This window comes from Cinclus cinclus, chromosome 7 (genome assembly GCF_963662255.1).
Source record: "Cinclus cinclus chromosome 7, bCinCin1.1, whole genome shotgun sequence".
Lineage (NCBI taxonomy): Eukaryota > Metazoa > Chordata > Aves > Passeriformes > Cinclidae > Cinclus > Cinclus cinclus.
The window spans coordinates 3418063-3706420 of record NC_085052.1 but is presented as its reverse complement, the minus strand read 5'-3'; the positions used below and the strand labels follow the sequence as shown (position 1 = coordinate 3706420).

Genomic DNA, 288358 nt, shown 5'->3' with positions numbered 1-288358 from the left:
ATTTGCTTCTCTGATAATGAGCAGTAAAATCTATTCATCTTTATAAATACAAGGAGGCTGAGTTAGTATTTTAGGGAAAATTACTGAACTGCTTCAGAACTAAAGAATGCAGCTTCTTTGTATTTCTGGTGCTGTAAAAGGCTCTTCGCTTTCTACACATCCTCACTTGCAGTGTTTTAGTAAGAAACAACTTTACTGACAGAGCAATGGTACAGAAACCCCACATTAACCCAGGTTGAGCAGTGATATCCTTATATCACACACACACATATATATATCATATATATATCTATATATATATATATATATATATATAATATATATATATAAGATTAACAGTTAAGCTTCAGTGAATCTCAGCCCACGTTGCTGAAGCACATGGCTGGATATCATCAAATGTGAGGTGTCAGAAGATAAAGATGATTGAAAAGAACTGTGACAATCACTGGTGAAACCAGTGATCTTCAGTGGTGGTTTGATGCCCTAACTTTAATGGGAATTGGCAGTATGGTGTTCCATAGCAAAATGTAAATTTTGCAAAGAAAAGGAAATGAAGTAGAACTTTTAAAAAGCAATACATAATTTAAAGCCTAGAAGAGATGCTTTATAATGAGAAATTTCACATTTGTTCTGCTTAACAAAGTGAAGATAGAGAGCCTCTTTTTTGCATTGAAAACATCTTTGCAAGTTGCAGAGATAATCCAGTTATCTCTGATCTAATGTGCATTTTGAAAGGGGAGAAGTGATCTTACTGGGCTCTTTGGCTGCACATCCATGGAAAAACATGCAGAGCTTTTCTCCAGAGTCTGATGGCTGTTAATGACTCTGAGAAATGCACTTATAAAACCTCCACCCAGCTGAGCAAGCACAAGCATTTCAGACCGCTTGCACAGATGTCTTTCATTCCTTTTCTATTGCCATCCCAACCCCACTTTTTCCACTCCCTGTCTCTCTTTCATGCATCCCATCTCCTTCTTTTCCTTTCCCACCTGGCTGTGTTTCTCTGTCCAAAGGCACAGTGTTTCTGAGGATGTACCAGGGTGATTTCACTATTATCAGGGAATTTCATGGCTCTGGAATGCTGTGTGAAAGAGCACAGTGCATCATATCCCACTATTTTATTTATTTTTTTTTCAAAAGCCAATAGAAGTCTTTCTTCTCAAACTAGAAATTGTGTTGCACTGCTTCTCAATCCCACCTTTTCCAAACATTGTCCCTGCTACTATATATTGATCAGAGCTGGTACCCTGATCTCCTGATTGCAATCAGGGAAAAGATAAATCTTAAGATATATTACAGTATGAATGTAAACAGCATTTTTTCTATCAAGGTGCCTCTTTTCTGGCTTGTGCAAATGATAAAGCTGCTTATGTGTCATAATTGATTGTAAGTAGAGCTGACTTGAACCATTCATGCTGTCTGAGTGATTAGAACTCTCCAGATGGATCCTCAAAATGCAAAGGTCATATAATTAGTCTCCCTTTAAGTGAGAAAATCTTTCTTCGGGGTCTGTTTGCAAAATAGAGTGGAGTACATAACATGGGTATCTCTGCAGAGTTCAGTTCAGTATCTGCATGCTGCAGCATTTCCCAGGTGAGGAGAAAGGTCCCAATTTAAAACATTTTATACTTAATAGTGAGGGTCATATGAGCAGCAAGGACCTTTATTATTAAGTTGTTAAGTAACAAACTTAACTTTTTATTCTCTGTTTTTAATCTCAATTTTGTCTGCTCCTTTAGTCTGCATGAACTACAGATGCATTTGCTGCAAGAAAATATGACTTTAGAAAGATGCCAGGTTTTTGTTTTCTGTATTGTAAGTAGTAGAAATAAGTAGTTACTAAAATATTGAGATAATCCTGATTGTATTGTAATTGTTTAATGAAATTATTTTGAAAATATAGAAAAGTCATTGTCCTTCTGCTCTGTTTTTCCAAAAGCTTTAATTTAATCATCAGATGCTGTATCTCAGTTTAAATACAAACCATGAGGTTTTTATCTTGTATTTTCTGCCACATTCTGCCTCTGATAAATCTACAGATTGTTGAAGTTTTCTCATACGCAGGACAGGCACATACACTCTAAAGCAGAACTTGAGTGCAACTTTTCTAATAAAGCGCTTTATTTCCACTCAGACCAGAAGAAAAATTTTAGAAAATTAGAAATATTTAATTGACACAATTTCCATTTTAAAATAGAAATAAGTCTGTGCCAGTCAATGAATAATAAAATCTTAAGGGGGTTTTCTGCAAGCTGGAGGTTTTCCCTCAACCTAATTTCTTGTTGTATTGACCTGTGAGACAGTTTAAACACAGCTAAAGGAAAAGCATGAGCTTGCCAAAGGGGAAGCCAGGAGACCATCCACGATGGAAAATCTGGAATTGTGTGTCCTCAGAAAGAGTTCCTGGCCCCAGCTGGCCAGCCCATGGGGAAATGGGGACATTTCCAGCAAATCTTAGATCCTCACTCATCATTCTCCTTAGCTGTCCGTTCTTCAAGAGTGCAAGGAAAGGAACAGGATGCTCTCCTCTCCTTAATGAACAAGAATCTCCCAGGGATCAGCAGCTTCTCCCCCCCAGATGCAGAATTGAAGATTCCCAGACTCCAGCTGTTCCACGGCTGATCTCCCAATTCCACAGGTCGGTACCAATCAATCCCCCTGTGCCAGAGCTGCTCCTTCAGGATCCTTCAGAGTCGTCTGCCTTCTCTATGACTTGGAAGGAAGGATTTGGTTTTCCCCCTTGCCCAGCTTCACATGCTCAGTTTTGCCCACACACCTCTCTGCTCAGCCCTGGGAATCAACTAAATATTGTTTCCAGCCAGTTTTCTGCACTAAATAACCCCTCTGCCGCCTCTGAAATATGCTAATAAATTTCAATCAATACTGAGCCTGGAGTCTCCACTCCTCGATGGGAACACAATTTTTATGTGGCAGGCTCATTGCTGAAGCTCCAGAGGCTGAATTCATCTGGGGCATAATTTTTTAAAGGCAAACATTCTGGGTCATTATAAACTGCACTAATCCCCCTTGTTGAAATTTGCATTTCTAAACCATGATGCATTTTTCCTGTCACATGTTGTGGCATTCGACCAGGAGGTTAATTCATTGATTGACTTACCCCCTCTCCTCAGCCTGCTTTGCTACTAATCTTCCATACAAATGGGGTTAGGAAATATAATTTAGATTTACCAGCAGAAACAAAGCATACAACAGCCCTGCTAGGATGGAAAGCTTAGGGAATTCAGGGGATAAGAAGAGAACAGCGAGGCTGAAGCAAAAATCAAATTATCACTAAAGTCCTTGCGCTGAAAATAGTGACAATTAGAAGGAGCAAATTGGGGAAAGGAAATTTTCCACTTCCAGCAGACAGGGCTGGGCACAAAGGCAGAGGGGATGGAGAAAACAGCAGCATCCCTCACACCTTGTAATGGGTGTCCATGAGCCCCCTTCTTGTGGGGTCTGAAATGGGGGCCCTGTGGCTGTGCTGAGGGTTCCCCAGGTCCCCCAGATGTCAAACTAAATGAAATTAAATAATCCTATTCATTGTTCTGAACACCTTCCAGCTAAACCTTCCAGCTGAGAGATCTTGCTTCCTGGGAAAAAAAAAAAAGGCAAAAAAAAAGCAAAACAATAGAAATACTTGGGTTTGTTTCTAGCTCAGTTTCTCAGCCCACCTCTCATCCTGCCCTAGCAGGGAGCAATCCTTGCAGGATGAGAACCAGCTCCTCTCCACATCAATCCCTCCGTGCTGCTGTTACAGTTTCTGAGCAATTTCTGCCCCGAAGGTAAATCCTGTCAGTCTGTCTATCAGCCCAGCCACATGGAAATAAATGCTGATTATTAAAAGTATCATGAGCTCACCAGCTTGGGGACCCAGCAGGCTCCAGGGACTCTCTGGAATCAGTCAGTGTGAAAGAAAATAGCAATTTTTGTCCAAGTGACACAGGTTTTGAAATGTGCAGGGAACAGTTCTTTATATCTTTGTCAGCCTTATGCTGCTCTGGTCACCACTATCAGCCAGCTGTGCCATGGAATGCCATGGAATGCCAAGAAATGCCAGGAAATGCCATGGAATGCCATGGAATGCCATGGAATGCCATGGAATGCCGTGGAATGCCATGGAATGCCAGGAAATGCCATGGAATGCCATGGAATGCTCAGAAATGCCTCTCCCATGCCAAGGGATTCAGGTGCTCATCTGAAACCTGATAATTTCCCCGATTAATAATTGCACTCAGAGGAATTCCCAGACTTTTGGCTTGTTCATTTTTGTCCTCCTGAGTGTCACAAAGGTGCAGAATAAAACCAAGCAGGTTGCCCCACAACTTGTGCCACTGCAGGAGCTTTGTGGAGGTGACACAGATGGAGGAGTGGGATCTGTGTGCTGACATTGTTGGGTTGGAAGATGCTTTGATGTGGTTTGTGGGAGAAATGCTGGGATCTTGCTGAAAGTTGTGGTGGGAAGGTAGGAATTATATAGAATTAGATGGTTTGTATTATTATATAGGATTGTATAATCACAAAATGGTTTGGGTTGGAAGGGACCTTAAAGCTCATTTAGTTTCAACTCCCTGCCATGGCAGGGACACATCCCACTGTCCCAGGTGCTCCAACCCCAATGTCCAACCTGGCCTTGGGCACTGCCAGGGATCCAGGGGCAGCCACAGCAAATCTGGGCACCCTGTGCCAGGGTCTCCCCACGCTCATAGCTAAGAATTCCTTCCCAATATCCCATTTATCCATCCCTGCCCTCTGGCAGTGTCCCTTTGCCCCTTGCCCCTTGTCCTGTCACTGTCCAAAGTCCCAGGTCCTTCTCCAGCTCTTTTGAAGCACCTTTAGATGCTGGAAGGGGCTCTGAGGTCTCCTCAGGGTCTCCATCTGAATTAAGGGATAAAGGTTAGGCCAAGTATTTTACCTCCTCTGCTTCTGTTTTCTTCTCTCTCCTATCCTCTGGTTAAAATACTTTAATTACAGAAGTCAGGAGATTTTTCCACCGGGCAAATGAGAGGGAAATGGATCAATCTGAGGCTGAGAAATGAGGGGAGGAATTCCAGCTTTTTCAGAGAGCACTGTGTTTGAGCTGCAATCTCTTGCTTTCCCTGGCAATGAAAATCCCCTTCAGTAGATGGTGGCAAAGGCTGCTGCTGAAAAAGGCTCAGTGAGATGCTGACTTCAATCTCTCTGCAGAACATTCAGGTTGTTATACAAAAAAAAAATGCCAACCACTATGAGTGTGCTTTGAAACTGCTGAATGCAAATCATCCTCAACTTAGGCTTTTACCCAGGTGAAACGGGGAGAAACTTTTCCTTTCAGTGTGGTCACTGTTCTTTAGCCTGGATGACTTCTCACCTGAATTTTTTTTTTTCTTCAGAGACATCAAAATCAAATTATTTTTGCCTGTCTGTACCTTATATTCTAATAACATAAAATCTTTACTGCAACAATAAGCTGGCAAAACTCTGTCTTGGAACAAAGCCCATGCTGCCCACAGACAGAGTTGCCTTTGAGCCAATTGTAAAAAGAGAGAAAAAAACTAAAAAAAAAAAAAAATTAATTAATGACAACACCTATTTTTAATAAAAATAATATCTTAATTGAATAAGAGATTATTCACATGATTCCACTTTTAGAGTGGAGCAAAAGTATATTTTTAAAATCACAGAATTTGGATAAAATTATTAAAGGCTGATGTTCACTGGTTTTATATATCACTTTTTTAAAAAAATCTGTAGAAACTTACTATGCAACAAAATTTTCCTCTGAGTTTAAGACAGTAATTCAGGAAGTTATCATGGACTGACTCTCAAAGTCTCCTTCCCAGAAAAATGTTTATTCCATATTTGGCTGCTTTTCACTCTTTGTCTGATTTCAGTCTCACAAAACCAAGAACACAAAGCTGAGGGATGTTGTCTGGGACTTGGATAAGAAAAATAGATGCGAGAGTGTTTTTGATCTGCTCCAGTTAGAAATGAAATGGATTGTTCTCTACTTTTTTAAATTAATGTGTCTGAACAATTTTGACTTTCTGGGACAACACCAAGCCAGAAGTATTCAAAATGTTCCCAAGACCCAACAGGGTAATTCAAGGGTGTCCTATTCACTGTTCTCTTGGAGGAGCTGGAATTCTCTGGCTGGTTTGACTTTTCTTTACCCTTCCCAGTGAGCAGTAAAGGATGAGTCGGAAATGTGTCTGGCCAATCCCAACCAGGACGGGAACACAAATATGTGGACAAGGGAGCATTTAAAGGCAAAGATATCACAATTCACCAGGAAAACATCACCAGTGCATTAATGGCAGAGTTTTTTTCAATGGGATAGGGAAGAGAAATCCAGAGCAGCTGTGGATCCCCTGGATCCCTGGCAGTGCCCAAGGCCAGGTTGGACATTGGGGATGGAGCACCTGGGACAGTGGGAGGTGTCCCTGCCATGGCAGGGGTGGGAATGGATGGGATTTGAGGTCCCTCCCAACCCAAACCATTCTGTGATTCTGTATCTAGAATTGTCACAAGAGGAAGATTTGTGTGGGAATATCCCTGAACTCAAACACTCTTGGTGTGGATGCAAAAAAACAGCGAATCAGTAACACCCCCAGGACACACTCAAGAGGATAAACAGTAATTAAACTTTCTTTTCTTGAAGATCCCTGTTCATGTTTCAGCAGGTAAATCCATGGTGCCTTCATCACACAGTAAGTCCAAGGAAGGCAGAGATTTTTTCCATTAGAAAATGTATTTTGCTTACCCTGGTATTCTCAGGGTAAGGATTACCCTGGATCTGTTTGTTGTACTTTCTGCTCTACAGGCTGGTCTCTGGTGGCTTCCTGAGGAGTGTGTTTTGTGAAATAAAAAGCTTTTTCTTTAAACAAACTGTGGCATGGCTTTTCATCCAGCTGACAAAACAAAACTCAGAGTGTTTTCAGCAGTGTGTGGGAGTGGGTTTGGGGGGCTTCTGTTTACATGCAGGAATTACTTGGGGCAATGAATCAAATTGCTGGCAACTTGTGTTGTCAGGACCCTACAATTTCTTTTTCTCTGAGTAATAATATTTACTCTCAAAAGACCACCAACTACAGCCTCAAAATGTCAGTGTAACAGATAAATTTCACTTACAAGATACGACAGGCACTTCCTTTTTTCTCTTACCATGAGGCTGTGGTTTCTGCTTCAAATTCCTTTCCTTAGTTCTCCCTCTACATTAATTTTTCTCCAGCAACTTCCATAAAGTTATTCTTCATATCTATCAGCATGAAAAAATTGCACATTCTGAGACAGAAGTATTATTAAAAAGCTTTTGCAAATCTCAAACCCGGCTCATTTATTTTATTTAAACAAGAACAGATTTTTCTGAATTTGCTACCATTTCTTGGTTATAACCCATGATACATTAATAAAATATGGTTGCTTACAATCAGTGGAGGCTTTCCAGAGGTTGTCCCAGCAACAAAAAGCACATCCATGTATGTTCTTTAAGTGAAGAAAAACAAAAATGTTCAGCTCAGCAGAGAGGTTTCAGTGGCGTTCCTCAATCTGTACGGGTTTGAATCCTAATCCTGGTGGGTTCCCCTAAAAAAAGGAACCAAAGCCTTTCTCAGATGGACCCCAGCAGTCTCTGACTGCAGCAGAAGATGCTGCTCTCTGTGGAGAACAAGCCCATGGTGTAATGCAGCACACTGTGGTGCTACAGTGCTGCAGTCAGTGACATGTGCCACTGATTTCATCTGGATATTCATCAAAAAGAACTAAAATTAGTCCAATTTTCTTGGAAAAAAAAATAAGATGATTAACCTTAAACACTAATAAGAAAGCTCATTATGAAGTGCCATGTTGAGTCCAGGCAAGCTAAGCAAAGTCATGGTGTTGCAGCCAAGGAAACATACTCAGTTTTAAAAAATGGTAGAACCTGTGTTGTTGTTATTGCTATTATTGTTATCCCTGAAGGAAAGAGAGAATAAAAAGTAGAAAAGAACTTGCAATATTTCTTAATGTTCTCATGAGTCCTGAGTCACAGGTTTTTTTCTTCTTGAGTTAAGAGATTTAATAAGAGGGTAATTTTCGAGTTGGCTGCATATCAGGAGTATAACCTTTATCCTGCTTTTTAGAACAATTAACACTTGGAAGGCTGTGATTATGTTATGGGCTATTCCTCAGTAACTACTGCAGGAATTCCCAAAGAAAATATCCTCAAAACCCCACTGTTCTGTTTAACTAACTCATGTTTTATTTAATTAACTTAGAGCGAAACCATGGACTCAAAATTCATTGTGGTTGTAGTTCTGGTCCTGAAGAGTTGAAAACTTCAAGTACTTTATTTTCAGTTATTTGTGATTTTGTGGTGATTTAAATAAATTTAATTAAACAATTTCTCAATTATAAGGTCTCAGTCTGTAGCACTGTAAGGCATGAGGCAGAGTGAGGTCAGGCCTTGAAACATAGATTTCAGTTCATATTTTGATTTTACCTTTTTTTCTTTAAAAAAATATATCCAAAAAGTCACATATTGCTGAGGTAACATCTTGGAAATCAGTGAAACTGGTCCTATATTCAACAGCAACACAAACTGCTGTTCCTGTGCTTGATTCCAGCTGTAAAATGTCAGCTCTGCAAGGAAGGTAGATCCACAGATCATTTTGTAGAGGGTTTTGACAGTTCAACCGTGAGCCAGAGCAAGGAGACAGGAGATTTCAGGAGGATGTGTTCAAATGATGATTTCTTCTTCTTTTTTTTCTAATATGTGTACTCTTCTAATAATTTTTAAACCTAACTTCAAAATTTCAAACCATCTTACCTTATTCCTTTTATTCCTCATGTAAGCCAGAGTTTAGAGAAGTATATGGTATTTTATAGAGAAAATATATGGAAATGTATATTCTGAGATTATATGGGCAGTACAAACCCCAAAATAAGTCTGATGGAACTGACTATGGGAATTGGTGTTAAAAGGGCAGGAGAAATGGCAACAAAAGGTTGGGATAAATAAGGAAGAGTTAGAGGGAATAAGAGAAGGGAAGGAACACAACGAGCTTTATTATAATCTTGGGATATGGGAACATCCCCAAGCCTGGATCTCCAGCTGATGGCACCTGGAATTGTGACAGTGTCTCTCTGTACATTTCACTTCACCCATACAATCACTATTTTACAAAATTCACGTTTGCTTTCCTCCAAACTGTCAGCGTCAGCCTCATTCTGCTTCCTTGAGCTTAGCAAAAGTAAAGAGTAACTTTTCTTGGAATAATGAACCAAAATAATGTCAGATTTTATAAAGGCAGTTCCAGTCCTGCCATCCAAAAAAACGATAGCTTTATGTAACTGGGCAAGGGCTGGCTTTTGAGTAGAAACCATAATAAATGCATTAAATAAAACCATGTGGTGCTAATTGATTCAAGGCCAGCTCTATTTTCCTGTGTTGGCACTTCCTCCTCCTTTAGCTCAGCATAGATTTGGTATTTCCTGAGAGTTTCAGGTGTTAGAACAGAAAATGCATTTTTTATTTATGTAGTGTTTGTCATGGTAAAAGCACAGAAATGTGTTGGTTTAGGGTCAAAGTGTGAGCAGAATCTTGTGAAAATAGATGAATGCAAATGCTTGGCTTTGGAGGAACTCTACCTGAGTAGCCCAATCACCTGCAGCAATAATGGGATAAATAATGAGGCAATAATGAGGCCAATCCATGGAATTTGTTCACTGCCTCATCTTCCAGTGCTTGCCTTGACCTGGCAGAGGGCTGGAGATCAGCCAGGCACCAGGAGAAACACCCAGCACTCCCAGGAGCCAGCCTGGAGAACAGCCTGTGCCAGCTGTGCGAGATTTTATTACAACTCACCTGGTAATGAATATTTTCTTTAGGGCTCCATCAGCTGAACTTATTTAATGTGTAAGAGTCTCAACTTTCTTTTAAAAAGAGGTTCATTTCTAGCCAACGTGGCTGGGAAGGCAAACATGAAAATAAAATAGGAAACAGGGAAATGCAAGTTTCAGAAAAAAGTGCTAACATTTTATTTTAATTAATCTCATATTTTGTGGGTTTGGACTTTGCATTTTTCAATACATGGCATTAGCAGCAGTTCACATGTTTTATGCAATATATATTTTTTTCATTTAATTAAACCAGAATGATGTGAAAGTATGGAATTTCTTATGTGACCAAATGGTTTTTAGAGATTTTCTTTTGCCTTGTAGACACAACACGGTCCAAGAACAAAGAACCTTTTTCAGGAGTGCTCTGTAAAACTGACATTTATCTGTACCTGTACAGAATGGATGTCCTAGGGATGCTTTGGCTGAATCCCATCCTTTGTAGAACGGAGCAGAGCACAGCCCACGTCAGACCAGAGCTGGTGGGGAATGAGATAAGGAAGAGGAGAACCCTGGCAGGAAGGACCTGATTCTTTGTCCTTATCAGTGAACTCAGCTGTGGTAAGTTCACACAGGGCCTGAAGGTGCTCCCCTCTGCTGATGGGCCATGACTGCACTGATGTGGTACCAGCTGTATCACCTCAGAAGGTGCCAAAGGCTCCTCAAGTGTCTGATCCATAACATCCCATCATCCAGTTGAAACCACCTGCCCCAGGGGAGCTACCTGGGTGTTCCCATTTAACCTGAGTGGTATAAACCCAATGGATGCTCCTGGGGCTTTCTGCCCACTGCTTCTTTGGGATTTCTCCTGCCACCCCATGGATCCAGACTGCAGCCGTGGCTTTGACCCGCACACATCAAAATTGCAGCAAGTCTCATCACAAGGTTTATGGGTGGTGAGATCTTTCTATTCTTATCTTTTCTTTCTTCTACATTGTCTCAGGTGATACTTTTATGCTTTCATAGTCCTATAGGTAGCAACAACCAAAACAGCTCTGTACCCATTTTCCTGTGCAACCCAATTTTTCTCCGACAAACTCTCCATGTGTGTATTTACAAACATTGTTCATTCAGTGTCATTTCACTCTAATCCACCCCAAGGATCTACTAACAGGAACCTGGGTTTTTCTTGTCTTCTGGGGTGGGGTAACAACCCTGCAGTTGATAATGCCTCTCTGCCGTTCTGTGTTAGCCCAAGAAGCAGCACTGCAGGGCCATGAGAAACAGAGGAGCCATTCCAAGGATATTTGGGAAGGATGGAAAAGAACGCGCAGGGATCAATGCAGTGTCTGAGAGACCCTACAGAACTTTAGCAGCCCAAATATCTCTTATTCTTTTCTTAAAAGCTTGAAACACAGTTTGTAATTTTGGAAAGTGACTCTTTAGATGGAATCACAGAATGGTTTGGGTTGTGAGGGGCATTAAAGCTCATCTTGTTCCACCCCCTGCTATGGGCAGGCAAACCACCCACCAGATCAGGTGCTCAGGACCCCATCCAACCTGGCCTTGGACACTTTCAGGGATGGGGCATTGTATAACTGGACTTTCTGTATAGCTAGACTGAAAAAACATCACTACAAACAGTAGTCTTTTGTCTGTTGCTCTTGAAAAGAACTGTTATTTTCACTAGGAAGGTAGATGATTAGTACAGAGATCAAACCTTCTTTTACATTATTATGACCAATTAAAATTTTCTCTTTATTATATGAGAGCTTTTTCCTGGCAATTACAAAGAGCCCCAGAACAGCAAACGTTTCTTTCACTAATTTTACTATATAAGAAGCTGGAAAAGACCACTTAGGTCATCTACTCCCATCCCATGAAATTAAAAGTTGCCACATAAATGGATGCTCAGTTTAGAAGGGTCCCTAAAACCCCATCTGAGGTGATCTGTTCCCCACACCCTGCACCACTTATCACAGAAACAGGTTCAGGAGCTCAGCTCAGAGGTCCTGGTATAAAGAACCCCAGCTAGAAAGGAGGAGTGTTGTAGGAAATTTCCAGTTATTTTCATTCCCTTCAAGAGTAGCAGTATTGCTGTTGGATAAAACTCCCAAATGTGTACATAAATGCCCATAAATTTTTAGTAAATGCCTGATTTTTTTTTTATTTTTAAGTCTACTTCTCATTTTTTCTCTGGGCAAGCAGTTTGTGATATTCCAGTCTTTGCTTATTTATGCATCTGGAAAGGCCTCGTTGATGAAACACCAAGATCCCAAGGCTGTATAAAATTTTGATGAGACATTTTCTTCCAGGGATGAGAAAATTGAACATTTCACCCCAAAGTGCCTCTTTTACTAAAACTGGGCCACTCCAGCCTTCTGACTCACACAGCCAAGACAGCAGCCCACCCTTGGAGCTTGGATTTGCTGGTCAGAAGCAATTCCTGGTGTGAGAAATGCCCCTCCAGCAGCAGCCAAGCTCCTTCCCAGCCTCCAGCTGTTTCCCAGCAGGTGTGTTGGATGCACATCTGTTTGCCCAGGACCTGCTGAGCTGTCACCTGCCCTGGGTGGAACAAACACTGGAGAAAAGCCTCCCCCAGCTGGGACTGGCTGGTCCTGCAAAGCAGGATTTGTGCTGTCCTGCCCTCCTACGTCAGTGGGGAAGAAAAGAAGGAAGTTTCTTTTGGCCAAAAGAAGCACCCAGAGGAGGCCCAGTGCTTTGGAGAACTTGTGTTGTTCTCTCCACTGGTGGCTTTGGCGTTGTCCCACCCTCTCCAGCCATCCCGCATTCCCTGCAGTGCACACCTGGGCTTGTCTGCAGGAGGGAGGGATGTCCCTGCTGGAGAGAGTGTGGTGCCACCAGCTCCTGTCCAACGTGAGCCCTGTGACACCCAGGCTTCTGCTCTGCTGTGCAAGGGTGAGTGTCATTCCATTTTCATGCTGGAGCGAGGCAAAGCAGTTCTTTTCCCAAATATATTCAATAAAATACAATAACAAAATTGTAGATGCTGGGAAATGGTGCTGTTGCCCCTTACAGTCATATTCAAATTGACTTTAAACATGTAAAATGATTTCTAAACTGCAGTGAACAGTACTGCATGTACATTTTGGGCATCTGCATTTCCTGTTGTGACTCACCTAGAGGTGCTTTTCTTGAATAATATTCTCAGGGCTTTGCATGTCAGTGTGTGTGCATTTTCCTTATCCTGAGCATGGAGTAACTTTGAGAGGTTGTTATTCAGGGGAAAACATTTTTCTACTTCAGTATTCTTCCTGATGGGTTTTAGAATGTGCGTGTTCCATGGGCAGTGTCCCAAATCGTGGTGGGGGGTTGGAACGTGATGGTTTTGGCGCTCCCTTCCACTTTGTGATTCTGTGGTTCCATGAAAAAAAACAACTTTAGCATTATGCAAGTGTTTGCATCTACCTGACTTGCAAACCTGAGCCCTTTGTGTTGCATCTGAAAACTGGGCTGGTGTGGAAATGCTTCAAGGACAGCCAGGAGCCAGCCCAGCTTATTCTGGGAAATGGTTTCAATGGCAAAGCAGAAAATCTGCAGCGTGTGTGTGGAAATTGGTTGCTCTTGGGAATAGCAGGATAAATATATTAGGAAACCCAGGCCTGGATGGGGCTAAATAACAATGTGCATGTTTCAAAGTATATAAAATAATTTCGTATTTTTAAAAATTCATTATTTTCTTGGTTCTTGGACTTAATGACAACCAGTTTTTGGCTACCCTCACAAAGCACCATGTATCAAACCAATCTCAGGCTATTGTTCAAGCTCCTTATTCTAATCCGTTACATTCTACATATTCCATTTTTACCTTGTCCTTTTAAAGCAACCAGAAAGCAAACACTGGGCTGGTTCCTTTCAGCAGAGGAATTTCTTCCCATGCCTGGATACAAACCTGACCAAATTCTCTCCACTGTCCTTCAGTCTTCTCACCTGGAGCCACATGTGGGTAGGTTGGGATGCCCAAGGTTTTTGTTTTTTTTCTGTGTGTGTTTTGGTTTGGTTTTTTTTTTTGTTTGGTTGGTTAGTTTTGGTTGGTTGGTGGGTTTTTTTGTTTTTGTTGGGTTGGGGTTTTTTTGTGTGTGTTTTTTTTTTGTTTGTTTGTTTTTTGTTTTGTTTTTGGTTTGGTTTTGGTTTTTTGGGTTTTTTTGGGTTTTTTTTTCTTTTTTTTCCCCCAGTTTATCTCATGAGATAAGGAACTTTTGGTGCTATTTTACTCCCAGGGGAATATCATTTTAGGTGTAAAGCCAAGCCAGCGTGGCTGGTTTGCCTCCTGAGGTTTATAAGCTTGAGGGGAAGGCAAGGTGAGCCCAGGGCTGTTGTTAGAGGCTTCCTTGAGGTTTGAGGAGGATATGGGGATGACACGGTCCTTAAGGCCTTCTTAATCCCAAGGTAGCAGGGAATAGCTGCAAGATATTCCTTTCCTTCAGGTTTGGTGACTACACCCATGAGCTGGGTGTGTTATTGTCTGTGGGAAAATCCTTGATGCAGCATTCCTGCAAGTAAAGAAAATACAGAAGACATGAAAAATTAAGAACATGTGGATCTTAAAAAAAAAAAAGAGAAAAATAAAGTAGCCCTTGGAGTAGTAACAGATTTTTGAACACCCAGGTGAAGGTGTTCAAAAATTCAAATTTTCAAGATTTACAGTCTAAAATGTCTGAGATGCCTGCCAAGACAACAGTGAGCGAACATCTCTTGTTAGCAGGTTCTCTTTGCAGCTGAAGGAACAAATCATTCTTGCACAAGCCTCAGTTTTTCTAAAATGAATCAGCTCACCCTCACCAGGGCTGCACTTGGAGCCTTTCATCCCTGTCTGCCCTGAGTTCTTCAGTTCTCCAGCACACCAGTTCCTCAGCTTAAGTGTTAAAATTCCCAATTTCCTGCCTCTGGCAGCAGCTAACTTCAGCAAACCCTGCCTCCTGCAGTGCTGGAACCTGCAGCTCCTGCCTCCTGAGGTTTTATCCTGCTCACAACCATTCACTTCTGCTAGTCCAAGTGCTTTGAACCTCCTGGCTTCAGAAGCTCGGGGGTTTGATTTCTCACTGAATTGTTCTGTTTCAAACACCTGCCTTGGCTCCTGCTGTGCTGCCTTCCTCCCCAGCCTGTAATTCAGAGCAAGAGGGACCTACTGGGGTGTTCATCTGGTAATATTCACTTCTGTAGCATGTACAGAATAAAGGGAAGTTATTGAGAGCAGCTCGATGTAAATGTGTAAATTCAGTTCTTAAATGCAGCAGTACAAAAGCTCAGACACGGTTAGAATGACAGGACTGCCCTGCAGCACCACCTGCTGAAGTGAAATATTTTAAAATCCAGCTTTAGGAAGGCACATATTAACCATTGGAATAGGCCAGGCATCCTGCTCATTTGGCTTTGGGCTGGGAGCAAACATCTCAGGATTCACCCTGGGCTGTATGGCACAGCACTGACAAGGACTGACTTGTATTTGCCAGTTTGGTAGGTCTTATTTAATTTTTTTTTTTTTTTTTCAGTCCAAGAAACTTTTTTCATTGGTTAATAGTACTACTGAAGCAAAATAAACCTTCAGCAGTGCTTGGTTTGGTAATATCACTGTGAGGCACCAGAGCACTTAGGAAATGCTGTTAATGATTCAATGAATGCTGAGTGTGCTACTGCCACAGGAGGAATTTTCAGTGGGGATTAATTGTTCATGTGTCCTTTTCTTGATATATCCTGATGCAGGATAACTGAATATTGCACTGAAATTCTAAACTCAGAGGAGTTTGGCGAGGAAGTGGGGTTTTTATTTGGCACCTTTAAAATTGCATTGAGGATTGAGAAGGGATTTGCCTTCAGCAGCGTGGATCCGAGTGAGTTTAAGTTCCCCCAGTTCTGGTTGGCTCGTGCAGGAGTAAGAAGTGGGATTATGATGCCTCCGTGTGAGGAGCATCAATGCCATGAGGGTGGATTTCATGACATTGAAAGGTTTTTTTCCAACCTAAACAATTGCATGAGTCTGTACTGTGTGTAAATGGCACTGCTGAGTGTGTTTCAGCCCTTTTGTCTAACTCTCCCAGTTATGTTTCACATGAGTTGAGTTGCATACAGGTTATATTGTGTTACGTGCGTGTTCGTGTTCCATAGCATGAGAACCAATTTCTCTCCACTACTTGCTGCAATTCTGGTGAAATCTCTGGGGTTTTTGCCCACCAGACACACACTATCAGACACGTCCCTCTTTTTCACCCTTTTTCCACCTTCCAGGTGTCCTTTGCTGCAGCTGCAGGACAAGGAGCAGGCTCTGGCTATGGCACTGGATTTCCAGCTGAATTTCCAGCTATGCCCTGCCCTCTCGTGGTGTGATGCTGGCCCAGTCATGCTTATTTCTTGCTGCTCTTACACCACTGGAAAATAAAAGCTTGCCTGGTGACCCCTCAGAGCTGCAGCTGGGGGGCTGTGGTGGCAAAGTGCTGCACCCCACCCTGCCTCTGTCAGCAGCAGCACACCCCAGCACCCAAAAACAATGAGTTTTCCCCCCAGACAGAGCCCAAAATAAAAGGCAAGTTATATTTTTGCACCTGTTATACATCCTGCTCTTTTATGGGTCCTCTCATCTAAAGCCTGCATTCAGGGACAGATGATACCTGAGCAATCTCTAATCCTTTCCTCTTTTTAGCCAGAAATGCAGCTTTTAGCCTCTCTTTCAGACTCTTAATCCAGTCAAGCACTTCTTGGTCTTTTTTCAGACCTTCCCCTCTATAATTGTTCTATTCCCTTTCACAGTGTTTGGTCCTTCCCAAGATTAAATGAAGCATTCGAGCCTTGTTCAAGCCAGGCAGAGGAAGTGAGGAGCCCACATTTCTATGGATCCCATCCCTGATGCTGAATTTAAGCCTCTCAGTGCAATAAGCAACAAAAGCAAAGTCTGCAGTGGGCTCAGCTGATGCCTTTCCAGTCAAGCCAACCTACTTTCCCAGGTGATATGGTTATTTTCCTTTCCTAAGCCATCAAAAAATCCACCTCTTCATCTCAAAGACACACATTCCTTTCTGCTTATTACTTTGTCTTATTTCTTCTGGGTTTTTTTGGCTGCCTTGCTTGGCTTTACTTTCTTCCATGCAATTTTGTGTCATCAATTTGTTCTCAGCATTCCAGGGTTTCACTAGACACAGCTGCAGGATTTCTTTCTTATTTTCCCCCTTTCTCCATTCCTTTTTTTTTTTTTTTTTTTTTTTAGCTGTTTCACCACAGCCCTTCCCTCCTTGTCCTGTAGGAGTGCCCAGCTTATATTGATATAAGAAGTTATTTTTTTCTGTCTCTGGCTTCAACAATTTCAACAATCTAGAGGAGGAAATAATGTGTGTCAAGCCAATTAACCCCCTAGACAGTGCAGCACCAGCCCCAAATGTTTGGTCTCTGAGACACCCAATGTGTTCAATAATTACTATGTACTTTAGCTTCTTTAAACTCTAAACTCCAAATTATTTGTAAGTCATCTATGGCTTAGGCCTCTGTAGCATAAATTCAATGAAGTTTTGGGAGCTGCTCTGAGGCTGTTCATCTCCTGCAATGTTCTGAGTAGCAGCGGAGCCTTTCCCTTTCCTCATTCCTGCTCATTAAAAGAGGAAGAAATATTTTTCTAAATGTGTGGGACATTCTCAGACTGAGGAAAGAGCTGGAAATCTGCCTGTTTGCCTCAAGGAAGGTGTCCTGTGCAGCTGCCCTGCTGTTCAGTGTCACACAGCAACTTCTCCTTCAGTAACTTACCTGCAATTTTAAACCACTTGCGTTGTGCTTTTAGCATTTTTTCAGTAGATCTTCCACACCCCTGCCAGCCCAGCTGAGGCACCATCACATCAACACCTGCTGGAAGAAGTTTTTCACCCAGCAAAGGGATGTTCAGAAATGACAAGGGTGAGGCAGTGTCTTTCCTCTGAACTGCAATGCAGTGATTACTATTTGTGTGTCTTTCAGACCTTATTCTCTGATAATTGTGCCTTAATATGTACACAGCAGGGCTCTAATTTTAATGGCAGCTTCCAGCCTGGCAGCCCATTAAGCCCCTGCCATGCTGGCAATCATTTAGAGGGTCTTCCTATTGACTGAGGCAGTGCAGAGTTTTCACAGGAGTTGTGATTTAAAAGCATCTGTGCCCAGCAGGACATGGGTGAATTCAGCAGAGGTGAGCAGCTCCCAGCCCCAGCTGCTGGTGGTATCTTTCCCTGGATGAGGTGAGGTCTGTTGGAACTCAGAAACCTGGGATTTTTGAGCTCTCTGTGCTTTCTGACACTGACCAACCCCCCCTCCCCAGAGAACACTGCTTTTGATCTGAGGCTTTGGAGAAGGCTTCCAAATTTGAGTGATAAAGTCACGGGTGTGCAGTTAAATGGAAGTGTGTGCTTTCACATGGTAAAGGGTTTAAAATTTGAGATTTTTATAATATAGTAATGGTTATGGGACAAGATGGAGAATTTTAGGTGCTGTTTTTTTCTATCTTCTTCCTTCTCATTCGTGATTTCAGGCAGTAGTTTTTGGTTGGATAGAAAATCCCGCACTGTGGGTCACAGGTGTTTGGTTATTGGGTCAAAAGTAGAAATAATATAGGTGTTATTCCTCTGTTGGACTGTTTAGCTTTAAAAGACCTTGTAACCAGCTCGATTCACCTCCATTTTGCTCACTTTTAGCTGGCAGCTGGAGGTGTTGCAGAACTCTCTGTACTTTAGATAAGATTTAATAAACAACCAAGTCTGAACAGGAGAAATTCGTCTCCTTTGTGTTTTAATCCTGACTCTGAGTGAAGGCAGAAGAAAATGAAGACAAGCCACTAATTAAGTGGTGTAGTTAACCCATTACAGGGTCAGTGTCTTCTCCCAAGTGACAAGGGACAGGACAAGAGGGAAAGACCTCAGCTTGCAACAGGGGAGGTTTAGATTGGGTTTTAGAGGAAAATTCTTCATGGAAATGGCTGTCCAGCCCTGGCACACCCACCCAGGGTAGTGGTGGAGTCCCCATCCCTGGAGGGATTGTGGATGTGGCCCTTGGGGACTAGGGACATGGTGGCCTTGGAAGTGCTGGGATCTCTGACTCGATGATCTCAGAGGTCTTTCCCAACCTAAATGATTTTGTGATTCCACGATGCTGAGGCTGTGCCAAGCCAGCACTTCTCCACACCCTCACCAGCTCCTGAGCTGCACTGCAAATCTTATTCCCGTGAGCATCTGAGAAGAAGTAGAAATTATTTTTTCCTTTTGCACCTGCCTCTTTATCCACAGTAGGAAAAACCAGTGTTGATGGCACAAAGCTGTGCTGGGGCTGGCCACAAGATGGTACTGCAAGACAAGAATTCCTATTGGAAACTGCTCGTGGAATTGTCATGGTTGGAAAAGATCTCTGAGGTCCCAGACCTGCCAAGGCCACCACTAACCCAAGTCCCCAACCTCCACATCCACAGGTCCTCTAAATCCCTCTGGGTGTGCTGACTTCACTGCCCTGGACAGCCTGCTCCATACTTGACAACCCTTTCAGTGAAGAAACTTTTCCTAAAATCCAACCTAAACCTCCCCTGATGCAAACTGAGGCTGTGTTCTTTGGTGTTATCAAATGTCCCCCTTCCTGTGTGAGGGGGATCAAGCAGGAATGACGTTTTATGACACTGGTGTGCCTTGTCTTTAACAAAAGAATATTTGGCTTGGTTGGAAAATGGACCAATTTCTTGGCAGAAAGATACATTCAGAACTGCAACAACTTCATCATTTACCCTCAGCTTGCCAAGCTGAAGCCCAGGGGCTGTGTCCTGGACCCAACAAATAACAATACACCCTTTTCCTCATCAACCAGTGCCTGTTTTCCTCTGCAGGAGATCCTTTGTTTTTATTGTGCTTCTTCCAGACAGCCAAGATGCTTGGCCCAAACACTCAAGGTCTTACAGAAAACACACTTCTCATTCCTCCGCAGTAGCAGCGAGAACATTTGGAAACCACTCTGTCCTCAGTGCCTTGGCACTCAGGAGAGCTGCATCTCTGTCTGGCTGGTTTTGTTCAGCAGAGATAAGAGCAAAAGCACAGCACGAGGCACGGATTTTCTGAGGTCCCTGCAAGGAGCCACTGCTATGCTTTGGCACAGAACACCAAAAATGAAAACATACAGTCTTGATATTAATTTCATCTTCTTGGCAAATTGCTCTTTGGGGGATGTGGGTCATGTCAGCTCTACAGTGACTAATAACAATAAAATTGCAATTTTTTTCACAGCTAGAATTGTCAACAGAAAGGTAAAGGGACCTGGAAGAACTTGGGTGAGCCTGTGTAGAGATTTTCTTTGAGGCCACTGACTGGCTGTGGCCGAAGAAGAGGGGCTCTGACACCCAGCACTGCCACATCACTCAAGGAAATGCTGTTTTATTTCATTCTGGGTCACCAGTTCCATTTTATTTTTACAGCCTGAGCTAGAGAGTGATATCCTTACCTCCAAACCTACTTCTTGACCAGCATTTGCTGCTGTTTGATTCTTGGTCATGCCACAACCCAACAGCATAAAGTTGCAATGTGCTAAAAGTCAGGAGATCCTATTTTGGAGCTCACAAAGGAGATGGAGACATAAAAGCAGCCTCAATGAAGACTTCATTTTCAGAAGGACCACAGGCACAAACCAGAGTGTGTGAGCTGTTCAGTACTCAAGTTAATGATAAGGGCAGATGTATTAATTTGCTTTTAGGGTTCATAAAATAATATCATTAGATCATGGCTGTAATTGAGAACTAAATGAAAATATTTGACTGGGCCACACCAGGTTAGGAAACATCTGTATAGAGTTATCCTGACCACACAGTGTTGATTCCAAATCAAAGCACAGCTGGGTGACCTCTTTGGTGTAAATAAGTTGTTGATTAAATTTTTAACAACTGCAAACTGTGGCAAACTCATTCTTTGATTTTCTGTTTCACAATCCCATGATACTTTATATTTGTACTGCTCAAGTAGTCCGTTCTCAGCTCTCCAACCACTTTTGGTCTGTGAGCATTTCTGAACTAGAACTAATCTGTTCTGCTTGTCTAAAATACTTTACTAAATTATTTATTTTAGGCTTTTCAAACCCCAGATTGAATCCTTTTTTAAACAGCACATTACCAGCTGGCAAAGAACCTAGGAACAGTCTTCTGTTGCAAAACTTCTCACATGTCACCAATCCTATTCCCGTGTGAAATGTTTAGGATTCATCAAGTTTTCAGCATTAATTCTCAATTTAGAAACACATGAAGTGAATAATATGTCCCCGTGGAGGGGGGTAGGGAAAAGTTACCTTTCATATTTGTAAATGTACTTGTGAATCCATCAATAAAATTGCATTGTGGGGTCCAGCATCAAGGTTGAAAGGACACATTGAAGCCAATGAGAGAGGAATCTCTGGGGGTTTGACAGCTGTCAGCTGGACAGGCGCTTCCTTTGACCCATTCAACACACATTCAAGGAGGAAATGTTTAGCCCATGAGAAGAAATAAATCAATAGGTAGCATTTCTATTTGTCTCTTTAGAATATTCCTTACTTAGGTGGGGCTTCCACCTGCAGAAGGCTGCAGATTGTAGCTGACAGTGAAATAAAGGTGTGTTTGAATCAAAGATTGAGTTGCTGCACACCTGTAGAAAAATATGATCTCTTTTGTCAAATAAAAACTTTCAGGTAGTCCAAAGTTTCTCCAACAACTTCCAAAATGTTGGGGTTTTTTTCCCTCAAGTCTACGTATCACAACTTCCTTAACTAAATATAGACATTTTTCCTGAAGAGGGGAAACACATAACCCAGCTCCTCAGGTAACACATCCTTTCTGTAAGGTACTGAGAATCCTGCTCGTTTATGATTTTAATAGCAAAATTTCATATGGCTTTTGCAATGAGTATTCCTTCACAATGGAGAAGAGTAATCCTGCAGAATTTAGCAGAAATATCCATAAAATCTCTCCATCGCCAGGAATGGACTTTTAATAAAAGTGGTTCCCTGGGAAAATGTGTGAGTGATATGAATAAATTATACATATTCATACTTAAATGAACAAAATACGGAAGGCAATTAACTTGTTATGCTAAACACAAAATTGGCCTGTTTAGGTTTCAGCCATCCATTCTTACCTGGATTATAAACTTTCTTTTACAAGAACTGTGGCCGGGAAAGCCCATTTATCTTGGAAGATACAAGTAAGACTTGGAAATTTATGTGAGTGCACTTCATCTTTCTTTCAGAATTAAGGAAACACAATCAGTGTTAGTGAAGACAGTTTGAAAACAAGCTGACAAAAAGAAAGAGAATTTTTGGTTGAATTAAATTAAAAATTTTAATGACTAAATGACATTGATTGCTTGAAAAAAAAAGACTGAATAACATATATTGAAAATGAGAGATTATAAGTGTAATTGTAGGAAACTGATGCTAACTCTTTGTTGCAGCATCTCAGAGAAGGTTACACTTCCACACCCCTGTGCAAGAGTGTAAGACCTCATTGTCCTCATGCTTGTCCACTCCTTTGCTGGGGTGAAAGAAGTTGCAATAAACTGATTAAAGCAAGATGCTTTCCATTCTCCCAAGGAAAACGTGGTAGAGTTGTTGAGACGTGCTGGCTGAAGGTGAGACTCTCAGCTCATCCATCAGCTGCTCTTTGGAATGGGGAAAAAAATGTAAAATATCCACGCACAAAAATAGAATTTAAAAAAATAAAAACTCCTTTAAGCACTGTAATTGTGGCAAGAAATTTACACGTTATGTCCTCTTCCATAAAAAAGCATCATCAAAAAGAACTTGTGCCAGTTTTGTATTAAAAGGCCTGTAGAAATCTCTTAAAATTGCCTTGGTGGTTGGCAGCATTGGGCCCAGGCTTCTGTCTTCAGGTCTTCGGGTGTTTGATGCAGGACTCTTGGTAATCAGAGCTTCTTGTTTCTCACTCAGAGGTCCTGTGGAAAAAGAGAATATTATCTTCAAATATTTCCCCCCAGAAATGCCCATCCTAAAGAAATCTAATGACTAAATCAGAAGGTTTGCCATGGGGAGAAAAAGGGAATTTTTTGTTAGCAGCCACAATGTTTCAGAATATCTAGAATATCTATCTAGGCTTAGATCAGTAAAATAAATCACTATTGGTAAGTATGGAAATAATACATATTCCTCTCCCATCGATTAATCATCCCTATAAAAAGCAGCATAAATCACTCTTGGAGGAAAATACCCGTTTTCAGAGAAAAAAAAAAAAAAACATGACTGAAGACAAGCTCCCACCCATTCTGGAGCTGCAGGTGTTTTATGCTGCTGTTTCATTTCATGGTGTGAGTTGACTGATACCCAACAGAAACTAGGAGTTTCACTGAGCACTCAGTGAAGCCCTTTTTGTTTTGTTCATTTTGGAGACTGGCAGTGGGATCAAAGTGGACACAGGTGTAGTGATGCCCCCACTTTGGGAATAAATGTGCATTAGCCAGATAAAAACCTACAGGGTTTTCCAGCACAAACCGTACTCGGGAAGCAGATGCCAAGCTTCTCATCTGCTCAGCCTGCTACATCCAAGCTTTCTCATCATCTAGACCAATCTTTGGACCAGACAGATAATTTCTCAGCCACATTTTCATTCTCTTGCTACTGTCAAATCAACATTGGGCAACGTTTTGTCTGCCGGCGTTTCTTCCGAGGATTAGCAACAGATGTCTCAATCAACACAGCAAAAACACAATTTCCCCCTTCTCCTTGGCTACAAACACATTTCATCATGCTCAGGTTTAGGTTCTGGGCTGGCAGCCCTTCAGTTTGTTAAAACTGGGGGGGATAACTTTGCATCTCCCTAAGCCCTGAGCACCTTCAGAAGCAGGGCTGGCTTCTGTATGGAAAATAAATCCCTGCATTCCGACTGACCTGGAATTTTTCTTTTTTCTTTATATACTCTTACTAAGATCTTCTAACGCCAGTCATTTGAGAATTTAATTTTGCCTGACTCCAGGCAATGAGATTAACGCATCCTTCAAGCCAGATTCCTTTGCTTCTCTTTTTGTTTCTTAATAAAGCAAAACCATCCTAAAAGAAGAAGGATCATAATGATTTTGCAAACTTAAACCATCCAGCAAGTACCTACCCAAATCCAGGAACTGGAACACCATGTGCATGGTGTACCTCATGTTTGATGCATGGTCCTCCAGGCGAAGAACAAGGATCTGATCTTTGTTAAAAACTGTCAGCCAGTCCAGGAGATATACAACATAGAGCCCTACCTGTAACCTCACCTGTAAGCACAAAAAAAAACCCAAATCAGTTCACCTTGCAACACTTCTAGCTGTAAAAAAACCCCTAACATTCACCTCTGTCATCTGGGCAGAAAAAAATTCCCAAAATGTGCTTTTAAGGAACAACAAAAGGATAGTATGTGAATATTTTTCAGTCTTCCTCTTGTTTTCTGAACAGCTTAAAAAAATCTTTGCAATCAGCTTTTCTGCTGGTGAGAGATGTCATTTTACCAAGCTGCACCAGCCCTGGGTCTGTGTAAAAGTGTTACACAGACACAATTGTGTGTAGAAGGATGCTCAGCCACCTCACATCCAAATTCCTCCATGCTCGGAGCCTTCATGGAGACACTGAGGGCTCTGAATCCCTGGATGAACAGTGACTCAAAGGAAAATACTCAGTCCCTGTTACCTTCTCCAGTCCCCAAGGCTGCTTATTTCAGTTTGATTTCACCTTGGGGAAATAATTTAGGGGTGGGCTTGGCAGTGCTACATTAAAACTTGGACTCAACCACCTTAAGGGTCTTTTCCAACCTAAATAATTCCGTGACTTTCAGCTGCACCAGGTCACGCTACCGTGAGCAGGACAAATATTCTGCCTCGCTGTCAGGTCTTAGATTTGGGTGCATTTTGCTGCATCCTCTGATTGCAATAATTAGGTTGAGATCTCAGCTGCAGCAGTGTTGATGGTGCCTTGCCTGAGTAGAGGCAAATTTTCAGCCTCTCCTGCCCTTATCTCTGTTTTTCTTCCCTCCTCAATTTTACATAACAAGTTGAAACATAAAAGGAGTAGCCTTGGTGTTCTTAAAAAGTCCAGCCTCCTACTGTGCTTATAAATATTTTTCTGAATCCCTTCAGGCTCAGAGGAGAGCAACATGAATCCCAATATGAATCTTTCATAAAAGAGATTTGACATCTTCAGCTCCCATTACCACAGAGCCCATGAAGTCAGACAGCAGCTCCTTTCACTTCTGACACTGCCCCACGACCTACACTGACACCTAAATTCCCCTAAAAAAGATGTATTTTTTATTATTGCTGAATTAGTATTAGCCTGTGTGATCTGGATGTGTGTCTTTGGCTGCTTAGAATGTAAGTCTCCATATTTAGCAGATTTCTTCACAGATGTGCTATAGAAACATCTGGAATCTCTTACTTGATTAAGACACCAGGCTAAGATGGGATAATTCTGGCAGGGCAGCACCCCAGCCCTCAGTCAATGCCTCATTCCACTCAGCACTGGGGCAAACTTGTGGTTTAATGTTTCTTTTCTTACTTCAGCCCCTTGTGAATAGTTTCTCCATCTTCCTTGCACACTCCTTCAGGCGCTGGCAGGCCACAATTGGGATCACCCTGATCACTGTGCCTTTCTCTGGGTAATGTTCTTCCCACTGACTCTAGGTACCAAACACCCTTTTCTGCCCCCTTAGCATCCATCAGCAGCCACGACGCCTAGGACACCTCTCTGGTTTCAGAAACACATTAACAAATGGCAAATCCCTTTTATCCCTGGCACAGTCGCAGAATTAGCAACCAAGTGAGCTCACCAGGCACAACAATCCTCACTTTTTCAATGCACAGCAAACCACAAACACAACAGATTTAGCAACTTGGCTGAAGAAAAAGCTAAAAAAGGCCACTGAGGAGCACAGTTGGCATGTGGGTTTTATTACAAACACCTGCTTGTGGCTCTATGAAGCAAAGAGCCTCCTCTGCTCCTCTCCAAAAGCACCTTCCTCAAGAGGGCTGCTGAAGACAACAAACAGAGATGGGTTCTGCACCCTGAGGATGAACATAAAAGGAAAATCTTTCCTTCTGGTTCTCTCTCTGCCTTTCTCTGCCACGCTGGAAGGAACACATTTGTGCAAGCAGATGGCTGGAAAGTTCTGTGATGCTGCCCAGCAGCAGCTGGTGCGTGAGGAAGTCCTGGGGGCTGCAGTCAGGGATGAGCAGCTCCAGTCTACCTGGTAAGAGAGAGCAGTGTCCCGTTTGCTCTGCTGCTGCAGAGCTCCAGCCCACGGAATACACTCCTGTACTGTTATTTTATCCAGTGGAAGAGGCAATAACTTCACTCCAGGGGCAAAGGAGGGAACTGTTCCCTCCGAAATCCTTTACAGCCTGAGCGAATCAAAGAGGCTTGAACGGCAACCTGGCCAGATGTGATACTTCAAGTCAATCTCTTCTGTATTAATTCTCTGCCCTTGAGCAAAATCTGAAGTCAGGTCTAAGCTAAAATTGTGAATTTTGGAATCCTAAGCCTGTAATACTTATCCATTGCCTTGCCAGCAGTTTCTGTGTTTTCTTGTATAATTTTCTGGCATGCATAATTTAGAGAAAAAAAGGGGGAAAAAAGAAGAAGAAAATAAATATTTTATCTGGTTACTGGTAGCCTTTTCTTACAAAAGAACGCATAATTTATTCTGATTTTGAGGCAATCTGGTAAAGATCTTTGCCAGAGCTGTTTTTTGGTGACATTAAATTGTAACCCTCTCTAAAAGTGCTCTCCATGCACTTGCACAACAGCAGGGCTGTGTTATCCCTGCTGCCATTCAGCAGGGAACAGGCTGAGGAGACAGCTGGGCCCCCACCCCATCTTTTACGTGTTTACCTTTATATGTACATCCTCCACTTGACAAACAAAGAGGGAGAAAGTTTTGGTTTCTCGCTGCTTCCTTGAGCGGGATTTTGGGTTTTTTAACAACATTTCCAGCACGCAGCTATCTGCCCTCGGGCAGGTTTCAGCCACAAGGTCTGCAAGCTCTGCCTCTCCAGGCAGGCAGCTCTGTTGTGATTTCATCTTCACTCACAGAGACCTTCCTCAGCCAACAGAAAGAGGTCGGGAAAACGCAGCACAGACTTGTTCCACAGGCTTCGCTTCTTCTGTGAAGGGGTCAGGCAGCAATCTGAATTCATGGGGCACTACATGTACTTTTATAGGGTTTGGAAGGGATCAAAAATGGACCAGTAAGGTACAGGATTGAAACACTGTCCAACTACATCGGGGTTCTTTGCGTCAAATAACCGATTAGGAAAAATCAATTCTAGCCAAGGATCTTCTAGAGAGATAAGCAAAGGTCTAACCTTTTTCTAGCATCAGTCATTCTCAGAAAAGCAGTTTTCCTCATCCCGAAGAGGACACCAAGGGGGCCTCCCAGGGGGATCTGCAGAGGGATCCTTCTCCTCCACAGCCCAGGCGAGAGCAGCCAGGAGCCAGAAGCGGCAGGGGATACGTACGGGCATGGCGTTGTTGAGGCTGTTGTTGTAGACACAGGCTCGCAGGGAGAAATCCAGCACGCAGCCCTCGAACAGCTGCAGGGACTCTGCCACCTTCTCGTGGAAATCCTCCGCGGATTTGTTGGCGCTGGCGAAGTACAGGTAATCAGAGTACAACCTGCAAGGGGAAAAACGTGGCACTGAGGGGACGGAGGGAGGTTCATTTACACAGCAAATTTGGTAGTTCCGACCAGGTAAAGGAATCCAACTTCTGTATTTTAAATAAAACGTTGTAAATAAATTTAAAATAAATAAGATACAGATTAATAAAAGTTGATAAATAAACAGAAGAAACGTAAATAAATTTTGGTAAAATGAAAATAAATTAAACTAAATATTAATAAATAAAAGAAACTACAATAAATAAATTGGCAATATATATAAATATAAAAGTAAAATAAAATAAAATAAATATTAATAAATTAAAGAAACTACAATAAATAAATCGACAAATAAAATAAATATATATAAAAGTAAAATAAAATAAAATAAATATTAATAAATAAAAGAAACTACAATAAATAAATCGACAAATTAAATAAATATATATAAATATAAAAGTAAAATGAACTAAATATTAATAAATAAAAGAAACTACAATAAATAAATCAACAAATAAAATAAATATATATAAATATAAAAGTAAAATAAAATAAATATTAATAAATAAAAGAAACTACAATAAATAAATCGACAAATAAAATAAATATATAAATATAAAAGTAAAAAAAATAAACTAAATATTAATAAATAAAAGAAACTACAATAAATGAATCGACAAATTAAATAAATATATATAAAAGTAAAATAAAATAAACTAAATATTAATAAATAAAAGAAACTACAATGAATAAATTGACAAATAAAATAAATATATATAAATATAAAAATTAAAAATAAATTAAAATAAATATTAATAAATAAAATAAACTAAAATAAATAAATCAACAAATAAAATAAATATATATAAAAGTAAAATAAAATAAACTAAATATTAATAAATAAAAGAAACTACAATAAATAAATTGACAAAATAAATATATATAAACATAAAAGTAAAATAAAATAAAATATTAATAAATTAAAGAAACTATAATAAATTAATTGACATTAAATAAATATGTATAAAAATATAAAAATAAAATAAAATCAAAATTAACAAATAAAAGAAACAATAAATAAACTCACATAAAATAAACATATATAAAAGTATATAAATAAAATAAAGTAAAATAAATATTAATAAATAAGAGACAATATAAATTAATTAATTGACATAAAATAAACATAAATTAAAATAAATACTAATAAATACAATCAACATCAATAAATAAATTGAATTAATAAAATATAAATAAATATTATCAATGAATTAAAATTTATAAAAATATAAATATAAGTATAAATATAAATAAACAACTATAAATAAATAGAAATAATAGAAATATAAATATGAAAGTAAATATTGATGTAAAATTAATGAAAATAAAGAAATAATATTAAATATTAAATTAAATTTTATTTCAATGAATGAAAACTTTAAATTAAATTTAATATACAACTAAATTTAAAGAAAAAAAATGGTATTTTAAATATTTTGTTTTAATTTTAAATAAAAACCAAAAAACCCCACCAAAAAATAAAACCAAATTTAACTAATTACAAAATCTTTTTAAAACTATCTAAATACAATTTAACATCTGTATTATTTGTAGTTTTCACTCAGTAACTAAACACTTAGAACTCACATTACAATTCTAATGATTCAATTCAAAAACTACTACTAAAAATCGTTTAAAAATACAAAAAAAACCCCCAATACCCAAAAACTTCTATCTTATCTCATACCTATTACTATATTTTAAAACCCCAAATTCAAAACCCTTCACCATATAAAATTACACCCTTCTATTCTAACCACACGCTAATAATTCTAACTCCATTACTCAAATTTCAAAACCTCCTCCAAAACTTCAGGTCAAATACAATACTCTTTTAAAAATCAATATCAAAAACCACAAAAAATTTAAAACTCCCAAACTTCCAAACCTCCAACACCACCCACAGCCTGTCACCCAGTGAGATTTTTTTTCCATTCATTTTAAAGTTTTAGCTCACAGCAAAACCTTCTCCAGGGGATTTTGAAGAACATCCCCACTTTCAAAATCTGCACCCCTGGAGACTTGACCCTAGAAATTGCGTGAGCCAATGTTTTCACCTGAAGGTAAATGTTTAGACTTGAAATCCATGTTGTGTGTGAACTGAACTGGTCTCAGGTGGTGTCGCTGCCCCTCTACACCTGGGGTCCATGGGCAGGAACAGCCCTCGTCTCTAAAGCTTCAGGCTGATTTTAGAAACTTTTACTTTAGGTGGGTTAGAAAGAGTCGTTCTTGTATCATGAGCAAGCTGGCCACCATCTTGGTAAGAAAGAGTCCACATTTCCCATTCCTTTTACAGGAAGCTTTACCTCCAACCTCATGTTGGCTTTCCATCAAAAACTCCCAATTTACACCATTCTACCCGTTGATTTTCCTTTCTTTTCTTTTTTTTTTTTTTTTTAAGATGAAGCAGGAATTTCTCTTAAGTTACAAAGCATTATCATCAATTGCACACTTTTAGCACAAGTTTTCCAATTACTTAAACTCACTTTAAAAAGATAATGTGAATTCAAATTCCTTTGGGGATGATGTGATGAAAAAACCCAAAACATACAGGCAAGGAAAATATTAATTTTAGCATTAACCCCTGAAACCTCGATTAGGCTTTCGTAAGATAAACATCTTTTAAAGGGATTAGGAAATTCTCAGACACGACATAAATATTAGATCTGCTGAACTTCATAATTAGGCTTAGAATGACCAGAACCACAACAGTACCACAGGATTTTGAAGACAATTTTGTATCACTCAAGGAATCCATTCCCCAAGCGTGTTTGCAGCACAGATTTGATGCCTCCATAGTCCCCATCTCTCAAAATTCCAGAAATCCTACATATTTTTCAGCCTCTTTCAAAAAACCACAGGTGTTTAAGAAATAAAAACACCAATCTATTTAGGTCTCACTTATTACTGCAGTAACCTTTTGTATTGCACTTTATTTATCCTTTAATTTTCCCTAGATTTCCATGGGTACTTATAAACACCTCATTTGGAAAGTTTAGGCCTTAATCCAGCAAAGCACTTAAGCACAGGAACAACCTCTCTGTGCTCATTATTTATGCCAGTGTTCTGCAAGAACAGGATTTTAATTCCCATGTGAAACAAATGAAGACCCTCTGTTTGTTTAAAAAAAAAATTTAAAAAATTAAAATAAAAAAAAAAAGAAAAAAAGAAAAAGGGAAAAGCTGAAGGACCAGGCCAGCTGAGCTCACCCAAATTAGACACACAAGAGCATCTCCTGCTCGCAGGAAATGTGGGTGTCAGGACTCAGTTTGTCCCAGGGATGGTGGGACTGTGGTGAAAGGCTGTGAAGAATCTGCCAGCAGCCATCAGGCACAGCATGGGCCAGGCTGAAGCATCATTAAAAAGGTTTAATATGACTGCTTGGTATTCCTAACCATCCATCAAAAGAAATGCATAATTTTTCAGACTTTTTGGCATCTTATGAAAAACTACATTCTTGAAGACAAGTTCTCCTTCTGCAGGGGAGTTGAGATTTTCTTTCCATTTTTCTTTTTAGTTTTTTCCCATCTGTTTTTAATTCTGGAGACATCTGCCTCTGCTGATTAGGATTTCAGCTGCTCTAGCTACTTGAAGTCCTTCCCTTCAACCTCCAATGAAATAATGGCACCGGTTGACAACAACCATCTCAAAAAAAGATTTCATTCAAATATTCCCTGCTGGGGATAACCCAGACTTTGTGCAGGTTAGATCAGAGCCCATCCCAGCCCCCTGCCCTCCTGGCTACTCCAAGGAACCTGTCCCACTGCCTGGCACCACCAACAGATGGGGGCTGTCCCTTCTGCTCCTGCAGCTCAGATGAACCATCAGGAACGCAGGCAATTGCAAACAAAAAGGCAGCAATTTGTCCTAAACACAGTAAAGGAGATGAAGCTGACTTTTCCTGTCACCCCTGCTAAAGCTGGCAAAGAGCTCCACCCCCATTACAGAGGGTGGTAAAGGCAATCAGGGAGTTTGCAATTAATTTCCAGGAGGAAGCCACTCCAGCACTTTCTCGCATAAAATTATCATCTGTTAACTCCTGGGGTCAGGAGATGCTGTTGAAGTTGAGCTGCATTTCCTGACACAGGAGCTGGGAAACATCTCCCAGCCCTGCTCTCACCACAGCCACGTCCTGCCAGCAGGGAAGCTCCTTGGGGAGCACCACCCCAGCTCTGGAAGCTGCTGGGCAGTGGGCACAGGCTGCCTGCATAAGCACCACGGGTCTGCTCTTCTCCCAGAGCCACCAGAGCCTGGTCCTCGCCATCACCTGCATCCCACACCATCACCTGCATCCCACACCATCACCTGCATCCCACACCATCACCTGCATCCCACACCATCTGCATCCTCACCATCATCTGCATCCTCCCCATCACCAGCATCCCACACCATCATCTGCATCCTCACCATCACCAGCATCCCACACCATCATCTGCATCCTCACCATCACCAGCATCCCACACCATCATCTGCATTCTCACCATCATCTGCATCCCACACCATCATCTGCATTCTCACCATCACCTGCATCCCCACAATCATCTGCATCCTCATCATCATCTGCATCCCACACCATCATCTGCATCCTCATCATCACCTGCATCCCTCATCATCACCTGCATTCCCACCATCACCTGCATCTCCACATAATCTTCATCATCACACCATCCCCTGCATCTCCCACCATCCCCTTCCTTCCCTGAGTTTTTCTCACAGTGCTCTGAATGTCCCTATGGAGCTACGGTGAGCAGGAATTCACATCCCCTCAGTCTGATCCTTGTGGACTCTGCCTCCATCCCTTCCACCCTCCCCATCACCCTCATCATCATTATCCTTCAGAGGACACACTGGGAAGTAACGTCCCATGTCCCAAAAATCTGCAGGAATACTGGAGAGAAAAAGTGAAATGCAAGTAGAAGTCTGGACATGCCTGACTCTCCATAGCCATTTAAAACAGCTCATACCTTGGCAAAAGCCAAGCCCTTCCCCGGCAAACAACATAAGGAAGTCCAAGGATGAACTGCTGTAGCTGTTGGCTGTGCAGGCTACAAATGCCCAGTGAAACTTTACACAACTGTCTCACCAAGCACTTCAGAGTTTAAGAAAAGTTTATAATTTGCTGACTCCCGAGCTATTTAGTCATTCTTAATCATTATTATTTAATCAGTTTGAACTGCAAACCCCATGAAAACACAGATTTTACTACTTAAATGAAATGAAACATTTCCCAGGACGACTTCTGCTGAGATTGGAGGATGCAGTGCCCTCCTAGTCTAAAAAGCCCTGCTGAGAACCAGGGCTCAGGCAACGGCATTAGACTGCATCTGGAAACCTATAAATTCTTTTCTCAGAGTAGCTCAGGAGCCCAGGCATGGTACTCATGGTGTTCACACTCGCATGCTTCTCTTTACAACATTATCACTGCTACCTGTGCCAAAATACACAGAATAAAACCCCTCTTACCACAACCAAGTAGCTCCCAAACACCACGTGAATATTTACTTGCATCCAACAGAGTGAGAACTAAAAATATTATTGTAACAAGAAAATCCTCTTGCTCACCTTTCAACAGGGTCCCTCAGCATGATGATAAGTTTGGCATTTGGTTGGAAGGCATGGATGAAATCCTGGATTAGGAAGGGAGGTTCTCCTTCAGTACTGTTGTCATAGAAGAAAATCCAAGCATTGTTGTCCCACATTGTCGAGGCACTGGCCTCTCCTGGAAATGAAAAGCATCTCTGCTGGTAACTCATTGTGTGCTTCATGTTGGAATGGAAATTGGCTTGAATTTTTTACTGCTACAGGTAGATCAAAATTGACTCAATGAATTTCAACACACCTTAGTTCTTGCAGACTGCTCTGGCTGAAGCTCTCAGAGCTGCAGCAATCCCCCTGCCCTGTGCCTTTGGGAATGCAGGGGTGGTTAAGGCAGGCTTTATGCAATTCTACCTGAAATATTGCTCTCCATAACCACACTGCTTCCTGCTGGTGGCTAACACATTCAAATAGATTTAATTTGGGCTGGAATGGACTGCTCAGGATTTTAGCACATTTTCCAGTGAAGAATCGTGGAACCACAGAATGATCTGGGCTGGAAGGGACCTTGAAGATCATCTTGTTCCCATCCCTGCCATGGACAGGGATGCCTTCCACTAGGCCAGGTGGCTCCAAACTCCATCCAACCTGGCCTGGAGGAGGAAGGAGTTTGTCCCTGCTGAAGCCTTGCAATGTTCTTTGTAGCGCCCACATGTTGGCCTTAATGCTCACAAACCTCAGAGCAGAAACTTGCTAACAAATTGTAATATTTCCCCCAGAAAAATGTGGATACCGCCATGCCTGCTGATCAACAGTGTGGAAAACATGATCAGGAAAATCAGTGAGCATATAAGAAATATTTAAAAAGCAGCTGAGATGTATTGTTGAGGTTTGAAATATTATTTTATACAATTATTAATGTAGAACCAGTCAGCTATTTAAATAGATAAAGGGTTTATAGAATAAATAGCACACTTTGGTAAAATACCAGATTTTGGTATTTAGTGTCCTTTGGTGTCTGAAGAAACTCACTTGGAATGCAATGCTACAGGGAGAAATGTATTCAGTAAAAATGTCTGCCAGAGTGAGGTATATGATGGTTCAGCTGCTAAATAAATGAACTGATATGTTGTTTTGAATTTTGTAACCTTCTCTGTCTTTTTAACTAATCCTGGCATTTATGTGGCACAGTACTGTTCAATAAAACATGTACAGAAGCTTTTTGGGGACTTACATTCTGTGACAGTCTAATGAAAGCTAATTCTTGCTAATGAGGTTTTTCAAATCAAAGGGAAGGAGATTAAAAAAATAATAATGTTGTAGGCTTATAGACTTGTACATTATTTCCCTATTTTTTCTTCCTTCCGCCACTGGAAAAGCCCAATAAAGATTTAAAAATATGGACAAAACACAACAGGAGAAAGGTACTGGCTCCAAACTTCATCTGAACATAAAGTGATTCATTAATAAAGTCTGGGAGTTGTTAGAAAACACATTAATCTTCTGTCACGTTCATTTTGCCTCTTTTCAGGAGGAGGAGATCAGGTCCACTGGCTATAGCTGGGCGTCCACAACAGCTCCACTCTTCCATTCTAAATTAATTAGCCAAAGCGCTGCCTAATCACCAGCAGGCTTTGACTTGTCAATTAAAACTCAATTAGCCCAGCTCCCACGCTGGGTGAGGCAGAAACACAAAGGATTAAACAGAGGCCAGGAGCTGAGCCAGCCCTGCCACAGAAACCTCTCCTGAGCCACCAGGACGTGGGGAATTGCAAAGGTTTCGAGCACCTGCAGGCAGGGATTTGCTGGAGAGGGCACTGCAGGGATGGGAGCAACCTTGGGAAGTCCCTGCTCCATCTCTGAAACTGCTCCCTCAAAAATGTTTGCCTAAATCATGCCAAGGCAATTAAAGTCTATGAGCTCATCAAGCCACCCATTCCTCTCCAGACTAGATCTGATCAGCCTTCCCAGTTCTCTGCTCTGCTCCCTGATCACCTTGGATGTTCTGCTGGATTTATCCCCATTAGTGTAGCCAGACCTGTAAACACTTCCTTACACTTCTGCAATGTGAACTACAAAAAAAACCCCAAACCCAGTGCATTCACACATAAATGGACAGATTCCCTGAACATCAGAGCCCCCATCCCACAGAAACTGTGAACTCCACCACCCGAAATCTGCAGGCAGGACACAAGTCAGGGAAAATCCTATCATCAGAAAGCTTGGAGGAGACCTCAGAGATTGTCAGGTCCAACCCAAGATCTCAGGCACAAAACCAAGTCATGCTAAAGCATCAACAGGGCTCGAGGTGCTGCTCCAGCCCAGCAAAACCTGGGGTCAGGAGGGTAAATCTTCCCACAAGATGACTGTCATGAATTTAATGGAGGCGTGGGGGGGGAGAAATATATAAAAATACAATAATCATTCTGGTCCCTGCTGACTTTTATAATTCTAATTTCTTGAAGCAGGCAAACAAAAATTTTCCTGAGAATTTGACAGTGGTTTTGTTTTATAATACAGGTTTAATACCTGCACAGAGAACAAGCCATACTAAACAAGATATGAATTAACCGTCTACAATTAATTATGTTTAATTATGCCAGTGGAACTCATTTTTTTTTTCAGAGAAGAACATATGAATTATTAAATTGCCAAAAGAATGGTGCATAGCCTCCTCATTCAGTCATTAATGGATTAACATCATACTGTGTTTTCACAAGTCATTCCTCTGAATTTATCTTATTAATGATCTCACATAAACAAGTCCTGCTCAGAATGCCTCTGGCTGGATCAGCCCTGTCCTCTCGGGTTCATCTCTAAACAGACGTTGGGTTTGTTGTTTTTGTTTTTTTTTTTGTTTTTTGGAAAATGCAGTTATTACCCTCTAGGTTTAATATCCAAAGAAGCTTAAATTTTCAAAGCAATATAACATGATGAACTACTGAAATATTTAGAGTTTTAATTTGATTTCTCTTTGCAGTCATCTGAAATAAGGAAAGGAGGATTATGAGCAAACCTGATATTCATACAGATTCATTTTAGGCTAGATGGCTTTGTTTTGTGTTTTACCAAGGTCATAAAAGACTGCCTTAATGAGTATAATCATTCAAGACTTTTCCTGTAAACTTAATAAGAAAACCCAGCAGAACCTTAATAACACAAGAAATGAGACCACAGGAAAAAGAAACACAAAGTGAACTCTACAAAAAGCTGCAACAGGAGGTGGGTAATCAAAGATGTACGTTGCCAATTAGATTAGTGAATTTAATTAGTATAAGCACTTCACCCATGAAAGGACAGGAGATATTATTGCAAGTAGCAGAAAAATCCACAGATGTCCTTGATGGCAACATTTCTTAAGAACCCCATCTTGCAAACGTTGGTCAGTGGTGCAAATGTTTAATAAAGTGAATGATGGACTTAAATGGAGGCTGGGGAAGTCACACTGAACAAATGTAACTCAGACAAGGCTCTGGTTTAACCAAGGTATCATCACCACCTCCTCCAGCCAGCAATAGGTTAAAAATTTAGATCATAATGAGACCAAACCCTCAATCATTCTGAGGGCAGGCAGCAAAAATCTTGTCTGTATTTTCTGTAGAATTGTGACTTCAAACCTACTTGATCAGTCTCTTTTTGACAGGGAACTGTCACTTGCACAGCTACTTTTTGCGTGGAATGTGTCTGGTTTCCCTGTGAAGTAAGACTGGTAAGATTCCCATCCCCTCAGTTTTCTGGTTTTAGCAGACAGAAAAAGCAGAATTTAGAAGTATTTGATGTTCCTCGTGGGCACTGTAAACCAGTACACCATGGACCAGGGTGGATGAGCCCGGTGGATTAACCACCGTGTGTCATGAAAAGCAACCCACGGATCCCTCCCTAGAGCCCAGTGCTCACCATGGACTTCCATAAGGTACAATAAAACAGCACTATTAGACCATTTCTAGTGGTAATTAGGTAATTTAATACCAATTAATTAGATCCATTTCTTCTGTTGGAGCTTGAGAAGAGCCACTGGGAGCTTTTGCTACCACATGACCCACCAGCTCCAGGATTTCTGCAGCACTCAGTGTGTATCATAACACCACAGTTACTGATTTATCCCAGACATTGCTCCAGCATCTGGAACTGAAGCCACAATCCCAGCGCTACAGGCAATCCCTTCATAATTGCACTTCAAGTGGATGTGGCATTTGGGGACATGAGTTAGTGGTGACCTTGGAAGTGTTGGGGGAATGGATGGACGTGATGATCTTAGAGGGCTTTTCCAACCTAAATGATTCTATGAAAATTGTGTTTAAAGGAGTCACCAAGGTCATTCTCATTCTTGGAGAAAAAAAATCCACATTAATTAAATGCTGATGTTCATCAGATATACAGCACTCGCTCAGGAATTTTCTGAAGATAATCACAGCTTCTTAACAAAGAAAGAAGGAAAAGAAAGCCTGCAGGAAAATGAAGCCAAGAGCTTCCAGGCACACCAGAGAAGAGCAATGTCAGGGGCTCTGTGCTGAGAACCAGCCACAAAATCCCCCTCCAGTGCCTCAGCTCTGAGCACTGCCAGTGTGGAGCTACAGAGGATTTGGGGGCTGGTTTTGCCCTACCAATGATGATGTTGTTCCTCTTGCCACGCTCCTTGACTGCATCACTCTGCAGCACACTCTGGATCTGGTGTGCTGCCAGGTCAAACAGATCCAGGTAATCTTCCACCGGGTAGCGGTCGTGAAATCCATCCCTCAGCCGGATGATTCCTGAAAAAAACAGCCGGAGAGAGAGAATTAAAATCAGCAATTACCACAAGAACAGGGGAAGACTAACCACTGGTGCAAACCAAGGTGGTTTCACAGATGTGGCTGGCCCCGAGCCAGCCAACACCAGCACGAGATCAGACCGAACAAGTGCCACCCTCAGATGAAAGTGCCAATAATGAAGTGGATGAGACCTGAGATACTGAATGATTACATCACAAATACACAGTGATAGGAAATATTTTAAGCTCTCTGTTTTGTAGTCCGTGCATGAATGAGCTTGGATTTATCTTCTTCTAAATTTAGCTTTTGGAAGGAATATAGAAGATAAGATTCTACTTCCATTTGCACCCATGTAAATTGCAGTAATATTGGACTCCCACTAGATTTAATGTTTTGAGATTGAGAACAGGCTCTGATGCCAAATATGCAAATCAACACACACTGGGAAATCATTCACGGATTTTTTCCTTTCACAGGTATGCAAATAAAGCTCCATGGTAGTATCTTATTTTTCTCTTCTCCTTCCCTACACTCCAGGGTGAGTTCAGTATCACCTGCCCCACGCGTTTCTCAGCGTCTTGAGCTGCATCCTGTGATGTTTATACTCCTTTTCCCACTCCTGTTTCCAAATCTAGTCTCACTTCTCCATTTGCTGTACAGGCTCCCCACACAGGACTTCTCAGCTCTCCCTTTCTTGTTCCCACAAGACCAATAATTATCAATTATGTGAGAGGAAAGCTCAGCAAGGGAGTTCTTTTGTCCATTGCCTCTGATTTTCCCCCTTTAGGAAAGTGGGATTTAATGAGGGTAGAAGAAAGTTCAACAGAGTATTTTGACTTGTTTTGAGGGGGGAAGTAGTGCTAAGCGTGGTGTGCCACAGACAGCCTTGGTTTGTTGCCACCCCACTCCTGGGAACAGAACCAGTGGCAAGGAGCCAGGAGAGAGAGACAGTCAAGCTGAGACAAAGTCCTGTGGAGCATCAGCCATCCCAGCAGAAGGGGAAAGGAGTGATTTGTGAAATGGGGCCTCCCCAGAGGGCTGTTTTGACTTCAGCTGAAATTAGTCAGTCTCATAAAAATCCACTGAATCAGAGGATGCCAGTGAACAAAGAGACTTTCTTGTCCAGCTTAAGTGTTAGAAACCAAACCAAGTTAATAGCCAGGAGCATAGGAGTCATAGCCCCTCGCTGGCTGTCTCAGTTTCACTTGTGAGGGTGTTTGTCATATTCTCTGTTTTTCTTTTTTTAATTTTTAAATAGTAACCATTAGGTAATGTACTTTTAAGGCAGAATTAATGGATTAGCCACCAGGAATAAACTTGATCTTTCATGCTCAGTCGCAGACAGCTGAGATGATCAGGTCATCCTTACAGTTCCCTCTCCCATGAGACCACGAGCTCTGCAATGTTTCCTCATTCTCCAGCTTTAAAAAACAACTTCAAAAAACTGAATTATGCAAAGAATGTTCTCTTCAAGGATCAGCACTTGGTCCCCAGTGGCTGACCACAAGACTCTGCAAGTGGAGGGTTTGTGAATGCCAGCACTGAGATAGGAATTCACCCTTGTTCTCAAGTTAGATGCACTCCAGCCTGATTTTTTGCATTCTTCTGCCTGTTTGGAAGGTCAGGTTCAGAGCTTTAGTGAGCCCAGTCTTGCTGAAGTGAGGTTGGGTGCCTTACCTCCTCCAAAACTGATTCCAAACATTTAAGTTGAGGCTAATGAAAGTGGAGGAAACTATTTGGTGTAAAACATTTCAGTTTAAGGTATCAGTTGAGTTCAGCTTTTCCTGCCAGCACTGCCATGGAACAGAAAATCTTCCACAGATTTTGCTGACAGTCCCTTGTTTTCATCAGTTTATCTGAACATGAGAAAAATTTGTGGCTTCCCCTGGATCCCTGGAAGTGCCCAAGGCCAGGTTGGACACTGGGGCTTGGAGCAACCTGGGATAATGGAAGGTGCCCCTGCCCATGGCACGGGGTGGAACTGTATGAGCTTAAGGGTACCTTCCAACCCAAACTATTCTATAATTCCCACGTTTTGTCTCCAGTCAGCTGCTGACTGTGATGAGCAAGTCCCTTCTCATGGGTCCTCAGGGAGCACAACGATGCTTCTCTGACTTGGTGTCACTCCTCAATTCACACTGGTGCCTCCAGTGTTTCTCAAACAGGACTAAATTATCTCAAAAGCAAGGCTGCATTTTCATCACATTGCTTTACATCTTAGTTTACAAGAAAGTACTTAGAAAATGTCTGAAGTATTTATTTTGGCAACTTTCTTATTTCTTATTTGGCAACTTTCAGCATTTGTGAAGGAAGAAAATTGAAAATTTAACAGCAAAATCATGAAATCCCATCTCTGTGGCTGAGAGCTCCTCAGCAAGAAGCAAGGAACAAAACCCTGTCTGCAGGAGCTCAAAGATTCTTCTGGGATTCAGAGCGCAGGGAAACAAGATGGAAAGACAAGACCACATGAAGGAGAAATAAAGAATATGAGGTATGATCTCAAAATAAAGAATAGAAGCAGCACTGCTGGTGTCCCAACGCCTCAGAAAGTGTCCTTTCTTGTCTTTAGCCACAGAAATTCGTTATTTTCCCATTACCAGGAAGCTTAGAAAAGCACCAAATAAAAGTAGTGATCAAAGTCCTCTTCTACCGTCCATTGCCAGTTTTTCCCATTCCAGTCTGTGCCTGCCATAAAGCAACAGCAAATGAGAAACAGAATTTAAGATGCTGCCAAAATAAGCAGAATCTTCCTCTTGGACACAGTAAAATCACTGAAAAGTCTTTGATCTTTGATACCAAAGTCATACAAAGTGAGGGCATGCCAGCACTTAACAGCCAGGCCCAAGAAGAGGAAAATCCAGTGCCTGGGTGGAATACAGAAGGCACAACTCTCATCCACATGAAGAGGGCAGCAGTTAGGAAATTAAAATGGGTCTTCTGCAGCTCATCTAATCTCTAACCACAAGACTGACCTTTCTCAGCATCCAGAGAAAGACAACAAGCAGAAAAACACTTCAGATGGACAAAATTCTGTGCTCAGCTCCACTGCCTCAGACACCCTTTGGAGGTGCAATCACCAGGGGTGGGTGCCTTTTGCTCCAGCTGACCACAACCCCAGCTATTCAAGTCTGCCTTCAGAGATAGAAATACAGATATCATCCAGGAAAATTATCAAAAATATGTGCAGGGCCCTCAGTGTGAGAGAGATTCCTCATGCAGATAGTCTCTACTGATCAGTGTTGGCCAGAGCTGTGGCACTAATGAAGCTCCTGCCACAGCTGTATTTATTGAACCATAAGGACCGCAATTTTCAATAGTGACCCATCATTTATTGATGTAAGAAAGGCTTTACAGAATTTTGCAGTACAAAACTATCGCTGCTGCTCAACTCCCCCATGACAACCTAACAATTTCTCTTCTTGCCTTTATAAATTCATAAGGCCAGTTCTATCCAGGTTTTGTTTCTCCTTAGATTTTCCAAACCGCTGCAAACAGACCAGATGAAATGTGCATTTTCTCAAGAGGTTTAACCCAAAACACCACTGAACAAAAGCAGGTTGTGCACCCACCACCTCCATTTCTCAAAACCATCGACTCCGGCAGTTTCTAGGCAAGCCAATACGGAGCAAATCTATAAACTTCATCCCAAATACTTAAAAAGTTTCAAGAAAGACAACTTGCCTGGATAGCAAAGGACATTTTCACTCACCAAAGCGTTTCCTGGTCCACCAGTGGGGCTCCTTGATGGCTGAGAAGCGAACGTCGGGGTGCAGCCTGAGGCGGTCGTACAGGTCCGTGGTGCCACACTTGGGCTGCCCGATGATGTAGAAGTGTGGGAGGCAGCGCAGGCGGTAGTGTTTGTCCTTGTAGTGGTACAAGTGGTTCCAAAACACCTTCCTGAGGTAATCAAAAATGATCCGAAAGCGCTTGGAGTACAGTGCGTAGGAGTTGGTGGCGTAAGGATCCGTGGTTGTGTTCCCTCGGTACTCCTCGTACCAACAAGGGTTCTTGCTGTTTGGAAGGAATTTGTTAGGAATTACCGAAAACATCTGCAACATAAAGAACAACAGTTTCAGTCAAGGCAGCAAGCAATCAGTTATACTTTTCTTACTTAGCATGGTGAGAGAACAGAAACACTGCCTGGATATTTCTACCTACAGAGTTGGCCCCGTTTATTGCTTCTGATGGCACCAGGACCAAGTCCTTGTGCGCCCCATTGGACAGGGAGACAAGTATTTAGAAATTCTTTTATTTTAAGGCCAGAAAGGGCTTCAGTAATCCCCCCAACTCCTCTGCAACCCCCAAGAACTTACTTTTAAAGCCAAACGCCTAATACTCAAATCAAATTACCTTCCAGTTTTTAACTCCGAAATACAAGGTTTGCAGTGATTTTCAGGCAGGCACCCTGGCAAGCAGTTATTAGAAAGGCTCTTTTCTTATTTATCATTTCAGGTGACAGGTAAATCTAAGTCACAATGATTTTGCATGAGAGAAGGTAAAAGTTCACTGACATTGTACCGCTATCAGAAGATTGCCTGATTTTTTGCTTCAGGTGTCAAGACCATTTATAGAACCCATCCATCCTGCCCATGACTCAGAGGGATGTGATCTACAATATCAACTTCTCAACTGCTGTGAATCAGGAGACTCTAGATGGTTTAAATCACTGTATGAACACCCAAAGACTTGCACTTTTTTATATCTAGGCTAAAGACTGATCCAAAAGCCTTGAAATAAGGATGTAAAACAGTTTAAGGCACACCTCAGTTCATACTTACGTGTGGCTCTTGCTTCCTCAGCTCTTCTAAATCAGGGCGCTGCCTCGTAATAAACTCTATCTTCGAAGTAATGGTGTCAATAATTAATTTAATGCTTGGATAATCCTTTACATATGAAATATTCATTTTTGAAGGCTGGTAATAGTCTTTCATGTCACTAAGGCTTTCATTGTCCATTAAGCTGGGATTGCTAGCAAAAGCTCCGTAATGGAAGGGAGACGGGATCAGCAACAGGCCATGCTTGGCTCCAGTCAGGATATAGGACACCATCACCAGAGTCATTATGATCAGCCCAAACATCAAACTGCAGAGCTTCCCCTTCCTCAGGCAGAAAAACCCATTCCAGCTCTCACAGTGATCAGTCCTCACTTCCAGAACCGCGAGCCACTTCATCTGCTTGCTGTCGGTGTACAAAGGGATTTTATTTTCTCCTCTGCACACAGGACACTTCTGGTTATTGTGGTCAGGTCCACGACATCTGAAACACTGTCTGTGCAAGTCATTTGGTAATAAATGTATGCAGCAATTAATGCAATACCTCATATTACTACTGTTAAACTCCTACATTAATGAGCCAAGCACAGCCATAAAAACGTTTCTGAAGGGTATGAGTCATCTTCTGCACAAGTCTGAGATTTTTTCGTTCCTGGAGTGGTTCTACAACTACTCAGCAATGCAAAAGGACAGGTTCAAAACAGAATAAAAAGTGACATGTGTCACAGGAAGAAAAGCCCCAGCCACCACCAACACACAAAAATAGATGTACTCTGGATGTGGTTCCCAAGAATTTGGCTCAGTAAGAGGAATGTAGCGAAGTAAAGGATCAGCTATAAGACTGGCTCAAGTTTTTCCCATTGAACAAAATGAGAAGGAAGAAAAATTGTTACGTAGTGTGAAAATATGCAAAAAATAAAAATAACTCATTGTCCTCTTCTTTAGGCTGGAATAGGCAAATATGGGTAGAAATTTCCAGGTTCCTTTAGAACAAACAGGTTCCAAACTGCACTACCGTTGCTGGAAGCTTCATCTTCCCAGAGGTGGTTCCAAAGAGATGCATTGTCCAACCTGGAGAAACAAACCCAGATATTTCTATACACCCAGACATCATCCACAGCCACAGCAAAGCACAACAAGCACAACCAACCACGAGTCATTTCAGACTCCTGTTTGAAAGATACCTGCCACGTGCCAGGTCTGTTAATTACAGCACTCAGGATATTAAACGCAGGAAACATTTGGCTCCAGGTTCACATCGAGCTGCCCCTGATTTTCCAGCACCCATCTGCTCACATCAATGGCTGGTTGCTACCATAGGTAACACTACACGACTCACTCACTCACCCACCCAACAGATCTTAATCTGCTCTTGGAATATGGGATCATTTCTGGACAGCATCCAGTGACACAGGTTTAAATAATTACACTCTATCTGCTCCTGGGGACCTTAAATTAACAGTCCTGAAGTGGGGTAGGAGCCTGTTTGAGGCTGGGATAAAGTAGCAGTCTCCTTTCAAACGTGGGAGATAAAAAGCCAAAGGGGGGGAAAAAAAAATGAAAAGCCACAAGTAAAACATTCAGCAAAGTGAAGGGATTAAAAAAACAGACACAAGGGAAAGGCTAATGACAGCATCTCAAGTTTCTGGACCAAATGATGGGTCCTCTTATTACTCACCAAATCAGAGAAGTATAATCATTACTATTATGAGTCCCACAATTTGCCTATTTTGCCTTTAGCTCTATCAACACCTATTTTTAATGCTTAAGCAACACTGCTCTAATTCTAGATAATAACTCCTGGTTCATTCCTACCAAAGTGTCCTGATCAAATGGGGCAGTCATTTCACATCCCACATTTATCGTCATCCTTCTGGCTGCATTTTTGTACGAGACAAAGTGCTTTTGTAAAAATTATTTGTATTCTGATGTTTCTCCCACTGAACACTGTCACATATTGGAGGATTTCTGCAATTGGAGAAAGGAGGCTGTGTCTCAGGGACTCAAGAATAATTAGATAAATATTGAACAAAAGTATTTGCAAAACACTTTCCTTTTCCCCAAAAAAGTTCATTTCCTCAATGAGTTTATTCTCTAAGCCAGATGAGGCAGACAGAAACCACAGCAAAATCATTACTGAGCAAAGGGATAGAAATCAGTGCAAGACTTCTCAAAGAGACCAGTCTTAAAAACTTCTGCAAAGGAGCAAAGCTGTGATGATTTTGACAGAAATTTGAACAACTAGAGGTATTAAATCAGATTCATTCTGGGTCATTTTAAACCTAGAAAGTTTATGCTTTCTTATGCATAAAAAATCCCCCCAGCAAATATCCAAAAGAAAAGGAGAAACCATGAAAAGGAGCCAGGATAGGAAAGACCTTGATGGTTGTCCAAACACCACCCATGGTGGTGAGAAGGAAGGCAAGAAAGGGAAGTCCTGACAAGAAGTGAGAAGTTTCCATTTTCCAAGTAAATATTTCAGGCAGAAATAAGACCCTGATCAAATATTTTCAAAGAGGAAGCAAAGGGGGCCAGAGGCAATGTCAGGGCAGATTCAGGTAGCATCCACATCCAATAGAGAAAATAATGAAAATGGAGAGAGATATTTAAAAAAAAAAAAAGAGGATGGAGATGAGGCCCTTAATCACAAAAAATAAAAATGAAGGTGAAAAAAGCCACTCACAAATAAGAAGCAAAAAGAAGGCTCCAGGTTAAAGCAGTACCTAGAAAAGATCTGGTAACCAAAACCCACCCTACAGCATCTCCTCAATTACATTTATCCTGCCCTACACATTTGTTTTTATGCAATCCTTCCACTCTGAATTCCCCCTCTTTGACATCCACCTCAGTACCCTCCCACACCTCTGCTCTCCAGCTCCTTGCTGTTTGTTTTCATAGACCAGTTCCTGTGCACTGGCTATTTAAAATAAAGAAAAAAAAAATCCCATTTATCTTCCAGTCTTCTTCTAACAGCGATCTGCAACCTGCTCAGTGACACTGACTGAACAGATTTATCTGAGATAGCCTTATGGGATCAATTCCAGGTTTTGTGTATTTGACATCAATTCTCAAATTTTTGAAAAGAGCAATCAGAAATACATTAATGAATACAGAGCACAGGACCTTAGAAAAACCACATAACCTTCTCTGTCCTATCCTATGTCCATCTGTGTGTTAAAAATATGGACTGGAATTTATTGAACCCTTCCCAGATTCAGACACTTCTCATGAAAATCTGCTACAAATATTACAAAGCCAAGGAAAAACCATGCTAACTACATCTTTTGACAGGTGAAGAAAATGGTTTATCAGGAAGCTGATACCAGGGAGAAAAAAATAGAAATATGTTTAGGCTACAGTAAAACTGAGATATTAATCACACCAGTCATGAGGGGAAATTTAAAGTTCCACCAGCAACCATGGCTCTGCCAGCTCATGCACAAAAACTGCATCAGGCTGCTTTATTAGATGATCAGTTTGATGACCTATCACAGGACAATGACAGATCACTCAGCTAATAGGATAGAGACACTGATCTCATTAAAAAAAAAACAAACCTGCTAGTTGCCAACACCATTTTACATGATTTTCTCCTGTCACGTTCATGACACTGAAAAAACTGAATTGTAATAAACACACAAAAGGATATAATTCCCTAGTGCCCCTCCCATCTCTTTCCCAAGAAGTTTCTGATAGAAGTTCATTCCCTAAGATTTTCCCACAGCATGAAGGATGCTCACCTTAGAAGGGCAGGATCCTCCCTCTGCCCTCATTTCCCTCAGCCACCCCATGAAATCAAGACATCTACAGTGCCTTGTTTTTGTTCCTTCCACCCAACATCCCCAGCAGCCACAACCACGGCCATCAGCACACGTCACCTCTTTGTATTCCACTCCTGAGAGCAGAAGGATGTGGATTGCAGGCAGAGGGAAGGTTATGAGGCTTGAGCTGGTAATAAACCATGTGTGTCTCCTTATATTTTACCTGCAAAGCTGCTGGCTGTTCACTGGCAGAAAATTACTCTCTTTACACAACAAGCAGTGTCTTTGTATATTGAATAATGTAGCATGTAATTTCCCCTTGTTGGAAGGGAGGGTGAATTATTTATGATCACGTCCATACTGCATTTGTCTGCTGTGCATTAACGCGTGCCAGCCCTAACCACAGAGCAGAAATCAACAGCAACCTTTGCAAGCTCCTTGGCCAAAAGCAGCCCTCCTCATAAAAATAAGGGTCTCTGGGAATAGCCTAAGGAGGAAACATGGATATACAAGATGACACACAGCAGAATGGGGGGAAAAAAAAGGAAAAGCTCTCTTAGATTTCAATATATTCCCACTGAAGCCAGAGGGACTTTGCTCCAAAGTGAAGCAGGCTCAAGCTAACAAAGACATTTATAAGCAACAGAGAACTTAATAGCAAACAGGTGAGATCTTTTAATGCCAGCTTCCCTGAGCAATTCCTACATTCCATGAGAGGAGGGGCTGTTGGGGGCTCAGGATGCAGCAGAGGAGGCTGGCAGGTAACGCTGGCAGGAACCACAAAAGCAAACAGCAAAAGGCTGAGCTGCCTGCTCGAGCCTCACACCAAAGCAATGAAAATACAGCATCCACCAGGCTCTACTCACCTCCTGGACAGGGTAAAAAGAAACATTCCCCTCGAAAGAAAACGTGCAAGATTTTTCATCGTCCACACGGGTCTTATTGACTGTACAGAAAATATTTTAAACTCTGTATTATTCCTATTAAATAAAAATTTCATAAAATTCCTCCCCTTCCTCTAAGGATTGTAAGGGAAGACTGCAACCGAAATGGCTATGGAATCTCAGAATCATGGAATTACATTGGAGAGCTACACTGGAGCTCTTAAACCCCTCCAGTGTTGCCCTGGGCAGTTCCAGTGCTCACCAACATTTTTGTTGAAGAAATTTTCCCTCATATCCAACCTAAACCTCTGCTGATGCAACTTGAGGCCATTTCCTCTTGTCCTAGTGCTTGTCCCTTGCGAGAAGAGACCAACAGCCTATAAAAACCAATTACTCTCATATGCTCAGTCACGTAGCTGAAATTCTCCTCCTCTGTGAATAAGATGAAACAGATTGAACAGATTTTACACCTATGTGTATGACCTGTTTTCCAGGTCACCAGTTCCTTAATATTTAATATGCTTTCCTTTCTTTCAAAACTCTCTAAAATAAAGATAAATCAAACTTGTGCTGGTGCTCTTCGGGCTAAATTTTGCAGTAGCCTTGTTACTTCTAATCACAGTCAGCTTCTCCTCTCACCACATGAAAAGGTGGCTGTTAACCTCTTATAAACACATTTCAGGTACATGAGGAACACATTTCTCATCCTGGGGTAAAAATGCTCCTCTGGGTTAATGTCAGTGGAGTTACACTGTGTTGCTTCCTCCCTTCACACAATATAATTGAAGATTTCATGTAAATTTGTCCTGATGGGGAGGTCACAGCTAAAGTTTGGATGCCTAAGGCAAGCGAGAAAATAATCTACCAGCTCTCAGATTAGATGGGATGAAGCCTAATTGAAAAGCTACAGATGCTATAAAATTAAGGATAAACATTTTATCCAAGGAAACCCAAACACAAGATTAGACAAAAGATAATACTGCTGAATCATCTGGCCAGTAACATCACATTGCTCCTAATTTAATATATCTAATGCCATTCTTAGAGTAGCAGCTATGTTATTTTATCCATAGTCTCCTAATTGTTTCCACTAATCTGGATAAATATTCCTTCTGTCTAAGTGCCTTCCCTGCCAAATCAGGAAGGTTTGTTTAAATCAAGTTCTCAGTTTGCACTGCTGATGTTTTTTGAAATCTCAGAGCAAAGCTGATCCCACGCCCTACATGAACACTCCAGAAATGAACTTCCCTGTGGAAAGGTTTCCCCCTGGAAAGCTCCTGGGAAGACCAGGCTGTCATTAGTCACAGAGGGATGGAGCTCTGGAAGTGAAAGGCTGCCCACAGTCATACAGTGATAAACTTCCCATGACTCACACCAAGAGGAATGGAAACATGAAAGGGCAAAGTGAGGCTGGTGGAGTGAAATCCTCCTAACATTTCCATATGGAAAGGAAAAGCCTAACAATATTTAGTAGCACTGCAGCACAACCATGTAATTCCTTTTCCATTCCTCTGTCACCCAGTGTAACACTGTCCATGTTGCACAGCAATTCTTCAGTTCACGCAGGATAAATTTATGACCTCTGGACACAAAAAACCTGCTAAACCTTACAATTACAGATATTTTTTTTAGCTATCAAGCTTACTGGAAATGGTTAGAACTGAAGCAGACTAGAGGCAGCACATAAACAACCTAAAGTATTTGTACAACGGTAGTGAAGTATTTGTACAGCAGGAGGAAGTTCATCCTGTGAGTGGGCAGGTTGTACCCCTTCAATAAAAAATACCCCAGTAGAAATAATAAAATCTAAACTAAATTTTAAAAAAATAAAAAAAAGAAAGAACATTATGTAAGGAAAAGAGAGAAATAATTGTAGATTTTCTCTCTCCTGCTTATTGGACACATTTGGCTCCCCAAGTTAACATTTCTGAAAGTAAACTTTGCCTGAACTCACATCTATTTACCTCAGAGAAATCAGAAAGATGCCAGAAAGATGATATGTCAATAAAAAGAGGATCATGAATCGCTGACCTCTGCAAACTTCTGGCAAAAAAGAGGGGAAAAAAATCTAAAACATAACAATAAAAACAAGCAAAAAGCAATTACAGTAATTTAGAAAAGCCACAGGACTCATTACAAAACTCAGCAACCTCCTGCAGACCAAAGTTATGTAAAGACCCTTTATTTACTTAAACCTCCTAATTTTTAAAGAATCATCAATAAATGCAACTCCCAAGATGATGTATAAACCCATAGAACCATTCTCAAGGCAATAATCTGGAAAACAGGTACATCCTAAAAGCAATAATAGGTGGCCACAGCCCATGGTTACACACTCAACCTGCTGAAGAACTGCTGAACATTTGTTCAAGCCTAAAATTTTCTTTAAAGAATCAATTTCATGGCCTTTTAACACCAAAGGAAACCTCCTGAACCATCACTGAATCAGCAATCTCGCCTAAAAATCAACAGTGGCTTCTTCCATAACCCAGCTGGTTTCTTTCTGAGAATCTAATCCAAACACCATCTGCTCCTTCCTCATCCATACACTTCCAAATAAAATGTGAGAATGGAACAAATTCTCTGCTCCACATGCAAAAACAAAAACAAAAACAAAACAAAAAAAAAAAAAAAAAAAAAAAAAAAAAAAAAAAACCAAACAAAACTGCCCTAAAATCAGCATCACAGTAATCACAGTAGTCATTTCAATGACATAAGGATGACTCCCATTATTTGGGCTGCAATGCTCAGGAAATACCTACTGAGCTTGAATCACCACTCAATTAGGGCATAAACACTGCCTGAATAAACTGATCCTTGGAAGCAAGGAAAGAAGAGTGGGGATTGGGAAGGGGAGCTCCCTGAGCTGGATCAGTGACAGCAGCGTCATGCCCTCCCCCAGAAACCCGTTATTGCACTTGAAATCTTGTGCAAGTTCCTGGAAATCACCAAGGTCCAGTTCCTTGCACTCCCAACATGCCACAGCCACATGTTCTGATGTGTGATTGTTTGGTCTGCCCCAAAATAACAGAACTCTGTGTTACCCATGTTTAAATTAAAGCATTTTGCAGCGGGAAAAAAAAAAGCAGCCCACTGATTATATTTAATGGCTTCAGTGCTCCTTCTTTCCACTCTGTCTGATTTACATCCATCTAAATCAGATTCATCACTTATTTTTTGGGCTACCTGCAGGATAAAAATTGCCGGTAGGAAAATAAAATAGAACCAAAAATCAGCAATTTCTCCAGAAATACAGATCCAAAAACCCTGGAAGAAAGAAAGCACCACCAGCAGCAGCCACCCAACCTGTGGCAGCACACGCCTGGAGCTCCTGTGCCAGGGCAGAGCTCCCATCAATGTGTTTAAACCCTCCCTCTTGTACAGACTGCTGTTCTCATACACTTCTGAGGATGTTTGGAGCAGGATTTTGCCTGCAGCACACACTGGCTTCTCAGCTCCTGATCAAAACTTGCTGCCTACGATGTGCAACAGCTCCAGCAATTCATCTTTTCCCTTCCCTTAGTTCCTATTCATCTCACACAGTGCCTTGCTACAGAACCACTGACAGGTTTATATTGAATATGAAAGAGTTGCACACTGGAGAAAAAAAAAAAAAAAAAAAAACAAACCAAAAAAACCTGTGTCTTTACATAAATTACTCCAGTGCATTTCTTCTCACAAAAAGCCACTTTAATCCACTTTCACAAATCATTCTGCATGGTTGAAGTTTAGTGTCTTTATTTTCAATCCTCGGAGTAACTGTGAACAACCTCCCAATATTCCCCACGCTGTCCTGGGGGTTCTTCCATGGAAACAAGAATAAACCAATGCACCTGTCCTGTGGGGCTCACAGATTCCTTTCCCAAAATTCTGGAGCCGGACTAGAAAGTTCTGACATTCAGAACACAACCAGAAATTGCATCTATTTAACAAAAAACAGCCAGTCCCTCATTTAAATGATCTATTAACCAAGAGCCAGGATGATGCTGCCACTGGGAGTTAATTTTTACCACTTCCTAAGAAAAAGTGCATGTACTTAAATGTCCAGAGAGATACCAGTGCCAAAATAAGATAAAGACAGATGTAGAAGGTCAAACAATTCGTGCAATGATTTAATATCTGCGAGAATTTTTCAGTCTAAATTTGCCCTATGTTCTTTCTTTTGTTATATGGGGAAAAAAAAGCCCACAAAAACAAAGAGCTCCTTGGGAAGTCACAGGGATCACCTGACCTACAACTTCAGATGCAGAAAGTGGATGTGATAAGGCTGGTCTTGCAATAAATGTTTGTACGCATTTCTAGTAAGACCAAACAGCCACTGAAGTCTCATTTCCAACACAGGACATCACGGTAATTTACAGTAATAGAAATTCTTACCTGCCTGGTCTTTCAAGGAATACATCCCACTCTCATCCCACAAATCAGCCAAATTGCTGTTCTGTGTGCGAGTGCAACAGGGAACCACAGAGCACGAAGGCTGAATCTGTTATGAAGCTCTTTCACTGCAGTTATTTTTATCGAACAAACTGAAGAGGTTTGGGGGTTGGCAAGAGAGAAAAAAATATCGTCTCTAAATACAGCTCTCATAAGCCCTGCAGTCAGGCTGTAATCAGAAATAAATGAGTGTTTATCTTCAGAAAAAGCCCGAGGCAAAGAATTGGTCTGGTATTGACAGAGCTGACATCTCAAACCCAGCTGTTTTGTAGTTACCTGTTTCTCTCTATCCACTGTGAATCCTGTTTAATTTCAGGCTCCCAAGGCTGCTTCATTGACTCTCTGCAAAGATATTGCTGCGATTCACTCAAACAGCTCTTGTGGAGCAACTTACTCGACAGAGATACGAGGATTTCCCTCGATGCAGAACTCAGATAGGCGAGGACAGCACAGTGATTTCACTGCTCTGCCTGAACACAGCAAAAAGCTGTGGACTCCCCATCCCTGGAAGCATCATGGCCAGGTTGGACAGGGCTTGGAGCAGCCTGGGATAGTGGAATCACTTCACTGTGCAAAAGAAAATAAACCTGCACAGCCAGTGTGGCGGCTGACTCTTACCCAAGGGAGAGGGGAAGAGCTGGTGGAGCACACTTGGATTTGCAGGAGGGATGTGTCAGTGCTGAAAGGTTATTTTAAGCCCAGCTCTTTGTGTCTTGCATTGATTACTGGTCCAGAACCAGCACGTGGGGGGAAAACGTACTGAGAGTGTTTCCAACGTCCTGCCAAGCATTTTCAGCCTTGACATGCTGCAAAATAGTGGGCATAACTCACAGTTATGAGTTACTCTGACTACCATCTTGCTCCTTTTACACATTAGATTTTCCTCGATTTTAGCAGCTGCTGCCTCAGGTTGATTTAAAGGCAGGAACATATTCCATCCACCATCTGATCTCTAATACTTTCTGCCACTTTGCAAGGGGCATGCAGCACAAATTGCTAAATCCTGTGGGCTGTGAGAGATCAGCTGCTAATTTAAGGCTGCTTTTGAGGGATGAATAACATTGTATGGAATAAATAGAATTTGCATCACGTAATGCCTTCAGTGCCTGTTTATCTCACGCTGTGGTAAAATGGTTTTGTATGCAACAATGCAACCAAATGGTATCTACTAGAATTCATCTGATACACCTTCACACTTCATATACAAGCAGTTTTTCTGAAAGGGGATCCATTCTACATGAGTCTTAACTTTGCTTTAAACACAATACAGTTATGGCAATTCTAGAGCAATGCAAATGCTCGCAGCTGCTCATTTGATTTTTAGTGGCTGAGAAGGGATTTTCCTCCACCCCCAAGCTGAATTTTCTCCATAAACTTTACTATCTCAACAGAGTCATCTGAATTCTTTTTGTTGTGACTCATATACGGTACCTTCTCTGTGAGACATGCATTGAAATGGATGGAAAAATGTATCTCATCTGTACATAAGTACCATGGAAGTGCTTTTTCATGAATAGGGCATTTCATCTTTCATCTAGTGCTGAGTGGGTGAAAGGAAACATACACAGCTGCATCCTGAAAAGACAAACTCAGCATTAGAGTCTGTCATTAAAGTTTCTTGTAAATTCAAACAAAAATTACTCAACTCAAACTATTCATTGACGCCAAATCACAACTGGGGCTTTGTTTGTACTTAAAAAAAAACCAACTCTGTTCCAAGCTTAGTAGTAACTTTTCTAAATGTTCAACAACTTCAATTCTTTAAGCAATGACACATCAGATAAACCTCAGCCCATTAACCAAGAAAGTACTTTGTTTACTACAAAGTGAAGCAGACTCAGAGCCAAAAGTGGAAAACCCAAAAAATCTCTAAGCATTCTCAAGAAATTTCTAATTGGTTATCTCTAAAATATCACCAAATAAAATTCTTGCAGGTAACTGCTGGCTACACCTAATTAAGCAAAACCTTTTTGATCAAATATCATTATATTGCTTCCAGCTTCCTAGAAAAGTGTTTATTCTGTAGAAGTCAAGCAACATTTACTTCCAAACTTTCCTACCACTATTCCTATGTGTTTCATCAAAGGCTTGGGCTCCATCACTCACTCCTCTGTAGTCTGTGCTTTTTAACTACACAAAAGTAAATTTTTATTAAACAGTTTATAAGATCCCACCGTTCTGAAGACATTTCTGCAGCTCTACACCCTGGGCTTGGTGACCTATTGAGGTATGTGTGGTTGGTGGAGCACATACTGGACGTGGAACCTAAAGCCATGTGAAAATGGATTAAACCCTCCTGACTGTCCTCTCCTATCTTCATGTCATCACATCCAAAGAACAGCACTTCTATCACAAGCTTCAAAGGAGTTCAAATACCTTACTGATATTTGCTTACTTACTGATTCCCACCAGTGAAGGAGAGAGGATGTGCTGCACTCTGTCACCAGCCTCTCAAAAATATCACAGCTCCTGATGCTGTTCTCACAACAGGGCAAAATCCAGCCCAGGAATCTTGCAACTGCACAAAGCCCCCAGTTCACAACGGTCATAAAAGGGAAAAAAAATCCATGCTACCTATGGAACCCAGTGAATAAATACTGTAATATCCAGGAGAATAATAAGAAAATCTGTTTCTCAGCCACTGAACCACAGACTCCTTGACTTGACTCTCTATTCCTGCAGGTTTCTCCCGTGTTTGGCTTTGGTGTGCTTGTTTGCCACTTGGAAAGAACACAACCACAAATACCTTTTCATGCCTTACACTGCACTTAGCTGGCCTCCAGATTGCAAACAAACAAGATAAAAATCTGAGAATGTTCTTTACTCAATCTCCATGAAAAGAAACCAAGGGGAAAAATAAATTAGAAAAGCAAACATAAACCCCAACTCCGCATAATTATGAATGTACCAAGAGAAATTTGGCATGCACCCTCTCACACCCTGCCTCTTCTGCAACATTTTCTGCAATATAAAGACAACATTTAGCTCGGCAAACTAGATGGTCTTTATTTGTGGGCAGAGGTAAACCCAAGGCAAATGCTCCAAGAGACTTTTTTTTTCCAATGGATATGTTAATTACTTAACTTCTGTTATTGGGAAAGTGTCCCAAACTAACCTTCCACTCCCATCTGCTCAAACTGCAGAGGGGTCAAAATTCACTTTTTAAGGTTTTGAAGTGAGAAACTGAGAAGGCAAAGCCCACCCTTGATGGAGCTCTGAGATATCACAAGTGCTTTATTCAGATCCCTATTGATCCCTACCTAAACACTTTTTGAGAGCTACACAGGGATGCCTGGGACCAGGATGCTCCAAGATCTGCTCTGTGGGACAGAGCATCTCCTGAAACAGCCCAGGGTTCTAAAGAGAAAGGCAGAACAGCTGCTCCCAAATGCTCTGCTCCAGCCAGAATGCTCTCGCTCCCAAGAAAAATCCCCACGTCCCTGGAGGCAGCAGAGCACAAAAGTGAACAGTGGGAGGTAAAATGAGGTTTTATTTTTAAGCAGCAGTGCTTGTTGATATATTTGTTTGCAGACAAATAGGGGAGGACACAGAGCAGCTACAGGACACTGCAGCTGAAATGGCACCAAGAGGAGTTTTGAGCTCAGGTTCCACTGCTTGAAATAAACCCTTTACTGAGGCAAATCACACAAGGAATCTGAAGCGACACAAATTCCATCAACTGCAGTTGGCAGCCAGACTTTCAAGAACACATGCATGACTGTTAATGATAACGCAAAAAGCTCAGTTTCTAATGCAATAAAGATTGAAATTGTCTTAACATTATAAAACTGCAAAGAACTAGAAGCACCTCCACAACACACCCCACAAAATACTCTGCAGGAACTTACAAACTCCAACCTTAGCAGAATTAACATATCTAACAAAAAAAAAGGTATCCAGCAAAAATGCCTCCCAAGTTTTGAATTGCATTTCCATCTGTTAAATTTCTCTGTTGCTGATGGTGTTTACCTTGAGCCAAAGATAGGTATCTTCGATTTCATGAGATTAATGTAATAATTTGGTTTAGGCTGCTAATGCATTCAAAGCTCTCAAACATGCAGGAGACTAAGATGGCAACAAGAGCATACAGATACATTTGGAGGGGATGTTTTTAATGTGAAATAAATTAGAAATTCCTTAATCTATTTCTGCAGCAAGGACTACACTGACACAAAAGCTTCCTGGGGTGTCAGGATGGAAGAGATGGCTTCCAAGTGCATTTATTCCTTCTAGAAACTGCTTTATAACCTAAATAATAACATTAAGGAAAACCCCTAAAGACTTATCAAGTAAGTGAGGACTCAAGCTTCCAGGAATGCAATGTTCATTTCTCAAAAGTGACACCTGGCCACAGTGAAGCAATGATAAATAAAAATATGCATGTTATATGCAGATAATTGTAGAGAAAAGGGCTGTATTGGTCAGCAGAAGAGCCCAGCCCAACCAATGCATCAAGCTGCAAGAGGAAACACTTCTGTTGGTGCCTCAGATCCAGAGAAATGTGAAAAACAGCTCTGTCCTCAGCTGTCCTATCACTAATGCTACTGAGCTCCTTTCTAGTGGGCACCAGAAGGAGCTGTCTGGTTTTGGGAATAAGGCATGGTAGAAGGTGTCCTGTGCTCAGCTTCCTTAGCACTTCCTACCCTCAAGAAGGACATTTAAAAAGCACAGCAGGTGCCACCTCAAGCTCTATCCATCATTGTCTCCTGCAAAGATCACTCCACGCCCATAGCTAAAGACAGCAGCGTGCAACAAAATGCCAAGAAATGCCACGTACTCCATCAAATCTTTGGGAATGTGACTCAGCAGCTGGGCTGGAGCAGTTCTGGACACTGCAGCCCCTCCACCCTGCTTTATGTCCTCTACAGGACATGTCCAAAGAGCAACACTGCCCACAGGCCAGAGCTCTGGGTTTCAACAGCTGCAGCTCCAGCATGAATGCAGCAGCCTGCTCAGAGAATTGCTAAGGCTGGAAAAACCCTTAAGATCACTGAGTCCAACCATCAGCCTCAAGCTGCTGCCTTTACCACTAAACCACCATCACCACTCCAGAACTGTCACCCAGCTGGGAGAGCCCTCCTGAGTCTGAACCCAAATTGGTTGTTTTGGTTGAGTTTTTGTATCATGAACTGCTGCGGTGCCCCTGCCATGAAAATCTCCACCCTTTGGCCAAAGAATTGTTCCAGGAGCTCATCTCTCCGCTCCTGCAGTCAAGAGGGAAGTGGATCTCCAGTGTGGTGATCCCCTGGTGCGTCTCCTCCGTGCTTGAGGAGAGCAGCTCCCGATCTGCAGAGCTCCAGAGCAGAGTCCACAAGGGAAGGCACCCAGGGATGGGTTCTCTGCCCCTCCACGACTAAAATGAAAGGTTGGACAAGGCTTGGAGCAGCCTGGAAGGGCTGGAACGAGACAAGCTTTAAAGTCCCTTCCAAGCCAAACCACTCTGTAGCTCTACAATTTTTCCATGTGAATAACCAAGTCCTGCTCTTTTTGCAGCAGTTACTTCACCAGTATGTGGAAAATTAGGAATTCTAGAACACCATCCTAGGTGCAGGAGAGCAATAAGTCTCACCACTGATCATTTGATTTAATTTGCGTTTTTTTCCTGCCCTGGAAAATGCCTTCAGCATCCAAACCATTTTTAATCAAAGTAAGTGACTACAGAAGTTCAGAATAATCTGTAACCTCAAAAAATTCCCAGTCCTTCACATTAAGTGAAAAAATAAATCATATACTGATAACACACCTCAGTTACTTAATTGCATGGCTCAGTGGTTTAAATTAAACTTTGAGAAGAATAGCATATCAGAATAAAACCTTACAATTCTATGGATTTCTTTCTTTGCATATGAAAACTTGCATTTGATGTTATTCTTACTATTCCTCCTTTAGGTTACTTGTGTAGGACCAACAAAACTGATGTGGAACAGACAAAATGTTTTATCCAAACTTGGACATTTAAATACAATGTGCATTATTTTATCACTGTTTTTACGGAGATCCTTCCGCCCAAGGTGAAAACTAATTAAATGAGAAATTGCAGTTGTAACCACTCATGCCATACACAGGAGCCTCAGCCCAGAGTGCACTCAAATGTGTCTTGGGGTTTGGTTATGGTCCGGAAAAGGTGTGTAATTCCCAACATCAGACCTCAGAGTGCTTTTCAGAGGTGCTTCTCCATCTCTGGGTGACAAAATGACAGAGTTCTGGCATGGGTCACCCGTAATATCATTTGGAATAAAACAGTACAATTCCAAGAAAAACCTAGATCTCCTAACTCACCATCCAGGATCCCATTATATGGGAAGTGAGGGATTTTGAATGAAATTCAGATATGTGTTGCACAAGACAGAAAGCCACCAGCAATCCAATTTCTAAATAAGCCATCTAACGCAGACAGCATTGACTCTGACTTTCTCCCAGTAACCATATTAAACAGAATGAACTTCAGCCTTTCATAAGCTCAACAGACAGAGAAAGTGAATTTTCCCATCTTCCCAAGCTGCAATCACGCTCCCCATCCCAGAGCTGTGCCAGGCTCTCCCTGCACAATAGTGGCAGGGAGCATTTTTGGGGCCAAAGCTGGCAGATGGCATTTTCAGGAGCAATGGTGCAAGACCTGCAGTAGGAAATTAAACCCTCCCTGTCATAAACAACTCCCAGTTAAGAACTGGAGCCCTCATTGATATAATTGGTTTCATACGAGGTGCTAAAATACAAATTTGCTGCTTTTAGAAGCCAACGCTGTTTCTATTAGTTAAGGAGTGTTTTGCTCACCTCTATTTTTGCTCCAGCACAGAGGGAGAAGGGAGGGGAAGATGTGTCATGTACTCTGCCTCCAGCTAGAGAATGCCATGCTACAGTACATTTTTCACCTCAGATGAAAAATGAAGGCAGGTCGCCTTTCAGCACAGCCACTCCTGAGGACTGAAATGGAAAATTATTTGGAGAGCAACTCTCACATCATTCACTCAGAGCTGTGGATTTACATCCTCCAACCTGCATGAGATCCACAGAGTGACTAGGACTCCACCCCAAGCTGAAATCTGAGGGAGAAGACATATTTAAAATGTAAAAACAAACTACAGTACTACCACTGGGAGGGAAAAAATTATCATTAATCATTACCCTTCAGGAAAGCACTCAACTTTCAGCCTTTCTGCTTCAAGTCCAGAAAATTAAATTTCCTCTTTTGAATGGTGCTGCCCTTTGCGTACAGGCCAAAAAAATTGGAAGAGCATGAGGGTTATGTTACCAGGGAGCAGAAAGAGAGCCTGCACCTCTCACTTTGGCATCTTTGGTAATGGGAGGGAAAACCCATTGGAACAAGACACACACCCAGGAACGGGAGCCCTTTGCTGGCTCTCTCTGGCGAGGAATTGTCACCTCCTCCAGCTCCCTGGCACTGGCCATGGCCACCCAAGCTAGGAAATCCAGCTTTGCTTTGGGTACCAAGTGTTGTTTTTCCCCTTTAGAGACACATCCCCACCTACCTTTGCTCCACTTGTCCTTGCAGCCTTTAAACCCTGAGGATGAATTCGAGAAGCAGATGTTGGTCTCTGATTTCAGAAGTATTCCTCTCCCTCTCCACAAGGACTTCCACCTTCTGTATGACTTTAAAACTCCTCTCACTGCTTTTAACCTGGCTGCAGATTAATATCTGTGTGAGCCATTATCTTTAATGCTAGAACAGTTCATAACAAAAAACATCCTATCTGTAAAATGTACATTCCCCCTTCTGAAAATGGAGTAAGCCTATTAATTATTTTCTTAAAGAATGAATCTCAAAATGGCACTGCTGACATTTAAGGCTCATAAAAAATGCAGGTCTGTCTGATCTCTGAGAAATTAGTTTATATGATCTACTTTAAGATGAAAATATTTATCAAGGAAGACAGTTGCCAATAGGGAACATCAACAGAAACAAAACCACTTATGGTAAGTTGCCCTTTTTTTAAAATTGTTTCCATGCCAAGGGCATGCTTCTCCCCAGAACAGTGGTGCACAAAATAAGTGACATCTGGTGGCTTTAAGCTGTAATAGAATAAGGCACCTCCTTTCAATGTTGTTAACCAATTCAATTTTTAAATTTACTGCTTCTTAGCAAAGCTTTTTAGATGTTTTATTTATTTATTTTCACGCAGATCCTTCTGAGGCCCCTGGGCATCACAATCCCTCTTGCAGGGTGACAACTGCTGTTATCCAATTAAAGTGGGACTGTCATATTCACATCAGGAAAAACACAACTTCACAAAGGAATTTGGAAAGCACAGGAAAAGAGCACTAAGATTTAGCTGGGCAGCACCAGTGAGAATTACATAGAGCCAGGCTATAGGAAAAGGCTCTGCAGAATTTTGTGAAGAAAATCCTTCACCTGCTCTAATTACTCACACGCTCAAAGTAATTAATATCAACTCAGTTCTCTCTGAATTGTCTTTCATTGGATTTTAATTAAACCCAAAAGAAACAGCTGCATTTTTCATTCTGAGCTTAGCAGCATCCTGGTGGCTACAACTTTTACAAATCTGAAACAGCTTTTCCCCTTTTCATGCTTTATTGATCCTCAGCAATGGCCACATCTAACCCAGCCAAGCCTCCTGCACCTAAACCTGCACTCCAGACATAAAGCAATTACAACTCCCCTTCAAACTCCTCCAGCCAGAAATACACTTCTCTTTTAGAAAGCCATAAGCCTCTCCTGGATAATTAATAGAAGTTCTGTCGGCCAGCCTCAATTAAAATTACAGAATTGCTGGCACGGCAATATCAAGGCTTGTAACACCAATTTCTGCAGTAATAAGTATTTATGGGGGAAAGGAAATCTGTAAGCACTATGTAACAGAAATGAGATGAAAGATAAACAGACTCTAAATATTTATCAGCAGAGGAAGTCCAAAAATATACCAGTAAAAATGGAGCGGATGGCAGCTAAATCCAGACCATTGAGGGTTCCTTGAAGGATGTGCAAGGAAGAACTTCATTTTCAGCTTGGCATGGCTAAATCAAATTAATTCCTTCCTCCTATTCAATTGCTGCATAGAAACCCCTGATGCCAAAAGGACAAAGCTAAAAATGTCCCCAAACCCAAGTCTGAAGGCTGCACTTGCGCCCTGCAGCGCTGCAATAAATAAAGAGCTGGACTTTGGGGCTTTTCCATCACTTTTAAGGACTAAATATCCTTAAGAGGAATGTCCACCTGCACGGTTGACTTCTCTCAGCACGGAAAGGGGGCTCCACATCTGCAGGATCTCCATAAAAAGGGGCCTCTGGGATAGCACAGCTACTGATGGATTATTTCAAAGAGAAATATTATTTCCTGCTCACATTCCCTCATCCCCACCAGACATTATCTTCACCTCGAGACCTCCTGGCTGAGCTAAATAACATATGCACAGAAAAGCACAGCTGAATGGCTTTAGCTCCAGCCACTCATCAAGAAGAAAACTTTTAAAGATCCCATTTCAATTTATTTTTTTGAAATGCTGGCATGCTGAAGTCAGCAGGAAGACATTTCAGTGAGTTTAATGAAACCAGAGGTTCATCCAGAGAATTGCTGTTTGGAATGAACACAGCATTTATGTTACCTCATTTGAAACCTTCCAAGGTTTTTGCTAAATGCAACTTAATGGTATTTGCTATTTCGGAATTATTTGCTATCTTTCAAAACAGAGAGTATTAAAGTTCTGTGCTGTGAAATATTTAGTGATGATGGATGGGATATTCTTGTTTCAGTAGCAGGCATGTTTTTAATGCATAAATATTAATTGTCATAAAGTGCCTGTTCATTTTGCAGTTTTGGAAAGCTTTAGATTGTAGGAACTGTAATAGTCCAAAACAAGATACTGTTGGTATTTACATATTTATCGGCATTTTCACTGCACATTTTTAGGGATTTTTTTTTTCTCCATTTATTATCCAATGTACCAGCACAGCAAGACAAAAGAAATGGAAAAACTGGAGAGATGACTACACCCAGTTAATGAGTATCATTACAGGAAAACACTATCAAAACTCAGCAGAGGCTTTTTATGCATTCCTCTGTATTACACCAAAATGAGTTATTGCAGCATTCTTACTCTGATGCTAAACCAGGAGAATGCTCAATTTTTACAGCAGTAGCAAGGATGAGCAGCAGGTGAGTGGAACCATCTGAGACAGTTGTTGACTCCAGGTAAAAGCTGCTCCCTGACAAGCTCTGGAGGGTTACCCAGATTTTCCAGCCTTGCCACACTCCTTGGTGAGCAGAGGGCTCTGAATTCCTCCAAAACAACTGGAAAATTCAAAACAACTGGAAAAGCGTTCCCACCACCACAAGATTCTGGTCCCCCTCACACCAGCAAAACCCAAAAGGTGAATTGCTCCTGGTCTAGCCTAATGCCAGATAAATCCACGTGGGATTTCCATGGATACCAATCTAGATTGCATTTGCTCTGCTGTGTATTTTTCAATTTGCTGATCACCTCAGCAGTGCTCAAAGATCTACTCTGAATGGTTAAAAGCTTCCCTACTTAAAATCGCCTGATGTCAGACAAATTTTTATTTCCTTTTTCCTCAGTGAGAGGATCAGCTCCGATTTCACCCTTCCCTTCTGCTCACCTCTCACATCTCATTTCTTCTTTTAAAGACGGTATAAATAGCTTTGCAAAGTAATTCTAATACTAAATGTCAAGTGCAATAGTGGTTTTGTTCTGATTTATCCTTATCTGATCCTCAGGCAAGTTAATCCTCAACCTGAGAAACTGTTTTCAGAGCTTTATAATTGATGAAACTTTTCATTTTAATTATTTACTTTACGAACTGCTCCGATGAGTTGCTCAGGGCATAAAGCTGTAGTACTCAATGCTGGAGTGCTCAAGAACATGTTTTTTGTCTCCTTAAATTAAGAGCCCATCACTACAACTCATGCTGCAGTTTCTATTGGCAGTCTTTAATGTGCAGCAGGGTTTTTATCTGAATTTTTATGGCTTGCAATAGATGCAGTTACAACCCAGATGTCTCAGTGTTATCCCAGCCCCGAGCTCCAGGGAGACACAAAGCAGGCAGAGAATCCCTGATCCCAAAGGTGTGAATCTTTCAGTATTCCTTCCCTGGAATCACCTGGGCACGGGCTCAAACCTGATGGACACGTTCTAAACCTGCTCCTCTTCCATTGCAACAGCACCACCCAAAATCCTTTCCAGAAGCAGCCCCAGGAAATGTCCTCTGGCTTCATCAATCCCAAGGACGAGCTGTACAGCAGCAGCAGCCCTAAAACTGCACTGGGAAGGGGTGTAAGGCAAGAGCAGGAGCCCAGTCACCAGCCTAACACAGTGAAATACATCTATGTAATGATGAACTTAAAAATTCCAGATCCATTATCCATTTAATTTACTTAACATTACCAATATCTGTTTAACATTATCTAATATCTACAGAGCTAAGCAAAAAAAAAAAAAAAAGACAAATTACAACTAAAAAGTAGCCCAAATCAAAGAGGCTGGGAAAGAATATTAGATAAGGTATTTGATGGGTTTGCAAAGGAAGTGTTGGTTTTAAGAGCTGCTAAAGAATTTTCAGGAGATGAAGCTCCCCTGTGAGGAGCTGGGCCTGCAGGCAAACACATCTCATTATGTGATACATTCTCCTAATAAACTATTAAACCATTCTTCTCCATTTCCTCCTATTTCTAGCTTTACACAGACAAACCTCCTGGCTGCAGCAGTCAAAGAGTCCTTTTTCTTTGGATTAATAAATTCTGGCACTCAGACCATTATATCCCAATTTAGGCACAGCAAGGCTGACACTGGGCTCTTGCATTTCCTCCAAATTATGGGCAAAACCTTCCAGAATCCTGATTTCTGCTACTTTTTTTCCCCTGAGGTCTTTATTTGTTATCTCACCACTCGTTTGGTGCCAGTTCTGAAGCACTTTAATTGAGTGCTTTTCCTCCACAGTGTTCCAAGAGCTGAAATTGGGAGAACCATCCAATATTACATACTCCCATCCACGTGCTGCCCATCCTCAGAGCACTCTTCCAACAATACAAGGCTTCTTCCATCTCCCAAGTGCACATGCTGCACTCAAATCTTTATTTTTTTGGCCTTTGTATCTTGGAGAGTTTTTCATTTCTCAAAGCAGTCTTATCTTGTTTCCTCTGTATGACTTTGAACTTTACATTTTATCTTCACTCTTGTCTGACCTCAGAGTTCTTCCCAGCTCAAACTCACCTGTTACTCAATGACTTATTTGAAAGAAATGACCTTCCCTCTATTCCATGCAATCCTGAGAAGTTACAAGTCTAACTTGTTTAAGCCAAACACCAATAAATGCAAAACCAAAGTACATATAATAATGCAAAAGCCTTTTTCACTCTCATCAGTTTTTCTAATTTTATGGTAGATAGCAGGGTACATTCACCCACACTGAAAATCAAGATTTTTCTACAGGAAAAAAATATCTCCTTGTGAAGCTCATTTCTTCCTACCGGAAGGCGTGAAGCAAATAGAAAATGTCAGTTTGAGTATTTTGCTATTTAAGTACAGATCTGCACCTTTTATAGTGAGGAACAGCCCACCTTAGATACAGATTTGGCCTAAAACCCCATTATTTATAAAATGCTGCACTTATTTGGTGAGTAAATGATGGCACAGTAAGTTTTAGAATATTAAGTGTGTATTTGTGCTGCTTGGTACATCAGTGAATAAAAGCCTGGGTTGCTTCCTTGCCACACCAGTTGTCCACAGGACTGGGTTCATTTCCAAGGAAACCCACGGCACAGGAGGCATCCAGTGCTCCCCACCATCCCCAGCTCTGCAGGGGCTGCGGCTGCTTTCAGCAAACCAACAGGGGAAGGTTCACACCACCAGGAGCTCCAAAAATGCGTCTGGACTTGAGGTGGGCCACCTCATTTGTGGCAAGGTCAGAAGGAAATCAGCAGCCAGGTGTTGAGGTTTGGGAAACAAGTGTTTCAGGCAGCTCAGGCTGATGTGGGAGTTGGAGGAAGATGGATGTGGGAATGAGAAGCAGTAGGTTGGGGTTGGAGGGTTGATGCAGGAGAGGTGCTCCAGGCCAGAGTGATCAGAGGGCTGGAGCATCAGTCCTGTGAGGAAAGGCTGGGAGCGGGGGTATTCAGCCTGGAGAAGGATCCAGGGAGACCTCAGAGCCCCTTCCAGCACCTGAAGGGGCTCCAAGAGAGCTGGACAGGCACTTTGGATAAGGGATGGAGGGACAGGACACAGGGAATGGCTTCAAACTGACAAAGGGCAGTGTTGGATGGGATATTGGGAAGGAATTGCTCCCTGGGAGGGTGGGCAGGTCCTGGCACAGGGTGCCCAGAGAAGCTGTGGCTGTCCCTGGATCCCTGGCAGTGCCCAAGGCCAGGCTGGATGGGTTTGGGACAACCTCAGACAGTGGAAGGTGTCAGGGTTGGAACTGGATGAGCTTCAAGCTTCCACACAAACCTGAGATTCTGCCTTGTGACCTCTGGTGTGCCAGTGGGGACAGAGGCAGTGGGACAGAGTGTGCCAAGGGTCCCTCACTCCTGCTCACATCCACCCCCTCGTCAGGTCTCATCCTCACCACAGCTGCCTTGTCACTGCCAGCAGCCCCCAGTACCCTTCAGGACAACATTTTTTCCTTCTGTTTCCTCTTGCAAGGCATCACCTGCTTATCTTCCCTCTGAGGATGCTCCTTGAAACTAAAGCTTACAAGCCACGTTCAACAGCTGCTGGAAACCAGGTGTAACATAAATTAATAAATATTCCATGGAAAAGCTACATTAACCGCTTGCCCCTAAAGAGCTGTTTAGTGGCATGTCAGGCACAGCTGTGTAATCAAAGGATTACAGTGCTCCCACTGCAAGGTTCTCCACCTCCTCGGGAGCTTCCCTGTCTCCCTCACCTGTAAAAACCCAACCCAGGCACCAGGACAGAATTGTAATTGTGTCTTTGAGCCCATGAAACACAACCCAGCAGGCTGTGGGGACAAACACAACATGTTTTCTGTCAGATACACACATTTTTAGGAGAACAGGTCAGCAAAGCTATAGATCATTAGTTCATTTTAGTGGAATTGCAGTGTAAGTGGAGAGATGAGTGCAATTCAGGCTGCTTCGAAATAAGAACTTGCAGGAGGTTACAGATCCCTTCCCCTGGATAGCTGTACTTAAGAGTTCAGATCTGACACCACACTTGGCAAGAAAAACAGCACACTTCACTAAAAAACATAAATAAATAAGAAATACTAATTTGTGGGGGAAAGTAGTGAAAAAATGCTCTCTTACTGGAAATCAACCATGTTTTTCCACAGCACTTTGGATTCTTCTAGCTGAGCAATGTAACTCCAGCCAAGGAGTATGGTGGGAATTTAGAATTACCCCTCCCTGTGTGAGGTATGGAGGAAAACAGGTGGGTTAAAGGGGAAAATAGGTGTCTAAAGACAGTACAAATCAGGGTACATCTACTGCAAACCCTCTGAGATGTGTGAAACAGTGTTCCACGTCAGGCAAGTACCCAGAGTAGCACTGAGTGATTTAAGAGCACATTTCCTTGGAATGTATGATTGTGGGATATACATTAACTGCAGGAGTAATTAGGAGGGAGAGTGGGATATCAGTGTCTGTTTGTGTCATGGCTTTTCTTCACCTAAGTGATGCATCTGTGCTGGAAGAGAGGCACAGCTGGGTGTCCCAGGTTCATAAATCCACTTGTCATTTAGGTGAGATCAGCCCTCTGCTGCCAGATCACCTCTGGAGAAATTGTATCAGCACCAATGGTGACACAATGCTGAGTTACAACAGTGAGATTTTACTCTGTGGACATATAAGGACGCACTCAGTGTAGGAAAAGTAGTTTATAATAGGAAGGATTCCCTTCCTACTGAGCAGAGGAATTCCATAAGAAATCCTTTTTGGCCAGCAATAACTCAACTTTTGCTGCCATTCCCCAAACCACTCGATGTTCAGTATACATCTGTGCTTTGAGAGGTGCTTCAGCACCAGGCTACAGGCCATCCTTAAAAACACCTTCAGTGACACTGAAATCACCTGGGCTGCCAACAATAGCTTGGACCACTGAAACTCCCCATTCTCACAGAGCTCCTGCCACAGGTTGCTCAAAATAATGTTAAAATATAACAAAAGCAGTACCTTAACTGCATCTCTGTGATTATGCCTACATAATCCTATCCTTGTTAATGCTGTTGGTGGATTACACACCTTCATCCTTCCCCTTCAACCGCATGAAATAATTAAAATATGAGAGTCTACTTCACCTTTCTCATTTATATGATTTCCAGATACCTACTTCCAGCAATGAAGATAAAATTCCATTACTGCCTTCTATTGCATTAGTGGAATTAAGTGTTTTGCAATGTAAATCTCCACTGTTTGATCATGTTCCTGTTACAAACCACCAAATAAAACACTCTGAATTTGAGATTAGTCCTCCCATGACAAAATCTGAACCATAAAACTCTTTTGCTATTGTTTTCAGAACTGCACGGTGGCTGCAACTCACACATACAGGATCTAAGAGCTATTAAAAAAAAAGGAAAGAAAGAAGGTAGTTTCACTACGACATCTTCATACACATAGTTTCCTCCTTTCTGCATTCACATTGATTTTTTCTTTTGGCATGTGAAGAGCCAGATGAATCCTTTGACTCAATGCCCAAGAGTGAAATGGCACCAGCACCAGCAGCAGCAGAGAAGCTCTCAGGCCATGAGACCTGTGACAACATTTTAATCACTGACAAAAAGAGGCTTCAAGGCGGATACTCTGTTAGTGTTTGCTGGTTTTAAGTGAGATTTACTGTTTACGAATGACTGCATATAGAAAACATAACTATGTCTAGAAACAGCACAGATATAAATATATATGTGTGGTTCACATATATTGGGGGATGTTTTATTGGTGGAAATTTCCCTCTCTGCCAAAGATCAAGCAGTCCCTAGTTAGTATCAAGTGCAGTGCTGTTCAATCAGGTGTTTGTTTATCCAAATGAGCACACACGATTTTCAGTTAAACCTTCAAAATATTTACTTTTCATGAACAGCTCCAGCAAACTTTGAGATTTAATCTGTGATGTGCCCAGCTGGCCACTCTGCTCTTTTTTTTTAAGTCTCAAAACACAAAAGAACGTGGTCGTTCTACAGGAGATGATGATTATGATGATAGGTTTTTGGTCCGGTTAACAATTCAAGAAGTGAAACCATTCTGATGTCATATGCAAGGAAGTCAGTGTGAAGGGGACTTTAGGCCACAGAATGATATCAAGAAATAAAATACAATTTAGGAAAAAATTCCAAATCTGAGAGTTTGGTAGGTGTTTGGATGTACCATCCAAGCCATACTCTCACATATCCTATTAACCTACAAAACTGTGCCTCTAAGACAGTCAGATCACTGCAGAGTACGGCTGTAGTATTACAATGAAGCAGCAGAGGAAAATTTAAAAAAAAAAAAAAAAGAAAGAAGAAGAAGAAAAGGAGAAACCCATGTACGAGACCGCCAAAGTTAAGCTGGTGAATCGTTGCTTAACAGACTCTGACCATAATAACCCGTCGCGGAATAACCCTTGTCTGCATTCTCAGCAGCTATGAAGCTATTTTTAACAGCCAGCAACTTGCATTTAAGAAACATCCCTCTTCACCCAAAAACACCCACAGAGAACGGCAACAAGCATGCCCGGCTCCATCCTGGGTGGGATGCGCTGCGGGAACTGAATGGCTCTTTCAGCAGAGCCCCTGGACAAGTGTCTGCTCTCCAAAAACCCCCGAGCCCAGCGCCGTCCGCGGCTGCGGGACGTGCCCGGGTGGCGCGGGCAGTGACAGCATCCGCGCCACCTTTGTCCCCGCGGGGTCCCCGGAGCGCGGACCCGCTCCGGGCTCGCTCCCCCCGCTCTGCCGAGGCTCCGGGGGATGCCCCGGGGCTCCGGGGGGATGCCCTGGGTCTCCCGGGCTGCCACAGCCCGCCGAGGAGCGGGGACAGTCCGGTGTCCTCCGGCTCCAGCCCCGCGTCCCCCGTGCCCAGCGCTGCCCCCGCGGCTGCGGCTGCACAACTTCCCGCAAAGTCCCGCTGCCTCCAAACTTGGGGAGCCAAGGCCTGGGGACCCCCCTCCTTCCCGCAGTGCCCATCCCTTCCCGTCTCCATCCCGTTCCCATCTCCATCCCACTCCCATCTTCATCCCATCCCCGCGCTCCTACCTCGGCCGCCTCTGCTCTGCCCCGCGTCCGCCGCCTCCGCCGGCTCTGCCCTGGGGGAGGGGGGCGGAGGACGAAGAGGAGGAGGAGGAGGAGAGGAGGAGGAGGAGGAAGAAGGGGGAGGGAGCAGCCCCGCCGCTCCCCGGGCGCGCTGCGCAGCCCGGGAGGCGGAGTGCTGGCTCTCGGCTCTGCCCCGCGGCCGCCCCAGCCCTGGATGTCCCCCCGGGGATGGGGATGCGGCCATGGGTGCGGGCACAGCGGGGGATGCGCCGCCGAACCCCCCGGGGTGGGATGCGGGGCATTCCCCCGCAGCATCCCGCGCCCCAAAATCGCGGTAGGGCTGGGGGATGGAGCGAGAGAATCCACGAGGAGATGGGCTCCTCCTGAGCCCGGCAGGAATTCGGGCTGTCCCGGGCGAGCGGCGGCACCGGCATCCCGAGTGCGGGTGTGCAGGTAAAGGTCAGCCCGAGGAGAGCCGTGCTTCGGGCGCTGCCGAGGCTCCGGGGCTGGAGCGAGTCCGACCTTCCCTGGCGCACACCTGTCAGGCTGCAGGCAGCATCCACTGCCCTGCTCCGGCTTGGAATGAATGGCTACAGCACAAACGGGGCTAAAGAAGGCAAAATCTGCTACTCAGTTCAATGCAAAGTTTGTTCTCTACGAGATACTTTGTGTGTGTGTGTCTGTGTGTGTGTATATATATATATATATATATATATATATATATATATATATATACAGAGAATATACATAAAAACGGTTAAACTGTCAGAGGGCAAGCTGAGATTAAATTTTAGGAAGGAATTGTTCCCTGGGAGGGTGGGCAGGCCCTGGCACAGGGTGCCCAGAGCAGCTGTGGCTGCCCCTGGATCCCTGGCAGTGCCCAAGGCCAGGTTGGACATTGGGGTTGGAGCACCTGGGACAGTGGGAGGTGTCCCTGCCATGGCAGGAGGGTTGCAACAAGGTGGTCTTTAAGGTCTCTCTCTCCTCCCCCCCCCAAACTGTTCTATGATGATAAATATATGGTTAAATGTGTAGTCTGGTTATTAAGTCTGTGACACACACACATCCCCTCTGAGATGCAGCACACACACCATTTCCTTCAAAGGTTTAATGCAATACTTGCAAAGCCAGTATTATCAAAGGGAAAACACTTCATATTCCCTCCTTACACTGCTAAGCTTAAATCCATGTGTTTAATACTCAGCAATATTATTTCTGAGAGTTTGAAGTGAGGAAGTACGAGCTGCGCATGAAAGAACAGTGAATTCTCTATTTTAGTACTTCCTTTTGTGATCAAGCCCATCTTTGGTTTTAACTTTCAGAAGCATCTAAAGCTCATGCAACTCTGTGGGAATCTGTTTTGCACGGAAACCATATGTACCTTAATAGTAAAATGCAAAACGGAAGTTTACAAATTACCCAGCTCTGATTGGGAGCCAAAAAATTAAAGACTTCAAGCAGGTGATTGTGTGCACCTGAAAGACCATATAAAAGCTTTAAAAATACTTTAGAAGCCAGACATGCACACATTACCTACAGCACCACATATGTATCTCTGTTCAGATCACATCTGAATCTCACCTGGTTTTAGGGGGAAAAAAACACCCAGGATAAAGTCCCTGACAAGGTGAAACCTGTGATTTATAAAATACTCACACATATTCAGCATTTCTGTTGTGTGTTAAATATGCTGCCCTCCAAGGCCTTTTTTGGCCTCGTGGGATGCTCTGAATAGCAATTATCCTTAGCCAGATTTCTGTGTAATTACACTCCCTTCCTTTCTCTGTATTTTTAAATAACAAAAAATCAAAAAAGCTGTCATGAAAACAAGATCTTCATTCCCTGGGGAAGTCTCTATTTACATTATTCCTCACCAAGCAGCAGCTGGAGTAGAAATCTTGGTAGTGTTTTCCACATGTAGCTCAAACTTTCAGGCACTCCATAAAGGTTGAGCCTGCCCATCTCACAGACACTTACAGACTGCCTTCAGTGTTACCTGGAGAGATGGGGAGGAAAACACAAACTTTAGTGGCATAATAAATCCCTCTCCAGGAACAGTGCTACCAGGAAAAATCAGAGAATCAAAGAATAGTTTGGGTTGGAGGGACTTTAAAGCCCATCCAGTGCCACCTCCTGCCATGGGCAGGGACACCTTCCATTGTCCCCGGTTGCTCCAAGCCCTGCCCAGCCCATCCTTAAACACTTCTAGGGATGAGACAGCCACAGCTTCTCTGGGGACCCTGTGCCAGGGCCTCACCACCCCCACAGGGAAGAATTTTTTTTTCTGATATCCCATCTAACCCTGCCCTTTGTCAGTTCGAATGCATTACCCCTTGTCCTGTCACTATGTGCTCTTGTAATGATTGCCAGAGGAAGAAAAATCAGAATAAACAGCCTAAAAACCTAAAAGCTGAGGCTGACCTTTAATTCTCATGATTCAGAGTTCAAAGAGGGAGGAAATGAAGAAGTTTCAATATAGAAATTATAGTAGAGCTATCTCTGACTTGATTGGTTTTCATAAAAAGAAAGGTCCTGACCTCCACCCCTGTAAATCTGATTTCTGCTGGTTGCCATGCTTACTCTGCAACACATGAAGAATCATCCCACTTTTAAAACAAGTCTGTACGTATTTGTTAGCTCTGACCAGGCTTATATGGGGAAAAAGATGGGAGAGTCCTTTAGCAGTGCTGAAAAGCAGACCCACAATTAGCGGTGCAAACTTATGAATTTAAAAGGTGTTTTGGTTTTTTTTTTTTTTTTTTTACCATGTGAGTCCTTTATCCTTGCTTCTGGCTGTCGTTTGGGGCTGAAATCCAGTGGACAGGTCCAGCGGCTGTGTTTGCCAGCAGCAGAGCTGTGCATTTATAGCCAGATTTAACTCTGGGATAAATAAATCAGATTGTGTCCTCAGAGCACCGCTGTAATGGGATGCTAATCCCGGGAAAAGGGCTGCTTTTCCTCCACGTGCCTATTCCAGCATCAGCATCTCTAGGTTATTCTCACAGAGAGGGCTTAGAATGCAGATGTTTCTGCTTTGTGCTTCGTCTCTCCCAAACTCATAAAGCAGAGGAAGGAGTTCATTGCCCACAAGGACAGAGGAGAACTCTGCTTCCCACTCCGGCCGCTTTTGGGGAGCCCTTTTCCCATGACCTCCATCCCCAGGCAGATCTTCCCACAGCCCTCCTCAAGGGATGCTGCTGCAGGGTGCCAGCACAAAGCCGTATCCTTACGTCGAATCCTAATTCCACCCAAAACTGATGCGGGCAGTGACAGGAAAAGACAAAAACTTCCCCAAAAACGTCTCCCTCAAGGCATCCCCAGAAGCTGCCAGGATCAAAGCCACCTTCACCAAGAGCTGCCTGAGCGGGCACCCCCAGGACTCCCCTTTTCCAGGGAAAGCTTGAGGTGTGATGGAGCTGGAAGCGAACAACGTCCTGGGTGGGGAACCTGTAAATCCAGCCGGGAGTTTCCGTGCAGTGAGCCTGGAAAGCCACCAGGTGATAGGGATGTTGTACTTAGCAGCTTGAGCCGCTCCGCTGAGCCGAGCCTCAGCTCGGCCCAATTCCAGGCACATTTCCCATCCCGTTGGATGCTCTGCTGCTGTCTGGCACAGGCTGGGCTTAGGATGTGCAGCCCTGCAGCCCCCCCGGAAATTATTTCAGCTCTTCTCCCAGCTCCAAGGCTGTGAGTTGGTGCTGTGAGAAAACTGAAGGAAGATTTGCTATTCTTAGTTGTCTGTTCTCCCGTTAAAATATTGGTGTAATTCTCACTGGAATTAATGGAATGTGTATATTTTAAAGAAATGCATTATTACTCTCATTTTGCCCCTGGTATCCTGGCAACAGGCACATTCACATCACTAATTTCATGTCTTGTACATCCTTCAGCTCTGAGTAAAGGGTAGAACAACCTTAAAGTGCTCTGAATGCTTTTTTTTGCTGTTTTCCCAACTTGGGTTGGGAATTATTCTTCTGGGCATGCACATCCTTGGAATGCCTCTGGGAGTTCGTGCTCAGCCTTTAATTGAAGACAATGCCTTTGTCCCTGGAACGGGCAAAAATTAAAACTGAAACTTGATTAGGCAAAGGTGGCAGAATCTGGTTTCCCACAAGTGGTCTGTTAGATTTTAATGACTGAAGCCAAGAGCCAGTTGCCTTTTGCCTGATGCCATCCTTTCATCCTGAACTGTGTGTCCTTCAGCACGCTAAAGAGTTCCCTTTTATTGGTGATCTTTATCCCTCCAAGTACTTGTTGAAGGGTATCATTCCCCTCTTAGCGGCCACTTAGCCAAGTGATGCATATTAAGTTCCTTTAATCTTCACTCATAATTCAGTCTCTTCCGACCTTTAATCATTTTTATTGCTCTTCTTATGAATTTCTTCCAATTTGTCTGCATCTCTCTGGCAATGAGGCACCCAGGATTTACTGCCTTGTTTTAGATACGCTCTCCCTGCAGCAATGCAGAAGATGTTACCTCCTGCTACTTTCATCCACCGCTGATTTAACAATATGCTGGAGTTGTGAGGTAGCCGGGAATCAATTAAAATAGAATTTTAATGGTTCGTTGCTCAGAATTACTCTAATTCTTTTGTGGCACCGCGTGCAACGAGAAGCTTTGGAGTTTGTGAATACCTGCTGCTTCTGGAAGCAGGTGTTTGTGATTCCCAGGGCAGGCAAAGCTTCAAAACCTGCTGCGTGCACAGCTCTGTGAGTCTCTGAAGGGATACGAAGGAGTTGTGATCCAGAAGGCAGATGGAGATGGGTTCAGATTGGCACCGGGAGCAGCTCACGAGAGCTGCTGGCCTGAGGGCTCCACACTGCTTCTCCTGGAGCTCCCAGAGAGGTGACAGCTCCCAGGGGCTCATCACAGCCCTGGCAAAACTGCAGGAGGCAGCAGCCAAGAGCTTGACATTAGATTGCTTCAAGCTCTGTTTAAATGGTTTGCTTGAATAAAAAGTTTTTAAAAGATCTTTAGAAATCTGCAATGCTTGTGAGCTTTGATTAATGAAGAGCTCGAGATAGCTGAGCAGCAGATTAAATGATGAAAGATGCTCTAAGACTTCTCAGATCTGCTAAAATGATCAGGTGGCTTCTCTGGTTTTGATTCAAGGCGCACACTGGAGTCAACAGCATCTCTGCTCCTGGTTCCTCTTTTCCCACAGTGAAACCCACCGTGGTCTCACATTGCTCTGATGGATAAGGAGGGAAGACTGGTACTCCTGGAGGTGTTTAGTTCTCTTACAGAATATTTTTTCCTCTTCTGTCCCATATACAAAGTGTGGCTCTCCAGATCTACTTCGTGTTGTCACATTTGGTGTCCGAGCCACTGGCAGGGAATTGAAGATCTTTTACATGCACACTCCAATTCCCCGAGTTTTCACTTTCATGTCATTTATTAGTTCTCCTCCAGTTCCTGAATTCAAAATGAAGTGTTTAAAATTTGATCAGGGATGTGTTGTAAGGAGTGCTCGGATTATATGTGTACCTTGTTTCCTTAAGTGATTTTTACCTTTTTGTCTACCTCCAGAAAAAAACAGATTAACTGTATTTTATAGGCTCTTTTCCCTACACACCCCAGTCCTTCCTCTTTCCCATCTGCTGCTCTTGATTCATGAAGTTCCTTGCAAACCCCAGCCTTCAACAGTGGCTCAAGAATTAATAAAACAGCTTGTGGGCATGAAGTACATTTACATACAAGTCATGTGCCTGCACATACGAATCTTTCCTTAAAATTATTTACATTCCAGACATCTCATAGTGCTGGGGAAAGAAATAAATAAAAAAAAGACTGTTTCTTTTAGCCATAATTTATAAATATTTCAAGTACCCAGACTGATTTGTTAATGCTGAGTTTGTAGAGTCTACTTGTATAGACATGGCCTGTGCCATCCTGATTTTTTCCTTCAGGAGCGGAGGATGGTCCTGCCCCTCTACAACTGCAAAGAAATTAATTTCCAAACCTGTTTTTGCTACATGAGCCTTCGTTTTAGACACACAAATAAAGTAATTTAACTTGTTAGATGTTCTATGAAAAATACCAAGATAGACCAACTGTCTTTGCCTTCAAAGTTATGAAAACCATTATTAAAAAGATCAATCATGTATCCTCCTTGCTGACAGGATGATAAATGTTTCCTGTGAGTGTTATTCTATCTTCTAATTTCAGAAAAATTAATATACCTTTTTTTCTCCTTTTTTTCCCTCCCTTTTTGCTAGCTCAGGCCTTGTTACAAAGCCATTTTAATTTGCAATCATTCTTCAGTGCACCTGCAATGATAGAGCTGATAAACACTTTCTTAGATGATAATTTTTAATGACTACCACGACTGCAAACCGAATTTTGGCTTTAGGAAGAATGCCAGAGATGGCAGAAGACTGAGAGACAGAAGAAATACCATGTCATACAATAATTATATTGAGCAATTCGGTCTAGTGGAAGGTGTTTGGGGCTTGGCTAAGATGAGCTTTAAGGTCCCATGCAACTCAAAACATTCTGTGCCTCTGTGATTATCTATTCCTATTGCATTTTAATTTTCTGGTAGGTTCCTACTCATAGAGTTAAAACACTGCCATGCTTGAATCCATGAAAAAATCTCTCCATTTCTCCTTTTTCCCAGTGCCTAAAAGCTGAAACATGCGAGCAGGGTTCCTGCACACTGCTGCTATCTTGCTGAATCAGGCAGTTTGGGGCAAAGCCAATTCCTGTGACTCCTGTGGTCTCACATGAGGAATTGCTCCTGTTGGAGAAGCGTTGACCATTTAATATACGGTGCTCATGACTCACCATATATTCCCAGAGCACTTGGAGGTATTTCCATGCTGTCTCTGTATTTTTACAACCTAAACATATTCCCCTGGAGATTTATGCAGCTTTACATTCTTTTCTCTCATATACATTTCCAGGAGTTTTATGGGGGAGCAGAGAGGGAGCCTAACCAGCACGGGCAGCTCGCTTAATTTAGCACAGTCCTGTCCTTTCCAGTTCACCCACCTGCAAAATGGGAATAATAATAAGCACTTAAGGGACAATATTCACATGTCTAACTGGAGACCTTTAATGTTCATCTCTCCAGAGGCTCAGCAGAGAGAAACAGCTTCTAATTCAGATGCTTTGAATGGGCTTCTAATGGAGCTTGCTCCTCTCCTGGCAGTCAGGGAGACTGAGTTCTCAGCTCCAGCACCCCTCCATCAGGCATTGGCTGACATGCCAGAAGCCAGACACTGTGAACATCTCTTTCATGCCTCATCCTGCAACCACCTCCGCGTTCAGCTTCCTGCTGGTGGAGCAATATCTGATTAACTCAGTGGTTTTTCCACATCTGCAAAGCAGAGTGGGTTGTGGGGTGAGCAACATGCGGAGCCCCAGTGTTCACTGAGGGCAAAAAAATGAGTGTTTGAACAGCACTTTGTGTGTGCTGTGGAAAGTGGAAACTTTCCACTGTGGAAACCCAGTGGAAGCACTATGAATTATCAATATGGCCAATCATTAGTATTCATTAGGGATCAGAGCAAACTACTGAGACTCAAATCTTCCTGTTGCAGTCTCTGGGTTGCAATCGCATGACATTGAGCAAGTCACTTCTCTTGTCCTCATTTTTCCTTGTCATTAGGACCTCTGCATCATCCCTGCGTGTGATGTGAACCTTAATAAGGCTTGAAAAGGGCTTTGAGAACTTGTGGTGAAGAGGGAAATATTAATGTCAGGCACTGCTGTAACAGCAGATGAGACGGGGCAAGAGCCTCATCCCGACCCAAAGGGCTCGGAGTGGTGCCACAGAGCACTTCAATGCCTTGTGGATCCTGCCCAGGAATACTGAGGACAGACAGGCACACCGAGCCAGTTCTGCTCACAGGCAGAGCCAAGAAGCACCACCAGGGAGCTGAGATTTGGAAAACACATCCATCCCTCTCTTGCTTTTCTTCGGGTTGCACAGGCAAGCTGCCCATTGGTATGCACAAATGGATATTTAGGCTTCTAAACACCCGCTCCTGGACACAGAAATGCAATTTGGGACTGTGTTTAGCATGGAAAGTCTGGCACAGAAATCAATCTTTATTTCAGAAAATCTTCTCTTCAGTGTTTAGCCTTGGTGTTGATTATATGAATTAGATCCCTATTACAAATGAGCCTCATGTCCCAGAAACTAATGTGCTGTGCTCAAGAAGCAAGACTTTCTGCATTTCATCATCATTCTGTTCCTTAATGATTCGGCTTTCCTGGCAATGATGAGAAATGTTTATTTCCCTGGAGTATTTCTGGATGGTGAAATGATGGTGTTATTTGTGGGCAGTGGATGCTGCATTAACCCTCCAAGGCTGCATTGCCATCTTTACTCATTCTGTTTGGAGAGCTGGCCACCTTCCTTCACACCTCTGGTTTCCACGATACCCTGTGGCCATTTTTAATTTATTCCATCCACTTTTATGCTGGAGACAGTGGCTGCCAGCTTCTGCCTGCTTGTAGGCATAGGAGCAAGACAAAGAGACAAAGTGACAGTGAGATAAACACTACTGAGAGGCCTTAGTCTGCATTTTGAGGACTGCTGTAAATCAGAGTGATGGAGAGAGACAAATTAGTGGTGCTAGCGTGGAGAGGTGAATGTGCTGCTGGGATCTACATATTCCTGTAAAATGCATCTATTTTTCATTTATAGCCAGTGATAGGAACACTGTCACAATGTTGTGGAAAAGAAGGATATGTTGACAAGGTCAGGCTCTTACACAGTTCCTCAGGCCCTGCAGGAGTCATTGATGGAGTTACTGCAGGTTCCTACAGTGCTACAGCCACATTTTCGTATTTCCATCTCCATTTAGAAGCAGAGCAATAAGTTATTCTACCTGATCATATAAAAGGAATTCTTCATTTCGTGTCTTGTGACTTCTGTCACCAGATGTTGGCTGACACTCTCCATCCTGCTGTAGAATCCAGCTGCCTTCTCCAAACTGAAAACCCAAACCCCAACACGTGAGATGAGTGACATACCCACACATACATCTGATGCTTGAGACAACTGGCACCATCAGCTAAAGCAAAATCTCAGTGAATTTAACCCTCCCCCCCCAAGAGATTGCACTTAAGAAAGTTACATCAATGCAAAGTCAGGCCTGAAATCTGCCATCTGCTAAAGCAGGGAACCCTAAAGTTAAATTCACCATTGGAGCCAATGCTTGGCTGCTCTGCAGTTACCATCTGTAGTTTTTTACATTGCTGTTTATTCTGTTAAATTTATGCCTTAATGTGTAAAAATGTCCCCAAACTATGAAAGCAAATGAGCAGTGTGACAGGGCTCAGCCAAGTAATGACAATAACTTTGACATTATCAAATTTTTCAGACTTGGAAATCTCAAGGCTTAACCTCACATAAACCCTTGGTTTTGCAGTTTGAAATCTCTGCTTAGTACTAGAAATCTTGCAATACTCATTCCCTCTGACTGCACTCCCAGCACACTGGAATTTCCTCTCATGTTGTACTAACACAGAGCTCTTTGCTCAGAATTGATTATTCTCTCTGCTGCAGAACATACAACCACTGGTATCAGTGGCTCCTGTTGGAGTTTTTAGGCTAATACAGGTGAAAAAAAAAATCATGCAAAAAAAATCTTTGGTGCTCAGCTCCATGTGCTCCCAATCTCAAATACAGCCTACATTTAAACAAAAGAGAATGCTTGGGAAATGTACAGGCATGCAAAACTCACATTTTTGATGATTTACTTGCAGGTGACTTTTTCTTTCATGCAAAGGGATGCAATTAAAAGAGAGCAAAATTCCCTGAGGTTGATTCATTCAGCTTTTCAGATAAGAAGATGCAGAACTGCCTAGAATGGCAGTGTAGCCCCATTGCTTTTTTGATTTTTTTTTTTTCTCTTCTGGTTCAGAAAAGAAATGCCAGTCTGACCCATCTGCTGGAATCTGAGCAGAGCCCCAAAAGACCCACACACAGGCTGGAAGACAAGTGCCCATATGGTGTCTGCATTCATTCATTGCAGAGCTGGTAGGCAGCAGAAATACCTCAGGGAAGAATTGGGGATGAGAAGATATTTTTAATAAACCAGACTGCAGTGATCTATAATGGGAAATAATCACCGGGCCTTTTCCACAAATATCTAAATTTCTGTCTCTCCTACTTTCCGTTCCAGTGCTGGCAGAGTAAAACCAGAAAAGAAAGGTTTCTTGTCCTGTAAAATACTCAAAAATTTCCCAGTTACTGGTGTTTTACTGTATCAAGGTTACTGTTAACATTATTAATATTCATTTTCATTTACACCACTGCAAAGCCATTAATGTGATAAGAATGTTATTATCTTTATAGCAATAAGTATTTATTAAAAGCATGTACAGTGAAAATTGGTAATAAGAGGAAGCAATGCAAAGTAGAATGCAATGAATCCCTTAGGAAGAATAAAAAAGATTTCCAGCTCTTTTTATTTCTCCCAACAATTTCACAGTATTAAAAAAAAAAAAAAAAAAAAGGCAAGATAACCACACAGGCTCGAAGTCACTTATCAGAATTTGCAAGAGTTCTGAGTGTTTATCCTCAGTGAAAGCTGGAAGCATCCATTTCTGGAAAATTACTGTTGCCTGCCCTTTTAGCAAGACACTGTCTTGCTGTTTTTGTTAAGTTGCTGCTGTCAATTACTGCCTGCAGGTAGCACAAAGTTTTGCCCAGTGAACTTGGGGAGGCACTCAGCAGCCACCAGGGTGTTGGGAGCTCCCTCTGCACTCCCTGAACAGCTATTGAGGGTGGGAAGTGATAAAATTCCCTTTTTCTGTCCATTTCCCACTTCCTTCAAGGAAATAAAAATAACTCATCATTGTTGTGGCACCACTGATTGAAGCATCAGCGCTTCCATCCCAAGCTGAAATGTTTGCTTTAATCCCCAAGGCCTCGTGCTTGCTGAGCCTTTCCTGTTGTCCTGGCAAGGTTTCCTGCCCAGGGGTGCATCAGGATGCTCCATTCTGACTTCCACTACCCCCTGGACCTCTGCCCCGGCCAAATCTGGCACTCCTCTTCCTCTCCCTCCTGCCACATCCCTCTAGTTCCAAGTTCACAATCCCATTTTATTCTTGCTCCTTTTCTCTTTTCTGCTGGGGGAAATTGTGGCTGGATTTATGCTCCTCTGCTGCCGGGCTGGCAGCTCCATGAAGGTAGAGCATTCCCAAACCCCAGGAACACAGAGAGCCAGCCCTTCCTCCGTACTCTGTGTTCCCTGCAGCTCTGCTGGACACTTCCTCAGGCAACAAGAGGTCTCACCACCAGCTGCAGCTGAGGCTGGCAAGTGCTACTGCCTGAAAAAATGACAATCTATTTTTTCCTTTTCAACTGGTTGCCAGCTCTGCTGGTGCTTTCTGCTTTGGGGAGCTGAAAAGGTGACCTCTGATCAACTTTCTGGGCCAACAACCTCTTACAGTCACTGTGCTATAGCCAAGGACCACAACTCAGTTATTAACTGCTCCAAAAGTCCTCTCCCTTATCCAAAGTCTCCCTCTTTTCATCCCAGTGCTGGGCCAAGAAGGTGACAGGGCAAGTGTTGCTGACATGTATGGTCTTAATTGAATTGGATGCAATTCTGACCAAAGTATCCAAATTCCAGGAAGACACAACCAGAAAAGTTCCACCACCAAGTTTGGGTTTTGTTTTTTTTTGGAGTACAACTTTTCCATAATGAGCTTTTTTCAGTGGAGTTGAAGGCACTGTGCTCTTTCCAATGACCATCTACAAAAAAGATTGTTCTCCCTCAGATTTGAATGTTGGGGATAATTGACTGTGGGGAGGATTTTCCATGCTCTACATTTGATATAATCTGTATCTAGACTCCAAACTTTACTTTCAAATTGTACAGAGATAAGAAACACCACAAGAGTATAGTAAAATGTTAATTAGGTCCAGTCTCCTCCTGTCTGGTTGGCCCAGCACAGTCCACTGATTTTATATGTGGATAAATTGGAGATATGTTCACATTTATAACTCCCCAGCCATGGGCAGGGACACCTCCCACTGTCCCAGGTGCTCCAAGCCCCAATGTCCAACCTGGCCTTGGGCATTTCCAGGGATCCAGGGGCAGCCACAGCTGCTCTGGGCTCTGTGCCAGGGCCTCACCAACCTTACAGGGAAGAATTTCTTCCTGAGAACAGGGTAAAACAAGTGCAAAATCATAGCTAAAGTGGTGGATTTATTTTATGTCCCAGATGCCTTCACTTTTTCCTTTCTATTTGAATTCTCTTCCTTCAGTGTTACAGCTCTAGCTTTCATCCATCCCAGCAGAATCAACAATCTCTTATAAAATGTTCTTTTCAGTCCAAGTCCTTTCTGTGATAACAACAGAAACAGTACAAAAAGAAGATTTGGATTATGTTTATGTGTGACTAGACTATTGATCTCACAGCCCGGGAAATGAAAAATAAGATGAAATGTGATTTTTAAATCTGACCAGGAGGAGGGGATTGGGATGAAGCCAAGCAGAAGTCAGTGGGGAGTGTGATTCTGCAAAGAATCCACCTCAGAAAATCAACTTGCAGTGTTTGTATGACACAAATTCATTTTATTGTGTTTATTATCCCACTGGGGATCTGTTTTTTCTCCAGGGAATATTTTCAGTGTTTTTAATTCACCTTATTCCCATTACCTACACATTATGGAGAGACAGTGAGGTGAACTCTGGCTTGCAAGGGAAGATTCCTGTCTGGAACACCTCCATTCCTTCCCTTCCTTCACCAAAACCCATCTTTGATCCCACTTGTTTGACCAAGAACTTTCCTCCGGGAACGGTGGAGGACTCTCAGCAGGTCCTTCCCTGAACTTCACTGTTTCTTTGGTGAAGAAAACCTATTTACTCCTGTCACAAGGTCCTTGTATCCCACCCCCAACTGCTCAGGCTGCTCTTCATTTCCACCAGGACTTGGTTCACCATGGCAATCATGAGGCAGGTTGGTCTGAAGGGACACGTCCGACAGCGCGCCAGGAATTTGTTTCTTCCTTTCTCTACTGTAAAGCATTCTTGCTTCCCCAGCCTGCCCTAGAGAATCTAATTAGTGGCCTAATTACCACCCCCATACCATGCCCTGGCTGACCTTTGCCTGCTCGTGTTCTCAGCCTGCCTTTCCCTTGTCAATATAATTTTGGGCCGCAGGTCTGCGGGGTCTGCGTCGCTTCCTCTGCGCACCACGACGTCACCGCGCTCCACTCAAGGCTTATTTTTTATTCCCTGCTCCAACAAAATTGAGCTGTGGAAGCACTGTAAATTTTCAGCCTCGAGAGGCTCTTCATTAAGCAACAAATAACTCTCTGCACCTCCTGGATATTGCCCTCCTGTTAGCTGTTTGTCACACGGCGCTTCCCCCCTGCTCAGCTGGCTGTGACCGTTCCGCTCAGCTGACAGAGCTGCTGCTGGCCAAAAAAAAATGCACATTACAGACTGTTTTGGCTTCAGCATAGAAGCAACAGCATCATTTTTATCATTATTTGGCTCAAAAGTCTCGTGCTACCTCGCTGTTCTTCTCAGATATCAGCGGGCAGTGTGTCACAGGACTGGATCCCGGTGCTATCCTACAGGAACGGCTTTTTATGGCTCCAGCCCCACTGCTGTTGCTAATGATGCTTCCACACAAAGAGGTGCTGTCCAAAATAATGAGCTGCATTTGAATGCCTCGATGCTCTGTCCCTGACACTGCCCCCCCACCAGGGTGCCTCTGCAGCCCAGCTGCCTCCAAGTCTTGGGAAAAGTCTGGGCTCCCACCCCTGTGCAAATGCTGCCTTGCCCTGGGGTTAAGTGGAGTCCCAGCTCCCTGATAGGTGCGTTGGTAATTTTCAAGCCACAGTGCATCTAGAAGCCAAGCACCGCCCTGGGAAGGATGTCATAAAACAAACATTCCTTTCCTGCTGAAATGCATTATTAAAGCCTCCACCCCATAAATCCCAAGTAGATAACAGTCTCCGTGGCACCTTGTAAAATAAGCAATTTTCTGCTACTGAGGAAACAAATTCCTTTTCTCATTCCTATCTAAACTCCACTAACACGGTGACAGACACAACGCTGCATCTGAGTTGGGTTTTGACAGCCTCATATATTTGTAACTCTGTCAGCAAGAATAAATGTTTGAGGCTTTTCGTTTTAAAGAGCTCTGGAGCAAAATGGACTTTCTGGGGCTGGCTTCACCCTTTGTGTCTACCAGCCATAAAGTTTCCCACCATTTCCAGCACTGCTTCATTGCTGGGCTGAGGTAGAACTGAAGTGTTGAGATCAAATCTATGCTTCAGAGAGGAAGTGAGGCTGGGAGCAGAAAGACAGACATGGTAGATTCCCGAATATTTGGTTTTTTCACCCCAAACCATATCAGGATGAAGCTCACTGTGTCTCACACCCTCTGGGTGCTGTTGGGGCAGAAACAGAGAACATCTGGGGCTCTATCCAACAGTCCTTGCTAAGACACCCATGGAGCAGCGCTCAGACCAGGCTGATTTTACAGCAGCAGTGCTTGAGGTGACAAATTAATTTGGACTCCATTTTCTAGTTTCCTGATGAATCTGTCAGTGTTTCATTTCAGTAAGATGTTACCTTCAGTTTTCCTTTGGGTTTGTTTGGGGTTTTTTCAACTATGAAACCACAATACTGCTGACCCAGTGATTATTGTACCAGCAAATGATAACATTTCATCCCAGTTTAGAATAAGAAGAGATTAAGGAATTCCAGCATTCACCTACAAAATGAAACTGCTGTTTTCTAAGTAGCTCTAATCAGCTATCAAGGGCACGGTCCCATTTTCATCCATTATGAACCATGCAGGTGTGCAGGTTTATTACTTGTATGAAAGGTCTATGGGATCATTCATTCCAGAAACTTATGTAATGTCTTGTGTTCATTTCTAGAGAAATCAGGGGAGTTAACTTAGCAGTTCATTGTTATTTTTCTGCTCTTTGATATACAGAGTGTATCTCCTGTGTACTGAGCAGCTCCAGCAGGGTGTTCAATATCAACAGACCTTACCAAGATCCATATGTGGCCACAGATTTTAAATACTGACCTTTCCTTTTTCTTTTATTCTTTTAAAGATGAAGCTAAATTCAATAAATTTTTATCCACATTATCATATATTCAGGGATCAGCCTAAAGCCAAACTAAATTTTCTTCATATTATGAGTGAAAAAATGGCTTTTTCTCCGGCTCAGCATGGATCAATCAGCATAAATCCCTTGTGTTAAAGCCTCTGGTCCTCATTATCAATACAGAATTCCCAATAAGAAGGGAAAATATTTTCCTTTTTCTCCTCATCCTCACAGTTCACTCAAGATGCAGCCTGTGCTTTGAAAACACAGTGTCACTCAATCCGACCATGAAAACCAATTAAAATCCCTTCATAGGGAAACCAGCTTTGGGTTGGGTTTGTTTTAGGTTTTGTTGGGGTTTTTTTTTTCAGCCTGCTATTATAAATAGTAGCAAGGAAAAATAAAGTTTTTAATTTGTGCAAATGCCTTGACAAAGTTGTCCTTCATCCTTGTGTAAATATTGCTCCTGTAACACTGCCAAGGAATGGCCTTAAGTGTCTGCAGCCAAAAACAAAAATCAGACCTGCTGCTATCTGAGCCCATGAGACCTACGTGTAACTCATGTTTATGACTGATGATCCAGTTCTTCAGAAATTGCCTCTGAGCCTCTCCTGACTGGGAATCCAGGCTGCTGTTCCCTGGCTTCTGTGTATCATTTCAGGAGTAGTCATGGAAAGCTTTGAAAGGAAAAATATATGTAATTAGACAAACTGAAAAAGCTGGAGAGAAAGGCCAAGGTCTCCAACAAGCAATTCCTTTCCAAACAGTCAGACTTGCATGCCTGGATGCTTATCTGTTCTTTCAGAGTAATCCAATAAAAGATAAACTTTCTTCTCCTAAAAACTTTTACTCCACTTAAACCCTTGACCATCATGGCTGAAATTCCATGGCTGGCTCCAAAGATGATGATGGAGATAAAGAGAAGGGAATCTGTTTATCTGGAGAGGGACACATTTGTACAGAATGAACAGAAATGTCTCTGTTGCATAATCTGTCTGTGCTCCTCATTTCAGTTCAGAGGGGAAGGGAGGGTAACCCCAGACAAGACCCAGTTAGAGGTGGTGTCTGTAGGATGTGTCTCAGCTCTGCAGCTTCCATTGAATCTCAAGCTCCCATATCTCATTTGGCAGGAAATGCTGGCCCTTAGGCACAAGGCTTCTCACAGAGCCTCTGGGAGCTGGAGGGTTCAATTAACTCCCATGGGAAGTGATGTGAGAGTAAAGCCAAGTCACACTCTTTCCAAGAACATGGGCTGGAGCTTGCAAACCTGCAGGCATTTTATGGTGCTGACATTTCATAACCCATGAGCTTGCAGGTTTGGAGACAAAATTACAATTGCAATTATGAATACATTGGAATGGAGTTCAATTTAAAAATGCCATTGGATAACCTCCTTGATTTTGATAAAGTGCTCAGACTAGACCTCTCAGCCCAAGACAGTGCTCTCTCACATTCCAACCAAAAATTTATGAATCCACATGTCGGGTAAAGGGCTGAAGAACCACCCCCTGTTTCCCTAAATAAGACAATCAGTTCCTCTTATGCCAGGACAAGAGAGAATGGGTGCAAAATGCCAGAGGGCAGGGTTAGATGGGATATTAGGAAGAAATTCCTCCCTGTGAGGGTGGGGAGGCCCTGGCACAGGATGCCCAGAGAAGCTGTGGCTGTCCCTGGATCCCTGGAAGTGTCTGAGGCCAGGTTGGACAGAGAGGGCTTGGAGTACCTGGGATAGTGGAAGGTGTCTCTGCCGTGGCAGGGGCAAGAATGGATGGGATTTAAGCTCCCTTCCTGCCCAGACCCTCCTGGGATTCTATTCTATGATTATTCACTACTTTTAGGGCTGTTTTCTAAGCTTCAGTTATGTGTGTACCTTCCTCTACCAAACCCCCAACACAGGAACAGCAGTTCTCTTCACCCAGATGGTTCTATGTACGTTCTACACAGCTCTTTGCCATTAAAGGCATTTGCTAAAAATCTGGTATAATTTTAGTAAAAAAGCTGTGCTGACAGGTTTCAAGTGTGGGAAATGCCTTATCTCCAAGTTATCAGTAGACTTCACTGTGGCTAACCAATTGAAATAGTTAAATTATTCTGGGGTTTAAGGTCAGGAAATGGTGAAACTGTAGCAGGAAAGAGTATTTTACATAATGCAGGATCTCAGTCCTGAACCAAAACACAGAATAGCCTGGAGGAGATCAGCACCTTTCATCCAGTTCCAAGAGAGTCTGGAAACATTCACATTTAAATTTGTCAACCACCCTTTAACCTTTTCTCCCTATTCTTTCCATCAACTGTGGTCTCTCCACATGCACCTCCTTCCTGTCTATTGGGTATTTTTCCATTAATAAAATAAGGGGAGACCTCTTTGAGGACTTCCCCCAGGCTCAGCCTCTTTAGGGTCCTCTTTAGGATCCTCTCCCTCCAGAGCTGTGTATCAGTTCAAAGGGAAATCAAAGGTCAAAAAAAAAGTACCCGGGTGTGAAAATCTTTCTCTGCAAAATAAAGGTGTATCTGCCACACCTGTGGATCACAGATAACCTGAGAGAGGGGAAAGCTATACTTTCAAAGTACTTTCCAAATTAAAAACAAAACAAAACAAAAAAAAAAAAAAAAAACACCAAAAAAACAAAAAAAAATATGAGCAATACATTCTTGAAAATTGCATGGTATTCACTGTCTTCAAATATTTAATTTTCAGTTTTAGAAAGGGCTTAATCCCCTTAATGAAATCATTACATCCTGAGTATCTTGGTTTACAACTAGAAAATCAGAAGAAAACGAGGAGTAAAAGCTTGTCTTGTCTTTTACTGTGTTGCAGGTGAATGCAGAGAGTACCACAGCCACGGAGAATCAGCCAGACCAGGACAGGATCTCTGCCCCGACTTCATCCCCTGGCACCACCAGAGCCAGTAACTGGTCTGAGCACAGGCAACAAGCTGCCAAACAGCACAGAAAATGGAATAAATTCTGATTGCTCCATTAAGAATTCTCTGCCAAACTAACAGAAGTAAAAAATCATTAAAAAGTGGCACATCATTAGAGTGCTGAGCAGTACCTGGATGCACAAGAGGCATCATTTTGAGAAAGAGATTCCCTGTCCTGCACAGTCCCTGCTGTCAGCCAAACACCTCTTTAAACATGCTGATCTTGTTGCTCTCTTCAACACATTTTAATTCCACTCTTAATGTTCTTGTACGCTCATGGTGCATAGCCAGGGACAGGAAGGAAGGAAGGAAGGAAGGAAGGAAGGAAGGAAGGTAGGAAGGAAGGAAAGAAGGAAGGAAGGAAGGAAGGAAGGAAGGAAAGAAAGGGTGCAAGAAGCCAAACCAGTGACAGGAGGGGGAGTGTGGTTTTCTTGTAGAATCAAGGAAAATATAATGATGCCACACAGCGTGTAATTACCACAGCTCCCTCTTTGCACTGCTTGTCTCTGTGGGACGGATTCCTTCAGCAGGTAGAGAAGCAAGAGAAGAGAAGGGGAGACGAGGAAAGGGCTCTGGTATTGCCACTTTTCCCCATCAGCTGGAAGCCCATGAACTCAGTGACCAGATAACGAGGCAGTATGTTCAGAGAGTTGTGGGGCTGGACTTGGAGGGAGATGGGAAAATTCAGCCCTATTTTGTTGCCTCTCCTCTTGGGAACAGGGCAAATGCTTGGCCTGAGAAATTCAGGAAGAAGTAACCAGAGACAAAAGTGCCTCCATCCATCCTTGGATCCATCTCTCCATCCATCCATCCATCCATCCATCCATCCATCCATCCATCCATCCATCATCCATCCATCATCCATCATCCATCATCCATCCATCCATCCATCCATCCATCCATCCATCCATCCATCCATCCATCCATCCATCCATCATCCATCCATCATCCATCATCCATCCATCCATCCATCCATCCATCCATCCATCCATCCATCATCCATCCATCATCCATCCATCATCCATCATCCATCCATCATCCATCCATCATCCATCCATCCATCCATCCATCATCCATCCATCCATCCATCCATCCCTCCATCCTGCCAGAGTGACATTCCCAGGAGGGGATCAGCACGGAGAGCTGCAGCAAGGAAGTTCTTTCAAAAAGGTCCCTTGCCATTGCAGCTGATTTGGGATGCAGAAGGAAAGCAGCCTCTGTCTTCCCCAAACAGGCACTGGGAGGTCACTCCTGAGTCAGCTCAGGCCTGTTTTTAGTGGAGCAGAATGCACTCTCTGCCCGCCTACCTCTAATTAAAGACCTGCAGTTTCCTACACAAGTATTCTTAAGACATCTGTAAATATAATTACAGCAACCACTTAAACAGCTCAATATGAGGTGGGCGTTCTTTTTCACCAGGAGATTGCTTTTAATGACTCCATGTACAGCAGAGTCTGCAGATAAGGCCAGAAGTGCACACAATTATCTCTCTGCTGCCACTTATTGTGCTTAAACTCATGTTTTCAGGCTTTTTGGTTTGCTTTGTGAGGACTTACTTTCTTGTTAATGCTCAATTCTCCCTGCACCACTTTAAAAATTAAGTATCCAGTCCCAAGCCTGAGCTCTGGTTATCCAATTACCCTTGGAAGATGCTGTAGAGCTAAGCCCCATTTCCTTATGTCTTCCCTCTTCATTTTGACATGTGCTGATAGCACTCTTTTGTGAACTGAGGGATATGTTTTGCAGGAATTTGTCCAAAACACGGGCTGTGATGTCAGCAGTGTGACAAAGGATGTTTAGATGGGGGCTGAAGGTAATTCCTGGCCATGTTATAGCTCCTGTGTCCACAGTGTCCTGCTTTCTCCAAGACTCCCAGTAAAGCAGAGATGTGGAGGGCTATTTGATGTATGAAACACAGCTCTCACTTGGGGGATTTTTCAGCCTGGAAAAAAAGAGATTAAGGAGCAAATTAAGAATATCTAAAAATCTGAGCTGTCTCCCAGGGAATTTACTGTTGACTGTTTTCATTTTCTCTTACCTCTTTGCCTGAAGAGCCACCTATCTCCAGTTTTCACCCCAAATGAAAACACTAGAAAGATATCCATTGTATAAACTAGGAGATCCCACAAGGGCATGAGTGTCTTTGTTGTGAAAGGCACTGCAAGGCTTGAAAGTAAAAAAGCAGAACTGTGGAGGCTTACACCATATACAAAATCTGTAACTATTTTTTTTGAGCATGGTATGCAGACAGAAAGAGGAAAGCAGCTGCCTAAATAAAGAACTGGCTTAGAAAGAAAACATTTTATGTGAACAAGTTGTTGTCTTGCAGGAAGAGGTCAAATCTGGGTCGAGGAAGAGCACACAGAGGAATTTAAATGTCAGAGATCATAGAACCATAGAATATCCTGAATTGGCAGGGACACACAAGGATCATCAAGTCCTGGTTCTGCACAGGGGAGAGTGGATGTTGATGTGCTTGGGAGTGGAGAAGAAGAAATCAAGATATCAGTGCTTGCAAAAACCAAATAGAAATACTCAGAGAGGTCAGAAGAGGAGAACAGAGGAGGAAAGTGCTCACAGCTTGTGGGGCTCCTTCCCTCCTGCTTACCTGCAAGGTGGTGAGTGCTGGAGAAGGAAACACTGCTGGTGCTGCTTTCCAAACACAGGAGCACATCCCCAGCAGCACGGGAGCTTTGGCCTGGATTTGTGTAGCTTTGTCTCTGTTGATAACGACATTCCAGAAGAGATGATCCCGGGTGATTGCACATCCTGGGGTGAGCCCTCTCTTGTGTGACCCTTCCTGTGTCACGGCCCGATTCCGTTCACCGCAGACACCAATTGCACAACCCAGACCGTGGAAGAGCAGCCCACGTCCAGCTGGCTTCATCCTGTCACAAATGTGACCTGTGGAACTCGCAGATGACATCGCTCCCACTTCCCTCCTGACTCACGGACCTTTCCCCATGTGCCATGAGCAGACCAAGTCCCTGGCTCTGTTTGGAGCAAGGCAGATGCCAGAGCCATCTCCACCAGGGGAAGGCACACCTGGGATGGCCATGAGAAACCTCCCAGAGGCCTCCCTGCAGCTTGAACTTTGTCAGGAAAAATTCCATGGAGGCAGACCCAAGGGATGATGAGGCAGAGGCCAAGGGACCATTGCTCTCACAGTGTATGCTCGGACCGTGACCTGTTGTGTTTGCTTTGTCCTCACCCACCAAAGCCTGGAAACGTATTTTTAAAATTCATTTCTTCCCTTAAGTTCTGAATGCCAAAATTGCATCCTCATAGTCCCATTGATCATATTTCTACACAACACTCCAAGCAGTAAATAAAAAATGTATTTTAATTCGCTGGAAGATTTGGACTGTCAGGAATGACACTCATCTGTGTCTGATGCTCAGTTATATTTCAGTGTGTTCTTCTGATCAATAGAATAGGAACAGACTATTTTTATCCTAATTAAATTGAGAGGCATTCTCACCCAATTAATATTTGCCTGTCAGACCAGTGAGTGCTAAAAAGCACATACATTCCTCTAAATGACTGCACTTTGTGTAGATTCTGTTTGGAGGAAGGTGGTTATGAAGACAAGTCTGCACCAAATATTTTAAAAGAAGACAATAAATACTGTATAAGTAAGACACATGTAATCTTTCAGTGTATTCCTGCAGGATGTGAGCTCTGTTGTGGCTCAAACTAAAGCAAATAGAATTTTGCAAAAGAAGCTGAAGTGTTTCTTCCTCTCCGACTATAATTAGAAGCAGAAGCTGTTTTAAAAGCAGCTTTTCTTTTTACTAATTCATTGAACATGAATTTTCCCTGATAACGTTTCTCTATGTCAAGTGGCCCTAATAAACAGGATATTATACAGCTATGAGTCCAGTTCCTGCTCACAGGGAAGAAGTTTGAGAGTTTCAGCACAGGGCTGGGCTTCAAGTGGTCTGGATGTCCTTCTGTGCCTACTTTTGTCATCCTGTGTGACCTTAGATAAGGCAGCCTCTGAAACACAGCCATACTCTGTGAAAAATGAAGATAACTCTCTCCTCCTTCGCAGGGATGAGATGAGCTTTAACCAAGCAGAGTGAGTAGATATCAGCCTGAAAAACAGCAAAGAAACAGCAGTGACTTTTTTCCAAGGATCTAAAGAGAACACTCTTTGCAGATGCTTTTTCTTCCATGAGTCACATTTTTAAAGGCCTTTTCACTACTATTGAAGATCAACTTGGTTCAACTTGCAGGGTTTCGTTCAGCTTTATGTGAAGAAATATTTAGCACCCATCAGTCTTTCCCAGCTACCTTTGATATTGGAGCTGCAGCCATCCAGGGGGTTGCTGCCTGAATTCTGAAATAGCAGGAGAAATCCTTAGTTTTACTGGGAATCTGGGCACTTCATCATTAGACAAGACAATATTAGAAAATTATATATATTTACGTCTAAGGCTTTTGTCCTTTGGTCCATCCTCATTGATGTCCCCTGATCAAACACTGACTCTTGGGGTTAAGCTGTGGGATGGGTGGGATGGCCTTGGCAGGGGGGTGGGATGAGATGAGCTTTAGGTCTCTCCCAACCCAAACCATTCTGATTCCATGATACCAAGCTCAGCTAAATTCAGATTTGAGTCAGTTTTTAGGAATGGCTCTCAGATGGGCTGTGCTAGCATGTTTGCAGAAATCTAGATAAGGATGTCTTTAAAAAGGGAAGCAGAAGAATGAGAACTAATTGGGAACAATTGCTTGAGGATTCTGTTGAATCCAGGGTAGCTGTAGCCGCAACAGATTTGTTTGTTATTGTACAACAGTGTTGTACAAAATCAAAAACAGTGTATTACAAAATCATCCTTCCTCTTACAAAACAATCCTACCCAAAATTATGACAAACTTATTCTAGATAACTTTGAGCAGATGTGAAAAGTCAGCAGGATATTTTATTTAAAAAAAAAATTATTATGGACTGTGAATTAAAAATGTTATCAGAAAGGAAATCAAATCACAGTTTGTGATATTGCAGTGAACCTTTAGATTGTGTCAGTCCAGTAAATTATTCCAGCTGGGAAGTGATTAATAGAGCTCACAAATTTACAGATCAGCTACATCAGTGCTGGCTGGTCAGAGGGTGAGCTCTGACACAAGCTGCCACTGGGCAGGATGTAACTGATTCTCCCAGCAGTCAAATCCAATAAGGATTTGAACTTGGGAACCTCTCTCCTTTTGGCAGAGCTGCACTCATTCCTCTTCCTGACTGCTCTGGAGAGATTTTATCTGTGAGCACACGTTGCACATTAAGCATTGGCAGTGATTGGATTAGAGCAGTGCAGTAGGAAAGGTCACACACAGAGTGGACTCCAAGCAGCTCAGGCTTTGTTGTGCATCCACATCAGGAGGGATAATCAGATAATCACCCTGAGTGCTGCTTTGCCACTGATTTCTGTCCTAGCACTTGGCAGGTGTCTGTGCAGCTCAATGCAGTGCTCCAGTGCTCCTGAGAAAGCATTTCAATAAGCCCTTTCTCTGAAGTTCACCTAATATTTCCATGCAGTTATCCTTTGGGTGAAATATTCTGTGGCTGCTGAGGTTTTCTTGGAAAGGCAAAGGGGAAAGTAAATTTAATTTGACTGTTTCTTAGTTACATGACCTTTCATATTCTGTGGTATTGGGATTTTCCAATAGTCTAGAATCTTAATTAGCTTCTTCTCTGATACTTCTCTTTTTTCTTTCTCAATCCTCCTACAGTCCCTTCAGTTGCTTGCTGAATTGAGATCCAAACAAAAAAAAAAAAAAGCCACAAATAAAATGGGGTGAGTTCTTCAGATGGGATAACTTATGGTGTCATTGCTGACTTTATTCCTAGTACAGTCTAGTACAGAAGTCTGGAAAACCATAAGTGTCATAGGTTTTCCATGAGCTTCCTTTTAAATTCTTCAGTGGGTGGGATGGCCTGTACACTTGTTTCCCATAATTATTATTATTATTATAGATGCAGGTCATAAGGACTGGGATTTTTATTTGTATCTTCATGTGCACAATCACTTTTCATGTACCCCAATTTCTTTTTTAGCTGGGACTTAAACTCTATAGAGGGTGAAGTTCATTAATTTTTAACTTCACTGCGCTTTTTATCCTGCTGGTTTTCAGAAGCTCTTTGCTCCTTCCTGAGATAGTCTCTTCCTATGAAGCAGGGCTTTTTTTAACCATCTTAGAAATTAAACTCCAGTTCCATCTTTAGACAGCTTTATTTCATATGCTAAACTGTCACAATCAAAGGCAGAATCTCTGGTGAACAGGTTTGGGAACATCTGGCTCATTTCTTTTGACTTTTGAGGCTAATTATCTCAGAGCAGCTTGGGGTTGATAAGTATGAAATTCATCTGCCTGGCCACAGCAGTCTGGGAGAGGTTGGGATTTGGTTTTGTTTTTCTCCCCCTTTGTAACTGTTTTCCCCACAACCTTAAATCATGCTGAAATGGAAAGAGCATAAATATGTACCCAGGGAGCAGCCCACATGTGCTGGCACTTGGAGACACCACCACAGGAATTTCTTGCTGTGTGTTACAAGGACCAGAAAATCTGTGCAGAAATCAGGGACTGGGGGGGGGGGCTTGGGAGTTGGGAACAGCCATGGAAAAGCTGCTCCCGTGGGGAGTCTGCCCCTGAGCCACTCCACACAGCCCAGGGATAGGTGTTAACCCAAGGCTGGGAACCTCCTGGTGCTGCTCCTGGTGATTGAGTGGCTGCTCCAGGGGTCTGCCCTGTGCTGGGTGGAGCATCCAGGGTGGTCCAGCATCGGGCACATCTTCCTTCTGCATCCATGGTGGACAGGGGATCTCGGGAAAACCAGGTCTGACCCCTGCTTGCTGTGTTTGACTACATCACCCAAGCCCAGATGTGCAAAGAGTGGTCACAGGGCTCTCACTCTCTGCGTTTCACACCCTGTCCATAGAAATGAGGGCAAGGAGCTCCCTGAGCAGAGGATTTTAACAGCCTGTGCCACCGAGGCAGCACAGTTAGAGCTATGGACAGACAGTGAAGTACAAAAGGAGGTAGAAACAATTTTTTTATTAAACTGGGTGGAGAACACTGGGGTCTTCAGTTTTGCCTGCTGTAATATTTGTTAGGGGAATGCTGCTTCACTCTGACTTTTTGGGGGTTTTTTTTTTGAGGATTGCTCCCAGAAAATTAAAAGGGAATGAATTGAAAATATATCAGCTTAGGAGTGACCAGGCTTTTTTTTTTTTTTTTTTCCCTGAAAAGGAACAGAAGTGCTGAAGGAGCTGAGATTCTTCTTTTGCCATCCCCGCCCCAGGATCTCACAGCCCAGCCTCTCCTTCTCCCCTCAGCTTTCTCTCTGCCAGGTAATGTCCGACACAAATTCCCACACTGAAGAAGGAAAGAAAGGGAAATAACAACAATGAATCACAGCAAACCAACCAATCTTTCCATCCAGCTTGGAAAAACCTGATGGAAGAGTCTGATGTTATTTCTGCTTTCAGACAGGAGTGCAGCTGTGAAGGTGAGGAGCAGGTGGGAGTGAATGCACAGATGATGGGAAGGAAATCCTGAAGGGGGAAAGGATTTGCTCCCTGTGTGCAATCCAGGTCAGTCAGGACAGGGCTTTCCCAATTTCATCAAGGTTTTCCAGAAGTAAGTCCATGTCTTGGGCACAGGCACATGCCAGACATATCTAGGCAGCAGGCATTTTCCTGCACTTCTTGATTTATATGTCCCAAATTGTATCCTGGGAACCAGAAAAGGCCTCCTGCCATGGAAATAAAATACACTAAATTGCAGTGAAGAAAGAACTTAGTTGAAAAGCCAGTTTTCTGACAGATGGTGCTTGGTTGTAGAGGGTGAGGGGAATTGTCCATTAAGGCAATTTCTCTTGCTGAATTCCATGTTTTAATTATGCAAATACACTCAGACATCACAGCATTGATGAGAGCTACAGGAGAAACGATATCTTTACTATTTTCTTCATGCTCACCACTCAAAAACATGAAACAGGCTGAGTCAGAAGCACTTTACAGGAGTGCAGACTGAGACTGGGTGAGAGCACATGCTCCTGGTGGCATCCAGCACATCGAGGTGTTGTGTTGCCTTCAGCTTGTCCATGGAATGTGGACAATGGGTGGACTGTGCTCTCCTGGTGATGGATGGCACTGGAGCACACACACACACGTCGAGATTTTAACCCCAGGAAGGCCCTGGCAGCGTTGGGTGATGCCATCCACACCTTGGGAGTGACTCTGGAGAGACTTCTGTGGTTTTGATGAATTCAGGATGTTCTGGGGACTCGTCAGGAGCCACTGAGGTGAGCTCAGATGGCTTTGCCACATCTCCAGAGGTACAGTCCCCAGCCTGGGAGCAGGAGTCACAGCTCCTCCATCCCTCCCTGTCTCTCCCCAGCACACTCCCCCAGCTCCATGGCATCCTCCTGCTTGCACAGCACATCGTTCCAGGCTGGAATGTGCTTCCCTGGGTCTCCACCAAAGCCTCCCTACACAACGCACGTGGCTTTCTGCTGCTCCTGCCCATGGGGTGACTCCCAGAGAGCTCTCCCCTGGCAGCTGCTGCTCCAGAGGCAGGGAAAGCTTCCAGGGAGGGTTTGGCCAGCAGGACTTTTGCTTTGCCGTGGTCCTTTCCCCATTCCAAGCCCCACAGGTGCTCTGTGCTGCGTGTCTGGACGGCCAAGCTCAGAGAAAAGTAAAGCAGACAGGAGACCTGTGGGGTTTCAAACCACTTCAGTGCCCACCCCAGATGATGATCACTGAAGTTTCTTCTGTGAAATAATTTCCAAAGTCAGGTGTCTCAAGTTAGAGGACTCTCAAAATTTGGGTCTAGGCCTCTAAGAGGACTCGAGTCAATAGAAGAAATCACTGCTCACTGTATAAAAATACAAATACCAATTTAGCTCATGAGCAAGCCCTTAAAATGCTACGTGAAATAATTGCTTAAAATCTCACTGCCTGCGCCTTTCATAATTTCAGCCCCTTACTTTCCTAATTTCATAAAACCATCATCACTATTGCCACAGGGGATCTTCTTAGCAAAAAAAAAAAAAAAAAAAAAAAAGCAAAAGAAATGTACTGTCACTGTTTTCTGCTTGTCACTGACCCAAATTTTCCACAAAAATTCGAGGAGGGCAACAAAAGTGGGCACTGGTCCACCAGAACTGCAGAATGAATGTAAAGGAAAATCAGCACAGTGGCTCACGTGCTGCAGCTGAAGCCTGTGGCTTACCCAGCTCAGCTACTCAGGTATCACAGAGAAATCAGGAGATTAAAGACCAAGAAGGAAATGATAATTTTCTTTTAAAATCATCTGGGGATAACCAGAAGAATTATCTGAGTGGAAGGGTAGAATAAAATCAAATGGGTATGTGTATGTTTTATATACATTTATATATGTGCCTTGAATACATTTAAGTGTGGAATTAGAAGGTCTCTAATCACTACACCAAATTTTAGAAACCTTCCATCAAACATAATGCTGGGAGAAGGAACCTAAGCTGTTTTAAGATGGATCTTGGCAGCTTTCTGGGTGGGATTTGGTAACAGAGCAGAAGGAATCTTAAATTAGAAATTAAAGGGTTTCAAAGATGGTTTTGCCCACAGGGAGATGAAAGGATATTTGCTGAGTAGTTGTCAATGAAATTTGATTGAACTATTTTTAGGCTATTAAATAATTCTGTTCTTCTGAGCTCTGGTTGCTTGAAAGACCACGAGAAACTTTGGATTCTCTGGGTTTCCTGTGTTCCTACAAATCAGCAGGGGCTGGTCCCACTCTGAGCTGGGATATTTGGAGAGGTGTGATGCCACCCCTACTTGGGCTCAGAAATATTTTCAGGCTGCAGCTGGTGTGGTTGGTCAAAGGTCTGAAACCATCAGCTCTCAGCTGAGGAAGGAGCATCCCTCCAGCTGCACCTGGAACATCTAAGGGGCAGCTCACACCTCACTTCCCACCTATTCTGCAATCTGGCCCAGTCCCCTTCCTTTGGTATTTGGAATTTTAGTGCCTTTAAGAGGTTTTTTTTCGGCTGATCATTCAGATTTTTTTTTCACAGGGCCTTAAAATGCTCATTGAAAATGCTATTTCCAGTTTCTCTACATCCCACTGTAAGAGAAATTCCTTCCAGAAGACTGGCCAATGAAAGACAAATTTTGTTTAATTAGACCAATTTTATGATGCATTTTATTTAAAAGAGCCCTTTGTTTTTATTTTGCATCCACCGTTTACTGTTACACTGATCTTGCAAGAAATAAGCAGAGTTTGCAGCACCCCAGCATTTTAATTGTCAGGATTTCTACAGTCAGGATTACAGCAAGAGGTTGAAAATCCAGGGGCAAATGATACAAAGAAAATTACGGAATATTAGATTGCAAAGAATAAAATAAAATAAAATAAAATAAAATAAAATAAAATAAAATAAAATAACAACAGACACTTTAGCCATTATTTGCTCTTTTTCCATTGGAGCTATTAGTCTCTACAAAGCTGAGCCATCATGCTAATAAATTTCTGGGAGAGGACTTGGCAAATCTGACATGAAAAATGCTGCAGGATCATTTGCCTACCCAAAGGAAAAAAAAAAACAACCCTTTAAAAAAGGGTGTTTAACAGAATTTGTTTTTTAAAAAAGCCACAGGAAAGTCAGACCTGCCCTCAATGAGGTTTGACTGAAATCTATTTATGGAATTTCCATAAGACTTTGTTCGGGTTGCTGGAATTTCATGGCAGGGAGTTACTGCTCCTTTCAGATTCCAGCCTTCTTAACAACCCTGAGTTATTAAACTTGCAGAAAGAACAGCCTTTCACTTATTCTTACAGCTTGCACTCATCAAGCTTGACCAAGATGAAACCATAAGGACAATTACAAACTGCAGGTATGAAACTCACCAACATCATTAAACCATTATAATTTTATATGATAAAATGTAAGTGGGCCATTTATTCTTTCCTAGGATCTTACATTGCCTACAGATTTTTTTTTTGTTTAATATAAAAGTAAATTAAGTTGTACCTTGAATAAAAAACCATTTGGCTGTGAGGCAGATGGTCAGTGTTAGGAGATCAACATTTAAGAGTAGAAGGAGAGTTAATTATTCTGCCATTGACAAAAGATTTGCTTTCAAAACCCAGAATGGAAAGAAGTGACCTTGAGGAGCATCAAAGGAATCAGGAAAATATGAAAATAATTAAAATTTTGACATGCATAATTGGGAATTTTGCATTCGTCTGCTTTAATCTGTATTTAATCCATTTACATTGAAAGGCTCCTTCGTGTGTTCTTCCTGCCAACTTCAATCTGTTAATGCAACTCCTACAACTATTTTACTGCTTTTATTTCAGGGCCATATGAAACCCAGTGATGTGAGCCCTTTAGGATTTATAGGTGTCTTCCTAGAAGTCTTCCTTCAGAGATGTGCATTTTTTGGTAAAATATTAAACAGTTGTCACTTCCACTTCCAATAAAATGATTTGTGCTTCCAGAGTATATTTCAATTTTCACAACAGAGGCTTATTTTGGCTCCTGAGTTTTGAATACAACATGCCAGAAACCCTGTGTTTTCATAATACTAATTAAAAAAAAATACATTTTAAACATTTTTCAGCAACCGAGTGTGAAATGTTGAAGGAATCTGTTAACATATTGATTGCTTTGAGCAGTGCTTTAAATTAGCTTTCTGTTCCTCTCCATATGGTTTTCCATTAAATTTAAATAAATTAAAGTTCAATTATCTGGAAGAGAGGTACAGAGTCTTCCCCAGGTTGATGGATGAATTACCACTCAACCCTCCCTGTCAGGAATTCATCAGGATGCTGTCTTTGGGTATTGTGGACCTTACTCCTTCTCTTTCAGGCAAGATTTCAGCACAGTTGCCAAGCACACTTTCAGAAATAGCCCCGCAACTGGAAATTTCTTTCTCTCTGCACTATTATGTGAGTCATGCCTGTGAGAAAAAAAGAAAATCAAAAACAAAACCCAGAAGTTCATCAGCTGGAGAGGCTCAGTGTTGGCAACCACAACAGGTTCCAGCCTGCAGAGATGCAGCAGACATAAACAGGAGGATATGGCACAGATGGTGCCTTTCATTCTGAAAAAATAAAAAAAATAAAATAAAATGTAGCTTGTATCTGCCTGTTGCATGCTCAGCATGCAGAGGAGGGAGAAGAAGGGAGAACAGCATCTTAAGTATTAACACAGCTGGGGCAAAACAAATTCATTCCTGTCCAGGGGAGGTTTGGGGTAGAGCAGAGAGTCCCAGAATGGCTTGGGGTTGGGAGGGACCTTAAATCCCATCCATTCCCACCCCTGCCATGGCAGGGACACCTCCCACTGTCCCAGGTGCTCCATCCCCAATGTCCAACCTGGCCTTGGGCACTGCCAGGGATCCATGGGATCCACAGCTGCTCTGTGCCACCTCATCTCACTGTAAAAGATTTCCTCCTTCTACCTAAGCTAAATCAATCCTCTTATAGGTTAAAAAGTGGAAGCATAGTTACTTAGAAATGGGAGAGAGTAACTTAAAAAGTGGGGAGAAGGCGTTCTGCAGGTGCTTCAGGGCATCTGGAGGATGCAGAGTGAGCCTGGGACGTTCTCTTTCAAAACTTGGTCTGTCCCCTCTTTGCCCCATGTCCTTCCCCATCCCTCCAGCTCCAGCCTTCAACAGAACCATCCTGGCACCAGCCCGAGGGTTTGAGCTCTCGGAGACAGACAGAAACACCACTCAAGATCTGCTGCTCTCATTCTCATTTTCTCTCTTATGCAGGAGAGCATAAAGCATCCATCTTAGAGCTTCTGTCAGTAGCAGAGATGATCCCAGAAGGAAAAACTTCCTCATTATAGTCTCTGCCTTAAAAGTCTCATTTACCTCAGATAAAATTGCAGCTGTGAAGGGCATTATCAGAACCAAGAATAACTCAGTGGAAACGTGGTCTGTGAGAATCACTGCCCTGAGGAGCTGGGGAACAAACCAGTAGAGTGGGCACCCAGGATGGTGGTGAGCCCTGAGATTGCTGGGGGGCTACTGGGACACACTGGGATGGAGCTGGGACATGCTGGGAGGGAGCTGGGACACACTGGGATGGAGCTGGGACATGCTGGGAGGGAGCTGGGACACACTGGGATGGAGCTGGAACATGCTGGGAGGGAGCTGGGACATGCTGGGAGGGAGCTGGGACATGCTGGGACATGCTGACACATCTCTGCTGCTCACATCTGGCCCATCACTTCATTTTTTACACATCACAGTGCATCAAGCCCTTGTATGAACACAGTGACATTTCTGAGGGCACACAGAGGTGCAGTCACCTCACACCCCACACTCCTGGAATGTCCTTTTCCCTCTTCTCTCTGCCTAAATTGGGACCCTCAAAACCTTCCCTCACCTCCACCTCCTCGAGCCTCACCTCCAGGGGCCCCAGACTGGTTGTTCTTTTCACTGAGCATGCCATTCATCCCCACCAGCCACTAACCAGCTTTACTGTGTGAAAATACATTAAATGATTGAATTATTTGTTTTCAAACAACTTGCTGTGCAATTGCTCACTTTACAGGAGCCCTTGGTGCCTTGCAATTTGCTCTGCACACGTGGCAGTCCCGGGGAGCTCTCAGCAGAAAGGGCTCAGGGAACAAAACCCCCTTTTTAGTGAGCCTTGGCATGTCCCCCCCCCCAAAAAAAAAAAAAAAAACAAACATGCAGGCTCTTGTCTATTGTGCCAGGGCTCTGGAGTTGAGTAAGAGGGAAATTATTCATAGTAATGGCCCTATCCAGTTGATGCTCTCCCTTTTTTTTTTTTTCCAAATTCCCAGAGTATGCATTTGTTTGAAGAGATAAGACAATCAGAGAGTTTTAAACTGGCTTTTATAGGACTATTAAATTTCCCAATAGCACCATGAAAATTAATAAAATCAACTGCTGCTATTCTAGCAAAAAATAAACAGACCTGGTATTAAGGGGTTTTTTTATTCAAGGTTCTGTTGGTGCTGCTGTTTCTGTACCAACAGGTACACATGGGTTTTGCTCCCTGGGATTTACATCACTTGCAGGAACAGAAAAATTAGATAAATAACACTCAGCTTGGCCAAAACAGAACATTGCTATTTCTATGGCACAACTGCTTCTGTGCAAGGTGTCCCTGCTCATTCAACCAGGGGTTGGAACAAGAGGAGTTTTAAGGTCCTTTCCAACCTAAACCATTCTGCCCATCACAGATACATGGACCTAAGTTGTGAAGGTGATTTCAGTTCAGATTTCATGATCCAGCTGGTATCCATGAGGTCTTAATGTCAAAAAAGCCTTCTGCAGCTGGGCTCACTCTTGTTCCCAAATATTTCTATTCTCTGCTCCTCCTGTGCCAGGCAGCTCTATTTAAATTGGGTGGATGGCTGTGTGGAGATGGATGCTGTTCTCCTTGTGTACTCCTGAAAATGAAATTTTCCATTCCTGTAATGTAGTGCTTAAAACCTAACTCCGTTGTACAAAAACAGCTCGGAGGTAGGAGCTGTCTAAATCATGCATTGAAAATTCCCCATTACATTAGTGGGGGAAAAAAATCTTTTCACGTTACCTCTCTCAAGCTGCTTTAATCACTTTAAATCACTTTAAATGATTGTTATCAGTCATTTCATTTCCCTTCTTCCACTGAAACCTTACTGCTTTCCACTTCTGAGATGTTTTCAACATGTACTTGGAACAGAACTTACTCCCTCCAGTGTAATTTTCATTTTAACCTTCCCTCAATGGCCTAGAAATAATAGATTGCTAGGATTGCTTTAATAGATTGGAAATTTAAACCTTGTAGAGATAACCACCTGGAAGATGTTACAACTCGATGGGAAGGCAAAGAATAACAAACCCTAAAAGTTACTGAACTAAGACTCATGTTGTAAGGCTGCTGAAATGCACTGTTATGGCTCTGTAATTAAATAACATTCCCTGGTGTTATGGCTCCACTGCTATTCAAAATCCTCTGCTCTGGAATTGCTTTCTTTAGTGGTGACTCGGATGGAATTGATTACTCATGGAGGAAAACAAGTATTTTTAATATTCCTTCGTTGTCTTCCCAATCCCCTTTCCTTCCCCATGCTCCTCTTAAAGCTGAGTGCTCTCTCCGTGAATTTCTGGACGCTGGAGGAGCTTTCAGCTGAAACCTTCAGGTTAATAATGTGCCTTCATCATTTGGGGTGAATATAAATCATGGCTACCTGGTTAAAAATCCTCGCAGCCTAGGGATCAACCAGAAACTCTTTGGGAATGGTGGAAGCAACGGGGGGGGGGGGGGGGGGGGGGTTTGCCTTTGTGGTATCCAGAATTCTGCTCGGTACGGAATGTTTTTTAGAGGACTGCTGATTTTAATTCATAACATCTCATGTGATCAGGTGGCCACCCCTGCTGTCTGTGGCAGGATCTCAGGAAGCTGATTGATATTCACAGAATCCCAGAACGGTTTGGGTGGGAAGGGACATTAAATCCCACCCAGTGCCACCCCTGCCATGGCAGGGACACCTCCCACTGTCCCAGGTGCTCCATCCCCAATGTCCAACCTGGCCTTGAGCAGGGGATGAGGCATCCAGAGCCTCTCTGAGCAACCCAATGGACTTCCAATGGGTTCTTTGTGGTGCAAAATACCTTCTAAAAATACTTAGTAATTTCAGGGCTTGTGCTGAAACCTCGTGGTGTTCAAACATTCTCTCAGCGAGTGATTTTCACTGCTGCAACCAACAGCTACAAAGGCCCAGCAACAGCCTCCAGTACTCAGCACAAAAATACAGAGTATTTATCTCCAAACCATTTATTTTTAGCCTGCTTTTCTCAGATTCTAGCAGGGAGATGCTGCATTGTGCTCCCTGTACTTTCCTTATTTATCAGGCCTGGAATCACAGAAAATATCACTCCATTCAGTTTGTGCCCTCCTCCCATGTAAATGCTTTAACATAAATATACTGAGGTTCCTCTCCATTTCCACGTGATATCTATGACAAACTTTCCAAGATTTCTCATCTCCATCAGCAGTTTTCAAATGTCACTTTCCAGCTCAGGGAAAAAGCATTGGTCTAAAGAGAACTAAAGAGAGAAGTACACTTTATTTTAAATATTTTGCTTCAGGTTTTTCAAGAATACAACTCTGAGGTCAGTAGCCACTGTTTCTTCCAAACTTCCTCGCTGACACAACATTAACAAACAATATTGCACTAATTAATCTCAAAGGAAATACCTGGGAAGCACAAACCAGTTGTGCACAGCTTTTAAAGCAATCACACTCATACCAGAACTGTTGTTTATCAGGGCATGTTCCCATTTTCCCAGAGTTCTTCTCCATAGAACTCAAGTGCAAAAGAAACGTTCTCACTGCCATATTTGTTAATTTTGCACACAAAAAGAAACCTGTGTGAGGTTCTTTTTGGTTTTGGTTTTGGTTTGGTTTGGTTTTTTTTTTTGTTTTTTGTTCCCTGACCCTGGAAGAGACAGCAAACACTGTAGGATGGCTGAGAGCTGGGGCTTCCCAATCCCATTGGGATCCCATGCCATGGGTGCTTCCCAGGATTGCTGAGCAGCTGCAGGGCTCACCCACGCAGGTGGGGATACAGCAGCTCCCCAGAAAATATTTGGGATGACTCAAACCAGCTTCCAAAACAAGCCTCTGCATCGTGGGCTGACCTCTCCAGAAATAAACTCTGAGTGTGTTATGGATGTACCACGTGGCATTAACTCACCACAGATGTGACAGCAGGATGGGGATTTTGCAGTGAGCTTTCTGCACTCTGGACATTCTGAAGTTAATTAAAATGTCACTGAGATATTAATAGTGTGAATCACTTTTTTCTTTTCCTTTATTTTTTTTTAAGGGAGGGTCAGTTTGGTGGGCTCAAATCCTTCCTTATGCTACTGGATCCTGTTTGGGATTGGAGCTCACCAGACCCGTGGGCTGCTCTGGTGCATCCAGGGCCCATCAACCAGTCCTTGTGCCAAGTCATCTTCCAGGCTGAAGAAGAGCTGACAATGCTTCTAGTGGTGGAAAAATACACCCCAGTTGTAAATGCCACAATCCCAGCAATATGATGGTATGATGACAACTGCCTGACAAGCCCAACACGCTGGGTATCTCCTGCTTGACAACTTTATAAATGCTTTTGCAGCCTGAGACAATGGAAGGCTGTCAGTCAAAACTCTCCTACATCTTTCACTCACATCAAATACTTGACTTTATCATAAATAATAGGGAGTTAATTACTGCTCTGATGTGATCTGCTCCAGAGTTGCCCCAGAAATGTCACAGTTTTTAAATTGATTGCCCTGGCTTGCCTCTACTCCTTATAATGTTTATTTTAACCTGGTCCTTAGCACACAAAAGCCTACCAGCAGTGTAAATAGATTCTCCAGTAAGTAAATTCTAGTTCAAGGAAGAAAAAATGATGTCTTGGAGCAGGATCCACCCACGCACTGAGTTGATCTTGAAATATCATTCTCATCAAGTTCTGGCACATGATGCAAATCCCGGCACGATAGTTGCAGGATATCAGGCAGCAAGGCTACACAAACATTGGCAAGACTTCTCCTTTTCCTTCCACTGTGTTTACCTCAGACATAAAACTCGATGCCTTTCAGCCTGCAGTGGAATATTGGAAACATGGGGAAGGCAACTGAGCTTCCCATTGTTCTAGAAGAGAGAGCTGGGAGGGTTTCTTTCCCCTCTCATCTCCACTCTCCTGCTTCCTCCTCAGCTCCAGGGAATGCTGACCTGCTGCAGGGGCTGTTTTCAGGAGTGACAGGGGTCCAACATCGGTGGAATGTGCATCACTCAGTGCCAGCACTTCAACCCCCCTGGGGATGAGCTGTGCTCCCTCTAAACACAGCATGAACCCAGACAGTGGAGGCAGAGAGCAAATTTCAGGCTGGAGCTGGAGCTATGGACTTGTGGGCTCCTTGAAAATCCTGACATTAATTCCCACCTTGGATCTGCTGGCCCCTTTTGAGAAGTGCTGCTCTGTTGCTCAGCTTGGACCAGCTCCAGCAATGCCCAGAGGAATCCTGCAATGCCGTGGTGATCACAGCATTCCATCACCATGATGTTATTTGGGGGGGCTGGAATTGGATGAACTTTAAGGTCCCTTCCAACCCAAGCCTGTCCATGACTCTGATTTTTTAAGAAGCAAGATTTTTCTTTTGAGAAAGCAGCCCAGTTTGCATTTGAGAGGACTGGCAGCAACAGAGCTATTGATCTTCCCTCCCTAAATACATTGTTCTTGTGATTTAAATGAAATATGTGAACTGCATTTGAAAGATTTCTCTGCTTCTACAGTGTGTTAAAGCTTGCCCTTGTACATCAGTGGATATTAAATCATCGTATTCTCATATATATGTGAACTCCAAGATGCTGATGGAATCAAATACTGTTTTGTGTGTAGATCTGAGGATATATTTTTATCCTGTGTATTATTTTATAATTATCAGGCCAGGTTCTGCTGGCTTGACTCTACTGCCTTTAAAAGAGAGCAGTGGAAGAAGAATGGATTTTGCAGTTGTTTGATGGGTGGAATTAAAGTGTCCTGCCCAAACCAAAACTGCATATGGACTACTTGTAAACATTTGCCTTGTTTACTTCCAATAACAATGAAGCCTGGTTTTTACACAGGAAATTCTGTCAGAGCAAAAACCAACGCACGTTTTTGTTGAAATGTTTGGTTTGAAATCGGCTGAGCTTTGTTTCCAAACAAGCAAATCTGTAGGTAATTTGATTTAAAATTAGCAAGCAATCAACCTTTTTGTTTTTGGGGGTTTTTTTGGAGCAGAACTATTTTTGCGTGGGTGATCCTGCCACACAGACAAGCAGTGATTTGTCCTCAAATCTGAAGACTTGTGACATGCAACCTTTTCCCATCATTTGGTGGTTCAAGAAGCCTGGGAAGTTTTGTTTCTCTGTCCAGAGGCAGAAAGCAGAGCTCTCACAGGTGCCACAACACAGGGCAGTGCCAGGGGGATCCTACACACCTGGATTTGCTTGTGCTACACACTAAACATGAGGCACATGCCTGAACAAGACACTTCACACCCATAAAAAAACCCAAAAAACAAAAACAAAAACAAAAACAAAAACAAACAAAAAAAAAAGGAAAGAGAGGAGGAAAACTTTTGGATGAGATGTAAATCAGAGATTCAGAATTTTTCCCCTCGGATTTTTTCCAAATTTTATACTGCAGAGCTGCAGATTTTCTACTAAGCTTTCTTTCTGTGAATGTTTTTTGGATGGAATTAGTGCCAGGTACACAGGGTGGGAACTGCTCCGTAAAGGGGAAATCTGCTGGGGATCCTCACAGATCAAATCCCCAAAAGCTCTCAGTGTTTTGATTTAAAACTCTACAAAAATCTTTGTGGGTGCATTTTATGACCTGGAGAAGAATATGCGAGTGCAGAATTAACAGCTCTTGCACTCCATTTGTCAGAGGGGCAGATGCAGCCTCACCATCAGTGCTTCAAGTGCTCGATGTCACAACCTCAGGGGCCAGGCCAGGAGCTGCTGGTGATTTATGTCACTGGAGCTGCCTCAAGCAAGAAGATTTGGATGGGTCCCAGCACCTGCGTGGGCGAGAGTCAGGGATGGAAGAGATTCTTTCCCTGCCTACACGGATTTAAAGATGGAAGGCTAATTTTGTGATACCTGCCACGTTCCAGTGGTGGATTTTTATATCATCTCGTTTTTTGGCTGAGATGGAAAGCCTTCCTCTTCAGATAAATCCACTTCGGTTAAGGAAAGCTGGGAGCTTTCTCTTCTGCCTGATTTTAATACTTCTAATTTATCAGTTGTAGATTTGTATCTAAGTCCCACTGTAACTCCTTTACAGTGCAGACAAAATTTAAATGTTGAAAACTTCCTGCACTCTGCCTTTCAAAGGAACAGACTTTAGCTTAGAAGATTTGGAGTTTGGATGTTTAAAAACTGACATAAATCACGATTCTGTCTGGCCTGTGGAGACTCCCACCTCTTTCTGGGTTGCTTGCTTTGGGACAGCCGGAGGATGTGAGCACGAGTGTGAAAAACATGCACAATACTTTTGTCTTCTTGGCGAGTCATTCCAGCCTCCTTGTCTCTCCCTTCCTGCATCCCAGAAAAAGAGGAGAAGGCTGGGTTCCAAGCAGACAAGCAGCAGCCAGAGCAGGCAGTGACAGGAGCAGGTAGGCAAGCCCAGCATGCCCAGGGTTGTGCGTGTGTCAGGTTGGGGAATGGGACCTGCTGAAATCGGGCACAGGGAAGAGGGAAAAGATCTTGAGAGCTCAGAGCAAGGGCTGGGATTCCCCATCCAGAAGTGGTTAGCAAAGAAAATGTAATTGCACGTTGAAACCCTCTCGGTTTTGCTGCTGTTTATAGCAGCCTTAGTTCTGGATGTTTGTTTTAAGATGCTGTCCCTGTGGCAGGGAACGATTAATCCATTCCAGTTGCTGTGGAGAAGGAGCTGTTGTCAAAGCCAGAAATGCTGTGCAATCCACAAAGGCCCTCTAGGGTTGCTGGAGAAACATCTCCAGCACCAGCCAAGCCAGTTATCACATCCTGTTGATTGTTATCCTGCCCACGTTCGTCTCTTGTCACAGAATCATGGAGTAATTTGGGTTGGAAGGGATGTGAAAGCCCACCCAGCTCCTTTTCTCCAGGTACCCCAGAGCCCGTGGGGCTTTCTTCCTTGAGGGGCTTTTGGGATCTCCAGGTGCAGAAATGTTTTACCACAGCACTGTGTCCTCCTTCCACAGCACCTCCCGTGCTTGCCTGCAGGATCCCTCCTGCCAGAGCATTTGTGGAACCCTTGTGTGATCCTGGAAAAGACTGTGGTCTCTGCTACTCCTGAAGATTTTCAGCATGTGGCTCTAAAGCTCTCTGTAATTACAGGAAAATATGATGGTTTTTAAATAAAGGAAAATAGAACTGGCAAGTTATTTTCCTTTTCTGGTGGTCTAGAATTGCTTGTCACACACAGATGTGTACAGCCCCACCACTCACAGATTAACTTCCATTAGGACTTCAGGCTTCATGTCCTGCTTTTTTTTTGCACTGGGAACTTGAGCCCAGGTTGACTTTTGGAGCTGGTTGTTGCTGAAATAATTCAGCAGCTTGAGCTCAGCCCTACCAGTGGCTGCCAAAAGCAGTGGTGCAGGTGGTTCCTGGTGGTGCCACAGGGGTGGCACAGGGCAAGGCTGGGAGCACCTGGGTGGGAGCAGTCCTGCCTCTACCTGAGATGAGGCAGTGCCAGTGATTTCACAGCCTCTGCAGGGATTTAAAAGATGTGTGGATGTGGGGACATGAGCCTTGGCAGTGCTGGGTTAATTGACACAGTGATCCCAGAGGTCTTTCCCAACCCAAACAATTCTCTGATTGTGTTGATTTTTCAGAACTCTCACCACACTGAACGAAGTAGTGAATGTCTGTGGGAAGCAGCTCTCTTGCTCATGCACCCTTAAGTGGATTTTATGCCAAAAAGTGCTTTCTGCTGCTCCTGAGCAATTCTTTGCACAGCACATCACATCTCCTGCACCCCACCTTGGGCAGTCAGCCCACACTATCCCTCACTTTAATTTTCCTCACCTAGCTCCAAGTCCAGGTGCTGCATCATACACAACTTTTGCTTTATTTCTCTCTTTTTTCAACCTTTCTGAAGCCCCCAGCTCATTCAAAAGGCATTATTTTTTAGGTAAGGCCATTACTCTTGTAAATGCTGGTGGAAATGCTACATCCTGGTGTTTAGTATCATGCCTTTGAATCTGCCTCCCAGTACCAGATGGCCTCAGCTGAACCATTCCCCAGCTTCTTCTTCAGGGGGGCTCCACCACCTGAAGTTTTTTTCTAAAGGCTGATTACTCTTCTGGTTTATTTTGTTGACATCTGATAGAATTTCCTCCCTTGATAATGAGATTCTTTGACTCAGTCCACTTGTGCTGCAGTAAGCCCAAGTAAAAACAAACAAACAAAAACAAAACCAAAAACCCGCCAAGAAGAATTAAATATCTTGGGAATACCGAGAGTGAATGACATAATTCTGAAGCAAACCCACCTCCTGAGCCCTGCCCCTTGCCTTTATGTGCACAGGGATGAGCTGACACAGGAGGTGCATCACCCTCCTGAAGTGTGTGACTGCTCCTCCACCCAGCCTCAAACAGAAATCCCACTTTTCCCCCGTACAGCCCAAATCTGTGTCTGCTGCTCTGGCACTGATACTCATTTGTTCTCCCATCTTTCTGGAGACAAGAGGGCTGGGAGTTGTGCTCACCCCCAAGCAGGGCTCCACATTTCTGAGTTCAGCAGCCATCCTTGAACTTTCCCACGTGGGACTTCCAAACTTCCCCTTCTCTGTTCATCAACTCTCCTTCTGCAGAGGGAATTAGCTGACTACAAATTGAATAAAACAAAAACTTAAGTCACTTTCAGGTTACTCATAGAGAGAAACAAGCTGAGAAATGAGAAGTTGCTTGAGGGAATTTGTCAAATAGGAAACATCTTCCTGTTTTCTCAGGTCTCTGACATCACTGGGAGCTGGAATCTTGCATTCCTAATTGCCCATAACTTTTTCTTCTTGCAGAAAATGGGGTATTTAATGCAATGCTCATTTTTTTCCCTGAAAATCTTCTTAGGGACATAGAAATGGATGTTAATGTATGCAAGTCCATTACTGAGTATGGTAATGAAGAAGTCGTGGCCAATGGTGAAGCTTAAATTAAGCACGCTTCAGAAAACAAACACAACTCCTCCAGAATTCCTATTCAGCATTTGTAATGGAATAAAACTCCTAATAAAATGTTTTCCCCAAGAAGTAATAAATTCTGGAAACATGACTGTATTTACTTAGACCTTTTGTAATGAAAATGTTTTTCTCAGGCAGAAAAACTGCTCTTTATGGGAAAATTCAGTAAATACAATTCTGCAACTGTTTTCCTGAGGCTTTTACAAACCTGTGCTGCTGCAAATGCTCAGCAGACCAGTCCAGCAGTGTGTGTGGAACTCAGACAAAACATTTCTCAAGCACTGAAAACACATATGTACTTTTCTCATTCTGTATCTCATTTATATAATTAAAAACTCCTCCAAACCCTCAGCAGAGATCTGAAAAAAACCTGATTCATTTTTCATGTAAGTAAGTTTGTTCAGGCCATAAATCTTCCAAAATGAAACGTAACAAATCTCCACTTGCAATTTCTTGAGAAATGCTTTTTCTTAAAAGCATTAAAAGTAAAAATGCCATTTTTAATTTTATTTATTTATTTGTTTGGCGGAGGGGAAATAAATGGATTTAAATTTATGATTTAATCTAGGAAAAATGTATCAAGTGTCATTAGGATTGATTTTTTTAAGTAGATGCTGACCACCTAAATGCTGTTGTTGCCTCTGGGATTAGCAGGGAGCTCACACAGCCCCCGGGGCTGATGTGAGACGTTTCACTGGTGTGTGTTGGAGTCACGCTCGAAGTTGGATGTCACCACTAAGTTTCAGTGGGTTTTTACCCCTGTTTTTACATCCCCTGGGGTGTTTCAGGAGGCACAAACCATCCCAACCCACCCTCACAAGGATGCGGGTCCTGAAGCAGCGCTGAGTTTTGCTCAGGGAAACGCCAACCTTCCCACGAGTTTTGGGATTAAAAAACCCTCCCAGTGCTCCCAGTGCTGGATTCTCTGCAGTGGCCTGGCCAGGGATGCCCAGCAGCACACACAGAGCTGACAGCCCTGCCTCAAGCCAAGTTCAGAGCTGCTTTGCATTGCCAGCACTGTGCAAAGCAGCTGGAGAGCACCTTTGATCCCAAACTATAGAGGAAATCCTGATTATTGAGCTGATCCCAGCCCATCAGATATTGCTTCAAATGCAAAGAAAGCACCTCTCAAGGAGGATCTGCCCTTCCTCCTCCAGCACAGAACGGGTTTCAGAGGAATCAAAGCTCAACAATCGCTTTTGTAAATAAAAGGAGCAGCCCCCTTGGCTGTCCTGTCAGCTCCAAAGGCTTGGCAGGATTTGTCACTACGTCCCTGCTGTAGAGACATCAGGTCATGTAGGTCACAAATACCAGGAGGTCAAAGCTCAGGCAATCAGCTCTGGCTAGCAGGGCTCCCAGGGTGGGGTTTGGGGGGGCTCTGGGGCTGTGACAGGGAGTGATGCTGGGGCACCCCTGCACTCCTTACTGGGGTGGAAAAAAAAGATTTCCCATCCCTCTGGGAGCTCTGGGGGCAGCTGCTGTCACCTGTCCCATGGTTTAAATCCGTTCAACCCCCCAAAAAACATTTTAAAATAGAATAAACAACGTGGCAAATGACATCTGTGTAGGATGTGCCATTTGTTTCCTCTGGTGAGTTTGTGTTTCACCACATCATTAAAAAAAAAAAATAAGGGGAAAGCATTATTTGGGTTTTGCGGCTTTTGGATAGGTAAATTTTAAAATATTACAGAAACATGAAATCATTTTGTTTGGGTTTTCTAGTGCAAAGCTGAAGCCAAACAAAGATAAATCAAAGAGCAAATACTTTCTGGGGCAAAGATGGACTGGAATGGTGATACACTGTGCAACTCCTGCTGAAACTTCAGCTCACAACATAGTTTCCATGTTTTATACCTCTACTTGCATCTCTGGGAGTTAATTCTTTTCCTAAGAATATTCAAAGAGGAAATTTCAGCTCCTAGGGCAATTTGGAATAAGTTTGGGAAAAGTATCTACATTACTTAAGGATGTTGCTTTTACCCTGGAAACAAAATGCCTTTATTTCTCTCTTAGATAACTAATTATCCAGGCGGTGACAATGCCAGAGTAGAAAATTACCTCTAAATAAGTTGGAAGATCCATCAGTTAAAGTAGTGTAATGTAAAAATTTTCTAAAGTCTACTCTAGATCATCTGCATTCACAAGGACAAGAGGCTCATTTCATTTCTCTTAACTCTTATTTCTCATATTTCATTAAGCTTTAATCAGGAGACTTAAGTCTTATTCTATCTCAAATTAGTTTTAGGCAGAATATGAAGTACAAGTACTGTTAATTTATAATATTTTACACATCTTTATAATCCTGCTGAAGAATGGACTGAAGGAATTATTGCATTTCCTTCTCACATGGCCTAAAAAGAGCAAATGCCCAAGGAGAGCCTCAGGCTGGAGTCACCCAGGTGCAAAGCAGACAGGGCAACTCTCAGCATCAAACTGCAGATTTTTTCTGCCTCTAACATGTGACCACTCAGAATCCCAAAAGCCCTCATTGATTTTGAAAGATTATCACAAATCAGGTTTTAAATTTTAGTAATTTTAATTAATACTCCGAGGAAGGGAGGGAATTTAATGGGCACAAGGGAGAAAACAGGCATCATTTGGAAATGTATGAACCAGTGAAGCAGGAAAGCTAAAAAATTGTTCCAGATGAGAAGAAATGAATGAAGGGAAGAACTTTCTCTGTCAGCCATGGCAAGGCTGTGAGGAGCCTACAGGGAAAATCATGTTAAGACAAAGGGAACCAGAGAGGTCTGGTCGGTCTCAGGTCACTGTAAACAGGGACTGTCCCCTCTCCTGAAGTGTTTCCTTCAGTGCTGAATTAGCAGAGGAGAAATTCCAAGGGTTGTGGGTCGAGGTCCACGGGGTCCCCCTTTGAATCCACCCCGGTTTGTGGCAGGCAGCACCCTCAGCATCACCCCCTCCTGTCCCTGGATTCAAGGTCAGCTTGGCTGACAGGGGGATGCACCTCAGCAAAAGAAAGGAGCAACCTCTCAGGTTCAAAATCTGCACTTGAATCAGTTTATTAATGCCACAGTGCAAATCAGAGGAGAGGGGAGGAGGGGGAGACGTGAGGAATTCACAGAGTCCAGGACAAAAATAGCACTATTAAACATTTCATCTCTTTTTTGGAAATTTTCCCAAAGACTTTTAAATCTCCCTAAGCTTATAGAGAAAGGGAAAAAAAAAAGTTTACATCCTTTATGTGCAGGTTTTAGAAGACAACCTTGGGCAGTGGTGCTGTAGGGAAGAGCTGCAGCTGCAGCTCTCCCACCCTCGTGGCTGGCACCTCAGCACCAGCTGATGCATCCTGTATGCAACCCCCCAAAAAAACAGGAGCACAGGTGATGCTCCAGCTAGACCTGCAAAATAAAGGAAGAGAGAATTCCCACTCGGAAATAATCCTAAAGGGAGTGGGCGGTGGTGAGGATTACAGCAGCTTTAAACAGAAGTTAGAATGAAATGAAAGATTATGCAGTTCTTTTGTTCTTCAGGAGGAAAAGTGCTTGTGTAGCACTTTTCCCCAAACCTTGACAGCCCCAGCAGAGAATACAAGAAGTACATGCAATTTTTCTTCATTACAAAACCTCTGCCATTAAACGTTCATTACTTGACAACCTAAAATTCAGTACCTGATTTTCATAGTCCCACTACATCTCTATGCTTGCCAAGTGTAAATTCACTTCTGTTTGTCTCTTTTACTGAAATACAGCTAGCCCAGCTTGCTCTTGTGTTATAAAATACAGTCATTTCTTAGAAAAACACACATAAAACAGAGCAGGAAAGCAATAAAGTGACTGGCATGTATGCTGGTAGCTGGGCAAAGTGAGAGCACAACTTTTGTAAAAGAAGCTTTGCTGGAAAGATTAATTGTTATTGGAATCAGTTTCAGATTAAGCAAGACAGGTTTCTGTGGACATTCTGGCAAATCCCCTTAAATCCGGATTCCATAACTGTGGGAGAGATGGAAGGGGTGGTTGAAATAGGATAGGATGATAACAGGAAAGGGACCCAGCACCCAAATCAGATTTGTGCATAATCAGCTCAGGTGACTGAAGCCTGGGAAAGCTTTTAAAGGCTCATGTGATCCTAAATGGCTGAGGTGAAAATATGAATGTATATGTCCACAAAATACAGAGTTTATTCCAATAGCTACCTTGGAAATGCAGTAAGTCTGGCAGGCCTGGACTGCAGAGGGCTGGTAATGGACTGGAGGGTCCTTTATTTATAGATCTGCTCCATTTTAAATCAAATTCAAGCCATCAGCAGCTAAAAGCTGGGCATTTTCCTGTGGCCTGCAGGAGCTCCCAGCCCTGGGAGATCCACCAGGATCAGGAGCTGGCGGGGAGAGAGCACAGGGTTTTGCTGCAGAAATCCCAGAAGAGGCAAATCCAGTGGGATTGGGCCACAACCTCCTCCAGAAACCATTTTCCTGGGAGAAGGGATGGTTTTGAATCCTGTCCATCCACCCCAGGTGCTTTGCCTGCAGGATGCCCAAATCCTGCCCCTGCAGGGAGTGAGACATTCCTAGAGTACCCAACACTGAGCTCAAGGTGCTGTTTGCACAGTTAAATAAACACAGTCCTGAGGATGTGGTTTAACACAGGAAAGGGTCAGTGGTGGCACTGCCACAGGCTGGAGCTAAGCTGGTGCAAGGCAGCTCCTTGTGAAGACCACAATCCTCCAGAGGTCATGGCTCATCCAAATTACTGCTTCAGACAGCTGAGAGCAAAGACAAAAAAGAAATAAAAAATAATAATAAAAAAGGCCGAAGTTAAATCCGTACTTGGTCAAAAAGAAGAAAAACAAAGAAGAAGAAGAAAAATGTTTATCTGTTGATAACCAGGAGCCACATAATTGCATGACAAGCAATGCAGGCAGAGCCAAGCAATGGCACTGGATGGGGGGAGCAATGTGAATACCATACGCATGAATATTAAACACTGCCTGGCCATCACCATCCCTGGGAGTGCTCCAAAGCCGTGTGGATGTGGCACTTGGACATGGTTTACTCGATGATCTTAGAGAGTTCCTCCAGCCCAAGTGATTCTGTGAGAGGGGTTTAGCCTTGAGGCCAGCGTTGGGGGCAGTGCACCATAACTTGCATCATAGCAGTGAGAATGATGGAAGGATTGGGATCTAAGGTCAGAGGAGGTGACCGGAGGGGACACAGGAGGGCTGAGCAGACAACAACTCCTTTCCTAACACCAGCTCCGAGGGCTGGAGCCACGACAGGCAATTAATCCCATTCCGGGCAATTCCAGGGCAAAGAAAAGGATTGTATCACCTGGTCAGCCATCATGTATTGAATGGGGTGAGGAACACTTGGATTCAGAGTGGAGAAATGTGAAAAAGCTGGAGTGTGTGCCAGCAGGGGGAGAAAGGAACATGTAGGGTGGGTTCCTTGTCACCCCTCTGCAGACCCAGGGCTGCCACCCTGATGTTCCACAATTTTCATTTTACAGCAGGATTTCTGAGAAAAAAAACTACTGCTGAGTTTTGCAAAGTGTGTAAATCATCCTCTCTGCACTCAGCTCTCGTTCATGTGGAAGGCACCAGCTCCTCCCTCAGCACGGGGGAAGGATGAGGAAGGAGGCAGGGGCACAGAGAGGTGACCAGACACCCAGACAGCTTTGGATCCCTCAGAACAAATCCCTGCTTTGGGCAGAGCTGACCAGACTGTCTAGGCACTGTATATATAGGATGGAGCAGGAGTTTGCAATTACATTCCATTTCTGTGGTTTACATATAGCAGTGCTTTATAAGCCAGCACACATCAAGGCTGAGCCTTTCACTGAGCTTTTTCTAGGGAGTGGGGTTCTTATCTCCTCTTAGGAAATGAAAACTTGGGCAAATTTGCTTTTCCAAGGTGGAAGAAACCACAGAAATGTGAGGGCCATTTTTATAAATAACATCATACACTGAATTCCACTATTCCTTTTTACTTTTATTCACAGCTCAGCTGCATGAAGTGTTTCTTACTGGAAAAAATCTGTCTTTATTGCTTATTTAAAAAAAAACCAAAAAAACAAAAAACAAAACAAAACAAAAAAAAACAAAGCAGATTTACAGAGATTTACAGCTATTCTTCCTATCAATAAACAGACTAGTTGGAGCTCCTGACTCCCAGTTTTATCCCAACCAGGCATGATGGTCACCTCATTTGTGGCCACATTTTCAATTAGAGCTGATCTCTTAGAGGAGCTGAGCTGAGCTCCCACCCTGTGTGATGTCCACAAGTGTCACCTCCTGCTCCTACTCTAAGGGCATGGAAGTTAGAGTAGAAAAAACAGGATGGTTCATTAATAAGGGTTTTCTCAGTCCATGCCAATTGCAACTTGAATGTTCCTATTTTCAAAGGATACAAGACATTTCCTAGCAAGGCTGGAAAACCAAACTCATGGTAATCCTGGAGTGGAAAAGACTTGCAGCTTGAATCAACAAGAAAAGGTGAGAATATTGCCTTCACTCCAGTCATGCCACCAACTCCACTTGCATCCATCTCTCAGCAGAAGAATGCTGCTTTCACATTACAAATAAGAAAAAAAATACAAACTGCAAACAGGAGCCACAAATGGAGATGGGTATTTCAATCTTAAACTCATCACAACCTGGAGTTGTGGCCCCAGCCATCTTCAATTATTTGCATTGTTTTTTAGTAACAATTTTTCAAACAAAGCACATGGAAATCTGTGATGTGTTACAGAGCAAGAGCTGCTGCATGCTACAGCTTTTCTAGGAAAACAGTTCCATTAATTTCAACAGGGAAATGAATGGTAAATTCCAGCTGAAATGAAACACACAGAGACCTTTTTGTGCAAGATGGGAGATAAAACACAAGTGAAAATAGAAAATTGGTCGCGAGACCCGGACACTGGGGAAGATAACAGAGATGCCCAGACAGCTTGGCCTGTTGTTTTAGCCACAAGCTGCAATTTAGGCAGAAAATTTGGACTGTCTGGTTTGAGACCCGTCAGGATGTGTGACTTGGGGCTGTTTGAACACACAGGCCAGCGTTTGTCAGCCCCTTGACACTTTATTGACCCTGACACTTTATTGCTCTTTCTTAAAACACGGTGCCATTTCCTAGTTGGGGAAGAAACCAGGCAGCAGAATTCAGCCAGACCCAACCAAACCCCGAGGAGATGGCAGGGCTCTTAATTCACCCCAGAGGCTGTGGGAAGCAGGATTTATCCTGTTGAAAACCAGAATCAGAGTTGAGGAGTGGGCTGGCTGAAGCTACAGTACTTTGTATAAAATGTAGACAAAAATAAAGCTCTCCAGCAAACAGAAGCTGTGGCTTCATGTCATTTGTGCTCTTCTTCTGCTGCAAGAAACCTGGAGACCCAAGAAGTGAGCAAGCCTATCATTTTTCCAGGCAGGAAGCTTTTAAAATAGTTACAAGAGGGGTTTCCCATCCTTTAGCTTCCCTCACGTTTCACTGTGAAAAATAGATGGGAAGATTTTTACAATGGAAAATAAGTGAAGGAAGCCTGGTGCTGCCAATAAGTTGCTTAACATGGAAACTTTCCTCCCTGCTTTGCTGAACAGCAAATGTGGACCTCAGAGGTTTCATGATGGGCCATTTTGAGGGAAAGGACTGCAAGTACAGAAAGAAATGCAACAATTTTCCCAAGTATTTGCAGCCAAATGAGCAGAAGTGAATGAGAATCCAGCAAAGGCCATTCAGACTGGTAGAGAAGGGAACTGTACAGTGAGACCCTGTTCACAAAATCCTGTAGAGAGGAATGAAATCTTTCATTAAAGAACAATTCAACTCAGGTGTGCCATAAACTGGTACTCAGGCAAGTGTCATAGCAGAAAATAGTGTTTAAAATCAACCAGAAAGGCCAATAAAGCATAAATATTACATTGGAAAAAAAAATGCTACCAAAGGGTTCTGTAGCTTAAGACGTTAAGTTAAAGTTAAAATTGTTCCTTTGAAGGTTGGGAGGTTTGTGGGGAGAAAAAAGGAGGTAGAGGTAGGTTTAAGAATATGGTTAATTCTCAAGAACCGTGGGATTTTAGTACAGGAATAGAAAATGATAATTGAAGCACCAGGGTACAACGTATCCACCATGAGATGAATATGGAAATAAAAAATAACTGATGAAATGTGTCAAATCTGCCAAAGGACTGAGGCTGGGGAAGATCCATATGGAAGGATCCAGACATAATGGAGCTGCAGTGCAGATGCCTCCATCCTACAGGCAGAGGCTACAATTTAATGCTTCCTCAATAACGATGCTCCCTGCAATTGTGCTGTCTTTGGTAATGTCACCTCAAAATAGGCCAAGCATGGTTTGATTTTCCCAGAAAAGAAAGCCTGGAGAGGACTCTGTCCACCTCTGGTCATCTGTCCTGCAGGCAGGACCTTGGGTATTCCAGATTAGAGAAAACACTGATGCCAGATGTTCCCATCCCAACAGTCTGGGAGAAAAATGGAGCTGAGACAGTTCAACTGCTTTTTTAAATAACACCTAATAATATCTTAGCTTTTTCAGAGCAGCTTTTCAAAGCATGAAATGTCACCAACTCCAATTTTGTATAACAAAAGGCTGAGAACTAAGCTTCCTAATTCAGGCCAAATTCTATCACAGGGTAGAAAAGCTCTGATCTTACATGAAACACTATGAAAGGTGCACCAGAGCCAGATCCTAACAGGTGCACATGAGTTTCCAAGCCTCTGGCAGGAGGAAATGCATTTTGCATACCTGATGGCCATGGGGAGCTCAGGGCTGCAGCAGTTGGAGAAGTTGTGGCTCAGCCTTTTGAGAGACTCAGAAGGAACTGGAACAATTAGAGCTCATCCTTTCTGGGAGGGGAGTCAGAGGGTACAGCCTGCAGTGGTAGAGCCTGAAAATAAACTGGAAGGAGCTGACCAGAGCAGCTGTGGGGATGGGGGTGGCTTCTCAGAGAATTTTGGAATATGCAGAGCTCCTGGAAGGGAGCTAAAGACGTGCTGTGAATTGCTCTGTGCTACCGGGACATTCTGTGCACCTGCAGATGGGCTCAGTTACACTCACCTTGCAGCCTGAGCAAACAAAAGCCAAACATTCCAGCTAGTAAATCCCCAAAATCCACTTCCTAATTCTCCCCCAGCACGCTCTGTCCCTCAGGCTGAAGTTGGCAGAGTGCTCCTATCTTTATAGTGAACCACAGCAAAGCCTTAAGATTGAAGAATCCTGGAATGGTTTGGGTTGGAAGGGACTCAAAAGTGCCACCCCTTGCCATGGGCAGGGACAACTTCCACTGTCCCAGGCTGCTCCAAGCCCTCTCCAGCCTGGCCTTGGACACTTCCAGGGATCCAGGAGCAGCCACAGCTTCTCTGGGCATCACACCCTCCAAGTAAAGAAAAGCTTCAGCACACCTAGGGAGGAGAATCACCAAAATCTAGGGCTGAATGTGTCCATATGGACCTTAGAGCTCCAGGTCATCACAGATTTTTTTGGCCAAAAGCCTGATGCAATAGGCTATTTTGAAATGTCAGATTTGAAGAGAATGAAAATGATGAGCAAAGCAGTAAATCCCTAAAAGCCTGAGTGCTGGGGAGAGAAGGATTTGGGCCATGGATATCCAGTGAGAATGGGGAGGGCGTGGAAGGAAAAGTGACACAGAATAAAAATGAGAGTGAGCAGGGTGTGTGGTTATCAAAGGGACTGGGAACAGAGCAGGGGCTGTGTGGGAGTGCCAGAGAACCCACAAAAAGCAGCTGAGGGCATGACAGCACAAGAACAACCAGGACAGGGCTTGCTGCTCTTCCAACTCAATGTTTTTCTGCCCAAACACATCAAAGATGCTCCAGAGGAGGCAAGGGGAGGGAACGATCATACTCATATTACTTGTGGACAGATATAGAGCTCCACTACTGAAAATCTGAAGTCCAGAAAGAACAAAAGCTCCTGAAGGCTGTGTACAAGAAGCCTCAAGTGTAGGCACTAAAGCCAGAGCCCTGCAGCTGTGACCCTCCAGTGTCACCCCACCGGGATCAGGGCCACCTCTGTCCCCAGGGACACCAGCTCCAGGGGTAGCCTTTGGATAATGCTGAGTATCCCTTGGGAAGTGTTGGCATAAGAATCAGAGGCTGAGGATCCTGAAGATGAAGTCTCACAGCTGCAGGTCTCCTCCATCTCTAGATCTCCAATGATTTGTGATAAATCACTTCTGATAGTGCTGGTTCTGCTCTCAGGCCACTGAAACCCTGCAGAACTGCTCCTGGGCTGTGCTGGGGTATGGGGAGATTTCAGCATGCACAAATTCACACTAATTTGTCATTGGAATTACCCCAAGCTGCCAGCAAACAGGAACAGTGCCTCAGAGAGAGCAGTTGTGAGAATTGCTTTAGCACAACATTGGGTGTTTTATGTGTGGTGCCAACTCCTTTTGCAATAAATCAGAGTTGCCCAGCACACGCCTCTCAGGAGGTATAAAATCACCTGAAGAAAAGTGTTCTGGCCACTTGCCTGCTCTGTAATTCCTTCCAAGGGTACATCCCCCCAAGTCAGACACGTGGGATGAGAGGCTGACCCCTAAGAGGGGCCTCTGCAGAAAGGGCCAAGAGCAACACTCTTCCCTAGAGCTCATAAATGGGATGAGCCAAACATGTTAAACAGCATGGAAAGACTCCCAGGGATTTTAATGGGTTTCATGCTATTCCACTGGATGCAAAGACCCTCTTTGTTCCTGAAGGAGTTGTCTGTCCTAGGGCAGCACACTGGGAGAATGCAGAAGCAGCAGCCCAGGGGAATTAAATTCAATTACCATTTCATTTTAGTATTGGCATTTACATAGTTCATTGATTACGTGGCTGTGCAGACTCCTTCAATTACATGAAAGTGCAAAATGCTCCCAATCTGGGGTGTTCTTTGCCAAGAGCAGCCCTGTGGCAGCTGCAGTGCAGGAAGGAAGGGGCCAAAGAGGCCACTCCAGCAAGACCAGCACTTCACAGTTTATAGGAGGAAAATGTGGACAGAGGAGGGGCTGATTTATCCTCACTCTTGCAAATCCTATTTTTAATTGTTCACTGGGACTATTGACATGAAAACTCCCAGGGATAACAATACCCTGCCACGTCCCCTGCCTCACTACATCTTTTCCCTCTGACCACATCACCTACAAGGTTAGCTCTTGTGAAATATTGCTCAATAGAATGCGATATCCTCATCAAGGAGGTGATTTAAAACCAAAACAGTTGTGATTTAGCAAGGTCCAGCCTTTGGGTTTTGTGGTAACTTGTCGTCTTGAGTCATTGCTCTCCTTCTGTTGAGGACAAAAAATATTTTTAAAACTGCATTGTTAAAACCAGATCCAGTGTCACATTAGTTTCTGTCAAAAAGAGGAAAAAATAAGACTGGTTTTAGCAGATGGCTCTTAGGGTAGTCAGAGTACCCCGTTATGAAAACAAAATTTTGAAGAGTTTGGTTTTCCTTTGCGGTGCTTTTCTGCTGCCTAAGAAAAGAAACATCCAGTAAGTCCCAGCCTATTTATCCCTCCAGAATTATAAACAGAATTTCAAAAGGTTTTACAATTGATTTGTGCCTTTTTCCCTTCCGAATTTTGTGTTACATGCCGTAGATAAAGCAATTCTTTCTTTTAATGCCCTCCTTTGCAACCAAAGAAACAAAAATATTACCCAAAGTTTCCTTTCCATCTATGAGCATACCAAAGTGTAAAATGTCAATTGGAGGGAGTAAAACAACCTTCTATTAGAAAGATTTAAAAAGCAGCTTCAAGTGCCTGCACAGCACAAAGGTAGAAATCATTTGTTGGTGTTTCATTTTTATTAAATTTGTGCCCTGCAGCTCTTGCAGGACACCTCAGGGATCTTTCCATTCCTCTGGCTCCTCCATGTCGTGGTTCCCAGAGCAGAGCACATGCAGGACATGCACAGCACAGCTGATAACACAGCAGAGGAGCATCCCAGGCCGTGCCAGCACACCTGGATGCTCAGCTGAGCAGCCTTGGTAGTGCAGCACAGCATGAAATGGCCAATTTGTCCTCCCTGCCCACGCTGCAGCAAGGTGTGAAATCCTGAAGGGGAAAGGCAGCTCTCACATTTGCCTTTGGGATTTGCTGGTGAGCCAGGAGAGCAGCACTGCTGGAAAATCCCTGCTTGGGAAGCCTGAATCACAGAATCACAGGATGGTTTGAGTTGGAAGGGACTCAAAGATCTCGTTCCACCCCTGCCACGGCAGGGACACCTCCCCCTGTCCCAGGTGCTCCATCCCCAATGTCCAACCTGGCCTTGGGCACTGCCAGGGATCCAGGGGCAGCCACAGCAAATCTGGGAATTCCATCCCAGCACCTCCCCACCCTCCTAGGGAACAATTCCTTCCCAATATCCCATTTATCCATCCCTGCCCTCTGGCAGTTTAAAGCCACTGCCCTTGTCCTGACACTCCAGGCCCTTGTCCAGAAATCCCTGTCCCAGCTGATGAAAGGCAAAGACAATTGTCCATGAAGCTCAGCAAGGCCCCTCCAAGGTACAGAACTGACTCAACTTCATGAGACATTCTCCCAGCCCCACACTGCTCCTTCTCCTCATTCTCCTGCCCTCATGCATTTCCCCCTTCCATCTAAGCTAATTTTCTTAACCTTCACACTTCATTCTCTGTGGGAAGACATCAAAGCCCATAAAGCAACTTTTTTTTGTGGGTTTGTGGGAGATAAGGGCACCACAGGGCTGTGGTAGGGTGTCCTGGGAAATTAGGAATGGAAAAGCTCCTTCTTTCTTCCCTCCCATGGTGGTCTCTGAAGGGCAGCCCCAGGAAAAAGCCTGGCAGAATTTTCAGGCCAGGCAGGCAAATGTGAGATCCATACTCCAGCCATAAATTGAATTCCAAGCATTAAAGCAAATGAAAGTGGCATTTTGTAAGATGTAAAAGTTCCAATTCAGAAGCAGGAATGAGAATTACTGGGGGTGTTTCAAGGGATGTTTGCAGAAATTGTTGTGGAAAAATCTCACATATGGTTGGAATTACCCAGGGAATGGTTTTCTATTAAGAAAATAAAAATCAATCATGGGTGGGGTGGAAACAAAAGTTTTGTTGCAAGAACGGTCACCGAGATTCACAGCAGCAGCTGCAGGAAGCTGCCACAAAACATCTTCTCCCGGTTTTTTGGGGAAGTTCTGGGCAAAGAGCAGGCTTGACCTTTCCCAGCAGCTTCCAAGGAAGGTGGCTCTGGGAAGGTTACAGAGAGTTTATTCTTCGATTACCGCGGCTCTGCGCTGCTCTAGCGTGTGTTCCAGTGGAGTTATTCAGAGCTACACTTGTAACACAATCCCACCCGTTCTGAGGGGATAAATGCACGTTTTGAAGTTATTTTAGGTAAAGAAAAAACAGACTGGACTGCCTTAAATAACTGCTGACCTGCAATTACGAGCTATGAGCTGCTGCATACAATGTAAAGAAAACCTCAGGATGACAGGAATGGAAAACATGCCTTTTAACTGAGGCACAGACACATTTCTTGGATCGCGCGTCCTCTCAGGCACAGCTCCTGCATGCCATGGATGCATTTGCTCTGCTGCTGGAGCATGGGATAATGTGCTTTTCTGAGCAGATGTAAAGACTGAATCTGCTACTCACTCACTGCCAGGCTGCAAGGAAAGCCTGATCACAGCATTTCTGGGTTCTGGAGCAGAGGGATGATGCTGGCAAATGTAAGTGGGAGCAGACCTGGCTTTGCTGCCCTTCCCCGGTGCCCAGGGAAGGATCACCCAAGTGGAAACTTCTCCACCACCCTCCCCAAATCTGGGATGTAAGAGAAAGGGAATGTGTCCAGAGGAGGCCACCAGGTTGATCAGAGGGATGGAGAACCTCTCCCATGAGGAAAGGCTGGGAGAATTGGAATTGTTCAGCCTGGAGAAGAATTTGTCACCCTGGCTTCAGAGGGATAAAATCAAAGGCTTCCAGCACCTGGAAGAACTGACAAGAAAGATGGAGAGAGACTTTGGAGAAGGGTCTGGAGTGACAGGACAAGGGGGAATGGATTCAAACTTCCAGATGGCAGGGATGGATGGGATATTGGGATGGAATTGTTCCCTGGGAGGGTGGGGTGGCCCTGGCACAGGGTGCCCAGAGAGGCTGTGGCTGCCCCTGGATCCCTGGAAATGTTCACTTGGATTGGATGGGGCTTGTCCCTGACAGTGGCAGGAGGTCGGACCTGGATGATCTTTAAATTCCCTTCTATCCTAAACCATTCAATGATTCCACAATCCAACAAAGCCCAAATACAAAAGCAGTGGAGTGATCTGGATTAGATTTAGCAGAACAACATAACAGGGGATTTCTATCATCTATCTTCATTTATCATCAAGAAAAAGGGATTTCAATAATTTATTTGATCACCCACAAGATCACCTGAAGGACTGGAGAGCAGTTATACACATATCAATCAAAAATGTAGAAAAATGCAATAATTTAGGGGCAAAACTGTTTGACGGACTATTTGCAAATGACATTTCATGAATTTATTAAATTGTCCTTCAGTGACAAGGATGGGGCCCCAAACTTCAGCCAGGTATTCAAGGACAGCAGTTTCTGAAGCAGCTGCTACAATTCACAATAACAGCCTGAGTCTCTTCCCACTGAAATCCCAGGGCAGGCCTAGGACTTGCTAATGGTTTATTATTTATTGGTTTATGTTTCATTAACTGAAATATTCTGAGCATTGCACAGGGTTGGCAAACATAATAAAATCAGCATCAGTTTCTGAACCTGCCACTGAGCTGGTAATGGATTTGGCATAAATAATTTAAACTTTCTGGCTTGATTCTTTATATTGAAAGTAAAAGTTTGTTGTTTATTTTAAAATAAAATGTTTTGATAAGTAATAGTAAACATGCTACAGTAAAAGTAAATATTTTATCACTATATTTTCAAACCAGATAGTCTGTCCCATTTACATGCTACAAATGTTATACAGGGGAGTGATAACAACCCCTATAAAACCATGAAAAGTTGATCCATAAGTACCATGAGATACCTGCACATTAAAAGAACAGATTTTTTTCAGTAGCTCAGCTTTCTGCTAGCAGAGATTACAAAGGAAAAAAAAAAGAGAGAAAAAAAAGAAAATAAGCAGAAAAACAAAGCTTTAAATCTTATAAAATGGTAATTGTGCACAGAGAACAAATGAGGCCTTGCAGCCTTAGCAGTTAACCATGACTGTGAGTTGGACATGTGTGTTTTTCATTATTGGCAAACACATTGTTAAACATGAGCAGACCCGAATGTACACGTGCTTTACATTACATCTGCACAAGGGAACTCTTCCCACAGCCAGCACCGCTTTCCAAATCCCAAACGATGACTGTTCTAAGGAGCCCTTGCTTGGCACATTCCTCATGTGTTTTAAGGAACACGCATTAAAAATCCAGGATCAAACCCTGCTGGTTTTTCACTTGTGATTACACAACTCTGGGCAAGCCCAGCCAGGCAGAACCTTGCACTGCAATCCTATAAACCCACACAATGGAAATTAGGCAGCACCAAAGATAAATGCCTGTCCTGGCTGGCCAAACAAAAAGGATAAACTTATTTTAAATAGTACAACAGTAATTAGAAAGGCTAACAAGGATTTCCATGTGGGATATCACTAAGCACAGGAAAGCATTACACGGAGTGGAGGGGGAAAATAGGACAGGGGAGCTCTGCTAACTCAGGACCAGCATCCAGGGAGGGAGTGTGATATCAACCAGAGCAGCAGGGCTCAAGAGTTAACATCACATGAAAGAGATGTGGATCTAGAGAAACATTGGAGTAGATTTTGCTGATGTTAAAGCTGATGGTCAACCCCACTGATGTTATCCACAGGGATGCCCCTGGATCCCTGCAAGTGTCCGAGGCCAGGGTTGATGGAGTTCTGAGCAACCTGGTTTAGTGGAAGCTCTCCCTGCCCATGGCACAGGGTGGAATGAGATGGTCTTTAAGGTCCCTTCCATCCCAAAACCATTCTGTGATTTTATCATTTTATGCTTGGCTCTTTCAAGGTCAGGCCAGACTTGGAATGCGAGTGTAATTGGAGCCACCAGAACATCTGCTATGGGACATTTCCAGACCCTCCTGGAACAAGAAATACCCAAATCGTGTGAGAAAACTGATTCACACAAAATCTTCAGGCAAGTAGTGCCAATAAGCTTAGCTAAGCATGATAGCTACAGCTCAGACAAGAGAGCCAGGTCCTCGCTGCATCACCTGGCATCCTTCCACTGAAGGAAAGGAGTTCTGCTGATCTGGCTCTGTACCTGGGAAGGGATGCCAACAGACAAGCTGATGTCACATAGCAGTGGTAGAAAGGAGCAGGGGGGAAAAAAATCTGTTAGAGCCTATAAAAAATTGTGGGCTTGGTGTTTCTCGACCTTGTAAAATTAATGAGGTAATTCAAAGAGAACCACAGCCCATGTTTATGAGTGACCCAAGAGATCCTTTCCTGGCTAAAGTCCTCAGCCAGGACATCCCATGTGCAAAGAGCTCTTAGGTGCTCCCTGGTTTTCAGAGGATAATTTTTGCTCTATGCTGCTAAAAATTCCCACTTGGGCAACAAGGTAGACTGAAGAGTGACGCAGTGTGCTGGATTTTGCTGCTTTCTTAGAGCAGAGAGAAATGCAGGGAAAACAAACAAACAAACAAAAAACTTAAATTCTGTTGGCCTAAAATCTTCCCACATTCCTCCAGCGTTTTCTGCTGTGTTTAGGTTTCAAATAGGGATGAACCACAGCTAAATTCCAGGTTAAGGGACTGGAGTTCATCTGCACCTGGTAGTTCATGGAATCCTAAAATGATCTGGTTTGGAATAGACCTTAAATCTCATCCCATTCCAACCCGTGCCACAGGTAGGGATACTTTCCACTATCCCAGGTTGCTCCAAACCCCTCCATCCTGGCCTTTAACACTTCCAGGGATGATTGTTACCAAGCCAGGAGTTATCCCAGTGGCTTTCAGGTTGGTGTTGCTTCTGAGCTTGAAGGTGCATTGCTGTCTGAAAATCAGAGCTGGGTTTGGGGAGACAGATCTAAAAAATATCTGTATTTGTCAAAAATCCTTCCTGTCATTTCACTTTAATCCCTGATAGTTTATCATATTTCAATTTTTTTAATATTTGATAGCAAATCTCATCCCAGATGCCTGCGCTCACATTACCATTAGATCTACTCCTCATCCCTTTGACTTGATTACTGTTTCTGGTGGAGTCTGCAGCAGATCAGAGCTGAGTCCTGAGCAGCTCATGCTGGCAGCCTGATGAAATCAAGAAAAAACATAGCTCTTGTTTACTGAGGAAGCAAAGCTGATTCCATAAATAAGGAGGAGACACAAAAGAGAAGCAAAGATGAAATAGCACTCTGAGGGAAGCATTTCAATCATTTTAGAAGGATTTCAGTGCAAAATGGCAAAAGGAAAGATCTTATGGTTTTAGTATTCTCAAAACCCTTCAAATCTCACTGGAGAAAGGATTATTAGGAGCAACCTCAGCTTTAAACTAGGAGCCAGCCTCCTTTCTGTGGGTATGGAATTGTTCCCAAAGGAATTCTATTTTAAAACTGGGGGGGGGGGGGGGGGGGGGGGGGGGGTGAATAACAGACAAATTTCTGGGCCAAGAATTTGTCTTAGAAGCTGCTCCCAGCTCTCTGTTGCTGCACAGCACCAATGCTCAGCCACCCCTGAGTGACACAGGGCTGTGCTGACTGCCACTGCCAGGTGACATCAGCTTCTCCAGCTGGATCAGGTGAAATCAGGAGCAAAGGGAGAAGGGAACAATCCTTCCATCTGGGCTGGGAGGTTCCTCCCAAACACCTGCAGCTGAGGCTGCACCTGCTCTGCTGGAGCTCCTCTCAGGGAGCCTTCAAATGACTTGTCAGACCTCTCCTTTCTCCTCTGGGGATGAGCAAAAACAAAACACAAAGCAAAACATCAACAGAAAGACTAAAAAAAAAAAAAAAAAAAAAAAAAACTCAGAACACAATAAAGCAGAAAAACACAAATGCTAAAAACACTGAACTTGGCTCCCACCTGACATCAGCCTCCTACACAATCCTGGGAGGTCGCCCAGCCTACACACCCCTCTTTCCCTTTCTTTGATAAGCCAAAATACAATTTCCTTAATTTTGCTACAAGCACTTTGTAAGAGTGATGGGAAGTAAAACCTAAGATGATGGAGATGCAAGGAACTTTGTCCTGCTTTTCCATGGCTCCCTTTTCTCCCTCCCTTTCTCATCAGCACCTTGCACACCTTCCCACCAGAAGCCACATCCTGACAATAAAACCAGACCACAACCACCCGTTGCAGACACATCTTTGCTGCAGTTTGCTCAGTGAAACGCAGGAATGCTTTCATGCCTGTCCAAGCTGACTAGTGTTGAAGAAAAGGAAGGGCTGGATTTCCAGTACCCAGAAACATTTGCAAGCTAAAAAAATCACATCAGCAGAGCAGTACAGATGAGAACTCCCAGTTTATGTGACCAGAGCCCACAGGCAGAGCCATGCTGGTGTGTGTCAGGGACTTGATCTCCTCTCCAGGCTGCAGAAATCAGTTCCTTGGCATCCAGGCGATTTCTGTGATGAAATACATCACAGCTCCTTAGTTAAGAAAGGTTAAATTTCATCCAAGTGCATTGTTGGAGATCTTACTTTAATATCATTTGCAAGTGTTCCACTGAAATCCTCAGCCTTGGGCAAATCTTGCTCCTAATCCCATGTCATTGATTAGTTTAAGCAAGCCTCAAATGGCAAACTGTCCCATTCCCTTGGTAATGCAGGCATCTCCTCCCCTCTGCTGGCCCTGAAATAACAATGAATGAAGCATCCTTAGGCTTGCCAAATGCATTTTTAGCTCATGAAATACCAGCTTTATGTCAAAAATAGGCTTTTTGGAAAAACAAAACTCAATAGTCTGACAGAAACAGAAGAGAATTGCAACATACCTAGAGAAATTCCAGCTTAATCCTAAAATTTGAATCTAACTTCCCTTTTTGAAGGTTTTGGAATGAGAGTTTTTGCTGTGGCATGGCCTAGCTAGAGAATTTATTGTGAACTTTGGACTAAGGGGAAAAAAAGCAAAAAAAAAAAAAAAAAGAAAAAAAAGAAACAATTATAAATCTGACTCTCAAAAATCAGAGCTTCAGCACTCACATCCACTGCTGGCATTTCCCAGCCTTCAAGGAGAAAAGCTCCTTAATGGCTCGCCAAGGTCTGGGCAAGGAACCTGGCCTGTGAATGCAGTTTGTGCCCTATTGCTGTGGAGGATCCACCATCCCCAAAGGCATCAGAAACAGCCCCAAAGGCTGAGGGAAGTGAAGGGAATTCCAGTCCTCTGGCAGCTGCCAGGGAAGGCCACCACCCCATTTGCTGCCATCAGGCAAATGCAGCACCGCAGCTCCATCCCTGCCTGGCTCCCAAGTGACAGGGGGTTTATTGCTCCTGCAGGCTCCATCCACAGCCATTACTGCAGCAAAATAAAATGTAATCACATTTACATGGGATTTTCAACCATTAGTAAGAAACCGTTCAGTCTTCGCTGCCAGACATCGGCTTCCTCCCGGTCTGCCCATCCCACCCTGCAGCCCGCAGCTGACGGGCACATCCTGCCCTTTGTCTGCGGCCATTCACTGAAAACTTCAAAGAAATCCTCCTCAAAAGCTCCTCCCGGCCCGTCCTGCCCCGCTGCTCTCCCAGGGGGGGCACAGGATAACAGCAATTGAAGGTTTCCTTCCTCTGTGCCGTGTCGCTCATCACCTCAGCATCATCAATTACCGGTTTGGGTACCACGAGGCGCTGGACCAGCACCGCAGCACACAGCGAGGATTTGTGGCTTCTGCCAGCGCTGCAAATATCGCAGGAGGAATTACAGCAGCTCTGGGGTGATCAGGGGCCTTTTGTCAGGGGCTGAAAGCGTTTGTAGACTTCTCCCTCTGAGCTGGGCTATGAATGGCTGTGCATAGTTAGGCTAATGGCTGGGGAAAATCCAATGCCTGCTCAAGTCCTGTCTTAGGGAGAGGGGAAAGGTCTTGTCTACAAGCTCTGTGCCATGCATTGCTTCTACTCTTTCATTCCCCGCCTTGTTCAGACCTCCTCGTCGGGAGAACCAAACCAAGAGGATTTCTAAACACAAATTCTTGATAAACACCGTATAGAGACAAACGAGATTTGGGGCGGTTTCAGCAGGTTTATCCATTTTTTGGAAATGCTTCATTCCCCCTCCCTTTTAGCTGTGCCCCTCCCCAGCTCCCTGCAAGGTGCTGCCCTGGGTGGTCAGAGCCCCGTGTCCCTCTGTCCCCCTGGGACAGGCTGCGGGTGCTCACAGGGGCAGCTCTGCTCCCCTGGCTGTTTTCTCAAGTGGTGAATGTGCTCTTTCATAAATAGCCTTGTCGTGTCTGTGACCTTTCTATGAACTACACGAGCGGGTCTCATGTTCACTAACCCCCGCAGAAGATCGGGCAATAAAATCTTATTTTCCCAGGAAATGGTATCACTTGTGTATCTTAATGAAACTGCTGTGGTTTGTTGTTCTACACTGAGCTGCGAGCACCCAGATCAAAGAATTAACACAAGATTCGAGATCAGATCTAGCTTTGCAAGCAAGCTGTGTAGCCTTTGTCTTTGATATGCAAACAAAGAATCGTTAAATAAATTTGATAGTATCAAGCTAATAAGAGGATTCAAATGAAGATTGAGCAACCACTAGCTAGCTGGAGACAAGCATTTTGACAAAGCAGCGCTAAAAATACAAATAAATTCCAACTTAGAACTTTGGAGTTCATTCAAACACTGATCACAAAGCCTCAGCAGTGGTGTGAGTCAGTATTTTGCCTCCAGACATGTTAGTTTAGGAAAATGTGGGGGTTAAGGTGAAGCTGATGAGATTATTTTCGTATCAGCAACAAGTTTTATTGTTGCAGAATTATCATTATTAGTGGGTGGACTTCACTGGCTTCATCTTAAACAGAGGAAAAGGTTTGAGACCAGCATGGACAGCATGTGCCAGCTTTCCTTTTTGTAACCTCTTGGCCTTTTGGAGGATACCTATAGAATTCCACAAGCTTGGCTGAAGCAGATGCTTAGAAAAGAAGATTTATTGTAGGGAAAATTAAAATATAAATCCTGCTCAGTGGCTGCAGTGTGTCAGGAGAAAAAGGAAGTTTCTCTATCAGTGAGTGAACAAAAGCTGCTTTGAGCTCCAAGTTATTTCTGCATTTCCACTTTGGAATATTACCATTGGCCGTGGATGAAAGCAAGATTGCCGCAGTACTCCTACAAATAACTAATTGCAGTCTGCTGGTGCCAGGGGTGCCTTCTCCTGAACATCTCCCATCCAAAGCACCAGCAGGGCACAGCTGGGGCACGTCACAGGGCCTCACAGAGCTGTCCCCAAATGTCCCCATCATCACCCACGAGCAGAGTTTGCACCCCAAAAGTGGAAACCCCCAGAGTTTAAAACCTTCTCCCAGTTCAGAGTTTGCAAGCCCTGCAGGCAGTGCAGCTCCCAAAACAGCTGGCAGCTCTCTAGATTTAGGATCCCCTGATTCCAGAGGCAGAGCTGAACCTTCCCCCCAGGCTGGTACCCTGCCAAGGGATGTGCCAGCCTGTCGTTGCATTTATTCAGTACCCCAGGAGCTTTGCCCAGGAAGCTTCAGGTACAAGTATTAGTGGATTAAAGAGCAATAGGGGCACCTTAAACCCACTCAAAGCAGGATTTTCCCAGGGCATTTACAACAAATCAGAAGAGTTTTATATTAAGTCTCTGGAATAAAAGAGGGTTCAGACACTGCAGCCACACAGGCTGGCAGGCAGTTGAGGCTGTAATCTATGGAAGTTATTATTTTTAAAGGCACAAATGAGCTTTTACTGTTTCAAAAGGGAGATATGGAGAAGAGGGAGACTGTCACCACGATGTGGTAACCCATTCTGCTGTGAGATTTTTATACACAAAAGCCACTAGTGCTCAGAGGATGATTTGCAAGAGATCTGTACCTGCCTCTGTGGCTGGACCCTGCACAGAAAAGGCAAGTTCATCCCAGGCTAGGGGCCACAGAATGCCCAGCAATTCCCCCAGCCCGAGGCAGGGAGAGGCTGGGGTGGGACAGACTCCAAGGACAGCCAGAAGCAAAGGGCTATTTCAGAAAATCACACCCTCTTCAACCCCCCCTCCCATCCCAAGCACTGCAGGAACCATCCAGAGCTGCTTTCCCTGGGAAGACTGAGGTAGCAGTATTTCTTTTTAACACAGCTCTTTATTGCATGCAGTACTTAGGAGCATCTATTGCTCCTTCTGCACAGCTGGAGAGAAAACACACATTGGCTCAGGAATGTCTGAGTGGCCCAGGAGCAGCAGGCAAAACCCAAGGCTTTGCCACCACTTTGTGCTTAACGAGCTTTAGAAAAATATCAGTGGCAGGACCGAGGTAGATAATCCATCAAACTCAATCCAGACAAATATACATTCACCCTCTTAGTGCAGTACAGTATGGGAGAGGCTGCACACTCCTTTTAATGGCCATATCATCACCAGTCCAGAATTAATGTTCGTGCCAGCAGCATTAATTACCCTCACTTTGATTTCTCTCAGGGATAAGGCCTGAGCAGCACTGGAGCTCTGCAGTCCCTCCTTACAGCACACTTTTCTCAAGCCCAGGAAAAACTGTGATAATCAATATTGATTGATCACTGCTCTCAGTCCCACTGCTCCCTCTAAATCACAAAAAGCACTTCATCAGATAATGCATCTGTTTAAATTTACCAAAGAAGAGGCAGTTAGACACCAGCTTCAGGGGCCAGACATGCAAGAGTGCACCGACAACTCCTAAAATAGATGGAAATAATTAAATGCCTAAAAAACACAACGCAAACAGGAGTGCTGACACAGATTTGACATTGCTGGCTGAACAGCAGGCTGGGGAGCAGGGATTAAACTCCCTTCAAACAGCTGGACTCGTGCCTGCCCCACCATCCATGGCCCTGAGCCAGCTCCCAGCTGTGGGTTGGGCTTCTGGAAGAAGAGGCAGCAGATTTGTCTTCTTGAGCTGTTAATTAAAACAGGGGTGATGTGGGTTTAAAATCCTTTTCTACCTGAGATGTGGCATGAGCCCCTCACTCCCCACCTCCCATGAAAGGTCCCTAAACAAATAAAGCTCAGAGATGAAACCAGCCCAGGAGTCTGGATAAATATTTCAGGAGGAACAAGTGGGAGCACACCAGCTCCTAAATCCCACCTGGATTTCAGCCTCACACTTACCTGTTCAATAGTGATAAAGCTCAGCAACAGAAAATGAGATATAAAGCAGAATTTCATCATAGAAAATAAAGCAACCACAAGTAAGTGGGATAGGAATTAATGATGGCAGAACCCACAGTCATTTCTTTGTGGGCACCCAGCCTCAGGGGTCAGTGACATCTCAAAAATAAAATCTAAGTTCCCCAGGTATGCACAAACTTGTAAATATATTGCACTTAGAGTAAAATATTTATTTATTTTGATTTCTACTGAAAACCTTGTCCCAGAAACCTACTCAACCTTTGAAAATTCTGGGAAAGCTTGTTCTATACAGACATAAAGACTGTCAGATTGTGTTGTCAGGCTATTCTGACAAAAAAAAAAAAAAAAAAAATATCAAAAGATATCCCTGAAGACCATTTTCCAGCAATGTTACCCTAAAATCTGCCATTTTGTATAATCAGGATAGTGGTCCAGCATGCTGTAAGAGGAGTTCAAATTTAAAACACCCATGTGCAATATGGGCTTATCAAAAAGTATTAAATCATTGCTCAGAAAAATAGAGCTCCTAACACCCATGCAAGACCACACTTGAAAAGTATTTTATTAACAGAATCTAAAACAGGCTAAAAGATTAAAAAAAAAAAAAAAAACAACAAGCCTGCCTATTTTCCCTTGGCTGTTTCCTCTCGATTTGATTGTAACTTTGGAAAGATAAATGGCACTTACTTCATTAGGGAACAAGCATTTTCTGTGGCTCAGGTGGGCTGCATCCATAGATCTTCCCTGAAATCTGTGCAGCCCCTCAGCCCCCAGTCCTGGGAGCTGCACTTTCAAGGGCGTAAACTTGACACCACATAAATATTATGTGCTTTTCTTACACTTTGTAGCTCAGAATTGATTCATTCTCGAGCACAGTTTCGGGGCTGAGTGTAGCATAACTCATCTCCAGCTGGCATTTTCTCTGTGAATAATGCCAGGCATCCCTTCACCCAGGGATGAAGCCTCCAAGAAAATAACAACACATCTTTTTCCTGCTCACACCACCACAACCCTTCTTGGGATTTGCCCTCAGACTTTTTCCATTCCAAAAAAAAGTAGATTTTAGCAATTACCTTCCCCTTTTCTCACTCAGTTTTGTTTTCACCAGCAATTTGAACCCTAACCTGAGAATACCATTTTTAATTATCTAAAACAAAGCTCATCTGCTATCAGTCTCTGAACAGCTAAATCCTTTGATATTTCTTAATAACTGGTTGTACAGTTAAAATCTGAAACGAGAAATTTATTGTTTGTCAACTGTTCAGCCTGATCGGCTTAAAAAAATACTAGCAATTATTATTTACAACATAAAGCAGAATTCAGGTTGCCCTGGAAGCAGGCAAGTCCCATAAATACCAGCAAGATGTCAGTGGGGTGACACAAGGTTGCCAGGGAATTTATTCCTTTAATAGTTTTCAAATCACACCCGTGGACTCCAATAACATTCCACAGCAGTATCTCCACACAGAGGGTTTGTTACACCTCCCTGATCCTCCACATTTGTCAGCACTTAATTTTCCAAAAGCAGTGTCATCTCTCAGGGGAATACACCTGCAAGAGTTTCTCGGAGCTCAGGTGTGTCCTGAAGGACGCATTCTGCTGGAGGGTGCTCTTGATAAGTGTTGATATTTCTCCACCAAGTGTCCCTATTTCACATTAAACCAGATTTCATTAACTCTGGTTTTTAATGTGTTGTTTTCAAAGTGATGCTCATCAAAACCTTTTAGGTTCAGGTTTCTTATATTCACCGTATTCCTAAAGGATTATTGTGTTCACACAGCTCCTGGAATTGCTTTCCTCTGATTCTTCTCTAGTTTTCTCAGCTGATGTCTTCCAAATCCCCACAGATCCCCTGCCCCAGTGTGGGCTACCACACCTGGCACTGTGGATGTGCTGCCAGCCCTCCCCACATGCCTTTTTCCAGGATGTTTTACTGCACTGTGTCAAGTGGCTCCCCTCACTGTGACAGAGCTGCTCACACAGAGGAATGGGAATTGCCAGATGAACTCAGAATCCGTTCTGACAACTTCTTAGAAATGCTGCACTTTATTTTGCATCACTTATGTGACGAGCAGAAGTTCTTCCACGAGGGATCCTGGCGCTGAGTGTTCTCCAAGGGGCAGTGGGATAACTGTGATCCCACACAGACTGCACAAAAGGGACTCTCTAAGAAGTTATCTGCAACTTCTTTTCCCATCCCTTTTCCCTCCCACCCCTCCCTTTTCTCTGCAATAGCTTCCTCTTATACCGAGGAATTTCTCCCTGGTCTTTAAGAGATTTCTTGGGAGAGAGTGCCACCTCAACAAGTCCTGAGTTGTCTCCTCCACCTTCAGGGCTGATGGAAACTCTAAACACACTGTCAAGCAGCAAAGGTCAGCCTGCTTTTAAAAATGTAATTTTTAATGCCTCAAATGAGGTATGAATTGGAGTTCATCTAAGGATGCATGATCTCTATTCTATATGAAGTCCCTACTCTATAGCTACCTATATTATAAAGGTCAAAGCCTGCATAATATTTTTTTTTCTCTGTTTGGCTTTGCTTCCTCCTAAGGGATCAATAAAGTAACTCATATTTCCTTTCTATTTTAACTGTGTTGTTGAGGGTATCTTATCCTAGGCAGTGAACTGCTGGCACTACCTTTTTTATTGCCTATAACCTTTAAAAGAATAGATAATTCAAACACCACCTCGAAAACAAGCGCTAATAAAAATGCAACACCAGAAAAACAGTACAGAGTAAAACTTCCAGCAGAGTCTCCTTTATCAAGACTCTTCATGAACTTTCTTCTTCTCTCCACACCAGTAAGTTCAGACTGAGAACATCCTATCCCAACCCCTGACTGGTTTTGGGATCACCACCACAGGACTTTGATGACACCAGCACAGTGCACAGAACTGGGGAGATCTGGAGAAGCCAAGATAATCTTGTTGGAGGTGATGCAGATCTCACATCCCAATTTCAACAGAGGTTGCTCCAGGTATACCTTGATGGCATTACTTTTCCCCCTTTCCTAGCTTGACCCTGAGCACAGACATCAAGGAGCCAAAAGAACAGGGAAAAGGAGTGTTACAAAGTAAAGCCTGCTGCTGAAGCAGAAATTTACTTTAATCCCATTCCCAAAGATGACTCATATTCTTCAGCGGAACTTGAAAGTCAAGGTTGTCCCCTTCAAAGTCTTCATCTTCCTGCAGCATTAGTCTCAGTGATTTTCCACGTAAACAGGGAAGCTTTAATTACATAATGGGTGCTTCTGCTGTTTTCAGAAGAATTCCTTTATTCAGAGGCAATGCTTAAAGGAAGCTGTTCATCTTCAGAGGTCAGGTTGTTGAATAAGGTGAGTTGTTGTTCAGAGCAAGTGAAGGAATGTGGAAGTACATTTTAATTAAGTGTTATAATCCATAACTCCAGGAAATGCTTGTCACACTCCCTTAACCCTGGCCAGATTCAAGATGGGACCAGGTGGTGCTTATTGGGCTCTTAGAAAAGCCACGGATAAACCCAGTCAAGAAAAGGTTTTGCAAATGAAAGGAGGCACAAGGTGCAAATTAATGGACTGTGATGACCTAAAGAATAACTAAGGAACAGAACAAAAAATTAATCTTCTCCTGCGCTGTGGTGGAGCTGCTTCAGTTCCCTGAGATGGCAATGGACACTGACAGCCACCCCAAGAGGAAAAAGGCATCAGCATTTGTGAAGGACGCTAAGTAAGGTAGGCTACCTCTAGAGAAAATAAGGGGGAGCAAGTACTCAACAAAAAAACCCTGAAAATTATTGAAGAGTTCAAGGTAACCTCCCTTTATAACATTAATATTTGTTGCATGTTACTGGCTGTTCTATTGTCCAAAAAAAAAAAAAAATCATGTTGGCTTTGCTGTAGGTAGTTAATGAAGCTCCTCAGTGCCTGGCAGCATTAATAACAGAAAAGGGTGTCATACCTTAAAATGAAATCTAATCTAGCCTGACACAGTGGATTGTTTACCTCTGACCTTCCCACAGCCAAAATCCTTTCAAAGATATGAAGAGGCTTTGGCTCATTAGGATGAGCAGCAGCAGCAGCCCAGCTTAAGCTGTTTTGCTTGAAAAGGTTGATAAATGATTGTTGTCATGAAAGGTGGAGAAGAGGGAATCTGGGCAGCAGTGCCAGGTGCTGGGGAAGGTGAGTCAAACCTTTCAAGAGGAGGGATCGCCATTATTTTACACGCCTGGGGGACAGGATCCTTGGGCACAGTGAATCAAAGTGAGAAGAGATTTTATCTGGCTGTTCGCATCAGGTATTGAGTCCTCCTTTCTTTCTGTGAGCCCAGCAAACCTTTGGGCTCCTCTGTTTTGGGTGCTGAGAATGGCCCCACCTGGCCTTGCTCTGCAGGGGAATGGAGTGGGAATGATCACACAGCCAAAAAAAGTGGGAGCATTTGAAGAGTCTGTGGTGTGTTCAGCCAAGAAAAGACTGTCAGGAGAGATATTGGCAAATAAGTAAAATAAGTAAAAGCAATAGTAAAGAGGGAGGGAATAAATGCTTATGCCTGCAGAAGAAAGAGCCATAAACATAAAGGATGCAGTAAACATAAAGGATACAACAGAAGAGCCATGTTAAGTATCAAGAAAAGTCTGATAAAAAGAACAGTTAATCACTGGAAGGAGTTCATCCTTGAAGAGCAGGTGACACAGCAGCAGCTGGGATGTGAGGCTGTTCCTGGTGCTGCACAGGGCTGACCAAGGCTCAGGAACAGTTTGGGTGGGAAGGGACCACCAAAAATCATCATTCCAACCCCCCTGCAATGAGCAGGGACAATGCCTGCTGTTAATGCTACCCCGCAGCAAGGAGAGGAACGCTCAATTTGCCATCTTGCCCAAGGACTGTCATTTTTGGGGCACTGATGCCACCTCACACCTTCACATTGTACTTAAAGCTCCCTCTCCACGGAGTCTCCCAGCAGAGGGTGAGCTCCCCAGCTCTCCAGCTCCTTTCCCTGCACAGCCCATCCATGATCTGTCATGATCCATGATCTATCAGTTCCTCCTGTTCCCTGCCATGCTGTGCTGGGTGAGGGATGCCCACAGTGTCTCACAGCCTGCCCCGAGCTGCTGCTGGCACCGTCCCAGCTGCAGCAAGAGCCAGCTGGTGCCTGCTTTTGGCTGGCAGGGTGAGATAACTTCTGTCAGCTCCGCTTCCACAAAAGAAAAAAAAAAAAAAAAGGAAAAAAAAAACCACCTGGCTTTTCTCCTGCGTGCTGGCAGGTGAAGGAATTCCACATCTCTCAGCTGGGGCTCTGTTGTCTGCCTAGTGATTCCATGAGTGCCCCTCTGTCCCATCAGCCAGGGGCTCTCTGCTGATTTAAAGCCCTTACCTGGAAACTTGGAGAAGCCCAGGAAGTGTGATGCAGCTGAATGGCAAGCCCTGACTGAAGTGGATTTATTTCATACAGCAAAGCTAAAAAACGTCAGGATTTAAGGCTGCTCATTGTAGGAGCCACTAATTACAGGCTCAGCTGGTAGGTTTTTGTTTTTTTTTTTCACCAAGTCTCTGTTTAGTTCCTACAATTTAAAACGACTTTAAACAATGACAAGCATTAGACTGTTTCAGGAAATAGTTGCTACCTGGGCAGTCTGTAACAAGTATAGGGCCCTAAATTGTAAAACTTCAGAAGAGGTGTTTTAAATGTAGTGTAGTGCACTCACTTCTTTTTGCCTCATGAAAACTAAGGCTATAATAATAATGTGCTGCCTTTTTTTATGCTATGGCCCACTTCAGAAAACTTCAAAACTCTGGTTTTAGTCCAGCCCTTTTGCTAGGACAGGCTGTGGCTTGTAGCTTCAATCATAAACAAAAGTCTAAAGTCTCCCAGCTGTAAAACTGTCTATTCAACACTGCACAATTTTCATGGCTAAGTGCCCTGAAGTGCATCAAAATGCCAAATAATGCTGATTTGAACTGTGTATGCAGATCCTTTTACTCCTCTTGACAGTCCCCAAACACAAAATAAATAGCTGATGATTTCAGTGTTGTTTATACTCAGAACTTCAGAAACCAAGAGAAAAAATACATGAGCTCTTTAGAAATCAGAATCACAGAAAGCACCTGCTCCAGAAACACCTAATCAAAGGAGGTAGAGATGCTCCTAGAAGCTTCCCACAACACTTGTGGCTCTGTCCTCATGGCTCTTGTGAGTCATTTTACAAACTTCTTTCCCACATTATCCCATTCTCTGCAAGCAATGTGTTTTCTTATGTTAATTAACAACTCAAAGTGATGAAGTTAAATATCAGCAGAGCCGTCTGCATCTTCCTGGTGGCTGAAGAATGCTGCAGCCTGTAGACTGGAATGCTATAAATAAAACAATTTTTTCAGTGTGGTCCACAGCTTCAATGCAGGCATGGTCAGAAAAGGGAAGGCAGTGTGTAAATTTCCCCTTCTTCTTCCATCGCAACTCCAGAGAAATCCAAAAACTTTTAATTTAAAAAGCAAGTGGCCATGCGCTTATATGTGGCATGCATTGCTTTTTGAAAAAGAATGGGTTGTGTTGTGTGATGCTGCTAGTTTGAGAAAATTCATCTATTGTTTAATGAAAGTTTTAGGAAAGTTTTTTAGAGGGCAGCTGAAGAAATGTGTGCATTTAGTACTTTTCTGCTGGCTGTGTTTGCACTGAATCAGTGGCTGACTTACAAGGAGCAGCCTGGCACAGGTATGATAATAGCTCAGCTAATGTAATGTACAGCACCAATGAATGTTTAAAAAGATGAGAACGATGACATCACTGAGGCCCTTGGGCTGCCTGGATGATTTCCTGCTTGGGAGCTCCATCTCTCCTCATCACAGGTGGCTTTTGCTGCCCACAGGTGTCACCTGGTGAGCGAGGCAGAGCCAAGGGGCGACTGCCATGATCACCACCAATGCCATCATGAATCTCCTTATTCCTCCTCAGTGTAGTTGTGAGACTTTCTCACATGGCAGTGAGTTACTTTGGGGGAGTTACCAACAATTCCCATGCACAATTTCTTCTTGCCTTCTGTATCACGTGCTGAGACTAATAATTAAATTTCATTTGCAGCTGCCTCAACAAATTTGTGACATCACACTTATTATAAACGGCAAATTTTGTCTCTATAGCCTGAAATAGGTTCTGAAAACCAATTTTTCATTAGTAAAATTGACAAAATTCTACCGTACTTGTCAGCATATCTCCAAAAATTATATAGAAGTGAATGCGCTGTTAAAGTAATTTCCATTCCAGTGAGAAAGGTTAAAAATTATAGATACATGGGAACATCTATATTTGCAACAAATAAAAAGCTATAAATGAGGTGAACCATATCCAAATCTGTGAGGGATCTGATTGGAGTTGTGGCCATTGCAGCAGGTTTTTCTATAACAGAAAATCATTCTCCTACTAATTTCTGGAAGATATGAATGGGGATTTTTTCTTTCCTGCTCATAAAATACAACTTCATGTTGTCAGACTTGGCTGCAGTTGGTTTTGATGTGGATTTCCTTACTCTATGGAAATGGTAGAATTTAAGCTCATCTAGACTATAGCTTTTATTTGAAGATTTTTCAGCGAGAGAATCTAAAGCCAGCTCAGTTCACAATTATTACATTGTTCCTTTTAGGACAGAGGTCCAACCAGATGTGCTGTACTGCAGCCCTCCCCAAAGCCATTAACTTCCCAAACCTTTTCCATCTGCCAACAAACTGTCTTTGCTTTTTTGCTTTGGTTTCCTTTGATTGTTTGTGTTGTCCAAATGAACGTTCGGATGCTGTCCTCACAGGTTTTTTTGCATTAAAATATCAATGGAAATCCCTTTGTCTGCACGTGGCTGATTTCCCAGCACAGTTCTCCTCCAACCTTTCCCCCAAAGGAGGTGTTTCTTTTCCACCAGCAGCCATAAACGCCAGTGGGATGAGGAATTCCAGCTCTTTCCATTCACTGCAATAAACCTTTTTAGCATCACTGTGATGGATCTGTTCCATTATCCCCAAGGATAATGGGAAATGTGGAATTTAGGGGAATTAACATTAGACACTTTTGCAAAGTATTCTCTGTAACGTGAGTTCTCTGATGCCATTCCAATTTTTAAATATATATATTTATAAATTCCAAAGGGAGAATATATGATCCATCGAAACATGAACAATAAATGAATCTCTTATGGCACAAATCAGGAAAACTTTGATCCACTGGGCTCTGCAAGCATTTGAAGATAGTTACATCCTACTGATTTTTGGTTCTAAATAATCATCTCAAAATATAACTTATGAAGTTAATTTCAAGAGTAGGCTGGGGTCTCAAGTTCCAGAGTGATCTAAGGAGAAAATATTTCCTAATGGCAACAGAATTCTTGGTGTGAAAATTAAAAAAAAAAAAAAAAAAACCAAAAAACCAAAGCTTAAGAGTCCTGCTTTCAGTTAGCTAGTAAGAATTCTAAAATCCATTTTGGACTTAGCTTCTTTTCCTGAATTTCCGATTATATTTTTTTTTATTTTTACATCTTGAATGTCTCTTTTTGAGCTGTTTTAGAATTCTTCATGTATTTGCTGATGATGAGTGTTCATATCACATTTAGATTGTACAAATCTCCTGCTCCAGGGCTTCTCTTGCTTACATATAGGAGGGAAAACAAACTTTCCCCCACTTGAGTTTTGTTTTGAGCAGGTGCTGGAAGAGGCAGACACTCCCTTCTCTGCAGAAGAGCCAGAGAAGAGGCACGAGCTGTGCTGAACCCTGATATTTGATTTTGGGGTGGTTGGGTGTGCTGGTGGTGGTGGAATTGCTCACCAGGAGCTCTGAGCCCCTTCCTCTCTAAGCTTTGCAGGGTCACTGGTCCAGCTGCAGGGGATTTACACATCCAACAGCCCTTGGGGTTTGGAAACGCTTGGTCTGAGCTGGGCTCACGTTCCTTGTGCCCCTGCCTTGCAATTGTTGAGCTTTGTGAGTTCTTGGCACTCTCCAGACAGCAAAGCCTCTGTTGGTAATTTTTCAGTGAAGCATTAAAAGATCTGTTTAAAGATCTGTTATAAACCAAGCTGTGTGTTTGTCCATTTTCACTTTACTGGCCAGCAGTGTGTAATAATACTTCAAGATGAAAGATGATAACTTCACGGACACAAACAAGTTGGAGCAATAAATGCATTAGTCAAGCACTTTGCTGAGGTGCACAAGGGTTATTTTAGTGCTAAATCCAATGCAAAAACTACACAGAGAGGGATCCTCCACTTAAGCTGAATCTATCAAGAGCAAAATATTTCAATGAGACTAAAACTCTTCAGCATAAGTGGTTTGCTTCATACTGTGAGGCAGGACAAATGATAAAAAAAGAGATGCTTGCATTCAAACCGAGGAAATGCAGTGAAATTCTGTGGAATAAAGAGGTCAAAATGACACAAGGTAGAAAAGCCACAGCTTTGAAGGCAGCTTTTAGTAGGTTCAGAGAGAGTGGATGTCATTAAATATACCCTGGTAGCATTTAAAAAAAGAAAATATGAGTTTGCAAGAAGTAACAAGGAACAGCAAAGAGGTAGATGAGGGGGAAGGGCTGGAATGGTTACTGAATGCAATTAAAGACTCTAAAGAAGAATCATGGAAAGTAATGACATGGAATAAAATGTAATTCCACCAGATGATGAGCAATAGGAAGTGTTTTCAACGTGAGAAGAGTGAAGTGTTGATGAAGGAGACTGTGGGGTTTTCAAGGCAAGGAAAATAATTTCTAGACAATAGACTCAGCCTCGACAAGAGAAAAAAATTAAATAAATTCACTGCTTCAGTGTTCATAAAGGATGTGGAACAGATGCCAAGAGCAGATGTACATTTTCCAAAAGAAAAAAAGAGAAACATTGCAGAAAATCATTGCTATAACAGCTGATCAAGAAATAAAACAATCTCAGCAGTGGGGAAGAAAGCCAAAATTAAACAAAGATTCATCTCACTGTTCAGAAGACATCCAGAAAGGAAATATGAGCCTGGGTCACAAATGTTAAAACAGGGAAGCAAGGATAGACTAAAGGGATATTAAATAGGGATATTAAACTCAATGCCCCAGAGCCTCATCTTTCAGCTCAGAGAGAATGAGAAGGAATGAGCCTTAACTCTGTGGTTTTCTTATAAAGGGCTTGAGGTGTTATGACAGTAGAAGCACCAGTTAAAAAAAAATAAACAAAAATAAGAATTTGTTTTTGTTTATTTCCTCTGAAACATCCATTTTGTGGCTCCTAACTTTCTGGATCATCTCTTCCTTCTACAGCACTAGATGTGGATCAAATACATCATAAAATAATTGGTTTTTTCCATTTTGCCACATTCCAGCCACTGAGTATTATGTTTTCAAGATGAAGAAGGGCATTTTTCCCTTGTGTTCCCGTGCTTCATAGCATTTATAACAATAAATATGAGTTGGTAGCTGAGGGGAATTGTGCTTTGCAAAGTGGCTATCACAAAAGTAAAGCATCATGGACTAAAATTAAACTTGGGGCTTGGGCTGGTTTCCAGCGGTGGGATCCAATTACTGGCGATGAAAGGGAGGGAGCCGAGTAAATCAGAACAAAGTAATTCCTGCAGCCAGAAACCAGAGCTGTGCAAAACCTTCTGGATGAGGTGGGGCACAGTTTGAACATTTTGATTTGCAGCACCGGTGAGTTAAGAAGGGAGCTGATGCAAAGGTTCTGGGGAAAACGCTTTCCTGTCAAAAAACACTCAAACTAACAAGACTTTGCACTTCAGCTGAAGTTGGGTTGTTTTGAATTTCCTTGGGCAGCAGCCAAAACACTTCAAGAAGTTACAGCAAATTCATAAACTTATCAAGAGAAAAATAAGGTGTGTTATGATATTTGCAGGGAAGGAAAATACCAGCACGTGAAAGGACTTGTGCAATAATCAAATTTATTAAATTTATCTTCTAAAAAGAAGTCAAATGTTAAAATAGAGAATTGAGAAAGTGTTGTGTCCTAGGTGCCAGGTGACGTCTCTGAATAGGGTTACATGGGTGTGAGAATGTTTTTGCTGGTGGGGGACATTGAAAATATAATTATTACTGGGGTTTTTTCCTCTTGTTATAATTTTGCAGTCAGAACAGCACTGGGGCCATATTCTGCAGCCATTCCTATGTAGTATGACCAAAATTACTGGCAGTTTTCTTTGCATGGATACATGGCACAGGTGAAACTTTCTGCATTCGTAAGGAATCCGTGAAAAGAGGAGCCTCGGGAGGATTCAGGAGGTCTGGGAAACTTGCACTGGCCACTGATGTTTTGTCATTTTGAACAAAGAGTGGAGATATGTTTCCTTGTTTCCGAGACTGACAAGTAGAAACCACTTACTGCAGAGGAGTATCCACCCAGGGAAAGGATAACATCATGGCCACTTCAGTAAACAAGTTCTGAAAGAAAGTTGAGAGGGAATAAAAATAAGATTTAAGAGGGAGGGAGAGTTTCATCAAAGTGGGTACTATGTGGGAGGGAGTCGTGTTTGTCTTTTTGCTCCAAGTGCAATAACTCCCTATCATTTCCTGCACTTTATTAATAACTGCTCTTCTGTTTAAAAATATTTTAATCCCTTTCATAGCTGGAATGACTCACCAAGTCTTTTTTCATTGTTAAAGATGATTTCTTCCAGTCTCTCAGCCACCAGAACAGCGTCCCCAGGAAATAGCACGGTGCTAAACCAACACCGTGTCTACTTTGTTCCCCCAGATCCAATCTAATTATTCTCATTAAGCTTAACAGACAGCTAAACATCTATGGTTATTAAAAATGAAAGAGTCAGAAAGCAATGCTGTAGTCTGAGCTGTAAAAGAGATGTGAATCTGTCAGAAACAAGAGGATTCCTGCTGCATCACATGAAGACGTGGCACTGTTTTGTACCCCAGGAATCACAATTTTGCCTGTTCTTGCTCTCAGCATTCATGAATAGATAATCTTAAGGAAGTTTCATGCTTTTCCCAGCAAATTGTACAGGGAGGCTGATGCCTGACCCTCTACCCTTCTAGCCCAGCTCTGGGGTCCCCAGCACAGGAAGGGCAAGAACCTGCTGGAGTGAGTCCAGAGGAAACCACCAGGATGATCAGAGGGATGGAGCAGCTCTGCTATGAGGAAAAACTGGGAGAACTGGGATTGCTCATCCTGGAAAGGAGAAGCTTCAGGGTGACCTAACTGTGACCTTCCAGTAGCTGAAGGAGCTGACAAGAAAGATGGAGAGAGACTTTGGACAAGGGTCTGGAGCGATGGGACAAAGGGGGATGGACTCACTGTGCCAGAGAGCAGGGTTAGGTGGGATTTAGGGAAGTAATTCCTCCCTGTGAGGGTGATGAGGCCCTGGCACAGGGTGGCCCAGAGCAGCTGTGGATGACCCTGTATCCCTGGAAGTGCCCAAGGCCAGGCTGGACACTGGGGCTTGGAACACCTGGGACAGTGGGAGGTGTCCCTGCCAAGGCAGGGAGTGGTACCAGGTGATCTTTGCGTCCTTTCCAACTCAAACCATTGTAGGATTCTGTGGTAGATGGAGCCCAGCAGGTTTGGTTAGAGGAGAGAGCTGGTCCCAGTTAATGTTTTCACCTGGTTAATTGTTACCCCACTGTTTTTCCCTCCTGTGAGGGCTGGGGAGCTCAAGGAGAGGCTGCAGCTCCCATCCGAGGACAGGGAGTGCCAGGAGCCTGCAGGCAGGACGGGGAGCTGGTCACAAATGGAACTTCCCAGCCATGGAAAATGTTGCTTTCCCCAGGCTTTAATTCCCTTATTGCCATCCTCTCCGCTGTGTTGTGTCCCAGCGCTGAGCTGTGCTGTCACCACAGAGGATGGGACCAGGCCACCACTGCTCCTCCTGCTGTGAGGTCCTCCAGCCCAGCCCAGAGATGTCATCGAGTCACAAAGGTGGTGTGAGGACACGGTTCTGACTGCTGGGCTCACTGCTTAAGTGTAGAAGGGAGAGTTTATCATGATATACATCCAACATATCTTAATTTAAAAGCAACTGGTTTTGTAGCCTATTGAAGTTATTTTCCCACTTGTTGTCTATGTCAGTGCTGTATGCAGAGGAAATTAGGCCTAGGGGTTGGTGGCTCACCAGATTTTATTTGAAGCCTATGAGAAAGGAAAATGTGGTGGAGTCCCCATTTTTTTGAGGTCTGTGTTCCAATGCATCAAGACAATAACACCCTGAGAGATAGGCTATACTTCAAGTGTGCTTTATGAGCTGAAGACAGAATTATTGACTTGGTTCCTTTAGCCTGTGTTGTGCAGGAGATCAAAGAAGGTGTTTGCAATTGTATTCTAAGAACCTGACCAATGCCAGTGTCACAAATCCAACATAAATAACCAGTGTTTGCCACCCAAGAAGTCATGAAGATGATAAAAAGAAAAACAAAAAAAGTGACACAGAGAAAAAATGGAAATAATAGGAGAAAAAACCTGACAGCTTTCCAAGTGCGAAATTTGTTTGAGAGTAATTATGTAAGAATAGTATGCACAGTTTATTCCATGCCAGATCTCCTGGTGAGCATATAAACATATTCATGCTGTTAATGTTTCCACTCAGAAGCAAACTGCCATTGCGCTACTCAGAAATTTTTGTCAGCAGAGAGGTGGAAAAGGTGGGAATTAAGGTCCTGCTGCAGCAAAGACAGTCCCACGATGAGCAGTGAGCCAAGCTCAGGCACAGCCCTGCAAGAAGATGCTTCTGGAAGATGTTTGCCTCCAATTACTTGATCCCAGGAAGAGGCTCATTTCTCCCAGGAAGAAGAAACTGGAGCTACCTGTCTTCCTCTCATCCAGAACCAAAGCACTGGGAAAGCTTCTTCAGGGTATCAAACAATGGGGGCGTTGCTTCAAGTTTGAACATTCCTTCTATTCAAATCTAAACACAATGGATTTTATCTTCACTGGGCTCTCTGGGGCCCTCGAATGTCAGATCTGTAACCCTGGGAAGCAGATCCTCATCACTCCCCATTGTTTTCCACCAGATGAAGATCTTCCATGGAAGCTGCATAAATAGCCCATTCATAAAAATATAAAAACATCTTGTACCAAGACAATAGCCCAACATCATCCCTGGTGAAATGAGCAGAGTTAAACATGCAAAGAATTTCCCTCTCTCCTCCTGCTCCAGGGTAGAATCCCAGCCACCACCATCACTGCCTCATCTCCATTTCCATCACCACTTCATAAAAACTGGGAAGTAAAGAACAAGAGCAAAGGCTTTGGTTACCTGGAGAGTTCTTGTGCTCATGATACAAATGGATTGTGATAATGGACAGTAAAAGAGAGTCTATTATCTTGTCCTCTTTAAGAGGACTTCTTAGGAGACTTCTTTGATGTTTGCAAATTGAGCAAGTTATCGATTTTGCTATTCGTGATTTTTTTTTTACCCTTAATTAGAGTCAACTGCTTTCCTTTACGCTCTACATGCCCAGATGGGAAGCAAATGTAGCACCAGGACAGAAATTAGGGGTTAATTAATTTAATCCAAGAGTGGGTTTCCTCACAGTACTGCCTGCATGGGAACATCCATGTGTGCTTAGCCTTCCCTCTTCCACATGTACAACTTGTATTCTGCTGTGCTGAAAAACTGAAGAAAAATTGAATTGTTCATCACAAGGCCTATTTTCAGCCTACATCTGGTCACAGGAGGAGTTTCCTTCCATCCTTGCTTGAAAATAATTAAATGTGAGAAATGTAAGAAGTATGTGGATGTAGCCCACTCACTTATTTCCAGGTTCTTTGCCTCTTTGTTGGCCATATAATGTCTCATTTATTTGTGCCACATCACTGAGAGCATCATGGCAGCCCTCAGTGGTCATTTGCTGACTGGCCGCATCTTCAGGTCAGCATCAGCCTTTACACAAAGCAGAAATGTTCCTTCTACCTGATTAGGCACCACTGCAAGAGAGCAGTGGGAGGCTGAGGATTCTCTGGTTAAAAGGCTGATTAACCTTCCTTAAAACAAACTTAAACTGAACCAGGGGTGAATGATCTAGAAAGTTACAAAGTGCATCTAATTGGAGTAGAAATGGAACAAACTGTGCTCTTCATTTTTGGCTTCCTTTTATGTTTTAATGAGAAGTGATAAGCACCATGTCTGATATTATTAAAGGGTTTGAGTGCGTGAGCCTCTTGTCTTGGGCCAGATGCTGCTGTACTTGACACCAACATAAACAAGAGCTTTCCCTGGGATGGATCCAAGGAGCAGAGGCCTGTCTTACATTGCAGCAGCCCAGGTTTGAACCTTAAAAAGCCCAGGCTTGAACCTTGAAAAGCTCAGGCTTCTTTAAAGTCCTTCACATTGCAATGAGAACATCTGACCTCTCCGCTTAACCCTAAATTAAATTTGCCTTTGGCTTTTCTGGGCAGGAGGGTCAATTTGCAAAAAAACATTTGGAGCTGCTTGGTTCCCACCAGCATAAAGTTCAGGGGAGGTCACGTCACAGCAGTGCCACAGAGCCCAGCCTTGTACATCTGCCTGTTGTCACACGTGGAGCTGCACATCAGCCGTGCTGAGGACAGAATTCACACGGCCTCTCCTTGGGGCAGCTTCTTATGCTCTGAGTGCACTGAGGCTGGAGGAGAATGCACAGGAATTCCTACAGAAGTCTCTGGCTGAGTTGAAAAAGAGGCATTGAAATGTGCTGCTGTAATAGGGAATGCAATGAAAACTGTAATATCAGCACTGGGTGCTGGTGAAATTATCCAGATTTTTAATATCATGCTGCAGATTGCTCTGTTGTCCTGTACACTCATATTCCATTGGGATAGCTTAAAAGAAATGAAGGTGTTGCCCCAGAAATATTTGGGATCTGATAAAAATCAGTCTTTCTTTCACCAATATTCCTTAACTATGCTACTAGGGACAATATATTAATTTCCAAGTGGGGAATAAAAAGAGGGTAGAAAGTCCTTTCCCGTGCTTAATCCATGCTGAATCCGTTCCTTACAGCCCTGGAGGTGATTCAGTAAGAACAAATTTGACTGTACGTTGAAGCTCACCAAGGGCTGGGCTGTCCCCTCACCAAGCACACAGCTGTACACCATCCTACACAAGGCAAGAATGAGGATCTGACTCGGATTTGAATGACTTCTTAGTCCAGACAGAAATCAGCCTGAGCCACAGCTCCCTTGCCTTGGTGTTTTTTAGGAAGCTGACTGGGATTCTGGGGAACTAAGCCAAGCCTTTGTCCCTCCCAATCTGCCCACTCTGAGTGAGAGGTAGCAGTGCCAGCCCTTAGAAAGGTGCCAGTTGTGTTCTTAAATGCATTCAGATTTTCAGGCTGAAGGTGTGGGGAAAGGCCAATCATTAGTTCTCCGCTTAATTTTTTTTCCAGAGGTGTTGTGACCTCCTGCCCACGGAGGTTTGGGAGCGGTGCAGCTGCACAGGGTTGGGATGTCAATGCTGGCATGCACAGCTGCCAGCATTGCTCAGAGGTCAAGCTCCCAAAATTATGAGACAGTCCAAGAGGGAAAGGAAGAAACCTAAAGCTTGGAAAAATCTGGGGGGTGGAAAATCCGAAGCTGAAATGTTTGTGGCAGTTCCTAAACTATGACAAGAGGTGCTCCTGTCTCTGCAATCCAGTTCAAAGAAAAGCCAGGCTTCATTCCCAACTCCACCCTCAGCATCATCAAGGCCAGACCAATTCTCCCAACACTTGACAAAGCAGATCTATCCCAGAGAAGAGTTTTTCCAGAATGCTGGGAAAAAAATCTGGCAACACCTCTGGACAGCTTCGGCGACCAAAAACCTCTGGGGCCTCTCGTTTATTGGTAAGATTTTCCTATGATTTCTTGTTTAGTTTTCTTTTTATAGATTTTTGTCTTGCCTGTGAAATGACAAACCCTAAATGTGTTTGCTTTATTTCTGTCCTTTTAAAACTGTTCCTAACAAGGGTAGCAAAGAGATGCAGGAGGATGGAAGAGGCTGTGGAGGGATCAGCTGCTGGGCCACATCAGGGATCCAATGGCTATGGACCAGTTGAAAGTTTGGCTCCATCATTCAGGACACAGGTGAACATTTTTTGGAAGCTGAGGGATATTGGGGTGTACCTTTCCTGCTCCCTCCATCTAAATTGATGGTGTTCCAGCTTCTTTTCACAGTGTAGGGCAGGAATTCCCTTCTCTTGCAGAGTTTAGGAAAGCACTGAAAGATTGCTTCATGCCAATCCAGCTCCAAAAAGCAAGTGAAGGCTTTGAACAAAATTGTGAGTGAATGGTATTGTTGTCTCTCTGGAAATGCTCAGACCTTCAAGCACAGGCTGTATTTCTGCATTAACTCAAAGTGAATGATCTTATAGCCCTGAATTAAATCACTGGGGATGATGATGGTAAAGCTGGCTTTATACTGATGGTGTCACCTTATTGTCCCTGCTCTGTGTCTCCTTTCCCTTGTCAGTGTGGCAGTGAAAGTCCATTGTGGATATTCCAGCATCCCTGTCACTTAATGCAACTGTCTCTGGTCTCACAGGATGGATGGCTCTATCCTAAACAGATTAACTCCTTCTGAGGGGCCACACAAAAGGGATTTCTTTTCCCTGGATATGCATGCAAACACACAGCTGCACGACCAGGGGACTCGTGTGCACTTCAGGGAGAAAATGCACCCCGAGAAATTCCTCCCCACATCCAAAAGGATGCAGAGAGAAGAGCAGGAGGAACAGTGAGAAGCTGATCCCAGCCAAACCACACTGGGGTTTGCACCAGGTTAAATATTTATCTGTGCTCATTTATCCACCAGGTTCACGTGAAAATAGGACACAGGTGACTTGATGGGATTGCTAGAACACTATTAAACACTTTTAAACACTATTAAACTTCTGCAGAGTTCACAGCACTAAACTCTCCCTACAGTTCCTTTTTTATATGTACAAATTTACAACAGCAAATAGCAAATACAGGATGATATCACATGGATTTCTGTGTTTCAGCTCCATTAAATAGCACCCAATTTTTCTAACCCGATGGCAAAATAATTTTTCTAAACCACTAGCAAATTTATTCTATTCTCTCCTAATATAAATTGAGATGTCCTGATCAAGGGTTGGATGCAAAAGTGAAAGAAACCAGTGACAAGCTTTCCACTGACCTCAATAAGCTTGGATAGAGACCCTGAAATAAAAGTTAATGTGTATCAGGAGAAACAGTGAGCCAGAAGTAAAACAACATAGATAAATCTATTGCCTAAAATTGCTGCAGGAATAGCATTTGTCTGATGTTTTAGTATGGTTACATTCTAAAATACATTCTCTGTGTGGCTAGAGCAAGCATTTTCCTTAAATGAAAGAAAAAAAAAAAAATGGAGCCAGTCAGACTTTTCTGTTTGAATGCTGATGGCATTTTTCATTTTTATGCCCTTCTCCAAACCAGAAAAGCAAGAGATTTTGCTGTAGCGATAAGAGAATTTATACATTCAGAACAGATCTGCACTCTTATGACTCCAACATGTAATGCTGAGGCAATAAAATTTATGACTGTCTTCCTCAGTGCTTTAATGAGGCATTGCAAGGCTCACTGTATATTTGCAAATGTCTTAACAGATAATGATTTTAAAAAGTACTGGAGTACAGCTGCCAGCACAAATGGTCATAACACCAATTATCTTTGCAGGATTTAGTCATTATGTGGAATCAGAGGCAAAACTGAATCACAGGCCAGTTTTCTCCTCCAGTTTGTGAGGGAAGTCGAGGGAATGTGTTTCTCCAGACCCATCTCCCGTTAACTTTCCTCTCCACTGCTGGCATAATCCTAGCAATTAAACTGAGCCTCCTGATGAGATTTATTATTTTTAATCCTGCTTGTTACGGGGCACAAGCGGTTTCACTAATCTGCTTTTGGCACGCCTGCTTTTCCCAGCACAGCTCTCCTTGAGACAGGAGCAGGGGTGCCCTGGGAGCCCCTGGCAAAGGCTCCCTGATGGATGAGGGGCTCACACCCCACTTGAGTGAGGGATCCTAAATCCACAATCAGCTCAGAGTCAGGCGGGACCAGGGAGAGATGGGGAAGTGAGTGGATTGACAAAATCAATTGTGGAAATAAATTCCTGCCAGAAAACTCTCAATTTCCATACACCTGTGGGGCTGGAAATTTCAAGAGAATGAGCGGGATCTACATTGTTGCCTATCACCAAGCTCCTCAAACTCTTCCATGCTTTTTGGAGTGAATTTGTTTGTTTGGGGAGGAAATGGCAAACCATTAAAACCTTTCATCCCTTGTATTTCACTGCTAAGACACGGCCAAACCCATGGGCTTGTTTTAGGCTAGGCCAGTTTATGGGGGTTTGGAGCATTCCAGAAAGGTGCAATCATGGAATCATGGAATAGTCTGGGTTGGAAAGGACCTTAAAGATCATCTAGTTCCGACCCTCTGCCATGGACAGGGATGCCACCCACGAGCTTGCTCAGGGCCTTAAGCAACCTGGCCAACAACTAATGCTAATTTCATTTCCCCTAAATTCTGAATCAAAGAATAGGAAGTAGTAACTTCCTTATTTCTCTTCAGAACAAGGACATCTGTGGCCCACTGACCTCCTCAACCTCCCCTGTCAGCTTTTGGAGTGAAGAAGAGCCCTTCACGTGTCATTTTTCCCAGGGAAACTCAACCAACCGAGGTTGTGTGGCTCTTGTGAACAGGCTGGAGGAGGAGGTACCACACAAAGGCTTCCCCAAATACCACCTTAGCACCGTGCATCTCCATCCTCAAAGGCCTCTAAGAGCAGCCTGTGGCAGAGGATTGGGTCAGCAGCTGAAGCTGCTCCTGGTTCTGACAGCACGGGATGCTGCCGGCTCCTGGAGGGTCTGTGCTCCAGCAGCAGTGGGCTGGTGAGACACCCGGGGCTGCTCTGCTGCGCAGTGACTCAGCTCCCCACCAGAAAGGCCAGAGGGTTACTCATAGGTCGTGATGAAGTCATTAGTCCTGAATTTCCACCACGCTGGACTGCAGTTCAAGCAGCTCCCACGGCCTCAGAGTTCATCTGAGCAATCCCTCCTGAGCGAAGCCATGCAGAGATGTCCACACACTGATCTGCCCTCACCCCTCCAGCAGTCCCAGTTCATTGCCCAGCTCTGAAGGACAAACCCTCACTGCGCTTTCTTGTCTGCTCCCACACCTGACTGGCCAGACAAGGCAGAAATCTGTTTATTAATTTAGCTTCCAGGTCAGGCATGAAAGCAAAGGATGTGTTGAGCTCGCTGGCCTAATGTCCTTAGCTGCTTGGGTTGATTTAAGGTATGTATTTTGGTAAGGTCCGCAGACCAATTTTTCCTGTCTAATAAAGCAGATAAATGAAAAGGAAACATTTGCCTCAAAATATTTTGTACAAATGCCTGAAATAAATGAGATTTTTATTTTTGTCTCATGGACTTGGATGCACTTCAGAGGATCATAGAATAGTTTGGCTTGAAAGGCGTCTTTAAAGGTTCCCCAGTGCCACCCCCTGCCATGGGTAAGGACATCTTCCATCATCCCAGGTTGTTCCAAGCCCCATCCAACCACACCTTAGACACTTCCAGGGATGGGGCAGCCACAGCTTCTCTTCCACCCAGAGACAGAGCTCCATGTGGGGCTCTAAACAGTAACATTTTGGTGATTTACTTTAGCTGGAAAATCCTGAAGAGAACAAAAATGATGTTGTGGGTTGCACTTCTCCCCATTCTCACATCCTACAGTTTCTTCTTAATCTTAACATTCCATAAACACAGCCACCAAATTATATGGTGCCACAGACGGATGGAAATTGCCTTGAAATAAGTTCTGGATGAACCATGGAAGGCAGAGAAATTCCCAATGCAACCATTAAACATGAGAGGAAATGGTGACAAAATAGCCTGGCAGCTGCCTGCCCACACCTGAGACCAAACAACACTTCTGGAAGTGAAGATCCCTCTGAAATGCCCGTTTTGGAGCAGCATGCAATGAGCAGGTAGAATGTGAGCATTAATTTGTGGAGTGCAACATCCACCGAGGTCAGAGTGAAGACTCAGCTCTTTTATGCACTCATGTTGCTAAGAGCAAGTGTTGCTTTCATTTACCAACCCACAAATCCCATGTGTGGTATTATTTCCTTGTTTTTCAGTGCTAAGAAATGTGTCTATATAAAACCTCTCAGAAATATTGCTCTAAGGATTCTGTAATTCATTGTAACTCCCAGCCCTAATAACTACAAGGTGATTTTTCATAGATTTTTGAAATTGGCAGGCTAATATTTCTTGGATCAGTCAGAAAAGAAATACTGTTCTATCCTTTGCTTATCCTTTCCTCATCAACAAGTGTAATTACAAAACCATATTTCCCCAGCCCAGGATTTCAGGATTCCCTGTTAGAGCTGTTTTCCCATCCTCCAGGAGCCAATCTGAATCCTATTACTCCAGGGGAAAGCCAACTGATTCATGTCCCATCCCTGATGGCCCTAACTTCCATTCCTACCTATCAAATATCTGTCACAGCTGGAATGGATGAAAAGCAGAGATATTCTCACAAACCTAAAACTGAAAGACATTCATGGTGAGGAGGAAAAAGAGGAGTACAGAGGTTTCCATTCTCCTCAATGACAGTGAGACAGAGGAACCTCTGAACTCTGGGGAGGGAAGAGAGCATCAGCTCCAGGAGAAGAAGAAAAAAAAAAAAAAAAAAAAAAAACTTATGCTTATGGAGGAATCTGGTACTATTTACTGCTGCCATTTAATCAGCTCAGAGGTTTAACCTGCATTGGGAAACAGCCACCTCTATGGAAGTCATGAGTGTGATGTGGAAGAAAAATGGGATTCCTAAGCCAAAAAGAGGAACACCCTTTCCACACAAAGGTTATGGATGCTTTTAATTCCAAAGCTCCATGTGCCAAGGCTGCAATAATTGATGCTGCAACTTGACAAGCCAGATCAATGATTAATGGTGAGTTTGCTGTTTTGAACCAAGAGGTGCAGCAGAAGTTAAATCCATTTGTACCCTGCCATAGGAGGGGTGCACTTTTAAAAAGACAGGCAGAAATTGTCAGGATGCTTTACAAGGAGTCTAGTGGAGAGCTGGATTTTCTGCATCCTTTAATAACAGCTTAATTTCATTTAAGGCATGCCACATATTCAGGTTACCACAAGCACAGGGTGGCTTATCTGACAAGTGGTTGTGATGGATCTCCTGTATGTTAAACACTTTCCTTCAGGAAGTGTCAGAAACATGATTGATTTCCTTTTATCCCTGTGCCGTGGGGAGTTCTGTTACAATTCCATGCACTTTGTCAGAATTAAAACAAAAATCCAGGCAGGCAGTACTGAGCAAAATGGAATGTAGGAAAGAAGGGGTGGTACGATTGTCACCTCTTAAAAGATCTTTACCCACAGGTGGAGCACCCCTTTGCCTGAATGGCAAATGATGTTGGATTTCCAACCCTGCTCTCCTTATTGTTGGATGTGAAATCAGGATCAGCCCTGTAACATTGCTAATCCCAGGTATAAAGTAATCAAGAATTAATCTTCAAATTCTCACTCAGGGAAATTATCCTGTGTCAGCAGTGTGTCCTGACTTGTGCACACAGGTCAGGACTTGACTAATTTTTTGATGATTCACACCAGAGATGCAACAGTGATATATGTGGCAAATGTATTACGAGCAGCAGCACTGTCCTGGGATGGTGCCCATGGCAAGTTCTCCTCAGGGATGGCTTTTTGGGAGCACCCTCTGCCCTCCCTGTGGTGCAGGGCACGGTCTGTGGTGCCACCATGGTATGGCACTTGTCTTATAAAGCAATGACACAAAACTGTCCCGTCAAGCAGGAAACTGTCACCACTCACAATCTGAACACAAAGTCAAGGTAATCAGAACACAGACTTCTCTTTCCCTGCAGGAATGAATGCCTGTTGCTGAAATATTTTCAACACCGGGAAAGGTTAATGTATGCGTTGCCATGCATGTAATTAACACTTCTTCTCTGGTAGCACATCACCTTTTAAAATTAGCATTGCTTTTGTCCATTTGTGGCAGGAGCTGGCATTTCTCTTCGTTTTGTTAGTATCTTTAATTTACAGCGCTGTTTTTTTCTGTCCTCCACATGTATCTACAGCCTGTGCCCAAACCTCATTTCTGAGCCTGAGCTGATTTCTCAGTGTGTGCTCTGGGGGCACCTGGCAGTGCCAGCAGCAGGAGTGCTCCCGAGGCAGCCTGCGGGAAGGGAAGGATGCTCTGCTCGTGTTCCCTCTGCATCCACAGCTCCCAGAGCCTCCCTTCAAAATTCCTGCAGTCCGTGCCTGCAGCAGGAGGTGCAGCAGCTCCAGTCTGCCAGTTCAGCCTTTTGTCAAAGCCCTGCATCATCCAGGGATGCTTTAACCCACCCTGCCCCTCCGCCCCAGCTCCTCTTGTGACATTTTGACATTTTTGGCTCATCTGCTCCTGCTGATGACGTGTGTCAGTGCTCCCAAGGGATGTCAGCCGATTGCTGTGCTGCAGCTTCAGCTTCTTCTGGAACGATCAAGGCTTTATTAGACCCTGACTAGGAGCTGACTCAATTCAGTGATTGAAGTGTTCAGCTCATTTCATATCTGAATGCTCAGTGCTGGAAGTGAAGCCATCCCTAGGCAGATGCTGGCTGCAAGAGTGTCTCTGTCCTGGGTCACTTCATCTCAGTCTCCTTGAATCCACCCATTCTGTAAGAATCAAGGATAAGATCGTTTCCTGGTTTATGTGTTTTATCTTTTGACAGGTTTTTGAGCAGGTTTTCAGGTGTCACCAGCTCGAATGGCAGCACTTTGTCTTCCCTGAGTCAATGCTCATTTCCTCATCAGTTGTCAGAGTCCTCTCCTTTTTCTGTTCCACACTTTGTCCTTGTGATCCCAGGGCTGCTGAGGGGCCTGGGACAGGGAAAGCACAGCCTGTCACAAGTTTCTGTAGCCAGAACAGAGAGGGAAAGCAAGGGGAATACTTGGAGGCTGTTTTATCCCATCCTGCTGTTTGTTTCCTACTTCTTCTGGCCCTGCTCCTTCACAAAAACAATCCAGGCTGGGGAGGCTTAACAGCTTTGCCATGGCTTGGTGGTGGAGGTACAAATGGGACTAGAAATGCCCTCAGGAGAAGGAGAACACCATAAACCCATTCGTTCTCCTGCTATTCCCATCTCTGCATTATCCTCCACAATAGGGGTGATGAGTGCCCTGCTGCGGGAGTTCTCTCCCTGCAGACAGGATGCATCACTCCCTTCCAAGCCCCTGAGGAGTTTCAAAGCCAAAATACTGGGAGAAAGAGCGAGGAAAAGGGTCCTTTTCTATTGTAGTTTTCTGAATTATTTTTCACCATTGTAGGAAAAAAAAAAAGAAAAAGAAAAATAAGAAGAAAAAGAAAAAACAAGGAAGAAGGTGGCTTTTAAAAGACCAAAAGAAATAAACATCAACTGAAGTTCCTTTGCTCCAGTTGTCAGACTTGGAATTTTTAATACTTTTAACATATCCGAAATGCCTCTGGAAACCCAAAGGCCTTCTTGGGGTTTTTGTATTTCATTTTAGCTTGATGAAAAATGAGCAAAAGCGCATGTTTTTGTTTTTCCAGCCTAACACAAAAGTTCTCTAAACAAGGAGGAATATCCAAGTCAACAAAGAAGGAACAGGCTGCACCATGGAAAAATAAAACATCAGCTCAGTTTCCAGAGAGGTGAAGAATCAAAGGCCTTGTCCCTGCCAGGAATTCCCGTCTCCCAGAGAAACTCAACAAATTCGAAAAGACCAGCAGAAAACTGTCTAAAATGGGGTTTTATTTTTGGTCCCCATGGGAAAAGTGGATTTTACATCTTCTGCCTCTTGCAAAAACCCTACATTTTCCTAACTGAAAGTTGGATACGTTTTCAGTGTGTCTTCAGTGCTTTACAAATCATTTTGCACTTTACTCTCCCTTGCTCCTCCACCATGGGAAGGGCTGAATTTTTGATTTATATTTCATAGAGGTAGGTGATGATACTTCAAGTCATCTTGGAAAGCTGTTAGCACAAGGAGTCGTGCTGGAATAATCCTCTGCAAAAACTGCCTCTTCATGAGAGGTATTTGCAGGCTGGCTCCCACCAGCAGGGCTGGGCTAAATCACAGCCAGTCATAAAATACGATCATAAAGTCTGTTCTTTCCCTAAATTGACTATCTTAAGGCAAAAATCCTTCAGCAGGTATTTTAGCCAGGGGCTAAGGATACTTTATCCCCCTTGAGTAATCCCACTCATAAAAGTCCACATTATCTCAAAAGCAGCCCCCTGGATTTAGTCGTGCTTAGTCAGTAAAGCCCAGCTTATTTATTTTTGTTCTCCTGAAAGTATTCAATAAATTCAAGCACATCATGAGAATTACACCAAACCAAATATATATTTTTTTAAAAGTCATAATAATAAAGGGTATGTGGAAGGCTTCCAAGGATTCCTTAGGAAAATTCTTCCAAATTCATGTGCATTAAAAAAGCATTATTTCATTCCAGGCCCACTGGCAAAAAAAATGTTAAGAACTAGAGCTGGGAAAAATATTCTGGATTTGGTAAATGGTGGCAGTTCTTTTTTTTTTTTTTTAACTAATTCAATAAAAACCAACTTGTAAAAATCGTTTTCATCAACTGCAGAACAACCCTGATTGAATTACAGCAACAAAAACCAGGTAAAACAGCAGCTTCCTTGAAGATCTGCAGTGAAAACACATTTATTTATGTTCCACATATTGTTCTAAATTTCAGCAGTGGCCAAGGTGAGCATATTTATCCAAGGAGCTGATTCTGTCACCCTTCCTTGGCTGGCATCTAAGAAATTGCACATAATTACTGGAAAATACAAGGTGAGAAGGAACTCTTCTTCCTTGGATTGAAAACCTAAATAATGACATGTCCTTAGAACCACAGAATCACAAAATGGTTTGATTAAAATGGACCCTAAAGATCATCTTGTTCCAATTCCCTGTTAGGAGCAGGGACACCTTTCCACCAGACCAGGCTGCTCTGAGCCCCGTCCAGCCTTGGTATTGATCACTGGCTTGAAATTCATGTAAATAAAAAAATGTATGGCTCCAAAAATGTGTTACCCCCTTCTTTTCTCCACTTTGGCTGCCCATGTCCAGCTTTAAGTCCTGCTGCATCCCTCTGTAGCTGCCAAACCTCCCAACCACGTCCTCCATTGATTTCACTCTTTTTTGCTGGATCCTGTTTTAGCCTTTTTATGATACTGGCAGCTGCAATAAAATATGCAAAGTCATGAAACTCTCAGGGCTGCCTTGAGCTCATCGAGTTTGGCACAAAGGCCAACAAAGGGCAGAACCCTCTCCCTGATGGATGTACAGAAAATGCTCCTTTCCAAAGCAGGACAGCCACAAAATGCTGCAGAAAATCCCACCAGGCATCACTGAGGACCACAGGACAAGGCAACCCCTCTTGTGGCTTAAGAACAGTTGAGAGCAGCAGGATTGTAAACGACAGGAAGATGCAGGAGGTGGGGAAGCTCCAGTCTTTTTTACATGGTCTGTAAAAATAAATTCATAAATAAAAAATTGTCGCCGGGTGACCTCATTGGCAGTGCTTTCATCTGTAGACACTGCAAATTGGGAACAACGAGGCACTTCAGCAAATTGGAAAAGTCACTGAAATAGAAAGAAGAGCAAAACTGTTTCAAGCAGAACACTGTTATTTTTGTCAAGTGTTTACCAAAATACAAAGGGAAAAATAATTTTGAAAATCCATCTAACTTTGACATCACTCAAATCTCAGCAAGGGCAAGGGGGACGTGAAGTAGTTTTTGTGTAGATGTGATTTACTCCATATTAGAGATGGATGTAGACTGTCTGACTTCATCAGGTTAATTAATTATACACTAGCCCGAGTCAGATTAGGTAATTGCATTTCTAATTGATCAGCAGTCTTACCAGAAAGTGGATGCAAGCCAGATATTTTTAAATATCCCCACTATTCCACTTGCTTCCAAATAGATGCCTTAGCTTTGAATTTGAAGTCAAAGCAGCTCCTAACAAAGCAACAAGCACCAGTTTCTCAGTGTGGTGATTTGATGCCTTTTGGGCTTTTTGAATTACAGATGCATTACCAGGGTGGAAGTTCTGCCTTAGCGAAGAGGGGCATCACTCTCAGGTAATTATAGATACATACCTTGAATGTCAGGGACTTGCCATACCAGATGTACATTTGAGAGTGGAGTTTTTTATAGATATGGTGGCACTTGGCACATCTCCCACTGCAGCAGGGAATGGGGCTGTCATGCAAACATCCTCATGGTGCCTTGGAGGATCTGCAGAGCCACGGGAGCAGCCTGGCTGACACTGCCATGTCCTGCTTCTGGAGATGTGTTAAGCAATATTAAATTTGCTCTCATCCTATCCTGGCTTTGCTGTACCTAGATGGGAAGAACTCTGGGTCAGGAGCTGCTATCTTCTGGATGTAACATATGGGCTCAAGCAGTGCCTGGCATCCTCTGTGGGAAATTCGAGAAACGAGCTGTAGTGACACTGCTTGCTAAATGCTGCAAGGAGATCACTGGAATTCACCGCTATTTTCATAGCTCTGTGACAGGGGAAGCTAATACAAGGCACTTCGAAAATGTAGCTGATGTGCTCCGAAGGCTGAGACAATATGGGCTGAGAGCAAAGGCCAAGAGCAAATTCTTCCCGAGGACGCTGAGCTTGTGTTAGATACGCAGGGACCTTCTAAAGCAGTGGGCAATGCAACTGCTGCAGCAAATTCCCCTGCACAGACTCTCTCCTTTCCGGGATTCCAAAGGTTTTGAAGCTTTTTCCAACCCCACCGTTCTCCTCCCCTCTGCATTTCAGCTTCTCCAACCAACAAGAAAAAACAAAGAATTACATATTTTGAAAAAAAGGGGGGGGGGGGGGGGGGGGGAAGAACGGCTGGCAGGAACTAAGGAGATTATCAAGTCAGATAGAAAGCAATTCCCTTTAAAATGTCTGTCTTTGATATGTATCCCTCGAGGTACATTTAGGGCAGCTCCGATTGAAATTGGTGGCAATTAGGCACTTAGGTACCTCGGTGGTACCTCAGCCTTCCCACTGCCCAGCAGCCAGAACAAAAGCTTTTTGAGTTGGAGCCCCTGCAGGAAGAATTAGTTTGGAAAAGGGAAATGGGTTTACAAGTTGTGAACTCAGACAAGGACATTCAAACAACAAAAACCTGGCCGACTCCTTTGTTCAGTCACAAAAGCCAACCACCATTTGGCTGAAACCTTTGGTTATTCCACTGTAGTTCCTTAAATGAGCTTTTGGAAGGTCAATTTGCAAGAATTAGATAAAACCAGCTGCCAGTAAGGAAATGCCATCTCACAGTGGAGAAAGGATGTACTGGGAAGGGAGCAAAGATGCTGGGGCTTAGCAGGACCAAAAAAATGTCCCCAGCATCAAGTAGGAGCTGAGTGAGGGCAGGAAGCTCCTGCAGCAGCTGCGGGGGAACCCATGCCAGGGCTTCAAAGAAGCATGACAAAACCAGAAAGTTCTTTTCTAAGACAAGCTTTTATTAAAGAAACAGCACAGACTACTTCTTGCTGGATGCCTTCCCCTACTTCTCCCCCCCTTTCCCCAAAAAGACACAAGGTTTGTGTTCTCTTTTTACTGCACAGCTTCTCTCCCAGACTTTCTTCCTCACCCAAAACCCTGCTGAAGATGAAGGAGACAGGACTTGCAGAGTCAGCAGCCTTTGAGGAAAGTTTAAAAGAAAGTTCTGAACAGCCTGGCTGTGTAAAGGCTGAGAAGAATGTGAATACCTGCCAGCCTGTGTCTGAAAATGGAAAGAATGGGAAGGAACTGTTCAAGGGGTTTCAGGAGGTTATAAATAAAAATAATGAGATGGGGTTTCGGAGAGAAATGTTAAGGCTGAATATCAAGGGGAATTTCCTGACAGTGGGTGCTTCTAGTGGTTCCTAGTGGTTTCTGAAGGAAAAGCGATGGACGAGTTATCAATGAAGGCATGAAATGGAGAAGGCACTGGGAAAGGCACATCAGTCAACACTGGGCATGGCTGGACAGACTCAGTCCTCCTCCACCTCCCCTAAATCCTTCTTACTAACAGTAATGTTACCCTAATGCAAGTCCCCAACCAGAAGCAGACAGATTTTTGTCACACAAATGCTTGTGGAAATCTCACTGAAGTATGTGATCCATGCTTAGCTTGTATCAGCATCTTTAGCCTCTAGTTGGAAAGCCCCATATTACTCAGAAACCATGTTTTTTTGCATAGGTTCAGCAATAAAATCACAGGCCAGTTCTAAACAATTCCAAGGATGGGGCAGCCACAGCTCCTCTGGGCAACCTGTGCCCTTTTTATTTTAAATGTAGCCCAAGGTAGGAGGAGAAGCAGGAAAATTAAAGTTTCTGCACTTGTCACATGCTTTACACACGAGATTTATGAGCCACACCATCTGCACATACACCAGCCCCAACCACAGGAGACCTGGATCCTCTCCAATAATCTGTTCCTGACTTAGCCAGTGACCCCGAAAATCATCAATCTGTGCATTAAAATCTATATAATAAATGTTTGTAGGGGTTTTTTTTTTAGTACTTCACTATCTGCTCCTCAAAGCTGTGATGGAGATGTTGGAAATTAAATAAAATTTATAATATATTTGATTCTCCATCAAACAAATCATGTTAAAAGTAATGCCAGGTTCCTGGATTAGGCATGTACCTTTTGCTCAGAATTTGGGCCTTTACCTATGGACCTGAAATCAGATTTTGTCTCAGTCCTGTTATCAGAAGGGAGACCAGAGAGATGCAGCTCTACTTTTAGCCTCTGTCACTATAGCTCACAATCACACAATCTCCAGTTGTGATGCACTGTGCTATAGGATTAGATTATAAATAAGACAGTAAAGCTTTTCTAACCCCAAGAGAGCAGATAGGTGCCCAGAGATGCTTGCAAACATCCCTGTTCCCCATTTGAATGGTGAAACACCAGTTTCTAAATCAATAGCATTCAATTTGTTCAGAGAAAACTGGGGGCAAAGACAGGGATGTGTGATAAAGCTGTGCCATATTGGCCCTCCAAAAGCCAAAGGCTTTTTTTTTTTCCTCCAAAGCCTGTTACAATTGCTCTGGGTGTTGAATCTAATCCTGAAGATCCAAGTGATGAAACAAATTAGTATCAAAGGAGGGATTACATTTACTGTAGCTTCAGAGTCTTCCTCCTGCTCCTTCAGGCAGATTTAGAAATGCTTGTTTAGTTTTCATTCACTACACGTTTTAATCTCCCCAGAAAACAAGAGCATGTTACTTAGAAATTACTGAAATGGTGAAAATATTTCTCCTCCACACTGATCACCAGTGAAATTCTTGACATAAAAGCAAAAGAGGGAATAAGGTTTTTAAGTCACCTTGCAGCAACAAAACACAAGTCTGATTAACCATATACTCTCCTTTTCTCCCAGCTGCTAAAAATTGTGTAAAAACTTCAGTGCTGCACAGTAAAACCTGGGTACTGCAGTAAGCTGGAATGGCTTGGCTGTATACACAGAGTGTCATGAATTGGCTAAAGTCAAAGAGCAAACCAAAATGACTCCCAGGACAAGCACGTGGGCATTCCCATCTGTCACTGTGTGCCCTGCCCACAGAGGTGAAGATGGAAAAGCAAATTCCTGCACCACTTCTTTCTAAAAGTGTCCTGAATAATCATAATGCATCACTACTTAACACTTGTCCTATTAGTAAATACGAATGTCAATGAAATGTTAATGTGACATTTTACCACAACCCGGGCATTAATTTAATTATGTAAAGATACTCATTAATTAGGTTCTCTAATTGCTAAGTTTTTTGCTTCCTACGCCTGAAATTGTTAGTAGGATCTTTGTGCAATAGTTTCCATTCCAATATCTGTGTAAAGTCCCTGGACCTACAGTGTTGTCCATGACCCATTTAATAAAGTGAATTACTTTCACTGACATCCATGATAGACTGGGGGGTGTCACTGTGCCTCCTAGTTTTGATCAAAAAAAACCCCCACCTCTTAACCAGGTAGCCTGAACTAGGGCCATTCCTTGGCTTTACAGAACATGTTTATAAAGAGGAAAACCTGCATGCATGATCCAAAGTATATTTGGCAACAGTGTTTTTATCTCTTTCTTGCCCCAAACTGCCTGCCCTGTCTGGGGCAGGGAAGGTGGGAAGGTGGAACAGAAGACTTTGCCAGCCTGTATGGTAAATGTGTTAACAACAAGTAGATGGTGAAAAGATTTCCAGGCTTGGTAGAGGACCATGCATTTTTGTGCTTCAAATTCAGCAGTGTGGGGATGTGTTTCTATGCAATAACCAGAAGTCTGGTGCATATTCCACACCTGAAGTCCAGCAAGAGAAGCTCCCATTGCCATCAGTCACAAGGCTATTGTTTGCTTTTCCCAATCAATTCCAAGTTCTTTATCCAAATGCCTCCAAAAGCACCATCCCAGGATAAAATGTTGTTTTAATTTCACTTTAGCAAATAGATTCCCAGGAGGGTGGAGGGCTGGCTTCCGATGTTGTCAGAAAAATTCATTTCCAGCTGATGATGACAGGGAGCAGAGAACTGTGTGATGATAAACCATCCATGTTCCTTGCTTTGAGGAGCTCAGCAGCATGGTGAGCTGAGGGAAACTGGGCAGCAGTTGAGGTTTGGAGCTGGAGGGCTGTGTCCATGGGGTAAGGGCACACAGGGACCCTCCGACGCACGGCTCCTTGTCACTCGTGTGCTCCACTGCACACATGATGGTGCAGAGATGGAAGGGAAGGGAAGGGAAGGGAAGGGAAGGGAAGGGAAGGGAAGGGAAGGGAAGGGAAGGGAAGGGAAGGGAAGGGAAGGGAAGGGAAGGGAAGGGAAGGGAAGGGAAGGGAAGGGAAGGGAAGGGAAGGGAAGGGAAGGGAAGGGAAGGGAAGGGAAGGGAAGGGAAGGGAAGGGAAGGGAAGGGAAGGGAAGGGAAGGGAAGGGAAGGGAAGGGAAGGGAAGGGAAGGGAAGGGAAGGGAACACCAGGGATTGTCAGTCAGATATTGCTGTTTCTGTCTGTCTGTCCTGTGGGAGCTGAGGAAGTCCATCAGCACGGTGGAGCTCCTTGCAGGGAACACTGGGATGCAGTGGGGACACCTGGATGTGTAGGAAGTGGGATCTGCTGATCATTTCTGCATGGAGACACCACAGCCCCACCAGCTCTATTCCCACCACCTCCTTCTCATTTGTTTTCCCACTTTATTCTTGCTCTTTCAGGTGGAAATGACTAACTCCTTCCAAAGGACACTGGTGGAGAAAAACTTATTTCTGTCTCTTGTACAGCTGGCCAGAGCCTGTGCAGGAAATGCAGGTGATTTATCAGAGGCTGTTCACAGGCACGGAAGATGGGCTTCCTGCACAGCCCAGGGGCTCTTCCCTTCTTTTATTTCCTCCTCTTTTTCACTCTTCCTTTCTTTAATTTCCTCCTTTTTTCACTCTTCTCTTTCTATGAGGGTTTGCAAATTTCTCTCCAAGGGTTCCAACCCTGTTGGTGTAAAATTGCTGATTGCTGTGATACCTAACAAAGTACTCTCCCCCTTTCAATGTACTTTTTTTTCCTGCATCTCTGTGTTTCCTCACATCTCTCCCAGTTCACAGCCTGCATCCTTCATCAGTCACAACCACAGCTTTGAGCTAAAAGCAGTAGAAAACCACATGAAGTGTGTGGTGATGAAATGAATTCAGTACACACCATAAATCTCAAAAAAAGTCCTAAAAGTGTCACTCATCACATACTGCACATATCCTTTGTTGCCAGGATCTCACAGTCCTGAACTTCAAGGTTTCCTTCTTGAACAAGGAACTGGGTGAATATTTTCCACCAGGTAGCACTGACGTATTTGCAGATCACACGGGCAGCCCCAGGCTCAGCAGAGGATGCCCTGATGGCACCTGCAGACACTTTCTGACCTCGTGCCACGGCACAAATCAGGGCACAAAGATTTGAGCTCATATCCAGCAGCTCTTGCCCTCCTCAGCAAACCTCACCTTTCCCCTCACTCCTTTGTCCTCCCACCTGTCCCTCCTCAGCAGCACCCTGCACTTTGTGAAACAAGCTTATGCCCACCCTCATTTTGGAATGCCCTTGAATTGCTAAGAGGCCTGCTTCCAGAATCTTATTTTCCATGTTCCAAGAGCTTGTCCAGTTTCCAGTAGTGTCACATTTCTCAGCACTAGGTGTTATCACAGAATACAGAATCATTTACCTTGGCAAAGTTCTCTAAGATCATCAAGTCCAACCATTCTCCAGCACTGCCAAGGCCAGCACTACCCCATGTCCCCAAGTGCCACATCCACACAGTTTTAAAATCCCTCCAGGGATGGGAACTCCACCACTGCCCTGGGCAACTGTGCCAGGGCTGGACAACCTTCCTGTGAAGAAATGTTATTGTTTGTTTGGAAATACCTTATTTCTCTGTAGCCATACACATTTATACAACGCAGGCAGTGCTGTCTGCTATTGACATGCTTCCTGGCATCCTAATAAAAAGGATGTTCATGTTTCAGTGGGGCTCCTCCTGTCAGAACAACTCCCACATGCTTATGGCTGTTCTGGAAGCAACAGGACTCTGACGGTGGAGAGAGAAGTGTCACGTAATTCCAGGAGCTCATGGAGTGGAAGCACAATTCAAAATCTTTCTCGTATTAATATTTGATGTGTTGTTTTCTTTCATCTTTGCTGGAGAAATCAGAGGAGTTAAAAGAAGCAAAATTATTTAAACCCCCACTTTACTGTCCTGAGGGACTATAAACACCATTTTTCTTCCTTGATGTACTGAGTGAAGTCACTGACAGGTACTGCATTAGGGAGCAGAAACACTCTGTGCTTTTCAGTCTGTTGCAAAAGAAGGAAATACAAAGCCAGGGTGTGCAGCTGGCTCCTGTCTCCTGTGTCTGCTGGTGACAGCTCACGTGTGAGCCAGGAAACAGCTGCACAGGAACAGGGCAGTGACACTTGTCAGGGTGCTGCTGACACTAAACTTCAGGCCCAGCTGACTTGTTATTCTGCTCCCATGTGGTTTGGCTTTTATACTCTCCCTTCTGGAGTTATTTGTTGTTTTTTACCAGCTTATGGCTGAGTAAACCGAGTGTGGAACTCCCAAGGACATAACCACCTTTTCTTTCACTGCTGCGGACCCCTGTAATCCTCCCACTGCAATTCCACACAGGGAAGGACCCAGGGACAAATGTGGAGTCCCCCTGATCCTTTACATCCCACTTCAAGCCCATTCCCATCAAGAGAAACACTTACACAGTCATTCATTCCACTGCCACTGGACTAAGGGGTTTCCAGGAAGCAGCACAGGAAACACATCCTGCTTGCGCTGACATTTCTACAGGACATCTTTCCTTCCCTGGAAAAGCTGCTCAGAAAACAAGCTACACACATGGCAAGCTGCTGCTTGGCTTGGAGATTGTGAGGAGCTAACAGAATTTTTGATGGGCCTATCACTGTAAAGTTTGAGCTTTAATTGCATTGGGTAAGTCTTTCTGCTCTCCTTGGCACCAGATCACAAGGAAAGTGTCTAAGTAACTGTGTCAAGTAGTGATGAAATGATCACATAAGTCCCCAGTGACTAGCAATTTACAGAATATTACTTTATTCTTTAGGGGGGGAAATGGAAGCTCTGTGCAGAATCATTAGTTAGGGCTTTGAATCTCAGGCAAATCTGAGTTCAGTGCCAAAGGGTGGGAAAGAAGCACTCCAGAGATGTGGCAGTACTGCTGCTCCTCTTGCTGGATATCACCTCTGTAGCTCTTTGTCCTGTCAGGGAATGGCAGAGCGGATCAGCAGAGGTCCAGAGCCTATGCTGGAAGCATCTCCCAGGTGGAGACACAGGATGGACCCATGGGAGAAGCCTCAGAGCCCTGGGCTCACTGCCAAGTGCCTCAGTGCTCCTCATAGGAGGCTCCCTTTGCAGCACAAACCTGTAATAAATCAGGTAAAAAGATTGATTAGTACAGCTAATGAAACCAATGCTCTGGAAACTTCCAGGACAGGCCATGAGCTGACTGGTGAATGGCTCCAGTGGGATCCCAGGGGCTGACACCAGAGCCCATAGAGAGGCACAGAATGCAAGTTGCATTACTAGCAGCAATTCTATTCATCCAGGTAGATATTTAATAAAATGGCGAGAGAGAATATTTTCTTAAATGCATTTATCTCCTTATATAGGAAAACAAAAGAGAGATATTAAAAGGCCACATACTAATGCTAATGTTTTACTATGTGTTTTCATTTGCCTGTGCCAAAAAAACATTCATTCAGGGTGGAAAGGACAGCAAAAGGCAGGAAATATCCAGTGCAAACAGGATGCCAAACACCTCTAATTTACATCCCCAGCTGGTTTCCGGCCATTTTTGTGGACACAGATCAACTGTGGAAAAATATCCATGAGAAAACTGTCTCCCCTTTCCTCCTTTTCCCTACTTATGAGTGTCTTCATAATTCTGTGTTTTCAGTAAGTGCTGGCGAGTTTTACACCTGAATAAACTCAGGAGTCCCCTTAAAATGCTCTTCCCTGGGCTCAGACCCCAGCCTCCATGGACACCATGGTCCCAAAGCATTTCGTATCTTCTCCCTTCTCCCAGGAGGAAATTCCATGGATCTATCTCTCTTCTAGACACCATGAGTCCAGTTTGCTTTGATCACCAAAACCTGGCTGAGAATCACCCAGGGACGAGGCCTTGGGCTTGGGAGAGTTCAGAGTTTTTTTGATTATGTTGGACATGTTTTCTCCTTTCTGCCTTTGGTACATAATTGTTCATGGGAGGGGAGTGTGTGATCCCTTTATAGTCTTCAGATAGCCAAAGCTGGACACAGTAGGCAATCCACACTGGGTTCAATCCCAGCCCACAGCAGGGGCTTTGCAAGACAGTCTTCTTTCAGAAAATAAGGGATTCATGTTTGACCTTCTCATGGAAGATAAGGGTTCAAATATGAATCCTTCTGCAGATTAAGATAAAGACTCCATTTAAAGTGGTCTAAAGGACACATCCTCCTGATAGAGCTTTCCCAGTAGGAGCAGGGGGCTTGCCAGTAAAAGTCTCCTTGCCAAGCTTCTTCTTTGGTGACTGAAAGAACAGATTTAGCCATTCTCCATTAATGCAGACCAGTAATTAAAACCATGTGATCCAAGTGTGATTACAAAAACAAGGAGAACAGTGCTAAGCTTTTATACTTTATGACAGCAAAACCCTTCAGTGAATCACAGGAATAAGCATCCTCCTGCAAAGCTGGGAGTTAAGTGAGGAAGACTTCAAAACCAGAGACAATGAGCTAATAGGATGGGTTTATTTTATATGAGTTGTCTCTCAGTCCTTCTCCAGGAACCACCTGGAGTGATGCTGCCCAAGCTCAGGTGGTGCTGCTGGACAGACAAAGGATGTGACCCCCACTGGGTTCAGCTGTCCAGCCTCTCACCCACAGAGGGAACAGAATCACTGCAAATCATCATCTTTTCCTTCAAATGAGTTTTTTCTTTTGGCAGGAAAAGACAAAGTTTTGTTTTGGCTTACTCTTTCATAAAAAAAGAAAAATAATGCAGGCTGATGGGAACATGTGTGAGAGCATAAAAAAGGCTGTCCTGTATCTTGAAAAACAGACTCTTCCAAACCTCAGACCACCCTTTCTTTAGGAATATATACTTTTTAAAAGAGTTACTTATAGTCTTATCTCAGAAAATAAGGGATTCTTGCCTGACCTTCTTGTAGCAGCTAGAGTACACACGTGAATCTCTCTGAAAATTAAGGCAAAGATGAGTTTACACAGGTGTAGCCCAATCCTCCACCTAAACCCTGCTGAACTTTTAATGGCTCTCACACCCCCAGCCTCCCCCTGTAAAAGCAAGCCTTGGGTGTCTGCCTGCACACAGGACAGGAAAGTGGGAGTCTTCCAGGAAATGCTGTGTTTTCATTCCTCAAAAACAACCCAAACAACTCCGTTCAGCTGATTTTTGCTCCAACCTTGTACTGGGACTGCCACCTAAGCACCCACCACATCCCCACAGGAAGGACAAGAACAAACATTGGAGGGTCATTTCCCCAGCACAAAAGCTCCTCTGCCTTTTTCATTCCAAAAAATAAATAAATAAATAAAAGGAGCAGCCCCGCCTTTTTTAAAGGCAGCTCTCTTCATATGCAATTGCCCTCTGGATCCTGTGGTGTGACTTGCCATATGCGAATTTTTTTCCATTGTCCTTGGCAGCTAGAGGAGTCAAAGTGGTGGAAGATATTTAGATATTTTCTATAGCCACAGCATCTGGCTTCCTGGCTGGTTGCTGTGTCAGTCAGGCTGTTGTCTGTGGAGCTACCTCTGTTCCTGTTTGGTGTTTAAATCCATGGAGTTGCTTCATCCCCATATGCAGTTTTCCTTTCTCACTTTTTAACTGCTTTGAACATTTTTTCCAGAAATTAATACTTCTTTGCATAGTTTCCACATGGGTTCAAGATGAAAGATTTCCCTAGAACGGTGTTTCTCCTCATGTTGGGAAGGCTCTGGAGAAATCCTCCAAGTTCATCCACGGTCACATTTCTGATATTGCTGAGAGTTTTCCCATGGCTTTATGACAGATGGTATTTGCTCTAAAAACAACCATATTTTCTGTTAGCTCAGTGCTGCTCTGTACTGGTGCTTGTCTCCTTTGGAAAATTATGTGCCTTCCACCCAAATCACTTTTTATCTAAAATCAAATTTGGAGTGTTGTTTTGTAGGAAGCGTATTAATTGGGTTTGTTCTAATTACCAGGGGATACAACAGGCTGGTCCTCAATGGAAGATAATTTAATGACAGAGTCTTTCATAAAACTGTGGGACACATCTTAGGCAGTAGAGATACCTAAAGCTATTGACAATAAAACTACTTTGTTTCACTGAAGCAACCAAGGATCAGTAGGATCAGACTCAGCGATTTTGGTGGGGTTTAGCTGTTAATAAGTTTTGTATAAAACCAGATTCTCAGCGGCTATAAATCAATGTATCTTTATTGAGTCAAATGTAACAGCTCAACCAGCCCAGAATCCAGCCCACTGCTTTCACATCTATTTGAGAAATATGGGAAGACAATGGTGAGGACAAAGAAAAGAGAAAAAAAAGTATTTTGACAATGTTAAAAGTTCTGCTACCTGACAAGCAGTTCAAAGGCTGGCATTTTTTGCCCATAAAGGAAAGCTGTCCTGTTGCTGCTGAGCTCAGCTCTGCAGAGGGCACCCAGGAAAAGTCATTTCCCACTTGCTCCTGATTAAAATAACATTTCTGTTCCTCTGCTAAAAAAGCAGCTAAAAAGTGGCTGCACTCATGACACCAGCACTGCTGATATGTGGTGAAGAGGGGGAAAGATGGGAAGACAGTGCCTGGACAAGGGGGAATGGTTTTAAACCAAAGGAGGAGATATTTAAATTAGATATTGGAAAAAAATTCTTTCCTGTGAGGGTGGTGAGGCCCTGGAACAGGTTGTCCCGAGAAGCTGTGGCTGCCCCATCCCTGAAGTCTCCATGACCTAAAAGAAAGAAATAAGTAGCTGTTAGACACTACAGCTCTTCAGCAGACAGGAATGAGCACATGTGAACTGAGGACATAAATTAATAAAAATCTCAGTATCTTGTTAATTTTCCCCTAAGCCATGTATACTCCACAAATCAGTACCTTTACAAACCTGCACAACTCTTCAGCACTGCAATCTTTTCTGTTTTATACTACAACAGGGAAAATTCTCTTTTAGGGATTTGTTTAGGTTTTTGGAGGGCTCTTTGTTTTGTGGGGTTTTTTTTACATTATGTGGTTATGGGTTACAATACCTAGGAAATTAAGGTTTATGCTACAATGTCAATGTTACTTCAACTATAGAGGAGAAGACTGTACAATCTCAGAAGACCATCTGGCAAGAAATTGTTTCTGAAAGATATAAAAGCCAACAGATAGCACTGTTCATCAGCTTCACACCATCAGAAACCATCAGGTTTATCTTTGTACAGAGACCATCCGTGTCATCAGTCACATAATTTAGAGTGAGAAATAGATAAAGATTCTGTTCAGTGGCAATTACAGTTATAAAGACCAATAGAGAAATCATTTGCTGTGCTGTCAGCTCAGGGATTACAGATTTCATGTGAGGTTTTAGTGACCTTAGGGCATTAAAAGTGATATCCCTCTCAGCACAGTAGATTGAAAAGTATTGATGAGAGAGTCAAGATGAGAGAACAGCAGCTTGCTAAGACATTCCTCTGCCTCTGCCCATTTACTGCTACATTAATCTTTCCTTGATCTATTAAATTCCATTTTCTCGGACATTTATTCTGGGGACACGTAGGAAACGAGCTGAACCTGTATCATCACATCAGCTGGCACCCTAAAAGGACTCCCAAGCCATGAACCCAAAAGGACAAGAAATATGTCACTTGGCAGTGCAGGATACGAGCTTTTCACCAACAAATGAGTGAGACTGTGACTTCCTCTTCCCCCAGTGGCATTGGCATCATGGCTTTTAACTAAAACTGAAAGCATTTTCATTTTGCCAAGTTACAGAACCACACCATAACCAATATTCTCTTCAAAAATGACCCTGCACAGACTGAGTGGGGAGTTATATTGACTTCATCAGGGTCAGGAGTCTGTCCGCTTGTAGCTCCTCTGCACAATGTTTATTCACATGAAATATTGGGCAAGGCATTCAAAATCAGGTGGACTCCCCATCCCTGGAAGTGTTCCAGGCCAGGCTGGATGGGCTTGGAGCAACCTGAGATAGTGGGAGGTGTCCCTGCCCATGAGGGAGTGGAATGAGATGATCTCTAAGGTCCCTTCCAACCCTCTACTCTCTGCAAAGTGTGCTGCAAAGACCTTCAGACAGAGAGTGAAAGTAAAGTAAGGCAGACCATAAGCAGTGCTTTACAAAAAATGAAAGAGTACTGCAAACAGCTTCTTTCAAAGTTTTCTGGAGAATAAAACAGGAAGGTGATGTTCAAGCAGAGTGTAGAGTGTGGGTTTAACTGCTCTTGCCCTGTAACTTTGATGGAAAATTAATTCATAGCTTTAGAATTGCAGCTTCAATATTAATTCTTGAAGATGTATTCATTCTCCTGAGGAGATTCAGTCTGATTCAGTGGTCAGAAGCTCTTACCCCTTAAAGCCCCTCACAATGTGCTCCTCAAGGCAGCAAGTTAATCAGATGATGAGCTGTGACCATGGGTGGCTCTAGCAGGACACAAGGACATTCCCTCCTGCACCTTGGGGAAGACTTCATCATATCCATGTTGGGAGGAACAGAAACTGTTCTTCTGCTCCTCATTACAGTCCCCAAATCCACGTGTGAGCAGTTCAGCCTGCACAGCTGCATTTCAGAGCAGACTGCACCACTCCTTCACCAGGCTGCAGATGAGATAAGACTCCCTGAGTCACCAAATTTCTGTGATGAAGCATTAGCAAAGGGAAAGTTACATTCCTCAGAATTTTGTATTTAACAGAATGAAAATCTTACTTAAATCTCTTCTTCAGCTGTGGCCAACGCTCAAAATTGTTCATGACTTTGTTGCTCACAGACCTCACTGAATGCTAAGGGGATGGAAGGAGTGGAAGATTTGGCAGAGCTGGGTTAATGGCTGGACGTCGTTATCTTAAAAGCTTACTCCAGCCTTGAAGATTCTGATTCTATCCCTGCCGAGCTTCACTTGCCACCATTGACACCATCCAACCCTCCAGCTGCACATCTGCAGGCCATTGCAGCAGCCTCTTTACTCTGCAGCTCAGGGAAAATTGTTCTAATTTCAGCCAGTGTTACTGATAAAAGGATGAAGAAAAACACTGCAGTGTCCATAATGAAACTGGGACGACTTTGAAGGCACTACAGGCACAACTGACAGCAGCCTCATGTCTGGAGTTACAGCCCTCACCTCTGACTGCAGGTGTGCGTGGAGAACGGTGGATGAACACAGCATTTAGAGAACAAGAGGCACCTGCACTCAGCTAAACTACTCAGTTAACCAGATTTACCTGGCTGTGCATCTAATTTGTTTTTCTTCCTTTGTGCTGCCTGATTTGTATTCCCCAGAAATTGTCACTCTTTAGGATTTAAAAAATAATCTGCATGTTCTGGAAAAAAATCACCTTTTCTTTTTCATCTCTTTGTCTCCCTTGCTGTCAAAATCTTATTTTATGCCTTCCTCTTGCAATCCATTTTAACAATGGCAGTGGCACAGGTAATATTTCTCTGTGCTTGATGAACTGAGGGACACTTGCTTATGTAACTCGGGGACAATGATTGTGTGTGAATCTCTGTGAAAGATTTCAGAACATAAGGGGAAAATGCTGTATCCCAGCAGCATCTCACTTATCCTCACATAAAGAAGACAGCTCTGCAAATCGAAATGTCTCATCCATATTCACAGTTAAAATCAAATAAACCAACACCTCAACAGAGTGAGTACAGCGAGCCAGGGCTGCCTAACCCAGGATTATCATCTCTCCAAGTGGTGTTGTACTCAATTTTCTTTATTCCAGTTAGGGAAGAGAAAAAATTACTTCTCACCAGTGTGATATTGGGTTAATGGATGTCTCAAAGCCCCTGGCTGTGATTCCTTCTGATCTTTCATGACTTTCTTGGTGTAACACTCATATCTGTGCCAGCAGCAATGGGTCTAGCTGATAAAATACAATCCAAAAAGGAAATGCAGCCTTTCACAATGTGACATGTACCTCAAAATCATTAAACTAAGCAACAAAAGCACACGGTCTAAATCCATTTTCCATTATTTCCACACATAATTTTGTTTATCCTCAGAAACCAGCTTGTACAATGTACCTAGCAGAAAGAAAAGCAGAGAAACGTCCATCATACATCACAAATGGAAGGGAATTTATATTCCTACAATTTTGAATTACAAAATTGTAATTTTGTAACTGCAGGACTTCAGCTCCAAAAGTTTTCAGCAGATTCCACCACCACTGGAAGCAGTCATGATGCTGGGGAAGTTCCAGGGAAAGAATAGCATAACCAGCCCGATTTTTTCACTATTCACTGCATTTTTGTAAGAGCATGAGAAGGAGAGAGATTCCAGGAATATTCTTGTGCAGCGAAATTACAGGGCTGGTCCTTGTTAAGGGTAGCTGGCAGTGGTGAATGAGCACTGATTGTTGTTACCTCTTATCATTTAAAAGATAGTTACTGCAGATGAATAATGGATGAGCTTGGAATCTCTTCCCCAGGCACTTGGAGCCCCGAGTTGAGATGCACAGCACAGGCACATTGCTGTGATTGCCTTCAATGTGCTGCCTTATTGTTCTGAAACACAGCATAATGATCCTTCTTAAAACATCAGTTTATAAAACTCCCACCCACCAGGAGTGGGGAGGATTTGTAGGAATTAACCTCTCACAGCTCCTGTGCCTCACCAACACCTCAGACCAGGCTGATCAGCGCTACCTATCCGAACCAGGAAACAGAATTTGAGTTTTTAGAGAGAAATCATGTTCCTGCATCACCTCAGAGTCTGCTACGTGTCCTCTGCTCGCTTTCCAAAGGTAATGGGTTATTGATGGCTGCTGATCAGGCAAATGTGCCTCCTGATGAACATGCAGACACAGCATCAGGAGTGCTCTGAGCGTCGCAATGTTTTCACAATGTTACGTGGTTGGGTTCTTCATCCCAGAATTCTGGCCTTTTTTAAAAATGTCTCTCTTTTCAATCTCAATTAAAATGGATTAATTTATACTCCGTGCAACATCCAAGAAATCACTTAAAGTTCCTCAAAAATGTCACGTTGGCCTTAAAGTCTTGCTCTGCCACTGCTAGTGAGCCTGGATGATGCCTTATTTCAAGGGATTGGGAAATTCAGCACCCCCCCATCTTCCTGCATGAAAATCTCTGCAAAACAGACAAAATCAAAGTGTCACCCTATTCCACTCTTGAACTTCTGGTTATGTGAGTGTTTCTCTGGACAACTCTACCTTCTTTTCTCAGTGCCTCGTTTTAAGGGACAGGGTTTTCATGGCTCACAGCAGTGGCATTGAGTGATGCTTCAGGTTTGTACTTAAGTCTTAGGAAAGCGGCTCCTCTTTAAATAAAGGAGAATATTCTCTGACCTAAAAGACCTTTTTCCTACGGGGAAGTATCAGGGAGAAGTAGGAAGAAATATGGCACTTAAAGCAACAAGTGCTTTCACTGACAGAGCCCTGAGACAGCAGTCCCAAAATGTTCTCTGTAGCTTGTTCAACACACAGGGAGTTTTGGGTAAGTAGGATTTCTATTAGTGTCTCAGTTATGAACAGATGTAAAGTCAGGCAACATTAAAAGCAGTTTCCCAGCTATGTCAGCATAACAATTTCTTTGTAAATAAGGTGAATGTCATGTCAAAACAGCTGTGAGAGTGACTTTATTGAGTCACTGAGCACAGATATCATTTCACTTATCCTTTAATTATTCTGAAACTTTGTAGATTTTGCTAACAAATAACATATGACAGCAGGATATTTATGGATTCCTACAGATTGCCATGCAATTACCCTTAGAGAGCTTTGTGGTGTGTGCACTGTGGAATTGTTATGTCTTTATTTTGGTACGTTGCAGTCTTAAATCTCTAAGGCATCCCCCTCATTCACCACCACGCCTGGCAGCCTCTTTGCATTCATGTCAAGGGAGGCTGTCAGGGAGCAGACACAAATCCTAACACGTGTCTTCCCTAAAAGAATTCACTTTTGCTGTGTTTCTTATTATTCTTGTCCCTGAAGAGTAGTAGAAGTTTTTTAGATTGAAAACAACATCGTTGTGCCATGTGTGGAGAAAGCAGAGCTGACTTCAGGTGACTTTAGTGCAAACTGTGTTTCTGTTTAGGTGACAACAGCAGCCTCCTTATAAGCTCTGTATACGAGGGACTAGGGATGAGAGTCTGATTTCCTCAGCAGTTACACTGTGCCAATCATAATCCAAAACAAGCAGCTCAAAGCAGCAAGGACAAACCCCCTTGGTTTGGGCAGTGGTATTTGGTGGGGACATGTTCAGAAAGTCATAAAATGGTCTCGGTTCAAAGGGACTTTAAAGCTCATCTCATTTCCACCCTCTGCCATGGGCAAGGACACCTTCTACTAGACCAGGTTGCTCCAAGCCTTGTTCAGCCTTGAAGTCCAGGTTTTCTTGGGAACCTCCCAAGGAGAGTTGGTGACACATGAAGTCATCACTGGCTTTTGTGGATATGCCAGGACCAAACTCCTGTCCTCCCCTGGGCTGTGTTAGAAGAGCTCCATTTCACCAGGAATAAATGATACAAGGGTCTCAAGGACTCTGCAGGGCAATAGCAGCTCTGCTGCTTTTACAGGAGAGTTATCCAGCATTTCTGCTCTCTGATGTGAAGGGTCATGAGACTGATGTACCTTCTTTGCATCTGTGTCATTTTGATGTTGTAAGTTTGGAAGCGGCTGCTGTCAGCGCTCCTGAAAAAATGGAAAAATATGGGGCCCTGGAGAAAAAGTAGATGGGAAATTACAAATAAACTTAAGACAAGATTGTGGTGTGAAAGGTATCATGTTGTTCTTTGATGGTCTGGGAACTGACTGAAACTTATTACAGAAATTTCTGTGACTAATTCTTCACTAGGTCTTCAAAATCAAGCTGTCTTTTGCTGCTGTTTTTTACTTAGTATTACTTTTTCATTCACTTCTTAGTGTCACGGCTTCCAGTGGGAATAATTTCCATTAGAAATTTGTTATTAATTTACTGTGGATATTCTTCAACTGTTCCTAATGAGATACCTATTCATTAAAGCTTTGATGGAAATGACCATCATGAATTCAGCTAAGGGAAGAGTCCTGTGAAATGGCACTAGTATTATTTAGTCAAAATAATTACTGACACCCCAGGAGGACACTGGAGTGTCAGTAATTATTTTGACTAAATAAAGCACAATGTGTAAGGCACAATGTCCTGTAATAATACAAATGTTATTCCTGATAAAATGTTATTTGTCAGTCCCATGATTGTTATCCATGACATTTCTTTTCCAGCCAAACTAGAGACATACAGCTCCAGCTCTGGGTCAGATTTGCCCAGAAAAAAAATCAGGAAAAAAGAAAGAGAAAAAAAAGTCTCACTTGCTTTTTAGCCGACTGCATGTTTCCTAGAAATTCTTAAGGAATTTTCATGATGTGGTAATTCTCTTTATTTTCAGTGACCTGGCAGTAGAGACCAGAGGACACCATGAAGATGCTCCAAAGGAGGAAGCACCTCTGCTACAAAGGCAGGCTGGGAGGTGTTCACCTGGAAAATGATCCAGGGACACCTCAGAGCCCCTTGCAGTGCCTGGAGGGGCTCCAAGACAGCTCAGGAGGGGCTTTGGACAAGGCTTTCAAAACTTTCATGTCACTAGCCTAAACCTGATCCCATCAACAGGTCACTGTCAGCAAAGATCAAACCAAGCATTTTTTAACATCCAAGTCTCTTCTTGACTGCTGATTTTTAACTGGCCTCATCACCCATGAGCAACATTTCTGTTCACAACTGATTACATGCCAGGCCTGAGCAGAATGAGTGTGGGTTTTGAAGAGATCAAGCAACAACTGATAGATCAAGACTGGGAATAAGCCCTCTTTTATCTAGAAAAACTGTAATGGAAATAATTGGAAAAATGTATTTTATTATTTTCCCAGAGGGGACGATTAGGGAACCTGAAGGCAAAGGCTGCTCTATGGAATGAATGATTTGAACTTTAACTTAAAATGCTGAGGCTCAAATGAAAAACCATTTCAGAGAGCATGAGGGAGTTTGCCCTTTTTTTTTAACTGTTTTTATTTTTTGTAGTAAATATATTTGCATAATTTGTACATCCAAAGTATCCCAACTGGGATTAATTATCCACTGTGTTAGACAACATACAAGCACACAACAGAGCCAACCTCTGATCTGGGAGTCACAATCCAGTGCTCAGTTTCAGCAAACAACACTTGATAAGCCGAAGTGTTCATTCTCTTTTCTCTTTTTGCCCCCATTTATTAAAAAGGGCTCTTAGCCAAACCCTCAGTGGCCCTTTCAGAAGGCAGAAGAACAAGGAAATATTGTGCCCTGGTTACTGCAGAGGGCTGAGGGTTTGCAAATCAAAGCCAAGTCTCCATACTCTGGAGCAGACTTTATGTCTGACCAGAAGCAGTTCAGTTCCTCTGTGCCTCCAACCTATTTGTAAAAGGGTAGCAGCACTCCCCACCCTCTTAGGGGCACGCTGAGTGGAAAGGCATTAAGCTTTGTAGAGAAATTCCTAAAAGAATTTACGAGACTAGTATTTTAGGATTTTATCACCCTGGGACTAGATGGGGTGCAGTTTTCTTTCCTCATGGAAGCAGCAAAATTTATGGTTTCCAGTACTAAAATTCACCAATTCCAAGATTGGATGTTTCTCCAGCCAACTTCGCTGTTCCTGATAACATCCCTGTTTATAAATGCCTGTCCCTGCCTCACCATCAGGTGCACAGTGCAACTCTACTGCCTTTAACCTGACACACACTCATAAAACCTGGGCTGGTGTTCAAATCCAACTCTATATCGTAAGATGAACCATCAAGAGCAAAATGCCAGCCGTAAAACTTGGGGAGTTCCAGCTTCTGGGAGGCTGCAACATTCAAGGTTCCAATGGCTTGTTGAGGTCAGGAACTAGAAATGAGCCAAAGAGGATTTTTATCAAATGCACCACTAGTTCTGTGGAATGGATTTGTCCTCTTTACTCACAAAGGGCAAAGCCTTGCTGCAAGAGCATTTTCACCCTTTATATGGCCTTCTGTTTTCTGCTTCTTATCTGGGGATACCAATTTCATATCCTGGTTCTGAACTGACCTCCAGCATTGTAAAATGTGTCCTGTACTTCAGAACAGGCTCCCCAGGGAATGGTCACAGCCCCAAGGCTGCCAGAGGCCCAGAAACATTTGGACAATGCTTTCAGGCACAGGGTGGGATTATTGGGATGTCCTGGGCAGGACCAGGACTTGGACTGGATGATCCCTGTGGGTCACTTCCAACTCAGGATATTCCATGATTCTATGATCTTTGTATCCTGCCCAAACACCAAATATTTGCAGTGAGATGTTCTGTTGAGCTGATTACACTCAAACTACTACAGCTCCTCCAGAAACTTATTCTGAAGTCAGGTTACTACCCATGGTAGTTCTGGGGGGAAACACTGAGCAGGAGGAAGGCTGCTGTGGATGGAATCTAGGCACACAGTAAGAATGAATGATCTCTATAAACAACAGAAATACTCAGTGCCACTTAGAGCAGAGCAGCAAAAGAGCATCAAGAGAATAAACCCATTACTTTCAGGCCAAGCCAGACCCCTATACATAGTTCAGTTAGGACTTGTTTAATTATAGGAGCGTGGAAAATGTTGCCAACAGTACTGGATTTCCAAATACTTTCTTTTGTCAAGGTATTCGCTGGTTGAGGAGCAGAGCTCTGGAACAGCACGTTTCTACCTCCATGAGCCAGAGCCATTCAGGCAGCACCAGTGTGATCGAAGGATAAACAAGGAGCTGCATTTGCTGAGCACTGAGCAAAGTACTGACAGCACTGGAGAGCTGCATGGTGAAACAGCAACATTCAAGAGTTAAAAGGTGTTCACTACTCCAGAGTATCCTAAAGGTCTGCCTTCCTGCTGAGGGAACCTGCTGCCTGTAGGAGGCCAGGTGGGGATTCACTCTGGATGTCCTGCGTAGAAATCATGCCCTGTGCAGTACGGAGGCTGCCACAGGCAGACATGGTCAGTACCAACAGCTCTGGAAGCAAATTGTCTCCTTGTTGACCCACTACCTCCCTCCAGCTCCTGGTAATCACCTGAAAGTGCCTTATAATCAATTTTTACAAAGACATTTCATTTTATATGGGAAAAAAATTAAACAGGAACATTCAAAAAAATTTCTCCTTCTACTTAAAGTTTCTGTAGAAAGCAAAACAGTCCTACTCAAAAGTACCTGAATGTAATAAATTAAATCCCTGGTTTTGTTGAAAATACCTACTGGAAAATGAAAGGCTACTCTTCGTGAGGTGCCCCACAAGTCAGGTGTTTTAAGGAAGGATAGAAGAAATGGGATATGCAGTATGACTGCAACATTCACCTCTGCTGTAAGTTTATACTGCCCCCTGAATTAAGAGTGCCTTAATGATGTGTATGTGAGGTTCTGCTGCTCCCAGGCTCAGCAAGATTTGTGGTTTTGAGCTGTGAGGAAAAGCTGCCTCCTCGCAGGGCCATGTGCAGAGGCACACAGAGGAGCCTGCTGTGACAAGCCTCTCCTCTTCCTCAGCCAGGAGATGATCACAGGGAGGAATCACATAGCTCTGCACACACACGGGCACTGACATGTGCGGGGATGTTGTTTGGGTATTTTGGGCAGAGTTTACAAGAAGCCAAACAGACTGGACTACAAAGCACTACAGCACCAGAGCACTCATAATGCATAGACTGGGTGATAAACTGGGAGTGAGGGCAGAAGTGCATTTATCCACTGAAAACTCTTCCCCAAAGAAATAAAACTCAGCATGGTTTTCACAACCCCCCTGGGGAGCAGCTCATGTCCCTAGAAACAAGAATACAGATATACAGGCAATGAAAACAAATCATCACTTTTTAATGATTCTCCTGGTATCCATCCCTCACCTCTGCTCCGTGACAGAGGTTTTCCTTCACCCAGATTTGAGTCCATCCAAGCTTTGTTAATTCTGTTTCCTTGCCTGGCAAGATACCATCTGTGTTATATATAGTGCCTCTTGCCTTCTTTGGGATTCATAAAGGAAAACCAACAAACTTTAAACTGCAATTAATTTATCACTAGACACATTATCTTCAGATTGCTTCACCATTGCCTCAGTAGCATTTGGCAGCCCATCTTTGGTGAGGGCAAGGCTGACATGAGCACATCAATCTTTTTTTGCCCCGTAGGTCTGGAAATACCAACTACTCCCAGGCAGCTGGTGAGAAAGGAGTTGCTGTGTTGAGTTAGAACCTGCAAGCCCAGGCATACACCAGGAATGTTATAAATGTGTGCCATTTACTGAGTTATGTTTGTCTGAGGGTAGGGAGGGGTACAGCTGGTTACCTGGGACTGGGGATGTTGGGATAGCCCAGACTGTCTCTTTGGGAAGCAGGATGCAGAGAGACTTTGGCCATGGAAGCTGCACAGCACACAAACCACTCGAGGATTCTGTGAGACCCAGGAAGTGCACCACATAGCACTGAGTTTCACTGTTCATCTGGGCATTTCTTAAAATACATTTGTAACACCCCTGGCTCCAGATAATGAATTTTTTATTTTAAGGCTTCCCCTAGCAAAGGAAACCACATGAGATTTGGGAAATGGTAACACAGGGTGCAGTCACAGTGCATCCTAGGCCTGAGAGAATGCTGGGCTGAGTAATCTGTATATAAAGAAAAGACAAAAGGTCATTTTTAGTGAAGATTTGCATGAAGGAAAATGGTTTACAAGTAGCAGAAATAAATAATCCTTGCAAACCACTGGAGGTGATATTAACCAGCTGGGATGAGCAGACAATGGGGAAAAAAAAGCAGATTTTCCTACAGAGACCCAAGAAACCATAACCCACTGCCTGCCATCCTATCCCTGTCCTGTGATTTACACACACCTCTAACTCAGAAAAAAAAAATAGAAGATCTACAGTAAAGGCCACGTTTTTCCTACACTGAAAAAAAAAAAAAAATGTTTGTTTCAAAGCCTTTAAGCCTTATGTTGGGGTAAACTTTCCATAGGGCAAGTAATTCTAATCATATTTGGAATAAATTTGGTTTAAAAGAAGAGAAGTTTGACCTGCGGAGAGTGTCATGCAATGGAATGCAAGTCAGTCTAAAGGACTGTTTCTGATGTTGTTTTCTGGCTTAGAAAAACCATGTCCAACAGTTCATTGCTTAATGAAATGTCATCAGGTGGCCTCAAACAGAACAACTTCCTAAGGGAACAAAAAAAGCCTGGGATATTCCTTCATGTCTTTCATATATTTGGAAGAGTAGAGTTGAAAACATACAAAAAAGTGCTCCCTTTGCCCTTGAGAAAACCTGACACTGCTGAGTCTGAAGGTAGGAAACACAATACCAGCCACGTTCACTAGGTATTTTGGGATTTCCCAGACAGAACTGCACCATCCATGCTGTGCCCAGGCAAAAACCCGTCATCAATTCATCTGTAAAAGCATTCCCCTGGATACTGCCCAGACATGGAACACACCCAAAACTACTCCCAGATAGCCTCAAGAATGTCTGAGATGCCTCTCCCAAGGTATTTTAGAGTATAATTAGACAGACCTCTTAGAAATTAAAGGTGATGAAGTTGTAACGAGTGAAATTTTCTTTTAAGTGAGGTTTAGAGAATGTAACAGATGAGACACAGAGCTGGGGAGGGACGAACATCCTGGGGAAGTCCAGTTGTCCTGGAGAAAGAATAAATACAAATGAACAGCAAAACATTCACTCCCAGTTTTCTTACAAAAAACATTCTTTCTCACATCTTCTTGCAAAATTTTCTGTTGCCTTTTGCTACACAGTAGAATGTTTTATTTATACTTTGTATTTCCTAAAGGAAAATATTGGGAATTGCACTGGATCTCATTGGGAGAAATGAAGTAATTGGATACAACATGAAGGATCACTGTTTCCACTTCTCTTACCTATGACTAAACTACTTAATCATGCCCATTACATTGCCTGGGCTGATGATGAGCTTGTTGTGAAATGTAGATTTAAAACAATTCCTGCCAGCAACTTCTCAACATTCACTATTTCTTTTTTTCCAGCTGTGGAACTGTGTCAGACAGACTCAAAAATTTATTAATCTGTGCTAGAAAAAACCTGGTCACATCCAAATCTGAGCACGTAGTGCCAGAGTTATAAAGGCATGACTGCAAGGTGGCACGTAACTCAGATCACTGCATGGGAAGTCCCTGCTTTCAGCAGACCAGTAAATAGGTCAGCAGCAGTAAACAGGTCAGGAATTCAGGATTTGAGGGGAAAATGAGATTATATAGCAAAGGAACAAAGCTTATCCCCATTGAACTGCCACTGCAAGAAACACAAGGTTTGGATTTTCTAGTTCCACGTGCAAGACCGCTTTCACAGTGGGTTGAGGAATGGGAAAAAGAAACTGTTTGAGGGGTTCTGGGTATGTTTCTCACATCACAAGTGTGTATGATGGCATTACCCCCTCATGTGACTAAATCTCTTTTCTCACTTGAACAGAAACTTTGGCCAGGATATGGGTGCCATCTGGGCACACAGATGCAGCTCCTCAGCACATCCCAGCTGTCCAAAGAGGAAACAAAGCCACTGCCTTCAGGTCTCCTGGGACTGTTGGGACAATGATACCACGATCCACATTCACAATCCCCCAAGATCAAATCACATGAAATCCAGAGTATGCAAAAATGAGGGCTAAGATTGACCTCCAAGAGGCTTTTCACGTCTGAAAAGTCTCCAGATTCGGCATGCCTTAAGAAAGTTCTGGGCGGGTATTAATAATTAATAATATCACTTATCAGGAAGGAAAACTATGGTAGTGACCACCTCTAGAAACTGCTTTTAATTTTTATCTGCTTCTTGTTTATTCCAAAGTATGGGGCCAATACTGACGTGAGGGGCCCAAAAATCGACTCTGGACCTGGAGGTGCCTCAGCAGTCCCAGCAGACAGGGCTGAGAACTGCCCTGCCCCTGCAGCCCACGCTAGGGCGGCTACAGGCCAGCTGCCACTGGCCTTCTGGGCCACATTGGCACACTCCAACACACTGAACACCTTGCGTTCGTTCAGCTGCTGTCCAACCACCACCCCAAATCCTTTTCCACTCATCAGCTTTCCAGATGGAATTCCTCACACCCACTGTGTGGGCTGAGAGTGCTGTGAGTGGGGGCTGAGGGCCTGACACGGCAGGGGCATGCACCATGCTTGGGCAGGCCTTTGTCACCTGAGTGGAGAATGCCGATGGGACGTCCAAGATACCCTGGTCTGACACGTGCTTAGGATATCACAGCTAGCATAGTAGCTGACAGGACAAAGATTTGTGGGCTGAAACACTTTAATCAGAAAAACAATTCCACCAGCTCACACAGGTGATGAAAAAGCCACAGTGGCTCCCAACCAGCTCCCCGAAGTCAAGCCAGACAAGCCAGTCCCCGAGCAGCAGCAGCAGCAGAGGCAGCAGTTTACACTGGTGCAGCTGGGCAGACATGGCCTCAGCTGTGGGATCTCCCTGACATCTGGGGGATCTGCTGTCCCACCTGTGTCCCCTGCCAGCAGCTGCTGCCCCCAGCCTGCTCCCTGCTCCAGGAGGCTCAGGAGCAGGACAGGCCTCAGCACTTGCTGCTCAGCCACGGCTCTACACAACGCTGTCACCCACACTGATTTGGTCAGAAATACAAAATTCAGCACCACGGAAAGTTCATCCCATCCCCTCCAAACCAGCCACAATTGTGACACCATCACTAAGGATGGTACTGGGGGAAGGCCATGGCACAGTGGCCCCTGTGACATCATCACCCCGGCCTAAGCCATAAAACCTGGCTGTGCATCAACACAAGCCTCAGAGTCGAAGAGAGGATCACGGAGAAGGAGTTTGCCGAGGCTGCTCAGGCACCAGGGTAAGTCGGAGAGTTCTGGTGCCTCTGACGCAGCTCACACACATCTCTCTCTTCACTCAGCCCTGCTGCACAAGTGTCAGGACGAGAAATCCCAGCAGTGCTGGGCAAGAGACGCTCCAGGCACTTGCCATCAACCTCTTTGGGATCCAATATGGCACAGCCAGCAACTGTCCCCAAGGAGAAAGGTGACAGCAGAAGTCTCCCTCCCCACAGCTCCCCATCACTGGCACAGGGGGTTCCAGGGTAGTCAGTGATGCCAGGGCGAGGCAGGAGCTCCCCAACAGGCCTGGGCTCTGGGCACTTGCTGGGGCACCTGTGCCTGACCTGCCCTGACCTTCAGCCAGCACGGCACACACCCAGCAGGGCCCTGCTGCTGACCCTACATGGACACTTGCCCAGCCCCACAGACGTGCTCATGCCTGGGGCACTTGCTCTCTCTCTCCAGCATGCGTGCTGTGCCACCGCACCCAGGTGGACACCGACATCTGTGGCAGCAAGAGAGTGGAGTTCCAGTTCTTTGTCCACACCTACTGCCAGGTGACTTCTCTTGGGGCTCCCTCCAGCTTTCAGCCCAGGATAGCCCTGCTGTCCTGACCTAACAAGCTCCCACCCTTCCCTGCTTTGCAGATCCTCGCCACTGGCCTTTTCCCACAAGACGACACTGGACGCTTCATCATTGAGGACACCAGGCACATCATCAGAGAAGCAGCCAAGAAGGTGAGGAGGACCTGGCAGGAGCAGGGACCTTTACACCAGGACAGGCTTCGGCAGCTCCTCCTGCTCCCCAGCAAAGAAGCCCCAGACCCGGCAAACACAGGAGCCTCATGCACAGACGGCTCTTGGGGCTCTCAAATGCCTCTGCCCACATCCTGCTCCCTGTCTGGAGATATAGACCAGACACAAAGCCCCAGTCCTGACACTCAGGTGGCTGCTGTGGTCTTTCCAGAGCTGCTTTGTCTGCTGCAAGATGGGGGCCAGCATCACCTGCTGCGAGACCGGTTGTGACCGCACCTTCCACCTGCCCTGTGCCCCAGATGGCGAATGTGTCACCCAGTACTTTGGGGTCTACAGGTAAGGGCTGCCCATCCTCACCCCATGTTCATCCCCAAGCCCTTTGCAGCTGCAGTGGCCACACAAAGGGAGGAGCCCACGGGGACACTTGCAAGCAACCTGACACAGACAGGGGCAGATCCCACACAGGAACTGGGGCTCCCTCACAGCTCCTGCACCCACATCACCATCACAGCCCAAGGACACTGCACCTCCCCCCTTCCCTTACCCATCGCTTCCACCTTCCTCACAGGTCCTTCTGCTGGCAGCACCGCCCACAGCAGACACTGCAGCCACGTCCCAGCCAGGACAACACCTGCAGCATCTGCCTGGACACCGTGGAAGACAAAATCTCCTACAAAACCATGGGGTGCCCCGCGTGCCAAGATGCCCGCTTCCACCGCCACTGCATCCAGAGACTGGCTCTGCACTCTGGCATTGCCTTCCGATGCCCGTGCTGCCTGAACCAAGAGCTCTTCATGATGGAAATGCTTACCATGGGGATCCGACTCTCCAAGAGGTTGGCTTTTCTCCTCCCAGCTCACAAGGCGTCAGGCACAAGCTCACTGCCAGCCTAGGGACTGCCCTGGCAGGCCTGGCCGCCTTCTGGCCTGTGCCTCTTGTCCTCAGCTCCAGCAAGGAGCTGCAAACAGGACAGGCAGAGGAGCAGTGACTGCCTCGATTTGCCTGATGCTGGCTCAGCTGGGCTTAACTCTTCCCCCTCCTTCTCTGGCAGATCCCCACCATGGGAGAGTGACCAAGAGGCCGGACCCTCGCATCAGAGGCATGGCCGCTGCGATGCTGCAACGTGCCACTGTCCCAGAGGCAGGGAGCACGTGGAGGCAGACGGGTAAGCTGCCAAAGCAGCAAGGCAGGAATCTGAACGGGACCTGTCTCCCCACAGGCTCAGGGATGACAACCTAAGAACAAGGGCTCTGCCATGAGCATGGCCATCCCTTAGTCTGGCACTTTGTCCTCACAGTCAGTATCTTTTTCTCCTCCAGACCCTGGCAACTATGGCTGTGCAGCTCTTGCGCTGCCCAGGGCACCCACCGACACTGCTTGTCTTTGGGCAACACCACCTGCTCCTGGGAGTGCAACACCTGTGCTGGCACCATCACCGGTAGGCACTAAAGCATTCGGTGCCATGACATGGTGACAGGGGCCAGGCTGGGTCTGGCAGCAGAGCCTCTGTCACACAGCTTGGCTCCAGGAGGGGTCTGGCTTCTAGAATGGCCCCTCCTGCCTGCGGCCTGGAGCCATCCTGACAACCTCCCGGGGCTCCTTTTTGCAGGCTCCACTGCCAAACCAGAGCTCGTGAGGCCCAGAACTTCCACACAAACGCTCTCAACACCATCCCAGGGCACACTGCTCCTCACGAGCAGCTGCTCCATCAGCCCTCGGCACGCCTTGAAGCGCCGCTACCCTGAGGCAGAAATACCATCCAGGACAACGTACAGCCCTCCTGCAAAACGCCGCAGGATCGAGGATGGGCCAGCCCACAGTGCTGAGACCAGCAAGCCCAGCACTTCCAGCCGCACAGCATCACAGCTGTCCCAGGGCAAGGGTCCCATCAACATCAGCTGCTCTCCCTCTTGCCCTCGGCAGGCCCTCAAACGGGGCTACCCAGAGCAGGACAGGGACTCAGGGATATCGTACGGCCCACCCGCAAAACGCCGCAGGATTGATTGAAAATGGGCCACCTCAAGAGTGCTGATGGAAGCAGCCCCAGCACTTCCACACAGCCAGCGTCAGGGCCGTCGGAGGCCACTTTGGTGGCCAACAGTCAAGCTGCACAGTTAGCACACCCATACAGGCCTCCATGGATCTTCTACTCAGCCATGACAGACAACCTCTCCCAGCATGGGCCAATTCGTATGAGACACGTCTGGCGACAACAACGGCGGGCAAGAAAGCCCTAGAGCCAGCCATGAGAACAACAGCAGGACACACTGTCGGCCAGCCCACAGCCCCCATCACCCTTACCCGTGAAGGATAGATAGATAGATAGATAGATAGAAAGACAGACAGATAGATAGATAGATAGATAGATAGATAGATAGATAGATAGATAGAAAGACAGACAGATAGATAGATAGATAGATAGACAGAGATAGACAGATGATAGATAGATAGACAGATAGACAGATAGATAGTCATTCAGACAGACTACCAATAAACAGTTTTAAAATAAATAGCATTTTTACTTTTTATATTAGGAGAACCCATGTGCCATTTTCAATCATTTTCCTCAGGCTTTCTGCAATCCCCTGCTAGCAAAAGGGACAGGCATCTACTTCCCAGGCTTGGCAGCACCTTCCCCTGTGCCAGCTGGTATTCCTGCCTGCCCAGCACCATGGCTGTGCCCTTCAGGCCTTGCTGGCCAGGAGAAGCTGCTCGCAGTGTCCCTGCAGGGCAGCGCTTGGCTCCTATGCCATGTTCACACGCCTGAGCCCAGCTGCACCGGCAGCCTCTGCCTTGCCAGCAAGCCCTGGCCAGACTTGTACAGCTTTTGGGGTAGCACACCTCAAAACCCATCAAAGGTATCAGCAGCAGCTGCCCGTGACTGGAATATGTCCTGGGACTGAATTTGGCACTGTGGGATTTGGGGACAGGCACTGTCCTGCTTCTGCTGCCCGCACTAATGCTACTACAGACCAGCTGCCATTGGCCTTCTTGGCCACCTGGGCATACGCTGGCTCATGGATCCTCACACTGGGAAAGCTCTGCCTGCTGCTCCCAGTCCTAAGCTCTGAAAAAAAGATCTGCAAAAAGACACAACATTGGTGGTGGAAACATTTCCTCATCAGGCTTGTTTAGTCTTAATAAAGAGTGAAGGGGCATATGCTACGTCTTAAGAAGAGTATGAGGAATACTCCTAGGTGATTAAAGCAAGGAATTAAGGTATGGAAAGAATGAAGTGGGAGATAGCCCAGAACCCCTTAGGCAAATAGGTTTTTTTGCTGCTCCCCAGCTTTTGGAGAGCACTACCCTGGAAAGTGGGGCTGGAAGGAGCTCTGTGACCTGCTGCCACTGCCAGAACTTTCTGTTCTTGCAAAGCTTCTTCATCACTCTGTGAAACCTCAGTGAGCTGTGTCTTCTTTTACTGAGGTATTCCAGATTTTCACGTTTTCATTACTTGTTCTCTACATAAATACTGATCACATCCCAGGTTTCTCTGAAACTGCAAGAACACCTTCTCCTAAGATCCAAACTTTAGCTCTGCTGAGACAAGGGAGACCGTCAGGACACACACACAAGGAAATGTACAGTTACACATCTATAATGCAATACAACTAGGAATTTTCTGTTACATCTTTTCTGACCAAAGTTTGTGCATTTAACTACTGAAATACAGTATGTAAAAATGTGGAGTTATTTTTTCCTTGCATCTCTACACTTGCTGCTGTTGACACCAGTGATGACAGAGCTGGCTAGTCCCTGTGGGACTCACATTAGCCTGATCATTCAAAAATTAGTTTTTATCCTCAGAGAGGGAAGGAGCTGCCACGGCTCTGGTGGCAGAAAGTGTGAAGCACAGGATAATCACTGAAGCTTTTCAAATTTTCAAATTTTATTTCCTCAGCTTTCCTGCTTCCATCAGAGTAGAAAGTAACGTTTATGTTCCACTAACACATTATTCACAGATGCTTTTGAAAGACCAAGTAATTTGTACTTAATGGTTTCTGACAGTTAAGGGTAAAAGATGAAAAACTATTACGGAATACTGCAAAACAGATATTCTTGTCCCAACATAGGTGCATGTTGGAAAGCACTCCTGAGTTTCTCCGTCAGTGGTCTTAGGACAATTTCTGAAAGAAAATTATTTGAAAACTCCCACCACATGCAAGTGAGCCCAAGCTCCTGCATCACAGCCCTAATGGCCAAATACCTCATTGACCAGGCACTGGCCATCTTGCCAACGAGAGCCAGATGGAATGTACACCACTGTCATTCCTCCCAGGACAGCCCGTCTGAGCCATGGTTTTATTCCTTACACACAACCAGTCTGCAGCACAGCTCACCTGAGGCAGGGCAGCCCCAGTGCCTGCAGGAAATACCCATGGCAGACAGGGGAACTGAGTGTTTAGAGGGTAATTACTCTCCTTTCTCATTTCACAGCTCTTCCAAATGACTGTATTCCTTTGAGGGTTAGGTCTCCCATGTGTCAGACCCACGGAAGGTCTGGGAGTTCGTCCAAGGTCCAGGCCTTTATTTGGTTTGCACATTGTGCCAAAGGTCAGTATTCTCCTCTGCAGCCTAAATCATCACAGATTACTAGGATTTTATACAACTCTGAGTAGGAGTTGCTTTCTACCCATATTTGTTTGGACTAGTGCCGATAACAGCCTGGGAATTTTCCAGACAGCACAATCTCTGCTTGGATTTCTCCAAGCAAGCCCAAGCAGAGGGACAGAAAGCTTTGAGGGAAATAACAACTGAAGAGGATTCCTGATGGGTCACCTCTTATCCGCACAGATTCAGCACACCAGGCTGCCTCAAGGATGAAATGAAAAGCACAACTTCAACTGGAAATTAAAAACAAAGGAGCATTCCCGAAATTGCTAAGTCAGCTGCTCTTCCTTGGGTCCTGAGCAATCCCACTGCAAGGGCCCCAATAACTCCCCTGTGTTTGACAGGCAAAGCAGTAAGACTGGGCTTGATGATCTTAGAGGTCTTTTACAACCTTAAGGATTCCCTGAAATCTCACCACTTTCAAGCATTTGGTGTCTCTCAAGACCCCTTACAAGTGATGCTCAGCACAGAAGCTTAACGAGCTTCCCACCAGGCTACTAGGAGAGATTTTTAATCCCGTACCGTTTTTTTTCTTTGCCTGCTTTTCCTGCTGAGGCAATGTTCAGCCAAACATCTCTTTTCACTGCACAAATACAGCAGTTCCAACTGCTTAAGCCTAGCACTCTGGATGGAAACACAACAGGGAAGCTCAGGAAAGCAGTTCCCAAATTTAAATTTCATCCCAAATCACCACCTTCTCATTTCTCTACTTCAGTGATGTGGTAAGGAAAGCCACTTTTTTTTCCCCCTCTCAGCTGTCCCTACATCCCCATCAGTCAGACTTGCTGGGTACTTGCCACATTAGAGGTACAGGAATTCTAACAATCCCCTTCACTCAAATTAGCACAGGAGTGCACAGCACAAGTTACACACTGAGACACTGCCCAGAGATGAGACTGAAGCTTGTGTCATACCCTGGTGTTAGTAAAGCCCAAAAGCAAGCCCCCAGGAGTTCCCAAACCCCAAAAACTCTCCACCCAGCAGTAAACTCCGTTTAAAGCCGAGCTTCTGGCTCCACCTGCTGCTGAAAGGGTGGAAAAGATGAACAGCTGCAGGCAAAACAAAACAAAATTAAGAAGAACAAAGGAATAACTAAAGCTTGCTTTTCTACTTAACTCATCCCCCAACACCGTTGTTAGAAGACAAAACATAGATTGTTTCATCATGGAAAATTCTAACAGGTTCAAGATGTGCAGCGCTTTACCCGGCCATGACCACCAGGCACTTGGATCTTATTAAGAATTTCCAAAATAGATTATTTAACTTTAGAAAATACTGTCTGGTGACACAAATTCATGGATTTTGTTGCTGAAAACAACTCAGGTCAAGGACAATGTCATATGCATGAGTCCTAAGATTGCTAGCAGGAAGGAGGAAGAAAAAGGAAACCCTGCATTGTATGTTTTCCCATCTTCCCCTGTTCACTGTGTGGTTCTTGCCTCTCAGTGTTCCACGTGGTCCCCTTAAATCTTGGTTTACATTTACCCACATGCAGTGTCATTTCTTCTTTTTATGCCAGTATATATATTTAACGATTTCATGCCAAAACCCACAGGCTTTTCCCTTGCCAAAGTGCACAGGTGCCAGCACAATTGGGCATTATTTCCACAAACAAAGCTCCCAGTGAAGCCAAGGGCTGCCCTGGGTGCCCCAGGAATGCTGGTTTGGCTCTGGGGTGCTTGGATTACCTCTGAGTGTTTGTGCAGCACTGGAGGCAGGGTCACTATTCATTTAGAAAAGCATTTCATATTCCTGATTTAAAGAAACATCACAAGCTACTTCACAAAAATATGTGCAAGTGCTATGATGGAGACAGATTAAGCCTTTACAGCCAAATTCTTAAAGCAACATTTTGCAGATACATATTTGTGCCTTTAAAAAGTTTTATTGCTGTACAGCTCTTGCTAAGGAAAACTAAACCCTCTGGATAGGCAATACAGAGCTCTTTCCAGCGCCATTTTAAAAATAAATTTCAATTACAGCACAAAAAAGTAATGCTGTCCCACACTTGCATCTCTACCTAATGCAAACTTAAAAAAAAAAATGTACTAGGAAGGTTCAGAAAGGGATTGTACTTCCCATTTTTTCACTGTCTACAAAGTTACGGTGCAAAAACCAAACTCATTTCATGAAACACAGCTTTTCTTTGCATGTTTCAGTGCGTGTATTACACTAATTTGTAAATTACTTTCAGTTTGGCCTCCTTGAAATTAAAATTTGCTCAGCACCAGCCTTTGGCTGAGCTACCTCCACTTAAGCAATCAGTGGAACAAGTACAAACCCCAGAGCACTGGATTTCTGGCACCCAGTGGGTAAGAGCACTTTAGTTGTCCACATATTTTTGGGAATAAAAGCCCTGAAGAAATTTTCAAAGGCTAATTAAGATCCCAGACAACAAAAGCACAGACAGGTTTTACAAGCCCATTAGTTACACAAGCAGGAGAGTTTTGAGAGTTTGAAGTGGTGTCACTGACAACTGGCCAAATCCCACTTTAGCATTGCCAGAAGACACAAAAACCACATTCCATGATAAAGCAAACCCCCAAAACAGACACATCATTCTGAAGGCAGATGAACTTTCTGATAGCCTATCATTTTGTCACTTTGCACAGAACAAGCAGAGGAGCTCTTGACATTCCCTTTGGCCATCCAGCTCTACCTTCTAACTCACAAACAGCTGCCAACACAAACAGTTTTTATTGTTTCTGAAGTGGAGCCTAGCTGGTGACAGGCTTTGTGTCTCTGAAAAGGTGTCCTGTATCTGCCTTCACTTCCGAAATAATACGTATAATTTTGTACTTGTTCTGGCATTGAACTGCAATAAATGAAACCATCAGAAAAAAGCCCTCTGACTGCTCTAGCTCTGCTTCCAGGCACACACCCTGGTCCTTGTTTACTTAAGAGAACCAGAGAGCTTTTAAGTTAAACCAGACAAGTCAATTACCCCCTCATTAAGTAAGGATAATTTAGGATGACTTATCTTGGGAAATGCTACACACACTCTGATTTTCTTAAGCTTCCAAAAAAAAAAACCAAAAAAAACAAAAAAAAAAAAAAAAAAAAAAAAAACAAAAAAAAAAAAAAAAAAAAAAAACAAAAAAACCACCAAAAAAACAAAACCAAACCTGGATTCATGAAGCAATTAAAACACCAATTAAAAGTTCGGAGATTCAACAATGGTGTCCTAGAGAAAAATTTCTCAAGTTCTGAAAAGCCTTGGCCTGCTAAAACTCTAACCAGAAACGTGTTGGGTAAGATCTGAGCTCAAATTGATCATCAGCAGACAGAAATATCTTCAGAGAGCCCAAATGAGTAAACCAAGTCACAGAATTTTACATACCATTCTTGTTTATTACACAAATAAAAAACTGGGCTTCAAAACTGCACTTTCAAAACAGTTTCAACAACAACGAAAAAAATCCTCCACAGTACTGGGCAGGAACTCCAGGACAGTATCCAAACCATGGGAACTTCACTGGCTCTTCCCAGCATTAGTGAAGGCATGGGGCAGCAGGCAACTGCAGAACAGAGAGGGCACCAGAAAACAGCACCTCTCAAGGGAAAAGAAAGCAATTTTAACCTGATGAGTAAGAATAAGAACCACCACCAACTAGGTACATGGATGGCTGTTGAACAGAAAGAAAATAATGGTCTGTGGCCTGAAGGGCACATGACAGCAGGACACACTTTTGTGGCAGGAAATCTGGTGACAGTGAGGACAGAGAAGCACTACAACACAGTCTCCAATTTCTGCCCCACAGCCCCTTTTGGCTATCACGCAAACGGGCAGAGCTGGGGCAGGGAACAGACTTGAGCAAGTCCTTCATCCTTGCCTGCCTTAGAACGCTAAAAACAGGAAAATTCTGTGCTGCCAAAGGTTTTGGAGGTTGATCTCTGAAAGGTGCTGTGGTTTCTCTCAGGTATTTCCCTCCTTGCCCATCAGGTTACGTAAGCCCAGCTTTCAGAAAAATCAAACTTCCTCGGCAAAACCTCCCTGCATTTTTTATCTTATTCCTAAGTGGAAAACCACTCTGCCAAAGACCAGCGGCCACAACGGAGACAGGGGAGCCAAACAGAAATTAATTCTATTTCAACACACCCAAACCCAACCGCACCTGCGAGGCTTCTGGAAGGTTCAGGGGACGCAGCCTCCTTTGATCGCAAACTCCCAGCCCGAGTGCCCTCCTCCTGCCCGCATTGGCTGCGGTGCTGGGTGGGCACAGCCTTCCCGCATTGCCCACCCAGCGGGGTCCTGATACAGGGGCTGCTCCTGCAGTGTCCCACCCCGGACCCCGCCTGCTGCCTCCGCCTTAGCCCGGACTCCGCCGCTCAGCTTGATGCAGCGAGGGCTGGGAGGAGAACAGATGATGTTGAGCTCTTTATAAAAACACAAAGAGTTAGGCTCAATTTGCTGATATGTTTGTGTCTCCTACTAGCCCAATTCTGCCAGCAGACAGTGCCCTGCATCTGCTGCCAAAGATGAGTTCATAAAGCACCAAAAGGTTGTGCCTTAGGTGCTAAATTGCAAAATACATTTCCGTGTCATGACTGCTGAATGAATACACAGTTGGACTGTGCCTTGTTTCTTAAGTCCAGAGGCAGTTATTATCTAGGAGCTCTTGAAACCCCTTTATTTCTAGTTGAAGTTAAGACTTTTTTGTGAAAAGCCTAAAATTTTAAGGCTGAGAAGAAGCAATGACCTCTCTGCTTTGAGTATTACTCATCGTCCCAGTTCATTCTGCCCCTCTGCTCCACTCTGGTGAGATCTCACCTGGAGTTCTGCATCCAGCTTTGGGGTCCCCAGCATGGGAAGGCCAAGAACCTGCTGGAACAAGTCCAGAGGAGGCCACCAAGTTGATGAGATGATTTCTGCTATCCTAAGGATAACAATCCCACTGCCACATTGCCCCTTGCAACAAGGAGGTTTTTCTATTCATTTTCCAAATGGAACTCAGTCTTACCCACAGCTGACCCATCTTTCTGCCTCACCCAAAGCAAGGAAGGGAAAATGTTCTGTCACCCCAACCACCACACTGGGTCACTGCCAGGAACTTAGGTGACTTCAAATCCCAAAGGATTATTTACCACTTTCACAGTATGAGCATGTGACTGTTTTTAATCCCTATGCTCAGCAAAGGGAACATTTTGCACTGTGTTATTAATTGAGGTTTAGTTCAGCTAAAAAAAAAATTACAAACTTCAAGTATCTATGAGGTTTGCTCTTTTTGAAGACCTGGTATTTTCATTGCACATCAACGTATTTTTTTAATGCAAAACATGTTTTAATATAAACATCCAGATGATTGAAAGTTTTGTAACAGTAAAAACAGATCTGAATGTTCATATCTATTTTACAAGACTGCAAAGCCAAACACTGAGACCAGGCTTGAAAATAGCATCTCTTGTCATACAATCAAAATATTGTACACACAGAACACAGCTCGATGCTTCTCGAGTTCACCAGCATAACACCCAGTTTGTCAAACCTTCAGCATTAGAATTTTTTTTCAAGCTGCACATGAAAAACACAAATTCACTCACAATGATAAGTGCTTTCATCCTACAGACATCTTGCTGAGAGGCAAAAATTGCCAAATGCCATGTTTTGGAGAGTGATATGAGAGTGCAAGGCAACCTAAAATATATAAATCACACTTTAAACTTTGGCCAAGACTTACACAGTTAAGCAGATTTCTATAGTTATCTCCTCTCAAATATTCCAACTTAGCTGTTCAGTACGTACAGAACTTTATTTCCAAGTATTCTAAGACTGGAAAGTCTTCAAAATCATTCTGTATTTTCTACAGAGCCATTATAATTTAAAGATACAGCTATGTTTTAACAGTCAAGTCCTCTTAGGTAAAAGGAATGAGAGGTGCTTGCTTCAAGAGCAGGCGTTCATCACACAGATTCCAACACACCCCCTTGGCCCAGTCAGCAGCCAGACTGGAAGAGCCGTGTTTTCAGAAGGACAGGATGGTCTTGTGAATGATTTCGATGGACTCTCTGATTTCATCCTCCTTGATGACGAGGGGTGGGGCCAGGCGGATGATGTCGCCGTGCGTGGGCTTGGCCAGGAGCCCGTTGTCGCGGAGCCGCAGGCACACCTTCCAGGCGTCGTAGTCTGCAAAGGCAGGGAGGGAGAAGGTCAGCAGGACACCGAGGGCATTCCCAGCACAGCAGCAGAGGTGACACCTGCAGCACGCGGTGCCGTTTGCCAGCTGGCGGAGGGGAGGATGCAGGGTGCTCCCGAAGGGAGAGGTCCCTCGGAGCAGCTCGCTGCAGTCCGCACGGTGACGCTGCTCCAGAGCTGCCCTTTGCCTCAGCACACCGAGTTCTGCTCCTTCACAGCTCAGGGCTTGTCTGGCACTCCGACTTGAAATTAAATTTTAAAAGGGGAACCATGTGAAGAGGAGGTAAGGGAATGTGTGGACAGGACTTCAGGCAAGGTTGTGTTTAAGGAACCTGGATTTCAGCGTGCCATCGTGGAAAATGACACCACCTTCCTACTTTATCCCTTGATCAAGTACCTTGATGTTCAGATTTCTGATATAATTCAAGGTGTTACTCCTAGAAACTTGTTCTTCATCATTAACTTTTTCCTTCTTTGTACCCTCCTGTATTCATTGTACTGCTCTAACTCTTCTGAAAACAACTAATCTCAGCCAATGCTCCTATAATCTGGCAGGAACTGGTGTTCCAGATGTGGACAGTTTTTTCCAAAGAGCAGAGAGAAAGGTATTTGCTGGGAGGCAGAATCACAATCGGGTTTGAACGTTATCAAATCATACAAGAGTTCAAATAACTTACAAACAATTGTTCAGCCTTTCTTAATTAAAATCCCCTATTTTTAATGGCACACAGTAAGTTAAATCAATTTTCAGTGGGTACTGCACTACTATAGCCATGTTCTGAACAAAAACATCACGTCTACATACCATTCCCTACCTACAATTCAAGTTGAAAAATTACTTCTCCATGCTGTGTTTGTGCAGTTGATTTTATTTCCTCACCTTTGGTTTCCCGAATTACAATTGCATTTAAGAGCCCTTTTCCTCTTACAGCAGTTACAATATTAGATGGAGTCTTCATGAGCTCACTTCTTAGGAGATTACCCATTATTTCTGCATTTTTTGCCAGATTTTCCTCTTCAATTACCTAAAGAGAAGGCAGATCTACAATCAGTTGAAGGGCACTGCATTTATTTTATGTACCATGGGGAAGGATGGATAATGACACTGAACCTGCTGAGACACAAAAGCTGTTGCAGCCACAGTGCTCCTGCATGGGCTGCAAGTCCCAGCAGGTTGATATTGAGCCTTTACTCATTCATGTCTGCAAGAAACAATAATGTCTTTGATATTTTATTCTAAATTAACTGCTCTTCATTTGCTGTTATTTGCAAGTAAATACTAAACCTCTGAAGGCTCTTAAATCTGTCCAAATCTGAGTAGTGGGTAGTGATGAGGTTTTCTGTGTGACCTGTATCAGTGTAGTTAATTAAGTCAATTAAGCAATCACAAAATAATTGAATTGCACCTTCTGGACAGGACATTGTAGTTTCTGTTTGAGATCCATACCTGTGCTCAAGCTCACAGAGCAGCAGCTTCTGCTGATGCAGTAAAACAAGCCAATTTCAACATATCTTCACGAAATTATTGAAAGTATTTGACCAAATTTAAATAATTGCCTTGAAACATCCCCTAGATGAATCCTATTCTGGCATTCAAGACATTAAGATCATAAAAACACAGAAATTAGGACACATTTCCAATTTAAAAAATTAAAATTTGTTTTATGATCTGCAGATAACCATTTAACCATTACCAAGTTTCATTCTTATTTAAAGCTAGATTTCTACTCGCAGCATGAAAATAATACCATTTATTTAAGCAAAGATCATGAGACCCTTTTTAATTTAGATTGCAGAGCTCTATCCCCACACAAACCTCCAGTGCTGCCATTGCCACACGGCAAGCTAATGGATTTCCTCCATACGTGGATCCATGTTCACCAGGTTTAATGGTCAGCATAACTTCATCATCACACAGCACTGCTGAGACCTAAAATGGGAAGGGCAGCAGATTCACATATTTACAACAAGAAACTTTAATATCTCTGAAGCAAACTTTCCCTCAGAGCTCAGGAAATTTTAAGCCCATGGTGATAAATTACATTTATATTCCCAGATCTGTATACAGAATAGCAGATCTGACAATCCCATAATTAATCCCTTAAATACACTTAGCTATAGTGGTAACAACTTTCAATCACAGCTAAGGGGAATTTCTCCAAACTGAATATTATTTCAAGAGTTTAAGCTTCAATACTTAGTTTAACAACTCGGAAATCCTGTCAGTTGGCCAAAATAGTTCAAAGCATTGTAATTTCCAGCCCAATCAGCAGGAATTTAAGTCACTCCAAGAGGATAAAATCAGCCATGCAGGCATGCCAGACAAATGAAATAATGCCAGTTGATCAGCTATAAAGGTAGTATCAGGTATTCCATTATTTTATTATGTCTCTCTCAAGTTGGGCTGTCTGGTCATAAATCATAGTTAGTCTTGCAAACAATTTCCAAGTCCAACAAACATCAGATTTATTGCTCTGCCAACTGGCAGATTTTCAGTCTCGATGACCAAATAAAAAAACAAAAAAAAGATTATTCAACAAATGTTTGAGTAATTTAACATTATTTTAAATTACTGGTATTTCTTTGGTACTCACAGGGTATAAGCCACCAGAAAGGGCCTTTCCAAGAAGAATTATATCAGGTCTCACATTTTCATGGTCAACAGCCAGCATTTTTCCTGTTCTGGCTAAACCAGTCTGTATTTCATCAGCAATAAACAGAACCTTTAAAGAGAAGAAAAATCCAATCAGAACAGGGAATTATTTTCACTCTCATTCCTAACCTAATTCCAAAAATACATATTTTTTTTTGGGTATCACAGCAATAATGAAGACAACTTTATTAATAGTATGTTAATGTCTTCTTTTGAAGATATGAAAAGAATTATGAGTAGCACTTACAAATTAGGAATCTGAATTCTATTGGAACAGAGACCACTGATTTTTAAATTTTTAACCATTTTCCTCAGTGTTTCATTCTGTGACCCATTACTGTTACTGATTCTTGGTAGCAGTTATGCACACCAGCAACAAAGGTCCTGGATAGCCATGGTAATTGGAAACTTATAATGTGGAAAAGAAATTAGAAGTTAAATTAATCTAAAAATAAATCCAACTGAAGAATATTAATCAGAAACTCAAATCAGTGACAATAGTAAGAAATAGTGAAAAATGTGCACTGCTAAGAAGTACTTTTTAGTGAGATATTACCAGGAAACACAAGAAATATCCCTGCACTATTCCACTGAAGGAAAAAGGAATTATTAAATAGCACGTGAAGTTCTACACCTTGCATAGAAGTGTAGCTTTAGAAGTTAGAGCAGTAAAGTGTTAAGTGTTTAATGTCCAGTGAATTCTCACATTGTGCTTTGTGCAGAGGTCCCTCACTCCTGTGAGGTAGCCTTTGTCAGGAACAATCACACCTGCTTCCCCTTGAATTGGTTCCACCATGAAAGCTGCCACGTTGGGGTCTTGAAGGGCCCGCTGCAACATTGTGCACAGGGAGAGGAGAGACAAAAAGAAAAAGCTTTTACTTAGGTCAAATACAGAAAATACATGTAGCAGAACCTGATTCTAGCCCTGGTGTTCTTCCTCCAGGGATGAGACCAGCATTCCTGTCAGGCAGCTCTCTCTGAGTGCCACTTCAGTTCCAAAGCTGTGTCACCATTGGCAGTGTAAAATCGGCTGCTGTGCCTGCTTGGGAAGGTACAAACCTTGCAAACTGCAAACCCAGACAAGCAGTTTATCAGATCTGTTCATAAATCACCTCAGAAATGCCCTCAGTTTCATATTACCCCATACAGTACAAACACTTGCTCAACTCTTCCCGTAAACAAACAAACAAACAAAAAAAAACAACAAAAAAAACCAAACAAAAAATTACCTTAAAGCAAAGTCCACAGGTACATTCCTGCACTATCAATTTCAAAAAGGTTTAGAAGTCCACGAGGCACAAGAGATCTAATGATTCCCAGCAAGAATTTACTACAGCTTGTCTCAGCATTGCCCCATGAGCAGAATGAATTCAGCATTAAATACTTGCAGGCTTTTCACCATGGGCAGCCTGGTGTAGATTCAAACCTGAACAAGCTTTGCCACCCTGCAGCTGTAACTGAGAGACCTTTGTGTCCCCTAACCCAACTCCAAGAAGAAAAGCAGCTCTGTCCTATAATCCCTCAATCTCCAAAGCCCAGTCACTCGTATGAAGCAGAACCAACAGGTACAGAGGTTTTTACTCACAGAAATGGCACCTAATAAAGGTCCCCTCCCCAACAGCTTGACAGGATTAATCTCAGAAAACCCAAGGAAATACTAGAAATCACTGGCATTTCAGGAGCTTGTGAAAGCAAAACAGAGCAGCCTGGCATGGTTTTAAGGATGCTGTGAAACTGGAAATAAATATTTGCAAACTGCAGTGAATTCGAGTCATAGCAGCACAGAGTGCTTTGGGTGGGAAGGGACCTTAAGGCTCATCCCATCCCACTTCTTGACATGGGTAGGGACATTTCCACTAGACCAGGTGGCTGAGAAATGGAACAGATCATGTGGTTTTCCTCTCATGTGCTAAGGCAAAACTGAAAGTCAAAACCAAAGCAAAATTTACCCACATTTCCTATACATAATTATAACAAACACATTCCTTATATACATCTATTTACAGGTATCTTAATGTCAAAGCACATGTTTCAAACTATAAACTTCTGATTTTCCTTGCAATCTACCGAAGAGACATTGTAAAATGATTTCATACAAGAGAACAAAAAATTGTCAAATACCTCAAGAGCTGGTAGATCGTTGTATGGGATCAGTTCAAATCCTGGCATGAAGGGTCCGAAGCCATCATAGCTGGATGGGTCAGTAGAACTGGAGATGGCAGACATTGTCCTGCCCCAGAAGTTGCCAGCTGGGGAAAAAAAAGGGGGAAATTGTTACAAAACTGACCAAGATCCAGAACACTTTAAGGGACTTTCCACTTGGTGATCCATTTTAAGGGTTATCTAACAAGATATTAGCATACTCCTCCTAGTTGTTGACAATTTGTATTGATGCCATAAATACACTCTGTTGTTGTATCAAAAGCACGTATCAAAAACCAAAATAAAATTATACTCTTAAGACCTGACAACTGTACTAAATAATTTCCTTAAGTTTTGTTAGTAGTCTGGAAAACTGAAAATAACTCTGATAAACATCTTTTTATTGATAATGTTGAGCTTTAATGCAATTATTACTTGTAAATGTAGGAAGGAAAATAATCCTAAACCATTAATGATTTAAGTCCTAAAAATAAAGCTGTCAATAAGCCCAAATTAGAAAACAAAATTCTGTGCACTTCAAAGTTCCAGAAGAAACTAATTACATATCTAAAAATATTGTGATTTGCACTACTTTATTTAGAAACATCAGGTAAAATGTCTGGGAGCTGACTTGTCCATTACCAAGACAATCATATCCTCATTTTAATATTCAGTTAAAACAAGAGACTCTCACTAATCAATAGTAAGGTGCTAATAAGACTAAGGAAGATTAAGGGTTCAGTGCCTTCACAGCTCACTATCCAGCACAGAGTCTGTGTCAAGTTCTTTAAACTGATGTTCAAAGCCACTTCTTAGCTATCCAAAAGAGCTTTTTTCTGCCAAAATGCAGAGCACATCCCCTTTATCAAAATGAGAAAACACTGAAAGTTGTCTGAAGAGCAAAATTAAATAGAGGAGAGGAAGAGGGAGAGGGAAAGATTTGTTCAAAGAATTCCCAGATGAAAAAAAAAAAAAAAGTCTATTCATTTCCAGAAACCATAAAGCAAAATTCAAGTATGCACTGCAATTTATAAATGCATCCTTATGATATTTATGGCTGCTATATGTACCAAAAGTTAAAAATAGTACTTGCAGCTACCAAAAAAGGTCAGTATTTAAATAGTAAACCTTATTCTGGGATGTTTTCTAAAATACAGAACCATTAAACAAAATTAGTATTGGCAGAATTATTTTATCTGTAACCAAAGAACACTAAATATAGTATTTTTTAAATTTTTTTTTTTGCTTCAAAAAATCAGAAGTCTCTTCATGGCGTGGTAACTTCTTCCTGTTACAGAGTCAAGCAAGGCAAGCAGGTAAAGGGAGGAAATATCCCAAGAGAGAATCAGGGTTCATGATTTACTTTAGCAATGTTTCTTTTACTTTCATTATATGATCGAGGCTCCAATGTGGCTTTACTGGGTTAGTGCCAGTTTCTGGAAGGCCTGGAGAATGCAGGTCAAAAGCCCTGGTAGGTGAAGCCAATAGGGCAGCTTAACTATTGAGCAATCCATGAGAGGTGTGGCACCAGTTTGAGGAGTTAATCCACAGAACAGTTACATAAGGAAGGACTCAGGAATAAGAAGTATTGCACTTTAAGTGCTTAAAAGAGCCTGGAGGACTGGATGTGCTTCCCCTGTGATTTCAGGCTGCCTCCCAATAACCCCGTGTCCACATCCTCAAGTCCTCAACTCAACACACACTTTACGTACCTGCAAAAATGATCTTAGCTTTGTATTTTGGAATTCCTTTCACAGTGTAGGCCCATTTCCGAGCCAGTTTACAGGCAGTTTCTCCAGCTTCTACTCCTAAAACATAACACAGCACCATTATCAGCCTTGCACATGAAACAGGCCATCAATGCAGCAGAAAAGCTTACACAACCCTTGAATCTCGGAGACAAGAACTAAAATGGAAACAAGTATTTCTGTACCTGTGTTCATTGGAAGAACTTTGTTATAATTGAACATTTTGGTGACAAGCTCCTCATATTCCCCAAGAACATCGTTGTAGAATGCCCTGGATGTCAGGGTCAGTTTTTCAGACTGGGCTTTCAGAGCATCCACAATCTTTGGGTGACAGTGGCCTTGGTTGACTGCACTGTAAGCACTCAGAAAGTCAAAATACTTTCTACCTTCAACATCCCACACGTAAACACCTGGGAAAACAAACCTGTGGTCAATACACAAAATAAAAGAAGACACAAGACAAAAAAAGGACTCATCAAACTTAATTAAAGACCAGAGTAAATTGAAATCAAGTGATAATATATGAACAGCCCATAAGGACTTAGGATTCCAATGCACCTTTTTCATGCTCATGTTAATGTTAAACCTCTCCATGCAAGGTAACAGAAGAAATTAAGTTGCTTGAAAATTTTCTTGTTGAATTATTCTGGAAATTAGCAACACTTTAAATCATTTTAGAGACACCAAAGTTTTTTCAGGTGGTCTTATGCATAACGATATAGCTCTCTAATGAACAATTAGCTGATTTTATTTCATCAATGATCTCAATCCAACAAAAAAAAAATAAAAAACAAAAACAAAAAACTAAAAATAACAAAGATTCAGAAATTGATCAGGCCAAAATCATTCTGCCATGATCTCATTCACCTACACAGACACACCCCACCTATAGCCTCCCGGAAAAACCTAAATAAAAATACCTTTTCCTCTTTCCAGAGCAACAGGCAGTGGGTGATAGTTGTGGGCACCGTATTTCGCTTCACGTTCAAAGATTAAGTCAGAGGAGAGAGGCCCCTGAATGGTTTTTTTAGGAGCAACTGAGGTAGCAGAGCTCAGTGAGGAATGAAGACCTCGGCAGAGAACAGCAAGGCTCTGGGAGCGGGTTAGCTTGGAAAGCATGATGGACTTCAGGAATTCTGATACAGATCTGGAGGGGAAAAAAAGAAAGAAAGTTAATAATTAGCACTAAGAACACTTCAGAAGAAATGTCTGACACGATTGAAGTGGTTTTACTGCCAGGATTACAGGTTCCTCAACTATTTTGCAATTCAGCCAAGAAAGCTTATATGAAGTATTAATTAACGTGGGATGAACATCAAACAAGTCATTTTTTCTGTTCTCTACACTTACAGGAAGAAAACTTATGTGACTCAGCAATTCTATGAAATAGTTACATCATTTTTCCTGTAAGCGTTCCTTTTTCACTGCACCTTAAATTCTGTTTTACTAATACAAACTACAGTAAGAAAGTTAAGTTCATCCAATTTCTTATTCTACTGAAATGCATATTTTCTTCCAGATTGTCATCAGACAAATCATGTCACAAACTTCCATATTGGCCATCCCTGGAAGTGTCCAAGGCCAGGTTGGATGGAGCCTGGAGCACCCTGGGATAGTGGAAGGTGTCCCTGCCCATGGCATAGAGGGGCACTGGATGAGCTTTAAGGTCCCTTCCAACCCAAACCATTCTGGGATTCTATGATGAAAAAATAGACAGAAAGTCTATGATATCAGATATTAATGATCATTAGAGCACTCTATATTTTCCCATCAATTTCCCCTGAACACATAACCTGTAGTGACACCATCTAGGGATAACCTGAAGGTGGAATTTCATGAGCCAAACACACTTTGATTTCTTCTCCGTGCCTACAGCCCAGTCAATATAAAGGCAGCTCCCAGAGAAGAGGAAGTGAGTTGGCACTTGAAAAGCTGTTTCAGGAAGCTCTTCCCAAAGCAGGGAACAGCAGAGAGCCAAGAGTTCTCAAAGCTCAGGTTTCTGGTCTCACTGAACATCACACTTACAAACAGGCAAAAGGTTTAATACCCAGAGGAGCATCACAGATGACAACAAGTGCTCTGCTTATCAAATGCAGCCTCCTGTAACACACTCCACAGCAATGAGCTGAGTAGCCTGGACACTGCTGCACCACCTAACAGAAGCAGACTCAAAAACCTACCCAAAACACAGGTATTAAATACCAACAGGAGGATGCAAGGATGGCTTACACAAGGGTGCTGTTATTTCAGGCTTCGTGCAGAAGACAGAAGTATTAAGTCACAGATTTATCCCTCATTTATTTTTGAAAAAATCCACACCCTGAACGTGTTGCCTTGAACAGAGAGGCATTTCTTTCAGCAGACTCCTCAGGTATTAACAAATAACCAAAGCCAAAAGATTTTTCTGCATCTACTAAAATCCAAGTGTTTAAGAAGAGTCAGTATTCTCCATTCCAGCAAGAGATGAATGCTGCACAACTCTGGGCATGTTTCCAGCTGTTAAAGATTAGCCCTTTGTGTTAATACTTTTCAAGACTGTTATTCAAGGATTTCGCAAACAAAAAAGACAAATACTTCTCTCTGCAAGAAAAAGATTTGATGACTCAAAATTTCAACCTGCTCAACCCCTAAAATGTAATTGGTCTGTGACATCCTGGCCCCTGGCACACCTCCATGGCACAGCAGCTAATCCTATCACAAGCTTCTGTATTTTGGAGATTTTCCAGACATTCCTAAAATGAAAGGTACAAAAAAGTTAAACTCTTATCTGCCCTGTATCAGAGGTACCTCTCTGCATGAAGGATCACAGATCCCAAGTTTGAGGTTCTTGTTTTACTTCTTGCATATTGGAAAATAATCATTAGATTTTTTTTAAAAAGGGCTTTTTCCTCCATGAAGGGAATTGCCCTGAAAACTTTGCTAGTGAGGCCACATCACTTTAGCCAAGGTGTGGAAGATTATATGGAGAAGAGCTGAGTAAAGCTGAGAATTACAGATTAATCTGGAGCTAAAAGGAGGGAGAAAATTTCGGGTTGATGATCAGAAAGAGAAGGTGAACAGAAATTTCAGGAAAGAGAAGGGGCATAATAAGGAAAAAAAATCCAAGCAAACAAAACTAAATAAAATCAAACTCATTACCAACTGTGAGAAATATGATCATGCACTGCAGCAGGCAGTACAGCAATCAGAAGCCAGGGAATTACACCAACTGGAAGAGGTCTTGCATCAGAATAGAAAAACCACTCAAAACACAGCTGTAAAACACTTGGAACAGCTTTGCTCAGCTGTTGAGCAAGATCATCCAGACAGGAGCCTGCAGACTGCACGGGTAAATTGAATGGGTGTATGTACCTGGCACTGAAAAACACGCCGAGGTAAATGGGGGATATTGTCAAACACATGAAAACACTCGGGTTCATGTTGATAAAGCAGAGAGGGAGCAGTGTGTCACTCTGCAGCCTCTACCAGCTGAATCAAAAGGTTCAAGGGGACAAGCAGGGGGGACATCAGTGTGGACATACCAAGCTACCTCAGCAGACTGGCACCACAGCAGGAGCAGCTCAGGACCTACCCAGGCTGGCAGACAAGAACTGCAGAATCACAGAATCACTGGGGCTGGAAAAGACCTCTGAGATCACCGAGTCCGAGCTGTGCCTGTTCCCCACCTTGTCCCCAGCCCAGGGCACTGAGTGCCACATCCACTGCTTCCTTGGATACCGCCAGGGCTGGGGACTCCATCAGCTCTCTGGGCAGCCCCTCCAATGTCAAATCGCCCTTTCAGGGAAGAATTTCCTCCCGATGTCCAACCTGAACTTCCTCTGGCACAGCTTGAGCCGTTTCCTCTCGTCCTGTCACTTGTAACTTGGGAATAGAGCCCGATCGCTACCTGACTACAGTCCCCTTTCAGGGCATTGTAGAAAGGGATAAGGTTCCCTCTGAGCCTTCTTTTCTCCAGCAAAACAAGCAAACAAACAAAAAACAATTAAAAAAAAAAAAAGCAATAAACCCAGTGTGAAATACGAGAATCCCGCTCGCCATCTCCCTGCCAAGGCCGCGGTCAAAGACACTGCAGAGGCAAGGATGTGGCATCGCGGAGCGGGGCTGACACAAGCACAGAGAAGGGGACGGGCTGTCACCTCCCCCGCTGCCCGCACAGCGACAGCGCTCCCGGGGCCTTGCCTGCGGCGGGACAGAACCGGGACACGGCGGCCCGGAGAGAGGCAGGAATGGCCGCCGAGGGCCGGACCGGACGGGCCGTACCTGGTGCTGCTGGAGGTGCTGACGGTGCCTGAGGTGCTGCCGGTGCCGAGGGCCGCGGATAAGAGGCGGATGCGCCCGCGGGCCACTGTCACCGCTCCTCGCCCCGCCCCCTCCCGGCTGATGTCACCGCAACCGCGTCCGATGATTGGCTATTAGAGTTGATTGGCAGCCACCGCCCCCGCGCTGCGGCACCTCCCCTTGGTGCGGGGGCTCCCTATTGGCGGGCCCCTAGAGCCAGGGCCCCGCCCACGCGACCCTCAGGGGCGGGGCCCGCGGGCCCCGCCCGCCGCGTCCCCGTGCCCTCGCACCGGCACCCTGGGCCTCAGAGGGCTCCCTTCCTCCTTCCTTCAATGGGCTCCTTCCTCCTTCCTTCATCCCTCGCACCGGCACCCTGGGCCTCAGAGGGCTCCCTTCCTCCTTCCTTCAATGGGCTCCTTCCTCCTTCCTTCATCCCTCGCACCGGCACCCTGGGCCTCAGAGGGCTCCCTTCCTCCTTCCTTCAATGGGCTCCTTCCTCCTTCCTTCATCCCTCGCACCGGCACCCCGGGCCTCAGAGGGCTCCCTTCCTCCTTCCTTCAATGGGCTCCTTCTTCCTTCCTTCATCCCTCGCACCGGCACCCCAGCCCTCAGACCGACGGCTCCGTTTCTTCTTCCCTCAGTGTCTTCCCCTATTCCTCACACCGGCATCCCTGCCCCTCACGCTGGGTGCTCCTCTCTGCCGAATTACCCTTGGGAGCGATCTTTGTAGCCACGGAGCCCCACACACACCCTGGCGGGAGGAGCCCCTCCGCCCCAGCGCCCTCCCGCCGCTGTCGCCGCTCAGCCGCGCTTAAGCCCACGTGGAAGTCACTGTAGAAAAGGGCGAGCACTGATAAAAAAAAAAAAAAAAAGAGAGGAATTGGGAAAAGATTCCTGGGAATGGGAAGTGTGTGAGACGGTGGTGGTAACTGCTGGCGGCTGCAGGTTCCCCAGGGATACAGTGATGACAAGTGTTCTGTGTGTGTGCAGCCCTAACCTTTCTATTCCAAAAGATGTGCGTGAGCTTTTTCCTGATCTTTTAATATATGGCTAACAGAAAATAATTCGAAATACCGGCCAGGGATTCGCTAATTTTGCTAAGGAGTTTCTCATGGAGCTCCTGTGCCAGCTGTTTCTGCCTACACCCTTGTCTCCTGCCCAGTCCGTCACGGTCCATTCAGTACCCAGGAAAGGCATTGATGGAACCCGGAACTTCAGGCTCTGCTGCCTTGGGAGAGAGGGACGGAATGTGGGGGGAGTGAGGTCCAGGAGGGCCTGGTGTGCTCTGAGCAGGAGCTTGGACCTCCTGTCAGCTCAAAGCAGGGAGCAGGGACAGGCTGGAACGAGCCAGCGCAACCCTGACCTTTCCCCAGGCTAAATTACACCTGGAGAGCATTTTGTAACCAGAAGATCTGGACATTTAAGGGGAAAATGGGAGCTGTGTTTCATAAATACATTCTGGTTTTATTAAAAAAAAAATCATAGACTGGTTTGGGTTGGAAACGACCTTGAAACTCATACAGTTCCATCTGCTGCCATGGGCAGGGACACCTTCCATTATCCCAGGCTGCTCCAAGCCCCAGTGTCCAACCTGGTCTTGGACACTTCCAGGGATCCAGGAGCAGCCACAGCTGCTCTGGGCACCCTGTGCCAGGGCCTCACCACGCTCACAGGGAAGGATTGCTTCCCAACATCCCATATAACCCACAGTGTGAAGCCATTCCTCCTTGCCCTGTTACTCCAGGCCCTTGTACCAAGTCCCTCTCCAGCTCTCTTGGAGTTCCTTTAGGCACTGGAAGTGGCTCTGAGCTTTCCTTGGAGCCTTCTCCAGGTGAACAACTTCTATTCTCTCAGCCTTTACTCATAGGAGAGGTGTTCCATCCTTGTAATCATTGCTGTCCCCTCCTCTGGGCTTGCTCCAGCACGCCAGGTGGGATCTCACAAGAGCAGAGTACAGATGAAAACAAACAATATTTCACTTTGTATGGCATCCATTTCACTAGGAAGAGCAACAAAAAACCAACCCAAAAAAAAAAAAAAAAACCCTCAGTCTTAGCAGTGGTAAATTCTGGGTGCTTCTTGCTCTTTGTCCATAAATCACTCTGACAAATTTATCAATGCTGGAAAAGAATGTATTTCTTCCACACAGAAAACATGATATCCTAGTTGACACACAGAGAATTTGCATAGCTTCCCCTCACTAAAGCAAGCCACTCGAAAATATTCCTGAACTTTGTCATATCCTCTAACCAAATTGCTCAAACCTTGGATGTCAGGGAGCAGCACCGCTTATGCCTTTGGAGAAAAATGCCCTCGGAGAAAATTTTCCCGATGTGCAGTCAGCTTGATGCAGCGAGGGCTGGGAGGAGAACAGATGATGTTGAGCTCTTTATAAAAACACAAAGAGTTAGGCTCAATTTGCTGATATGTTTGTGTCTCCTACTAGCCCAATTCTGCCAGCAGACAGTGCCCTGCATCTGCTGCCAAAGATGAGTTCATAAAGCACCAAAAGGTTGTGCCTTAGGTGCTAAATTGCAAAATACATTTCCGTGTCATGACTGCTGAATGAATACACAGTTGGACCGTGCCTTGTTTCTTAAGTCCAGAGGCAGTTATTATCTAGGAGCTCTTGAAATCCCTTTATTTCTAGTTAAAGTTACGACTTTTTTGTGAAAAGCCTAAAATTTTAAGGCTGAGCAGAAGCAATGACCTCTCTGCTTTGAGTATTATTCATCGTCCCAGTTCATTCTGCCCCTCTACTCCACTCTGGTGAGATCTCACCTGGAGTTCTGCATCCAGCTTTGGGGTCCCCAGCATGGGAAGGCCAAGAACCTGCTGGAACAAGTCCAGAGAAGGCCACCAAGTTGATCAGAGGGATGGAGCAGCTCTGCTGTGGGGGAAGGCTGAGAGAATTGGGATTGTTCATCCTGGAGAGCTTTTGGGGTGACCTAACTGAGGCTTTCCAGTACCTGTAGGGGAGAGAGACTTTGGACAAGGGCCTGGAGTGACAGGACAAGGGAATGGCTTCCCAATGCCAGAGAGTAGGTCTAGACTGGATACTGGGAAGAAATTCCTCCCTGTGAGGGTGGGCAGGCCCTGGAACAGGGTGCCCAGAGAAGCTGTGGCTGCCCCTGGATCCCTGGAAGTGTCCAAGGCCAGGCTGGGCAGGGCTTGGAGCAGCTTGGGATAGTGGTAGGTGTCCCTGCCATGGCAGGAGAATTTGGAACTGGATGATCTTTAATGTCCCTTCCAGCCCAGACCATGATTCTGCGATCTCTCATGTAAGGGGAAAAAATCACATAATTTTGTTTGTTTCATACTCACATTTCTTAAAAAGCCTTATAGGACACAGTCCAGGATTTGCAATCCATGAGATCAATGGGATTTTCCCAGGTAAGAAATGTTGGTTTAAGTTTAGATTGTTATTTACTTTGACATTTCATCAGCGTGGCAGATCATGTATCTGTTATCTCAGGTCAAGCTAATGATGCCTTCTACCTATTTAACCACAAAAATAACATTCTGGGAGCTACATCCCTTTCATCTTTCATAGACTGAACTCAAGAGCTGCCTTTTACCTGACTTTAAATGCTCATATTCTTAAGCTCCCCTCCAAATTGGTTTAGATTCATCCAACCATGTTATTTTCACAATTAGCAGAAAAAATATAGAAAGAACAAAACTTGTCCAAGAGATTAAGTAGCACCTATCATATAAGGGAAATACACATCTGAAAATGTAAAGAATGCAAACCAAAGGCAACCAAGACCAATTGAAGTACTGAATCCTGAGTTCAGCTCTGCCGCATGGAGCTGGAGGCAAACTGCCCCAAGAGGTGATTTCAGGAGCCAGACAGGCAGGAAAACAGCAGATTCCTGTCTGGAAGGCAGAGATTCAAAAACAAACAAATAAACAAACAAGCAACCCTCAAGCAAGGAAATGCTTGCTTTTGGATTCTGTAAGGTCTGAAAGAAGAAGAAATACAGACATTATGTGGAATGCACAGATACTACATGTAAATGTATTTTTAAAAGCTAATATGAACTCTTTCTGAGATTAAACATTATAGATAGGAAATAACTCCCAAACTGGAATCTGGTTAATCAGGACCTGAGGGAAAACACCTTCAAAGCTCTGTTTAATTTAAAACTGATTGGTTTTATGTAGGGTCTGTGTCATGGCTCGCTTTCTTTCCTCCTTTGACTTTGATATTTATTATCACGACACATAAAATAACCACTTTTCTTCTTTAAACACTATCAAGTTGGAATGTAAAACCATTCACATTGTGCACAGTAGCAGCTATTACTGTAGATCTTGGAGGAATTACTCTCAGCTAGATGAAGTATTTTATGTGAATGTAAAAGGGAAAGCAGAAGCTTAATGTGTACTATTTAGTTACCTGTAGATACCTAAAAGACTCCACATGACAGTAACCAAAATATGGAAAAGGGAATCCATGAAATGTTCACATTTTACAGTAATTTACTCTGCAGAAAAGGGGAAAGCTCTGACCTACATGAAGAAAGAGGGTTTTTATATTCATTCTGCTAATCCAGAAAATACAATTTGACATGTAAGTAAACCATAAAGTTATAAGAAGGAACAAGTTAAGTCATGCCAGTTGTTAGGAGTAATTCCACAGCTCTGTCTCTGGCAGAAATGCTCATTGAAGTCGTTGGGAATTAGGCATGTGAAGAGACTGAGGAATTGCATCCCACTTATTGTGGTTATTTAGAGGTAGAGTAAATAACAGGGAATTGTGTGTCGGTTTGGCTGCTCAAGCTCAGCGTGTGCCAGGGATTCACATGCTGCTCGTGGGAGCAGCTCGAGCACTGGTGCCTAGGCAGGATTGCAGGCCCCTAACTGGAGTTTAGCACTGTCTTAGAAATGCTGCAGGAAACATCCAGCATTCCGCAGGAGCTGATGTTTTGCCCCATGGCACCAGTGTTCAGTTCTTCAATGGCATGGGACAGTTCCTCACCTCAGAGCACAAGCTAGATATGGAGTTCACCCAAACCCAGAGGTTCAAGGTGCAAGTTCATCATTACCTAAAACTGAGCTGGCACAAGGACAATCCCACCTCTCTTCCCACCCACAGCAAAGCCACAAGGATAGGCTTCACCCTTTCTCCTCCTGTTGAAACTCTGCTGCCACTCAGCAAAAATGAAAAGTAGGCACTTTTCTGAGCCAAGACAGGTTTGAAGACAAACTTCACAGTTAATGTTGCCCTGGAGAACTCAGCCTTCAGTCCCAGTGTGACAATGAAGGATATAAAGCTACTGGAGAGTGACCAAAGGAAGCTACAAAGATGGTGAAGGGTCTGGAGGGGAAACCCTAAAAGCTGAAGTCACTTGGCTTGCTGTCTGGAGAAGAGAATGAGGGGAAACCTCACAGCACCCTACAGCTTGCCCATGAGTGGCAGAGAAGAACTGATCCTTGCTCTCTGTAACCAGGGACAGGAAGGAGGGAACGGCTGGGGCTGTGTCAGGGGAGCTTTACCCTGGGTATCAGGAGAAAGTTCTTCCCCCAGAGGGTGGCCTGAACAGGCTCCCCAGGGCACTGGGCAGAGCCCCCAGCCTGACAGAGCTCCAGGAGTGTTTGCTGTCAGGCACAGGGTGGGATTATTGGATTGTTCATAGTGCTTTAGATAGAAAAATGGATTTCCATGGCCCATGATTGTGTTACTCTGGTTATCTACCAACAGTAGAACTCTACATTAAGACATATCTTGCAGGACAAGAAACCTTGGCCTTTCCTGCAGCACAGCTAGAATATTTCACAGTGCAGTGTGTCACAACAGTGCAGCAACAAATTGGAATGCATGCAAAGCAGATCTGCCTCTCAAGTCCACTTAGAGATATCTCTTTTAGTTCATATCTTTCAAGATAGTTTGGCAAAGCATAGCACAGCCCCCTCAAAATAATTGGATGGGTGTTAGTTAATCCAGCTTAAAGTACCACAACAACCCTTAGAGCTGATATTCCTTTTGCAATATCAACCTTGAGCTACAGTTCATACTTATCCTCCCTGATTTGTATGTTGGCTTATTTTACAAAGATTTCCATGATACTCTCTTAGATGACAGCGTGGATAACTGAATTACAGAATCAAAGGAATTTAAATTGCTGTCTTCTCTCAGGCTTTGTTCTCCATGTTTGAATTTACATTGCTATTTTCCTCTGCAGCTCAACAATACCTACATCCAGAGCCATCCAGAGACATTTTATTTCTGTGTGAAACCTAAAGGTGGATTATAAGGTCTTTTGTTTCTTGAACTTGTAGTTAATTTAATGAACCTTTCTGCACGCAGTTCTGGTGAGCATCACATTCCTTGAATATCACACTAGCAAAAAGACACAAATTGGAGAGAGCTTGGGAAAAACAACCTTTTATTTTGGCTCTCCTAAGACAGATTAGAAGAGCTTTATAACTGGCTTTTTATAGCATAAAAGTCATAAATGTTAAAATAAAATCCAAAGAAAAATTGAGTGAGACTTGGTTTAAATTTCAGGTTTTCTAGTGCCTTGGATGTGACCTTGCTTCTTCCTTGAACAAATGTGTTTTGATTTGGATCCTGAGGACCTGGTCTTCCTAACTTCATTCTTGGATTTTATCAGGACAATGATTTCTGGAAAAACTCCTTTGCATGCTCTCTTGACTTTGAAAATCTGACCCAGATGGCAGCTCTGAGAGCACACAGAAAATGAACATAAATACTTCTAACTGGGTAATAAGAATAAATACCTTGTCAATTTGGTTAATCTCAGTATTGAGCACTGAACATCTGGATATGCTTTATCTCAGGAGCCGGGAAACTTCTCAAAATTCCAGCATGACACATTCCCACTGGCCCTGCTGTTGCAGAGTTTGACATTGCTGCCACCAGGATTGCCAGCCTTGCTAAATGGTGAGCACTCAGCTCTGACCACAGGGCTGCTGTGGTCAGACACTGGACAAGTTACACAATGCACCAGGTCAGGCTTTAACTGGGCATCACTGAGGTGAAAGATCAGCAAGGTGACCTATTGCATCACCTGTCACTTGTCATTACCCACTGCCTGCACTTCCCCAGCCAGGACTTTAAATGATCCTTAGATCTTTCTAGAATTGTAGATAATTCAGAAAATCAAAGGTTTTCTTGGTACATCTTAGGACAAAGGAATTTGCTTTCAATCCATTGTTTCAAGACAATTTCTTTCATCATAATGGTTTTCAAGAATCACACACCTTGAGATATAGAAATACGGAGAATGCCAAAAGGAAGGAATCTTCAGAAAGACCTTGGCAGAAATCGCATGCTCTTAAACTATCAAGTGCCTGCTCCTTAGAAGGGACAAATAAACTGGTAAAAAATTTAATTCATTCTTTGCTCTCTGCAGCTTGTCTATCAGACTTCCTTGACCATGACAGGGGGTTGGAACTAGATGGTCTTTAAGGTTCTTCCCAACCCAAACTGTTCTAGGATTCAGCAGCTGCTCTTTTGGAGTAATTTCAGTGAAATGCAGCAAATCTCAAATTCACTGATGCTTGTGCTTTGCAGGGTAATTCCATGGAAGGGACTGGATGATAAGGAAAGCTGTCAGTTCAGTTGCTACCCACAAACACCCTAGGAGGTATCAGATGTTGGGACATGACCACAGAACTGACCTCACCTGGGAGGACAAGGTTTGAATTCACCCAACTCTCAGTTTGTTGTGTCAGGTTCTTAAAGACCCACAGATACAAATCTTGGAAGGTTCCCATTTTGCAAAGTTGATGTAATCTCATATATTCTCTCTTTTTTTTAATGAATGTTTAAGATGTCTTTCTTTAAACAATTGCAGTTGTTTATGATCAAAGCTTCTATAATAAATCAGCATGTGTAGAACAGAGAAAATTTTTTTATTTGTATTGATCTTGTACATAGATCTGGTATGGAAAAGCATAGATCTTTAATACTGCTAAAATCCCTCTGTAGTGTTGCAGCTTGCCTAAGCCCCATGGAATGCCACATTTTTAATTACATTTTTCCTGTGGCATTACACAGAACACAGAAAAAGCGATGACCAGCTTAAGAAAGAAGCCAGCTTGGGAAGTCTTCAGTATTTGAAGGGTAAAATCTAAGAGAAATGGAGTTTAGTATTTGTGCTACAGTAGGAAGCAGTGGCGGTGTTGCAACAGACTGCATGAATCACAGCCACCACAGAACAGCTCCTGTGCACAACATGGTAAAGATGCCAGCTAAGAGGATAAAGCAAACCTGTAACAAGCAGCTCATAAATTAGTTGTGCACATCATTATCTTCCCAGAAACTTTTACTGAGTGCATTTCCAGAAATGGGGCCCACAACGTGAGTTTGCCATGACAACAAAGTGCTGTAAAGATGAAGGTGACTTCAGATGGTACAGGGTCATACTGGAAAACAAAACAGTGTTCAGCCTAGTGATGCAAGAACATTGTTATCAATTTTTCTTCAGGAGGATCTCACCCACCAAATATTTTGCTAGACGTCTCATCTAGCAACTCTGTCAGTTGTCAGTCTGCTAAAAATCAGACTTTGCTCCCATTCCTGAGAGGTATTTGGGAGCACGGAAACCTTTCTCATTCATTCCTGAGTCACCAGAGAACACTGCCATCCATGTACCTCTCAAACTCTGCTGCCACCAGGAGGTGAGACTCACATTCTCCACAGTGACCACAAAAATCAGTGATCACATCTCTTCTGGACAGCCAGAAGCAGTGAGAGCAGGAGAGCTCTGAGCTCTCTCTGCTCCTTGTCTTGGGTCATCTCTGGCTCTCTCTCCATGGTCCTACTTGACTTCAGTGAGGAAAAATCCACATGTGGGAAACAGGGGAGTCTGTTCTCACCTCAAGAACCTGTGTGTAGGTAGCATAAATCTTATTACACGTGTTCTAATAATAATGAGAGAGAGAACAAGAGAAAGATTGCTAGGAAGGAAATAGATTTTAGTTTAATTTTCCAGTCATGTATTACACAACAAGTCACATTGATTTCCTTCAAGAAAAATGCTTGGTCATTGACATGTCAATAAATACATTTTATCTTTTGTTCCTCCATGTATTTAATTTTTCATTGCATTCTTCCAACTTTGCAAACTCAACTGTATGAATTGTTGTGGATATTTTTTCTTAAGTACAGATCTGAAAGTCTGGTTAAATTAACATTTCTAACATTTCCTGTGATGTCACCGTGTGCCTCCCTGTACTCGTTTCATTATGAGGTTAAATGAAGTCTGTTTCCAAAGTGATTTTTGTGGTTCTTGGACTCAGAATTGGCAGAAGTTTGGGCAGTTTGACCCCCAGCTGCTCCTGCCTGCTCACTGCAGACACTGTCAGGTGCTGAATCACGGAATTGTTTGGGTTAGAAGGGGTCTTAAAGATCACAAAGTTCCAACTACCTCCCATGGCTACCCTCTAGATCAGGTTGCCCAGGAATGAGGGAAGCTCCTAACTTTCCTGTTCTCTCTGGAACGTTTGAATTCAAAGTTCTTTTAATTTAATATAGATGCATTTTTTGCATTTTACACATAGGACTTACTTGTGATTCCCTTTAACATCTATATTCAGCTCTGAGTAAAGTCAATTTCTGTCTGTGCCTGAAAATATTGCACAAATCTTTATTCAGAATTGTTAGAGATAATGGATACTCAATGGGGCATTTCTCTAAATGTTACCAGTGCAAATGGCCTCATCCGGACAACACAAAGATTGGCTGCAGTTGCTGTTCCCAGGACTGCTTGGAACCACAGCTGGAATAAATGCCCAGTCACCACATCCCTAACAAGAATCACCCATCCAGGCAGCCCCCACTCAACAAAGCAGGGAGGGAAGGCTCTGCCCAAAGGGCTTGGAAGCATTTAGCCAGGAAAATTTCAGTGGCCTGGGATCAGAGCCACAAAATCAGCATTCTCATTGATGTGCATCTTCCTTCCAATGCCGTGCAGAGGTGCAAGTCATGCAAAATGGGGATCATGACTGATATTCTCAGAAAAAAACTGTAAAACATTTTTGGGGAATCTGGGCTAGAAGTGACTTAACAGAGTGATAGGAAAAAAGAAAGGCTAAAGCGTCTTGTATAGGAATCAATATTTCTGCTGAAGTCAATACAGTTTTGGCAAGGGTAAAATTGTTGGCAAAGCAGAGCCTTGAAAGGTTTGTGAATAGCAAAAATCACATCTTGAAGGAAGAGACAATTTATACTATTTATTTTGACTTGTAATATTCCCTGTTTGTTTGTTTTGTTGTTTCTTTCTTTTTTTTTTTTTTTTTTTTTTTTGCTATGATTTACACTTCTTGAGGAAAAGAAGTAACCATATGACCATACCAGGGCACAAGCCTGTCTTTTATCAGGGGTCTGGGTACACTGTGGGTAACCAAACCTATCATGCTCTGGGAACCTTTTAGAGTGACCGCAAGGTGATATCAAGACCTGTTTTTTGCATGGGCAAGTGACGACAATCACAAGTAGGAGGCCAAGAATAGTCAAGAGGATTTAGGTGTAGTTAGTCCTAACTTGAGGCAGAGAAAAAGGACTAACCTGGCCTCCAGGAATGCCTTTCCCTTCCTGCAAGGCTTGAGCTCTTAACTGCCCACGAGGGGCCAGAAGTGGACACAGTTTGTCAGCAGTGGTGGGATCTGATGGCTCTGGCACTTGGGACTGCTGATTGCCTGGCCAGAAAAGAAGGTAGCTCTAGATGCACCCCAAGCAGCTGAAATGACCCCATCTTTTGTAACTAAAACTTAAATTAGGGTTAAAAAGTTACTTTAATTAACCTCCATGTAAATACATTCATACAGCAGCCATAAGTTGCAAACCCATGACCTGAGATGAACTTTGTGTTCTGTTAATAGTTCTGCACGTCACTGAGGAGACCCTGGGTACCTCTTCTCGCTGTGGAAAGACAACCTCAGGTCATTTCAGCTGGCCCAAGCTTAGGCTTGTGGCTCTCACACCCTTGATCCCTGCAAAGCTGGAAGTCAGGAGGGTGATTTTTGTAAGGGAGGATTGTCCCATCAATCATCTCCTTGCAGCCAGCCTGGAGGAGATGAAGTATCACCCTCAGTCGCTGACATGCAACACAGGGACCCATCAAGATCCACACCAGGTGGGCAAATAATCCACAAAGCAGACAGTACTTCATCCAGGTACAATTAAAAACAAATAAACAGGGAATAATTTAAAAACCCTTTTTATTTAGACCAACACAAGAGCTAGGTAGGATTTATGAGCCAAGTTTTTTGGTTGGAAAGCCAGTATGTACTTTAAAGCGTTGTAAGAGACCGAGAGGATACAGTCTGGAATACTGTGTTGTAATAATTTGTAAAACTGCATGAGACAGATTTCTTAAAATCAATTACTTCCCATCCGATCAGGGACAGATGAGCCCCCAGCTAAAATTCCTTTTCATTCCAGTGCTTGTAACGATGAAGATGAAATGTGATTTTCTTTCTAACAAATGCTCCAAAAAGCAAAACCAGAAAAAGCATGTGTTTCTCTGTTATGGAAAATAGGTCTCAGCATGCTGGAAATTCTGTGTTTTACTTACTTTCTACCACAAATGCCCCATTTTAAAAGAAATGAATAATGTAATAATTTTCTCTGATTTATGTTTTCTGCCTCATTTGGCACTAATGCTGTATTATTACAAGAACAACTGGTCTCTGCAAAAAGAATGATCTTTAGACTTCTTATCCAAAACCTGTGAAGTCATTGGGACTGAACTGCAGAGAAAGGCAGAGAGGCCACGGACATGAGCAGCAGTTGAACACTTTCCCACTGACCAGGCAGATTTCCTTCTTATCTCCCGATGACATGAGCTGCATTTTCCTGCACCTTCCCAAACAAAGCTCTCCTCTGGGTAGGGTGTCAAGAACGCGAGTGGCAGTTTTCAGAAATGATAACGAAACACGGGTCAAACAGGGCTCAGTAGAGTCCCACGAGCACAGTCAGAGCCTGGGGATGTCTTCACTGGCGAGCATCCCTGGGATTCGACACGGCCGCCTGCACGCTCATCAGCATCAGCATCGCAGCAGTGCTAACGAGTGCCACAGCTCCCGAGCCCTCGAGGGTTCAGACGTGTGCTGGCAAGCCGAACAGCAACGAGGAGCATCTTAACAATGAACTTGGAGAAGAATCTGCAGGGAATTAGTGTCAGGCATGTGCAAAGAGGGTTAGTTTTCCCATCTCCAACACCTATAATTACATCTCAAACGTGCTAATAAAATCCAGTGGTTACAAGTGGGTTGGTTTTTTTTTTCTGTGCGTATGTCAAAGTTAAGCATGCTGCCGTGACGCCTAGGAAAAATCAACTTTGTCACACTTCAAACGGCCACGCAACCAGCAGAAGTGATGACGGTGCTCCCCGCTGGGTCAGAAGGGCTGAGGCGCGCTCCTGGCCGCCGGGGGCCGCCCCGGCCCTGCCGCCTCAGAGGTGCGGGGCGTAGAAGGGGCCGAGGTACGCGGGGCCCAGGAAAGGTGAGAAGGGGCCGGCGCTCAGCGGGAAGGGGGCGGCCGGCGGCAGCAGCACGTTGGCGGAGGCGTAGGAAGGGAAAGTCTGGAAGGGCAGAGCGGCGGGGCCCGGCGGGCTGGGGCTGCCACCGCCCGCCGCCGCCGCGGGTGATGCTGCGGGGGCCGCCCCGTCGGCGCCCGGGTGCTGCTTCTTCCACTTGGTGCGGCGGTTCTGGAACCAGATCTTCACCTGCGTCTCGGTGAGGCTGAGGGACAGCGCCAGGCTGAGGCGCTCGCAGACCGACAGGTACCGCGTGGCTCGGAACTTGTTCTCCAGGGCCACCAGCTGCTCGTAGGTGAAGGCGGTGCGCGCCCTCCGCGGCTTCCCGCAGCCCGGCTCTGCTCGCCGCCGCCGGGCGCTCCGCGGCGAGCCCGCCTCCTCCGGCCCAGGCGGGCCCGCGGTCCCGGTCCCGTCCCCGCTCGGCTCCTCCTCGTCGCGTTCCTGCCCCCCGTCCTCGGCGCCGCTCTCCGCCGGGACGTGCGCATCTAGGTGAGATCGCGGGGCTCGTCAGGGGACAGCGCACCCTCCTCCCGTTCCCCCTCCGAACCCCGCGCTTCTGCTCCGACATCCCTCCTTCCCCCCAACATAAGGGCAATCATTAAAAATAAAATAAAGAGGAGAAAAATTCCGCCCGTAGTGCGAGAGCCTCCCCCCTCCGCGTCCCCTGCTGTGCCACCGCATCCGCGGTGGGGAGAGGGGAGCCGTCGATATGGATTTCTTACCAATTAAAAAAGAAGTTATTAAAGTCCCCTTCTGAAGCGAAATAAATCCCCCCCCCCCCTCCCCATCCCTGTGCTAATGGAGTTTCAGATTTGCGAGGGCCAGATCGATAGATGTCATCTATTAAAGGTAAGTTTTAATCGAACAATATTAGGATCAGGCCGGGGGAAGGAGGTTTGAAGTGGGCACCTGCAAGCTGCGGGGAGGAGATAGGCGGGAGTCGGTAATAGGATATCGATCACCGGGAGCTAAGGCATCCTCCGGTGGGGACGGGCTGAGCAATTACCCAGCCGGCCGTCCCGCGGGTCGGGGCATCCGACCGCTGCCGCTCCGGGGACAGGAGCGCCCGGGGGCCGCCCTTGCTGGTGGAAAGGGACCCGTGCGGTGCCTCCGTAAGAGCCGCGGCCCGCCCGGCCGGGATGGAGCGGCGGCGCGCCCTGATGTGCGCCCTCCTCCTCGGGCGGCAGAGGATGCTCCGCACGCCGGGAGCCGAGCAGAGATACCGAGAACTTTTTCCCTTTGCATCATCAAGATTTAAAATCCAGTTCCAGCCCCCCCTTCTCCCGCTCCTGCGGGACCCAGAGCGGGGAGCGCGTCCCGCCGGGCGAGGGGCCGAGGGTCCCCGTCTGCCGGCGCCTCCACCTGCGCGCCCCGCCAGCGCCGGCCGGAGAAACTCGAGCGCGTTCCTACCATGTGCCTCTAGTTTATTCCTCCCGCTGCCGGGAGCAGCAGCGTCCTTTCCTACTTCAACTCTTCCCAAACTTTTCTCCCCCTCGCCCGAGCGGGGGGCGCTTCCCCAGCTCCCCGAGGCCGGTTCACGTCTTCTGCTGAATTTCTGGGGATCCAGGATGTCTAAGATGGAGAAGGAGATTTTATGATGGATGGGGGCCGCCTTGGCCCCGCGGTCCGGGCATTCCGGCATGCCACCCCACCCTCCGCGCTTCCCGGAGACCTGCTGGCTCCCGGCGCGGAGCCGGCGGAGCGCAGCGCCCGGGCCGCTCCCGAGCCGCACGCTCGGTGCTGGCGGCGCGGAGTGAGCGGCGGGGAGGAGGGTCGGCCGGGGAGGCGGAGGGGCCGGCGGTGGGGTGGGGGCAGAGGAGGGGGCAGCGCAGCCATTGGCACGCCGCCCCCGCGCCCCCTCCCCGCCGCGCTGGCTCCGCAGGGGCGCAGCGGGCGCCTCCCTCCATCCCAAGCTCTCAGCGATGGGGCTTTCCCATTACCTGCCCCGGGTTGGGCGGGGGACGTGCAGAGAGGTGGGTAGGGGGCTCCTGGCACCGGGATCTCCGGATCATCGCGCTCCCAGCTGGAGCAAGGATGCGGCTGCACCTGCAGCCCGACGGCAGCTGGTGTCCCCGGGGCCCGGAGGTACAGAGGCCGCACCTGTCCCCTGGCCCTCCGCTGAGCCACCTGCAGCTCTCCCGGTCAGTGCACGTCCAGCGGGGTGAGCCTCAGAGGGACCCAGAAAGGAGGGGTGGCTCCTGCATCCCTCCCCTGTATTAGGCAGGATCCAAGCTCCAAGCACTCCCTGCGCCAGCGGCCGCTGCTTGAGATGTGAAGCTACTGCCTGGTCCTCAGGGAGAAAGGAGCAGCTTTTTGTTTTGGAAGCAGCTTGGGATCAGTGTAGTTCAGACTCTGAAGGGCCACTCCTGTGACTCTCCCGTGGTGTTTACACTGTTCCAAATTAGTAGGCAGGGAAACTGAGGCCTGCCTGTGCTGGAGGAGCCCCTACCCACTGAGCAGCCCCCTAACCAACCTTCCTTGCCTTGGAGGAAAACACTTCGTTGCTTGTTCACACCTAAAACTGGGACAGGGTAGGTGACAGCAGTCCAAGCCTCCCCACTCTGCACCAGCCCTGTGACCACTTCCAGCCAGTCCTGCTTATTGAAAACGTGCTTGCAGTGTATTTCTGTTCAGGGGGATGCTTTTCCCTCTCCTTGGTATTTCACATCTGTTGGTGCCACAAATCATCAGACAGGTTGGGGAAAGGCACCCTTCAGCCAGGGAAGGCAGCCTTCAGTAGCAATCTGCTACTTCACCTGCTTCTATTCCTATGGAAAGATGCAGAGCAAAGCCCTCCTCCTCCTCCTCCTCCTCTCAGCTGTCTCAGCCTCAGTGGAGGGCTCACAAATAATTCTTGGGATAGGCCTTAAGGGGAGAGCAAGAAGATGAGATGATGATGATGTGCAAAGGTGATGTGATTAAAAATAACTGTTAATGTTAATTATCCAAGGGCCCATTTTGCACCGGCCTCTGGGAATGTAGAAAAGAAGGGAGCTCAGACCTGAGGAATTCACACCCACAAGCTACAGGTGGCTAAAGCTTGGTTTTTGGGATGTGGCAGGTCGTGAACTGGGAAAAAGAAATCTGGTATATGTGAGACTACAAATACCTCTGTTTGAGTTATTTGGTTCTGCAGGAGCTGAGAATGTAAATAGCAGCATTGAAATTAACCTGTGAGCTACAAGACATTTTCAAATATCATCAGTTTCACATGTATGTACACAACAACCTACAAACATTTCATGCGTGGGGAAAGGCACATACTCACGGATTAGTTCCAGCACTCTGACGTTGGTCTGTTTCCCAGCTCAGGCATTAAAATTCAGCCCAAGTGCTGTCTTTAAATTGCTTTGATGCTAGGTGGGTTTCAACCCTGACCTGTCCTGACGGCAAGTGATGGCTGTAACAAGCTGTGGATCAATATTCATAGCGGGTGTCCTGGACTGATAACACTATCCAAGACAATGTTCACTATCGCTGCAGACAGCTGAGATATTGTGCCATTAGTAATGTTTTTTTAAATAACCCGATCCGTTTCTGAGTCTATTTAATGAATTTCACACTTTAGATATTATCTTTAGGGAGAGCCCAGAGGCTATTCCAGAAGCGGTGATGCAAATCAATGCTGCCAAGGCTCCTCTGCTTTCCTAAAACAAGATGCACTATAATTCCACCACAGCTCCTTATACATTCTGGGAGTCGTGCCGTGCTATTGATGGCATTAGCGACGAGAAGATATTTTGGGAGAAAACAATACTATCTGTAAAGCTGCAACACAGCTGATAGCATCTTATCCGTGATTATAGATACGATGTTATATGACGAGTCAGCGGCGTTTGTTTAATCACAGAACGGTTAGGGTTGGGAAGGGATGTTAAAAATGTCACTGCAGCGCCAGGGCAGGGGGACGGCACCCACCAGGGCAGGGCGGTGCACAGGCAGCTCGGCCGGGAAGGCTCCCGGGGCTGGGACAGCCGCAGTTCGTTCGCCGTGCCCCGGGGCGGAGCGGAGCCCGGGACTGCATTTCCCGGCAGCGCCGGGCGCGGAGCGGGGCGGGGGCGGCCATGGCGAGCTGGGGCTGGGCCCGGGCCGTGCGGGGGCTGCTGCTCGATGTCAGCGGCGTTCTCTACGACAGCGGTGCCGATGGCGGTGTCCCCATCGCCGGCTCGGCCGAGGCCGTGCGCAGGTGGGTGGGGGACCGCGGGGAGGGGAATCCGCAGGGCACGGCGTGGGTTTGGGGCTGTGCCCGTAAGGGGGTTTGACTGCGGCACCCGCCGCGCTGTGTAAATCCCCAGCAGGAAAGGGGAGATTTGGGGGTCAGCTTGGTGCTTTGGGGGTCGGCTTGGTGCTTTCGAGGATTGTTGAAGCGAAGGGGCCCCGCAGAGCCTGGGCTGATGGGGAGGCGCATCATCCCGCGTGGTTCTGCGTTGTCGGTGCGCAGCTGGCAGGAGATCTGACATTATCCCCGGTAATCGTCTTTAAAACATTGCCCACACTGTAAATTTGCTGTCAGTTTAGCTGGAACTCCTTGCAGGGAACTTGCAACCTAGAAATGGAGAATTTCTGTGCTGGGGTTAATGATTGCCCAGCTTGGAAGTGACTCAAAAGCCAAGTGTGGTTTTGGTGAGTTGCTTTTACTTTACCTTCACTTTTAGCTAGGTGATGCTGTTCAGGTAACACGAGCTAAGTAACTTTAACTTAACTAACTTTAATTGATTAGGTTGACTTTCCGGTGTGTCTGTATTTGTCCTTCTTGACCAGGAGGAGCAGGATGGGGAGAGCAGTGGCTGCAGGGACAACTTTGTTAAAAGACAGGTTTTTGATTGTGTGGTTGTGATTTTCTGGAAGAACCTTTTGGCTCTCTGTGATGTTTCATTCACCCACCGTGGAAAATCCAAATCTGTTTCACCTGGGAAATGCTGGATGGGGCTTGGAGCAACCTGGGATAGTGGAAGGTGTCCGTGTCCATTTAAGGAGACTGGAACTTGAGTCCAACCCAAACCATCCTGTGATTCTGTGCTGCTGCATGTGCCCCACTTGAAATGTTTTAAATGTCTAAATTCTGAACCTCAGTGAAACACTGACAGCACTGCAGCTTCTGTCCTCTGGGGCCACTCATCACAGACACGCTTAGGATGAGTGCATTATTGAGTAGGAAGAAGTCTTGAACTCAGTAAAATTAATCATATGAGGTTAGTTAAATACATGCCTAAATGTTGGTGGAACCACCATGGAAAGGCAGAACTGGAGAAGATGCAAATGAAGTGGTAATAACAGAATTCTGCTGTTTCCTTTTTTTTTTTCATAATTAGGTCTTTGTTCATATTTTTTTGGAACACATGTAGGATGTTATCACATGGATAACATCTCACACACAGAGGATGTTGGATAACATCTCACACACAGAGGATGTTATCACATGGATCAGAGTTCCCAGTGCTGTCAAATGGCAGTCTTTCAAGTAAGTTTAAGGCGTATTGATGAGGGTCTTGGCTGACTTTGTGGTGCTCACCTGGCTGGGTGAAGCTGCAGGTGCCAGGACAGCCAAGGTGAGAGCAGCATTCCCTGTGAATTCAGTGAAACTAGGCAGAGGGAGAAGTTGCTTCTATTGAAATCCTGTTGTTCTTTCAGGGGATTGTGCATGTGCAGTGCACAGCCTGGGACAGCCCAGATCATAACCAGGGCCTCCAGGCATGGCCAAACCAAGCATAAATAACAACAACTGCATAAACAGTGTCAGAGATCAGATCATTCCTTTGGAAACCAGGGCATATTCAATAATACCTGTGTTGTGGTTCACCAGATGCTTTTGACATTGTTTTTGCTCCTAGATTTTAAACTTCATTTTCTGTTGGGTTGCAGGTTGTTATTTAATAAACTCTGTCACTGCATCTGCTGAAACCTCCTGCATGGAGACAATGTAAACTGCAGTCTGACTTAAAGTAACATCAGAAGTGTGCTTATGAAACAACAGCAAAACTCTGGCCTTGGGCTAAACGCAGGAAATTAGGGGCTTTCTCTGGAAGTTCTGGGGATGTCTAAAAGCCCTTTATGCCTGTTAGTCACAGGAAGCCCTCAGCAGCTAATCTGACCTGTCTGCCTGCCTGGAAAGGGCTGCAGGGGTCCTTGAGGAGGGTTTGGAGATGCAATCCAGCAACGGCCTCTGGAATGCTGTGTAGGGAAAGCTGATCTCGTTTGGGCAGGATTTGGTGAGCAGTGGAGAAGCTGTGGTCACAGCTGTGGGAACTGGGAACATCAGAATGGAGAAGTGCCAGGAAGGGAAGAAAATCCCACCAAATCACTTTGTTCAGGTCATCCAGTGTAAGTGGGGAAGAATAATAATTTTCCTTGGGTAAAGTCAAGTAGCTGTATTTATCTACCTATTAGGTTAGTAATTGTTCTGGCTCACACCATTTAAACTCTTTATTGACTCATTATGCTGTTGCCAGTTGATCATCAATATTTGTGTCTGCGTCACGGTACAGCTGGGTGGTTTCAAGCAGATGGATCAAAGCTAAAAGGAGCTTTTTTTTAATTAATTCTTTTTAAAAAATCAATTAAAGAGCCATAATTGCAGATAGCAAGGAACCTTATAACTAATTCAAATTGCTGTGGTCCTCTGCTAAAGGAGCTGTCTAACATCTTTTAGTGCATATATATGTTCAACAGAAACTTTAAATACCATTTTGATAACTCAGAGTACAGATAAGGACTCTTACAACAGGACAGCTGACCTGTTCTTTTCAGACTGTCTTGCTACATCATCTCCCCCATTACAGCAATTAACTTAGTGTAACAACATACAGTACACTCCAGTAAAAATGATAAGTAAACATATTAATTTGTCATTGGTTTCGTGTGACCGGAGCTGTCCTGACCTCCTAAAACTACATTTGCTGCATTATTTCTCTCATTTTCAGGTGAATTCTGCTGGGCACTTATCTGAGTTAGAGTTTGCAAGAGCAGCAGCACAATTGCTGCCAGCAGAATTTGGCCTGGTTTCTGTCTGTGGTGGCTGCAGAAGGGTGCTTCCTTCTTGTTTGTTTGTTTTTAGCTAACAGTACAATCAGATGGAGCAGAAACTTGGCCAGAGAAGCTGATGGACACTGGAACACCCGGAGCAAGGTGACATCCAGTAATCTCCCAGTGCTGGAGAGGCCCTCATGAGCAAGACATCTGTAGTTGGTATAACCTGTGGTGAAACACGAAGTGTAACAGCTGGGAATGCTTTGTTTATTGCTGATTTACCTGCAGCCCTGATAAATCCTACCTGTGAAACATTGAAGGGTTCAGTGTGCCCTGGGAGAGGGGGTTGGTGGGCTGGAGGCTGAGAAGGTGAGCCACAGGAGTGTTTGTTGAGCAGAGCTTGTGTCCTGTGCTCAAGGGATAAAGTGAATTTGGATCCTTGTTTCTCATCCAGACTGTGGCAGCCAGGAACCCCTGTGCCAAAGGGTATTGGCACCTCTGGTTTAACCCCTGGAGCCAGGAATGTTTCTAAATTCTCAGGGACTGTGTTATCTTTAGGTGGGGATATTACAACAGTGGATGGCTAAAAGTGGCTCGATAAGATAATTTATCCCTTTAAAACTTCTAAGACGTAATGTTTCTCGATTGTTCAACTTACTGTGGCACATCTTTGTTGTTGTTTTGAAAAAGTTATGTAAACCCCACCCATCTCTTCCCAGCATGTGCAGCTCACTGGCAGATGCTTTGGAGTAGATCAGAAAGCCCGTGGACAAGATCAGAAAGGCTATCGGTGACTTAAAGGCTTCTCCTGGAGCCAGCCCTAACAGAGCCTCAGTGCCGTGCTGTTATTGTCTTAATCGATTTACACAGCATTGACACGAGGTGAGCTAGCTGCTTTTTATCTTACAAATAGCAGGGAGCTGGTCCCTTACAAGACAGAAGGTGGTTAAGCACCCATAGAAGATGCTCAGGCTGTGCCCTGGCATTTGCATTTACAGCTGTGTGCTGATAGTGTGTCCATTAGCATATCCATATGAAAAGCACACAGTAGTTGGACGTTTACAACATCCTGTTGTTGGGCTGGGATAGTGCATCTGTTAGCACAGCTTTCTACAGGGCCCTTGAAAAGGGCAGCGGAAATCTGGGGAGCAGGGAGGCTGGGGAGCAGCTGGACAGTCCTGTTAAAATAAAATACCTGGAGAGTCTAACAAGAAGAAGATTGTGAGGAGAACAAGCGGAACTGGGACTGTAAAACAATTCAGGGTGTGGGGGTTCAGGCGAGTTGGGAGCTCACAAAGAGCCTTTTGGAAGTGTGTGTGCCACGAGGAGTAGGAAATCTTTGTTGTCACAGCAGATAACGTGGCTTAGCACAGGCTGTGCAGATGTTCCGAGTTCCAAGGCTTGCTGTGCCTTAGAAAAGCAGTTGTTTCTCCTAGCAAGAGACCTTCAAGTGAAGTATGCAGACTCTTTGTGTAAATATCTGTTAATTTATTTTTGTACTTGACTCCCTTTGCACTTTCTACCCAATGAAACCCAGTGACCCAGGTGTCACTGCCCTCCTGAAGCAGCAGACACACAAAAAATGGAAGATTTTTCTGTATTGTCATGTCTGCCGCTCCCTGGCAGAGCCAGAAAGGGATCTAGGAATTGATCCTCAGTGGGTGCAGAGTTGTCTCAGCTGCACTGCAGTCTGTAACGTTAGCTGTGGTCTCAGTTTTCTGAGAGCAGTCTATGTTCCCAACCAATATTTGCTTTCCTAATCACTAGTGTTCACTATTTCTTTAAAAAGATTTGTGTTCCTGAAGTTGTGGGTGCTCACCTGCTGACTGCACAAATTGCATGAGTAAGTGCTCGAGTTTTTGGAGTTTACACATCATTAATCTTTAGGGTCTCAGAAATAGAATTCCTTCTTTACAAACAGGTGCTGTTTGTGTGCAAAGTGAGAGTTCAGCCCTGTCAAAGATAACTTGTTTTTGAATGAATTTTTAATGGAGTAATTAGCAGCTTCATAGAATAGTTTGGGTTGGAAGCAACCTTAAAGATCATGTACTCCCCTTTTTGCACAGAATAAAAGCTATTGGACTACCATTTACTATGTTATCCATAAAAACATTTTGCTTAATGCAAATATATATATCCCAGACCTGTTCATGCTATCTGAATGCCCAAAGATCTGATTTTTTTTCCTGACAGCTCTCAAAGTGGAGATTTACCAGCTATTTAAGGTCTGCCAGAGTTTACTTATTGAACCACTTGCAGTGTGGTTAAAGTCTTTTAGGTGTAATACATTAAGATGATTTGGTAATCTGCAGTCTTAAATGCATTTTGTTACTGAACTTAATGGGCCAGAGAGATTTTTCTTACATTCTGCTTTGTGCTTCCTTTCTGCAGATTCCCCTCAGAAGCACGTGTTATTTTTATTAAATACTGAATTCTAGATTTTGCTGTTGTGGCATATTGCTTTCTACAAATCTGTTGTCTTCTTTGCTGTTCGGGGAGGTGGACTGTGATTTATGGTGTTGGATAATTTGTGCAGTAATTCTGGTATCCAGCTGTATTCAATGGCCTTTGTGGAGAATTCAGGAGAAGATGGACTTTGTGTTTGTTTTAGTCTTCAACTTCCAGGATTTCTTTCTACCTCTGAAAAATTCTAAATTATCAAAATACCTGAATAAAGGCATTGGTGGGTTTTTAAAATTTCCTTTGAGCTACAATTTAGTGATTATTTTTATCAGTTTTTACTGTCAAATACTGTCTCAGTGGTATTTCCAGAGTCTTTAATTTTATAACTGTACCCTTCCTTATGTCACCCTTGCCCACCCTTAAGTAACATTGGCCTCTTCCTCTGGCTCCTTCTTGTGTGCTTATTAATCTGCTTTTATTCATGTGTAAAGGTAATGCCCTCCTATTTTTAAAATCCCTTTTGCAATCCCTCCTTTGGATTGCCTCCAAATTATCCCCTTCTATATTTAGAGAGAGGTGAGCCATCTGGGGCTGGAGAGGAAATTGTGCTCAGGAGATAGCAGATGTAGAGACGAGTTTCAGGCACAGGAATGTGAGAGGGACTGGGGCCAAAAAGTGCAGTGTGTAAGGATTTGTCAGAGCAGCCTTGCTGCAAGGAGCAGAAAGTTGGATCACCAGAGAACTCGGGCTTTAACGAGCCTGGCTGTACTCAGGGCCAATGTTGGGGCATCAGTGAAGGGAAATACCAGGAGGTAAGGGGACAAAAGTGGCATCAGAGACGTGACAGCAAGATGGAAACAGTTTGGATGTGGTGTGATGGCAGAAATCAGAGGAACGGAAAGTTTTGGGCACTGGTGTAGAGAAGGAAAATCCTGGAGTTTTATCCACACTCCTCGGATTCCATTGCACCCACCAGGTTAAAAGAAACACGGGGAAATTCAGTGTTTCCATGGAATTAGGAGAGGTTTTTACTGTATAAGGATGAGCAAAGGCACTTATGGCCTCCATCAGGCTTCTGAAATAATGACTTTGCCTGTTGTTATTGCAGAGGCTGAAATCACTCCTGAATGGCAGAAATACGGATTTGCAGAGAAAATACGGCACATTTTTGCCAAAAATACACTTTTTAAGCAGAGCAAATGTGCTTTCCTCCCACCAGGCATTTCCACAGCTGGACCCCAGAAGGGATTATTGCTCGGAACCAGAAAACCATTTTGGATCCTCAAGTGTGTGTGGTGCTCAGGGAAGTTCTGGGAAAAACCTGCAAGATCAGGAGAGGTTTTACCTGGAGCACCAGCACCCTGGCCCTTGCAGAGGGCATTAACACGAGACCTGCCCAGGTGGGAGGATGGTGTTGCTGCACAAATCCTGCTTTTACTTTGTGGTTTGGTTGCAGGTGCTGTTGATTCTCTGTGTTTCAGACAAGGTGTCAGAGTGCTGAGAGGTTTACCCTGAAACACACTCATATTTGTCCACTGATGCAAAAGAGTCAGATAGCAAAAGTGCTCAGCATTTTTAATTAAAAAAAAAAAAAACAAAACCAAAAGGATGCTGAGAAACCAAAAGCAGGATGAAAAGCCAGTTCTGGAAATCTCATGTAGCACATTTCCAAACCCCTTTAAAATTCATGTTGGACAGTCTCCAAGCTCATGTTCGTTGCCTCTTCCTGGGTTTTGCTTTCTGCCTCACTGCCCATTTGCACAGGACCTCTGCCTGTGGGCTGGACTTTCCCCCAGTTCCTTAGGAAAAACCTTCACTGCAAAAGACAGTGGGGAAAGATGGGAAGTCTGAAGTTTAGCCTTATACCATTTCCTTAGTTGCTTCAGCCATGTGCAGGATAATGTGAATTTAAGTCTGATGATTCCCAGTCTGGATTCCAGGACCATTGCTTTTCCTACGGGTGTCACAACCTTTACATCATCTGAAAGAACAGGTTTTGTGTTTTATGTGCCCAAGGGCTGCCCATAAAGGTTGGCAAGGGCAGTTGGCTGAGTCTGCACAAGGTCAGTGAGGATGTCCAATAATTGTCCTAACACTTTACCTGTTATGGAACAATAATGAGAGTTTTTTCATTATTTTCGGGTGAGTGAGCCTGGCAGATGCTGACAGCCAGCAGATGTGTAAAGTTCGAGGTGATTTGTAAGGGACCAGCTCATCTGACGCATGGTAATTGCATTGTGGGACATTGTCACTCAGCCCCGTGTCCTGCTCCAGCAGAACGAGGTAAAGGTCAGTTCAAAGAGCTGCTGAGGAATCAGGGGCAGCTCAGGGCTGAAATTAAACCCCTCACTTGCTCTTCTCCCCTGGGCAGGTGCTCACAGTGTGCCTGGAGCTGAGTAGATGCCCCAGGTGTAGATTTAGGGAACATTTGGGTGACCAAGTGGTTGTTTGGATCTGGAGTAGGATAAAATCCTCCCTTTCTAAGGCTGATGTGGTAGCTCAGTGCTCATCTGTCCACCTTTAATTTGCTGTTGGAAGGTTTTTTTTTGTGTGTCCTTTCAGTGCCTGTGTGCTGTGGCAGCTCCCTGGCAGAGCAGGCAGTGGCAGCACACCCAGTGTGACACACAGCTGGAGGGGACAGTGGTCTTTCCATCTGCTCCCTGCTGTCATCTCTGTTCTGCCATCCCCTCCAAGAAGGGCTCTGACAAGTTTCTTTTGCCACTTGAGCTGAGTTTGGCATTTGTCACATGTTGAAAGGTCTGGAGCTGCTCTGCCTCACTCAGGTGAAGCTCCTCCGTTCCTGCTCTTGGGCATTAGGAGTGGTGTGAGCAGTGATGTTGGAAATTGAGTGGATTTATTTGATGCTGAGCCTGCTGCTGGCCCCAAACAAGGAGGGAGAGGCTCCCTGGGATCAGAGGCAGCATTGGGATGACCACAGCTCCCTGGCCCATGCTGGGTCTCTGCAGCATGGAGAGCAGTGCTGCCTGTCCTTGTGCTCTAATCAGGATCGGTTTTCCTGGTGCTTACGGAGTTTCAGTGGGATCCTTTCCACAGCCACGATGTGTGGAAGTCAGCTGAAGGCCTGATTGACTGGGTTTCCTGGGTGTGCCTGTGCTTCTGTAATGGACCTGCTGATAAATCTGTAATACACTGGAGATCTCGATAAAACCCGTGTCATGTACTTCATCTCCTGCTGCCTCATTCTTCTGCAATTGCAGGTACCTAATCCCTCACTCTTTATCTTATAAGACGTCACATTATAAATCTTTTTCTTTATTCTTCTCCCGACATCCCCACGCTTGCCAGCAGTGGAAATTGCTGTTCCTTGCCTTGATTTGCTGGGAGTGTGAGCAGTGAGTCAGTTCAGTGGCTCGAGGTTTCCCTTGAGGCTTTGCAGCCCTGGAGACTCACTGAGCAAAGCATCACACCTGTGAGACACACACCCTCAAGCCACTTCTTTTGGTCTCTTCACGTGCAAAACCTGCCAGACCAGGAAAACTGTAGGAGAGTTTTGCTGTAAACATGATTTGAGCCAGGTTTCTTCTCATGCAGAGCTGCTGGTAAAAGCTCTCCCTCATTACTGAAGCTCTGAGTTAACAGTTGTTTGCTGGCCTGCAGGCTTTGCTCCCCACCCCTGTGCCGAGCATCCAGGGATGGCTTCGTCCCTGTGTGTATGTGTGATACTGAAACAGGTGAGTTTGACTGTTCTGTGCAGGATTTGGCAGAGTTTACAGGGATCTTGTCACAGATGCTAATTGGGAAGGAAAAGGTGACTGTTCATTGGAAAGGTATTTTTGCAGAAATAAGTATTTTCTGGAGTTTTGTGGATTTCTGTTTCATTTAGTGCTCCAGGATATGTTTAAAAGCCCTTTTCATGTGTCACCAGAAGACTCCCATTTTTTGTCCAGCTTGGCCTAACACTTTGTAGACCTGATCCTAAGCATGTCCTTATGAGCATGAGCTCGTTTGTTGGGGTGGTAATTGCTGGTGACCACAAAGGCATGAAGCAGTCTGGGATGTGTCCAGACTCCTCCTGCTTTTCTCAGTCCTTTCAGAAGTGTCACTCTGCTTTTCATCCAAAATGCTGAGAAAGAAGTGAAGTTTGTAGTACAGGAAAACTCAGTCTGTGCTTTTGCCAAGCTGACCTGTGAGGGAGCTCTTTGTCTGTTCAGGTCTTGTTGGTTTTGTGCCTGGATTCATTATGTTGACCTCTAGGAAGAGAAGAAGCAGATTTTAATTCAACAAATGTCTGCTTCCAGGCAGTTGTGAATCATGGGCTTTTTTTTTTTCCTTAGGAGTGTGCAGGGAGTCTTTGCATTTAGAATATTTTTTTTTTTAACCATGGCACACTCTATTAAAGTTTGTTGTGTATCCAAATTACACTGCTTTGCTTTTTAACTCCAGCTGAAACTGTGTCTTGAATAACAGATGTGGAATATTGTCATCCCACTGTCACACCAATTGTTCATTGTTCTGAGAAGGTCACATCATAATTCATTAACAGTAATTATTCCCTGGGTACACCCTGCACTTCTTCACTCAATTGCTTCATTAACTTGAGAGTGAATCTCGCATTCAGTGCTCCAATCAATGAAGATATATTTATAATGTACAAGTGGATGCTATTAGTTACAATATATTAACTGCCTAATTTAAAAGAGAAAAGCTATCTTTATGAAGGGCAATTAACCACTAAGTGTAATTGATAATTCACATATCTATGATTAGGAAAGACAAATAATAAGAAAGAAATTAATCACCAGCATTATTAAAAAAGACATTGGCATGCAGTTTTGATGAGCAGAAGGAGCTCTCTGGGTCAGGACCAGATTTCCAAGAATCCTTTGCTGGAAACTTCATCATCAGATCTGTTCTCTAGAGGTGGCTTTGATGTTTGCACCAACCAATTGAGATCATCTTCCCTACAAAATGGACCCAGCATGTTTTTTGTCTTGAGAATCAGTGCAGGGACTTCATTAATAGAAAAGTCCTTTTTCATTTTAATACAAAGAAGGGTCATAGTCTTTTTATAAGAGTTTATAAGCCTGGTTCCGGACTTAGCTAAGTATCTGAATCTGCATGTGCTCAGGTTCTCAAAGATAATTATGCACAAATTCATATGAAAACTGACAAAAAGTAGGTATTTTCATGTATTAGAGGAGCTGAGTTAGAGTCCCTTAGGCAAATGTTTATTTTTTTAATTAACTGTGGTACATTTTCAGTGCTTCTGATTTTCTGTGGCCACTTTGAAATCCATTGGGTATCCAAACTGCTGGCAACTCATCCTCAGGGAAGTTTTTTTTGGAGGGACATCCACAGCAGGTCACCAACTTGGGAAACAAAGGGGATTTACAGAATCACAGAAGGGTTTGGGCTGGAGGAGACCTTAAAGATCATGCCATTCCACCCCCTGTCATGGGCCACCTTCCACCATCCCAGGCTGCTCCAACCTGGCCTTGGGCACTTCCAGGGATGGGGCAACAACACAATTTTTGCAGAATGCCAATCCACAGGAGCCACGTCCTTGGCTCTGGACAGTCGTGGCTGTGTTTCCCCCCCCCTCTCCCCCCCCCCCCCCCCCGAGAAGCCATTTACCTGTAAACATTTATTAATGAATCAGTTAAAGTGCCAGATTTTTCAGGATTATCCACCAAGTAACATCACAGGTATTTTATGAGAGATTTAACAATAAATCTGACTGGATCCACCTCAATGTTGATAATACATCACCTGGCAGCTACAGTGCCCAGTCAGGATTTCTGGTGCTGGTCACAGCAAAGAATCCTGCTCCTGTTTTGGAATATCATCTTCACATCTCCAGTCTCATTTCCTTCATCCACTTAACCCTGGGGTCCGAGCCCCTGGCTGCCACTGCCGTTCCCAGATAGGGAATTCCACAAGGAGCAGCCTCTCCTGGCATCTCAGGCAGGCTTCAGCCACAAAGTACCAAGATGCAAGCAGTGCCTGGAGTTCAGGCCATCAGCTCTTAGGGTGATTTCAGCTCCCAGTGATTTCAGCTGGGCTTGCAAGGTACCTTCTCATCAGAGAAGTGAGACCGGGAGCGCTGTGTAGAGGTTCCGCAGCGTTCTTTATTGTCTTTGCAAAGGGGAGTCCAGGGACAGCAGCATTCCACTGAACTGGGTAAAAGTAGGGATTTTTATAGGGGAAAATATGGCTTGACAGAATGACCAATGGTTTGGGGTTAAGGAAATAGGACCAATAGTGTTACAAAGAGATAAAGCGGGGTCCGAAGAGAGGGGAAGGGTCTCTTATCCTGGTCACTGCGACTAAACAATCCTTATCTAGGGGATAGCTCTCCATGGAGGCCTCGTGAGGGATCCTGATCCCTCAACTCTGCTGCCTTCCCTCCACAGGATCAAAGCCTCTGGGCTGAAGCTGCAGCTCTGCACCAACGAAACCCAAGCGCCCCGGGAGGATTTTGTGAGGAAGCTGAGGGCCATGGGCTTCGACATCTCGGTGGCCGAAGTGACGGCGCCGGCGCCGGCCGCCTGTCGCCTCCTGAAGGAACGCGGCCTGAGGCCACACCTGCTGGTGCACCATGGTGGGACAGCTCTGGGGACACGGGGAGGGAAGGGAAGGGAAACGCTCGTTTTCCTCTTCTAGGACGCAGTAGCAATACCACTTAACTAGTGGCTATCTTATTTTCTCCTCTTTATTCACTCGGAGATGGGATTGAGGCATAAGAGATGGGATTTTCATGTTTTGACTCGGTTGTTTATTAGTTTTTATCTAAAGTACAGTGAGTTCTACAGCATTTCTAGCCAACAAGCTGTATTTGTTCTGGTTTAGGGCAAATTTGGGAAAAAACATTTGAATGATTTAATATTTACGGATTTAAGTAGTTTTTCTCTCAGCTGGTTTGGGGAAATATTTTCTCAGAGTGAAGTGGAAAAAAGCCTGTTTATTTAACAGGCAAAGTACTTTACAGCACAAAATGAATGATACTGAGCAACAAAGGCCCCCCCCCCCACTTCAGTCCTGGAACCAGTTTTAAAGCGCAGAACTCGATATTCAATATTAACAGAACAGATGATTGGGGATGTAAGCATCATAAAATCACCCCAAGACACAAGCTAAAAGTGAGAAAGTAGAGCTGTATCTTGCTTGCTACAATGTCTTTTAGGGCCTAACCATCCAATTAAAAGCTAGCATCTATATTATTTATCCTTTTGGCCCAATGACCGAACACCTGTGACCTGCACTGCAGGATTTTCTGTCCAACCAAAAACTACAACCTAAAATCAAGAAGAAGAAACAAGAAGGAAGAAGAACCAATGCCCCAGAACGTCCATCTTGTCCCATACTTATTACTATATCCTAAAACCCCAAATTCCAAACCCTTCACCATGTGATATTACACACCTCTATTCACACTACACACCAGTGATCCCAACTCCATCACTCAAATTTGGAAACCTTCTCCAGTGCCTCAAGTCAAAAGCATTGCTCTTTTGAGGGTCAGTGCCAGAAATCACAGGAAGTTCAGATCTCCCAGGCTTCAGGGTTCCAACAAATAGGTGTTTGAAGAGCACTTGATTCAGGCTTAGATGGATTTATTTTTTCACATATTGGCATGAGTGAAGGGAAGCACAGATCTGGGGAAATGCTGTTGCTCTCACAGGATCTGAAATGGTGAGGGATTTGTGATTTTTATGGTTTTCTCCCTCCTCCTGTAGATCTTGTCCCTGAATTTGCTGAGGTCGATAAGATAAACCCAAATTGTGTGGTTCTTGGAGATGCAGCAGAAAACTTCACCTATGCAAACCTTAACGAGGCTTTTCGACTTCTGATTGGGATGGAGAAGCCTGTTTTGATCTCCCTTGGAAAAGGGTGAGTCCAGCTCCATTTTTCCCTCAAATCTCTGTATTTTTAAAACATTATCTTTAATAGAGGTCAGAAATCAGCGTGGACACTCCTGGTACCAGCTTTTCAGTTTTTAATCTGTGTGCCTGGGCTCAGAGCCTGATCTGATCAGGTGCATGTCAATGAAGAGGACTTCTGATGCTTTAAGAGAGCCTCAAAAACCTCATGGAAATCATGGAGAGTTTGGATTTTGATGTGTGTGACCCCCAAGTGAGTGAGTATTTAGTATCTCAGAGGTGAGAACTGCTGGTTTAACTGCTGCCTGTAAGCACGTGTTCCTCTCTGAGCTGAATATAAATGATTTTTCATAGTCAAACCCAAAATTTCCGCAGGCCATGCTTGGATAAAGAGCTGTTGGTGCAGGTTTCTGGTGCAGTTGGATGCTTTTGGTACTTTTGAAGTGGTGGATCAATTGTTGTGGTAGTTTTAATGTCAGACAGCATTTTTAATTATTCTCTACCCATTAAAGGTAAATTTTGACCTCCAGCTTTTGCACACAGGAAGAAATCCAGTCAGGGAGTTTGAATGTTTTCCTGAAAATGATTAGTTCAGATGTATTCTGAGATTTTAAACCGGACATTCTTAATTCCTGTGATGAATAATGACAAATCCCAACTGCTTCCAAGGAGTTATTTTTGTCTGTTGTGTGATGCATGGGTTTGAAAGAGACTCTGCATGTTTATCTTGGGGAAAGTGTAGTGACAACTTTGCTCAGTGGTTCAATAGACTGTAATGGGCATAAAAACCCTTCTTAGTTTGTGGGTTATTGATCCAGCTGGGGAGAACTTAGCAGTAGGAAGGAGCGGTTAAATTCATTGTGTTGTCTTACCTGACATTCATGCTCTAATCCTCCAACGGGGGTGAAAAATCCTTCCTGTTTCTCAGAAGGATAAGGAGAAAATGTTGAGCCAACAGGAGAATGGCTAATGTACATAAAATAATCAAATTTTGTGTTATGTAATGCTATATTTAAAAATTAAATATGGAATCAACCTTTGCTCAGGAACTGTAGTGCCATCAGTGCAAAAATGCTTTGTACCCTGTGCATGTAAAAGTATTGATTTGGTCGTTCATTGATACAAACAGCTCTTTTTTGTTACTTCTTTGAAATATTACTTTTTGTTTAAAAATAAATATTTTGGGATATTCAGAGCTCAGCTTTGACCAAGAGCATATTGTTTTTTAATGGCTGATCATTGAGGTAACATGGATACAAGTTCTCTGGTGAGTTCTCTGACTCAGAGGAGGAGGATTATAAATTATGAGAACTGTTCTCCTGACTGGAGAAGCATTGTTGATGCAAAGGGCCATATACAAAACCCAGCTTCATTTTTAACCTTTAAGCAGAACCAGCACAGCTGGGTGGACCTTAGCAAGGTGCCTGCCTTGGGCCAGCAGGTTGGTTTTGGTAGAAGTTTTAGCTCATTCCATAGAAAACAAAAGTGTCAGAGTCACTGAAGCAGAATGCCCTGCTCCTGGAAATGGTGTGATTTACATTTAGCATCTGTTTTGGACTGAGAGTGGGAATTGGCTTTGTAATTTCTTCTGTCATGCCACTGTCAGAAAATTAAGGTGTTTACGCCAGACTATAGAAGGTTAATGGCTGTTCTAGCAAAGGTCAAGTGGTCATTTTAAAGGAAGGCTATGCTGAATAATCGAAAATGGCAGAAGGATAAGGCATAAAATCTTAGCTGACTGCTCATCCTACCTTTTTCCCTGTCCTATAGAAACCTGTCTTTGCTCTGCCCAGAGCTTGGAAGACCTGCGTGAATGTGAATTGCTGTTCCAGAAAAACTCTCTAAAGACACCTTCTAATTCCATGAGCTTCATGGCAATTTTTAGAAGGTCCACAATTCACCTTGGAGGGCTTTCTTAGTCCTGATAAACATGGTTTCCTCGTGTGGGAGGCTGAGACAGCAGTGATGGTCCTGTCTGGGGTCTCCTTGCAGACACACTGAGGAGAGGTCACAGCTACTGGTTGGTGCCAGCCCTGACCTTTACCTGCCAGGGGGTCTCTGTCACTGTGCAGTGGTACACAGCCCAGTCCATGCTGTTCTGAGCACACTGAAATACCTTTGAACCAGTGAAGTTGTTCCCAGATGGGCACCTGGGATCCTTTCCCTGAGCATCATCCCGAGCCTGTCCTTTCCTTAACTCCTAGTGCTAAACCAAGGCCTGGGATTTTCTGATTACTCGACTTTTTATGCAGCCATATGGACATCTATAAAGGCCCAGAAATAATAAAATATGGTTTCTTTGTCTTTAACTGCCAGCGTTTTCATTTCATGGGAACTTTATCACTTTCATTTCCAGACGCTACTATAAAGAAACTGATGGTCTGAAACTTGATGTTGGAGCATATATGAAGGCATTAGAGGTATTTTATAGCTGGAATTATGCTTACTCGCCCTGTGCACCTTGTTAAAAGAGTAACTGGGATAAATATGGGTCATCTTCTGTAATTACTCACCTTGGTGGAGGGAGTTTCCACATATTGAAACTTATTTGCTGCATTCTAAAGATGGGCGGATTCATTTCTTTTCTGCTTTTGTTAGTTTCTTTGGTTTAAATTTGTTTTACTTGAACTGTGAACTTTTTCTGTTGTGGTACCTTTATTGCAAGTGAGGCTCTAGAAAGGAGGAGTCAGACAAGAAAAAAGCAGAATATTGTGTGCAAGATATCCAGGAAAACCTGAAGGTCCATGTTATCTGTTAGCCTTTCATTTATCTAGGAACAAGCAAGAAACAATTTTTTTCTCAGCATAGCACTGATATTTAGTTGCAGGAAAATGTAACTTCTAAAATCTGTTTTTTCAAATGTAACTTTTCAAAACCCAGATTTGAAAGTCATTTTTTCACATTAAAATTAAAATTATTAGTCTTGTAGTCATTAAAATTATGCCAGGTGGTTGAAGAAGTCCTCTATATCTTTTAAGGCCCTCCAGTACTTTTGATAGTTTTATATAAAGGATATTTGTTATTTCTCTAAGAGTGATGCTCCTAACAGAATGAGCAGTACTGGAACTAAGTTTGAAGATGACTCAGTAATGGAGAATGTGAAAGATTTGTACCTTGAGGTGTTTCAAGAGCATTTTCTCTCTTGCCAGAGAACTTTAGACACTTCTGTTATCTAAATTCTCTGATATTCACCTATACCTGCTAATCCATTGTGTTATTTAAGGGCAAAAATCAATAATCACAGAGGTTTTATAACTGGAGTTACGGAGTTGAACAAATCCTTTTCCAATCAGTATTTTTTGTGTTTTTCTTTTTTTCCCCCAGTATGCTTGTGATGTCCAGGCTGAGGTGGTGGGGAAACCAGCAAAAAGTTTTTTTGAGTCAGCCCTGGCAGAACTGGGGGTTCCACCAGAGCAGGTAAGGTTGAGCTGCCATGACTACAGGCTGTGCCATACATTTGTGCCCACTGGTGCTTTTTTCTCTGCTCTCCTATAACTTTGAAAAGTTACAAAAGAAGCTGAAGGACAATGTGACCAGGACTCAGTGCCTGGAAGAGGCAAAAGTGCCCTAATGCCTGGCAGTCTTCTTGGAGACTGGTGACTGCAGGGGGGTGGAATTAATCCCAAAATGTCATTTATTTCCTGTGTTGTCACACTACCTTTTTTTTTTTAATAAAAGAGGAAGGCAGAAGTAAAATATTTTATAATTTTGGTGAATAGGGAGCACTGACTGACCCCAAAATCTCCTCCTGTGTTTCTGGCTTTCCAGAAACATGCTTGAATGTGTTGTGCTTCCTCTGTACAGCCCATTTTCTTCCCCCTCACTGTAGTTGCTCCCAACTCCTCTTTATTGATTTGTTGTTCTGTCACGCAAGACATAAGGATGAGTATGAGAAGCCTCACAAACAGCAGTGAATTACAACACAATAATTCCATCTGGGGGGATTTGGGTGACATTATAAACAACAGGAGTGAAGTTTGGGGTGGCTTGTAGGTCCCTGGAGCCTGGAGATGAAATTATGGCTCTGTAATTCAATGTGTGCTTGGGTTTTGCTTTATTATAGTGTGGGGAGATGGAAAAGACCTAGTGGGCCATCTAATCCATCTCCTTCCCCATGCAGGAATGTTCCCTGCTCCACAGTTATTAATGTTTTGTCCACAGTAGTTTTCAGAAAGCCAAACAACTGTCAGTACCCTGGGGATGGTGTTCAGCCCAGTGGGTCTTGTGAGAAGGCAGCTTTTCCTGAGATTTATCAGGATATTTCCCTTCTAAACTGCATCCCCTTATTTCTAGTTTTCCTCTAGTTAACTACCAAAATAACTGCTTGCCATCCTGGATATTTTTCCATCCAATTATCTTTAGACTTGTTACCATTGCAGGAGTTGGTGTTGTTTTATTAAAACTGTGTGGTTTAATTCTACTGCTTCCCTCCATTCAGTCCCCCTCCTTTTTTCTGTACCCCCTTCAGTCTGTCCATATCTTCCCAAGAATAAGATATCCCAGTTTGGACTATTCCTGGACTATCCCAGGTGCAGAACTCCTGTCTCTAAATCCTTGCCCCAGGGAACAAATCTGGTGTAATGCATCACCAGGCTGGCAAAAATGGTCCCATAGGGTGATCTTAGTGAGTGGTTCCCATCAGCTTCAGGAGTATTTGTTTTGGGTACAGAAGAGCAGGAATGGTCCCCAGCAGAGAGTATTTACTCATTCTCTGCTGTTTGCCAGGTCTGCTACTCGTGCCTAACTTTATATTTTTTCAGGGTTTTGGCTTTTTTTGTCTTATAGTTTCTAATGTTAAATACATCAGTCTGTTGTAGTGATATGTCTAGTTTGTCAGTATAATATTTTTTTTTTAGAGAGTCTGGAGATGGAGTGTGTGCCTAACCAAGGAGGAGTGCAGCAGACACCACTGGATAATGGCACCAGTCACTCCATGCTTTCCACTGTGGAAAAAGTCATCCACACTGCTGGAGTTAAAGCCTGGATCATGATTCACACATGTGTAGGAGGGAAAAATTCCAAACAAGGAAACTGCCTTAATTCTGACATCTTTTCCTGACTTTTGAGTGCTCAACCTTGTGACTTTAGTGTACTTTTGGAGAAGGATTTGCAGGTTGGTTTAGTTCGTGGTACACAGTAATAAAACCTCATTATTTTCAGTTTAAAACCTCAGTATACTCACTTCAGTAAGTTCCTGTAATGCACGGCATTACACTTTAATCTGTAGTGACATGACAGGGGCTGGTTTTACCTGCCTTTGCTTTTACAAAATGTTTATTCCAATAATTTATTCCACCTGTGGAATGCATTTAATCCATACCATTGTTAAACCATTTTAGATGAGCTGTGCTTTTGAAATCATATGACAATTTTCTTTCACTTGGCTTTTAATGAAAAATACCTTTTTAATAAAGCTGTCTTACCACAGTAATTTGAGACAGTGGCAATTCTGAAATTCCTCAAGCTGCTTTAATCAATAAAGTTATCACCGGTCGTTTCCCTTGATAACTGCTTCTTACTGAGACCCTGACTTTGCCTTCTGCTGCTGAGATGTTTTCAGCCTGCACTTAGAATAAGAGGAGCTCCCTAAAGTCCAATTTTCATTTTAACCTTTCCTCAATGGCCTAGAAATAACAGATTGCCAGTATTACTTTAATAGATTGGAAATTTAAACCTCTTAGAGGTAACCAGACCTATCTTACAATTCAGTACTATGACAAAGAATAACACATCTTAAAGGTTACTGAAATGCCTAATTCATGTGCTTTAAGGCAGCTGTAACAGTGGATGATTTTTACAGCTTTACAATAAAACCTAAATAATGTTAAGGTTCTGGTAGTTTTATATAATCATAAAAAGTTCTCTCTGTAGCAAATTATCCTGCTTTAGTGGGAGTTATGGCAGCTCGTACTGGAGTCCATAAACTATTGGCAGTTAAGCAATTCCCATTGCTGCCACCTGCAAGCCTCAGGTGGGAGTTAGTGATGCATGAGAGCAGGGAGAGGTCACCCATGGGTGGCACAGGGGACCTGCTCCTGTGCCAACATCCCCTCCTTGCTCATCAGCCACAGCAGGGCAAGATCTTCCATCCCAAAAGTGGCCAAGGGAAGTGTCAGGCTCCAGTCCAGCTGAAGGCATAGTGAGACTTGTCTGGCCCCACACCTTTGGAGTTCTAAGACAGAAACAAACACAATGTGGGATCCTGAAGCCTGGGGTGTTATTCCTTGGGTGAAGGAGAACAGGGAGAAAAGTAAATGTGTTGTATTTCTTGTGTAAAGGGGTTTAATACATCAAGGTTTGGTGTATAAGCTTTCTTTATGGTCCTGGCACATTTAGCTTGGTAAAGGTTATTAAATCTATAGCAGAAATTCTGTTTAGGCATAAATAAGTCTGACTCTGGAATCATTCCCTGTGCTATATATTCTGGTGGAGTTAGCACGCTGCCTTCTGTGCACCTCTGTTTGCATCCTGCATAGGCTCCAGCCTCCAAAATCCCCATCTGAGCTCATCCTGGTAAACATTGCCTGCAACATGAACAGGGCAGGGTCAGTCAGGGTATTCTCATCTTTCTGCCTCATACATTTCCTTACTCTGTAATTCCTTTTCTGATCAGACATTTTTCTGTGATCAGTTAATGAATGCTGAAACTCTGTTTGCAGGCAAAAACTACCTGAGGTTCCCCCTCACCATCCCAACACCATCTCTTAAAGTTTTTTTAGTTTTGGCTGCTCACCTGCATTTGGCTCAGGGTTTGTCTCAGGCAGCACCAGTGGCATTGCTAGCTCTGGGGATTATATTTTGCCTTTCCTCCCTGGATTCCTGGGGGTCATGTTGACCTCCTCTGTTCTCCCTGCCCCTCTGGGCTGAGTCTGATGGGAGCTCATTGAGAGCAATGTTTTCCCTCAGCTTTGGCCCGTGTGCTTTATTTACTGTGTGTGTACAACCACACACCACCTCTCACCATCTTAGGGAAATAGAAATTACACCTATCCTTCTTCTTTAATGATTTGTCTTAAAATCTAGAGAAACTCGCTGCATTTTTTCCTTTCTTTTTAGTTAATTTGTAGCTAATCTAAAAAAAAAAAGAACTTTTTCAGAAGGATTGAACAGATTAACAGTGTGATCCCTATGTAAAATGTGAACACAAATGGGGATCTTCTGATTCCTGCTTTCAGTGGATATGTGACCTTTCAGTTTTATATCTTTCTGTCTTCTTACCATATTGCAGCCAGAGAGGAAGTTAAACCCAGGTTTGACAGGTAGAGTTTTTTTTATTTCCCTTGACAGCGCACCTTTTGACCTCTATCTTCTTGCCAATGATTTTTTAAATCCTAAATGATTTGGGAATAATTGCTCCTCCTTTAGTGATTATTGCCCTTCACCGATAGTAAATCTGTGAAATCCCTGGGGGCTGGAGCACATTTTTGTATGCGTGTGCCACAAGCTGGCCTGGACAGGCATCGCTGCTCAGCTGTAGCTGCACTTCCAGAGCTGCCAGAGTCTTGCTGCAAAACTTCCCTGGATGGGGTAAAATACAGCCCTGGCAAGCAGGAGAGTGCTTGGTGCTCTGCTCTGTTCTGCCCTTTTCCTTTGGCAGAGGAAATCATTTTTTAGGGTTATTAGGACACAGGATTGAAATTGTCTTAACTTCCTGAATGTCAGGGTTTGGGCTGAGCAAGGGCATACAGGTCTGTTCCCTCTCACCCTCAGGGAGGTGTTGGAAGGAATTTCGTAGGAAAAAGGAATTGTAATCTCTTAACCGAGTGCTTGAGAATGATTAAATATCCTGGAGCAGCCTGGGGCAGTTGGTAATGGTGGTTGGCTGGGGGTGGTGTTGCCAGATTCTTGAAGCTCTTCGTGCAACAGTGGGAATATTCTCTTTTCCTTATCCACATACACATGCTTTATTCACTGATTACTTAGATCTAACACATCATTTTCTCCCCATTTCATGCTGAATTGCTGGTTTGGAAGAGTACTAAGGAAAGGTGAGCTATCTACAGGAGAAGCTGTCCCAGATCTACTTGTTTGTTGCTCAGTTTGGTTTGTGAATCCTCTCAGAAAATTAAGCTATATCCTGAGATTTCCTTTACATGCAATGTAATGCAGGGGAAAAGATCCTGTTGCAATTAGATAAACCACAAAAATAGCTCTGGAGGTTTTGTATTTTTATTCTTTCTCAAGCAAAACAGAGCTGGGGAAGGGATGGAAATACAGGAGGGAATGTCTGGAGCTGGAAGGTACCATGGTTCTGCAAACCAGGTAGTTAAATTTATGAAGCAAAAGACTGATTTGAAAGATGAAAATAAAATTATTAAAGATGCAGCTAACTCTGTATTAGACAAAATTCAACTTTTATACAAAAGGTGAAAAAATCTGATTGATAACCCACATTACAGATTTTCAGATCTGTTTCCCCAGTTTTAGGTGCTGCCTCTGTTCTCTGCAGAATAATCCAGAACACCTTTGGGAGGTGTAAAGCTGATTTTTTTTGGTGATTGATGGAAAATTACTGTTTTGTGTATATACTGGCTTTTGTTGAAACTATAAAATGGCATCCTCCAATAATTTTAAATTTGAAGAATAGAATAAATATAGTCATTTTTAGTGCAGGATGATAAGCACAAAATTTCTACTTGAAGTTTTGTAGATGTGATTGGCAACAGAAAGGAAACCTGGGTTGATACACTCTGATCTAATAAATATCTTTACCAGAGGCAAGATGGTGCTCTCTGCACTCTTTTTGTCAAACACCAGACAAATCTTAGCAGAACCAGTTAGTTTTTTGGTAATCTACTCACTTTTGTTTATTAACATTAATAAACTGATGGCAACCCAAACAGTGCTAGGTCTGTACACATCATGTCATACTGTGCAAAAATTAATAAATTCCATTTTACAGTGGTTTCCCAATTTTCTGTATCAACCTGAGAACAGGCTGGGATCAAGCTCTCAGTGATTACAAGCTTAAGCTTTTGACCAGCCTGTAGAACACCAGATTTAAGAAGTTAAGCTTAATTTAAGCTGCTTGGAGCATAGCAGGAATGGATTGTGAGGAACAGAAGAGGCCTAACTTCATAAAACTCACCATTTTCTTACAACTGTTCCCCAAATCCCTTTGATTTCTGTGATTGATTACAAACTGTACAGGTGTGTGCTGTGCCAGTGAACTGCCCTCAAGGTGGGATGACTTCTAATCAATACCATGACAACATTATCTTGTTTAATTTGTCCAACGGCTGCATTGGACCTCAAATCACGCTGTTTGTTATGTCAGGGGAGGGTGACAAATGGCAGAAATGAACTTTTGCTGTATTTCACTGCCCTGACAGGCCATCATGATCGGGGATGACATCGCGAGTGATGTCGGGGGAGCCCAGCAGTGCGGGATGAGAGCGCTGCAGGTGCGGACGGGCAAGTACAGGTCAGTGCACACCCTGCTCCCCCCAAAGCAGAGCCACAGGGCTTCTCGGTGCCCTTTTCACATCCTTTCCTCTTGGTGTCAGTGTAGGCTTGTGTTTGTTGTCTGCCCAAGCACCTCCTTGTGTGGCAGAGACTTGGATGGACGGTGATACCTTCTTTTAGGAAAACACTGTGTGAAAGTAGCAGGAAGAGGAGGACAGAGTGTCTTTGGTCTTTTGAAGAAATACTTTCTGCTAAACTCCTGCTGTATTTTTTTCATTACAGCACATAGAACTGGTCTATTTCCTGAGGTTTGCTTATTTTTTTTCCTGCTGTTGCATGAAAGTGTTGTACGCTTGATGTAAGATGTGTCTGAAACCCATGGCAGGGTTAGGATTATAAAATTAGACTGTTGACTCAGCCATCCCTGTGGGTCCTCTGTCCCAGCTTTAGGAAGGGCTCCATATGTCTGCCCTTCCCTCCAGACACGCATTCAGCACTGAGGTGTCTGAAACACTAGAGCTGCTTCTCCAGCTCTCACCTTCCCAGGGTGCAGGATCCTGCAGGGTCGCTCGTGGCTCCAAATGCAAACCCCTCCTTATGCAGGGGTCCCCCTGGTCCTGTGCTCTCTCTGAGCTGTCACAAGTCCAGCTGCTGACGGGGGCCCTGAGGGCATCTCTAAACAGGACGTGACCCAGTGCTGAGCAGATGCCTGGGCCAGGTTGGGTTTGAGATCAGCTCGAGGTGATTCCAGATGCAGTGCAGAGATTTGTCCCTGCATTTGACATTCTGATCCCAACACTCAGAATCTTGTTTTAGCCATCTCCTCTTACCCAGAACCGTGCCTCCTTGTAGCATGGTTCAGCCACACCCTCTGTCATCTGCTGTCATTTGTATTTTCAGAGTTTTTCTTCACTTTCAAATACTGAGACTGTAAAAGAAAGGTGCTCCTTTGGGGAGGGATACAGCGCGTGCAAATCATGCCATAAACTATCTGAAAAGTTACTTTGTTCATTTTCAACTCAGTCTGCTCCTCAATTTCCTTTTTAGTTTATGTAAGGTGATAAAATAATACACTGTGCCTTAATTTTAATGGCCCAGTAAGTGATGGTTTCTGAGGGGAAAAAAAAAGTCAGGTACAAGTATATTATATTTTCTATGATTTTAAGGTAGTACATCTAAAAATCAGATATGTATCTGAATAAGGCTTGGGAAATCCCAAAGATTTAAAAAGTAATTATATAGTTTGTGCTTTTGGGATTACTTGTCTGTAATCTTTGTAGTCCCAGGAGCTGGACTTGATGATCCATACAGGTCCCTTCCAACTCAGGACTTTCTATGATTCTAATCCCATTAGGTTCCTCATGGAGAAAGTAAGGATTCAGTGGTTGATTTCATTCCAGTATTAATGGGATCACTTTGCAAATCCACATTTTGTTGCCACACAGATACAGGTGCCAGCAAAGAAGTTGTCTTTGCACACAAAGGTGAATTAGGTCTTTGCTGCTGACTAGATCTCTCCTGTTCCATACTTGGCTCATCATAAAATATTGCTCCAGGTGATGTTGCATCCACACTGGGCACATAAACTGTGTGTACACAAACACCCATAAATATGTATAATCATATGTGAGAAAAACATTTTCTTCTATCAAGTTTGAGTCATGATTTCACAGCTGAAAGGGAGTCACCAGCTGTTCTAGATGGGGAACAAGAATTGTTTCCTGTTCAGTGTGTTGTTGGTGTTTTCTCAGCTCAGGCACTATTGCAGAGCAGTGAAATACAGATGAGTGTCTCTCTCAATTCCCCATGTCGTGCCAGGCCTGCTCTCAGCAACTGGGAGTGAAATGAAATAACTCTAGTTTGCCAGGAGAGGTCAGAGGTGTATCTATATTTTTAAGAATTACTTATTTAGTATACTTAAAAGATCAAGGCGCACAGTGAGGAGCAACAGAAAATAAACAAGCGATGGGCAGGATAAATTAAAAAGAAACAAAATGTAATTATTTGGTGGTGGGGTTAGTTTAAAATCTGATATATAAGATATACAAAGGTGCTGTCTTTCTAGCCTTTGATGACACAGAGTTCTGTGCTGCACCCGAGCACCTCTGGATGGCATCGTTGGCTCATGCACATCACAGCCTGGGGCTTCCCCACCATCCGGGGCTGTTTGTCCAAAAAGCTTTTGAAGCACAAAGGTCTCAGGGTTTTGCTGCAGGTGTCGGTGGAATGCTGGGGTGGTGGGATTGCCACAGGTTTCAATAACAGAACCACTGAATGGTTTGGGTTGGAGGGGACCCTGTTGTCCCCCTCTTTCCTCACCCAGATGTCCCCAGCTGGCACTGTCACCTCCAGTGCACGAGGGTGCTTGGGGTAGATCTCCTGCTTTTGGGGCTCAAGGCAGTTTACATGAACGTTTTAGGGAAAGGTTCTTCCCCTGGAGGGTGCTGGCACTGCCCAGGCTCCCCAGGGAATGGGCACAGCCCCAGAGCTCCAGGAGTCTGGACAACATTCCCAGGGATGCCCAGGGTGGGACTGTTGGAGTGTCTGTGCAGGGACAGGAGCTGCACTGATGATCCCTGTGGGTCACTTCTAGATCAAGATACTCTGTGATTCTACAGTTCTGTGGTTTTTAAGGTCTGCTGCCCACCCAGGTTATGCCCTGGGGTTGCCTCCTCCCCAGGCTCTCACCCTCCTGACCTCTGCAAAGTCTTCTCCACTGTTGGCTTCAAAATGTGAATTAAGCTGCTGCAAAAACAGTTTTGTATCACCTTGCATGGAGTCCTGCAAGTTGGCTCCTTTGTCTTGCTTCTCATGGATCTTTAAAGTTAATTAAAATCTGTGCAGCCTGTTTCCTTTAATATAACACACTTCGCTCCTCAATCTCAAGTGTTGAACTCTTTCTCAGTAGCCAAAGCAGGAATGGCATAGATTAGTCCAAGAAGTGCTATAATTCCTGTCTGCAACGTGGAATAAAACTTCTGCTGGCACAAATCAGGGCAAAAGTGAGAAGGTGAGGGGATAAGATTGGTGTGTTAGGGTGACCTGGCATAGGGTGAATAGCTGTTGGCCAAGTCTAGCCTTTCCTAGGTGTAAATTCCAGATGCAGATGGTCAGTCTGGGCTGCAGGTTTCTCCTCCCTCAGTTTGTCCCATGTCCAGGACAGATCAGGCCATTGCTGCAGGCTCCTGAGGGCTGGGAGATTTGTCAGCATTGGGAAATGTGATGCCAGTTCCAGAGTTTCTGTGCACACCTGGTCAATGTCTTTCCCATCCAGGGAAGAACATGTTCTTGTCTTCCTGCTCGATGTATGTGCTAATTCCACTTGCAGCTAATTGGCCTTGACATCAAACCAATGATTCCCACAATAACTATTGATTCTGCAATGCTGTGTAATCTCCTCGTTCCTCTTTGTAGCCTGCAAGTTAGAGCAGAGAAAAATGACTTTGAGGCTTTTCCAAGTGTCTCCCTGTACCTCTGGGAGCAGCTTCCAGGTGTGTCAGATGATAGTTGGATCTTGGCAGGGGTAAGAATTGTTTTCCCCCTTGTCCTTGTTGTTATTTACAGGCCTTGGTTTTTAAATAATGGACTTCCCATTGCTGGTGTGTGGCAGTAGCCAGGAATATTCATGGCAGTGATGCCTATCACTTTTCACACACGAGGCACTTTATTGCTTTTTATGTTGGTTTTTTTTTTTTTTTTCTTTTGCTAGAGTTGGGATTAAAAGCTTCAGAGATGGTATTTTGTGTTTGGACTCATATGTTTATTAATTTTCATTTATATTACAGTGAGTGCTACAGCACTTCTAGTTAACAAGTTAGAAATGGTGAAATGGTGATTTATTTCTCTTGTTACAAGGTCTTTTAAGGCCTAACTGTTTAATTAAGAGCTAACACTTAAATTATTTTTATTTTTAACTTAATACCTAACTACTTGTGATCTGTAACACAGCATTTTTACCTAATTAAATAAGATCTCACTTAGACTCGTGAAGAAGAAAGAAACTTCATCCCTAAAATTTCGTTCTGCTTTTTAAATATTGCTATATTCTAAAACCTTAAATTTTAAGCTTTTCACCATGTGACACACAAACTATTATTCAAACTACACGCCAGCAATTCTAATTTTATTACTTAATTTTGGAAGCCTTTTCCACAGCTTCAGGTCAAAAGCAGTGTTTTCTTGAGTGTTAGTGCCTGTCAGCAGAGAAAGTCTAAAACTCCAGGGTTCCAGCAGTGCCCACTGCCCCTGCTCACCTGTGAGCTCTGGGATGGCTTTGGAATGTGGCAGTGTGGATTGATCCCCTCTCAGTGCCCACCTGGGGTTTCCTTCCTTTGGTTAGGGATTTATCTCATGGCCACGGCTGATAGTGACATCAGAGTCAACATCCCTGAGCTTCCTCATTACAGACATCAAGGAATCTCCAGGGATGGAGGATGAAAGGATGGAGACCCATGAGAGCTGCCATCTCCTGCCAGCTCTGCCACTGTTCTCCAGGAGAACTGGGTCAAGTTACTTCATGTATCCCTACTTTTTAATTATCCTCGGAGAATAATTATCCTGACTTCCTTAATAAAGGGGCTTGTGATCTCTTCCTCTTGCCTGATTAAAGAAAACACACAGAATTTGTAGTAAATTGGCTTGCCAGGAGAGAAGTGAGGATGTGACCAAGACAAAAGCTGGGATTGAGAAGTCTTTTAGGCTGCCATCATCAGCTGACTAAGGAATGGGAAAAAAGAGGTTGTGTCATTAAGGTATAAAAATACTCTTTAAAAGATCTCCACACATAAATTCACTGCTGTCGCTGTGTAATTCATTGAAAGCTTGTGACAAGTTCTGTGAAGAAATAGTCACCTCTTGCTGCTCTGCAGAGAAGGAGCATCCCTCCACCCTCCCTCTCTTGCTCCCTGTGTTCCCAACCCAGCCAAGATAAGCAGTTTTATGAGTTCTTTCCCATCTCCTGGGTACCAGCAGTGTGCAATGAGAACGAGCAGGCAGAAGCACTCCCTTTGTGCAGAAACACAACTAGAGGCATTCTTAGGGCCTCACATCCTGATAATTAAGCCTGCTTCAAGTATTAAATGGAAAGAGTTCCAACCCATATTTGCACTGTGAAAAGTTGTATTGTAATTCATGATGGTTAATGTCTTAAGCAATGTTTATTAAAGCTGGTGTCAGCTAGTTGTAATAGCTGATTGCAGGCAGTCCCAAGGCATAGCCTTATCACCCTTTATTGCATATTCAAATTATGGTTTGCTCTGTCTGTGAGAGGCTCTTCACATGTTTTTTTATCAATTTCTTGACCACAATTTGGTTACCATAGCATTTGAATCAGCTTTGGTAGAGGAAGCTCAAAATAAATCCTGCAGTGCCTTAACACACACATCTGATCACAGCCTTCCATCTTCCCAGTATGTTCCAGTGTTGAGTCACAGAAATTAGTAACTCATGCATAAATTTAATTATCTTCAGTCTAAAAGAGAAGTGTGAGTTTGAGGGGGGTTTATTAGCAGGTAATTTATTTATTGGTAGTATAATAAACCTCGAGGGAGCAGTGTGTGTTCAGGACACAGCCATGCTGTGTGCTAATGTGCTGCTCTGAAAAAAAATTCGTCTGGATATCAGAAAAGAGATCAATCTGCAATGAGAGTGGGATAAATAAAGGAGGAATGGATTAAGTGAGTCAGTATTACTCAGGAGTCTGACAATTCTGCTCTCTGCCTGTCCAGTGACTGACTTTTCCTCAGCAGCCCCAGTGCAATCAGCTCTCTCATCTCCTTGGGAAGGGAGGCAGTGTGCACTTGGCAAAGCAGGGTGGCAGTGACCACATCAGCTGCAGTTTTGCTTCCCCTCTTGCCTCACATCCACCCAGCTCATGCAGCAGCAGAGACAGCTCAGGTTTCCATTTCTGCTCTTCTGCAGCTGGTGAAGGGCTGGAAGAGGGGGAGCTGGTGCCAGTATCTGCTACCTGAAGCCAGAGGCAGCAGGACCTGGGGGAGGGTGGGGGGCACATGGCTCAGCTGGTCTTGATGTATGGGACTAAACCACTTCCAGGCCCTCTCTGACAGCATCCAAAGCTAATGGCCTTTCTTCTTTCATTCCCTTTTGCTCTGGTGCCTCGATGTCTTGGCAGGACGTGCCCTTCCAGCCTGGGCTGGCAGCCACCTTCCCTCCACAGCCTGCCCTGTCTGAGCAGAGCCCTTGGCAGCTGCTTGTTCAGAATGTTTGCCTTTCCCTCCTCCCTGCAGATACACAGTTCTTGACCTGAGGTGGTGCTCGTGGCAATTCAGGGGTTGTGCAGGGCTTCCACTGGGTGTGTTCATCTGCACAGCACCGGCCCCTGTGACCCAAGAAGCGCAGTCCAGGAGATGGTCCTGACTTTATTTTTACCCCTAGAGGCCTTTTGTCAGCATCTGCACAAGGCTGCAGTGGAACATGCCCTAGTGAAGCAGCCTTTCTCAACATTTGTCCCTTGCAGAATGCTGAGCTGTATCAGCTTGTCCAGCCTTGGACAGTATTGATGAATTCCATACCGATGGAAAACCACTTTATTTCTGTGCAAATGAAGATGAGAGTGCTGAAATGTGCTGCAGAAAGGGCACAGCTGGGACAGCTGCACAATTTGGGTTTCATGAGAGATTTCCTTTTTTTTTAAGTACAGGTTCCTCTTCTCTGCTTATCTTTTTCCTGTAGCTAAATATCACCCAGGCTTTTTGGTGCATGGAGTCCTCTCAGAGAGACTGCTCTGATTGATACAACCAAGGCAGAGTGTTGTTTTCAAAGGCAGAGAGATGCAAACAAGAGAGTGACAGGCCAAGTCAGCTGCTGGTGTAACTCCCTTGAAGCAAATGGTTCAATATCTGAAATTTAATCTGGCTTGGGTCCTTGCTCGTGCTGTAAACATGCTCAGGAGCAGCAGTGCCAGAACAGTGCCTTGTGCTGGCACCCTGCAAGCACTAAACACCTGAGCATTCCTGATTTAATGCTGTTCTGTGTGCCCATGGATGCTGGAGGATCCCTGCAGGCTTAGCCAGTGACATTTATTTTTTTCCCTATTAGTGGGTTCAACCAACAAACCCAGAGTGGCTGCCTTCCATCCCTGGAAGTGTCCAGGGCCACTTTGGACAGGGCTTGGAGCAACCTGGGATAGTGGAAGGTGTCCCTGCCCATGGCAGAAGTTGGAACTAGATGAGCTTTAAGGTCCCTTCCAGCCCAAACCATTCAGTGATTCCAGCAGCTGCAGAGGGGGTGCAGACAGGTTTTGCTGGGGTGCAGGGGCTGCCAACCTGCTGAGGACAAGGGAACAGCCCCCAGACACAGGAACTGCTGCCTTCCAGCAGCCTCTGCTGGGCTGGGACTGGGTTTGATTCCCTCTGGGAGGTGGGATGGGACTCACCAGAGTTAAAAACAAAGCACCAGCAATGCCAGCTTTAGGTGTGCTGCAGACTGGGATGTGTCTCTCTGTGTGAGTGCTCATGTGCTGCAGCAGGAGCACGAGTGCAGTGAGAGAGAAGGGATTTGGGTGCATGGCTGGCAGCACTGCCCGTGCTCCTGGCTGGGTGCACACAGCCTGCAGCTGTGACTCACATTCACACTCTGCCCCAAAACCATTGCAGTTCTCACTTGTCTGTGGTTTTCAGTCTCTGTCAGCAGTGGGCATGGTCACACCTCAGCCCTGCTGAGATGAGCTCACTCAGCGCATGGGGCTGGTGCTGTTGTGTGCGGTCTGTGTCCTATCCTTTGAACTCCAGCTGTCAGCCTCCCTAAAACACAGGGATGTGTGTCTGTGAGGAGCAGAGGAAGAGCCTGGCTGCTCTTTGTGTGGGCCTGCAGCTCATCTCAAAAGCTTTTCCTTCCTTAACTGCTTTGCGTGCACAGCAACACATCACTTGCTTAAATGGCCAAAGCACAGCACAGGCATTGGCTGACCAGGTGTTGCAATTAGGGAAATTAGTGCAATGAGTCTGATGAGGAGCAGGTAGGGGGCTCAGCCTGGAAAAAAGGAAGCTGGGGGGAGCTTCTTACTCTAAAACTGCTTGAGAGGAGGGTGCAGCCAGGTGAGCATCAGTCTCTGCTCCCAGGTATGAAATGGCCTCAAGCTGTGCCAGGGAAGGCTTAGATTGGATATTAGGGAAAATTTCTTCACAAAATGGTTTGTCCAGTCCTGGCATAGCTGTCCAGGGCAGTGGTGGAGTCCCCATCCCTGGAGGGATTTAGAAGCTGTGTGGATGTGGCCCTTGGGGATGTGGCACTAACAAGGTTTTGGGGAGCCAGGGTGGGTGGATGGGAGATCACAGGCTGCAGCCACGGGGCCTTTCTCCATCCCCATTCCCAGTGCAGACTGCACAGGACACATTTCTCCCCCTGAGTTTCTAGAGGGCACTGGGACAGGGTACAGCCAGCAGACTCATGGAATAAGAACTGTCCAACTCAGCTGTTGGCTGCACAACACTGAGTCCAGGCCTAAAAATAGGAGGATGTCTGACCCTGAAGTGAAGGATTTTCACTTGAAACCCAGCTTGGCGCCTGCCCAGGGTGACATCATCCAGAGGGGAAGCTGGAAAAGCTTCCAAACTCGTTGCTTTCCGTGGAGAAGTGCTAAATGAATGTGTCAGCAGATAATCAAGCAGCACATTTGCTGTGGCCTTGAATCAGGGGAGAGAGGGAACAGGGAAGGAAGGACCTGAAGAGGGAGGAACAGGATTGGAGCTGCATGTTGGGAAGGAGTTTTGGGAGTGGTGTGTGTGTGTAAATCGAGGATGGATGATAAGGTCCTGTTCAGGCTGAGTCTGTCCTGTAAAGATGGCACTTTTCTTCCCTTTGAAGTGTGCAGAGTTACTGTGCTGCTCTCAAGGTTCTGACTGTGAACCCACCCAGTGGTATTTGGTGATACTGGCCACAGCTGTGGTTTGAGTCTGAATGATTTGGACTTGCAAGTGCATGGATACTGCTGGAGGTGGCCATGGAGGCGTCTGAGATGGCCAGGTACTGATGGACTCCCTTGGTTTTGGCTCTCTGATATTCGAAGCAGCTTTTCTCAGGCCAGCCTTCAGGGATTTGATCCAAATCTGTGCTCACATGGCATGGATGACCTTGCTGCTGTTGTTCTGTGCTTGAACACAGTTCCTCATGCTTCTCTGCTAAGCTGCTTTTGCTTCTTTAAAAGTGACAGTGTGTATAAAACGTGTTGGCAGCTTTCCTCTGAAACTTGATGTCTTTTCTTTCTGGATGCTGCCAGGCAAGTCCTGTGCTCATCCTCTAACGAGGACACCTTTCCCTCAGTGTTGATGAGCACATGCTGAAATTTGTAGCTCTTTTCAGATGATGAAAGCCGAGTGTGATACAGAGAGTCTCCTTTATCTGTTTTCCTTCTGCCTTTTAAACTCTCATTATGTATTTATAATGCTATTATAGCAAGGATGCCTGGAGCACAACCCTGGGCACTGTTTGGTCTCTGGGTCCCCAGTGAAGCTGAAAAAGCTGCTGTTGCTGTGTAAACATTGTGTCAAGAGCTGATTTCATGTGTGCTGCTGGGCATTTTCACCCAACTCTGATAATGAAAAGAGGGAAAGAGTTTAACCATGTCAATGTAGACATCTGACAGGATGCCAGTTTATTGGTTAGAGACTGAGAATAGGGTTCAGGCATGCCAGTCCTTCCTTCTTGGGGTTTTAGCACCTTTAGATCATCACAGCAGTGAAACTTCTCCTGCACACAAGCTGCTTTGTAGATAGCAACAGGCACCAATGAGCTGCTTCTCATTTTGTCAGCCTTGGGTAGGATTTGTCTGTGTAAGCACGAGGATATTTCTGGTTGTCTGCTGGGAAATGACGTGGCTGCAGTTGCAAAGGTGCTAGGTTGGCACGGGCTGAGCCTGTGGCAGCCAGATGATGGCCCAGGCAGGGTCAGGAATTTCCTTCCAATGCCAGCATCGAGTCCATAACCCCAAACAAGAGCTTGAACAGTTTTTCCATGGCTTAACTTTTTTCTGCATGAAAGCTTGAAGCCTACCTGACCCAGGGACAAATCTCTACTTTCAGCCAGACTGTGAAACCTCTTAGCTTTTGATCCCTGGCACTCTTTAGGAGGTACAGCCCTGCTGGAGCTGCTGGGTGAGTGTCAGGGGCCTGAACCTGAGCAGCTGGGATAAATCTGGTACTCCAGGAGTGAATGCCAGTCCTGCTGCAGCTCCAGCACAGACCCTTCATCTCATGGAGCATTAGTGGAGCTGACAGACGTGAGAGTGAGCACACACTGCGTGAGCCAGCTCTCATTCCTGCAGACGGAGCACTTTTATTTTTCCTTGCTGGTTGAGATGTTCTAGCAAACACTCGACTTCCTTGTCATCCTTAAACTATGTGGAGAGGTGGGGAGTTGCCTTTTACCCAAGCAAATGGACTTGTGCTTTGAAAAGTCCCTTCCTGCAGTTTTTGGCATGACTGATCACTCTGTTCCCAGCACCCCCTGAACTTGGTGATACAGTAGTTTTGTACAAAGCTGTATTTTCATGTGCATAAGCTTTTAGAGCTGTTTGAAAACAGAACCCTAGATTCCTGTCCTGTGGTTTTAAGGGAGAGTTGGAGATGGGGCTAGCTTGGGAGGAGGGAGTGGGTTCTGGGATTGTGAGACAGTGGCCAGAGGTGCTGGCAGACACACGGTGCTGGCCAGCACTGCTGCTCGTAGCACAAGCTGTCAAATAACATTCAGATAAAAATGCTGCATATTAAGAGACCATTACAGCATAAATCGAGCCATATTGTGCATTTACTCTGAGGAGCAGTGCTTGATGAAACACTTGCATCCCCTTCCCTATGCTGAATCTTCATCTCCCCATCATACACTTCTTGTGGGGGACTCACAGAACATTTTGCCCTCTCCAGTAATGTGTATTTTTCTGCCATGTCTTTCTGGCCATTAAATACAAACATTAATGTATTTGTGTCTGGGGCAGAGTTTGGAAATCCTTCCCTGTGCACACAGGGCCAAGAACTGGCACTGGGAACAGGGTTGGGTGCTCACGTGCTCAGCTTGAAAGGGCTCGAGCATTTTGTGCAAACATATGTTGGAAATACCACTCGTGACCGCCTCAGGGCCATCGTGTGGGCTCAGCCCTGCTGCAGATGGGCTCCCAGCTGGCCCTGGGCAGGCACTCAGAAAATCCCAGTGCCCTGAGGAAAGCCTGGGAATCACAGAGGAGCAGTGTGGCAGGGCAGAGGGAGAATCCCTCTGCGGGGCAGCACTGACCTTTCTCATCACAAAAGCATCTCTCTCTGCCTCCATCAGGCATCAGTGCATCAGCCAGAGGTGCTGATCTCCTCTGCTGAGGTGGCACTTCCCAGTGTCCTGGCTGCTGGGAGAAGAGTGAGAGAACAGGTTTTGGCTGAGGATGTGGAGGCCGGCTCCTGTTCATACAAAGTGGGTACAAAGACCTCAGTGGAAAGGGGGAGGAAAAAAAAAAACCTGTCTGCATTTCAATCAGCCTAATTAAAGTGGCTTTTTTTGCTGCTGGGGCTGGCATGCCCAAAGTGATTTATGCAATTAATGCCTTTTGTGTTTGTCTGGTGGGGTTTTTTCTTACCTCCCTCATTTATGGGACCATCACCGATGTGTAATCTGATGTTTTAAGGTTAAAAATAAGGGGCTGGATCCTCAACTGCTCTAAGGAGTGGAGAAAATGAGAAGAGCTCTGCTGATTTACACCTGTGGTGCTCTGGATGCTTGGAAATAGCTTAGCAAGTGTAAAAGGAAAAAAAAAAAAAGGTTTCTCCATCCATCTGGAACACATTGCATCCATCAGGGGAAGGAGAGGCATTTGTGAGAGTGAACGCTTCATTTATCAGTGTATGAACTATTGAAAAGCCTGGATGTAGCTGGGATAATTATAACCCAGATTAGTTTTCTTGGAATGGAAAAGTAACGACAATCCTAATTTTACCAAATCCTGTGAAATTTATTGCCTATTTGTTTAGCACCCCGGACCCTTTCCTACAGCAGGGGATCCCATAGATTTATGGAGGTGCACTTTGGTAATCTAAATACTTGGGAGTTCATCTGCATGGCCCGTGGGCTGCTCTGGTTATTTTCACTGTCACCACTTGGAGGCTGTAGGAACTGGGGATGCAGATGGGAGCACAGGAGAGGCACAGGCCAAAAATGAGCTGGAGTCACTTAGAGTATTCTCCTTCCTCTGCAGGTGAGGAGGACCTGGCCAGCTTCAGCTCTGAATGAGAAGGGAAGGTTCCCTGTTGGGAAGGGAGCAAAGCTCCTTCCTTCCCCTCTTCAGGACCTGCCCATTTCTCTTTCCTGAATGTTTGTTTTGTTTTGGTTTGGTTTGGGTTTTTTTTCCCCTGTAGGTTTCCCCCATCCTTGGAAGTGTCCAAGGCCAGGCTGAATGGGGTTTGGAGCACCCTGGTCTGGTGGAAGGTGTCCCTGCTGGTGTCTAGGATGGTTTTTAAGGTCCTTTCCAACCCAAACCATTCCATGATTCTCTGTAAGGAGAGGCAAGATGTATTCAGAAATTCCCCATGCCAGGAAGGTCAGAGGGTCAAATATTTGGAGATATTTGGGGAGCTGACTGCAGTTACCCTGTGCCAAGCCATGGGTATCACCTGTCCCTCACAGAGTCTTACTAAAACTGAAAACCTCTGCTGGATGCAGGAATAGCAGCACAAGAAGGAAAATCCCTTTGGGATAAAAGAGGTTTTGTTAAAGAACAGAGGTTATCCAGAATCTGTGAAAATGCAGGGAAAGGAGCAGAGCTCTGGACCTGGAAGCTTCATTTACTGTCATCATTTAATAATAGAGGAAAGTACCTGGGTTGGGTTTCAATAATTGTTTCTGTTCTTTTTTGTAATAAGTTCATAACTTTTAGGCCTGTCTGCATTTGCGTCTTTATGAGCTGTGTGCTGCCTTTTGGTTGAATATTTACTCTTTTCCTACCACGAAGGTCAGTGTCTTTCCAGTGCAGCAGAAGCTGAAACACAGAGTCTTGATTTCCTGTTCAAATCTAAGGCATCTGAGATTTTAGAGTTTTTGCAAGCACTCATGAAACCCCAAACAACAAACCCTGAAAGATGAAAATGATTGTCCAAAGAAGACAGAAGGAAAATTGCCTTTGCCTCCTTCCTTGGGTTTAGTCCAAGGGGTTCAGTAGCACTTTAGCCCTTCATGCTTCAAGACACAAGCCAAATTATCCCTAATAAAGTTCAAAAGGCATTTTTCCTTCAGGGCACAGATTCTAATGTAAAAACTCCCACATTTTCCTAAACCACTGTCAGAAGCTGGCCACTGTTGAATGCAGTGGAATGCACAATTAGCCCAGGCTTGCCTGTCTGGGCTGGTGTGGAGGCTTTTTTCCTGCTGCACCTTCCATAGGAACACACAGAGAGGACCTTGTCACCAGGATTGCTGTGTTGTCACTGGGAATGCAACCAGTTCAGATGGGACAGGTAATCAGGGAGACAGGAAGGGTTGGGATGTGTTTGGGGGTGTATCAGGAATCTTCAGTGCCCTTGTTGCCAAAGCTGTATCTTCACAGTCCTGGGCTCCCAGCTCCTGTGCTGCCATCCCTTGGTGCCTGACTCACATTTCTGCAGGCATCCAAGTCCTGGAAGGTTTGGGTGAGCTGCTGGGTGATGTGGGACTGGAGGTTTATGGGGGAACATCAGTGCTTTGTCACCTGGAGGTTACAAAACAGTTGGTCTGAGTGAGACAAAGGAAGTAATCTTTGCAAGTGCTTGGGAAAATGGTGGGGCAGAGCAAAAACTGAACCTCTCTTTGTCCAGAGCAGAGCAAGTCCCCTCAGTGCCAGCTCTGGTCCACATTTAACCTTCCTGAGGCAGATTGCTGATCCTGGCAGCCAACAGCAGCTCCAAGGGTCAGGAAATCCAAGGGACTTCCTGGGGTCTTTGTATCTCACAGGTTTCTTGTTGCAGCCTTGGCAAAAAATGGTGCCAGTGAGGGATGTGGCAGTGGCTGTGGCTCGTGCAGCCAGCTCTGCAGTAGCTGTGGACCAGGGAGTGTTGCCATCTGCACGTGGTGGCCTCGCCGGGCTGGAGAGATGAGCAGCTCTGGTCCCTCCCTGTCTGAAGCCAGTGGGAGCCTTTCCATCATTCCTGAGGAGCTGGAAAACGCCTTGCACCTCCCAAATAACTTGCTTCCTGTTCTTTTTTTTTACTATTAAGTCATACCCCACAGTCACAAGAGGCAGGGCTGTTCTTGAAATCCTGACCTGGGACTTTTGCAGCTGCAAAATGCTGTGGAAATATTGGTGCTGTGTCTTGGGAGAGGATTTTCATGCTATGTAAACATGGAGTGTCTTAGAAGTTGCCCTTGGAAGGTTTTGGGAAGTGTATTATAGGAGATGTTACATAGGATGGTTGAGGAGGGTGGGAAGCAGTAACTTCCTTACCTTCCATCAGTGCCTTGGACCCTCTGTTCCAGCTGCAGTGAATATCATTTAGCTCCAAGTGCTGCCTGTGGCACCTTCCTCCCACACCCTTGTGAGGCCACTCCAGGGAGCTGTGTCCCTGCCAAAGCACAGCCTGTCACCAGGAGGAAAGGACAATTAAAAGCAAGCAATGGAGTTTGCCATATAAACGTTTAAACCTTACCCAGGCTGAATAAGACTGCAGAGTGTCATTCTGTACAATGCTTCCTGGATTGAAAGGAACCACTGGATCTGATGGGAATGGATAAACAGCTTTGCAGCTCTCACTTTCTGCAGCTCAGGTGCCTGATGTTGTCCCAGTGGTTGTCCCTGCCTGGCTGCAGGTGGCTCAGGGAGGGGATTTTGTGAGCAGCCCAAATCCTGGTTGGTGAGAGGTGTGGATGGAATTCTCTGTCCCAGCCCAGCATGGGATATTCCTGCTGGGTTCGAGGGTCTGCAGAGGCACATCACCAGTGCCAGCAGCTCCAGCTGCCTCCTGACACTGCCTGCCTGCTCTTAGACTTCCTATACCCTTCTCCTGGGAGTAGAAATCGTCTCTGGGGCGTTCTGGGCAAACCAGGAAAATTAAAGACTTCCTTCAGTCCCTTCTCTGATTGTTGGCATTTTGCCCTTCTGCCCTCCTTTCCAGACCACCTCCTGTACAGGGTGACCTTGCTGAGGAGGGACTCCCTTGCTGATGGCTGAGCTGTTCCCACTCAGTCCCTTTTGGATGCTGTGGGGGCCCCTCGCAGGCATCAGTGCCCAGGAGAAGCCAGGCTCTTCTCAGAACCCCCAGGGACAGGCTGTGTTCACCCTCCTGGAACGTGGCTGTGCTGCCAGCACCAGGGAAAGGTGCAGGGAGACATTTGGGGGAAGAACTGGGCTCTGTAGGTGGAGAGGAATCTGGGGCTGGAAGCAGAGCCCTGGCCCTGCTCTGAGCCAAACCCCCCCCACACACACAGAGCCAGGCAGGTTTTATCCAAGAGAGAAGTACTCAAGGAAAAATAGACAGAAAAAGCTGTGGTGCTTGTTCCAGCTCACATGCACCCGTGTTTTCCAAACAGAGAATTCCACAGTCCTGTAGGAATGCTGGAGACAAACCCCCCCCATCCCTCAGCCCTGCACAGGGCATCGTGTCCATGCTGTCCTGACAGCAAAACAAACTCACTCATCCCAGGTGGCCAACCTTGGGAAAGGGGCTGATTGCCAAGTAAATCCAGGAGCTGCTGCCTTTATAGGAAACTCCTAGAGGATTGACAAGGCAGTAAAACAACAGTTTTCTATAGCAATTGCTCTGTGGGGAATTTGGTCAGATCTGTACAGAACAGCCTGCCTATAGAAATCCTTGAGAGTTTGATAGGATTTAATCAATCCCATTTGTTTGGATGGAGAGGCAACCCAGATCTCCGTGGCAGATGCCCAGGAAATGCTGGAGGCAACAAAACCTGTTAAACAGGGCTATGTGTAGCCCTGTGAACAGAATATACCAAATTTGCCTTTTTTTTTTTTTTTTTTACTCACTCAACCCCTCCCCTTATTACACTTCAGGTATGTCCAGTCTTCACTTATCCTGTCATTTTCCTCATTTTTTTCCTTTCTCTATCTCTTTACCTCGGATTCCTGTATTTATTTATTTATTCTGTGCCTTGATTGCTTCTTATGCTTCACTCTGTTCTGGGAGGCTACAAGAGGCAATTGGATGTGATGTTCTGCAGCCCTGCTCACTGTAGGACACAGGATGAACGTGCTGAGGGTCCTGCAGGGTTCCCAGGGATGCTGTGCTCTGTGATGTCCCTTCAGGAGAATGTGACATGCTGCAGAATGAGCCCCCCAGCAGCAGTGGGCTGTGGAGGTGGGTCCTGTCCTTGGGGTTCACCAGTTACACACAAATCCTAATGATCCCTGCTGCTTTAAAGGGCTTTTATTTCCAGATAAGTGACTTTCTCAGGCTTGTTTTTCATTCCCTTTGAAAACTCTTGGTTCTGCTGCTTGTCCTAACTGAGCACAAGCACCAAATAGTGATAAAGAACAACCTATTGGCACGGGAATGCAGGGGCCAGCTGGTTGGACTGTGTATTTATTGGACTGGAGATACTGGCAGCATGGAATTATGAAGATCTGTTGTTAGTTCAGGCTTCTCCTCTATCTGGTTTGGCCAGCTGTCCTTTCAAATAGCAGGGAAGTTTCATGTAGTTAGAGCAGACAGGAGGAAAGTTTATTCTCGTGGTTTATCCGAGTTTGCAGTTTGCCACCACCTTTACTTCTTCCCCATGGCAGCCAGTTCTTTCCCTGGCTTTGTTTCCTGGATCTTTTGTGCAACAGACTATAAGAGGACTTTTCCAAAGCCCAGCACTATTGTGGAGCCACAGGAGGGTTCAGCACGGGGCTGATACTCCCTGGAGCTGCCAGACTCATGGAGGAGCCAGGCCACGTGGCTGTCACTATGTTGTCAAGCTTGTTTTGGGAGATAGTGTGGGAGAAGTGTCCTTTATCCTGAGATTGCTGGGTCTGCCATCCAAGGGGATGCTCGTCAGCAGTTTCCTATCTGTAAATCATAGTTACTGGGACAGGGTAAAAAACAACCCTTGGCCACTCTTGGTACCTGCTGTGGTTCTTAAGGAAAAGACACAACCTCCTGTGAATAATCACCCTAGGAAGTGAAATATGGCATTTAGCATCTTTCAAAAATAGCTAGAATTCAAAAAGCACCCAAATGTTGTCCCTTTGTCTTGCAGAGTGTCTGCATAAAGCAAAATCTCATGACTTCGGTACTGTTAGAGAGGAATCAGCACCAGCACAAGAGATCCGAGCCTTGCCTTTCTTGTCAAAGCTGGTCTGGTGCACTGAAAGGCACATGGAGGAGGAGGAAGGCTTAGTTGGTGCTGTGCAGTGACTTGATGAAGATTGACCCATCCTCATGGGAAAATCCCAGGGATTTCTGACATTCCGTCCAAATCTTGCCCCTCCTGTCATTACAGGCAACAGCCCAGCCGTGTGTGATTTCAGTCTGGTACCTGCACTGGGCTGTAGCTGGGAATAAAGGAAGCTCTTCCTCCTTTAAAGAGCTGCTGTGTCCCTCCTCTCCACTCCTGGGAGTGCCATTATCTCCTGTGGATCGAGCCCTACAGCATTCCTTGGGCTCTGCCTCCCTGCCCCTTGCTCCTGGCTATCTGTGGGCTCGCAGGACCAGCACACCTATTGCATCTGTGGCTCCTTCCGAGCATCACTTTGTCCAGGCAGATTTTCCAAGCCTGTATCCCACTTGCAGATCCAACTTCACATGGGAACAAGCCCTGATTTTGTGGTCTCCAGCAGAGCAGCAGGTCCCAGGCCCTGGAGCCACCATTCCAGTAGATGGCATCAAAGACAGCTCGTTCCTCTGCTGGATCCGGCTCCAAGGGATCTTTTCCCACAGTTCCAGTCCCCACAGTCCCATATCCCAACAACTCTGGAGCAGATATTCCTGTAAAGAAAGTAACCTGTGCATTGCTTTTCTTTTGCTTCGTTGCTTCAGTGTTAAGTGACATGTCCCATGTCACACATGCCCAGTTTTCAACCCAAGAGTAGGGACTGGGTGCTTTTTGCTCACCTTTGGCCATTCAGCCATAATCTCACATGAAAAATTCATTGAAAAATTAATTATAGACCTTCAGGTGCAGGTTTTGATGTCTGAATTTAGTTTACTTTATATTCATATATGTAATTTGCATATGCAGTGCCCTGCATAGTAGGGAGATTAAATATATTTCTTTATTTATTTATAAACTGTGAAGAGACCTCATAGTTGCTGGAGGTCATTGATCTACCAGACATGAAGAAATCCCTCTTCTTGACTCCAACCTGTAGGATTTCCCACGACCAGCAGGTCTAGCATGCTGCCAGACTTCAGCTGACACATGGCTTTGGGAAATCCAATCACTGCTGCATCACATCTTTTAAAACTGGATTGCTGAGTCACCATTATTTCTGATCTCTTGGGGAGTATTCCAAAATCAGGCTCCCTACATTAGCAGAAGGAGGTCAGGAGTAGTGAGTGAGTACAGGAGGAGGGAATACCAGTGTAGTTTTTATTTTTAAACTTAGACCCCCATGACTATTAAATGTAATGATTATAATATACCCTGCCCTTGGGAAGTGTAATCCAGCTGCCTCCCAGTGCTTGCTTTAGCCAGTAGACTTAGCAGGATTTTATGGATCTATTTTCAATTAAAAGGAAAGAGCTGGAATTTCTTCCCACTGGGTTTGTTTTCTGCTCTATTTGTAAGCTCAAAAAAGAAAAATATATAATTACCTTTCCTTCTTTACTAGGCCATAGATACCACAGGTACTTTGGGCTGTACTCTTCAGTCTTCACCTGCTTGGGGTGACTTTGGCTTCTTCAGGCTGGGATGGTCAGGATTTGGGTTGTTGGGTGAGGTTTGAGGGAGGCAGAGCATGGCAGGCACATGGCAGTGTCCATGGCTGGACATCCTGCTGGAAAAGTCTGTGAAATTGCAGGATGATTGGTCTGTCCCAGGCAGATGTTTTATATGTTCTGTACTCAAAGCAAGACCACTGCAAAAATCTTGTGTAACAGAGAAATGTGACACAGAGCTTTGCTGGAGCTCCAGGAGGAAAGCAAATCTGCATAATGCATTTGTTGAATGGATTAGATCTGAAAACAGGATTAAGCCCTACTGGAGGCTGAGGTGGCAAACAAGAGAGCTCAGCTGGGCCAGTGGATGCTCCTGTGGCATGGTCTCATTGCAGTGCTGAAAGTGGTGTTGGCACTGGTAGCACATTTCAGGGTGTGCTGGTGCCTTGGTGAGCCCTGAGGCTGCAAGGCCCTGTCAGGCTGGTACCCACCAGGGCCAGCTGGGAGCCTCCAGGTGTGCTCCAACAGCATACTCCAGGATGAGCAGTCCATCAGTGCTGCTCTTAAAGCATCCCTCCTGCAGGACAGTGAGGAAGGGAATCATTGCAGATTTAGCACGTGGCTTTTAAGGCACACGCTTAGCCCAGAATGTTGGCAAATTTTCCAATACCAGCAGCTAAATCCCTTTCCCAGGGTGAAGCTGGACTGTGTTTTCCAGGCGGGATGTACCGCTGTGCTGCCCAGTGCCAGGGAAAAGATTTCTTCCCAGGAAAAATAATGCAAGGTGCCAGTCACATTGTTACTGGTTATCCTGTTCCCTGGGAATGAGTGAGCAGAGCCTGAGGAGCAGGTGTTATAGGGAGAATGGGGATTAAAGGAATTAAGCTGAAAGAAAACCAACTCCATACTTTGCAGGAAGGGATCACAGTGCCTGAGGCCATTCAGGTGTTATCCTGGTTACAGGAGCTGGGAAGCTGAACAGAATGAAAGGAGAGGAGGGAGGGACCTCTCCAGGTGCCACTTTATAACTTGGAGATTTATCAGGCACCTGAAGTCTACAAAAAATACAGTATTAGTAATTTTGATGGGAAGGGACAGGTGGGTGTGCTCTCGGGATGCTGCTGTGCAGTGGCAAAGCCTCTGTCCCAACATACACCTCCTCATTTGTAGTTTTAGGAAGGTTTACACAATAAAACACCTCACTCAGCAATACCTGGGGTTTTCACTCTGGGGATCAATCCACAGCCCTTGGCCCTGGGACATGCAGTCCCAGGAGACAGGGCGAGTTTGGCTTTGCCTGCGCTGAGGAATGAAGGGGTAAATAATTAATTCTTCCTGGCCTCTGCAGTTCACCATTTATAGTCCTGCAACAAAATCCTGCATTCTGGTTTTCAGAGAGCTGGGGGCTGGTGGGGATAGGGAGAGGAAAATTCTCTCCATCCCTGTTGTGGGGAGCCTTGTCCCTAACATGGAGTAAAGCCTGATGGAAAAAGATAAAAGGAACCTGTGCTTTACAAAAACCACATGGAAGTTGTCCAACAGCGGCTCCAATTTGGCTTATCCTTGTCTAGTTTCCACATTGTTCCCAGATAAGTGCATAGATATAGATATAGATATAGGTATATTCTGAGCTTCACAGATTTGGCCGTTGGTTTTGGGGAAATCTGTAAAATTCATCTACATGTTTCAGCAAAGGTGGCACATTTCCTGGCTGGAATGCTGGGCATTGAGAAGATGCTGCTTTTCAGCCCGATTGGAGTAATCTCCTTTGCATTTCAGATTTTGCAGACATTCCCACCAAGGCTTGCTCTGTGGTGGTGCCAGGGAGCGCAGCGATGGGGCAGGTGATGACTCAGAGCCAGATGGTTCATGATGGGGTGTCAGGAGCACAAGGACATGTGAGGACAGAGCTCAGGAGCCCAGGCACAGCAGAAGCCCAGAAGAACCTGTCAGCAGATGTGGGGGAGCTGCCCTGGCCCTGCAGCTCCCCTTTCCACCAAAACACCACCATGAAAGTGGCCAGATCTGACCATGCCATCCTGACCTGTACAGCCCAGCCCAGCTGAGCTGCTTGGGGAATAAAGGGTGGCACTGTGGGGTTTGGAGTTTTGGGGCCAGCTGCTGTCTTTCCTAAGCAACCTCTAAAAACTGAGTTTAGCTGAGTTTAGAGACACAAAATATAGAGCTTGAGATGATTCATCATAAGGGAGAAAGGCCTCACTCCCCTCATCACCTGCTGTGAAGGAGAGGCACACAATTAAAAGTTTTCTGTAAATGCTAATTAAAATGGACTTAGCTAATGACTGATTGGTCTTTTGATTGCATTAAGATTCTAAGTGTAATGAACTTAACTGAAGTATGGATTACAATCTTGTTCTAATTAAAACAAAAACGTGTATCACATATTAGCACATATCAGAAAGAGTTTTGATGGCTGTTTGGGATCAAACTGTTGAAAATATTAATGTGTTGTCTAAAGCCTGCAGCACTTAATTAGATTCTTCATCCAAGTGGAATTCAGGTTACTTCAAAGGATGCATCCAGATAAGATTTTCTTGTGCTCTCAGAAATAGAAGGAATATAAATCTGGGTTGTTACTTCCATGTTACTTCCCTCCTTTGCTCTCCAGTTCTGAATCCTGATTTCCTCAGTCCCCTCCAACCCTGTGGAAGGGGGGGGCGAGTTTGTAATTCTGAGCCTTTTACATATCTATTTGCTATCTAATTTATATATATATATTATATATATTTATATATATATATATATATTTATATCTAATTGCTGAGCAAGAGGTACCATTTTCTGCCCTGTTTTGGGCACAAGGAGTAGAGCCAGGAGGTTGTTGTTACTTTACAATAGATGGACAGAGATTAAGCAACACATTTTGCTACCAGCAGCCACAAGGAAAAGGTGTTTAGTGTTGGTACAGCAGTAGTGGCCAGGGAAAGCTGTGATCAAAAAAGTGAAGCAGGGTTCAAGTTGAAGTGTCAGGAATCCAGGGGGTCAAGAAGGGCTCACAGCTCTGTCTTGGCTGTGCTGCAGCTCTGCCTCTCACCTTTGCAGCTCTAGAGGAACTGACCTACTTTAATCCAACTTTTTAATGCCAGATGAAGAAGGGATTGCAAACAGGGTGTTCTCCCTGGAAAGCACTGAACTTAATTTCTTCCACTCTTTTGGCAGCACCTGTTTCTTCATTTCTTTAAGACAAAGCACAGAGCCCTTTCTTTTTCTCTGGATGCTTCCTGGGGCAGGAGAAAGCCACTTGCTGTAGGTGGTGTCTCCACCCAGCTCCTACCAGAAGTGACCTGTTTGCAAAGTCAAAAGTTCACTGCTTCTGAGGCCTCCCCTATCACCAGAAAAAGTATTTTTGAATATCTTGTGATCCCTTTTCTCTCAGCTGTGACTGTCAGCTTTCTTCAGTAACCCTTGCTGTTTCTAAACCACCTGGAGGTCCTTGGGAGGGCGCAGGGGAAATGCAAACTCACCTCTGAAGGGAAACAGGATCCCAAAACTACCAGCAAGACACAGGTAGTTAAGGCATTGACAAGCTGGTGCATCATTTCCATGAGTTTGGTGCCAGGGCTCAATTTTTGAGGAGCAGCCCAGCAGATCTCAATGTTACCGGTGCCCCCAGTATGGACATGTCAGAAGCTGGTGGAAGGAATCTGCTCCCTTACCTGGCTTCCCCCAAAACAATCTGTGGGAAGAACTGGGAATGTTCAGCTCCCTTTGTGCTCTCCTGGCCATGAGGGGCAGGGAAGAGGTTCTGTAAGAGCAGCAGCTGCTCAAGGGCAGGGCTGGGGAGGAAAATGTGTGAGCTCAGGAAGAGCGTGTGGTTATGAGGGTCAGGGTGTCACCAAGCAGCTTGTGAGGTGACACTTAGACCAGTCTGAACTAAATAAAGGCTTCCTGTCTTCAGAACATCTCATCTGGGTCACACTTGAAGAAAACCAAGCTCAGCACAACCATGCAGCAGCACCTCAAACCCGCTCAGGACTGAGGTCTGGGACTTCTTGCGACAAGTCTGACACTGCAAACCCTTCTGGTCTTGGTGCCACAGCACCTCCAATGATACGTCTGGAACTGGGGCCATACAGCTCCCCCCAGACTGTGACACAGCAGCATACAGCTGTTTTTGTGGCAGCTCTGGTCACCTCTCTCTATCCAAATCACTGCCTGAATGGTAAGTGTGGGATCATCCCAAATCCCCTGGCACCACTCAGCAGCGGCTGAGCCCTGCCATGGCAGTGGCGTGGCATCTGTGAGTTTTGCAGTTCCAGGATAATCTCATTTTAGGGAGCCATACCTGGCCATGTTAACCCAGTCAGTAGCTGGTGTTTGCTCAGTTCATCAAGTCCTTGACTGTCCAGGCCTGGGTGTGCCCTGCATTGATAGAGGGAGGAGATTTTACACTAGAATTTGGAAGCTGATTTAGGAATCCTGTTTGCCTGATGTCCAAGTCTGAGGTATGAGTTCCTAAGCAAGGCAAGGAGGGTTTGAGCCCAGTGAGGGATAAATTGCATCCATCACCTCTGCAAAGAGAGGTCCCCAACCCACTGAGGTTACTCCTCCCACAGGAGGAGTAACACCGAGTGAGTAAACCTAATTAGGTGCCAAAGAGGTTTCGAGGAGCTGGAAGGACAGAAGATGCTGTAAGGTGAACTCATTAGCATGAGATAATGTCCCTCCTGTGGCAGCACAGCGGGGAGAGAACCTGCAGCCAGAAGAGGCCATGTCCAAACAAGTCAACACCCTGAAATAAAGAGTAGTTAAGGAGAATGGGACAGGCTGCCCAGGGCAGTGGTGGGGTCACCATCCTTGGAGGGATTTAAAAGATGTTCAAATGGGGCTTGGCACTGCTGGGGCTGGACTCTGAGGTCTTTCTGAACTTAAAAATTCTTCTGTGATTCTAAGGTGATTCAGTCTAATTCAAGATAAAGACAGGACTTTGGGACATTGAAAAGCCTCAAATGCATGTGAGTGTGTATCAGTGTGTATGCAAACATGGCCATATAACCCTGGGGAGAACTGGGGAAGTTAGCAGGAACCTGGAAGCAGGAGAACACTGCAGCTGAACAGCCTGAATGTGATCTACAGAGAAAACTCCAGCTCTGTGTTTTTCTCCAAAAGCCACAGATTTTGCTCCTGAGATTTCTGTGCCATTAGTCTCATTAGCGACAGGATTTATTTACATGTTGAGATGAGGAGAGGTAAAGCAGGGTTAAAAAAAAGATGCCACAGATGCTACTTCATCAGCCCCAGCTAATTTTCATGCAATTCTGGTTTCAGATAAAGAGCCTTCCCCGGGTTTTTGTAGGAGAACAGCAATGCAGGCTATTCAAAGGGTGATAATACATGGCTCTGGTGGCTAAGGCCTCCTGCTTTCTGAACACACATCCTCAAGGAGCACAGCAGGGAGCAGGGATGTGCCTTCAACTACACTGCTGCCAGACTCAATCTCTTCCAATCTCTTGCTCTGCTCCAGCTTCGGGGCAGAAAAGGGAAGAAAAATTAGTGAAGCCCTTGCTCACTAATTGCAGTTTGTGCTGAGAACCAAGCAGGAGCAGGCAAATTTATTTGGTGTCATGGCTATTTCAGGGAGTTATGGTGAACACTGAACCCTGCACAGATTCAGGAAGGGGCAAGATTAAGGCTTTGTTAAAGCAGAATAAATGCATTAGAGTTCCACTGAAAACAGAGGAGCTGAGTAACATCTTCAAGTGTTTAAAAAACTGCAGCCAACCATGTATGGCTGTTTTTGCAGATCCATAAACTAGATATTATAAAAAAGGAAAAGAAAAATAAAACAAAGGAAATCCACTTCAGCTGAGATAAACTGAGCCTCGACACACATACAGACCCAAAAGAACAAGAGGCACCTCACAAGGCTAAATGAGCTCCTCCTTCCCAAGAGTGTCAAGTGTGATCATCTGCGAAACAGGAATGCAAGCCAATGTTTCTTTTAATAAAAGGGTGAAATGAAATGTTAGTTCTGAAAAGTTTACATAAAGTTAAGTGAACAGGATAATCCCATCCTCTTACAACAAACCTCTCACACTTGACAATGCAAGAAGGGAGGTGTGAGCAGAGCTCTCTCCTCATGTGTCCTCTATTGTGTGTCCCTAACTCATGACCAGCTAAGCTCCTTTTGTAGAGGTTGGTTAGGAAAGAACAGCAGCTGGCCCCAAAACCCCAAACCCCACGGTGCCACCCATCCTCTCCCCAAATAGCTGGCTCGGTTGGATGGAGCTATACAGGCATTGTGGTGGGCTGGACCAGCTCAGATCTCACCAGTGGTGTTTTGGTAGAAAGTGGAACTATAGGGCTAGTGCAGTTGCCCCACATCTGCTGACAGGTTGTCCTGGCCTTCTGCTGTGCCTGGGCTCTCGTGGCATCCTTTGTTCCTGTTATCGCCCCAGTGCAGGTGGGATTTCCCTGCCCTGTGTGCTCCATCCTGAGGTAGCTGCAGGGACAGCCCCGGAGCAGTGGGCACTGTCCTCCCTCACAGGATGGTTTGGGTTGGAAGGGACCTTGAAGATCATCTAATTCCACACCTTCCACAGCCCAGCTGGCTGTGCCAGGGGACGCTGGCAGTGTTGGGAGGGCAGGTCCAGGCACCCTGAGCCAGTGAGGCTGTGGAAGCTGAGGAAGGCAGCACTGGCTGTTGGCCGAGCCATGGCAGCAAGCTGTGTCTTTCTGCACTGGCAGCCCCTAGATCTTCCCCAAAATTGCTTGTCTGCAGATAATGATGAATAGTGCCTTTATGCACAGTAACTGAGTAGTACTGGTGTTGCCTCCCTGAGAAAAATCAGCCACTCTCCTCGAAGGGATGGAATTATGCTCCTTTGGCCATACACAGGCTGCATAATTCACTGTAATTTTATTATCTCTGTGCACTCAGAACTACACCACATGGCTCTTCTGTAAGTGGTGAAGGTAAGAGGCTACACCAGCATGAATTTTCTTTAATAAGATTACACCATGATAATAGGCTCTTAGAATAATTCAGCTTCTGATGATTTTGTTCTTCCTTGCTTCCACATGATCAAGGGCAATATGCATTCAAGTTGCTGAGGCTTTCTCAGTTATGGAGTAGTAAGTATATATTTTATTTATCAGCTGTAATATTCAAAGGGAATTCTTGTTTTTTTGGGAAAATCTTATTTGGTGTTGCCATTTTCAAGGCTCTCTGTGTAAGCGTGTGCAGGCCTACGATCAAATTTCTGCAATGTAGTGGTGGTGTTTTTGTGGGAAAAATCCCAGTGTTGATACACAATGCAGCCAACCAAGCTGTCTGAAAGGGGATCAACCTTGTAATACTTTAATCTGATTAAAAAAAAAAATAAAAAGAAGTAGTAATAAAAATTATGAATTATTTCTTCATGCAGATGAGCTGCCTAATATCAGGCATGCAAATTAAGAAACATTGGCTCAATTCCTTCAGGGCCTCAGTTTCCCTTTCAGTAAAACAAATGAAAGAGTTGTTGGCACTTTCAGACCTGCCTCGGTGGGTTAACCCAGCCGGTTTGTGTTGCACCCTGGGAGCACCGAGAGATGTGGTTCCCTGATGTTTGTAAAACTCTCTAAGATCTTTCAAGAGCCACTGCAAAGCCTTATTTTAGCATTCCCAGAGGCAGCGCTGGGTAACGGCTGTCACCCAGATTACAGCCGGTCCTGGGAGAGCAGGATTTTATCCACCGTCCTACCTGGCACTGAAAGCTTCCAGCCCTCCGTGGTGCAGCTGGCTTGACCTTCAGTGCTATCTGAACCTGCTCTGCCATGTGCCAACCTCCCTCCAATCTCTGCTTTTCTGGATGAAATATGGCTCAGCGTGGCCCGTTCTGAACAATAGCTCCTCAGTTAAATCCATATCTGTATCGTTCCTGACACAAGTGGGGAGGGTGGAGGCCCAGAGCCACACATCTATTAATCAGGGCTGGGTGTCACTTTGCAATTCAGAGATGGTTTGTGCGGAAGGAAGCCGAGCTCTGCAATGAAAGAGTCTTGAGGTTTGCTCTGAAAAAACTTGTCACCGCTCGTGATGCGCTTCCCCACCCCAAGGCTGGGTCTTTATGGCTTGCATTTGGCTTGCTCAGGGTAACCAAGAGGACAGAATTCACACCGGCTGATGAGTCGTGGTGAAATTTGTCCCTTCTTCAAGGACCTGTCTGGATCCACCTGGGGAAGGAGGGAGACAGATGTCCCTGCATCTCACAAACTTTGGAGTTACATAAAAAATGAGGTTTTGCAGCAGATGGGGCTTGCACTGGAGCTGTTGGTCTAAGGTGTTCACCACTTGGGCATGGTGGTTTTCACCTGGGAATAGTAGCAGGAAACTTAATCCAGGTGGGACTTGAGGATCAGGGTTGGAGGGAGAGCACCAGCCTTTCAAGCACTGCCTTGCTCTGCTGGCTGGAAGAAGGCTTGTATAACCCAGCACTGTGAAAATCATCAGCCCCTGAGCTCTGCCTGCACTGTGCCTCTCCCTCCTTTTCCAGCAGAGGGGAAACAGCAGAGTTTTTCCAGCTAGATGAGGCAATAGAGTTGGGAAATGGGAAAGGATCAGGTGAGTTTTCCTCTGCAGTGGCAAAGGCTTTTCCCCACTGCTGTTAACCAGGAGGATTAAAGAGTGAGTTCTTCACGCTCCTCAGCTGTCAACCCTGAGCTGAACCCTTGGGTTAGGAGCTGACTTTTTCTTTGGGACTGACAGACTTGCAAGCTAAATCAGAGCCCAGATGGCTTAGAAAAGACCAGAGAACTCCAGCCTGAGAGCCGCTCTTGCCACGCACGTTCCCATGCTCTTTCAACAGTCCGGGGCTGCTGTGCCAAGTGTGATTTCAGAGGAAGCCTGGAAAGAAAGTCCAGCCCCGTCTGTCATCCTTTTATTCAGAGAACTTCTGGTGCCTTTGCCATGTGCAGAATAGCTGGGAGAAAGGGCTTTTACAAAGCTCAGAGCTGGGCTTCTGTGTGTCCTGCTTCCCTTCTTCCTAAGATGTGTTCTCTTCCTCCGTGACTCACCCCATGGATGAGAACAAGAGACGTTTTAGCGAAAAAGAGGCAAAATAGCAGAAGCTGGCTCTTCAGAGCAGCTGTGCCGTGGCCGTTTGTTCATGGATCTGGAAGCATCTGTCATCTTTAGCCTGGGGAGTTCAATCCCAAGGCTGAATTACTCCGTGTTTGTATGCGTGGCCGCACGCTGTGCCGCCTGCCACCCCTCGCCCAAGGTGGATGTGTTTCAGAGGAGAAGCACTTTGCACAGATAAAAATACTCAGAACCTATGGGTGAGCTGCAGCCAGTCAGGCTGTTAAAATATTTCCTGGAATTTTCTGGGTGTTCCAGGGCTGCAAGGTTTGCCTTGTTAGCAGTAAAATAGCATCCGAGGAGTCAAACCTGTCCTGCCGTCAGGGCACCTGCATGTGGCCACGTCCCAGGGAGGTGTCTCTGCTCTGACATTGCTCTGCAAGGACCCTTGGGGACCTGGTGGCTGCTCCCCGCTCATCCACAGTGTTTTAGGACTCCAAAAGTGGCTTTGCAGGTGTCCATCCAGCCTCCGGCTCCAGGCAAGCACACCTTGGCTCTGAGCAAGCACCCCCGCTGCTGCTTCAAGGAGCTGCGAGCTGGAAAACTTCTAATTAAAGCCAGATTATTGGTCTTGGCCCTTCTTGTTAGTGTTTTGATTTGGGGTTTTCTGTTTTAAGTCCCTTTAGGATGTCTGGATAGATGATATCAAGGTTAATTTGTTTGTGATGGAAGAAATGTTTTCACATGGTGGCTAAATGTTGTTGGAGAAAAGCAGAATTAATAGCTGCTCACTTAATCCTGATTAAACTGGCAGCTGGGAGATATTGATCAGTGTGTTCACAGCAAACTATCCCTCTCTAATGCTTGGGGTAAACAAGCCTGGGACTGTGGTTACCTTAACCCTTCCCACATTGGCAGCCTCATGCACTGGGCAGGACCTGAACCTGTGCATCCTCCTGCTCCCCAGCAGAAGGGCTTTGTCTAGGTTAGCTCCCTGGGGTATAGCCAGGCTGGCTTTGCCCCAAAATCTTGTGGGATTGCAGAGCAGTCACCCAAGTCTGGGTGTTCCTGGGGAGCCCTCTCTGCCAGGGACCCTCGGTAGCCCCCACTGCTGCAGGATGCACAGGATGCTTGGAGCAGATCAGTGTTTCACAGAATCCAGAAAAGCTGCTCAGGGGGTTAGCAGCAGCTGATTTTAGGAGTTTAAATAAAAAACAGGGCTTGGCCAGAGCAGGCACTATCTTGGACCTGACCCCAGCTTTGCTGATGTTCCTGAATCCTGCTGCTTCCATCACTGTTGGTCGTTTCTGACACAATTTCTGGGGATAGATGGCAGGATAAAACCTTCTCACCTCTCAGCCCACCTGTTTGATTGTGCTCTCACCCCCAAAGTCATACACCAGAAGCAATTTTGAGGCTGCCAAGAGAAGGAAGGAGGCACAACAGCCCCAGCTTTCCTGCTCAGGCTTTATTACTCTCAGCAAACACATGTTCCACGTTCAAGTCCATGCATTCTTAATGCAGCCACTGCCAGGATGGCTCCAAACAGCACAAATTGCTTTGGCTTGTGTCTGTCTTTGCTGTTGACAAGGTCACTGTGTTTTTGCACCTCTGGCTGCTGTGCTATGGTTGACTTCTTGTTAACACAGACCAGGTCTGGAAATACCTAGAATTGTCCTCAGCCTCCCAGGGAACAAGTGGGACTGCTGGAGTGAATGCAGAGTAACCTGAAAAGGAACAGCTTTCCAAAGGGCACTCAGAAATGTGCTTTTCTCAGGGAGATGAGTACTGCAGGGGGCTCAGTTTTATCCTTGCCAGAAATTCCATTTAGAAGAGCGCAATTCCTGTTGGAGGTACCAAAACTGTAACCAGTATTGGACCTGTCCCAGAATTAATTCATTGTGGTAGATCTTGGTACTGATCCACTGCTCAGTACTTCTAGAAAAGGTGTTTCTTTTGTGAATGTCAAATAAACTATTTTTCCATGGAGTAAGAGGAGATGCAGAAGGAACTTGACCTCACTGATACCTTGGGCAGCATTGCTCCCAAAAAACAGCAGCTGGCTCTCCCTACCCTTGCTCTGCTTCTCCATCCTGGTGCTCTGCTCACCTCACACTTGGTGGGATGAAGGTTCCTCACCCTCCTAGTTATCCAAAGGAAAGTATTTCCCCAGGTGTCCCTCCTAACGTGGCACGTGACAGTCTTGCAGGAACGTGCATTGTATGCTCCAAGGACAGGCACTGTTACAATCACTGTCTCTGGGCAAGCAGGCTCAGGCTTCCTGTTCTCTTGTTACCCTTGTTCCACCAAATGCTTGGTGCATGCGCACGGTAGCTGACTTCCAGCCCGCTCCTGTATCCTGTGAGCTCCAGCCTGGATGATGGATTCTCTCCAGGATGCAGATCAGCCTTTACCAAGCATTCTCTTGCTGACCACAGGGCCAGCTCATCCTCCTTGCATCCAAGTTTACGAGGTACAAAGCCATGGCAGATGAAACCCATCTGCTGTAGGTGAGTGGAGTTAAGCTGTTTTACAGCTGAGGGAGCAGGCATAAATCAAAATGCAGAAATTGATGGAGTTCTGGCTTTACTGCAGGGGCTGTCATTCTCTTTTTCACACAGGCAGGGGCATTGCTGCTCCAAGCTTGTAGTTCAGTTGTACCTTCATGCTTCGGTGCCCTTCCTGCACTCACTGGGGTCCATGGCATCACTCAGCTCTCCTTTGGGCACATGCTTAAATCCCAGAAACCACCGTGTTGGCAGAGGCTCATCCTGCCACTCCCCAGGGGACTTGACTCCCGCAAGTGATCCTTCGGCATATTTGCATTTGGATTTTCTTCATTCCAGCCTGGGCACGTTTGGGGTCTCTCTTCTGGCTGCTCAGCCACCAGGCCCACTCAGGACTGACTGCAGTATTTTTGTGCTCTGTAGAATTCTTTCAATTCCCAGGGAGGTGCTGAGTGAGCAGTGGGAGTGTGTGAGGGCATCCAGAGGGATTTCACACCTTGCACTCATCGGAACCTCCGAGCCATGAACAAGAGGCTGCATTTTTTCCTCAGCTCCTGCCAAACCTTGGTCCTTTCCTCCATCCTCCATATGCTGCCTTGTTGGCCTGAATAGCCATCTCTTAATCTAAGTCTGTCTCGGGAGAACCAGTTAGTGAAACATCCTTAATTAACCTTGCTGGGTTCAGCCTGAAAGCAAACCGGCTGAGATGCAGCTATGCTCGTGTCAGCAGCTGTTCTCATTTGTAAGACAGAAGACACAGGAGGTGTTGGCTCTTCAGAAGTTGGGATTTGATGTGACTCCCAAAGCTGCTGGAACAGGGATATCTCCCATATCCCCATCCCTTTTCTCTCCTTGCAAGAGCCTTGCAGTGGCTCATTGTGTCTCCTCCTTGCTCAGTTAAAAGCTGAACCTGCTGAAGCTGCAGCACGGGAGGCAAAATTCTTTTCCTATTCAGAAGCAAGAAGGGTGGGAATTTGGGGTCATTCCTCAATAGCTCATTTCCCTTGAGTAGGACAAGAGACTCTACTCTTGGGTTACTTACCCCAAACAGCTTCTCTGTGAGAAGTCTGGTCCTCTTCCCCTCTTCTGGGACAGAAACAGGGATGCGAGATAGAAGGGTTTGCCACATGGGTTGAGATTTGGACAAATAAATGAATAAATGGGTCAGTGGGCAGATAGGTATTTTACTATGTTATTATTTTAACATCTGTGGCAAAGATAAATTCTTCCTTCTTTTATTAGACATAGAGCAGAAGACTCTTAATTGTTAAGTTAGGAGACTTTAGGGTAGGTGTTGAATCCAGCTTATGTTTGGAAAAATCTGGTGGAGCCACAGAGTGGATTCGTTCACAATCAATAAGATCTAAGATAGTGGAAGGTGGGGAGTGAATTACCCATCAGGGGGGACAGTGCTTTTGAGGAAGAATGAAGAGGTTCCTGCTATGATTCCTGAATTCAGTGCATTATTTCTGTCTGAATTCTCTTCACTCTGCCTGGAGCAATGTGTGTTTCGTGGCCCTTCAGAGAAAGCAGCTCCTTTCATGTTCACAGCGTGCTCACATTTCCCCCTTCCTCGTCTCACAGCTCAGGATCACTGATATTATGACAGAACGTGCTCAGTGCAGAGAACTATTAAAAATGTAGCTCGTATGGTGCTGATGGGAGGCTGACATCTCCTGAATAATTTATTTTAACTGGGAAGATTTGTAACACTTAAGCGTTAGCAGGACCCATCGTTTTAACTCTTCCTGAGGTGGCTGCTTGTGGTGATTCTCTTGTTTGGGCAAGTGGCCTGTTCGAGACCAAAGCCAAAGCCACCTCTCTCAGGGACAGCCAGACTGCTGGTCACTGTCCCTTGGAGGCTGGAGAACTCCAGAGGAACTCCAGAAGGAAGCTGGAGGTGTTGGAAGAGGCAGTCCCAGTTGGATTGCCCCTGCCTTGGGAACACTGAGCTTTTTCCAGTGTGGAGTATTGAAACAGGCTGTAATTACTGGCTGCAAAATATTTACAGCAAGCAAGGAATGCCTGGCTACCCTCAATTCCTGGCAGCAGTTCCCTTCCTTGGGGCAGTGACTGTAAATACCTGCTCTGAGGAGTAGCTGCTGCCATCCCTCTTGTCCAGGGGGAAAGACCTGCTGTGTTGCTGGGCCAGAGGTTTGCACAGGGTCCTGTCCAGATTACCAATCCTGTGATTCCATGGGTGTGGATGGAAGGAACTCAGGGCCATTGCTTTCTTGTGTACATTCAGTAGAAACTTTGGGCAAACATTCTTGCACACAAGCCAACAACCTGAATTTCTAAATTTATTCTGGCAGAAATGCAATCACGAGGGGGGCTTATCAGCTGAATTATTGGTATCAGTGTTGGAAAGGCCAAGATATTTTCTGTGGTGATCATCTAAGGAGGCTCTTCCTCCCTCTTTTTTATCATTGCACATAGAGAGACAAATCCTGCTCTCAGCTGCAAGGAAGCAATTCCCACTAAAGTCAAAGGAAGCTGCTCAGAGAGACCAGGGTTTATCCCATACTCTATATAAAAATTCAACACTGAAATTGCTGTGCTCACACCCTGTGGCTGCCCCAGCCCAGAGGGGCTCAATGCTGACTCACAAAATAACTCCTTTTTTTCTCTCACTCTTCTTCCTCTTATTGCTGGTTGTGTTTCCTGCAGACTTGTTTCACAGCCTTTCAGTCTTCCTCCAGGTTCCTACCAAAATTGAGTGTAACAGCTTAGGTAAGACACAGTCTGTCCTTAAGGTGTGCAAATCTATGTTGGTGAGAGGAAATGGGAAGACAAGAAATCCTGTTATTTCTGGTTTACAGATGAGGTCCTGCAATGTAGAAGGTCAAACTCTGAAGTTCTTGAAGTCAATGTCAGAATCCGTTTTTGGCCCCCAGCTGGCCAGGGCATCATCCCAAACAGTTTGTGACTGATCCATTCTCTTTTTGGCCACAGATTCATCCAACACTCTGAATCTTCTCTCTGCCTAATCTTGGAGGGACTGGAAACACCTCACTCTTCTGTGTCTGTTTTTCCCCTGATGAAGTTCTGAGGTGCTCACACAAAGGAGCAAGGTGTTCTTATTCTCATTTTTCACTTGTGGAAGCCAAGAAAGACCAAGTGATGTACCTGAGGTCACACACCAGTGTCAAAAGCAAAAGTAGGTTCTCCATGTCCTCTGTTCCTTCCCAGCCTCTCTCATAAACCCGAAGAGCAATAAAATGAAACAAAGGTTCAGAGCAAGAAAAATGGGATTGGAACCTGCAGCAGCTCATAATCAACCATGTGGCTCAGCAGAAACCCTGGAGTTAATGACCTCTGCAAAACTGAGGTATTTTTATGTACTAAATTTTTTAAAAATTAAATCTTTATTAATTATCAAGACATGAACTAGTAGGAGAGAAGAGCCAGAGTCTTTATGTCAGATTTTTCTAAATCCATTGCCTAGCAAAAATTTATATTACAAATAAACACACCCTAGAAACTAGTCCATTCAATTTTTCCTATTGAAACAAGTTGTCTTCCTGCTTTATGTAACATTTTAAAGGCAGGTAATTGAATATAAATTTTCTTCATCTACAGAGAAATAGACATCCAAATGCATGTACGTGTCTGTGAGTATCTGTGTTTTGGGGATAGTGCTGACATCTGTGTAGGGCATGTTGGATTGAGTCTGACTGACTTCAATAGCTCTTGGAGTGGAAACCAGCACTGATCTCCAACCTGGGGAAAATTCTCCTCAACTCCAGCTTTTTTGTGCATTAGCAATTACTTTCAAATGTTTGAAACTCAAAAGCGGTTGCCAAAATCTGCGTTGCCTCCCAAGGAAAAACTCTTAATTTCTTCATGTTTAGAAGCCAAATAATGTGGCTAAACTAAGCTTGATGATAGCTAAGGTTTGGTTTTGGGCAGATTGTGAGTCTGTGTACAGTTAGTGCCTGCAATATGCACACAGCTGGGGTTGTGTCTGTGGAAATGTAAAAATATTACTCTTAAAAAGGAGTTAATCTTTCCCACATTTCCTGCTATGGTTAGAGGTGATTTTCTCATTGTTTTGCTCTCAGCTGTCGCAGTGCTTTGAGTCCTCCTTGCAATCATTTTGCAGCCTCATGTATTATGTACACAGGAAAGATGGTTGGTTGAGTAAGAGGTTTCTTGGCTTTAACCAGAAAAGAAGTACATGAAGTCACTAGAAAGCAACTTTTATGTAGAAAAGCTCATCTATATTCATATAAAATCAACCAGATTTAACAGGCCTGGCTGTGAGCAGAAGTAAACTGGTCAATTTTAAGATTTTATGTTTTAATTACAAGTGCCCATTTGCACTCACTGGTTCTGCCAGCTTCCCACTGCCTGTTTTACAGCACAGGGTGCAGGCTCAGAGCCACATTAAGTTGTCAGATGCAGGAGGATGTTTGTCCCTGCAGCAGCAAAGAACATTGCACTGCTTCAAAACTGCAAGGAGAGGGTTATAAAATTATCATGCCTGTAAATTCCAGATGCAAACCATATGATTGTAAAGCCCTGCTCCCCATCCTTGTTTAAAATGACTCTCTCCGAAGCCTCCTCAACATCTGCCTGGCCTGGAAGTGCAGTTTTCCCTGTGCTCAGTCACACACTCAGTGAACACCTTGTGCTGGGACTAAAAGGTTTTTAAAAAAAAACCAAAAAACCACTGTGCAACTGATGAAGTGTTTGCTTAGGATTAGGTGCCGTGGTTAATATAAGCATTAAAAAATGTCTCTGGCCACTGTCCTGTGTCACAGCAGCCTCATATTTCCTCTGCTCTGGAGACGGATGTACATCTGGTTTGAGTGGCTTTTGTCCTATTCCCTGGCCACAAAAAGAAAAAGGAATAATACTGGGCTTCTAAGGATGGAAAGTTATGCAGCGGTGCTAAATATATCAGCATTTCTTGGAGCTGAACCTACCGAGATAGGCTGTTCCAGCAACACTTCCAGCTTTTGAGGGTTTTGTTTTGGAACAGGGAGGTGCATCCACGTGTAAGGGCGGTGGCTCCGGGAGAGCAAGACTGTCCTTGGGAAGCTGCATCCCAAGGCAGGGCTGAGCCCCTGCCAGCCTTGGATGTGTCTCCTCTCCCCCAGAGCGATCGAGTTACACGCCCTGAGCTTTGCCATAGTAGCAGAGGAAGGGGAGAGTACAAAGGTTATGGAAAGCAAAACATTAATTTTCGGGACCAGCTGTGTTACAAGCAAAACTGCAGCTTTATTTATGCCCACAGCATAGTGTCCATAAATCAGGGCTGCTCTCCAGCAAGGCATTTAATGAGAACTATTAAATGATTTCATGATGTACTCATTGTTACCATCTGATAAAAACCAGCATTCCCTCCAAGGACCAGGACTTTAGAGTTGTAGGTTTTCATGGGGAAGGAGGTGTAGGGGGAAGCCAAGCCCTCAGCAGTGTCAGATGAGTTCTGCAAACCTCTCTGGGCATGTCTTGTTGGGAGGATCCATGGGCTCAGCTTCCTTTCAGGTTTCAGTTCAGGACATGGGCTGTTGATGTGAACAGCCTTCAGAGTTTATGTAACTCCTTTTGTAAAGAAAATACCTGATCTGATGTCTCCTCCATGTGCAAGAGTCCATCACAGCATTGCTTTGGAGGTGGGTGGTGCTCTCCCAAGGCTCCATGAGGCTGGACCCCAGCCCATGGAATCACAGAATGGTTTGGGTTGCAAGGGACCTTAAAGCTGATCTAATTCAACCCCCTGCCATGGGTAGGGACAGTTTCCACCAGCCCAGGTTGCTCAGGGCCTGGAGCAGGGAATCATCCACAGAACCATGCACAGACCCTGCCTGTGTCCCATCCTGTTCTCAGTGCTGGTGGCAGTTCAAAGGGATTCTGCCCCATGCACTGTGGCATCCTGGAGGCTCCCTGTCACCCTGGGGCTCTGTCCACACGTGGTGAGGGGGGCACAGGGCTATCCATAGCCCTCCGGACCTTCCCAGACTTGCAGGCTGAAAAGGCTGGATCTGATGGCTGCACAGAGCCCTGTGGGGCTCCTTTGTCACAAGCATACCCAAGCACTAAAATCACAGGGGTGGCTGATTTATGTGAGAAGGTTTTCTGTGAATCAGTGGGGAGGACGTTGTGCCCAGAGCCTTGCCCCTCTCCAAGTGCTTAATTGCTAATCAGAGGCTGGATCCAGCAGCTCCCATTCTCTGGCACTTTCTGTCTCCATCAATAAAAGTGGAGAGGCTCTTACTTTACAACAAAGATGTTTATCTCGCCCGAAGTTGTGGGAAGCTGTAGGAGGCTGTCCTTTCTTACTTCAGAGCTCTAATGGGCTAAACAGTTGCTGTTACTTAGTTTCCAGCCAGATTTTTTTTCTGAATGGGGGGAGGACTCCGTAATTAATCCTTTGGGAAAGTGGTTGGGACTCTGGCTGGTTGTTGTGGGTTTGTATCTAACTAGCATCTCTCAGATGCAGAGTGAAACCCAGGTCCAAATGTCACCTTGCATTTCTTCATCCCTCTGATGGTAATTCTTCTTCCTCCTTCAAGCCACCTGCCCCTTTTTCTGGGATGGAACTGGATGGTCTTTAAGGTCCCTGCCAACCCAAACCATTCTATGGTTCTGTGATTCCTTTTTTCCCCCCAAAAGAAAGAAGTGCCTTTTCCTGGGGACGAAACAGCTGTATGTGAGTGGCAGCATGGTTCAACATTGACTGGCTAATTATTAAATTCAAATGTAAATAATCATAAAACCTGCAGAGTATTGCATATGTGAAGAGCTGCTCAAGCAACTTGTACCAAACTCACGTGGTATTCTTAAATGTTCATTGCTTTCTCAGGACATGCCCATTTGCAGGGACTTCAGACAACTCCAGGCTGCCTTGCTGTTTTTTCCATCCATGTGAGAGTATGAAATGAGAGTGAGGTGCATAAACGGGTCTGGAGGAAGGTTTTCCATTAGCTGCAGGTAGTAATTTATGGTGGGAAAGCAACAGGCAATTAAACTCTTTACATTGCTGAGCATTAATGTATAGTGCTGTAAGTTAGAACATTTCCTTTAATGTTTTATTTGATTAAGTCTGTCCCTTTATGATCTGCTAAAGTCCTTTCCATGCAAGGGCTTGGGTGTTTAAAAAAAAATCTTTATTGTATTTATATGTATTATACTTACATAGCACACACCCCCCAAGCCACTGCTTCATTTTAGACTGAGAAAAAACATCAGAGGATTGATCAGCCCTCCACAGATTGCTCTGTGCTGCTTTGAATGCAATTTGAAGGCAATTGGGTTATTGTTAGGTTGTGTTTAACTGCATAGACAAATATCTCCACCCTGAAATTCCTTTGGAATTTAGCAATATGTGCAGACCACAGTCTTGGCTGTCCCACCTCCAGTACAAAGTAGATCTTTGAAGTGTTTTAAGTATTAGGTTTTCTCAAAGGTATCAAGCACAGTATGTAAATAAACTTCATTTAAGCCAGGTTGGATTACAGAAGCACAGCTAAAACCAGTATTATGGGCTGTTCATTATGGGCTGTTCATTATGGGCTGTTCATTCTATAAAGGATCAGTCTTCACTTGGAGCTGATGCAAAGGGAGGAAACTGGTCTCAACCACAGTGCTCAGATAAAAGCAAATACTGCAGATAGCAAGAAGGTGAAGCAGTTACCATGCCACTGCTCTTGTTTGTTTCGGGTTTTTCCTCCTCTGTTCTAAAGCTATTAAATGTTTTATTGATTTCATCCTTAAGAAATGTCCCAAATTCAGTCTGATCCTAAGAAATGGGACAGCCTTGCTAGCTACTCTGGAGGAGAAGCTCCTGGCCACTCCTTTCATTCCCAGCCTGCTTGGGCACCTTGCACAGCCTGATCCTTGGCTTCTGGGTCTTGGAGCTCATAAAGAGCTGACTCAGAAACCATCTCAGCCCTACAAGGGTTAATGTGGCAGGGTTTGAAAGCAGCAGTGGTGCCTGGTGCTGTTCTGAGTGTGCCAGGTGTGGTACAAACTCATCCTGCTGGATGATCTTGTGCTTCCAGGCTGTGGTTTGCATGTGTGACAGCAGCCAGCAATAAACTGCCATGGGAAATGTCCAGCCAGTCCCACAAAAGCTAATTTTAAAAAGCTATTTGGAGGTAAGTGGCCGTAGTATTTGTTAATCTTTGTATTTATGAAAGTGGAAGGGACTGACAGAGAAAATGATGCTGGAGGATGTGCAAGTTAGCACAGGACACAAGCCTGTGGAACTCCCTGAGATGAAACCAAGCACCCCAAACCCAAGTATTCATCACTCAGTTGTTGCAAATCTGGGATTATCTCTTTGACAACACACAGCAAAATCCCTTTTGACATGACTGGGACTCTGTATTTGACAAAAGTCTTGGAAGGCTTCAGCCAGGGCCTGGCTCTGAGTCTGCACTGAGCAGACACATGAGCAGCCTCCATCTGAGGAGCTGGAGCACAGAGCTGGAAGGAAGCAGGTACAGACCTTGGGCTGTTCTCATGTCCAAGCAGAGGGCTGGGTGCCAGGAGCACAGGGATTTAATCCCTGCACTAACAGTGTTAGTTCAGCGCACTTTCCGTAATCCATTCTTAAGCACAAGTCTGGATGTGGTTTGACACCTTGAAAAATTTGCTCTCTGGCTTCCCTCAGCCCCTGCTGGGTGGAGACCAGCCAGGAGGAGGAGGAGGAGGAGGAGGAGGAAGAGGCTGCAGCCTTCCCTTCAGCACTCCTGTTTCCAGGGCACAGTGCTGCACGTTTCCTGCAGTGCTTCCAAGGAGCCTGGGATCCTCAGGCTGTGAGTGCAGCATGTCCTCATCCTCTGAACAGGTTCCCACCTTTGTGAGCCTAATCTGCAGAGGACATCCTGCCTTCCTCTGGGGGAGGCAGCCTGGCCTGAGGTCCCCATCACCCGTTAAAAGATGAGATGGATCCAGTGTGGGCTGGCTATTGCTGGTCCATACAGAACTGTATTGTTTTCTGCTGGATTTAGGATCTTACTCCCCAGCGACCCCATTGAGTATCCTGGAGATTTCACATGGCACAAAGTTCCCTTTATTACCTGCTCAACAGCTCACCAAATCTGGGTTTTTTCATCTGCGAAACAAAGCAAAAAGCAAACCTGATCAGCTCCATCACTTTATAGAATCATGGAATAGTTTGGACTGGAAGGGACCTTAAAGCCTATCCAGTGCCACCCCCTGCCATGGGCAAGGACACCTTCCACTGTCCCAGGTTGCTCCAAGCCCCATCCAAGCCTCTTGAACACTTCCAGATATGGGTAAATATATCTCCCAAGCAAATGAAGTTTCATTTCCTTGGCACTGTTGTCGTGGAAGGGAAGGCAGGCAGCCATTCAGGCCATGGAAACTTGAAAGAGAAGATTATGAAGATCTCATTTACAGAGCTGCTTAAGCGTATGAGCCATAATTTGGAATAGCTTTAGTAAAGTTTCTGCTTTAGAAGGGGCAGGAGTTTCTGAAGAGCAGGGCTGAGTTATTTGGGTGGCTCTGTGTGCTCAGGTGTCTCTGAGCCCTTCCAGAGGGCATAAATCATGCACTGACTCAAAGCCAAGGCAGAACTCCTGGGGTTCAGCCCAAATATATATTCTCTTATATCAGTTCAGCATGAGCACGTTTAGAAGCAGGTGGGTTCCTGACATCCTTGAGTGAGGTTGGATGTAATATTCCTATCTGGAATCTGGTCTGGGAAGAGAAGTCATACAGACCCCATGCCATTGCTTTGTCCAGGCCGAACAATTTTGCAGACAAAAATATAAATTGTGCCCTAATTTTCCAGAGTAGGTGCCTTTTTGGGTTCCCACGTGAGAAGGGTTTTGGAGCAGGGTGGTGCTGGTTCCCAACACGTGTGTGAATTGGCTGTTCCTGCCCTTTGGAAGGAGAACTGGCTGCATGTCTGTCTGCTTGGGTTTCCTGGGAGTGGCACAGATAGCTCATAGTTTCATTCTCATTTAATATTAAAGCTGATTTAGTGAGCAGCATCTGGAGACAAATGTTATTCTCCTTAGGGTAGCTCAAATTCTTCTTTGGTGAGAAACAGTCTTTTAAAGCTGTAACTTGGAGTGTCTTGTCTCAAGGGTTGCATTATCAGTGCCAATCTGGCCTAGTATTTTTTGAGTCAAACTTCTCCACACAGCATTTGAAACCTTAAATTAAGACTTCTTTCTTTTATAATCTGCAAAGCTCCTTTCTTGCTAGAATCTGCATCTGCCAGAGTTCTGTGACTTAAATCTCTGTGAGATGCTTTGCAAATGCAGAAGCCAGCATTCATTTTACACCTTTCATAGGGATTTTGTAAGTGATGTATTAAAGGAAAGCATTGAAATATTCTCTTAGGCTAAGGTCTTTAAAAGTATCTAACAGAGTAAGATGTCTGAGCATCACTGAGCTTTACATTCAACCCTTGAAATTAATCTTTCTCACTCCTGTGTAACATTAAATCTGATTAATAGCTAATGCATCAGCTCCATTTAAGATGCACATCTGTTTGTGTGTATGCACAAAGAAAATATTTATGTCCAGATTCTTTCTCAGGGGCATTTAAAATTATTTTCTACTGAATTGAGTAAGGTCATCTGGCAAAGCTGAGCAGGCAATCAATAATTAATCCAAGCAGGCAGAGCTGAGTCTCAGGGTGCTTGCAAACACCCTGTTAGACTGGATAGTTTGGCAGAGCAGGGGCAATTCTCAGATTTTCTCAGAAAACAAGCAAATGTGCATTTAACTTTTGAGGGGGAGAGGGAGGCTTTGCTTTTATTGGAAACATCTGTGCTGTGCTTGCTCTGCAGCACTTGGTGCATCCACATGTGCAGTCAGAGCTTCTGGTCCCCCAGTGCACCCCAGCCCAGCCAGGGGGTCAGTGCACTGACACCAGCATGCCTGGCATTCATGGCTCATTTCCACCCTGTGCTCACAGCCTGCAGGAACACAAAGGGTTGGATTTATCTCACTAAACTTAATCTAAACTTTATGAAAAGTTACATTATTTACACCTAACTCTGGCTGTCCAAGAACTGGCTCTGGGGTATGAGCTTGTCATCTGGTTTAGAGTCAGTAGGGAAAAGAATCATCTCTTCCAGAGGTTATTTCCTATCCAGACTTGTTATCTAAGAAACTGGGATGAATATGAGATGAATAAGAAGGGGGAAGAAAGCTGGTAAAGAGTCTGGAGCATGAGTCCCATGAGGAGCAGCTGAGGGAGCTGGGAAAGGGGCTCAGCCTCAAGAAAAGGAGCCCCAGGGGAGTCCTTGTGGCTCTGCACAACTCCCTGACAGGAGGGGACAGCCAGGGGGGATTTGGGATCTGCTCCCAGGGAACAGGGACAGGAGCAGAGGGAACGGCCTCAGGATGGACATCAGGAGGAATTTCTTTCATGTAAAGAGCTGCCCAGGGCAGTGGT

At 44.2% G+C, this 288358-nt stretch overlaps 4 protein-coding genes and 1 pseudogene across 5 annotated transcripts; 2 read left to right on the top strand and 3 right to left on the bottom strand.

Annotated features, from left to right (window-relative positions):
- Positions 1-22207: 22207 nt before the first annotated feature.
- Positions 22208-43082, bottom strand: CHST15 (carbohydrate sulfotransferase 15). Its single transcript, XM_062496547.1, has 7 exons — positions 42525-43082; positions 41456-41795; positions 37600-37746; positions 33023-33179; positions 27261-27417; positions 23882-24029; positions 22208-22715 (listed from the first exon to the last, which is right to left on the bottom strand). Exons 1-7 carry the CDS (start codon positions 43065-43067, stop codon positions 22525-22527), a joined length of 1683 nt encoding a protein of 560 aa, XP_062352531.1. The 5' UTR covers positions 43068-43082; the 3' UTR covers positions 22208-22524.
- Positions 43083-69119: 26037 nt separating this feature from the next.
- On the top strand, positions 69120-187711 carry LOC134046271 (PHD finger protein 7-like; annotated as a pseudogene).
- An 8252-nt stretch (positions 187712-195963) lies between these two features.
- On the bottom strand, positions 195964-204398 carry OAT (ornithine aminotransferase). Of its 2 annotated transcripts, XM_062496160.1 has the most exons (9): positions 204174-204398; positions 203439-203663; positions 203218-203313; positions 201485-201612; positions 200070-200192; positions 199305-199433; positions 198527-198640; positions 197591-197735; positions 195964-196701 (listed from the first exon to the last, which is right to left on the bottom strand). In XM_062496160.1, exons 1-9 carry the CDS (start codon positions 204370-204372, stop codon positions 196541-196543), a joined length of 1320 nt encoding a protein of 439 aa, XP_062352144.1. In that variant the 5' UTR covers positions 204373-204398; the 3' UTR covers positions 195964-196540. The 2 variants fall into 2 exon arrangements, with proteins under 2 accessions (XP_062352144.1, XP_062352145.1); XM_062496161.1 differs by lacking the exons at positions 203218-203313; positions 203439-203663.
- Positions 204399-219959: 15561 nt separating this feature from the next.
- NKX1-2 (NK1 homeobox 2) lies at positions 219960-221685 on the bottom strand. Its single transcript, XM_062496602.1, has 3 exons — positions 221050-221685; positions 220953-220959; positions 219960-220528 (listed from the first exon to the last, which is right to left on the bottom strand). The coding sequence occupies exons 1-3, from the start codon at positions 221683-221685 to the stop codon at positions 219960-219962; spliced, it is 1212 nt and encodes a 403-aa protein (XP_062352586.1).
- A 2422-nt stretch (positions 221686-224107) lies between these two features.
- On the top strand, positions 224108-240959 carry LHPP (phospholysine phosphohistidine inorganic pyrophosphate phosphatase). The gene is made up of 5 exons (XM_062496554.1): positions 224108-224229; positions 235787-235974; positions 237110-237263; positions 239610-239673; positions 240578-240959. Exons 1-5 carry the CDS (start codon positions 224108-224110, stop codon positions 240746-240748), a joined length of 699 nt encoding a protein of 232 aa, XP_062352538.1. The 3' UTR covers positions 240749-240959.
- The last annotated feature ends 47399 nt before the right edge of the window (positions 240960-288358 follow it).

Coding starts and splice junctions, on each gene's coding strand:
- OAT (XM_062496160.1), bottom strand. CDS start 204,372: ATGCTTTCCAAGCTAACCCGCTCCCAGAGCCTTGCTGTTCTCTGCCGA. Junction 203,314..203,438: donor AGTTCTTCCAATGAACACAG/GTACAGAAATAC, acceptor GTTATGTTTTAG/GAGTAGAAGCTGGAGAAACT. Junction 198,641..199,304: donor TTTCTGGTGGCTTATACCCT/GTGAGTACCAAA, acceptor TTCCCATTTTAG/GTCTCAGCAGTGCTGTGTGA.
- CHST15 (XM_062496547.1), bottom strand. CDS start 43,067: ATGAGGTATTGCATTAATTGCTGCATACATTTATTACCAAATGACTTG. Junction 27,418..33,022: donor CTGAGGGACCCTGTTGAAAG/GTGAGCAAGAGG, acceptor TTCCCCTTGCAG/GTTGTACTCTGATTACCTGT. Junction 24,030..27,260: donor GCCTCAACAACGCCATGCCC/GTACGTATCCCC, acceptor TTGTGCTTACAG/GTGAGGTTACAGGTAGGGCT.
- NKX1-2 (XM_062496602.1), bottom strand. CDS start 221,685: ATGCCGGAATGCCCGGACCGCGGGGCCAAGGCGGCCCCCATCCATCAT.
- LHPP (XM_062496554.1), top strand. CDS start 224,108: ATGGCGAGCTGGGGCTGGGCCCGGGCCGTGCGGGGGCTGCTGCTCGAT. Junction 224,230..235,786: donor TCGGCCGAGGCCGTGCGCAG/GTGGGTGGGGGA, acceptor TTCCCTCCACAG/GATCAAAGCCTCTGGGCTGA. Junction 239,674..240,577: donor CATATATGAAGGCATTAGAG/GTATTTTATAGC, acceptor TTTTTCCCCCAG/TATGCTTGTGATGTCCAGGC.